The 288358-nt window shown below is 43.7% G+C and overlaps 2 protein-coding genes across 6 annotated transcripts in view; one reads left to right on the forward strand and one right to left on the reverse strand.

Moving 5' to 3' along the window:
- The first annotated feature begins 7064 nt into the window (after window positions 1-7064).
- IL31RA (interleukin 31 receptor A) lies at window positions 7065-155578 on the forward strand. Of its 4 annotated transcripts, XM_030193141.1 has the most exons (17): window positions 11189-11327; window positions 38292-38457; window positions 47683-47752; window positions 52864-53160; window positions 78373-78493; window positions 89699-89856; window positions 95280-95428; window positions 99437-99605; window positions 101382-101461; window positions 107122-107338; window positions 115797-115970; window positions 119130-119231; window positions 132001-132147; window positions 136293-136433; window positions 153114-153207; window positions 154276-154354; window positions 154841-155578. In XM_030193141.1, exons 3-17 carry the CDS (start codon window positions 47698-47700, stop codon window positions 155447-155449), a joined length of 2592 nt encoding a protein of 863 aa, XP_030049001.1. In that variant the 5' UTR covers window positions 11189-11327; window positions 38292-38457; window positions 47683-47697; the 3' UTR covers window positions 155450-155578. The 4 variants fall into 4 exon arrangements, with proteins under 4 accessions (XP_030049000.1, XP_030049003.1, XP_030049001.1 ...); XM_030193140.1 differs by lacking the exons at window positions 11189-11327; window positions 38292-38457 and adding an exon at window positions 7065-7145; XM_030193142.1 differs by lacking the exon at window positions 38292-38457.
- A 13433-nt stretch (window positions 155579-169011) lies between these two features.
- IL6ST (interleukin 6 signal transducer) overlaps window positions 169012-288358 on the reverse strand; it is a 154569-nt gene continuing 35222 nt past the window's right edge. For both annotated transcript variants that reach the window (XM_030193145.1, XM_030193144.1), the window contains 12 exons: window positions 246133-246299; window positions 231792-231946; window positions 225667-225826; window positions 217571-217650; window positions 212236-212446; window positions 205712-205888; window positions 202166-202267; window positions 200298-200444; window positions 194881-195021; window positions 187441-187537; window positions 174527-174608; window positions 169012-169782 (listed from right to left, as the gene is read on the reverse strand). In XM_030193145.1, the coding sequence (XP_030049005.1) occupies window positions 169036-169782; window positions 174527-174608; window positions 187441-187537; window positions 194881-195021; window positions 200298-200444; window positions 202166-202267; window positions 205712-205888; window positions 212236-212446; window positions 217571-217650; window positions 225667-225826; window positions 231792-231946; window positions 246133-246299 (2266 nt within the window). In that variant the 3' untranslated portion in view covers window positions 169012-169035. The remainder of the gene's footprint in view (window positions 169783-174526; window positions 174609-187440; window positions 187538-194880; window positions 195022-200297; window positions 200445-202165; window positions 202268-205711; window positions 205889-212235; window positions 212447-217570; window positions 217651-225666; window positions 225827-231791; window positions 231947-246132; window positions 246300-288358) is intronic.

The raw sequence follows: 288358 nt of genomic DNA on the forward strand, positions 1-288358 counted from the left end.
GGAGGGAGGGAAGGAAAGTGGGGGGGGGGGAACTTTTGATGATGATTATCATTATTCTCCGAGGACAAGCAGGCTGCTTGTTCTCACTGATGGGTGACGTCCACGGCAGCCCCTCCAATCGGAAACTTCACTAGCAAAAGCCTTTGCTAGCCCTCGTGCGCCGATGCGCACCGCGCATGCGCGGCCGTCTTCCCGCCCGAAACCGGCTCGTGCCGGCCAGTCTTCTTTTGTCTGCGCTCGGTACGGTCGTGTTTCGCCGTTCGTGCCCCGGAAAGTTGACCTCGCGCGTCATTTTCGACTCGTTCTTTCTAAGAAAGTTTGAGAAGTGTTTCGGGAAGATACTTTTGGTTTTTCCCTTCCCGTATTTCGAGCTTTTCGCCCCGGTAAGTTTTCTTTCGTTGTCGGGGTAGGCCTTAGTTTGGCCTCGGTCGAAATTTTCTTCTCCCTGTTTTGTGGTGCCAATTTTCGCCATTTTGAGTTTTGATCTCGCCGGCATGATTTTTCCGCCCATGACATCGAAGCCTTCCAGCGGCTTCAAGAAGTGCACCCAGTGCGCCCGGGTAATCTCGCTTACTGACAGGCACGCGTCGTGTCTTCAGTGTCTGGGGGCTGGGCACCGCCCTCAGGCCTGTAGTCTGTGTTCCCTTTTACAAAAGCGGACTCAGGTAGCGAGGTTAGCCCAGTGGAACATTTTGTTCTCGGGCTCTTCGTCGGCATCGGCACCGGGGGTATCGAGTGCATCGACGTCTTCAGCGTCCAGACCTTCATCCTCGGCCGCCAGTGCATCGAGTGTATCGAGGCATCGACCCTCTGCATCGGCGCTGAGACATCGGACGACTGTGTCGACGTCGGTGGTACCGGGACCTCATCTGCTGATGTCGGACGGTGGTGCTTCGTCTGGAGTGCAGGTGAGGGCTGTCCATTCCCCTGCTGGTGGCGGTGAGCTTTCGGGTGGGTCTCCCCCTACCCTGAGGGCTCCTGCGGTACAGCCCCCCCGAGACCGACCCTCTTCGGTCTCGGCCCCGAGGAAGAGACGGTTGGATTCTACGTCCTCCTTGTCGGTGCCGGGAAGCGCCGGTGACGTGCTTCGCTCCAAAAAATCGAAGAAGCATCGACACCGGTCCCCTTCCCGTGTCGGCACCGAGAGCTCTGGGTCGCCGAGGGAGTCGGCACCCAGCAGGCATCGGCACCGAGAGGACCGCTCACCCTCTGTCCAAGAGGTGTCGATGCGCTCCACTCTGGACAGCCCAGAACAGCCTCCACGCCCGGAACAGACTCTGACATCGACGCCTGCATCGACCTCCATGCCTTTTTCTGCAGCTGCTCTGAACGAGAGCCTCCGGGCCGTTCTCCCAGAGATCCTGGGAGAGCTGTTGCGCCCTACCCCTCCGGTACCGGGGTGCTTGCGCCACCGGTACCGTCGAGCGAGGCGCCGGCCGATCCATCGCCCGGGGTGAGGTCTCCAGCGTCGGTGCCGCGTGCGGTACCGACTGCGGTCGCCTCCCAGGAAGGCTCCCCGACTACGTCGGCGGAGGGAGCTTCGCCGGTGCGGGCGAGGGAGTCTACCTCTCGACGCTCCCACCGTGGCCGTGGTTCCACGGAGTCGAGCCGGGCACGGTTGCAGACACAGGTTCGTGAACTTGTGTCTGACACCGAGGGTGAGGCCTCGTGGGAAGAAGAGGAAGACATCAGATATTTCTCTGACGAGGAGTCTGAGGGTCTTCCTTCTGATCCCACTCCCTCTCCTGAGAGACAGCTTTCTCCTCCCGAGAGTCTGTCTTTCGCTTCCTTTGTCCGGGAGATGTCTACGGCCATCCCCTTCCCGGTGGTTGTGGAGGACGAGCCCAGGGCTGAAATGTTTGAGCTCCTGGACTATCCTTCTCCACCTAAGGAAGCGTCCACAGTACCCATGCATCATGTCCTCAAAAAGACATTGCTGGTGAACTGGACCAAGCCATTAACTAACCCCCACATTCCCAAGAAGATTGAGTCCCAGTACCGGATCCATGGGGACCCAGAGCTGATGCGCACTCAGTTGCCTCACGACTCTGGAGTTGTGGACTTGGCCCTAAAGAAGGCCAAGAGTTCTAGGGAGCATGCTTCGGCGCCCCCGGGCAAGGACTCTAGAACCTTGGACTCCTTTGGGAGGAAGGCCTACCATTCTTCTATGCTCGTGGCCAAAATTCAGTCCTACCAGCTCTACACGAGCATACACATGCGGAACAATGTGCGGCAGTTGGCGGGCTTGGTGGATGCGCTCCCCCCTGAGCAAGCCAAGCCTTTTCAGGAGGTGGTCAGGCAGCTGAAGTCGTGCAGAAAATTCCTGGCCAGAGGGGTGTATGACACCTTTGATGTTGCGTCCAGGGCCGCTGCTCAAGGTGTGGTGATGCGCAGACTCTCATGGCTGCGTGCCTCCGACCTGGAGAATAGAATCCAGCAGCGGATTGCGGACTCGCCTTGCCGTGCGGATAATATTTTTGGAGAGAAAGTCGAACAGGTGGTAGAGCAGCTCCACCAGCGGGACACCGCATTCGACAAGTTCTCCCGCCGGCAGCCTTCAGCCTCTACCGCTACAGATAGAAGATTTTTTGGGGGAAGGAAGACTGTTCCCTACTCTTCTGGTAAGCGTAGGTACAATCCTCCTTCTCGACAGTCTGCGGCCCAGGCTAAGCCCCAGCGCGCTCGCTCTCGTCAGCAGCGTGCGCCTCAGCAAGGCCCCTCGGCTCCCCAGCAAAAGCAAGGGACGAGCTTTTGACTGGCTCCAGCAGAGCATAGCCGACATCCAAGTGTCAGTGCCGGGCGACCTGCCAGTCGGAGGGAGGTTGAAAGCTTTTCACCAAAGGTGGCCTCTCATAACCTCCGATCAGTGGGTTCCTCAAATAGTCCGGCAAGGATACACCCTCAATTTGGCCTCAAAACCTCCAAATTGTCCACCGGGAGCTCAGTCTTTCAGCTTCCAGCACAAGCAGGTACTTGCAGAGGAACTCTCCGCCCTTCTCAGCGCCAATGCGGTCGAGCCCGTGCCATCCGGGCAGGAAGGGCTGGGATTCTATTCCAGGTACTTCCTTGTGGAAAAGAAAACAGGGGGGATGCGTCCCATCCTAGACTTAAGGGCCCTGAACAAATATCTGGTCAAAGAAAAGTTCAGGATGCTTTCCCTGGGCACCCTTCTTCCCATGATTCAGGAAAACGATTGGCTATGCTCTCTGGACTTGAAGGATGCCTACACACACATCCCGGTACTGCCAGCTCACAGGCAGTATCTGCGATTTCAGCTGGGCACACGTCACTTCCAGTACTGTGTGCTACCCTTTGGGCTCGCCTCTGCGCCCAGGGTGTTCACAAAGTGCTTGGCTGTAGTAGCAGCGGCACTTCGCAGGCTGGGGGTGCACGTGTTCCCATATCTCGACGATTGGCTGGTGAAGAACACATCCGAGGCAGGAGCCCTGCAGTCCATGCAGATGACTATTCGCCTACTGGAGCTACTGGGGTTTGTGATAAATTATCCAAAGTCCCATCTTCTCCCAGTGCAGAAACTCGAATTCATAGGAGCTCTGCTGGATTCTCGGACGGCTCGCGCCTATCTCCCAGAGGCGAGAGCCAACAACTTGTTGTCCCTCGTCTCGCGGGTGCGAGCGTCCCAGCAGATCACAGCTCGGCAGATGTTGAGATTGCTGGGCCACATGGCCTCCACAGTTCATGTGACTCCCATGGCCCGCCTTCACATGAGATCTGCCCAATGGACCCTAGCTTCCCAGTGGTTTCAGGCTGCTGGGGATCTAGAAGACGTGATCCACCTGTCCACGAGTTTTCTCAAATCCCTGTATTGGTGGACGATTTGGCCCAATTTGACTCTGGGACGTCCTTTCCAAATTCCTCAGCCACAAAAAGTGCTGACCACGGATGCGTCTCTCCTGGGTTGGGGAGCTCATGTCGATGGGCTTCACACCCAAGGAAGCTGGTCCCTCCAGGAACGCGATCTGCAGATCAATCTTCTGGAGTTGCGAGCGATCTGGAACGCTCTGAAGGCTTTCAGAGATCGGCTGTGCCACCAAATTATCCAAATTCAGACAGACAACCAGGTTGCCATGAACTACGTCAACAAGCAGGGGGGCACCGGATCTCGCCCCCTGTGTCAGGAAGCCATCAGCATGTGGCTCTGGGCTCGCCGTCACGGCATGGTGCTCCAAGCCACATATCTGGCAGGCGTAAACAACAGTCTGGCCGACAGGTTGAGCAGGATTATGCAACCTCACGAGTGGTCGCTCAATTCCCGTGTAGTGCGACAGATCTTCCATGTGTGGGGCACCCCCTTGGTAGATCTCTTTGCATCTCGAGCCAACCACAAAGTCCCTCAGTTCTGTTCCAGGCTTCAGGCCCACGGCAGACTGGCATCGGATGCCTTCCTCCTGGACTGGGGGGAGGGTCTGCTGTATGCTTATCCTCCCATACCTCTGGTGGGGAAGACTTTGTTGAAACTCAAGCAAGACCGAGGCACCATGATTCTGATTGCTCCTTTTTGGCCGCGTCAGATCTGGTTCCCTCTTCTTCTGGAGTTGTCCTCCGAAGAACCGTGGAGATTGGAGTGTTTTCCGACCCTCATCACACAGGACGAAGGGGCGCTTCTGCATCCCAGCCTCCGGTCCCTGGCTCTCACGGCCTGGATGTTGAGAGCGTAGACTTTGCCTCTTTGGGTCTGTCAGAGGGTGTCTCCCGCATCTTGCTTCCAGGAAAGATTCCACTAAGAGGAGTTACTTCTTTCTATGGAGGAGGTTTGCCGTCTGGTGTGACAGCAAGGCCCTAGATCCTCGCTCTTGTCCTACACAGACCCTGCTTGAATACCTTCTGCACTTGTCTGAGTCTGGTCTCAAGACCAACTCTGTAAGAGTTCACCTTAGTGCAATCAGTGCATACCATTACCGTGTGGAAGGTAAGCCGATCTCAGGACAGCCTTTAGTTGTACGCTTCATGAGAGGTTTGCTTTTGTCAAAGCCCCCTGTCAAGCCTCCTACAGTGTCATGGGATCTCAATGTCGTTCTCACCCAGCTGATGAAACCTCCTTTTGAGCCACTGAACTCCTGCCATCTGAAGTACTTGACCTGGAAGGTCATTTTCTTGGTGGCAGTTACTTCAGCTCGTAGAGTCAGTGAGCTTCAGGCCCTGGTAGCCCAGGCCCCTTACACCAAATTTCATCATAACAGAGTAGTCCTCCGCACTCACCCTAAGTTCTTGCCAAAGGTTGTGTCGGAGTTCCATCTGAACCAGTCAATTGTCTTGCCAACATTTTTTCCCAGTCCTCATTCCTGCCCTGCTGAACGTCAGCTGCACACATTGGACTGCAAGAGAGCATTGGCCTTCTATCTGGAGCGGACACAGCCCAACAGACAGTCCGCCCAATTGTTTCTTTCTTTTGATCCTAACAGGAGGGGAGTGGCTGTAGGAAAACGCACCATATCCAATTGGCTAGCAGATTGCATTTCCTTCACTTACGCCCAGGCTGGGCTGGCTCTTGAGGGTCATGTCACGGCTCATAATGTTAGAGCCATGGCAGCGTCGGTAGCCCACTTGAAGTCAGCCACTATTGAAGAGATTTGCAAAGCTGCGACGTGGTCATCTGTCCACACATTCACATCTCATTACTGCCTGCAGCAGGATACCCGACGCGACAGTCGGTTCGGGCGGTCAGTGCTTCAGAATCTGTTTGGGGTTTAGAATCCAACTCCACCCCCCTAGGCCCATGTTTGTTCTGTTCCAGGCTGCACTCTCAGTTAGTTGGTAAATTTTTTAGGTCAATCTCAGTTATGTCCTCGCCGTTGCGAGGCCCAATTGACCATGGTTGTTGTTTTGAGTGAGGCTGGGGGCTAGGGATACCCCATCAGTGAGAACAAGCAGCCTGCTTGTCCTCGGAGAAAGCGAATGCTACATACCTGTAGAAGGTATTCTCCGAGGACAGCAGGCTGATTGTTCTCACAAACCCGCCCGCCTCCCCTTTGGAGTTGTGTCTTCCCTAGTCTTTGTCTTGCTACATATGAGACTGGCCGGCACGAGCCGGTTTCAGGCGGGAAGACGGCCGCGCATGCGCGGTGCGCATTGGCGCGTGAGGGCTAGCAAAGGCTTTTGCTAGTGAAGTTTCCGATTGGAGGGGCTGCCGTGGACGTCACCCATCAGTGAGAACAATCAGCCTGCTGTCCTCGGAGAATACCTTCTACAGGTATGTAGCATTCGCTTTGTGTTCATATGAAACATGTTCTGACATTTAATTTTTGCAAGATTTAACTTGTTGGAAATGTTTAACATGCTGATTCATCAATAAAAAATAGTTGAAACATAAAAATGTCCTCCTTTTTAGACATGGACGTTTCTTCCCATTTGAAAATCCCTGTTGGCTGTCTTTACTTTGGGCCCTCCTTAGTCCTCCTGTCCAAAACATGCCCCCTTGCTATTTGGATGAATTGCAGTGTGAAATGTCCAATTCTGACTTTACAAAATCAGGATTTGGACATTTTTAGCAGGTGGACTTTTTTTTAAAAGGCATTTTAAAACATCCACCTGCTATGAAAATGAGCACTTTTCTATCATGCCACCAACACTCAAGCCATCTCAAGAAACATTTCACCAATGTACTTCTCAAGAAACATTTCACCAATGTACTTCTTGCCGTGCCGTGGATTCTTTTCAGCCAAACGTATTTCCATGTAATTTCATTGAGTGTCCCCTGGTCTTTGTACTTAATTAAAAATCAATTCACTTGTACCTGTTCTACACCACTCAGGCTTTTGTAGACCTCAATAGATTGTTACATTTTTAGTTTTAAAATATTTGCATATATATATATATACACACATTTAAACTCAAAAATGGAAAAGAGAGCATGATCAGCATAGAGAAGGTGGTGTTGATCAGACTAGATAATAGGGAGAAAAACTTAAGGCTACTGCAGGATTTAAGTGACTAAAAAAGAGGAAAACTAGAAATGGTTCCAGTAGGTGGTGCAAACATTTGCTAAGTAGATATAATTGCAAAGTAGGAACCGCAGCAGATGAGCTAGGGCTGGTGTAGTGGGAGCAGGATGTGTGCGGGGCAAAGATAATGAACTGCTTTCTAGATTCCTACTGGCGGCTGGTGCAAAGAACCAAGATAGCCAGGTAGGGACCAGAGATCTGAAAGATTTATACACTACTGTTGCAGGTTGTTGCTGTGCCTAGCTGGATATATTTTTGAGTCTCTTACTAATTTACTTTCTTTGTTGCCTCGCTTCTACCATGTGCTTTCTGTCGTTAACTTACTCTGTATATATAGAGGGAAGCTTAGATACTGGAAATCTGGACTTATTTTTATTATATCGCTGTGATTTGGCTTTTTTTTTTTTTGCACAGCAGTTTTATACAGGCATTTTCATATGTAATCTTTAAAAGTTTTGTTACCAAAGTGTCATCATTTTAACATTTAAAACTTGATTCACTATGATTCTCTTGTTTGGATTTTAGATATTTTCCACTAGTGTTTCAAGCAATAGTACATATAGGTACAGGCAGTATTTCCTTGACCACAGAGGGCTTACAGTTTTTACCTGAGGCAATGAAGAGTTAAATGACTTGATCAAGGTCACTAGGAGCACTGGTAGGATTTGGCTTCCCTGGTTCTCAGCCTACTATGTTAATAGGGGGAAAAAAACGGTAACATTTTCTCTTTGTAGAAATGCACCTTTTTATAACTGGTTTATTGTGGGGTAGGTGGTGAAGATTTTGATTATGTCTATCTTGATGTGGAAGATTAGTCTAATGGTTAGTGCAGGGCCCTCAGAACCAGGGGAACTGGGCTTGATTCCCACTGCAGCTTCTTTTGACTCTGGGTAAGTTACTTAACTCTCCTTTGCTCTATGCACAAACTAAATGCTTGTATATAACATGTAAAACACTTTGATTATACTGTCTTATCAAATCCCTTTCCCTTATTTTTATATTTAGTTGTACTATGCTGTGAACTTATGCTGGAAAGATATATAATGAAATGAAATATGGAAAATAAAGTATGATTTTTCTGGTTAACTTAGGTGGTTAAGTGCTGAATATTGGGGCTTAACTGCATAAGCGCCGACTCTGCCCTCAGACACCCACAAAAGTCAGTTAAGTGGTTAGTGTAGATAACCAGTTACAGCTGCTGAATAAGTGCCGCTGAATATCAGTGGATAACCTCGCACAAGCGCCTCTTCTGCCCACCGAAATCACTTTGAATCAGGGGCATAGCCAGACTTCGGCAGGAGGGGGGTCCGGAGCCCGAGGTGAGGGGGCACATTTTAGCCTCCCCCCCCCTTGGCGCCGCCGACCCCCTGCCACTTTTGACCCCCTCCCCCAGTGCCGCTGCCCCTCCCCCATCCCTTTTGACCCCCCCCTCCTGCCGCCGCCAACCCTCCCCCACCACCGCCAGGTACCAGCCAAAGTCCCCTTCAGCGCCATTCTCTGAGTCTGGCGCATTCGCTGATCTGGATTCTGTTTCTGTGAGTTCTCCTGACAATCCTGCACGTAGGAAAATGTCCTGCACGTTCCTACATGCAGGACGTCAGGAGGACTCACAGAAACAGAATCCAGATCAGCAACGCACCGGACTCGGAGACCGGCACTGAAGCGGCTGGCGGAGGTTGGGGACCCCCGCCAGCAAAGGTACCTGGTGGCAGGAGGAGGGGTCAAATGTGGCGGGGGAGGGTCGGCGGTGGGGGGTGGGGAGTGAAAGCAGGGGGGCCAGGGCTAAATCTGTGGGGGCCCAAGTCCCCACGGTCCCACCTAGCTACGCCCCTGCTTTGAATATTAACCCCTTGGTGTTTTAATTGTTCTTTAACCCTACAACACATGTTGGGAAATGCTCTTACAGCTGGGAGTGAACAGTGGGGAATGGATCTCCCCTGTAGGATTTTGCTGAGTACATAAATGGTCTTCCATAGTCATGGTCAAGTTATTTTTGAGTCTTAGAAAAATATCCAAGGAATTCACAAAGTTAAAAATTAAAGGGAAGCAAATAAGATAAAAGACAAAAGAAGAGTGACGGGAAAGAGAAGGGACATAAATTGCAGGAAAAGCAACTGGTTATAGTATTTAAATTTGGCTACAAGGAATGAGGGGAGGGGGAAACAAGAGGTGGTGCATTGCTGTACTAGGGAGAATAACAGGGACCAAATCCAAGAGATGTCAAGATTGAAGAAATGCTTGATTAAAAGGATATTTTTTAGGACTATTCAAAGTTGTTAAAACACATGCAGACTGTGATAAATTGCAGGGAGACCTTAGGAAACTGGAAGACTGAGAATCCAAGTGTCAGATAAAATTTAAAGTGGACAAATGCAACGTTATGCACATTGGGAAGAATAATCTGAATTATAGTTACCTGCTGCTAGGGTCCACCTTGAAGTCAGTACCCAAGAAAAAAGATCAAGATTTTATTGTAGAGAATACGCTGAAATCTTCTGCCTAGTGTGTGGCAGCGGCCAAAAGAGCAAACAAGATGCTAGGAATTATTAGGAAAGGGATGGTAAATAAGACCAAGAATATTATAATGCCTCTATTGCTCCATGGTGTAAACTCTTCTTGCGTACTGAGTTCAGTTTTTGTCAGTGTATCTCAAAAAACATAGCGGAACAAAATGATAGAGATTGGAACTCCTCCCATATGAGAAAAGGCTAAAGAGGTTAGAGCTCCTCAGCTTGAAAAAGAGAAGGCTGAGGGGAAATATGATTGAGATCTACAAAATCCTAAGTGGTATAGAACAGGTAAAAGTGTATTGATTTTTTTTACTCTTTCAAAAAGTACAAATACCAGGGGACTCTCAATAAAATTACATGGAAATATTTTTAAAAGAAATAGGAGGAAATATTTTTTCACTCGAAGAATAGTTAAGCTCTGGAACATGTTGCCGGAGGATGTGGTAATAGCAGTTAGCATATCTGGGTTTAAAAAAGGTTTGGATAAGTTAATGGAGAAAAAGTGCATAGTCTGCTATTAAGATAGCCATGGGGAAGCCACTGCTTGCCCTGGGATTGGTAGCATGGAAAGTTGTTACTGTTTGATTTCTGCCAGGTACTTGTGACTTGGATTGGCCACTGTTTGAAGCAGGATACTAGGCTAGATGGATCATTGGTCTGACACAGTATGGCTGTTCTTATGTTTTTGAAGGTTGAACAGACTTCAAAAGTTCTGGGTTTCATTTTAGACCCTACACTTCCTCTTGAACCCTAAGTCAATAATGTAGTTCAAACAGTATTGCCTAAACTTCCTCAACTTCATAATATTCAACACCGTTTCGATGAAAAACATTTTTCTATTTTGGTACAGGCTTTTATTCTACCTCATTTAGAGGCGTTTTTACTAAGTCACGGTAGGGTTACTGCCCAGGTAGCACACACCAAATTGACCCTACTGCTGGGCTACCGCAACAGCCTGGCAGTAGTTCCCACCCCTGTGCGCAGTGTTACAAAAATATTTTTATTTTTGTAGCACCGGTGTGTACCTGGCAGTAATCACTGCCCGGTTACCGCTGGGGTAGCACAGCCAGCAGCCCTTACCGCCACCTCAACAGGTGGCGGTAGGAGCTCCCACCCAAAATGAGAACATGGCAAGTGCTTCGCTTGCCACACATCCATTTCTTTAAAAAAAAAAAACAAACCCTGCCTTTTACCCACTGCAGTAAAAGGGGACCTTGGTGCGCGTCAAAAACATGTGCTGACGCCAGTGCAGGCTCCCTTTTGCTGCAGCTTTGTAAAAGGACCCCTTAGTGATGTTCAATTTTTATTTCATGATATTTATATCTAGATATGGGAAGCTTTCAAATAAATTAGAAAGCTGTCAAATATGTTTAAAAAAATCTTTTATCCTCCACCTTTGAAGGCACTGGAACAGCTTTTGACTTTTTACAGATGGACCACACATAGGTTATCCCTTATTTCTTATAATCTTTTGCTATTGTTTTCAATAGTATTTGCTATTGTTTTGGGTGTACTAAAACCATGGTAAGCTCTGCCTACAGCCTACTGGCTTCAGCTTATATAATGGACTTTGATTCCTGTGTTCTTCAACCTCCTTACACTGTGAGGACAGAAGGGGAGAGTCTTGGAGCATGGAGCAGGAGGGGGGGGGGGGGGGTTCTGTTCTCTGTTTTGTACTTTTTCCAGCCCTTCCCCTCTTGTGCTCCACAGTGCTGACAGGTTGCCATGGAAACAGGAAGGAATGTTCCCTAGTTTTGCACTTAGAAGAGTCATCTGGTGCTCTGGAGTAAGTTGGCCACCTCTGTCCTAGCACACTGTGTTCTGACTTAATGAAGAGTGCACAGCTCTTGTAAAGGTACAATTATTGACCTTCATTTTTATGTATGTAAGTGGACTATCATTGCAATCCTAGTACTCACAGATTAACAACCAAATAATTAGACCTTTTTTTTTTTTTTTTTTAGAAATAATACAAAATCTGCATATCAATAATCTTTACACTTATGATTGAGAGAAATCATGCAGGGGAAAAAGGAGGAACTTCATTAAGAGGTCCTTTTACTAAGCCACAGCAAAACGTGGCCTGCGGTAGTGTGGGCATGTGCATGTGGCACTCACCGAGGCTAGTTTTTACCACGTCTGGGGGAAAAAGGGCTTTTTTTCATTGGGCCAGAAAAAGGGCCTGCGTTAAAATTGAAATCAGCGCATGCCTATTTACGGCCTGAGCCCTTAATGCCACCCATTGATGTAGTTACATATGCGGTGACCAGTCGGTACGTGCCAACTGGTGGTATGAGCGCACACCAAATCTGAAATTACCACCAGGGGGTATGCTAGCCTGGAGTAGTCTCGTTTTGGCGTGTGCGGCACGTGCATAGAGCCTACTGCACCTTTGTAAAAGGGCCCCCTAAATTATGTTGGTATACGTGAAGTATGATGGGTTAAGAGGCTGTTGAGCTTCTTGCCTATGTTTTGAAACAAGCTGTTTATGAAGGAGACTTCTTGTTCCCTTTTTATTTTGGATCTTGACATGGCAGAGGATATGAAGAAATCTTTCCTGGGGATCTGAAGAAACTTTTTTGTACACTAACCAACACTTGTTTCCTGCTGTTTTGACGACCTAGAATTTACTGATTGCCATTAAATCTACTCTCTGCTGTTAAAGCTTGGTTTTAATACACTAGTTCACACTATTGTAACATAGTAGATGACGGCAGAAAAAGACCTGCATGGTCCATCCAGTCTGCCCAACAAGATAAACTCATATGTGCTACTTTTTGTGTATACCTTACCTTGATTTGTACCTGTCCTTATCAGGGCACAGACCGTGTAAGTCTGCCCAGCACTATCCCCGCCTCCCAACCACCAACCCCGCTTCCCACCACCGGCTCTGGCACAGACCGTATAAGTCTACCCAGCACTATCCCCGACTCCCGCCACCGGCTCTGCCACCCATGTTGAAGGTTATTAAACTAACTAAAAATGGTATGAAATAGGAATTCTTCTGAATTAAAATCTTGAGGCTCCTACGTGGTGCCTCAGGCTGGCTTAAAGCAGATATAAGCGCATTAAACAGGCAAATTTAAGTGAATATAACCTTGGCTCACGGGGTGCTTGTTCTTTGAAGGAGGTGCTACTGAGTATTCCTCTGGTGGGGCATACCCTCTCTCCTTAGTTTATATCAGGGGATCTCAACCCATTCCTCAGGACACATCTATCCAGTTGAGTTTTCAGGACACCCACAATGAATATGCATGAGAAAAATTTGCATGCCCTACCTCCATTGTGTTCAAATTTATCTATGTAGGTATCTTGAAAACCTGACTGGCTAGGTATGTGCTGGGATTGGGCTGAGAACCCCTGGTTTTTGTCAAAATCAAAGAACAGATTGGATTGCTGTTTCTGAATATGTACAACAGAATGTATAGTTGCTCTGCTCCTCTTTGTTAAAAGGTAGGGGTTTTTCAATGAGGATATTACTTGAGTAAGAAATGCTTTCCCTTTCTCTAACAATCTCCATAGACTTCCCAAGTAAATTGATGATTTTGAATGCATAAGAGTACTGTGTGCATGATGAATATTTTCACAACTTGATAGGTAAGGAAGCTAGTCTTGAAACATGTACTGGAACTGTATACTGTATGTTGCAAAGTTGAGTAAAGTGATGTGGTCGCCATGTTAGTCCACTTTTAAAGGTAATAAATAGAATAAATAAAACAAAACGTAGAAAAGAAAATAAGATGATACCTTTTTTTATTGGGATAACTTAATACATTTTTATTAGCTTTTTTTTTTATACCCTTTTCTGATCTGAAGAAGAAGGGTTTACCTTCGAAAGCTAATCAAAAAATTTATTGTTAGTCCAATAAAAAAGGTATCATCTTTTTTTTTCTATTTATTATCATATTGCCACAAATCTGTTACTGCACTTTTGGTAAAGGTGTACAAGAATATGCTAGTCTTGTGTTGAGGAATATTTATTCTTTAATTAAAGCACAGCATGTTTACATTAATGAGGTAGGAATTCTGCATAAACTGGATTTAAATATGTAGTTTGTGTTTGAAACATAAGTGCTAAATTATTGGAGCGTCAGATGAACGTAGACAGGTGAAAGTCTGCAACTATTATCATTTTTGGTTTTTCTTGTTTTTATTATACTTTATTCAAATTTACATTTATGCAATCCAACATAAATAAAGATTCCAGAAAAAGAAAAATAATAGGAAAATCAATTCAACTTGGTAAATTATCCTAACATTATATAGTCCACAATAGGTTGATCCAAGATCTAGGAAATAAATCTATAAATTAAATGAAAAAAGCAAATTGAACAGAGAAAGGTGGGAAATCGCAGCCGGGCAAACGCCTAATACAATACCTATTACAGCATTATTCTTTAGAGGAAATAAATTCTTGTAACTTTCCTGAGTCAAAAAATATGTAAGATGTAGAGTTCAAAGAAACAAAACATTTGCAAGTAAACCTCAATTGAAAGGTTCCTCCAATTCGGAGAACTCTTTCTTTTAATAACAAAAACATAATAACATAGCAACATAGTAGATGACGGCAGAAAAAGTCCTGCACGGTCCATCCAGTCTGCCCAACAAGACAACTCATGTGCTACTTTTTGTGTATACCCTACTTTGATTTGTACCTGTGCTCTTTAGGGCACCGACCGTATAAGTCTGCCCAGCACTATCCCCGCCTCCCAACCACCAGCCCCGCCTCCCACCACCGACTCTGGCACAGACCGTATAAGTCTGCCCAGCACTATCCCTGCCTCCTACCACCGGCTCTGGCACAGACCATATAAGTCTGCCCAGCACTATCCCTGCCTCCCAGCACTATCCCTGCCTCCCAACCACCAGTCCCGCCTCCCACCACCGGCTCTGAGTGTCTTTGGGAAAATCTGTATTTTTGAGCCTAGAAAGGGAGAGTTCATGTGGCGAAAGTGAAGTCTCAATATATTGTTACGATCAGGTTGCAGGGCAAATGTAACCAACAGCATAGTTCTCTCAGTTATGACCGTCATAGAGTTTTCTAAAAAGTCTGTTAAATTCATACCAGATTGAGAATTTTCAGGAAAATTACCCCTTCCTGCACCAGAGATATAGTGTGCTCTGGTGATAGGTGGAAATCCCTCAGAGGGGACACCCAATACCTCTTTAACATACTTTCTAAGCATTTCCAGTGCCGGATTGAGCGGAGATTTGGGGAAATTGAGAAAACGTAAATTGTTAATCCTATCATCATTTTTGTTTTAATGGTATATTAAACAACCTTTTCTTGTCACCACAACACAGATAATATTTAACAGTGACCAAAATTAGATTATGTATGTATTTAGACTTAGTTCACATCTGGCACTTTTCAATAGTAGCTCAAGGTGAGTTAAATTACGTACAGTACAGATTTCCCAGTTGGTACCTGAGGCATTGAAGAATTAAGTGGCCTGCCCAAGATCATAAGGAGCATTAGTGGGATTTGAAAGCTGCTTCTCTGGTTCTTAGTCCAGTGTTAGTGGCCACTCTACCCATACTTTATCACTTTTATCCATTAATCTGGTCGCTGTTACTGTATAACCATTGTAACCTGATGCCTAGCTGCGAGAGATGCTGCCAGTTAACTGGGTGGGTGGGTGGGTTGGGTCAGTGCTGCTCCTCCCGTGCTTGCTGGCTCAAAAAGGACTCTGTACATTTTTCCTTGAATCCTTCTCGTCCGTCGCTCCTCCCCCTCCTCTCTCCCCCTTTATTCTTTAACTCGTTCCCCTATAACTACTCCTTTGTCCCTACTCTCTTGGCCCTCCCCCTTTTCCCCTCCCCCTCTTTTCCTTTCTTTTGCTGGCCATTGGCCCATTTGTGTTCAGCATCCCCTTACTGGTTCTGCCTATTTCTCAACTCGGGCACTCGGCACATGCTCAGACATAGCCTCTTGCGTCACACCTTAATACGTACACTGGAGTCTGTTTTCGACAGAAATTGGAATTTATTTGGCCACAGCCAGGAGCATCTAATATTGTATTTCTAACTTAATACATAACATGTTCTATTGCTTGACATCATAAATGTTAACATTTCTCTTGCCTGGGTACACAGCTTCTATCAACTGTCGCTTTTATTAGTCTCACAGGTTGTGCTGTCCAAGCACCCTGTTTCCTCTCTGCACTGTCTCGCATAGCACCCGTTGTCTTTCCGGTGTATCCCATTGAAGGATGCACCTACCATCTTTACACTCTGAGGATCTGGGCCTCCCGGCCGTTGAAGCCAGGAGACAAGCTGTGAGTCAGCTATGATGGAGGCATATCTTTCTTTGCTTACATTTCAACTTTTCCAATCAACTCTTTTCCACATAACGATTTACCACATACTTTATCACTTTTATCCATTAATCTGCTGTGTACCTGTCGCTGTTACTGTATAACTGTTGTAGCCTGACGCCACTGCCCCTGTAGTGACTCCTTGCTTGCTGCGGGCTCCCCCCCATCCTGACTGCGGCCCATACAGAAAGTGATTGCCTCAATATAATCCTGAAAGTCTGAATTGAAAATGCCCAACCCAATATCTGATAAATGCACGCTGTCTGCTCGATACAGGCCCTCACAAGATTCTGTTACAAGCTCATGCTTAATAACGTGCCCTCTTATAGTGTGCATGAATTTTTCCATCCATCTATTTTTCCATCCATCTCCTGGACCGGATGGTATTCATCCTAGAGTACTGATAGAACTGAAAAACGAGCTTGCGGAGCTACTGCTAGTGATATGCAACTTATCCTTAAAATCGAGCATGGTACCGGAAGATTGGAGGGTGGCCAATGTAACGCCCATTTTTAAAAAAGGCTCCAGGGGAGATCCGGGAAATTATAGACCGGTGAGTCTGACGTCGGTGCCGGGGAAAATGGTAGAGGCTATTATCAAAAACAAAATTACAGAGCACATCCGAGGACATGGATTACTGAGACCAAGTCAGCATGGCTTTTGTGTGGGGAAATCTTGCCTGACCAATTTACTTCAATTCTTTGAAGGAGTGAACAAACATGTGGACAAAGGGGAGTCGGTTGATATTGTGTATCTGGATTTTCAAAAGGCGTTTGACAAGGTACCTCATGAAAGGCTACAGAGAAAATTGGAGGGTCATGGGATAGGAGGAAATGTCCTATTGTGGATTAAAAACTGGTTGAAGGATAGGAAACAGAGAGTGGGGTTAAATGGGCAGTATTCACAATGGAGAAGGGTAGTTAGTGGGGTTCCTCAGGGGTCCGTGCTAGGACCGCTGCTTTTTAATATATTTATAAATGATTTAGAGATGGGAGTAACTAGCGAGGTAATTAAATTTGCTGATGACACAAAGTTATTCAAAGTCGTTAAATTGCGACAGGATTGTGAAAAATTACAAGAAGACCTTACGAGACTGGGAGACTGGGCGGCTAAATGGCAGATGATGTTTAATGTGAGCAAGTGCAAGGTGATGCATGTGGGAAAAAAGAACCCGAATTATAGCTACGTCATGCAAGGTTCCACGTTAGGAGTTACGGACCAAGAAAGGGATCTGGGTGTCGTCGTCGATAACACACTGAAACCTTCTGCTCAGTGTGCTGCTGCGGCTCGGAAAGCGAATAGAATGTTGGGTATTATCAGGAAAGGTATGGAAAACAGGTGTGAGGATGTTATAATGCCGTTGTATCGCTCCATGGTGCGACCGCACCTTGAGTATTGTGTTCAATTCTGGTCGCCGCATCTCAAGAAAGATATAGTAGAATTGGAAAAGGTGCAGCGAAGGGCGACTAAAATGATAGCGGGGATGGGACGACTTCCCTATGAAGAAAGACTAAGGAGGCTAGGGCTATACAGCTTGGAGAAGAGACGGCTGAGGGGAGACATGATAGAGGTATATAAAATAATGAGTGGAGTGGAACAGGTGGATGTGAAGCGTCTGTTCACACTTTCCAAAAATATTAGGACTAGGGGGCATGCGATGAAACTACAGTGTAGTAAATTTAAAACAAATCAGAGAAAAGTTTTCTTCACCCAACGTGTAATTAAACTCTGGAATTCGTTGCCGGAGAAAGTGGTGAAGGCAGTTAGCTTAGCAGAGTTTAAAAAGGGATTGGACGGTTTCCTAAAGGACAAGTCCATAAACCACTACTAAACGGACTTGGAAAACTCCAAAATTCCAGGAATAACATGTATAGAATGTTTGTACGTTTGGGAAGCTTGCCAGGTGCCCTTGGCCTGGATTGGCCGCTGTCATGGACAAGATGCTGGGCTCGATGGACCCTTGGTCTTTTCCCAGTATGGCATTACTTATGTACTTATGTACTTATTGATCTTTTTCCTGGTCTTATCTACGGACCGGTTTGATCTTTCATCCCTCCACACCCGCCGGGAGATGATATTGGACCAAGCTAAGCAAAACCTTGGCAGTATACAAGCCAATTTAAGAAGGTCGTTCTGTATATTGAGTAATAAATCGTTGCCCCCAGATGTACTTTTATCATATCCAGAGGCGGTTGGGTCTGCATCTTCCATAACAAGGTCGGCATTAGCTGTGGCCATGCCATCCCTCTAATACCTATCCAGTGGCGTTCCGAGGGGTGCTGACACCTGGGACGGATCGCCGATGCGCCCCCCCCGGGTGCAGCACCCCCCCGTGCAGCGCGATCCCCCCCACCCCGGCAAAAGAAACCCCCCCCCCGGGTGCACGCCGCTGGGGGGTGCTGCGCGCCGGTCAGCATCGTTGGTTTCCATGCTCCCTCTGCCCCGGAACAGGAAGTAACCTGTTCCGGGGCAGAGGGAGCATGGAAACCAATGACGCTGACTGGCGCGCGGCACCCCCCCAGCGGCGTGCACCCGGGGCGGACCGCCCCCCCATTGGTACGCCACTGTACCTATCCAAGTGACTGATACCTTTTCTGCATGCATACCGAAGTTCTCACCGGCCGGTCTGAAGGCTGCCCTTCTATGTGCCCAATGAACGTACAAGTGTCCGCATATCCAAATCTGCCTCTGTTCGTCCTGGCGACCTGTAAGTCATATGTGAAGTGGGATGTTATCAGGCTATAAAGGTATATTGCAACAAGGAACATCGGGTCAACCCCTTTTGATTTATTAGCAACCGTTTTGTTGTTGCGTTTCCTGACTATTGGATCTAATGTATCTCTTATATACATTAGATTTCCAGCGTCCTAGCTCCTTAATTCATGCCTTAGACCATCCTTGGGCTGCACCAATTCTAAATGAGTGTAGGCTGTAAGTACTCGGCTGCATTCCTGCTCGCTGGATGCAAAGGTGCAGCACTCTGGAAAATTGAAATTGGGTAATGGGGTGCTATTTGCATGAATCAGGAGCCAACCGGGAGTTTGTGGCCTATGTCTCAAATATAATTTAAGGTTGTGGATGGGGCATGTGAGGTCCTCCACATTCTGGTTTAGAAGGATGTGGGTTCCTTTGGCCAATTGATCTGTCTTGGATTTCCGAATGTATAAATCAATGGATGTGCCTTTTAATGTCACATCTTGGAATAGCAAACCCATGTCTATGCGGGCTGCTTTGGATTTTGCGACCAATTCACTAATTCGCAGGGCGCCAAGGAAAGCTAAAGAGAAAGCACATTTAAATAGGCAGGTCTCGTAATCGCTGGTACATACCTCACTGATTGTACCAAATATATGGGTCAGTTCATTTAGTGTAATGGAGTGTCTGCTATCTGGCTTTGTCACCATTGCCCTGTTCCATCCCTTCATCAGTCTAGTGATGGTAAATTTTCTCGTTGGGTTATCTATCCCTACTGCTTTTGTGAAGAAACTGATGCTGGCTATTGTGGTTGTTACACGTGCTTTACTAACTCCTGCTCTACGGGATGTTAAAATTAAGTGGACTAGGGCATGTACACTAAATATGTCTGTATAACCCTGCTCTTCCATATGCTGGATGAATGATAGGAATGCTGCCGTGTATCCTCTTCGTGTTGAATCTGACAAGGATTGTAGCACCAGGTCCCAAAACTCTATGGGCCAAATTGCCAAATGCTGTCTGGAACTGGAGTCTGCGTCTCGTCCGCCATTGGGGCACGGGCCTTGAATTCTGCAAACTTAAAACGAGAGAGAGCGTCTGCTATAGAATCCTCTTTTCCCGGAATGTGTTTAGCTCTAATAGTAATGTTGAGTACAAGACACTGTAAAACTATCTCTCTAAGCAGGTTAATTGTTGGGAGTTTGGTGGCTGACAATTTATTAAGGGCTTCCACCACAGCCGTGTTGTCGGAGTGAAAGATGATTGCCCTGTTCGCTAAGCGATGGCCCCAGACATGGAAAGCTGCCATTATAGGGAACAGTTCCTCCATGTCTGAGGCCATCGAGCTGCACACCAGGCTCCCTGGAAATATATCCCGAAACCCTCTCCCCCAGCTGCATCCGTATATAATTGCAGAGCATTAGCATCTATTGGGGCGTCCTGCCAGAATTATATTCCGTTAAAGTCTCTGAGGAACTGTGCCCATACTACTAGGCCTTCTTTAATGTCTTTTGTAACTCTGATGTGATAGTGTGGTTTTTTTTACCCCCGTGGTTGCTAAAGCTAACTTCCTAGCAAAGATATGCCCCATGGGCATGCCTCTGGTGGCAAAGCAGAGGAGACCTAGTAGTCCCTGAAATCGTTTTAAAGTTGCCTTCTTGATCTGTAACATCTGACTGATAGCTCTGGTGAGCCTGTGTATTTTGTCTTCTGGCAGCCTGGAGTATTGCTGCAGGGCCCAACTGTTTTCTCCGCTGCTAATGGAATGCCAAAGTCCCCAGCCACCTGATTGAAGGTTTTCAACATGACTGTGCACTCATAAACATTCCGCCCTATGAACAAAAAGTAATCGAGGTAGTGAACCAGCGCTCCTGACGGTGCAACCTATTCGACTACCCAATGAACAAAGGAACTGAACTGCTTGAAGTATGCACAAGAGATTGCGCAACCCATGGGGATACATTTGTCAAAATAAAAGTGTTCCTCGAACCTAAAACCTAATAGGGGAAATGAATCCAGGTGAACCGGTAGGAGTCGGAATGCAGACTCGACATCGGCTTTCACAAGTGCTCGTGTGTGCCGTGATTTCTTATGATTTCTAGAGCCTGATCGAATGAAGTGTATTGTACTGAACAGCTGTGTGGGTCTATGTAGTCATTCACAGACTTTCCCACTGGGTAGGAAAGATTATGAATGAGACTGAATTTTCCTGGTTCTTTTTTGGTATTAGACCAATTGGGGAAATTATCATAGCCGCAAATGGTGGCTCTGTAAACGGGCCCGCTATTCTCCCCAGCTGGAGTTCCTTGTTAATTTTTTCCTTTGCCACTTACATAAGTATTGCCATATTGGGAAAGACCAAAGGTCCATCGAGCCCAGCATCCTGTTTCCAACAGTGGCCAATCCAGATCACTAATACCTGGCAAGATCCCAAAAAGTACAAAACATTTTATACTGCTTATCCCAGAAATAGTGGATTTTCCCCAAGTCCATTTAATAACGGTCTATGGACTTTTCCTTTAGGAAGCCGTCCAAAACTTTTTAAAACTTCGCTAAACTAACCACCTTTACCACATTCTCTGGCAACGAATTCCAGAGTTTAATTATGTCAGGTTCTCAGGTTCAGAGCCCGCGGGGCCGGGCTCTGGAGCAAACGTGAGCCCTTGGGCTGCTGCCGAGGAGCGACAGCAGCAGGCAAAACCCACCAACCAACACTGGGTAAGCACACCAGCAGGGACTGCAGGCACTGCCCAGCGAACCGGAACACCTGGACTGGAATCCCCTGGACTGGAGGACACAGGACTGGAACACTGGACTGCAATCCTTCGGACTGGAACACACACCGGACCGGAACACACTGGACTGGAGCACACCAGACTGGAACACACACCGGACCGGAACACACTGGACTGGTCCCCCGGACTGGAGGACACAGGACTGGAACATGGGACTGGAGCACACTGGACTGGTCCACACAGCTTCACCTGCACTTAGCTACTAAGCCCCCCAGAAGTTGAGCTCCTGGGTTCGAGTAGCCGACAGGACTTACTGGATACCGGATGACATAGGGACCAGGACTGGAAACAGAAGTGCTCCTAAACCTAAACTGATCTACTTGCTCCCAAGCCCTAAACCAGCAGGAGTGTTCCTAACAGTAAACTGACAAAAGGACTTCCTAAGCCCTATACTAAACAGGAGCTCCTAAGCCCTGCTCAAGAAAGGGACTTCCTAAGCCCTAAACTAACAGAGCAGGGTACTAAATACAAAGCTAACACAGGTGCTACTAAGCACCAAGCTACAAGCAGAGCTTTACACTAATAAGCTAAACACAAAACTAAACCAGCTACCTAAGCACTGCTCTAGCAAGCTAGATACAACTAACAAGGTGCTTTCCAAGCACTACTCTGGCAAGCAACCAGAAGAGCTCCTAGCACTAAAAGGGAAGACAGGGGAGCCACAAGGAAAAAGAAGGGAAGCTAACACATAAGCCAAAAGTGATTCTAAATCACCAAACACCAACAGCAAAGACTGCAATGCTCCCAATAGCACAATCCCAGAAGTACTTCTAACAGCAAACTCTGCAGTGTTTCTAACAACACCAAACCCTGAAGTACTTCTATCAACAACAGAGCTTCCAAAGCCCTACACACAGCAATGCTTCCAAAACCAAGAGGGAAAAGCAGGGGGACCAAACACACAAACACCAGTGCACACTGCACTAACACTAACCTGGACCTTAGCAAAAGCAAGCAGGGAAACTAGACACAGAGTCAGAAGTGCACACTGCACCACCCTACCTACAGCAAACACCACTGTTGCAAAGGCCCTGAAGGAAACAAGACCACTTCCTTATCAAGGCCCTCCCTGATGATGTCACACTCCCTAGACCTAGGCAAAAGCACACTGACCCAGAGAGGCCCAACCCACACCAATGCAAAACCGTGAAACACTTGAAGCCAGTACACCCAAAGAGAGTTAGAGCAACTCAGGCAACACACACACAGCTGTAGTGAAGTGAGACAATTAAAGCCCTGCTGCTGGAAGCTGCCAGCACAGAGAGACAGAGCCAGCTTAGAAAGGACAGACAAAGAAACAGAAGCCAGCTAAGAAGCTGACCCCCAGGAAAGAGGTAAGTTTGAGAGGGGTTCAGACCCCAATCATAACAAATTACACGTTGAGTGAAGAAAAAATGTCTCCGATTCGTTTTAAATTTACTACATTGTAGTTTCATCGCATGCCCCCTAGTCCTAGTATTTTTGGAAAGCATGAACAGACGCTTCACATCTACCCGTTCAACTCCACTCATTATTTTATAGACCTCTATCATATCTCCCCTCAGCTGCCTTTTCTCCAAGCTGAAGAGCTCTAGCCGCTTTAGCCTTTCCTCATAGGGAAGTCGCATCCCCTTTATCATTTTCGTTGCCCTTCTCTGCTCCTTTTCTAATTCTAATATATCTTTTTTGAGATGCGACGACCAGAATTGAACACAATATTCGAGGTGCGGTCGCACCATGAAGCGATACAAAGGCATTATAACATCCTTATTTTTGTTTTCCATTCCTTTCCTAATAATACCTAACATTCTATTTGCTTTCTTAGCCGCAGCAGCATACTGAGCAGAAGGTTTCAACGTATCATCAACGACGACACCTAGATCCCTTTCTTGGTCCGTGACTCCTAATGTGGAACCTTGCATGACATAGCTATAATTCGGGTTCCTCTTTCCCACATGCATCACTTTACACTTGCTCACATTAAACGTCATCTGCCATTTAGACGCCCAGTGTATGCGAATAGAAGCAGCATTTTTTGGGTAGTTCATTGCATCATGTTGAGGCCCTGTGCACGGAATAGAGTACCTGCTTTCGAAGCCTGCAGCAATGGATGCTGCCTGGATGTCCAACCGCCACCTGAAACTGAACATGGCCAAGACCGAGCTTATTGTCTTCCCATCCAAACCCACTTCCCCTCTCCCTCCACTCTCTATCTCAGTTGATAACACCCTCATCGTCCCCGTCTCATCTGCCCGCAACCTCGGAGTCATCTTCGACTCCTCCCTCTCCTTCTCTGCGCATATCCAGCAGATAGCCAAGACCTATCACTTCTTCCTCTATAACATTAGCAAAATTTGCCCTTTCCTCTCTGACCACACCACCCGAACTCTCATCCACTCTCTCATTACCTCTCGCCTTGACTACTGCAACCTACTCCTCACTGGCCTCCCACTTAGCCATCTATCCCCCTTCAGTCCGTTCAGAACTCAGCTGCACGTCTTATCTTCCGCCTGGACCAATATACTCATATCACCCCTTTCCTCAAGTCATTTCACTGGCTTCCGATCAGGTACCGCATACAGTTCAAGCTTCTCCTACTAACCTACAAATGCACTCGATCTGCAACCCCTCCTTACCTCTCTACCCTCATCTCCCCTTACGTTCCTACCCGTAACCTCCGCTCTCAAGACAAATCCCTCCTCTCAGTACCCTTCTCCACCACCGCCAACTCCAGGCTCCGCCCTTTCTGCCTCACCTCACCCCATGCTTGGAATAAACTCCCTGAGCCCATACGCCAGGCCCCCTCCCTGCCCATCTTCAAATCCTTGCTCAAAACCCACCTCTTCAATGTCGCCTTCGGCACCTAACCACTACACCTCTATTCAGGAAATCTTGACTGCCCCAACTTGACATTTTGTCCTTTAGATTGTAAGCTCCTTCAAGCAGGGACTGTCCTTCTTTGTTAAACTGTACAGCGATGTGTAACCCTAGTAGCGCTCTAGAAATGTTAAGTAGTAGTAGTAGTAGTATCTGGGTACCTTGCTAATCACTGTGACATGGCTTCATGCCTGATGGGGGAGGGAGCTAGCCGGAAAGTTCGCCTGAATCCTATCCCTGGGAAGTCTACAGTGCGCTGCCGAATGTCCTCCGCCGCACACTGAGCAGGAATGGCGAAACTTGCACGGATGCCAAGTACATTGTCCCTGGTTGTATTGCTGGCATGATCTTTTCCCTGCTTGTGACCCATAGTGCTTGTGCCCTGCCGCTGATGTCGGAAATGTTTACAACTGTCTGTGCCTTATCAGGTCTCTATGGTTATAACTCCTGTCTTGCATGAAAGGCCTGTGAGCCAACATTTCGTCCAGCTATAAATCTACGACCCTATGTTTCCATGATATGGATGGCTCATCCGCCATACTCTTTCTGAATTTGATATCGTAATTAAGCCATGCCCACCCCCCCATAGCACTTATGTGCTCTAATGATGGAGTCCATGTACACCTGATCAGATAGGGGCTCATTTTGGGGTCTTTCTCAACTATAACAGTCATAAAAATGTGGAATGCAGACACCCAATTTGTAATGGATTTAAATATTCTGGACTTTCTGTCACATTCAAATGGCGATGAAAATTTGTCTCTAAAATTGCTGTCATTGTCCTGATCCCGTAAGAGGAGTGAGAATATGTCTATAAATTCTTTTTTCAAAATTTTTTCTTTCATCGCCTTTGACACACAACTAGAGAGCGTGAATACTCCACATAATACGTCACTTCTGGGGTTACATACTCCTTCGGAGTTCCCCGCGCTGCTTGCTAACTGTGGCTCTATATTACATGTTTGTATCGGCGTGCGCCCCTTAGTAGTGCTTGCAGCTTGCCTCAACTCATAGTCATACAGCGCGTTCTTGATCCCCACCACTAATGAGGAGTCATGGCTTTGTGTACTAGGATATGATATCTGTGAAGTGGCCGTAGCCATATTAGCCGACTTACCCTCTGCAGACCCATGGGTAGTTGTGGATGCCTCTGGCACTGGTACCAGAGTTGTATTGGGTATTTGCGAGGCTGGCGTCGTCGCTATGCATCCCATGGATTGCAGCTGTTGGGTTACTGATGTCACGCCGTGCTGCTCAATCTGTTTCCTCAGCTCCGTCATAAGAGCATCGAGGTCCTGGGATGGTTGTCCTTGTGAACTTTCTGGCCCGGTGCAGACAAGAAGGCCATGCACGATCGCTGAAACGCCGTTTGCCTAGCGCATCATGCTCGTTTTATTGCTTTTACTTATTTATTTTTTGTATTTTTCACGCCGCTCCAATCTCCAGCATGCACCCACTTTCTGGCGGCTGGGCGTGGCGCCCCTCGTGCCCCTGTGTCACTGTGGAAAGACCAACCCCTGCCCTCAGTGAACCCGAGCAACGTGGCCGCCTGGCCGAATAACTCGGCCGTTGAGAGACTAGGCTTGCCCAGAAAAGAGAAAAGAAAAGGGACACACGACACCGTGGGACTCACAACACCGTGGGACTACTGGGTCTGCCACGGCAGAGGACTCCACAAGCATCCTGCTCCTTCGCCGATTCCCGGTCGTCGCGATACCGAGCCAGCCAGCTGACCATCTGAGCCATGGACGATTTGCCTCATGCCACGCCACTCCGGGAACCCGCCGAGTTCCCGGGAAACCTGTGCTCCCTCAGCCCAGCGGCTGGGACCCCATCCTCCGCTGTTTCCAAATGCAGCAAGCAGACCATTTAACTAAGCGACACCCCCCCCTCTGAGTGCGTGCGTGTTATTATTTTTTATTTATTTATTTTGTACATACCCTGGTGCGTACAGACGATCACTGCGGGTCCGGGCACTATAACTCCTGCCTGCCTATGCCGCACGAGCGCTCGCAGGGAGAGAATGCCGCGTGGATGGGACACAGTGCTGACTAACACAGGGGCAGCTGAAGGAAGTAAGTGCTGCTCCACCTGGCCTCGATGCCGAAAAAACGGTTCTCTAGAGGTGAGTGCCGCATGGCCGTTCAGGAGAAAGAAGTCAGCGCTGCTCCTCCCGTGCTTGCTGGCTCAAAAAGGACTCTGTACGTTTTTCCTTGGATCCTTCTCGTCCTTCGCCCCTCCCCCTCCTCTCTCCCCCTTTATTCTTTAACTCTTTCCTCCTCATTCCCCTGTAACTACTCCTTTGTCTCTACTCTCTTGACCCTCCCCCTTTCCCCCTCCCCCTCTTTTCCTTCCTTTTGCTGGCCATCAGCCCCTTTGTGTTCGGGGGAGGGGGGGGGGGTCCCTTTACTGGTTCTGCCTATTTCTGAGTGCTGATGTTGCTCCTAGCACAGGGAAGTCAACAAGTGACCAGGTGATCATGGACAGAATCCTCAATTAGCATAAGGGACAGCTTATCCACTGGGCAAGAAAATAAATCAGTGGAGTATAAGGGTAACAAAGACATGATTTTCCTAGATTACAGATCAGAGGTTGATATGAAGAGACAGTTATTGTGAGAGATAAAGCAGCGATTATATAAGCACAGCATAAAAATGGCTCTACTGTATCCAGCAAAACTGTGAGTGCAGTGAAATTTTTTCCCCCAAAATTATAGATGTTGAAAAGTTCTTGGTCCTTCATTTTCCTGATCCCCCTTTTCATGCAGAGTATGGGAAAGCCCCAGCAAGAGGCAGCTGGAAAAAAAAACAAAGCAAAGCAATTGTGTATGCAAAAATGCAGAGATGATAGAGAAAATACTTGCTTGATTTGCCCAAGAAGATCTGGTTGAGGAGGGATGTTGAAGGGCTTCTCTGACTTGGTTGCTGCCACCTGATTCCATGTCGGATTCTATCTTTGTCTTACACTAAGTGGACAAGGTGAACTGTAAATGAAACCGGGGCGTAGCCAGACAGCAAATTTTGGGTGGGCCTAGGCAAGAAGTGGGCGGGCACCAAGTGTTCTCCACCACACCAAAAAAATATCTCAGCTGGTGGAAAAATGCTTCTCTCCACCTTCGCAGTCTGCAGCAGACATGCGCTGAAAACTGAGCATGCGTAGGTGTCAGTATCATGGAGAGCAGCATTTTCGTTACCATCAGGGGGAAGTCTTCAGCTGGCAGAGATTGGGATCCCCACCAGCTACCGCTAAACGTATATTACTGTTGGGTGGGCCTGAGCCCTAAGTGGGTGGGCCCCGGCCCACCCAGGCCCACCTGTGGCTACGCCACTGAATGAAACATTCTGAGATAACCCAAGGATTGTGTGGCCAGCTGGGGTGAAGTCTCTTTTTAGATCATATTGTCATGACCAGTGTATGCCACATGACCACATGACCAATATGTACCCTTTTTCCTGCTTTAAGCATGAGTTAGCACTTAATGTGATTTAGTAATAGTATGACTTCTTTGGGGGTGATTATCTTGGCACAAATTAATGACTTGCACAAGGATAAAGGCAGATTTGGGTAGGTGGGTTTCATAGTTAATTCTTAGCTTTGGCATTAGCATATGGGAGTATTACTGGCTGCACCACCTGAATTATATCATTGGCATTTTCAAGTCTCTGCCTCCATCTGCTGATAGAGGGACATAACTGGTTAGTCTGGTAGGACTCAAGGAAAGGAAATTATCAGGGAAGAGTACATTTCTCTATATGGTTTAATGGGGGAGGGAGAGGGGACATATATACATAAGCCAGTCAAAAAGCCTAACAAGTTCAGAATTATGTTTTTCCATGAACATAAGTCAAGTTCTATCTGAATCTTGCAGGAAGGGAGAACAAGCACACTGTTTTTTGTATACTCTGTGTGACCAAGGAGAGTGTGAAAACAGTTCTTTACCCATTTATTTGTTTTTAAAAAGCCCTTCTATTGGAAATGTTATGGAATCAACATCCCGTTAAGTAAGGTACAGTTAGTTACTGCGCCGTTAAATAGAAACTCTGGTTTCTAGTGCAGTTTATCCTAGTCAGTTTGCCCCTCCAGTCCTCATCAGGTGTGCCACAGATAAAGACACCTCTCTGATGCTGAGACAGACGTCCAAATATTAGTTGGCAAGGCAGCAGCTATGCTTCAGAAATTACGTCCAGTCCTCCTGAATCTATAAATGTGTGCCCAACTTTGCAACAAGCAAAGTTGCGTGTACAAGTTATACAATAAGGGCATTTGCATATGTAATTTAATTAGCTAACAAGCTGCTAATTGCAGTTAGACTAATTATTGGCTATAATTGGTGTTGGTGCTAATTAGCAGGACTTACAAACATAACTGCCTATTTTATTTTATTTTTGTTACATTTGTACCCTGCGCTTTCCCCACTCATGGCAGGCTCAATGTGGCTTACATGGGGCAATGGAGGGTTAAGTGACTTGCCCAGAGTCACAAGGAGCTGCCTGTGTGCCTGAAGTGGGAATCAAACTCAGTTCCTCAGGACCAAAGTCCACCACCCTAACCACTAGGCCACTACTCCACTGTTGCTGCTATTTGAGATTCTACATGGAATGTTGCTATTCCACTAGCAACATTCCATTTAGAAGTTGGCCCTTGCAGGTCACCAATGTGGCCGCGCAGGCTTCTGCTTCTGTGAGTCTGACGTCCTGCACGTACGTGCAGGACGTCAGACTCACAGAAACAGAAGCCTGCACAGCCTTCTACATGTTGCTAGTGGAATAGAAACATACCATGTAGAATCTCCAATAGCATCTATTTTATTTTTGTTACATTTGTACTCCGCACTTTCCCACTCATGGCAGGCTCAATGCGGCTTACATGGGGCAATGGAGGGTTAAGTGACTTGCCCAGAGTCACAAGGAGCTGCCTGTGTGCCTGAAGTGGGAATCGAACTCAGTTCCTCAGTTCCCCAGGACCAAAGTCCACCACCCTAACCACTAGGCCACTCCTCCACTTATAAGTACATAAGTACATAAGTAATGCCACACTGGGAAAAGACCAAGGGTCCATCGAGCCCAGCATACTGTCCACGACAGCGGCCAATCCAGGCCAAGGGCACCTGGCAAGCTTCCCAAACGTACAAACATTCCACACATGTTATTCCTGGAATCTTGGATCTTTCCAAGTCCGTTTAGTAGCGGTTTATGGACTACCCCTTTTTAAACTCTGCTAAGCTAACCGCCTTCACCACTTTCTCCGGCAACGAATTCCAGAGTTTAATTACACGTTGGGTGAAGAAAAATTTTCTCCGATTTGTTTTAAATTTACTACACTGTAGTTTCATCGCATGCCCCCTAGTCCTAGTATTTTTGGAAAGCGTGAATAGAAGCTTCACATCCACCTGTTCCACTCCACTCATTATTTTATATACCTCTATCATGTCTCCCCTCAGCCGTCTCTTCTCCAAGCTGTATAGCCCTAGCCTCCTTAGTCTTTCTTCATAGGGAAGTCGTCCCATCCCCGCTATCGTTTTAGTCGCCCTTCGCTGCACCTTTTCCAATTCTACTATATCTTTCTTGAGATGCGGCGACCAGAATTGAACACAATACTCAAGGTGCGGTCGCACCATAGAGCGATACAACGGCATTATAACATCCTCACACCTGTTTTCCATACCTTTCCTAACTGCCTATAGTTTGCATTCTATAAATTGTGCATGCAAATTTAGAGCCTGCAACTGCAAGAGGAGGTGTGAACCTGGGAGAGGACCATGGTGGGTCAGGGCATGTCTAACAGTTGTACATGCAGGTTATAGACTACCTTCATTTATGCGCCTAACTACCTACAGCTAAGCACAAACATTTACACCAGGCATTTGGCTAGTACTCGCACCTAAAGTTAGGCAAATAAACACGGACTTATACTAATATTCTGTAATGGTAATTATCTGCACAACTGCCATTATAGAATCTGTGCCCAGTGCACAGTATCTCGGTGCCCAGCTTTAGGTGACCTTTTGAAAATTACTCCCAATATGGTTGTCCAAGACCATTACGGAAAGTTTGAAAATTTGGCTGTATATGTCACTGGTTGTGCCTTTGCTATCTGGGCGGCTAAATGGTAGATGACGTTTAATGTGAGCAAGTGCAAGGTGATGCATGTAGGGAAAAAAGAACCCAAATTATAGCTACATCATGCAAGGTTCCACATTAGGAGTTACGGACAAAGAAAGGGATCTGGGTGTCATCGCCGATAATACACTGAAACCTTCTGTTTAGTGTGCTGCTGCGGCTCGGAGAGCAAATAGAATGTTGGGTATTATTAGTAAAGGTATGGAAAACAGGTGTGAGGATGTTATAATGCCGTTATATCGCTGCATGGTGCGACCGCACCTTGAGTATTGTGTTCAATTCTGGTCGCCGCATCTCAGGAAAGATATAGTGGAATTAGAAAAGGTGCAGCGAAGGGCGACTAAAATGATAGTGGGGATGGGACGCTTTCCCTATGAAGAAAGACTAAGGAGGCTAGGGCTTTTCAGCTTGGAGAAGAGACAGCTGAGGGGAGACATGATAGAGGTATATAAAATAATGAGTGGAGTGGAACAGGTGGATGTGAAGCGTCTGTTCACGCTTTCCAAAAATACTAGGGCTAGGGGGCATGCAATGAAACTACAGTGTAGTAAATTTAAAACAAATCGGAGAAAATTTTTCTTCACCCAATGCGTAATTAAACTCTGGAATTCGTTGCCGGAGAACGTGGTGAAGGCGGTTAGCTTGGCAGAGTTTTAAAAAGGGTTAGACGGTTTCCTAGAGGGCAAGTCCATAAACCGGTACTAAATGGACTTGGGAAAAATCCACAATTCCGGGAATAATGTGTATAGAATGTTTGTATGTTTGGGAAGCTTGCCAGGTGCCCTTGGCCTGGATTGGCCGCTGTTGTGGACAGGATGCTGGGCTCGATGGACCCTTGGTCTTTTCCCAGTGTGGCATTACTTATGTACTTATACATGCAAAACTTGTAAGTGGATATAAAGTTGTTACACAGTCTAGATTTCTTTCTCCAATGCTGCCTCCTACAGATCTTCCATGGAGAGACTGTATAAAAAGTGTGATAGGGAGTGTAGATGGCATGGATGGGCAGACCGGATAGGCCATATGATCTTTATCTGCCTACATTTGTCTATGTTCCTATGTAAAAAAAAAATTAACTACCATAGAGAAAGGAGTAGCAGAACTTAATGACACAGTTACAGAGAGACACATCCATTTTGCAGGGCACATCCTCAGTTTACCACATAATCACCCAGTCAAAGGGGTCATGCAAGGGACACTAGAAGGAGGCAAAAGAGGAAGTGGTTGATCCCGTATCACGTGGTGAAGCACTTTCAAACAGGACCAGGGACACTGGGAATCACCTAAGATGAAGCACAAATATCACAAAAAAAATACAAAGATTGGAAATTGCAAACTGCCCAGTGCTTCAAAAGGAGCAGGAGAAACTAAAACTAAGACCTGGTCCTCAGATCTAGACTGGCTCATGAGCTCTGCTTTCAGCACCTTGCAGCAACAAGAGACTCCAGTGGTGGTTCTTAAACATGCTGATGTTCTTTTTTGTGTAAAAATGCATTCATACTTGCCTTTCCTTTCTAGACAGAACATGGCCCTGGCATATGGGAATTAAAAACAAGTAGAGTGTAAGGCACAGATAACTGCACCCTGCTTTGTGTACTACACACATCACCTCTCCCATATCCACTCTGCCTGCTTTGTGAAAAGTGGTGTGCTGCAGAACATTTTTTTTAATGTGAGTGTCCCTTGGGCTTGAAAAAGTTGGTCAAGACATAGAGAGGACTGGACAAGTGTCAACAAATTACGTATATGGATTTCTGTTTGTACATTACACATAAGCCAGGTGTTCTAATATAATACAGAGATAAATGGTGAATGGTTAAAATCTTGTGACTAAAACAATTTACCTCTCACCCCCACCAATCCTCCTCCTGTTGTCTTACAGGCTAGTTGGAATAATCTCAAGCTATTTCTGTTGTTCTGCCTGGCAACATGAATTTTGCAATTTTATCAATGAGTGAGGGGATTGGAGGAGGTACAAGGAGTGTGAATGGTGGATTAAAAGGGATGTGTTCATGAGTAAGGTGATATAGAGGGGGTCTCAGATGAGTGTGTCGGTGATTGAAGGGTCGAGTATCAAGAGGAGAGGTGTGAGTGGATCCCCCATCACTGACCCTCCTACTGAGAAATCCCTGTTCTATCCCTCTCCTGAAATTCACTCTTTTCCTCTACTATTCCCCAGATTCCCTAGCCCCACACTGCTCCCCCTTTTCTGTCCACTCCTTCTTTCTGAGCAGTGATCAGAAAGATTGCTTTTCACTCATCCTCAAAAATAGAACATTGCGCTAGATAAGCAAAAACTACATTTGCCTGTATTGGTATCTCCTCTATTGGGCTCCCTGGCTTAAGAACATAAGAGTAGCCATACTGGGTCAAACCAATGGTCCATCTAGCCCAATATCCTGTTTTCCAAACAGTGGCCAAGCCAGGTCACAAGTACCTGGCAGCATAGGCGGTCGGTGGCCCAACTGTTTGGGGAGGCTAAAGGGGGCGGGGTTGGGGGTGGAGCTTAAATCCATAATTGTCTGATAACACACAGAAAAAATAAATAAAAATAAGTCACAATTAATACCTTTTATTAAATTTAGATATTACATATGTATCATATGTCAAAGAATAAAGTGGTTGCTCAAAGCATATACTAACCACAATCGCTCAACTGCAAAACACTATGCACAACTTTGTGCAAAAACATCAGAACCTTACGGTACCATAAATATTACACTGGGCAGAACCTAATACACCAATATACCACCCATATGGAAAATGCAGACCGTCAACAATATGAAAATATCACAATTCTCATGTAGAGCCACAAAACACCCTAATTCATGTTTAATGTGGGATAAAATGCCATAAATAAGTAAATAAATATAAACTTTTAATGTTGAGCACCTGATTCCCAAAGTGGACATATTCCAAACACTATAATGAAAATAAAATGATCTTTTCTACCTTTGTTGTCTGGTGACTTTGTTTTTCTGATCATGCTGCCCCAGGATCCGATTCTGCTGCTATCTGTCCTCTTAACTCCTTTTCCAGGGCTTCCTTTCCATTTATTTCTTTACTTTCCGCCTTTCTTCTCTTGCCCTACATCCGTAAGTAAAAGCTGGGTACTCCACAGACTTGACTGTCCAGTGGATCCAGCTTCTGCCTATTTTCTTCCTCCATGTGCAGTTTTTCTCTCTTCCTTTTCCCTCATATCATCTCCTTCCTCACTCTTCCCTCCCCTCCATCCACCCATGTCCAGCAACCCTCCTGTCCCCCCTGCGTTGATTTGTACTAAAGCTCCTGATCTGAAACTAGCAACTTCCAGTAGTGGTGAAAATCTGTTCTTTCGGCTCAGCCTGTTCTTAAAGATCTAGTGAATAGAAAACGCCTACATGCACTAGTGAAACCACGCCCCTGAAGGGCCAAAGACAAATATCAGGACTCATCGAAGTAGGAAGAAAGCAGTTTTTTGTGAAAAGCCTCTCTGCAGCTGCTGCAGCAGCAGGCGTACCCCCCATCCTATCCTGCTTTTTAATAAAAATGAAACTAGCGCTTCTGTGGCAAAGGTCGCTGAGTACAAGAGACACTATGCCACCAACCCTGGCACGACACAGAAAGATAGCGCCGGCACGACAGAGACACACCTCAGCCACTGCGGAAGCGTTCACCGCATCACTATAGCATCATCACCAGGGAGGAGAGGAAATCGGCAGTCTGCTGCTCAGTGCTGAGCCCGGCCGTCCACTGCAAGCAGAATGTTCGTGTCGTCCCCCGCCCGCCAGTTCAGTTCGCGACTCTTAGATTCTTTCTGCTCCAGCCGCCGGCATTAGAAGCAGCAGCACGCTCCAGCCTTCACTTGCATGGTTCTGCCCTCGCGGAAACAGGAAGTATGTCAAGAGGGCGGAGCCTTGTGAGGGAAGGCTGGAGCCTGCTGCTACTTCTAATGACGGTGCCGCCCGCTCGAGGAAAATTACAATATTTTAAGGTAGGGCGAGGGCAGGAAGGGAACGAGGGTGGGCAGACGTGACATGAGATGATTGACGATGGGGGGGGGAGCGGGGGATCGGGGGGGACTGGAAGAAGGCAGGAAATGGCAGCTGAGGGTAGACGGGGAAGTCTGCAGCTCGCGGGGTGGGGGCAGCAGTTGGGCTGGGGAGGCTTAGCCTCCCCAAGCCTCTTATACCGGGCGCCTCTGCCTGGCAGAAACCCAATTAGCAGCAACATTCCATGCTTCCAAACTTGAGCAAGCAGTTGCTTCCCCATGTCTGTCTCAATAGCAGACTATAGACTTTTCCTCCAGGAATTTGTTCAAACCTTTTTTAAACCAAGATACTCTAACCGCTGTTACCACATCCTCTGACAGGCCCACCCACTTTTGCCCAAGGCCCACCCAGGAATGGCGCACTTGATGTCCCCAATCCCTAGCTGGTTTGCTTCCTTCCCTCTGCTCCCACTCCCATCCGTCGAGTCCTTCAGTTTTTTTTTGTTCTTCTGCGGCGGTGCTTCTGGATTAAAAGTTATTGGTGTGCGCTACCTGTCAGTGATTCGCACACGCGGGCCGGCTTCGGGGTTCGCTCTTCCCATCTCGCCCTCTCCGATGCAACTTCCTGTTAGGGCCGATGCACGCTGCAGAGGGAACCCCGTTTTTCACAGCGAGTGCGCACGCCGGTACTGGAAGCAGCGCGACAGAGGCAGGGAGGAAGAGAGCTGAAGTGCCGGACTCGCGGGACGGGGTTGGAGCACAGGGAAAGGAGCAACAAGCAGGGAGGAAAAGACACAGATGACCTTCGGGGGGGGGGGGGGTCTGGAGGGAAGGGAGAGAAGTGCTGCTATATGGGAGGGGCAGGCTGGGTGGCTGGACATATGGGGGGGGGGCTGTAGGGAGAGAAGGGCTGGAGCTGTGGGGGGAAGAGCTGGAGGGAAAAAGATGCTGGAGCTGTTGGAGGAGGGGCTGCAGGGAAGGGAGAGAAGTGCTGGACCCATGGGGTAGGCTGGAGAGAAGGGAGAGGGGTACTGGACTTGTGGGGGTGGGGGGGCTGGAGGGAAGGGAGAAAGGTGTTGGACCCCTTGGGGGGCAGGGGGGAAGGGAGAGAGGTGTTGTACTCATGGGAGGAGGCGGCGGCTGACTGGCTGGAAGGAAGAGAGGTGCTGAACCTGGGGGAGGGGAGAGGGAGAAGGAAAAGGAAAAAGGGGTACTGAACCCAAGGAATGAAAGAACAGGGAGTCAAATACTAAACACACAGAACAAGTGAGAAAAGGAGGGCGGGCAGGCAAGCCAAATGCGGGAGGGGAGAGAAGCTGGATGGGGAAAGATAGAGGCACAAAGATGGATAGTGAGCATGAAGAGAGAAGAAATGTCAAATGGACAGAAGACCCTAGCGAGAGAATTAAGAGAAGGCAGTGGGAAGCAGAAACCAAAGCCTGGGATGAACATTATTTGGAAAAAAAATGACCAAACAACAAAAAGTAGAAAAAATCATTTTATTTTCTATTTTGTGATTACAATACGTCAGATTTGAAATGTACATCCTGCCAGATGTGGTGTTAGATATGGCCTGGGGCCCAGGGCAGAAATCTAGGAGGGACCCCAAAGCACATTATCAGGCTGCACCTTCTTCAAGTTCTGGCAGGCTTGTGGCTCTCTCTAGCCAGGAGGCCAAGGGTAGTTGCCCTAGCTGCACTCCTCTAACACCATCCCTGGCATGTGTCATCTTTTTTTTTTGCACAGTATAGGAGGAAATGCATCTCTTTGTATTTCTCTGGTATTGTACTACATGAAAAGGCTGGCTTCTTGGGATTTCGGTTTAATTCATGTTTATATTTGTGGTCACCTATTCTGTATTTGACATTTGTGTTCTGTGTGTGTGACCAAGGTATTCTTTTATTATGAATATTCTATGTAGCATTCTGTAGTAATTTGGCTTGTTCAGTTTTCCTAATAGATGTATTGATATTTTAGGGCATCACTGTAATATTTAGGGCCCTAAAATATTGTAGGTAGAATCCTTGTTTTGGGAGCTAGTGCTGGAATGATAGATTTGATCTAGGTTCTGAGTAGCTTGAATTACTTTACTCGTCTGTTATTGAGATTACACAAGAGACAAATATGTATTTGGTGAGTTTTATGGGGAAGTGTCCTAGCCCTGCTCTGCATCCACTGTTGGGGAAGGGCCAGGGGGTTCTGTGGATGCAGAATGTATTTGGCTTCAATGCCATATAAGACAGAGCTTCCCAAACTGTGGGTTGGGAGACCAAATGGGGTCACAAAACCCACATTTGGGGTCACAACTTGAGTGGGCTCTCTATAGGTACATAATTGTTCTGCACCTCTAGGGGGGTCACATAATTTTATTTGGCCTCTATTATGGGGTTGTGGCCACAAAAGAATTGACAAACCCTGATACAGGAGAAGCATATATGTGTTGGGGGACCATGGCTCAATGGGGACTGAAGAGTGCAGTCTTTTGGACTTCCCTCAAGCTTCAGTGTGGCCTGCACTGCTACCCTCAATGAAGTTATTGGGAGCGGAGTAGGGGTGGAGCATGGGGTGAGGCAGGGTACGGGTGCATCAGATGGTGGGTTTTTCTCTTTCAGAAAGTTGGCAATCCTAGTGCCCACCCATCTGACCTGTTGGCCCACCCAAAAATTGCCTTCTGGCTACGCCACTGCCCTAGTCTTTGTACTTTTAGAACGAGTAAAAATTGATTTACTTCTACTCGTTCTACACCACTCAGGATTTTGTAGATCTCAATCAATCATATCCCCCCCCCCCCCCACCACCACCATCTGTCTCTTTTCCAAGCCCTAACCTCTTTAGCCATTCCTCATATGAGAGAAGTTCCATCCTCTTTATAATTTTAGTTGCTCTTCTTTGATCCACTGATTGGTAAGGAGACTATTGCTTCCTTGAACACTTCTTCATTTATATTGGATCCTGGCCTACTTATTTAATTAAGTAGTTGTCCCTGGTCTAGTTGACTGGTTGAGATCCATTGTGAACTGCTCTGAGGTAGGGTTACCATACATCCGGATTTACCCGGACATGTCCTCTTTTTGAGGACATATCCGGGCGGGTTTTGCCAGTTCGCCCGTTTGTCCGGATTTCTGGACAAACGGGTGGGCGGGCGGCGGACCTATCCTAGCCTCCCCTCACCTTCCCTTACTTACTATCTACTGCCCTGGTGGTCTAGTGACCTCTTAATCAGGACAGGAAAGAGCCCCCTCTTTCCTGCCTGGAGCGTTGCCCTTGCCTGCATCCTGTTGCTGTGTGACGGTCTTAGGATTCAAAGTGGGCGCCGAGAGTTGATGTGGCCTTGCGAAGAGGTCAGTGGACCACCAGGGCAGTAGATAGTAAGGGGAGGGGAGGTGACGGGGGGAGGGTAATATGTGACCCAGGGGAGGGGAGGTGACGCGGGGCAGGGGAGGGGGCAGAGAGGTAGATCTGGGAGTCATCAGCATAGAGCTGGTACTGAAAGCCATGGAATGATATCAGAGAGCCAAGGGAAGAAGTGTAGATGGACAACAGGAGAGGACCGAGAACAGAGCCTTGAGGTACACTGATTGGTAGTGGGATAGAAGTGGAAGAGGATCCACCAGAGTGTCCACTAAAGGTGCGAAGCGAGAGGTAGGAGGAGAACCAGGAAAGAAAAGAGCCCTGGAATCCAAATGAAGACCCTACTCTGAGGGAAGCATGACTTTGTCATCTATGAAAAAACATCTGGTGAAACCACAATTGAAAAAAAACTTCTTTCCCTACCCCTCATAGTAGCTATTTCTCTTTTGCCAGATAGGGACAAGAACCCTGACGGCACTGCAGAATCAGTAGAGTCATTACCCTCTCTGCATGTGAGCCAGAAAAAAAAGTACATCTTACTCTGCAGGCCAAACTGGTCATGGGCAGGAAATGTATGGCAGACTGGAAAGACATATTCTGTACTAATACTTTCCTGTCATTGTGTGTCTGTTGTAAAAGAGTTGAGAGTCAAGTCTTCAGTTACTGTAACTGTTATTAATCATTTCCTTCTTTTCTTATAACTTCGTTTACATCTAGAATAGACTCTTTGTTAATGCTGCAATGATGGGCCTACAAATATGTGATTGACAGAGAGGAAGTTGCTGGTGTGGGACTGCTCAGTCATGCAGTTTATGTGAATTACTGAAGAGATTCTTACTCTTTTGAGGAAATATAACCCACTTTCTAAACTTACCACATGGAGGTACCTGATTTTGCAATCTACTATGTTATTCTGAAATAAGAAAATGTTTTTCATACTGCAATCTGTAATATAGCCTTGTTCACTTTGTTAAAATTCATTTACACAATACAAAAAGCCACACTAAAAGAAAATCAAGCCTTCCACATATTGTTTAAAGTCTTAAACAACAGGTAGTAGTATTTATTTAGAAATATTTATATTCTGCATTATCTCAAATTCTAAGCAGACACATTTCCTATAGTGATTGTATACAGAGGTTCTGGTTCCAGCTACACTACTGGTTCAGTTGGCATTAGACTCTGACATGAAATGGCTTTTGAAGCTATTCTTTAAATGTAAATAATTTTTTGTTTATGAAGTATAAAATATGAATGTATCCTGATGTATTGAGAGCGACTCAGAGGAAGAGAAGGCAATCAACAGTTCATTTGAGACCACAAATGTTACTTTAGAGGCTGACTGAATTTTGTTTTGGTTTTGGGTATGGCACCGAAACCAACTCGGCTGAAAATGCCTATGCATTATCAGTAGATATCAAAACTGTAGCCCCGCCACCACAAGCCTGTCCTTCCCCAAGCCAGCCTCCCTTACCAGAAAAACCATTTTCTCCCTGGGCTGCCCACCAACTCTGCCCTTCCCCCCCCAGCCTATCTTTTAAAAGCACTGGTGGTCTAGTGGCCTCCCTAGGGCAGAAGCATCCCAAGTTGCTCCTTCCCCCACTGACTGCATTGTGAAAATTGTGTCCATGACCCCATGGCAGCCTTGTGGCTGCCATTTTGAAATTGGGAATGGCATGAGCAAGACATCGCTCCTGCTCATGCCATTTCCAATTCCAAAATGTCAGTTCATGTCAGGGGAAGGAGATAGTCTGGACCTTGTGGGAAGGGCAGATCATAGGCATTGCTATAGGGTGGCAAGGGGGGGTGGGGCAAATGCCCCCCAAATCTTAGTTGCACCCCCTTTATACCCCCATGGTCTTCTCCCTTCCCTCAAACTTGCCCTCCTCCTGCAGCTCCTTCCTGCTCCAGGATGGTCAGCACTGTGAAAAATAACAAACAACATTGCAAGCAAAGAGTAGCCAGCACAGAGCCTCCCGCTGAAGCTCTTGCTCAGGCTCTGGCTGCCCTGCACACCTGCCTCCCTCTGATGCACACTTCCTGCTGCTGTAGGGGATGAACCAGCAGGGCCCGACAGAGCTGCAATATGAGACTCTGTGCTGGATGCCCTTTGCTTGCAATGTTTGTTTTTACATTTTTTTGGTGCTTCAGCTTCAGTCCAAATGCAGGAAGGAGCTGCAGGAGGAGGGTAAGCTTGAGGGAAGAGGGGGGTGGACCAAGTAGGTTAGATTGACAGAAGACAGTACGAGGCTATCTAGCCCATTATATGGGTTGAAACCAGTAGGCGTAGCTTGTTGGCAGGCGGAGTCACAAATACACCCAAAACAATAGCAAACGCTATGGAAAGCAATAGTAAAAGATTATTAGAAATAATGAAATGCCTATGCATGATCCATCTGTAAAAAGTCAAAAGCTATTCCAGTTGGATAGGCTGTGCCTTAAAAGTTGGAGGACAAAAGATTTTAGTTTTTACTTATTGACAGCTTTTTAATTTATTTGAAAGCATCCCATATGTAGATATAAATATCATAAAATCAAAACTGAATTTCACTAAAACAGCTTCAAAAGTTATTGTAGTTGGTGGAAACAGCACTAATAACGGCTGTATTTTGGGCTAATTTATCTACACTGTTCTATATAATATAGTAATACATGGCAACATTTCAGTGAGGATATCCAGTTTACTGATGGGTTCATCTTAACTGTTATTGTAATCTACCTTGAGAAGCCTGGTGTTATAAAAATTGGAAGTAAAATTAAACTCTCCTTTCATTGGGGCACGTGGAGGGGCATAAGCGAACGCCCATCTCCATGGGCGTCTATCTCCGAGAACGGGTACGTGAAGGGGCAGGACAAACCGTATTTTTGGAAAAAAATGGGCGTCCATCTTTTTTCCGATAATACGGTTTGTGCCAGCCAAATGCATCGGATTTGAGCTGGGCAGTATCATTTTTCAGCGTTAATGGAAACCGAAGGCGCCCAGCTCAAAAACGAACAAATCCAAGGCATTGGGTCGTGGCAGGGGCCAGGATTCGTAGTGCACTGGTCCCCCTCACATGCCAGGACACCAACCGGGCACGCTAGGGGGCACTTGTAACAATTTAAAAAAAAGTTAACTACCTCTGAAGTCCATAGTTCCCTTCCCTTGGGTGCTGAGCCCCCCAAATCCCACCCAAAACCCACTCCCCACAACTCTACACCATTACCATAGCATTTATGGCTGAAGGGGAGCACCTAGATATGGGCACAGTGGGTTTTGGGGGCGGTTTAGAGGGCTCCCATTTACTACCACAAGTGTAACAGGTAGGGGGGGATGGGCCTGGGTCCACCTGGCTGAAGTCCACTGCACCCACTAACAACTGCTCCAGGGACCTGCATACTGCTGTGATGGAGCTGGGTATGACATTTGAGGCTGGCATACAGGCTGGGAAAAAAAGTTTTAAAAGTTCTTTTTTTTGGGTGGGAGGGGGTTAGTGACCACTGGGGGAGTCAGGGGTGGTCATTCCCAATACCCTCTGGTGGTCATCTGGTCATTTAGGGCACTTTTTTGGGACTTGTTCGTGAAAAAAGGGTCCAAAAAAGTGACCCAAATTTGCGCTAAAAACGCCTTTCTTTTTTCGATTATCAGCTGAGGACGCCCATCTCTCCTGGGCCGATAAACACACCCCAGTCCCACCTTCACCACACCTCTGACATGCCCCCGTCAACTTTGGCCGTTTCCGCAACAGATTGCAGTTTAAGACGCCCAAAATCGGCTTTTGATTATACCGATTTCAGCGCCCATGGGAGAAAGACGCCGCCCTCCCGATTTGGGTTGAAATATGGGCGTCTTTCTCTTTCGAAAATAAGGCTGATAGAATCACATCTTCACCTCATCTCTTTTGTACAAATGGATTATTCTGTTTTGAGCATGTTTCAGGGACAAGTGGTTTTCATGTCAAAATAATAAAAATAAATATTTTCTTTTATGCAGGTCTCTCATTTGTTTATAACTAAATGGGCTATAAGCCCCTAATGCAGTCCATTGGTTTTCTTATATTTTGTCCTTGTGATGACTTATACTGTGCCAAAACTGGAAATACAGTGAGACAGAATGATAGAATTCAGTACCATCTAAAATTTATTAATTAACATTGTAATTGTGTTCACATTTGGGTAATAACTGAGAAAATGCTGTTGAAAACGGACTTGAAGAAGAAATAAATATGTATCACAGAAATGGGAAATGTTGGCACATTTATACTGACTCTGGATTTCTGCATGAAGGTAGCTCTGCCCTCATTATTTAATATCTTTCTTTTAAATAGAAGTAATAAACAATATTAAGTGCATTTTTATAATATACCACTGTAATCAACAAAACAAAAGGAGCAATGGGAGCTGGTCTTAGCCTTCCAAAGTTCCATAGAAACCTATGGAACTTTGGAAAGCTAAGTGCTTTGAAAATATGCCTCATTGTGTATCTGGATTTTCCGAAGACGTTTGACAAAGTACCTCATGAAAGACTCCAGAGGAAATTGGAGAGTCATGGGATAGGAGGTAATAACATAGTAACATAGTAGATGATGGCAGAAAAAGACCTGCATTTGTACCTGTCCTTTTCAGGGCACAGACCATATAAGTCTGCCCAGCAGTATTTCCCGCCTCCCAACCACCAGTCCCGCCTCCCATCACCGGCTCTGGTACAGACCGTATAAGTCTGCCCTCCCCTATCCTCACCTTCCAACCACCACCCCCTCTTCCCCCCAACTGCTCCGCCACCCAATTTCAGCTAAGCTTCTGAGGATCCATTCCTTCTGCACAGGATTCCTCTATGCATATCCCACGCATGTTTGAACTCCGTTACCGTTTTCATCTCCACCACCTCCCGCGGGAGGGCATTCCAAGCATCCACCACCCTCTCCGTGAAAAAATACTTCCTGATATCTTTCCTGAGTCTGCCCCCCTTCAATCTCATTTCATGTCCTCTCGTTCTATATATTCTATTGTGGATTAAAAACTGGTTACAAGATAGAAAACAGAGAGTACGGTTAAATGGTCCGTATTCTCAATGGAGAACTACTACTACTACTACTATTTGACATTTCTAAAGCGCTACTAGGGTTACGCAGCGCTGTACAATATAACATAGAAGGACAGTCCCTGCTCGAAGAGCTTACAATCTAATGGACAAATGTACAGACAATCAAGTAGTGGCAGTCAAATTGGGACAGTCTAAGGTTAGGTGCCGAAGCCAACATTGAAGAGGTGGGCTTTGAGCAAGGATTTGAAGATGGGTAGGGAGGGGGCTTGGCGTAGGGCCACAGGAAGTTGATTCCACGCATAGGGTGAGGCGAGGCAGAATGGGCAGAGCCTGGAGTTAGCGGTGGTGGAGAAGGGTACTGAGAGGAGGGATTTGTCCAGTGAGCGGAGGTTTCGGGCGGGAACGTAAGGGGAGATGAGGGTGGAGAGGTAATGAGGGGCTGCAGACTGAGTGCATTTGTAGGTGAGAAGGAGAAGCTTGAACTGAATGCGGTATCTGATCGGAAGCCAGTGAAGCGACCTGAGGAGGGGGGTAATATGAGTGTATCGGTTCAGGCGGAATATAAGACAAGCAGCAGAGTTCTGAATGGATTGAAGTGGGGATAGATGGCTAAGTGGGAGGCCAGTGAGGAGAAGGTTGCAGTAGTCAAGGCGAGAGGTAATGAGGGCGTGGATGAGAGTTCGGGTGGTGTGTTCAGAGAGGAAAGGGCAAATTTTGCTGATGTTAAAGAGGAAGAAACGATAGGTCTTGGCTGTCTGCTGGATATGCGCAGAGAATGAGAGGGAGGAGTCGAAGATGACTCCAAGGTTGCGGGCAGATGAGACGGGGAGGATGAAGGTGTTATCAACTGAGATCAAGAGAGGAGGTAGAGGAGAGGTGGGCTTTGGTGGAAAGACTATAAGCTCGGTCTTGGACATGTTCAGTTTCAGGTGGCGGTTGGACATCCATGCAGCAATGTCAGACAAGCAGGCCGATACCTTTGTCTGGGTCTCCACGGTGATGTCTGGTGTGGAGAGATACAACTGGGTGTCATCAGCATAAAGATGATAGTGGAAACCATGAGATGAGATCAGTGAGCCCAGGGAAGAGGTGTAGATTGAAAAAAGAAGGGGTCCAAGGACAGATCCCTTGGGAACTCCTACAGAGAGCGGGATGGGGGTGGAGGAAGAACCGTGAGAGTGTACTCTGACGGTACGATGGGAGAGATAGGAGGAGAAGGGTAGTTAGTGGGGTTCCCCAGGGCTCTGTGCTGGGACCGCTGCTTTTTAACATATTTATAAATGACCTAGAGATGGGAGTAACTAGTGAGGTAATTAAATTTGCTGATGACACAAAGTTATTCAAAATCGTTAAATCATGGGAGGATTGTGAAAAATTACAAGCAGACCTTAGGAGACTGGGAGATTGGGCGTCTAAATGGCAGATGACGTTTAATGTGAGCAAGTGCAAAGTGATGCACGTGGGAAAGAGGAACCTGAATTATAGCTATGTCATGCAAGGTTCCACGTTAGGAGTCACGGACCAAGAAAGGGATCTAGGTGTCGTGGCTGATGATACGTTGAAACCTTCTGCTTAGTGTGCTGCTGCGGCTAAGAGAGCAAACAAAAAGTGAGGATGTTATAATGCCTTTGTATTGCTCCATGGTGCGACTGCACCTTGAATATTGTGTTCAATTCTGGTCGTTGCATCTCAAAAAAGATATAGTGGAATTAGAAAAGGTGCAGAGAAGGGCAACGAAAATGATAAAGGGGATGGGACGACTTCCCTTACACACACACACACACACACACACACACACACACACACACACACACACACACACACACACACACTCCTCTCCATTCCCCCCCAAATTCTTGCTAGTATAGTGGGCCCTCCACCCAACCCGCGATCCCTAAACCGAGGCCCTCTGACCTCATACTTTGAATGAGACAAGAGGAAGCTCACTCGCTCCTGCTTCAGTTGCCATCATCTTCAAAATGGTGGTGCCTTGCCCAGTACCCTGTATCCTGGGATGTACTGGTAAGGGCTAGTTTACCATATAAGGGAATTTCTAATTAAAAAAAAAAAAAGGCATCCAGCAATAAAAACTCTCCAAGAAGAAACTGACAGAGAGAGAGAGAGAGAGAGAGAGAGAGAGAGAGAGAGAGAGATGATTCCTTGCCGTAAACGGAGCACTTGCTAGCCAGAAGGGGCTTTCTGCTTACTGCATAAACGTGAGCATGGTGGAGCTCACAAACTATTTCTTTGAAATAAAACTTCTTTGCTTAAGGTTCTCCTTGGCCCAAGAGCAGGTATTCTAAGCCAGGTGGGGGAAGGGCCACTATTCAGTCTCTCCAGGGAGAAGTGAAAGCTCTAACACCTGCCATTGTGCAGGAGAGGTGGGGCGACGAAAGTGATAAAGGGGATGGGATGACTTCCTTATGAGGAAAGGCGGTACTGGCTAGGGCTCTTCAGCTTTGATAAAAGACGGCTGAGGGGAGATATGATAGAGGTCTATAAAATAATGAGTGGAATTGAACGGGTAGATGTGAATCATTTGTTTACTCTTTCCAAAAATACTAGGACTAGGGGACATGCAATGAAGCTACAAAGTAGTAAATTTAATACAAATCGGAGAAAACCTTTCTTCACTCAACGTGTAATTAAATTCTGGAATTCGTTGCCAGAGAATGTGGTAATGGTGGTTAGCTTAGCAGGGTTTAAAAAGGGTCTTGGCAGCTTCCTAAAGGAAAAGTCCGTAGACCATTATTAAATTGAGATTGGGTGGCAGATCTGGTGTTGGGAGGCGGGGCTGGTGGTTGGGAGGCGGGGATAGTGCTGGCCAGACTTATACGGTCTGTGCCAGAGCCGGTGGTGGGAGGCGGGGATAGTGCTGGGCAGACTTGTACGGTCTGTGCCCTGAAAATGACAGTTATAAATCAAGGTAAGATATACACAAACACTAGCACATATGAGTTTGTCTTGTTGGGCAGACTGGATGGACCGTGCAGGTATTTTTCTGCCGTCATCTGCTATGTTATTATGTTACTTGGGAAAATCCACTGCTTATTTCTGGGATAAGCATCATAAAATGTGTTGAGCTTTTCTGGGATCTTGCCAGGTATTTGTGACCTGGATTGGTCACTGTTGGAAACAGGATACTGGGCTTGATGGACCTTTGGTCTGTCCCAGTGTGGCAATACTTATGTACTTAGACTATCCTGCTTATTTTCGAAAGAGATCGCCAGCCATCTTCCGACACAAATCGGGAGATGGCCGGCCATCTCCTGAAGCCGGCCAAATCGGTATAATGGAAAGCCGATTTTGGCCGGCTCCAACTGCTTTCCGTCGCAGAGCCAGCCAAAGTTAAAGGGGGCGTTTTGGAAGGGTATGGAAGGCGGGACAGGGGCGTGGTTATGAGATGGCCGGCTTCGGCTGATAATGGAAAAAAGATGGACGGCTCTGACGAGCATTTGGCCAACTTCACTTGGTCCATTTATTTTTAGAACCAAGCCTCAAAAAAGTGCCCCAATTGACTAGATGACCACCGGAGGGAATCGGGGATGACCTCCCCTTACTCACCCAGTGGTCACCAACCCCCTCCCACCCAAAAAAAAACTAAAAAACATTTTTTTGCCAGCCTCTATGCCAGTGATGGCGAACCTTTCAGAAGCGAGTGCCCAAACAGCAACCCAAAATCTAATTATTTATCGCAAAGTGCCATTCTCCCTCCCTCTCGTGCCCTCTCCACCTCCCCCCGAGTTCCAGGGTCCACCTCCCCCTGGGCTTCAGGGTCCCCCTCCTTCCCAGTTCAACAGGATCCCCCCTCCCTCTGAGTTCCACAGGGTCCCCTCTCCCTCCCAGTTCCAGGGCCAGGGTCCCCCTCCCCTCCCCTCTCCCTCCCTCCCACCCAGTTCCAGACAAAAGCTTTTCCTGAGCAGCCCGCCTTCCCTCCGTCTGAGTACCAGGGCCCCCCTCCGAAATTTAAAAGTCATACCTGGTCGGGGTTAAGGCAGCATCAGCGGCAGCAGCAGCAGTGAAAAGCGTGCTGACTCGGCGCACCTTCAGCCTTCCCTTCTGTCTGTCAAGCTCTAGTCCCGCCCTTGCGGAAACAGGAAATGAGGGCAGGACCAGAGCTTAAGAGACAGAAGGGAAGGCTGAAGGCGCGCCAAGTCATTATGCTTTTCACTACTGCTGCCGACGCCGCCTTAACCCCAACCAGGTATGACTTAAATTTCGGAGATGCTCGGAGGGCGGGGCAGGGGGGCTGGAACTGGCTGAGGCGACAGCGCGTTTGCTAACAGAGAGGGCTCTGCGTGCCCTAGGTTCGCCATCACTGCTCTATGCCAGCCTCAAATGTCATACCCAGCTCCCTGACAGCAGTATGCAGGTCTCTGGAGCAGTTTTTTGTGGGTGCAGTTCACTTTAGGCAGGTGGACCCAGGCCCATCCCCCCTACCTGCTACACTTATGGTGGTAAATGGGAGCCCTCCAACCCCCCCCCCAAACCCATTGTACCCATATGTAGGTGCCCCATTCACCCATAAGGGCTATGGTAATGGTGTGGAGTGGGTGTTGGGGGGGATTTGGGGGGGATCAGCACCCAAGGTAAGGGAGGTATGCACCTGGGAGCAATTTTTGAAGTCCATTGCAGTGCCCGCTAGGGTGCCCGGTTGGTAACCTGGCATGTCAGGGGGACCAGTGCACTACAAATGCTGGCCCCTCCCACAACCAAATGCCTTGGATTTGGCTGGGTTTGGCCAGCGCCGTTCGATTATGCCCCTCCATGGAACTGTATAAGACCTACTGAACTTATTTTCTTTTAAAAGAGCAACTACCTCTAAAGCGTTAGCAAGTGACTTATTCCGGCAAGTGAGCAAATCCTCAGCACTGGTACAGTGGTGTTTGTGGCTATGCTTCTTTGGACTCTGAACCTCAGTGGTTACAATAAAAAAAAAAGTCTAAAAAGTAATTTGGGGGCTTTTGGATCTCATACTGATTTATTGCTTTTATGATTACTAAACAATGATATATCGCTGCTCTCCCACTACACTGAAGGAATAATGTAAAGGAGACACTCAAATGTTATATTTATTTCTTTTAGTAATTGTGAGCTACAATGATGTTCTTCATCCTTTGGATTTCCACCATACTTTGCAGAAGCCATTCAGAAGGTAAGATGAAATAAATCCTGCTGTTATGGACTTGCTTTTCCTCAAATGTTGTTCTGAATTCAGTATTTTGTATTAACTAGTTACATGGTAGATGACAGCTGAAAAACAATTTAATTAAAAACATTTTAAAAAGCAAGCATATAAAAGGTCAAAAAACAAAAGAACATTGATGTGCTGCGGTGGCTTCCCAGGTGTGCTGTAGTCAAGAGGCGATCCCTTGGGGATCTCCTCTGGCCTACCCTTCCCTGGCTCTGTAGCTGTGTACGCTCTCAAGAAGCGTCAGCTGGCTCGCAGTGACGATTTGGCTCGGGTTCAGCAGCGCTTCCTGCGCCACTTCCTGTGGGTGTGTATGATCCTCTCGGTAACCACCTACATACCCAGGGTCCTCCAAGACATCCAAATACTGCCTCCTCCTCCCTCCAATAATTCAGTGGCAGCTGCACTTGCTCTCTGCTTGGACTGATGCAGCAAGGTTCACCCTGAAACACACACGGGCCAGCAGCATCAGAAGTCACCTGATCTACTGGCACATGTATATGGCAACCTCCACATGCAGCTGGCCTATGCATGTGTCAGTATGAGCCTTGCTGCATCAGCTCGGGCAGAAAGCAAGTGCAGCACTGAATTACAGAAGGGAGGACTCAGAGGACTTGCACAGTGGCAGTTAACCATGGCTTGTCACCAAAGCGGTGTTTGATGATATGAGTTCAGATGAGGACTGATAGGGGGTCTGGAAAAAGTATGGATGGTATGTGGGTGCATGGAGAGGGCTTGAAAAAAGATGCATTGTGTGAGTGTGCAAGGAGGGGGGGTTAGAAAAAAAGATGAATGGTATGTGTGTGTGTGTGGTGGGGAGCTGGAAAAAAGGTAGATGGAGTGTGGATGCAGGGAGGGGGGCTAAAAAATAAATAAATAAAGGTAAGTGGATGGCATGTGGATGTAAGGAGGGAGCTGGAAAAACATCACCAAGCGCAGATTTCCCTCTGATTTATTTTTTTAAAGATGAGGGTGATGGATGGGTGGGGGGATTCACTTTAAAATGGTTGCTTGTGAATGCAAGTTATTTGTGGTTATAATGATAATACAATGTTAAACATTTTAATTATTTAACTTTTAATGCAATCTTAATACTTATTTGTTAAATGATAACATAAATATATATATATATATATATATATATCCTTAGAAAACTGATGGTGTGCCTTTGACAATTTTCGCGCCTTGTAAGTGTGCCACGAGATGAAAAAGGTTGAAAATCACTGCTCTACCTTCAGCTGTTTTTTTTCTTTGCAGACTATGTACCAAGAGTTATGTATCACTGGATTTTGTGAGATAGGCATACAAACCCCCTAAGAAAAAGGAACAGAAAATTGAGATAGGCTGCAGAGAAAAATCAGAGGCACATTCTTCCTGCTACTGAAGCAGAAATTCCCTTACCTGAGAGAGCCTTTCCTAGAGCAGTGGGGAGGGGAAGGAAGGAACACATTGAGGGGACAATGCACAAAGCATTACTGCAGCTTTTAACCCAGTTTTACTGACTGAGCAATGCTCAAAGATACCGCTTTTTTTTCCATTATCGCCGAAAGCCGGCCATCTGGTAGCCACACCCATGCCCGCCCATGCCCCACCTTCGCTTCGCCGGCGACACGCCCCCTTGAACTTTTGCCGGCGAGGTGACGGGAAAGCGGCGATGCTGTTAAAAAGCCAGCTTTCGATTATACGCTTTTAGCTGCTTTTGCGAAATCGCCGGCGATCTCCCGATTTGTGTCGGAAGATCGCCGGCGAAAAGTTTCGATTATAAGCTGGTATGTTACTATGTTAAAGGAGCCAAAGTCACTAACTGCTAATAAAGTTGTATTCCACAGTTCTACTAAAATCTCAACTGAGACCATCTGAAAAATTATTTATTTATTTACAACATTTATATCCCACATTATCCAAGGAGGCTTGAGTTCAATGTGGCTTACAGTAATTAGTTGATAGAGAAAACATTGGAATTCTTTAAATTTAAAACAGATGATACTTCATCACTAGAAATCAGGGCTCAATTTCGATGATTCATATTTTTTTTCTCTTAACCTTCCAATCGGCCATGATAAAACTGATCAAACAATGATCTGACCATGACAAAAATTCCCCTCTGAGCTCCTCCTTCACAGTTTGCCAGAGTTTACAAGTTGGAGCAACAGCCTCCTAAATTTGAGGCGACATCTATTAGGAATTCTCCTAATTTATTTCAGAATATGGGTCCCTGTAGCATTTGAATCCACCAGGCATTCTGCCTTTTTCTGTATAATGCCCTCTCTCTGGAGTGGAGGAATAGTCTAGTGGTTAGTGCAGCAGACTCTGATCCTTTGGAACTGGGTTCAATTCCCACTGCAGCTCCTTGTGACTCTGGGCAACTCACTTTAACCCCTCCATTGCCCCAGGTACGAATAAGTACCTGTATATACTATGTAAACTGTTTTGAATGTAGTTACAAAAACCACAGAAAGGCAGTAGGCATATCAAGCCCCATTCCCTTCCCCCCCTCTACCTACCCCAATTCGATTGCAAAATTCCAGAGATTATGACTTGGGGTCATATTCCCATAGGTTACAATGGAACTTTGTAAGACTAAGTGCTTTGAAAATACGCCTTTACGTTACTTTTTAAGTCTAAGTGCTTTGAAAATATGCCTCTTTTTTCCAGGAAACCTAACAACCAATTTCTCAAACCCTGATAACTACACAACACAGAAAATTCTTTCAGCTTTAGAAAGTGGTGATCAATTAGGCAATCCCTCTTCTCTTCTTCAACCCATGTGATTTATTGAAAAAAAAATGGGGGGGGGGGGGAGCAAGTTGGTGGTCTGAGCAGATGTTTGTGCTTTGACTCTACAATTTTTCTCCTGAGTTTAACAATAACCTATTATCCCTTTTGAGTGAAAGGAGAAGGTGCGGGTATTTCCCCCTGAAGCTTTGTTGATCCCTTTGGCTTAGAAGTTGGATGCTTTTGTGACTCATGGTCTGAGCATGGTGGAGCCTCTCTGCTTTCTGAAATAAAAAAAGTAACAAGAAAAAAGTTAAATATCCAGAGAGTTTGGAACAATGTAAAATAGTTTTGTAAAATTAATATCAATTTTATGCAAAATACTAGTAAAAAAGGCCCTTTTTGGTGAGCAATGAAACGGGCGCTAGCAAGGTATTTGATTTCTGCAATGATTGTGTTGAAAGAGGTTTATTGTATAATTGTGTTGTGTTGGTAATGAATATTTGACATTTTTGTGTTATGTGCCATTTCATTTTGTATTTTTTGTTTTGTTGCATGGGAAGGAGTATGTGTGAGTGTGAGTTGATGTTTGGTTAGGGGGTGTGTGTGTAGTGTTTGGTTAGTTGTCATCAGTGTGTGTGTGTCTCAGAGCGTGTGGCAGTGTGTCTCACTGATAGAGTGAGTGTGCGTGTTTTTTTTAGTGTTTTTTTGTTTTGTTTTGTTGTTGAGGGGTGCGGTGGTTGTGTGTCTGTGTGTGAGAGAGTGTAAGACATTGTTTGTGTGATAGTGTGAGTGTGTGTAGGTGAGAGTTTTGTACGCACTGGGTGTTTGTTGGTGGATGTGTCAGTGTGGTTCTTTGATATTTTGTTTGTATCTCACAATGTCAGGTTTTTTTGTTTGTTTTTGTTGAATTGATAGGTTGTATGAAGGGGGCTTGGAGGTTTTTTTTTTTTTTAGGGGTGAGGAGAGTGGGTTTTTCCCGGAATGTGTTTTTTAAATGTGTTTTTGTGTGTGTTGGGGGGGGGGGGGGGGGTTCGGTGAATGTCCCTTGCTTGCAAAGTTTTTTTTTTGTGTTGTGCTGGCAAAGTGTTTTTGAACTGAGAGGGTTTTGCAGGGGGTTTGGATTCGGGTCTGCGTGTGTTTTTTGTTGGGGGTGGAGGGTAAGAGTCATCTTCATCGTTGTTACGGCTGCCGGCTGCAGTAGTCCAAAGCTTGTAGACTCTGTCCTTTTATCTCTCATGTTCTGTGTTCGCACGGGCAGGACCTGAGCTGTGTGAGAGAGAGAAGTGCAGAGTCTGGACGCTTTGGACTGCTGATGCCATTCGCCGTAACAGCAACGATGGAGGGATGGTGCCTGCAAGTGTTTTGGAGGGACGAAGCGATGACCCTTTGGGGGTGGGGGGTGGGGAGGAGAGGGTGGTGTCCTGTATGTCCGCAGGTGTATCGTGACGAGAGGGCGGAGGGTAGGAACGAATTGTTTGCCGATTCGAGAGGGAGTCTGTGGGGGAGGAGGGGGAGATCCGTAGTTGTAGAGGAGAGGGCGGGGGTCCGAAGTCGGATGAGGGGAACGTGGTGAAGTAGCACCTCGGGAGGGCCGAGTGACAGAGCTCCTGGGGGGGGGGAGGGCTTACCGGCACTGCTCTTCTCTTTTTGCGCCGTTGGCGGTTTTTTAAAAATACTTTTTGGTCCTCCGTGACTCCGCCCTCGACGTCATGACGTTTGACGTGAGGGCGGGGCACACAGTCATGGTGCAATTCCAATCTACACCATGACGGAAGTTGGAGATTAGCAATTTGGCTTCATTAGAACATTGGAGTTGTGAATTATGTCCGGAAGGGGCGTGGTTGAGGGCGGGTCTATGACTGAGTGTGAGTGGTGCTGACAGCCTAGCCTAGGAAGAGTAGATTCAGAGCTTCACTGAAGGTTGGAGGTGAGAATTATTTATATAGATATGTAGATGTGCTTAAGAATTGCCTGTTGCCACTGAATTCTCCCTTGAACCTTTACAGAAAACTAGGGACAGTGGGCATAAAATGTTATTGCTGTGTGTGGGGTGGGGGAGGGAGGAGAAAACAAAACTGTGCAGGTGGTATTTTTCTATGGGCTACATACAGTTTCTAGTTGAGCTGAGAGCATTGTCAGGAGAGCTGCTCTGTAGTGCAGTACTTTCACCCCCCTTTCATATAACATTCCTTAAATATTTTAGAAAAGAACATGGACAAAAACACAAGTAGATGAGTAGTAAGTACATAACCAAAATCTCCTTCTCATACTAATTCAACTTTGCATTGTTTACACAGAGTGGATTGTATATTGTTTCTCAATTATGCTTTTTTTGTTGTTTGTTTTCTTATTTCCAGAAAGAAATCAACAGGGATATTCTCAGATTATTCCTCAGAATCCAGTGATTGTACAAGGATCAAATATAACTTTGGCTTGTGTTTTGGGTAAAAGTGAATTGTCTTACACAAATGCAAGTTACATTTTCTGGAAACTGGATGAGGATTTGATTCCGGAGGAATTTTACACTACTGTCAACACAACTGTTTCCTATGTAACCATCCTCAACTTCACTGCACAAAGACGCCATGTGAGATGCTATATTCATGCTCTAAAACACCACCAACTCCTACAGCAAACCGAGCTCACATCTGGCAGTAAGTATATCAAACATACATAGAAATTGTTCAATAGATTAAAATATAACTACTGGGCAATATTTGATGTCTTACTGCTTTGATGTATCGTAAAAAATGTAAAATACTACTAATCATTTCTATAGCACTACTAGACACATGCAGTGCTGTACACATTATATGCAGGCACTTTCTCTGTCCCTAGAGGGCTCACAATCTAAGCTTTTGTACCTGGAGCAATGGAGGGTTAAGTAATTTGCCCAAGGTCACAAGGAGCTGCAGTGGGAATCAAACCCAGATTGCCAGGATCAACATCCACTGCACTAACCATTAGGCTACTCCTCCACCCCAACAACAAGAGATTAATCAATAGCCAAAATGTGAATAAGTCAAGAAATCTTTATAAGAAATATCAAGAGTAGTGTTACTTGCTCTGTAAATAGTAAGTCAAAGATTTCAGTTTGCTCTTTAATTTTTGATATTTTTAGCTTGGTCAGTACCAATTGGTGGACCAATGAAGCAAGGGAGGAAGGATAAGGACAGGGACACAGGGGGAGGGGGATGCTGGATAGGACAGATAGGGACACAACTACAACAGTGAAAATAATTCAAATAACAGTATGTGGAGGGGCATTTTCGAACGGGGACGCCCATCTCTAAGGACGTCCCGGCGAAGGGGCGGGGAAACTCGTATTATCGAAACAAGATGGGCATCCATCTTTCGTTTCGATAATACGGTCATGGATGCCCAAATCTGAACATTTAGATCGACCTTAGAGACGGTCGACCTAAATGTTGAGATGGTCGACCTTAGAGATGGTCGTCACCGGTTTTCGGCCATAATGGAAACCGAGGACGCCCATCTCAAAAATGACCAAATCTAAGCCCTTTGGTCGTGGGAGGAGCCAGCATTCGTAGTGCACTTCAGAAATTGCTCCCAGGTACATAGCTCCCTTACCTTGTGTGCTGAGCCCCCCAACCCCCCCCAAACCCACTCCCCACAACTGTACACCACTAGCATAGCCCTAAGGGGTGAAGGGGGGCACCTACATGTGGGTACAGTGGGTTTCGGGTGGGTTTTGAAGGGCTCACATTTACCACCACAAGTGTAACAGGTAGGGGGGGGGGATGGGCCTGGGTCCGCCTGCCTGAAGTGCACCGCACCCACTAAAAATTGCTCCAGGGACCTGCATACTGCTGTGATGGAGCTGGGTATGACATTTGAGGTTGGCATAGAGGCTGGCAAAAAATGTCTTTAAATTTTTTTTTTGGGTGGAAGGGGGTTGGTGACCACTGGGGGAGTAAGGGGAGGTCATCCCTGATTCCCTCTGGTGGTCATCTGGTCAGTTCGGGCACCTTTTTGAGGCTTGGTCGTGAAAAAAATGGACCAAGTAAAGTCGAACAAATGCTCGTCAGGGACGCATTTCTTTTTTCCATTATTGGCTGAGGATGCCCATCTCTTAATCACGCCCCAGTCCCGCCTTCAGTATGGTGCCGACACGTCGACAGAAAGCAGTTGAGGACACCCAAAATCGGCTTTTGATTATGCCAATTTGGGCGACCCTGAGAGAAGGACGCCCATCTCCCGATTGTGTCGGAAGATGGGCGCCCTTCTCTTTCGAAAATTCCCCTGATAGTATGGCATAGTATGCTACTTAAATTGTCAACACAACATGTAATAAAACATCTTAGACAGCATGGGGTGTAAGCAAAGGTGAACATATAGATAAGTAGTAGTAACAGGAGTTAGAAAATAAGGGGACTAATTTAAAGAAGGTTGCATGTGAAGTCAGAAGGGTGCATGAATATAATCTCAGCTAGGGGAGGACTGAGTAAACAAGTCCTGCTACAGTATGTGCAGTCAGTGTTAGCCCTTGTGTGTTAATAGCTTCTTCCATTAAAGGCTTAGGGGAAGAGCCAAGCTTTTACCTGCTTCTTGAAGTAGAGATAATCTTGCATTGAGTGAAGCCTTCCGGCAGTGCATTCCAGAGTGTGGGGGCTACTCTGGAGAAGGCTTACTGACAGATGTCACATCGTATGACGTGGAGGGGCATAATCGAACGGCGCCGGCCAAATAGATGACTGGCCATCTATTTGGCCGGCGCCGCAAACAGCGGTCCCGAACCTTATTATCGAAAAACATGGCCGGCCATCTTTCGTTTCGATAATACGGTTGGGGCCGGCCAAATGTCAGAGATCGCCGAGTTTAAGATGGCCGGCATTGGTTTTCGCCGATAATGGAAACTAATGCCAGTGATCTCAAACCTGGCCAAATCCAAGGAGGAGCCAGCATTTGTAGTGCACTGGTCCCCCTGACATGCCAAGACACCAACCGGGCACCCTAGGGGACACTGCAGTGGACTTCATAAATAGCTCCCAGGTACATACCTCCCTTACCTTGGGTGCTGAGCCCCCCAAATCTCCCCAAACTCACTCCCCACAACTGTACACCACTACCATAACCCTTACGGGTGAAGGGGGCACCTGCATGTGGGTACAGTGGGTTTTGGAGGGCTTAACATTTACCACCACAAGTGTAACAGGTAGGGGGGGTTAGGCCTGGGTCCACCTGCCTGAAGTGCACTGCACCCACTAAATACTGCTCCAGGGACCTGCATACTGCTGTCAGGGAGCTGGGTATGACATTTCAGGCTGGCATACAGGCTGGCAAAAAAAAAAAATATATATATATATTTTTTGGGATGGGAGGGGGTTGGTGACCACTGGGGGAGTAAGGGGAGGTCATCCCTGATTCCCTCTGGTGGTCATTTGGTCAGTTGGGGCACCTTTTTGAAGCTTGGTCCTGAAAAAAAAGGGACCAAGTGAAGCCAACGAAATGCTCGTCAAGGCCGGCTTTCTTTTTTCCATTATTGGGCGAAGCTGGCCATCTCAAATCACGCCCCTGTCCCACCTTTGCTACCCTACCGACACGTCCCCTTGAAGTTTGGCCGGCTCCGCGATGGAAAGCAGTTGGCGCCGGCCAAAGTCGGCTTTCGATTATACCGATTTGGCCGGGTTCAGGAGATCGCTGGCCATCTCCCAATTTGTGTCGGAAGATGGCCGGTGATCTCCTTCGAAAATGAGCTGACTAGTAACATAGTAAATGATGGCGGATAAAAGATCTGAATGGCCCAGCAGCCTGAAAATTCTCGGAGTAACAATTGACCGGAACCTCTCACTAGAGAATCAAGCAAAGTCTACCATAAAGAAAATGTTTAATTCAATGTGGAAACTAAAACGTGTAAAACCATTCTTTCCGAGGGAAACATTTCGCAACTTGATCCAATCAATGGTACTAAGCCATGCCGACTACTGCAATGGAATCTGTATGTGGGTTGCAAAGAACAAATTATAAAGAAACTCCAGACTGCTCAGAACACAGCAGCCAGGCTTATATTTGGAAAAACACGTTATGAAAGTGCTAAACCCCTCCGAGAAAAACTGCACTGGCTCCCAAGCAAAGAACGTATTACTTTCAAAATATGCACCCTGGTTCACAAAATCATCTACGGCAAAGCCCTGGGATACATGACAGACCTCATAGACCTGCCAACCAGAAACGCAACAAGATCAGCATGAACATACTTAAATCTTCACTACACAAGCAGTAAAGGTCTCAAGTACAAATCAACATGTGCATCCAATTTCTCTTACTTAAGTGCACAACTATGAAACGCATTGCCAAAAATAGTAAAAACAATGTACGACCACCTACATTTCCGGAAAGAACTAAAAACAAACCTATTCAGGAAGGCAAACCCCACGGACCCAACATAAAAGACTGACTACCCGCAACACAACAAAACCAAAGATCATTATGGACATATCCCAACTTCCCGCTTCCTCCTTAAATCCCCTATATACCTACCATTCATAACCCTATTCTACCTATTCTACCATAATAACACCTTGTATTTATTCATACTGGAACTGGCGAACGCCATTACGGTACTATGTAAGCCACATTGAGCCTGCAAATAGGTGGGAAAATGTGGGATACAAATGCTACAAATAATTAAATAAATAAATAAACTCATTGCATAAGGTATGACCTTAGAAGTGTTCCTGGCACTGTCCTTGCTTCAAAACTTCTGAAATTATTATTGAAGTCCCACTCAAGCCCATCCAAATCTGTCCAGCCTCAATCAGGGCACACAGAGGTCTGCCTAGCACTGACTTTGCTTCCCAATTATTGGTGTTGCCATCTAATCATTGCTAACCTTCTATGGATCCATTCCTTCTAAATAGGATTCCTTTTTCTGTCTATTCCATGCATTTTTGAATTCTGTTACCATTTTCATCTCCACCACCTCCTGCGGGAGGGCATTCAGGTATCTATGACCCTCTCCATGAAAAAGTACTTCCTGATGTTATTTCTGAGTTGACCCCCTGCAATATCCTTTTGAGGGTGTGGTTAGAGATACTCCTTGGGAGGACCTTAGTGACCTTGGAGGTGTGTAGAGTGAGGGCCTTGAATATCAAGCATAGAGTTTTAAGTTTAGTTTTGTATTGTACTGGTAGCCAGTGAAGATTTTGCAGAAATTGTGTGATGTGGTTACATTGCTTACAACCTTCTAGCAGTCTTTCTGCAGCATTCTGAATCAACTGGAGCTGCTGCAAACCATTTGTAGTCAGATCATTGTAGAGTGCATTACAGTTATCCAGTCTTGATCTTATGATGGCATGAAGCACTGGGACAAGAATGGCTTTCTCAATGTATGGAGAGAGGCAGCATATTTGTCGCAAATGATAGAAGCAGCTCCTGAAGGCTGATTGGATTTAAGAGATCAGTCTAAGTATTAAGTCTAGTTGTACCTCAAGGTTCCTGACTTGTGATTTAAGGTGGAGTTTGGATCTCCCAAAAATATTTTGATGTCTGATATGTGCCCACTTGTATTAGGGACCTATAGGAGCTCAGTTTTTCTTGGGTTCAAGCAAAGTTTGTTGGCTTTAACCCATTCTTGAATTGCTGTTAAACAAGTAGACAGTTTATTCAGGGTTGTAGGTCAGTCTGACTCAATCAGAATGAGTAGCTGCATCTCATCTGTGTAGATGATGTAGAACTGAGTGTCCATCAACCGAATCAGCTCGGCTAGTGGCTTGAGATAGATATTGAACAGAACAGGTGACAGTATCAATTCTTGTGGTAACCTGCAGGTCAACACCCATGGAGGTGATAAGGTGCCACCCAACAGTATGGACTGTTGCCTGTCTGGTAAATATGATCTGAACCAGACAAGTACTGTGACACTGATACCTGTTTCTGCCAGTCCTGCTATTAGGATTTATTTACCGCTTTTTTGAAGGAATTCACTCAAGGCGGTGTACAGTAAGAATAGATCAAACATGAGCAATAGGCAATTCAAGTAACAATACAAAATATGGCTTGGTATACTACTTGCAATGACAACACAATACATAATAGCACATTATAACTGGTAGTGAAGGGTAAGGCAAAGTTGTAACATATACATGAGTAAGAAAGTAGGAAGAATTTGAAAGTAAGGTGACTGATTTGAAGGAAGTTGCAAATGAGGTCAGAGAGATGGTTAAATATTATCTCAGTTAGGCTAGGAGTGGATAAACATGACCCGCTGCAGTATGTGCAGCCCGAGTCAATTCTTGTGTTTGTGAGTGAGACTAACAAGTTAGTTACTTCTTCCATTAAAGGCTTGGTTGAAGAACCAAGCTTTCACCTGCTTCCTGAAGTAGAGATAGTCTTGTGTTAAGTAGAGCCTTTCAGGCAATGCATTCCAGAGTGTGGGGGCTACCCTGGAGAAGGCTCACTTGCGGTATCACATCATGTAATGTCTTTTGGAGAGGGTGTAGTTAGTGAAAGTCCTTGGGAGGACCTTAGTGTCCTTGGCAATGTGTGGAGGATCATCCTATTCTTCTTGGGGCCATTTCCTTTCAGGGCACTGAAGATCAGACATAAAGTTTTAAATTTAGCCCTGTATTGTACTGGTAGCCAATGAAGTTTTTACAAATATGGTGTGATGTGGTCACGTCGCTTGCAACCTTCTTTGAGTCTTGTTGCTGCATTCTGAACCAACTGGAGCTGGTGCAGGCTCTTTGTAGTCAGACCATTGTATAGTGCATTGCAGTAATCCAGTCTTGATGTTACCATGGCATGCACAACTGGGATAAAATTTACCTTCTCGATGTAAGGAGAGAGGCAGCGTAGCTGTTGCAAATAGTAGAAGCAGCTCTTGAAGCTTGCATGGATTTGGGGAATCAGAGTAAGTGTTGAATCTAACTGTATTCCAAGGTTCCTGACTTGTGATATTATGGTCTACAGTGTCAAAAGCTGTTGAGAAATCTAGCAGTACTAACACCAAAGCAAATCTCTTATCTTGATTTCTGTGAAGATCATCTAGTAAAGGATACAAGGACTGTTTCTGGTCCATAACCAGGTCTGAATCCAGATTAACATGGATCTAGCCAGTTTCTTTCTTCTAGCTAATCATTGAGTTGAACATAGATGTTTATTCTATCAGTTTTCCTAGAAATGGGATATTGGATACTGGCCCGCAATTTTCAAGTTTCTCCTGGTCTATGTGATTCTTCTTTAGCATAGGTCGAACTACTACCCTTTTTAATGCTGTTGGTAGTTGCCCGTTAGATAGAGAAGAGTTCATGATTTTTGTGGCCCTTTCTATGAGGTCCTAGCTTTCTTGCTGCACCATTCTTGATGGGCAGGGGTTGAGGGAGGAGGTAGTTGGTCGAAGGCCTTTTAGGATTTTGTCAAGGCCCTCCTGTTACTGGGTTAAAAGAGTCCTATATGTCTTTGTGAGGAGGGGGCAAGTTTGTGCACCCCTGGTTAACAGACAGGCAACTGAGTGATACAGCCTGTAAATCCTAATGGAGACTTTTATTTTGTTGGTGAAGTGTACAGCAAAATCATATCAATTCAATTTTGACTGGGCGGGCTGTTTCTAATGGGGGGGGGGAGGGGTTGCAGTTGGCTGTTTACTATGCTGAGTTGAGACCAAGCACATATGATATCCAGGGCTGCCAAGAGGAGGGGGGCGGGGGGGGGGGGGGGGAGGGCAAGATTCCCTGGGCCCGGCTTCCAAGGGAAGCCCGGCACTAGGGTCTGTCTTTTTCCTGGTCCTGTGTGTCAGGACCTGGGTGATTGTGTTAGCTCAATAACTTGAGTCCTGGCACACAGGAGCAGGAGAGTGACAGACTGAGGGAGGAGCAGATGCAGGAAGGTAAGGGAGCAGGTGGCAGTGGCTGCCTGAGTGGGGGCGGGAGGGGGGGAGGGAGCAGGGGGCAGCGGCAGCTCGAGTGGGGGAGGGGAGCAGGGCAGGGGGCTTTGTCTCTCCATGGCCCTGGTGATATCCTGCTGTTGTGGGGGCAGTCTCAAGATATAAGCTGTGACATCTGTGAGACTGGCCCTGCAGCAGCAGAGATGATGTGCACTTGAATGCTGCTTCTGCTGATCAGACCTGAGGTTGAGGAGGAAGATCAGGAGGTAGGGAGAGAAAAGCTTTAGAGTAAACTGTGGGGCCACCACACTCTAGAACCTAGAGAAACATGTTTTGGCAGCATGGGAAGGGGGCAAGAAGAGACAAAGTGTCTGAATGGAGGGAGGGGAAAGAGGGGGGGAAATATCTGGAAGGGGTGAGAAACAGGATATGGGGAAGAGTGTCTGAAACACAAAACTTACGGTCTTTCTAATCTATCCATGCACACCAACTGCTCAGATTTTCCCTTAATGATCCTCTTTGTTAGTCCCTTGCTTTCTTTAATTCACTAAAGGGTGTAAAGGCCAGTAACATTTTTGTTACCAGTCATGGTAATGCTATCTTCTCTCCTCTGCAGAACCACCTTGAATATTTCTTATCTCCATCAAGTATCACTGCTTTCCTTGAGCAGATGAAGGACAATGAACTCCTTTCCTTCTGGAGTCTCTTAATCTTGGATATTCCCTCTTACCTTTTGCAAGAAGCTCACAAGCTCTTTGGGGCAGAAATGATCCTCATTTGACCATGTGCCACTGGACCCATGGAATCAAATGATGCTGGTTGATCACACACACTCTCCTCTAACTTGCTTCATATTCTAGTTTACACCAGTGGCGTTCCTAGGGGGGCGGACACCAGGGGCGGCGCCCCGCCCCCCCAGGTGCAGCACCCCCCTGAAGCAGCGCGGACCCCCCCGGGTGCATGCCGCTGGGGGGGGGTGCCGCAGCGCGTGCCTGCTCAGAGTTCCCTGACTTCGCGCATTCGCTGCAGCTCCCTCTGACCCGGAACAGGAAGTAACCTGTTCCAGGGCAGAGGGAGCTGCAGCAAACACGTGGTCAGTGAACTCAGAGCAGGTGCGCGCCGTGGCACCCCCCAGCGGCGTGCACCTGGGGTGGACCGCCCCCACTGAAACAGGCTAGTGAATCAGGAGACAAAAGGCCAAATTGGTTCCAAAGCAATGCAACTTTATTGCTAGCAATGAACAGCACTGAGTTGTCTCAGGATACTGTGTGTCACAAATCATCTGACACTTACATTTATACTTCCCTGCTGGGCCTGCGCATTAGGCCCCTTATACATCACAGTGGACATGCGCAGTAAACATTTGTAGTTCTTACAGTACACATTTGTAGTTCACAGTACATACACACGTCATAATACTGAAATGATACTGGCAAGCCCACTCACACACTTTCATACGCCACAAGAAACCCTCCCGTTCGGTTTCTTCGCCCGAGCCTAGTGAGTTTCAAGACCTAGTCCGTATTAGTCACTGGCTAAAAGAGGGTGATCACGCCTCTTCTTCGGCCCTTACTGGGCCGGTCACTACGTTGAGTATACTCGCCTGTTCGCCGGGGTCGCAGGCCGCGCCGTCGGTGCGCTTCTCTCCGGAGTAGGAAAAGGTGCCTTGCCGGAACCACACAGCCCCTTTCCAGTCAGGCGGAATTGATCGGCCCTCCTCCGGGAGATGGACGCTGAAATCAGCGGTGGCCACTCACCACCTTCTCGGGAGGGGATCGATGACCCGACTCGACCGCAATGGGGGAGGGGAAAGAATATAATCCGATTTCCCTTTTGTATACACTCCTGGCTGGCTCGCCAATGAAACAGGCTAGTGAATCAGGAGACAAAAGGCCAAATTGGTTCCAAAGCAATGCAACTTTATTGCTAGCAATGAACAGCACTGAGTTGTCTCAGGATACTGTGTGTCACAAATCATCTGACACTTACATTTATACTTCCCTGCTGGGCCTGCGCATTAGGCCCCTTATACATCACAGTGGACATGCGCAGTAAACATTTGTAGTTCTTACAGTACACATTTGTAGTTCACAGTACATACACACGTCATAATACTGAAATGATACTGGCAAGGGAAACGAAACTTAGCATCTTCTTCTACACACACACAATGCTCCTTTCTAGCACAGGAGATAAGGTTCGTTAGGCTCAGAGATGCAGGGTGGGGGTGGCAACACCCTCCAAGGCCATCTATTCATGTGACGCCTACGTGCAAGCTGGTCTTTGTGTGCAAGCCTTGCTACTACTGTTACAAGCTGTATATCTAATACACCTGCATTCTGTCTTACATTAGTAAACAGCAAACTGGGTAAGGCACAAATGTCCAGTACATCCATAAAGTATAGCCAAAAGGCAAAAGCAGAGGTAGTATGCATAAGTATGAGTCCATCAGTATGCACAAAACATGAGGTTGTTCTGTTGGTCAGTAGTATTCGAGTAGTATCCGGCGTTCCACTCCTACAATTCCCCCCTTTTGATACTAGAACAATCATTCTGATGGAGAGTATCATTCCCAGAACCCTGAAAGGGAAAAGAAAGACAAGAAGCATTAGCAAGGAGGCAACAAGGAGCCCTAAGCCCTTGCGCAGCCGCTGGTTACTTCGCCGGGGTTGAGACGGAGGGCCCCTAGTGGAATCCCCCCCCCTTTGTAGCCGGTCTTATGCTGGCACAAGGGTATTGGCCCATGAATTGACTCAGGAGGACAGAAGTCCGCGTCAGCCACAAGGTTCTTCTTCATCAGATTGGGGAATGGGGAAGTACATCTGGAGAGCCATAAGTTGGGCAGCAGCCCTGCGGTCAGCGATACTTTCCATGGTGGAGCGGAGACACCTGAAAACCAAGGGGAGAGACAAAGGAATTAATAGGCAGGACAGCAAAAACAGGTCCCCCATAACGAGGAGGCCCTTTAGGCTCCCGGAGGTCGGCAGCCAGTTGGTTAGGGAGGAGGTCCAATCCCAAGCGCTGTTCCAGGTTTGGACGGGGACGTGAGCCAACTTAACCATCCGGTCAGTTATCTCTCTGATGACATGGCTCTGGTCATCAATCTGTAAGCAGCAATTACTGAGGTTAAATTTGCCGCACACCCCCCCCTCCTGGGCCAAGAGGTAGTCAAGAGCTAGGCGATTTTGGTAAACTGCGGTAATGAGCTTAGTGTTCTGGCGGGCCAGGACGTTGAGAGCAAAGGCCGAATCGTTGGTAAGGATTTCGAGCACGGCCTGTAGGCGGATAATGCGATTCAGCATGTAGATAGGAGTACGATACCCGTAGGTACCATCTTCAGCCCATGTGACCGGTCCATAGTAATGAATGATACGTTCTGGCGGCCACTCGTTGTCCTTCCAGTCTCCTATCTGGACTTTGGGTTTGGTATCTGGAGGGGATCGTTTACGTCTGCCAATGTTACCAGGCCCCTTTTCCATATAGAGGGGGATACCTAGCGTCTCGCCGACGCGCAGGGGCAGAAGGAAGAAGCTAGGGCGAACGGTGCCCAAGAGACAAGTACCGTACCAGCGGACGGGGAGCTGTTCATAGGCCCTGCGGCCGCAAATGTAGTAGTAGCCCTCCGGAGCTACCCATTTAAGAGAGGCGTTTCCCCCGTATGTCCAGGTTGTATTTAGTGTGGGTTCAGTCCAAATGGGCACCGGAACGGGCAAGTTGTCCATTTGCCACCACGAGGTATGACTTCCATTAAACTGGAGTACTCCTGTGCAAGCGGAATCTCCCACTGGAACGGAATAACGCTTTGAGGGAGCCCTGCTAGCGCAGAGGGTCCCTATGATGTTGGTTCGTAGGGCCCATTCATAAGGTCTTGGACGTCGGGGAAAGGTGATGTTGGTAGTGTTAAGGGCGTCCCACATATGCTGGCGAACCTCCTTCGCTTCCCAGGGCCATTGTTCACCCATATCGGTGCCTCCACAGACGAAACAATTGGCAATTCCTAGGGAGAGAGCAATATTTTCGGCGAGGTTGAGGAACATGTTCCGAGCCTCGGGAGAAATGGGGAACTTAGTCGCTGCCTCCTCAGCACGAGCAATTTCATCAAACACGTCTTGGTACCCGACAACCGTGGTCTGATAGTGTGTGGGTATCTTTTGCTCAAGGCTCTGGCTAATGGTGATGAAGATTATAGGGTCCGTCCCGGCTCCATCGATGCCAAATCCCCAAGTTTGTCTCCAGGGGCTCTCCGGTCCCCTCAGTGGCCACTCAAGGAGCACGGTGTTATCGGAGCCCCTGCGAATTTCACCTAGGCCGGGACATCCAGGGTAACCGCCTCCGGTGTAGGCACACACTCGTTCCCATCCCGAGGTCCGGGTGTCTGCGGCACAAGGTAACCAAGACCAAGGAGACCCATATCTTCCGTCCAAAGTAAGGGGGCACACATACTTGTGATCATTTGCGTAGGCCTTGCGCCAGGCTAGACTTCCGCACTTGTGGGACCAGGGGTGTCTGTCGATAGCAACACAGACGTCAAAGGTAAGGGTGGCCACAGTCGGAGTACCACCTGCAATAATACGGGTAGCATTCACGTAATACAGGATACCATCTCCCTGGACTCCCATAGAACCGACGTATTGGGGGAGGCCCACACTGAGGGTGACATTGTAGTATCGTGGCTTGACTGGACTGTGGCAGATCGTGAGATTGCCCTGGAGACACCTGTGAAACTGCTGGAGTCCAGCCGGGGTTGTAATGGCACAAGCCGGAAGGAGCCGACAATCACCCTCCGGGGGCTGCGACTGATGGATGAGGGTGGTGATCAGGTGGTATCCCCCCTCTATGCGATGGCGCACTAAGCGCAAACACTCAGTGCAGTTCTGACTCAGGGGAAGAGGTTGGTTGGAGGATGGGCAGAGGAAGAGTAAGAAGAGTGGATACAGCATCATAGATTTGGGGGTAGGTATCCCAATCTTTGCAGTAAGAAGATGATGAGACCCAAGATGAAGGCTGCAATAAACAGGGAGCCAAAGACGCAGTGGGTCCAATAGCTGAGCTTCTGTTGCTGGGTAGGCATGGATCTGTTGGTTCACGTCTTCCTTAGGGTCAGCCGTAGTGGAGCGTCAGGATGTTGATGAGCAGTCCAAAGTTTAGGGGCGCTACCAGTAGGTGCAGCGGGCTTCAGCCTGGTCCAATGTATCCACACAGGGCTTCCTGCAATTTTAACAGCGGTTGGGGTAGTTAGGAGAACAAGGGAGGGCCCTTTCCATTTGGGCTTTAGACAATCAGATTCATCCCACTCTTTTACCCAGACTTCCTCCCCTACCCTGAACTGATGTGTAGGACTGGTGAGAACCAGGGGAGCTACCCTCTCAGTGTACTGCTGGATGTCTTGCACTACCTCGCGTAAGGCTTTCATCTGTTTCACTAAGGGATTCTCGCCCTGTATCTGCAAGGAGTTGGGAAAAGAGGGTAGTGGTGGTGGCCTGGCGTACATCATCTCGTAAGGAGTAAGGCCGGTAGCCTTGGGGGTGCACCTAAGATGCAGCAAGGCCAGTGGGAGAAGGTCGGGCCATTTGGCTTTAGCTTCTTGACATAGCTTAGCGAGCTGGTTCTTCAGGGATCGGTTAGCTCTCTCCACTATTCCACTACTTTGGGGTCTCCAAGCACAATGCAACTTCCAATCGAGGCCCAGCCTCGTACTGAGCTGTTGGATTACTTCACTGGCAAATGCAGGCCCGTTGTCGGAGTTTATCTGCTGGGGGAGACCGTATCTGGGCAAGATATGATTAATCAGTAAGGAGGTGACTTCTTTAGCCATTTCCGTTCTGGTAGGCTGGGCTTCAATCCATCCGGTGTAGGTACACACAGCGACAAGGATGGCTTTGTAGCCCCGCGCTGGAGGCATATGTGTGAAGTCAATCTGGCAGACATGGAACGGGCTAGTGCCACGGAGGACATGTCCTGGCGTAGGACCGGGTCCCGTCCTGGGGTTGTTCCGGGCACAAGTTGCACATTGACTGGAGGCGTTTTTAGTCCACAGGGACATCTTGTTGATGTAGTAGGTCTTCTCGAGCAGGCGCCCCAGAGCGTCCCTGCCCAGGTGAGTGCGGCTGTGGGCCTCTTTAGCCACCGTCCATGCCAGGGCTTCGGGTATCCATATTCGCCCATCCTGTAGTATCCACCAGTCATTGTGTGATTCCAGGCCTTCTTGCCGGGCCCACTCAGTTTCTTGGGGGGTATAGATGGGGGTCTCTGTGGGGAGGTGAACGACGAGTACGGGGTCAGAGGAATGAGAGAGGTAAGGGAGTTGACTTGCCCTTTTTGCGGCGTCATCCGCCCGTTGGTTTCCCCGGGCGATAGGGTCCGTCCGGCCGGTGTGGGCCCTGCAATGCATCACAGCTACTTTCTTTGGCTTCCACACTGACTCGAGTAGTTGACAGATCTCAGTGGCGTTTGCGAGTCCCTTCCCTTCAGCGGTTAGATATCCTCGCTCTTTGTACAAGGCCCCGTGCACCTGGAGGGTGAGGAAGGCGTATTTGGAATCAGTGTAGATGTTAACAACCTTTCCTTCAGCGCACAGGAGGGCTCTAGTGAGGGCGATCAGTTCCGCCTTCTGGGCTGACGTTCCGGGCGGTAGAGCCATAGCCTCGATCACATGGTCCTCAGACACAACAGCATAGCCAGCTCTGCGAATTCCCTCTATTACTTGGCTGCTTCCGTCGGTGAACAGGGTAATGCCCCCTTGGCAGGGTTGGTCCTTGAGGTCAGGTCTGCTAGAATGCACAGTGGCCATTACCTCTTCACAGTCGTGGAATGGTGGTTCAGGGGCTGGAAGGAGAGTAGCGGGATTAAGGTTAGTTGTGTCCAGGATCCGTACCTCCGGGTTTTCGCACAGGAGGGCCTGGTATTTGACCAATCGGGAGTTGGTCATCCATCTGGGTCCGTGGCTCTTGAGTAGGCCGCGGATGGTGTGGGGTGTTGTCACAAAGAGGGTCTGGCCAAATGTGAGTTTATTGGCCTCGTGTATCAGCAGACAAGCCGCCGCAATGCTTCGGAGACACCCCGGCCATCCTCGTGCCACGTTGTCCATGCCCTTAGAGAGATATGCTACAGGGCGTTGCCAGGTGCCGACCAGTTGGGTAAGGACTCCAAGTGCCAATCCCTTCTTTTCGTCGACGAACAAGTGGAACGGCTTGGTCACATCTGGCAATCCGAGCGCTGGTGGGGCCACAAGGGCCTCTTTGAGGTCCTGAAGGGCTTTCAGTTCGTGTTTCTCCCACTGGAGGTTTTGGCCTTCGAGTTCAGGTCCTTTCAGTTTGGTGTACAAGTCTTGGGTCAGAACAGCGAAGTTAATGATCCAGATCCGGCAGTACCCAGCGGCTCCTAGTAATGCCCGCAATTCCTTCTTATTTGCAGGGGTGGGTTGGTTGCGGATGGCTTGAGTTCGGGGGATACCGAGCCTTCGGGTCCCTTCTCGGAGGCGAAAACCCAGGTACTCGACTTCGATCTCACATATCTGGGCCTTTTTCCGGCTGGCTCGGTACCCCTGGGCTTCCAGGGTTTTCAAGAGGTAAAGGGTAGCTTCTGCACAGTCCGTGTACGTTCCACGGGCCACCAACAGGTCATCCACGTATTGGACGACCGGCCCGTACTCGTCCTGATACGTTTTCAGGTCCTGGGCAAGTTGGTCACCAAAGAGGGTAGGCGAGTTCTTAAATCCCTGGGGAAGCCGGGTCCATGTAAATTGCTGCTTATTCCCAGTCTGTAAGTCTTCCCACGTGAAGGCAAACAACTTCTGGCTGCCGGCAGCAAGAGGGATGGAGAAGAAGGCGTCCTTCAGATCAATGACACTATACCACTTGGTCTGGGCTGGCACTTGGGCTAGGATTGAGTAGGGGTTTGGTACGAGGGCGACTATGTCGGCTACCTGGTTGTTGACTTTCCTCAGGTCCTGGACGGGTCTATACTCTGATGTTCCCGGCTTCTTAACGGGCAACAATGGGGTGTTCCACGCGGATCTGATCGGTTTAAGGACCCCTTGTTGAAGGAGTTTCTGTAGATGAGTTTGCATACTATGCCGGGCTGCATAAGGGATGTGGTATTGTCCTTGGTTGATGACTTGAGCATTTGGTTTGAGTTCAATCCAGATGGGAATGGCGTTAACGGCCAGTCCACCGGGGTTCACTTCTGCCCATACATCAGGCACCTCATCCATCAAGGCTCGCCTCTGCTGAGCAAAAGGGGTGTCCTGGGTGTAACGACAGTCGCCGGGGCCTGCAATTGGGGGAACATGTAGTCTCCATTCTTCTCTCACGGGGCAGACAAGCATCACTGGTCGGTCTTCAAAGTGAGCTTCCACTTCACCCGTGGTCTTGAACTTCAAGGTGGCCTGGAGCTTACAAAGTAGGTCTCGACCAATCAAGGGGACTGGGCATCCAGGGATGTGTATGAACTGATGAGACACCATCGTCTCTCCGATCTGGACTTGGCGTTCCTTGAGGAGGGGAGCTGTGAGTGATTTCCAGGAGGCCCCCACAATCGGTATGGTTTCTTTCGTGGCCGGGGCTATGGCAGTGGTGATAACAGATCGCTGGGCCCCAGTGTCTAGTAAGGCCTTCATTAATTGCGTCCCCACCCGGATCTCCACCAGAGGGTCAGTGGGGACTCTGCCCTCCCGGTCCCTTCATGCAGTACGGTCCCGGGTGGCGTCAAGGGCCATCTGCCATTCCTGTTGTTCATCACGTCCTCGGCCTCGTCTGGGACCCCTTGGGCGGTCGTCGTTCTCCTCCTCTCTCGTGCGGTCTCGTGGCTTCTCCGGGCAGTCAGCCCACCAGTGCCCTTCTTCTCGACAGTTTGCACACTGGTTACGTCCTATGGGGGACCGTGTTCCTCTTCCCCTTCGACCCCTTCCTCTGCCCCGTGGTCTAGACCCCAGGCGTTCTTCCAGTACCGTGGCCAACACATCTGCCTTCTCCCGCATCCGTCTGGTCGTTTCCTTCCGGGCTTCCGTCTTCTCCTCTTGGTCGCGGTATCCGAATACATGATCAGCTATAGCTTTCAGTTGGCTGATACTCATCCCTTCAAACCCCTCCGTTCTCTGTAGCTTTCTTCGTATATCCGGTGCTGACTGACTGACAAAACTCATAACCACGGTTGGGAGGTTCTTGGGATCTTCGGGGTTTATCGGACTATGTCTTCTAAATGCCTCCATAAGTCGTTCAAGAAAGTCCCCTGGGCTTTCGTCCTTTAGTTGGACTACACTGTGGATTTTTCCCATATTGGTAACCTTCTGCTTCCCCTTCTTAAGGGCTGCCAGGTACGCCTGCTGATACCGGCGAATGACGGTTTGACCCTCAGCGGTTCGATAATCCCACGCAGGGGCAGCGGTGGGCGCCTCCGCCTCTATGAGGTTCTGTACGTTGGCATGGCCTGGGTTCGCATCCCGGACAGCTTGTTCCATATTCTGTTGTAAGAGGCGGCGTTCTTCAGTGGTTAGAATGTGGGCGCTCAATTGCCTAAGGTCACCCCATGTCGGATTATAACTATATATGATGCCTTCCACCAATTCTACCAGCTGTTCAGGTTTGTGGTCGTACGAGGGCCCATGCAATTTCCAGTTGTACAAGTCGGCACTGGAGAAGGGAACGTGGCTGTAGACGGTCGATTCAATGGGCTGGCCCCCTTCTTCTGCCGGGTTAGGGGTAAAGGTGGTAGATAGTCGGACTGGGTATAAGTTGGTAATCCCCGCCCTGCGACTGGAAGGGAGGGCATTTTGCGGACTCGATTGGGGAAACCGAGTAATTTTCTTCACAACCCTTTTGCTCTTCCGTGAGGTTGCGGGGCCAGTTGACTCAGGTGAGTCTGGTCGGGAAGTCTCTCCGGCATCCGATTCTGACTCAGAAGCCTCGGCGTTATCCGGACCCTCCACCAGGCCCGCGAAGTCGGGGTATATGGGGGCGTATGGAGGTGGCGCAATATCGTCTTCATATGTCTCCGCCGTAGCAAGTATCGGGGCCTTCGGAGGCACCTTTTCGGGCAAACCCTGAACTTTCCCTCGGGTTTCCTTCGGGGGTTTCATTCTAGGAAGTGTGTTGGTAGTACGGGGCGTGGTCTCTGTCCTAGCAATAGTAGCACGGGGCGTGGTCTTGGTAGCTTCAATGCTAGGGGCTGTCGGCCTTATGGGGGCGGTCCCTGCAGCCTTCTGAACGGCAGCGGTTGCCGGGGTTTGGAGAGTGAAGGCATGGGTCGGCAGGGCTTTAAGTTTAGTTTTCCGGCCCTTTCTCTGGTTCACCACCATAAGGGCAGCTTTTTCTACCTTACGTTGGGCCCAGTCCGGCGGGTTCCGGACTACATTCAACCACGCTTCTATATATGGTATGTCTTCAGGACAGCCCGGATTCCCTTCAACTATAACGATGTCCATAACTGCTGCCACCTTCTCATACTCAAATGACCCTCCGGTGGCCATTCCGCGATCCCCAACCCTGGCCACATAAATTGACATCGCTGTATCATCCCGGCCCTACTACATTTATCTTGGTCGAACACTTCGCTAAAGTGCTCCGTCATTAAGTCTAGAGGTGTGGAACCACCCCCGCCCATCCTAACCTGAGTGCCAAAGGAGAGACCACAGACAAAGGGGGAAAGGGATGGTGGAGGAGTAAGGGGTCTCTTTCCACCGGACACAGAAGGGTCAACACTCGGCCTGACCAGAACGCGGTCGCCCGGTCCGGAAATGCAAGCCCACTCACACACTTTCATACGCCACAAGAAACCCTCCCGTTCGGTTTCTTCGCCCGAGCCTAGTGAGTTTCAAGACCTAGTCCGTATTAGTCACTGGCTAAAAGAGGGTGATCACGCCTCTTCTTCGGCCCTTACTGGGCCGGTCACTACGTTGAGTATACTCGCCTGTTCGCCGGGGTCGCAGGCCGCGCCGTCGGTGCGCTTCTCTCCGGAGTAGGAAAAGGTGCCTTGCCGGAACCACACAGCCCCTTTCCAGTCAGGCGGAATTGATCGGCCCTCCTCCGGGAGATGGATGCTGAAATCAGCGGTGGCCACTCACCACCTTCTCGGGAGGGGATCGATGACCCGACTCGACCGCAATGGGGGAGGGGAAAGAATATAATCCGATTTCCCTTTTGTATACACTCCTGGCTGGCTCGCCAATGAAACAGGCTAGTGAATCAGGAGACAAAAGGCCAAATTGGTTCCAAAGCAATGCAACTTTATTGCTAGCAATGAACAGCACTGAGTTGTCTCAGGATACTGTGTGTCACAAATCATCTGACACTTACATTTATACTTCCCTGCTGGGCCTGCGCATTAGGCCCCTTATACATCACAGTGGACATGCGCAGTAAACATTTGTAGTTCTTACAGTACACATTTGTAGTTCACAGTACATACACACGTCATAATACTGAAATGATACTGGCAAGGGAAACGAAACTTAGCATCTTCTTCTACACACACACAATGCTCCTTTCTAGCACAGGAGATAAGGTTCGTTAGGCTCAGAGATGCAGGGTGGGGGTGGCAACACCCTCCAAGGCCATCTATTCATGTGACGCCTACGTGCAAGCTGGTCTTTGTGTGCAAGCCTTGCTACTACTGTTACAAGCTGTATATCTAATGCACCTGCATTCTGTCTTACATTAGTAAACAGCAAACTGGGTAAGGCACAAATGTCCAGTACATCCATAAAGTATAGCCAAAAGGCAAAAGCAGAGGTAGTATGCATAAGTATGAGTCCATCAGTATGCACAAAACATGAGGTTGTTCTGTTGGTCAGTAGTATTCGAGTAGTATCCGGCGTTCCACTCCTACACCACCACCCCCCCCTTGGTACGCCACTGGTTTACACTGATGTAATTTGTCAGGCATACTGTGGACTTTCTTGATCTTAATAGGTGATTGACACATGAGGAATGATGTTACATGCCCAAAAAAAGAGTAAGAGGCTTATGCATATTTTCCTAGATTCTATATAACAAGCCATGCCAAAATCCAGACAGATTCTATAACAATGTGCATAACTCAATTGGCTTAACAAACTAATTAGCATTGACAACAGTACTTAACAAGCAATAATGAAACTAATTGACAATAATCAGAATTTACACATACATCTCGCTAAGCGTGTTCTGTAATACATTGCTCCTAACCAGTGGCGTACCAAGGGGGGGGCGGTGGGGGCGGTCCGCCCCGGGTGTCGGCGGGTGGGGGGGGTGCTCCGTCGTCTCCTGCTACCATCCTGCGTTTTTTTTTAAATCCATGCAGCGACGCAGGCAGCGCCTCGTGTCTGCCCTGCAGTGTGCTGTCAAAAAAGAAAATCGCTTTGCCGGCGTCGGGCCTTCTCTGGCTATGTCCCGCCCACTTTTGAGGTAACTTCCTATTTCCTCGAGGGCGGGACATAGCGAGAGAAGGGTCCCGACGCCGGCAAAGCGATTTTCTTTTTTGACAGCACACTGCAGGGCAGACACGAGGCGCTGCCTGCGTCGCTGCATGGATTAAAAAAAAAAAAAACGCAAGATGGTGGCAGGAGAAGAGGGCTCTGTCGCTCTCCACGGAGGGGGGGGGGGGGGCTCAGATGGGAGAAGGAGGTGGGGGAGCTCAGAGGGGAGAAGGGAATTGGGGAGGGGTGAGGGGAGCTCAGAGGGGTCCGCAGAAGGGAACTGGGGGAGGGGTGGGGGAGCTCAGAGGGGTCCGCAGAAGGGAGAAGGGAACTGGAGAGGGGTGGGGGAGCTCAGAGGGGTTCACAGAGGGTTGAAGGGAACTGGGGAGGGGTGGGGGAGCTCAGGGGTTTGCAGAAGGGAGAAGGGAATTGGGGAGGGGTGGGGGGAACTCAGAGGGGTTTGCAGAAGGGAGAAGGGAACTGGGGAGGGGTGGGGGAGCTCAGAGGGGTTCGCAGAGGGGAGAAGGGAACTGGGGAGGGGTGGGGGAGCTCAGAGGGGTCCGCAGAAGGGAGAAGGGAACTGGGTGGGGGAGGGGTGGGGAGCTCAGAGGGGTTCGCAGAGGGGAGAAGGGAACTTGGGAGGGGTGGGGGAGCTCAGAGGGGTTCGCAGAGGGGAGAAGGGAACTGGGGTGGGGGGAGGGGTGGGGGAGCTCAGAGGGGTCCGCAGAAGGGAGAAGGGAACTGGGGAGGGGTGGGGTAGCTCAGGGGTTCGCAGAGGGGAGAAGGGAACTGGGGAGGGGTGGGGGAGCTCAGAGGGTTTCACAGAGGGTTGAAGGGAACTGGGGAGGGGTGGGGGAGCTCAGACGGGAGAAGGGGTCTGAAGCTGGAACTGGGGTCCAACAAGGGGGCAGGAGGGAGAATGGGTCCATGCCTGGGGCAGGTGGGAGAATGGGTCTGGGGCTGAAAAGGGGGGTTGCAAAGCATGTGGTGGATGAAGGAGGCTGAAAAGGAGGGTATTTGGGATAAGGGGGCTAGTGCTAGAACTGTGGACTGAAACGGGGCAGGGGCTGAAACTGTGGGCTTTAAAGGGGACAGGGAGAACTGGCTGGGGCTGAAGCTCAGGACTGGTGAGAGAAAAGGGCTGGGGACTGGTGGGATAGTGGGGCTGAAAAGGGGGGCCTGTGGGAGATGTGGGCTGGGGCTGGAACTAGGGGCAGGTGGAACTGGGGGCTGAAGGGGGGCAGAGAGAGAGGGGACAACAGACCCTGGAAGGAAGTGGGGAGCATGAGGGAGGGCAGACCCTGGATGGATGGGAGAGGGAGGGCAGACGGATTGAAGGGGCAGAGAGAAAGGTCAGATGGTGGGTGGAAGGGGGAGAGAGAAAGAAGGCAGACTGGGGCAAATGGTAGATGGAAGGGAGAGAGAGGGCAGACAGTGGATGGAAGGGGCAGAGAGAGAGAGGGCAGACAGTGGATGGAAGGGACATTAGAGAGGGCAGACACTGGATGGCAGAGAGAGAGCAAAGACAGATCCTGGATGGAAGGAAGACAGTGAAAAGAAGATGAAAGCAGAAACCAGAGACAACAAACTGTAAATATGTATTTTTATTATTTTGCTTTAGGATATAGTATTGTAGCTGTGTTGTTTATAAATAGAACATGTAAATAAGGTAATCTTTTTATTGGACTAATTTTAATACATTTTGACTTAACTTTCAGAGAACAAAACCCCCTTCCTCAGGTCAGGATAAGATACTGTAACAGCACTATATTGTACTGACCTGAGGAAGGAGATTTTGGCCTCTGGAAGCTAAATGTATTAGTCCAGTAAAATGGAATTATTTTATTTTCTGTATTTGTTTTATTTCTATTTGTTAATTTGTAAAGTGGTGATTGGTATTTGTTAGTTTTTTCAAATTTACATCTGCTGTCTTTATATATTGCACAGTACTAGAGGACATTTTCTGTTTCTGTGGTGTTGCATTGTATACAGAGTCTGACATCAGGGGGTTCAGTTTAATTTTTGTCTAAATAGAAAGTTTGTGATTACTTATCCTATAGTGGATTAGGGTGTATCTGTGTTTGTGAAAAAGACATGGCTTTCAGTTGGCATTGACTGTGCAGGATCTACGATCTGTACTGTTCTGTCTGGTTTCGTTTTACAATAGGTGAATTGATGTTCTAGTGCTCACTGTAGTGTTTAAGATGCTTTCCTTTTCCTTGTGTGACTCGTAGAAATGACTGCTTATGGTATGGTAGAATTGCTCTATAGGTCCTGAGTGTTTTGTATTCTCGGTATGCCTAGTACTGGATTTGGGGGGGGGGGGGTGTTAAAAAATGACCGGCCCCGGGTGTCAACTACCCTAGGTACGCCACTGCTCCTAACTTCTAACGCACGCAGGCAAAAAGGGGAATGTTTATGGGTGGGAAAATGGGTGTTTTATGGGCATTCCAAAATTCACTTTACATCAGTACAACAATAGATATACGCACATTGAAACTCAAAATTTCAAGTCTTAGTACAACTTATAACTTTTTATTACTCACTAATGAATCCTCTATTCCCTCTTCCCCTCTCCATACCTATTCCCTCTAGGACAAATTCACAGTCACATTATCTCCCACAGCCAAATAATTCACTAGCCCACTTACCTGCTTGTAATCGAAATAGAAAAACGCCTATATTGTGACCCAAATCGGGAGATAGACATTTATCTCACAAAAACGAATAAAGCGGTATAATCGAAAGCCGAATTTGGACGTTTTCAACTGCACTCCGTCGCGGATGCGGACAAAGTTGATGGGGGCGTGTCGAAGGCGTGGTGAAGGCGGAACTGGGGCGTGGCTATCGGGCGATCAGAGATGGGCGCCTTTCGCCGATAATGGAAAAAAAATATGCGTTTTTAGCGAGAATTTAGGGCACTTTTCCTGGACCCTGTTTTTCCACGAAGAAGGCCCCAAAAAGTGCCCTAAATGACCAGATGACCACTGGAGGGAATCAGGGATGACCTCCCCTGATCCCCTAGTGGTCACAAACCCCCTCCCACCACAAAATATGCCGTTTCACAACTTTTTATTTTCACCCTCAAATGTCATACCCACCTCCCTGGCAGCAGTAAGCAGGTCACTGGAGCAGTTATTAGGGGTGCAGTGGACTTCAGGCAGGTGGACCCAGGCCCATCCCCCCCCACCTGTTACACTTGTGCTGGTAAATGGGAGCCCTCCAAACTGCCCCCCAAACCCACTGTACCCACATGTAGGTGCCCCCCTTCACCCGTTAGGGCTATAGTAATGGTGTAGACTTGTGGGCAGTGGGTTTTGAGGGGGATTTGGGGGGCTCAACACCCAAAGGAAGGGTGCTATGCACCTGGGAGCTGTTTTACCTTTTTTATTTTGTAAAAGTGCCCCCTAGGGTGCCCGGTTGGTGTCCTGGCATGTGACGGGGACCAGTGCACTAGGAATCCTGGCCCCTCCCACGAATAAATGTCTTGGAGTTATTCGTTTTTGAGCTGGGCGCTTTCGGTTTCCATTATCGCTGAAAAACAAAAACGCCCAGCTCAAAAAAAGATAAACGTCCATGTTTTTCGAAAATACGGTTCGGTCTGCCCCTTCACGGACCCGTTCTCAGAGATAAACGCCCATGGAGATAGACATTTCCGTTCGATTATGCCCCTTTTAGTAATCTAGGGGTGAGGGACATAAGAAATGGATCTCACACATTGAAAAATGTATGCATTGCTTGCTTTTATGCATATTTTAATATGGTTGAAAATGTATTTTGCAGTTCAGAGGCCCCAAATGCTGCATTAACAGCCTATTCATTGCTACTCTGCATCCTGAAGGTATGCAGAGTAGCACAAAATTATTCAGGGTCGTCAAGTCGCAGGAGGAATGTGAACGATTACAGGAGGACCTTGCGAGACTGGGAGAATGGGCGTGCAAGTGGCAGATGAAGTTCAATGTTGACAAGTGCAAAGTGATGCATGTGGGTAAGAGGAACCCGAATTATAGCTACGTCTTGCAAGGTTCCGCGTTAGGAGTTACGGATCAAGAAAGGGATCTGGGTGTCGTCGTCGATGATACGCTGAAACCTTCTGCTCAGTGTGCTGCTGCGGCTAGGAAAGTGAATAGAATGTTGGGTGTTATTAGGAAGGGTATGGAGTCCAGGTGTGCGGATGTTATAATGCCGTTGTATCGCTCCATGGTGCGACCGCACCTGGAGTATTGTGTTCAGTACTGGTCTCCGTATCTCAAAAAAGATATAGTAGAATTGGAAAAGGTACAGCGAAGGGCGACGAAAATGATAGTGGGGATGGGACGACTTTCCTATGAAGAGAGGCTGAGAAGGCTAGGGCTTTTCAGCTTGGAGAAGAGACGGCTGAGGGGAGATATGATAGAAGTGTATAAAATAATGAGTGGAATGGATCGGGTGGATGTGAAGCGACTGTTCACGCTATCCAAAAATACTAGGACTAGAGGGCATGAGTTGAAGCTACAGTGTGGTAAATTTAAAACGAATCGGAGAAAATGTTTCTTCACCCAACGTGTAATTAGACTCTGGAATTCGTTGCCGGAGAACGTGGTACGGGCGGTTAGCTTGACGGAGTTTAAAAAGGGGTTAGATAGATTCCTAAAGGACAAGTCCATAGACCGCTATTAAATGGACTTGGAAAAATTCCGCATTTTTAGGTATAACTTGTCTGGAATGTTTTTACGTTTGGGGAGCGTGCCAGGTGCCCTTGACCTGGATTGGCCACTGTCGGTGACAGGATGCTGGGCTAGATGGACCTTTGGTCTTTCCCAGTATGGCACTACTTATGTACTTATGTACTTATGTAGATGTTTCTAACACAGGATAGTATTTAAATATTTGCCCAGCCATTCCCATAGCTATTCACTCCATTTTCTTTCATGGCCTCAAATTCGGTGAATGGACCCCAAATTTTGGGAATATTGTCAATCACCATCATCAAAATATTTATTTTATTTATGGTGAACATCCCTCCTGAAACAGTTCTGCCCAAAGTGGTTTACAGAATTTAAAAACCACACATTTAAACAAATGCACAAATTAAAACAAGCAAGAACTAGAGCAAATCCAATCCCGCCTACCAGCAATATGTAAATAAAGATTACATGATCAGCATCCTTCAGTACTAACATCACTAATTCTGTACAGGAGAAAGAAAAGCAATCTTTAAAGAAGGGGGTGGGGTGGAACAGCCAGGTCTTCATCAGTTGTCAGTTGTGTTGCCAGAATTTTAAAACAAATTGAACTCGAATAACTTTGTTGCCACAGTCAAAGGGGTTAATACATCTAGGATGTCAAATCAGTTCCCAGGACACACCTAGTTAGTCAGGCTTTCAGGATACCCACAATGAAAATGCATGACATAGATCTGTTTACAATGGAGGTAATGCATGCAGATCTGTTGCATGCATTGTACATATCATTAAAACCTAACTGGCTAGGTGTATCCCAGGGATAGGGTTGAGAAAACCCCTTGGTCTAGAAAGAAGAAATATATGTGGGGGCAAATCATTTTAAATAATGAAACTGATCTAAATGTCAGTCTTCAACAAACTTTTGTGATTATTGAATAACATTTCTTTTGTTTGCTTTGAAATACAGCTCCACCAGGAAAGCCAAAAAATATTTCCTGCATTTACTATGACCAGAAGAATTTTACTTGCACATGGTTGCCAGGAAGAGATACTCATCTTCAGACAAATTACAGCTTGGTTGCAAGAAGGTATGTTGCTTATATATGTATTAGGAAAATATGCCAAAAATGAGAAGATTAAATTCATTTTTTTCTGTTTTTCCTTTTGCCTTCTGTCCCCACATTATCCTGGTCCTACCCTCAGGTCAGTGGCGTAGCCACAGGTGGGCCTGGGTGGGCCAGGGCCCATCCACTTAGGGCTCAGGCCCACCCAACAGCAGCACACGTTTAGCGGTAGCTGGTGGAGATTCCAAGCTCTACCAGCTGAAGACTTCCCTCTGATGGTAATGAAAACGCTACTCTCCACGATACTAGCACCTGCGCATGTTCAGTTTTCAGCGCATGCCTGCTGCAGACTGCCAAGGTGGAAAGAAGCATTTTTCTGCCAGCTGAGATGTCTTTTGGTGGTGGTGGGGGAGAACATTTGGTGCCCCCACTTCTTGTCTAGGCCCACCCAAAATCTGTTGTCTGGCTACGCCCCTGCCTCAGGTGACTTGCAAAAGTGCAGGTCTGTCATATTTCCCCATCCCCTCCCTGGCTCCCCCCCACTCCCCCATAACCCTGTGGAAGCAGAGATCTTAAGGGGCTGCAGCAATCTTCAAACTGTTCCTGGCCCTGGTTGCAACTTTTAAGATGTTCCTGACTTAGCCACACCCTCCTGTACATTGGTGGTCGCCCTGTTTGCATACAACTGTAGCATAAATAACTTGTGCTGCAGTTGTATGCAAATGTTTAGGCATCCCTGGTCAAATTATAAATTTTACTCAATCCATATGTGAACAGAAGCTGACATGACCTCTAAATGGCACAAAGTTAAACAAGATGTCTCTTTGCACATTTTTATGCATAATTACTATTTATTTAAAAAAAAAAAATTCAGATTCAAAATAAAGAAAGCAGTAAAAATTGCAAGTGTAAAAGTTTGTTCACTCTTTTATTCAGTACTTGATGACACCTTGCTTGAACTCATTGTTTGAGGATGTGGTAAAAGCAGTTAGCGTATCTAGATTTTAAAAAGGTTTGGACAAGTTCCTGGAGGAAACGTCCATAGTCTGTTATTGAGATAGACATGGGGGAAGCCATAGCTTGCCCTGGGATTGGTACCATGGAATGTTGCTACTATTTGAGATTCTGCCAGTTACTTGTCACCTGGATTGGCCACAGTTGGAAGTAGGATACTGGGCTAGATGGACCATTGGTCTGACCCAGTATGGCTATTATGTTCTTATGTTTTGGAATTTTTTCTCAAGTGTCCTTGCAGAACTCTTCTGGCTCAGAAATAATCTTAGGTTTCCCTGAATGCACTGCATATTTGAGATCTTCCCACAGATTTGCAATGTAACATTCAAGTCTCTGGACTATGAAGGCTATCCAGAGCTTTCATCTTTCTCCCCTAGTTGATTCTTCATGGTTGATTTTGAGATGTGTTTTGGATCATTAGCTTGCTGAAATATGGAACTTCTTTTTAGCTTTTCAATTTCTTCTCTGATTGTGGGATATTAGCTTCTAGGATATGTATTCAGTTAAATGCATTCATCATTTCATCTGCACAATATTTGCTGTGCCACTGGCTGCCATACAACCCCAAAGCATAATAGATCCATCCCCATGCTTAGCAGTTGGTAAATATTCTTTTCTTCAAATGCTTCACTTTGGTTCTCTCCAAATGTGAACAGTTTGATTTTCATTTCATCGGTCCAAAGCACTTTGTTATATCCCCTTCAATACTAACCCTTCAGATATCACAAACAGCATGAACACTATGGAATCCTTGCATCAGTCTTCAAGTTAACACTAAACAGGGAAAGAAACACACTGCCTCATACTCTCATCTCTGCACAATACAGAACAATTCACAACTATCAATGCCTTGAGCTCATCCCTCCCAATCTCAGACAACCTGAAAATCCTATGCATCACCATAGACCATGACCTATCACTCAAAAACCAGGCCAAGGCCACTATAAAGAAAATGTTCCACACAATGTGGAAACTCAAACGCATAAATCAGTACCTCCCAAGAGAGTGCAACATGATCCAATTCATGGTCCTGGCCCATGTGGACTATTGCAATGGAATCTACACAAGGTGCAAAGACTGAATCTTAAAGAAATTACAAATAGCGCAAAACACAGCAGCCAGACTCATCTTCGGAAAAACCAGGTTACTTCCTGTTCCAGGGCAGAGGGAGCAGGGAGCCAGTGGAGCCGAGGGCCGCGCAGCTGCTCCCAGCAGCCAAGAATGCACCCGAGGGGGGGGGGGGGGGGTGATGCGCTGGTGGGGTCATTGCGCCTGGGGGTGGTGGCCGTGCTGCAGCCGGGGGGGGGGTGCGCATCGGCGATCCGCCCCGGGTGGCAGCCAACCTAGGATCGTCACTGCAGTCATTACCAAGACACAGGACAATCTCATTGGTCTATAAAGACTCTAACCTTGTTCTATATGAACTGCTGTGAATCTACTACAGACTTCACTGTTTCACATGAATTGTAACCTTGTTTGATACAATCTGCAACTAACTCCAGAATCATATAAGCCACACTGAACCTACCAAAAGGTGGGAAAATGTAGGCTACAAGTGCAATAATAAATACTAAAATATTTTAAGCTTCTCATGATTTTCTTTGCATGTTTTATATGATAACTAGTAAAAAAAGGCCCGTTTCTGACAAAAATGAAACAGGCGCTAGCAAGGTTTTCCTCGGAGTGTGTATGTTTGAGAGAGTGTATGTGAGAGTGACTGTGTGTGAGAGAGAGAGTGAATGTGCGAGTGTGTGTGTGAGAGAGAGAGTGAATGTGCGAGTGTGTGTGTGTGTGTGTGAGAGAGAGTGTGTGTATGAGAATGAGTGTGTGCAAGTGCGACCGAGTGTATGAGACCAAGAGAGTGTGTGAGTGACTGTGTGACACATAGAAAGTGAATGTGATACAGTGTGAGACATAGAGTGTGTGAGAGACAGTGTGTGAGAGTGAGAGAGAGAAAGACATTGACTGTGAGAGAGAGAGTGTGTGAGAGAGAGTGTGTGTGTGACAGAGATACCTCCCCCCCTCTCAGGTGTCAGGCCCCCCCTCCCTCCCTCTGTCTGGTGTCAGCCCCCCCCCCCTCTCTCTCTGGTGTCTGAGTGTTACTGTGCAGGACGCTGAACTCTGGCTGTGCTTCAAGGAACTGACCAATCCTATTTAATAGAATGCACCTCCAACATTCTGAAGCCGAGAAACCTCGTGTGGTTGGTCACTTCTGCTTGTGATGAACCCAGAAGTATGTGATGTCAATTCAGGAGATGGATACAGAGAGCAGGAATGCCTCAGCCATGCAGTCAGCTTCAGAATGTTGGTGGTACGTTTTATTATATAGGATTCTTGTGATGAGGTCATAGGAAGGATTTCCTTCTGGCAACTCTCTCATGAAGATCTTATTGTTATGTAAACAATACTGTACTATAGACCTATGAACTACTCTATTGTCAACTAACGTTATCAGCAGGTCATTTCAACTTATCTATGGGTTCTGTTTTGTAGATCTGACCAATTTTTAGGCAGTTCTAACCGAGATTTTTTTTTTTTGGTCTTCTAGATGCTGCCTTGACTTTATTATTTCTATGTAGCTTCCATTTCTTAACTGTGCTAGCTGGAAGCATATAGAGATTCTTTATAGCCTTGTTCTACTTCGTAAACTACTCAGACAGCTGCTTAGAGGGATCTCATGGTGGTTGCAAGTGGACAAATCAGCCATCATCAGCTAAGAAGTTAGAATGGTCAGAGTATTACAGACAAATTGAAGGTCTAATGAGTCACTAAATGTTTTGGGTCCTATTCATTTAAAAAAATTAGTAATGAATCATCTGTATGGATATAAGTTTATATACATGTTTCAACCCCCAATAGTGTCTTTGAAAATATATACATCAAACTTATTTGACAAAGAAAAGCATGACTGACCAAATCCAATCCATAAAATAGCCAAGATACATAAGTAAAAAGGAAACAAATCTATTGATGTGTCACTAATTTAGCCATAAAAAAGGAGAAGGGACACAATATGCATTCTTGGGGAGAAGAAAATGAGAAATAAAAAGAAAGTGGAAAATCACAGCTTACTACTTCATAAATTCTAAGGCCCAACATGGAGTCCATCTTTGACATTGTTTACTCACATTCACCTTCTGTCTAAAAAGAAACTACAGGGCCCTTTTACTGAAGTATAGTACTCGCTAATGGCATTAGCACATAGTAAATACTGCATGCCCTATTTTTTTTCCTATGGGCCACATTGCAAATAAATAGCACACACTAATGTCTGTAAGGGCACGTGAAAGTTTAGTTAAAAGAACCCTAAGCTAAACAAAGATAGCAAAGAAATAAAGTTACTCTGGTTTGAGTCACATATAGACATAGAAAGAGTTCAGGATAGCCATTCGAAAGTCAGCAAGGGAACAAAAAGAAGGAAGGAAGCCTTGGAGGAAGCCAAGGCTGAAAGATAACTAGGAAACTGTTTGTAGGAGGCCCTATGAGCAAGGAGCAAGATCTTAAAATCTATATGGTGTTTAAGTGGGAACCAATAAGAACAAACAAGATGGGTGGAAACATGATCTTGATGCCAAGCATTACTCAAAAGGCGAATAGCAGTGTTGCCTAGCATCTGAAGACACTTTAGAGACATGTTAGAAAGACCTACTTATATAATGTTGCCTGTTTCACAAAGCTTCGTCAAGGGGGAACTTCCACACCGTTTGATTGTTTATGTGTTTATGTGTCTCTTCACTGCCTCATGCACCTGTCGGGGTATATGGGCACACCAGTTAGATAAGATGAGCACACCAGTTTGATAAGATAAGTGTTTATGGATTATGACGTTATACCTATGCATTGTGAAGTTTAAATAAAGAAGATTTTAAGAGATTGCAGCATAGGAAGGAGGAGGTAATGAGTCAATGATTAAATTAATGTGCACGAGTGCAGATTCACCGTGAGAGTGAAGTGACAAGGAGCTGTGTTCAGATATATGAGACTCTACCTCACATAAGATCGTAGAGTGACTCCCAATACACTCTCTACTATTATATTTTTGTGTTATTTCTAGGATAAGCAGCATAGAATCTGTTTTACTGTTCTCTGTTGGAAACACGATACTGGGCTTCACGGACCTTCAGATGGAACTTGTTGCCAAAGGATGTAGTATCAGCGGTTAGTGAATGGCACTGCCCCAGGCTGTGCCCTGCACCTGTGCCCTGACTTACCTGCAGGAAGAGGGGTCAGGTCTGCGGTCCAGCATGGTGGGCTGCTGACATCAGCCTTTGACACTTTGGAGCAGCGCTCTCCCCTGCTGGTGTTCCTAGGCATGCATTTTTGCTCGCCAGAAGATCCTTTTAAAGGGCCCGCTGCGCAGGGACACCCATTTAAGGCAGCCATCCTTTCGCTTTCACTGCCTTTGCAATGTCTGATCTGCCTAGCCTTGCATTAGGCTCTGTCCTGCCTTGCTTGCGTTTGCCCTGCCTTGCCTTGCTTTGTATTATCCTGCCCTGCCTCATTCGTGTTTTTTTACTTGCCCAGCCTTGTGCCTACTTTGCCTAGCCTTGCCCTGCTCTGCCTTGCCCAATCTTAGTCCTGCCTGCCTCTAACCTGCCTGCCTCCTCTCCAGCCCACTTTGCCTTCTCTCCAGCCCACCTTGTCCTAGTTCCTGCTGCTCCATCTCCAAGGACTCTCTTCAGAGCCATCCCAGGTCTTGGGTCTGGCAGACCTGCCCCCAAGGGCTCTTTTCAGAACCATCCCAGGTCCCGGTTCTGCTGAGCCTGCCCCCAAGTGCTCTTTTCTTAGCTACGCCAGGCTCCGGTTTTGCTGGGCCTGCCTCAAGGTCTCATTTCAGAGACACCTGTTGATCTCTACCCTTCGTGGAGTGACTCACCTGCCATCCATGGTGACCCTCCTGACCTCTGGGTTGGGAGACCGGCATCAGTCTAAGGGCTTACCCCTCTAGGTTTGTGACAGTGTATCTGGATTTAAAAAGGGTTTGGACAAGTCCCTGGAGGAAAAGTTCATTGCTATTGAGATAGACATGGGGAAAGACACTATTTGTCCCTGGGATCGGTAGCATGAATCTTGCTACTATTTGGGATTCTATTTGGAGCAAGGTTTTTTTGCCTTTCTTCCCCCACCCCTTTTTTTTCCTGTTCACTATTTGGGATTCTTATGACCTGAATTGGCCACTGCTGGAAGCAGGATACTGGGCTAGATGGACCATTGGTCTGACTCAGTATGGCTTTTCTTATGTTCTTATAACGTTTATGTTCTTATAAGTGGACGGCATGGTTGGGCAGATCGGGTAGGCCATATGGTCATTATCTGCCTTAATTTTTCTGTGTTTGACAGTGCCTTGTCCAGGGCTACATAATCAATATTCATCATATTTATTTATACACATGTGGTCTAAAAACAAGGCTAGATCCAGTTCCAAGCTTAATTTCCAACATCAACAACTTCATTCCCCAGAGTCTGAGCGGGAATCGACTGCTTCTTAGAATCTATGAAAAACTGTAGTTGCTCAGCAATGAAGGAAACATCAAACATATAAATGGCAAGTGACCGTACTCACTCACAAATGCGCAGTAGACTTCCCTCTCTGTCCTGCCCCCGCGTCAATACGTGATGATGGGGGGGCGGGACAGAGAGGGAAACTGCGTGAAGGGGAGGGAACCGCCGAGGTTGCCGCCGCCGCCACCCCTCCACCCGGCCCGTCTCTTCGCTATTCAACTTACATCTCTGGAGCAGGCAGATCAGCTGAGCTGCCGTTGGCCTTCCTTCCCTGCCTGTGTCCCACCCTCGCCGACATTATGTCACACGAGGGCGAGACACAGGCAGAGAAGGAAGGCCGACGGGAGCTCAGCTGATCTGCCTGCTCCGGAGATGTAAGTTGAATAGCGAAGAGACGGGCCGGCGTCGGCGACTCGGGGGGGGGGGGGGGTTACCGGCAGTGGCGAATTCGGGGGGGGAGGGGCCAGCGGCGACCTCGGGGGGAGGGGGCAGCGGCGACCCAATAGCCCGTTTTAACGGGCTCAACGGTTAGTATCTTATAAAAGAAATCAGTATCACACATTTACATTTACATTGAAAACACAAATGAAGTGTTCCAAGAGCTTGAATTCCTTGTTGGAGCGCTAAAAGCTTTCTCGGAAAAATCCATAATTTTTGTCTTTTAAACTACCTTTCTTTTTTCTGTTTTCTACTTTGAATGTGAGACACTCTTGTAGGCTTCTGAGGCTAATTTTTAGTTGGTTTTCTTCTCCCTTATTTTGTGGATTATTATTTCCTATGTAATGGTGATGTATATCTATAGATCTGAGATTGTTACTAGAAGTGCTTTTCTTTCAAGCTTAGTGTTTGTATATTAAAATTATAATGCAGATAAAAACAAGGCTAATTTGCATAACTTGGATACCCTGAAAAAAAGACCTGTTTAGAGCACTTGAAAACTAGAGCTAAGAAACCTTGATCTAGTCTACTGTTTCCCAAGTTCAATCCTGGAGTACCCCTTGCCAGTCAGGTTTTCAGGATATCCACAATGAATATGCATGAAAGAGATTTGCATATAATGGAGCAGTCAGGGCCTTGCCTAGGGTCTCTGGTGCCCCCCTGCAGACTATCGGTTGGCGCCCCCCCCCCCCCCCCCCCCCCCCCCCGTCCAGCAGAGCAGGAACAGAAGGGAGCAGGCAAGTAAGCCGGACCTCAGGAAAAAATAGCACTGTATGTATCCCTCATTGATAAGTCTCTGACTCTAAAGTTTAGCAATTTCATTAAAGCAAAATGTATTTTCACATATCACATCCTATCCAAGGAGAATGTTTTATATATGTCACCCGTCTGTGGTAAAACTTCACACAGTATCAAAATACCTCTAATATGTAGTCGTGCCAGCCGAGGAAACTAACTGTGCTCAGCTCACAAGAGACAGAGTGAACATAAAATAAAACTTCATCCTTAAAAGATAATATCGGATGAATGCATGAAGGTGAATATGAATTCCTGTGAATGGAATCAATTTGATTTACAATAAATCCAGATACTACTCCCTCATATATATAACAAAAAATTATTTAAGTGGAAAGAAATACTCTATTGCATTCTAATCTCCTTTGCACCAAAGGATATTTATCTCTGATCAACTATCTCAGATCAAATATTTATTTCAGATCAAATATTAAGGTTTCCTTGCTTACAGTAACTTAAATCTACCTAGCCTTTATATAGCTTATAGGATTTAAACACTCTTAAACTGAAATTCACCCTTTTCTATTCTTCGTAAACTTCAAGTAATCCTGAAATATTCAGATCCTTTTCTCATTAGAGAAACTTCAATCGCCACCAATCTCTTTTCACTTATATTTTCTCATTTACCACAATCAGGCACTCTTTTATAACTTCAGTCAACAAACACAGGAAGTCATAGCTGGATGTCTCTCTTGGCAAAGGACAGCTCTCACTCTGTTCACTTCCCGGGCAGATTTCTTAACAGAAGCTGATCATCCAATCAGAGAGCTCTATTTGAATGCAGATTAACATACAGACACTCATGGGAATGTTTAGTGAAAAACACCGGACTAATTTGCATATGATTTAAACAAATCTGAGCATATGACAACCAAGTACAGACTCCCAGCACCTGAATTCTGCAATTAGATTTAAGGCAAATACTTTTAAAACTTATTTTTAGCACTTTTAAAATTTCAGGTTGTCTTTAATTTGAATGCTGTTTCAAGCTCTGAAACTCACCCTGACTGAGGAGCTAGCCCCAAACCGAAGCATAAATAGCAATCTGGTTGTATTCTCCCGTAACTTGAAGAGCCTGCCTGTCTCAATTAATACTGCTCCTTTGCATGAAAAGGGGAGGGCAGCAGAGATAGGAGAATCACAAGTTCAGGTGAAAGATTTTGCAAGTGAGCAGACGGACGGCAGGGCAGTGGCGCCCCTCGAAGGCATGGCCCTGGGAGCAGTGCATACAAATCAAGTTCATGCATATTCATTGTGGATATCCTGAAGACCTGACTGGCAAGAGGTACTCCAGGACTAGACTGGGGAAACATTTCTAGTCAGTAATGGTTAGCTGTGAAGGTATGGAAGGGATTGTAGAGCTTAGTAGCTGGATAGAGTGGGGTGATTCTTGTATTACTCAGAGTATTGTTCTTGTTTTGTATATTTTTTGAGAGTTTGTAAACGTTTACTTTGAAATTAATAAAATTCAAAAGTTAAAAAAAAAGTCCAAAAAAGTCATAAGGTGGCAGAAGGATGTTTTTCTCTCAAAAACATCCAAGTTGTGATTTTTGACACCTCGATTTTTGTCATTTTGCTCCATAATTAGACTAAATTTTAAGAGGGCATGTTTTAGGAGGGATGTGGGTGGCATATGGGCACCACCAAAAGATAGATGTTTTTCTACAATAATAGAACAAAATGAAAACTAGGGCCAAAATTTAAGATTTTTTGGCTAGTCCTGTGTCAGTCACGACTAAGTGACCAAAGGTTGCCTTAAATGACCAAATAACCACTAGAGGGATTAAGGCATAATCCCCTTACTCACCCAGTAGTCACTGATCTCCTTCCAGCACCCTAAGATGTGACAGTGACCGTACATACCAGGCTGTATGACAACTTCAGATATGATGGCAATTTCTATTAGAGCAGCAGGCAAGTCCCAGGAGTAGCCTAGCCCTAGTGGTTAGCAGGGGCGTAGCTACATGGGGCCATGGGGGCATGGGCCCCCGTAGATTTGGCCCTGGCCCCCCCCCGCCGCCAGCCCCTTCGACCCCCCCCCCCCACCGCCAACCCTCCCCCGCCACCGTCGGGTACGGTCACTGTCACAGACTCTGTTTCTGTGAGTCTGATGTCCTGCACGTAACATAACATCAGACACAGAAACAGAAGCCTGCTCTTGCGGATCAGCAATGCGGCCACGCCGGAGAAGAGGACTTCGGCTGGCGGGGGTTGGGGACCCCCGCCAACAAAGGTACCCGGCGGCGGGGGGGGGTTGGCGGCGGTGGTAGAAGAGGGGGTCAAAAGGGTTGGCACCTGGGGGAGGGGTCAAAGGTGGTGGTGGTGCGAAGGGGGGTTAAAAATGGTGGGAGGGGGGTTGGCAGTGCCGGGGGGGGGGGTGCTAAAATGTTCCCCTTCACCTCGGGCTTTGGACCCCCCTCCCCCTGAAGTCTGGCTATGCCCCTGGTGGTTAGTGCAGTGGACTGTGGAGAAGGGGACCCAGGCCCATATCCCACTCTAACTCATACACTCGTGGTGGAATGTATGAGCCCTCAAAAAAAGGGGTCCTTTTACTAAGGCGCGGCAAAAAGTGGCCTGCATTAGTGTCGGCGCATGTTGGGCCAGTTTTTACCACGTCTAGGATAAAGGGCTTTTTTCAGTCGGTTGGGAAAAGGGCCTGTGGTAAAACTGAAACCAGCACGCACCTATGTACCACCTGAGCCCTTAACACCACCCATTAATCTAGCTATAAGGGCTCACACGCTACACATGTGGTAACGGGTCGCTGCACGCCAACTGCTGATTAATGCTGGAAACGCCACATATGCATTAGGAAATAAAAAAAATAATTTGTCCCACGGTATGGGTGTATGCTAAATTTGAAATTACCTCCGGGGGGGGGGGGGGGGTTTGCACTAGCCTGGCGGTAGTCTCGTTTTGATGCACGCTACACGTGCGTAGAGCCTACCACGCATTTGTAAAAGGGCCCCTAAATACCTACTGTACCTACTTATAGGTGACACCTGGAAGGGCTATTGTGGGGTTTTGGAAGGGTCCCCATACAATATAAGTGGGTAACAGTGAGATGTGTACCTGGGACCTTTTATATGAAGTCCATTGCAGTGCCCCATAGGATGACCCACTGCTTTGCTGGGATGTCTGTGTGGCCAGTCTACTAAGAATACTGGCCCCTCATACAGCCCAATGGCTTGTTTTTCCCTAGGACCTTTTTTTTTTCATAATGGTCCTAAAAAGTAGACACACTAAGCACAAAAATGTCTAGCATATGGCCATTTTTAAAACAAAAAGTTGGACATTTTTTTCTGATTTGGAAATGGTTTTGCAAAACGTCCAAAATCAGATTTAGATGTCACATCGAAAATGCCTCTCATAATCTTTATGTGCTGTCATTTTCTCCATTTGTATTTAATTCACACTCACAGGTTAGACACCCACTCTGTGCTCGTTCTTTTCAGTTTCTCTTTCTCCCTTTATCCGCAGATCATCTGATGAAATAATCTGCCATTCAAGCACCAGCTCCTGTTTTTTCTGTTACCCAAATATTACTTTTAATTCTGAATATAAGATTGAAGTGATTGCTAAAAATATTGTTGGAGAAGCCCAATCAGATTTGGTCAAGATGCATACACTGGAATTAGGTAATTTGTTTTCTGTTTCTAATTAAGAAAATGTAAGATTTTATTCAACATTTTTTCTTTTTTTCACTGTTTTTATTACCTGTATGTGTACTGTATTTATGTATTATTATTAATGAAATCTTATATGCCACTCAACTAATTTAAACTATCCCAATGTTATACAGTATACAGTAAAACCATTAGTCTGGTTCTAGCTTTTGTAATGCACAAAGGGGTTTTCCATGGCTCTAACGTGTGTCATTAGTAGCCACCGAGAACCCCATGCAAATGTATAACATTGGACTCATTAGTATTTTAATGAGCTCATTCATAGTCTAATGTGTATTCCAGAGGATGCACAGCTCCAGAACAGCCCTAATTTAACAAGCAAATTTTATGGCTGCTCTGGAGCTGTTGGAGAGGAGAGAAGCACAAGCAGGAAGCTATAAAGCCTGCCTGCTTGTGCTTCCTACCTCTTATCTCCCAGTGCCCCCCCCCCCCCCCCCCCCCCGAATCTTTTAAAAAATTTCCCTGGTGGTCCAATGGACCACAACACCCCCTGCATCTTTTTCTTTATTTCCCTGGTGGTCAAGTGGACCCTGATGCCCCAATTTTTTTTAAACGTTCCCTGGTGGTCCAGTGGACCACGCCCCCCCCCCCCCCCCCGTGCCACTGGAACCTTTTAAAAAATTTTCCCTGGTGGTCTAGTGGAACAAACCCCTTCCCCTGTACAGGCACACACCCCTCCTTCCCTCCCGTACACAACCCACACCCCCGTCCCTCCCTGTACCTTTACAACAAGGTGGAGGGAGGAGGGCAGCAGCATTCTGGGATGCACTGGGCAGGGCTAAACACCATATAAGGGAAAAAGCTCCTGCCCTCCTGCCTCCACCTTGTTGTAAAGGTACAGGGAGGGGCAGGGTGGAGGTCAGGTATATGAGGGGATGTGTGTGCATGCGCAGGGGAAGGGGACCAGGAGAAATCACAGGTAACTGTAGCATGATCTGATATTTCAAGGATTTCAATGTTGCTTAACATGGGAGCCAAATCTTTAGAGCAAACTAAGTAATCCAGGCGAGAATATGAGTTATGGCGTGTTGAATAAAAAGTATATTCATGTGAAGTGTGGTGAGTAAGACTCCAAGAGTCTGTCCAACCACTAAGCTGCATGATGGATTTTAAGGTTTGACAAGCCTTCAGTTTAGCAGGTCGACAGTCAGAAGATCTATCCAGATATTAATCAATTGGAAAATTGAAATCACCAGCTATTATAGTGTGGCATGATAAAGAAGTAGTTCCTGTGCTGTTAATTTGATTGAAAAAGATGCTATCATCAATGTTTGGGGCATATATGTTGATCAAGGTAAGATGTTTATTATCTAGAGTCCCTTCAAGGCGAGACCATCTGCCCTCGGAATCGTGGGCATGGGAAGTAAGGTGAAATGGTAATGATTTGTTAATAAGGGTAATGACACCATTTTTGCAACCAGATGCTGGGTTCACATGACACTGGTCAAACCTTTTGCCACTCATTTTGGATGCTTCTTGCAAATTCAAATGCGATTCCTGGAGGAAACGTGTGTCAGATCTAGATTTTTTTCAAATAAAGAAGTATTTTCTTACGCTTGATAGGATGGGAAATCTCTTTAGCATTGAGCGTAATGTTACAAAGTTTCATCAAGGCGAAATAAATAATAACGATGCAGAAAGGAAAAAGTGTCCACGCACTTTGAAAATGCAAATAATCAAAAAGCAATATGAGCTGTTCTGTCCTCCGACAGCCTCGCACTAGTTTATAACGTGATCCTAAAATGTGTGTAATGCCTTTACTGTTATTCTCAGTCCCAAGGACTATCATTGCTGCAGTTTCCCACTGGAAAAATACATGAGCAATGCACTGTGGGTAATGTAGTTCACAGGCAGTGCAACCACACTTGTTTGGCTGTGTAAGAACTATTACCACTGGTTGTGAGGCTGCCCAGACCTTCCCTCTCTCTCTCTCTGCCAAGCTTGGCTCTTTTGTTTTCCTGTTCAGTCTTACTATCTGTCCTCAGAGGTCAGCCAGGTATGACCTTTCCCTCCTATCTCTAGGACTACCCCTTGCTATCCGATGGCAGGTTGTGTCCCCATTGGTCTCTATCTGCTCCTCCCTGTGTGAAGCCCCACCACTTCTTTGTCCTTTCAGCCACGTGGGGCTTCTTTCACCATTATAGCCAGGGACATGGAGCTAACACCATCTGGATCCACACAGCTCTGTCCTGCTGAGAACTCCCTGTAAAGAACCTGGTTTTTTACCCTGAGAATATCTCCTTCCAAATGAGATATCGCACATTCCAGTTACCCAGCTTTGGACTATTTCTACCTGTTCAACTACCTTCCCCTCCCCCTGCAATACAACTACCTCTCTTCAGATCTCCACCTCCCACAGCCTCCAGATTAAGAAGTCTCTGTATCCTGAACACCTATCTGTGAGTAAATTATCTGTGATTTATTCAATAAAAGAGACTTCATAAAATAATAGAGACTTCAGGTGATTGCTGTGCCAGGGTTATACTCCATGATATTGGGGCTTCTAATTACCAAGCTCCAAGAGTCATGACATGAGCAGTCAACCCAAACAAGGCAAACAGTGCCATATCAGAAAAGAAATAAAAGAAAAAAGGAAAAAAAAAGAGACCAGAATGGATGTGTGGGGTCATGTGTATCCAGAATGGACGCATGTGCTCAGAGTCTGCATGCTTAAAGAAGATTCGATGAACAATAGCAGCCATGATAAAAATGAACGCGTTAAGCATATTTGTAAATATCAGTTAGTGCGACACAATATTGATAGAAGTAATTTTTCAGGTTGCATTATTAGAGATTGAGGTAAGGAACTTTTGTAGATCTTCAGGGTTGGCATAATGACTGTGCCCCGATTGCTTTTAATTTGGGGCGCATGTCTAAAAATAACTCTTTTGAGCAGTGGGTTTCAAAAAGTCTGAAGCCACATAAATTTTTGAACCAGCAAGCAGTAAAGGTGATTTAGTGCAAGTGGCGTCCAGGATTAACATGGCTTGAGTATGTCTTAAAAATTTCACAATTATAGGGCGTGGATAGGATTTCCCCGTCGCTGATCGGATTGAAATCCTGTGGGCACACTCTATGTCAACAGTTGCATCTGCTGGGAGAGCCAATAAATTTAAGAGAAAGGGTCTCAAAAAGCTTGCCATATCTTTGCCTTCAAGTTGTTCAGGCACCCCCATTATTCGTACATTGCATCTCATTCTATTAGAAAGGTCTTCGATTTCATACTGAAGCGTATCTATTTTGTTTACTCTGCTTGCTGAGATACTGCTCGTCATGTACAGATATACGCTCTTCTAATTGCTCTAGTCTTGCACTGAATTGAGTTATTTGTGTTGACATTGATGCCAATTGTTTTAAATTTCCGAAGTAGATTGTAAATTGCGCTGCATAAGATCACGAAACAACTTAACGTCTTCAGCAATTGAATCGAAAGAATGCCTGTCTGGTGGTAACGGCACCTGGAGGGCCTTTTCTGGTGTGTGAGGCTCATGTTTATTCCGCTTGGGAGTGGATTGCATCAAGAAGGAGCCATTGTTTTTATTAGATTTGTGAGCCATGGATGTTTGTAGGCTGTATTGTAGTAAACAAATGAAAGGCTGCTATATCAATGATTTAGAGATGTACTGGTGGGAGATCAAGTTTTATACATCCATTCTGGATAAGGTCAAGTGATTTCCCCCCACCTCCCCAAAAAGTGAGATTTACCAGTAATATGTACAAGGTATAAAATTTTATCTGTGAAAAAGCTTCACAAATAGAAGAATCAAAGTAATAGTGGAGTGGAGGAATGGCTTAGTGGTTAGAGCATCGATCTTGACATCCAGAGGTGGCTGGTTCAAATCCCACTGCTTATTCTTGTGACCTTGGAGAATTCATTTAACCCTCTATTGCCTCAGGTACAAACAGATTGTGAGCCCTCCAAGAGACAGGGAAATACCCAGTGTACCTGAATGTAATTCACCTTGAGCTACTACTGAAAAGGTGTGAACAAAATCAAAATAAATAAATATAATTAGCTTTGATTGGTACTTCTGAAAGGATACAGACAGAGTGGAGGCAGTATTAGGACATTTTCAAAGGAATTTGCCCAGGTAACTTATTAGCTAGCTGGGTAAATTCCCTAGGCTGAAAACTTCCCTTCACTTATTATGCACAGAGTCCATTTATACCAGTGGTCATTACCACTCCAGCTCAAATGTGCCAACCACTGTAGGCTGAATTAGGCCCACATATTCAAGCCAACATCTATCTGGGTACCATCACTAAATATTTGAGTGTTTGGCAGTGCCCAGAAGTTATCCAGGTTTGGCTGATATTTATCCACAGATTCTATATAGGGAGCCTAGAGATCTGGGCCGAAATTGGCCTGGGTTTTATAACAATACGTGCAACTTAACAAACTTAACAAGCTAATGAGCGCTGATAACAGCACTTAAGCAATAATGAGCACTAATTGGCACTGATTAGAATTTAGGCACACAAGTTACAAAGTATATTCTGTAATGATGTGCGCTGAACTTCTAACATGCACAGGCAAAAAAGGGGTGTGGTTATATGTGGGGAAACTGGAAGTTTCGTGGGCGTTCCAAAATTTACGTGCCTAGTTATAGAATATGGCCCAGTGTGCCTAAATCTATGTTCCAGGATTTACACCATGTTTTCATTGGTGTAAATGGATGCGCGTAGATTTAGGCACTGCAATATCAACTAAGCACATTCTATAATCGGCGCCTAAATCTAGGCACTAATTATAGAATGCGCATAGTTAGCACTGACTTCAGCGCCAATTTTTTAGGTGCCATATATAGATTCTTCCCCTTAACGCCATACCTGGATAATTAACCAGGCATAGTTAGGACACCACTATATGTGGCCCAACATGCCCGTTTAGCTGAACTGCCCTGAATCTAACCAGATGCTCAAGGTTAAGGTTCAAGGTTACATTTATTTGATATTCTGCTTAAGAACATGCCATCAAAGTGGTTACAATGCAAACAATTAATGGAAAACAGAAAAGAATGCTGTTCCATAATAGTGGTAAAGAGGAAAGGTAGAAAAATAGGAGAGGGAGAGAGAGAAATAAAACTACTATAATCTACTGCCACAGGCCCCGAGATAAAGATTCAAGGTTACATTTATTTGATATTCCACTTAAGGACATGCCATCAAAGCAGCTAGTATTCAGTGGCATTATCTAGTTTTATTCTACTGAATATTAGCGGTCAGGATGGCCAGCATGATTTAACCTGCCTGGTTAAACCGTTTTGAATATCGAGCCGTACAAATCAATATCTCTAGATGTGCATGTTTCTTATTTGTGAAATCTTCAAAAATGGTGTTTTACATTTTTCTGTATCTGTTTTGGTTAATTGCAGTAAAAACGGCACCTCCTGAACTGGTTTCGGTGGAACCCATTCAAGGCAAGAAGCAAATGCTTACAGTAATCTGGGAGAGGCCTCTGCTGGCACCTAATTCATTATCAGTGAATTGCAGCCTTCGGTACAAGGCAGTAAACAGTACAAGGGTAAGCAAGTTTAGACTACTTTACTTTTGAGGGCCCTTTTACTAAGCTGCGTAGGTGCCTACGTGTGCCCAGTGTACGCCAATTCAGAACTACCGCCCAGCTACCGCATGGTCCAGTGTTAACCAGGCTGTAATCTGCATTGTACATGTGCTGATGATTACCGCCTGGTTAACGCGTGATACCTTCCCATTATGTGAATGGGTGGGGTAAGGTCTCAGGTCTAAAATGGACGCATGCCAATTTTCATTTTGACACACATCCATTTTCAGCCAAAAAAAAGGCCTTTTTTGCAGGCATGCTGAAAAATGGACCTGCACACATCCAATACATGCGTCTACAACAGCACAAAACATTTTTCAGTGCACTTTAGTAAAAGGACCTCTTAGACTTTATGCTGCTTTGTATGTAATACAGAGTGAATTCAATATGGTGACAGAGAGAATGGCAGTGTCCTGAGTACTCTGAAGTTTTGGTCTTTGATTTTTTTCTTGATTTCCTTTTCTACTCCTGATACTCAACATGGGAAAAGTGAAAGGAAAGTGATACATTTCCCCCTGAACTCTTCTTGGCTCCTTGTACTTTAGCAGACATCTATAACTTAATCCTTCCTCCTCATATGTGATGTCTGTTACTGGCAACAGTCTGGAAGCAGTGAGTCAGCTGGACATGGATATATTTCTTAGCTTGGATGGGCACATCATTATCCCAATGTAAAGATGTGGCCATTGGATTGGATGTTCTACTGAGACTGAATGAAATAGAACATGCAGAAGAGACCAGGCCACACTTTTCATGATGCTGGTGGGAGATATGCTAGTGAGGAATGTTCTGCCCCGGCAGCCTTATACTAGTTTTTATAGTGTAGCCCTAAATGTGTTTAATGCCTTTGCTGTTATTCTAAAGATTTTCACTGCTGCAGCTACTTCCTCCAAAGATGTATGAGCATTGTGTGTAATGTAGTCTCACATATACTGCAGCCACCTCTGCTTTATTTGTATAAAGTTTCTTACTAGTGGTCTATTCTACTGCAAAGGCCTCCTCCATTTCTCAGCTGAGTTTGCTTCCTTTGTTTGCCTATTGGCATTTCCTGATTATTTCTATTATCTTTGTCCTGATGGGTCAGCTAGGGTATGGCCTGTCTCTCCAATTGAGGACTGCCCTCTAGAACCACCTCTGCTACCTGGTCTCAGGTTCTGTCTTATTGGTCCCTTTACCCTTCCCTCCCTGGGCTTGAGTGTGCCTTTTCTTGACCTCTCTGTCTCTACGAGCCAGACATTCTCCATCTTGTCTGGATGTACATGTTTCTGCTCCCCTGAACTTGTCTTTTTACCTCTGCTCATTCATCCTTTCTTGCACGATATTGCACCATAGGCGCCCGGTATAAGAGGCTTGGGCAGGCTAAGCCTTCCCAGCCACAAGTTCTCAACAAACAACAGCAGGATCAGCAGTTTCTCATTCTCCGTCTTTATTCTTCTCCTACTCCAGACCAGTCCTCTCTTCTTTGCACGTTGCCTGCGCCCTGCGGTTTCTCCTCTTTCCCTTCCCCGCGCGACTCTCACAGTCACTTCAGCCTTCAGGGCTGGGCTACTGGCATGATCGAGTCCTGCTGAGTGCTCCCGCCTTAATCGCAATTGCAATTATTCAACATTTGTACTAAGTACCAGTATAAGAAAACAATATAGACCACATCACAGGAATGAAAGAGAGAAATAATACAACAACAATAAAGGAAATCAAGTTTAAACCCTTACAGTTTAAAACATAAACTCTGGCTAAATTATACTACTCCCTTCAAAAACCACCCTAGAATCATCTTGCTTCCTTGTCTAACAGCAGTCTTTCTAATTGATCTGACTCAAAAAAGGTATAGGTAATATCAGGAAAAGTAATTATACATTTCACAGGATATTTCAAAAAGAAACCAGTGCTGAGTGCGTGTATTCTCAATTTAAACTGAAGAAATTGTTTACGTTTATGTTGCATTGCTCTAGAAACATCAGGAAATTTCTTTACACAAAACGAAAATGTTTTTAACCAAAATATGTCTTGAAAACTAATATCTTATCACGTTCTGAAGAGAACTACACCAGAAGGGTGGCATGAGTAGGAATATCATCCTGAGTTGTTTCCAAAAATTCCATCAAATTAAAAGAATTAGTAGCTCTGCGTGATGATACATCAGGCACCAATTCCTCCTTGTTCATTCTTACCACCTTAACAAGCAGATAATAAAAATTAGATATAATCTGCAAGATTTTTGAATTTGAGGCCCTTTTACAAAGGTGCAGTAGGGCTACCGCACAGGTAGTATGTGCCAAATTGGCCCCACCACTGGGGTAGCATAGGAGTTCTGAAGTTAGCGTGCACAGTTTTCTGCAGTAGAAAATAATTTTCTATTGTCTACCGCAAGGGGCATTCCTGGCGGTAATCAGCAGTGTGGCCACGTTGCTGCAAGCTGCCCGATTACCACGGGGTTAGCACGTGAGCCCTTACTGCTTCCTAAATATTAATTAGCTCACGGCCAATTACTGGCCCATTTTAAAAAAAGGTCTTTTCCCCGCTGCAGTAAAAAGTGGTTTAGTTTGCACCAATTTCATGTGCCAAAACAAACATAGGCTACTTTTTACCACAACTTAGTAAAAGGCCCCTAAGACCCCGCCCCCCATTAGTCTTATTTAAGTGAAAGTTGTAGGAGATTTTGGAGATGTCAGAAGATACTGTGCCTTCTGTGAGCAAGATGTATTTTTTGTTACTTGGGATGAGATTTCAACATCATGGAAATGACAGTGCAGCTGGGAATTTGTACATAGCTTGGATATAACTAGGTTTTTAAGGGTTTGATCAACTGAAGACCCAAATAGAGCATTTTTTGAGTAACATTTGCCTTCCCTCAGAACTTTTAAGGGATATTTTTCATCTTATGTATAGGGTAAAATATTTGGCCCTTTTCTGATTTGTGCAAATGAAATATTTGGCACATTTATTGCTATGCACTGAGACTGATTTGCTTTATAGTAACTCTGATATTTTCCCATAAATATTTCTTGACATTTATTAGTAGTACATACATGGGTTTTTTTTTAGCACTCACAATTATATTACTACCTGGATACTAAGAAGTCAGAATCTTAAGATCTTGGTAATATAAGTGTTATTCTTAAGGTTGTATGGTATGGTCTGAGGTTATGAAGGTTAGTGTGTCAAGATTCTAACTCTCTCTCTCTCTCTCTCTCAAGCTTATTGTTTTTCTTTTGCCTTTCTTTTGACATTTTTCTGTTTTCAGGGTCTTTTTTGATCCACACTTCATAGTTTATAACTTTCTTTTGGTGTTTGGAATAGTGATTACTGAATGTCGATTTCTGTATTTCTTTTTAAGTTTATGCTTAATATACTTATTTATAAATACAAAGAAAAAAATAGATTTTAGGGTTCCAACAAATATTTCTTCTTTTAAATAGTACAGGCTGTGAATGCTATAACAAGCACTAGCAGAATTGTACCTGACCTGCTGGTCTGTTTCTAGTGGTGTGGCTACTTTGAGCATGCTCAATAGCTAGGTAGATAACTCGCCCACATTTAAAAGGACAGTTTCCTATTTAAGATTAATAAAAGGCTGCCTTTGTACGGTGTCTAGGAAAGAAAATTGTTCAGCTCACTATATTTCTTTGAGCATTTATAAGCAGTCCTTTGTTCCCATCACACACACATTATAAAATGTCCAACAAATTAGTTTTTGTGGTTGACTACCCTGTCTTTCGTCATAGCAGAACTGCAGAATAATATATAAGGACAGACAAGTAAACATTTGCTCTGTGTGGTAAAATACAAATGTTCCGAACCCTAGCATGACAAAAATCTATACATAGCTGGCCTAGATACAGACATTGTCCTTGGATGGATTTCCATGGGCATATTTCCAGTTACTTCAAAACTGCCTTTTTTTTTGTGAGGTCCTTTGAGTTGTAAAATATACTGAATAATTTCCTGCTTGAACTTCTGGGTTTTTAGGTTCTGCTTAACCACATCTATATGGGAAAGGAAAAACAAATGGTGCATAATCTCACAGGGCTGCTGAATTTCACTGAGTATGCTATATCCATGCGTTGCATTGGCACTGATGGTCCAATCCTGTGGAGCGAATGGAGTGCAGAGAAAACAGGAAGAACGGAAGAGCAAGGCAATACTAATTTTTTATGATATGTATTTGTTACATCTTGAACACTTCTTAATACCAAAATATGGGGCCCTTTTACTAAGCTGTGGTAAAAGGGGCCTTACGCTAGTGGCAGCAGCCATTTTTTACACATGCCAGGGCCCCTTTTACCACAGCAGGTGAAAATAACAAAAAATGAAATTGCTGTTTGAACTTGCTATTGCCATTTTGGTGGGGGGGGGGGGGGGGGGTAGCACTTATCGCTACCCATTGAGGGCATGGCCAAATTGCGCACACAACTTAATTGATTAACAAGCCAATCAGTGCTGATAATTGGTACTTAACCAATTAGCGACACCAATTGGCTTTAATTAGAATTTGCATGCACAATTTTCTAGGTGTATTCTATAACGTGGTGTACGTAAATTCTAATGTGTGCAGCCGAAAAGGGGGCATGATCGGGTGGGTTGTGGATGGTTCAAAAAACTGTGCCCACTATTATGGAATACACCCGATCTGTGTCTAAGTTAGGCGCAGGTATTTAGGCTTGGTTTTAGGTGGCTTAAGTGGGTGCACCTAAAATTTAGTTTCAAGAATGATGCTTAGGTTGATTCTATAAACTATGTCTATATTTAGGCGTTGTTTATAGAATGACATTAAACGCATGGTTTTTCGGTGCCGATTTGTAAGGCACCATTTATAGAATTTGGCCCTAAGCACATAATGTTTTTTAGAGGGGATGCGTTATGAGTAGAGAGTACGCATTCACGTGCTGTCCAGCTAGTGCGTTCTAATTAGCACACACTAACCGGATAACAGACTTAATGCAAGAGCACTTAGTGTTCCCATGTTCATTTTTTTCAGGTTTTGCGTGTTGACAACATTAGCGTATGACCTGCAAATATTTTTTTAAAAAAGCCTTAAGTGCTGCGATAAATCCCGCATTAAAACTCAATAAGCTAAAATTTTACTGTACTTGCAAACTCTGCCCACACCCTGCCAAATTCTGCCCTGTACATGCCTGCCTACAAAGTATGTACCATCATGTCATGGTGCATACTTTTATGCTGTTTGCTACCTTATAAAAGCCCATTTACACATGGAAATGACTTTATAGATATAACTTCTATAAGTGGAGTGGATAGGTTCAGCTACAGGACGGTAAATACTGGAATTACTGATGGGCCCAATATAAAACCAAGAGTCTCTTTTGAAATAAGCCTTTTTCAATAAGATCAATTTAATTAAGGCTTAACTGCCTTTATGAAAAGATTTGCCCAAGGATGTGTTTGGTAGGTGTAGCTATACTCAGGCAACTTTCATTGTAGTAACTACATTAATATGACTAATGTCAACCCAAAACACAATTAGAGCTGTGAGGTAAAATTGGCAACAGGCAAATTAAATTATGATGCTCTATATATCCTTTAGATTGTAAGCTCCTTTGAGCAGGGACCGTCCTTCTTTGTTAATTTGTACAGCGCTGCGTAACCCTAGTAGCGCTCTAGAAATGTTAAGTAGTAGTATATTCTAGCACTTATTACCAGCTAAATCTTTTTGTGTACTCCACAGTGTTAAGGCATATAGGCACAGAATTTCCTAATGCTTGCCCCAATATCTGTCTCTGAGCTGCTGCAGAAAACCATGGGTCTTGGTTATGGTCCTGAGCATACGCCATGAAAAGAGAATTTTGTTTTCTTAAAAACAAAGTGTCAGTTGTCTGGATACATTGAAAATCAGCGCCAGCATGACACGTTTCATGTTCTTTATCTTTCACTTTTATGTATTTTTATTTACCAGCACCTTCAAGAAAAGTGGACCTGTGGAGAGTGATTGGTTATCAACCTGGTGGAAAGAGATTTTTGCATCTTATGTGGAAGGTACTTACTCTTCCAAACTGCTTCATACCAGGGATGCTTCGTATAATTTAGCAGAGTATTCATTTCATTATTTACTGTAGAAGGTTCTTACATGAGACCACTCGGAAAACCAGAGGATTTAGGATGCTGAGCTGAGCTTGACTTCCTCCTTGTGGTAAGGAACTTCCAATCATTTCTGCTGGGGGTGATTTTCTGTCAGCTCATCAATTTGGAACCTTATGTCATTGACCTGGAATCTTTCTGAACTTGTTTCCATTTCACCATTGCAACTGGCAAGGACTTTTTTTCTGCCATAATGAAACAAAAAGTGTTGAGCTATACCTGTTTTAATAACAAGCCCCCCAAAAGTGCCCTAAATGGTCATATGACCACTGGAGAAATAAAAGAATGACCCCTTAATCCTCCAGTGGTCACTGACCCCCCCCCTCCCACCCACCCACCCCAAAATGTAAAAGAAACAGTACATACTAGGTTCTATGACAACCTCAGATGTTATAGCTGTTCCTATTAGAGCAGCAAGCAGATCCCTGGAGTAATCTAGTGGTCTGTGCAATGCACTATGGAGAAGGGGACTCAGGCCCTTAATCCACTCTATTACACCTGTGGTAGAAAATGTGAGCCGTCCAAATCCCACCAAAAACCTACTATACCCACATATAGGTGACACCTGCAGTCATAAGTGCTATTGTAATGGTGTACAGTTGGGTACAGTGGGTTTTGGAAGGCTCATTATACAATACAAAAGGGAGCAACGCTGAGATATGTACCTAGGAGATTTTAGGTGAAATCCATTGCAGTGCCCCACTGCTCTACTGGGATGTATATGTGGCCAGTCTACTAGGAATGCTGGCTCCTCCTATATCCCAATTCCTTGAATTTGTGCATTTTTCACTTGGACTTTTTTTTTTTTTTTTTTTTTTTGAAAATGGACCAAAAAGATAAACACACAGAGCACAAAAACATCTAGCAAGTGGCTATTAAAAGAAAAAGAAATAGATGTTTTGCTGTTTCAAAAATGGCTATATTTGCTATTTGGATTCTGGATGTTTTGAGTGAAATGTCCAAAGATGGACTTAAACATCATATTGAAAATGCCCCTCTCTGTGTCTTTAAGGGAGGGGCTGGTTCCTGAAGAGTTGGGAATTCCTGAGAAGCACACACTTGTATTTTGGAGCACTGCATGCCTAAAAGATTTTTGTGTTTGGATTGATTCATAGATTCTAAACTGCTCTCTCTTAATATCTTCCTTGATAATCTGCTGATTTTATCTCCATCTATCTTATTCAGGTGAAAACCTTCCTTTTCTCTCACTTGCAGAGCTGCTGGCTCCTGTAAGTTGCTATATTCCTGTCCTTCTGACTGTATAACTGTTCTTTTGCCTCGTGTTTTTTTTATACGGAAATTGACTGTTCAATAAGGGTGCTTTATTTCCAGATCTGTGTTTTGAGTCTTCTTCCTACTGCAGAATTGACTGAGGTTTAATTTAATTAATTTGGCTTCCATAGTACCTAATGCCTAGAAAAATCTGTGGCCTGATATTCAGACCACTGGAGGCAGCCTGCATAAGAGACGTGATTGGTGCTTACCCTGGATATTTAATACTGGGCCATTTCACGTGGCCGTCGTTGAATATCTGTTTTTTTTTTTTTGCCAGCTCAAATTTAAGTGAATATTCTGCGCTGACCGGTTACATTTATAGCAGCCAAAGACAGGACTGGCCGCTAAACTTGAATATTCGCGGATAGCCAGTTGAATATTGGTCTTAGTGTCTTTGAGAGGGGCTGCTTCCCAGAGAGTTGGGAGGAAGTGGCAAGTGAGATATTGTTACTTGAATTTATATATCTGTATTAGCTACTGAGAGGATATTGTTTACACTCTGTTGAGAGTCTGCGTTTGCCGAGATTCTCCCCGTTGTCAATTACTATGTGTTGATTTGTATGTGCAGACATCCTACTGAGACTCCTGATGCAGGTCAAGTGGCCAATGTCAGGATTGCTGTACATACGTAAATGAATATGAAACCAGCTTGACATACTTAGATTAATATTAAACCAGCTTCTGACTTCTGAGAACTCCCCCATCCCTCAGGAATCACTAAGGATGGCAAATGGACCAAATGTTGCCCAGCTGCCTGCTAGCCCTGTGTTTTCTTGATTACCCCCTAATTAACATACCTATGTCCTCTCTGGGCATCTGGGAGCAGGGCTCTTTGAGAACAAAAGAAAGCCAGACAGAGAGGATCCCAAACTAGGGACTTCAAAGAGTAAAACCTGTGAAAATGGTCACCTTGACTTCAGAAAAGTAAACTTGAGTTTTGCTGGGAAGGAAAGAAGTTATTTGATCCCTTTCTGTTCCTGAGGTATAAAGCAGAGCACATGGCTCTGCTCAGGGCCCTTTTCTCTCCTTCTCTCTCTCTGCACACACACATCTTCAGCCACCAGAGCCCCCGGCTCTGGCCCCTCTTTCTCCTTGAGCCCTACTCAGAGCACATGGCTCTTCTTTCTTTCTTTCTTTCTTTCTTTCTTTCTTTCTTTCTTTCTTTCTTTCTTTCTTTCTTTCTTTCTTTCTTTCTTTCTTTCTTTCTTTCTTTCTTTCTCCACACACACACACACCTTTAGCCCTACCTCAAGGCTTTTCTCTTTCTCTGCACCCCCCCATTCTTACCTTTCTCTCATTGAGTCCCATCTAAACCCATGCACACAGATACCTGTACTAAGTGCTGTGAACCTATATAAGTACATACAATATACTTTCTATATATATCCAAACCTGTGTGGATTGTGTATGCTTTGGGAACCCACTGCCTCTGTGAACTGGACCCGGGACCATACCTAGACAACGATTGCTGACAGTCAAAACACACTAAAAAATATTGCTGCCATTATCTCTGATAGGAGTTTGTTGTTCAGGTTGGCCCCAATTAGGAAGAATCAGGAGTAGTAAAATCATCCTCTCAGTACAGGGAAGAAGGGAGGAGCTGAGGCAAGAATTAGTTTGGTGGTGAAACATGCACAAGGCATTCATTTTCAGATCTCTATGCCTGCTTTCCTGTATGTATTTTGCATCTGCACTGTGTCAACTTTGAAAGCTGCTCAATATAATACATTCAAAAGTTTATTATTTATATAAAGGTCTGTATTAGGCAGGCTTGCTTTTCTGAAGTAGGCTGTGAAAATTGTAAGTTTGTTCTGCATGCTGTTTTAGATTTTTTCATTTGTAATTTTTCAGGGTCACAAGGAAAAAATAAATAACATACCTTTAATCAAGCTAAAAAAGTTTAATCGACACGCAGCCCGTGTACATCGTTTTGATCATGTTATAGCTCGTCTCCACACTGAACACTAGCTCTATGTTTCTGCTTGCTTTAAGTTTAAGATCCTTTTTGTTTTCACAGGACGCCTACCTTCATCCTCCTCCTACATCAACAGTCTTCTTATCCCATACAGTCCTTCCCATTCTCTTTGCTCCTCTAACAGCAATCTACTGACTCTCCCCTCCCTGCTTGTCTTCATTTGAATATCTCCAGAGAAACTGCCTTTAGTTATCTTGGGCCCAGACTATGGCATAACCTCCCTCCTCATCTCCTGACCCAAACCTCTGTTAAAGCATTCAAATCACTGGTCACACTGCTTCATAACCACTCTTTACCTCAGCATTCATCTTTTCTATGCTCTGTCTGTTTTTATTTTTTAATTATTATTATTATGGAGTCCTTTTACAACACCACAGTAGAGCTACCTTGGCGTTGGTGCATTACAATTTGGCACTGCTGCCGGCATACTGCAGGAGCTGGTGGTAGTGCCGCAACCACCGCATGCCACTTCCGGTGTGATGGGAAATTATCTTTTTAGTGCTAAGGGCTTACCTGGTGGTAATCAGGCAGCGCCGCGTGCAGCCCGGTTACCACTGGGTTAGAGCAGGAGCCCTTGCCGCCTCCTAAATAGGAGGTGGTAAGGGCTCCCTCAGGAAATGGCCATGCGGCAAGTGTGTACTTATCGAACAGCCATTTCCTTTTTTCTGCCTTTTACCCACTGTGATAAAAGGGACCTCGGGGTATGGCAAATTGATCTACCAACACCAGGGCAGGGCCCCTTTTACTGCAGCTTGGTAAAAGACGCCCTAAATTTGTTAACCGCATATACGTCATTACTGGCAAACGGAGTGGCCTAGTGGTTAGAGCACTGGTCTTGCAATTCAGTGGTGGCCGTTCAACTCCCGCTACTGCTCCTTGTGATTTTGGGCAAGCCACTTAACCCTCCATTGCTTCAGGTACAAACTTAGATTGTGAGCCCTCCTGGGACAGAGAAATATCCAGTGTACCTGAATGTAACTCACCTTGAGCTAATATTGAAAAAGGTGTGAGCAAAAACTAATTAACTAAATAAATAAATAAATAAACTTGTGGTATATCAAGCTGTGTGTATAAAAATAAATAAATAAATGTATGCTGTTTTATGTACATGACCACAAATTCATGCCCCAAAGAACTTAGAGTCTGATAGTCAGACTGTAAGTGCCACAATCGTGCTGACTCAGGATATTCAGTGCCAGGCCATTTCTGGTGACCAGCATTGAATATCCGGGTTTTTTTTGGTCAGCTCAAACTTAACCGGCTAAGTGAATATTCAGCGTTGGCCGGTTAAGTTTATAGCGGCCAAAAATAGAACTGCTTTTAGGCAGTCCGATTTGGCCATTAAACTTAGCCAACCAGCGCTTGAATATTTGTGGATAGCTGACTATATTGGGCGATATAGCCAGTAAACCACTAAGGGGGAGATTCAAAATATGGCACCTGAAAATTTGGCATGGAATAAAATTACACCTAGGCGTATTCTCTAAAGTATGCTTAAGTTTTATAGAATAGGCTTAAATTTCCGCATGGTATATAGCCTCTCCACTTGACCAAATGTATTCGTGGCCTTTTATGCCAAGTAAATCCTGGTGTAAATGCTAGCGCCTAAATTATGCATAGAGCAGGTATATTCTAACACCATGCGTGTAGTTTTTTGGAATGCCCATGACACGCCCATTTACCCGCCCATAGCCGTGCCCCTTTTTGGTTGTGTGCGTTACAATTTAAGCGCACTGAGTAACAGAATATGCTTAATGAGTTATGCGCATGAATTTTAATTATTGCCAATTAGTGCTCTTAATTGCTTGTTGAGCATTGTTATCAATGCTGATTGGCTTGTTGAGCCAATTAAGTTCATGTATTCTTTTAGAATACGCTTGGATTTTGGCATGGAATACTGAGCGCGCTATATAGAATCCGGGGGTATGTGCTAACCGCAAATCATAAGAGGAGATAACTGTTCCTGGCTTGTTAAATAGTGCTGAATATTGGCCAGTTAGTAAATAGGAAAATCATATTGGGATTTGTTCTCAGCTGTGTGCCCTAACTACTGTGCAAGTTCCACAGAGTAAACTGTAGGTGGCACTATAATAGCACAACCTTCATACTAGGAGCCTGACATATGTTTGTGAAAGGATTTCAAATGCACATGAGTAAATCTGAGGGAATGGTTCAGGAGGACTGTACTGCCTTCAATTTTAGTATCAAGAGAGACAATTTTTTTATTTTCTTCTTTTCTTTTCAGGAATTATGTGCAGCCAGTATGTTTCATTATAATTCACTCTTTGCGCATTGTCTTAATAAACAGGAATTTGTTGAAGTTCCGCCTTCTGGGATAATCCTGGGCTACAGAATTGGATATTTTCTGGAAGCTAATGCTTCCCTGACAAGGACTTATAACACCACTAATAGGGAGGTTGTGTTGAACCTCACTGGGGATGCATACATCTTTTCGGTCATTGCTTATAACTCTGCTGGGCATTCTCCTGAAGCTACTTTGAGGATTCCAGCGGTAGATGAAAAATGTAAGTTTTTACAGTTAAACAGTGCGTTTTTTCTAGTGAAAAGTATCAGGCCACCCTTCAGGGGTGGGGTGATCACTGAGGGACCCACCCCACAATAGCCAGGCCCCCTGCAACCAGTCACAGAATCTATGACAAGGCAGAATTGATGTGTAGAGCCTGAGCTCTTTCATTAAAACTTGGGGACCATGGGTCAATTTTAGCAGACAACAGAAAAGGTGCCGGTACTCAGTACCCCCAAGTACCCCTTCAAAAAAGCCCTGGTTAAACAAGTTATACGATTTGCCAAACTTTTATATGTAACCCACTGAGCAAAAAGGTGCCAAAAGTGGGATTATAAACAACAGAGAAAATGACTATAAAAGTTTGCAGGGGTAAATTTGGGTAGCTTTCATTTTTGGGGTCAGGAGAAAGGGACTATGCAATTTTATTCACAACTTTGATGTTTTTCATGGTTTACAGTCTATTTTTGCTATTTTTCAAATGCGGTTTTCTGAAAAAAGTTTTATTGATAAACATTTCTCATTCTTTGAAGACGTAATTAGTCCATACCTGAGGGTGAAATTTTACCAGATTATACAGTTGATATCTCTCTATCATGTGGTATAGATAAGTCACGTACACCCAACTTTTGGTACCTTTTCGCTCAGTGGGTCATATATTTCTTTTGCTTTAGCTGATGGTCAGGTTTCACTTAATTACAAAATAGAAGTGATTACAATAGCCTTAGGGCTTCTTTTATTAAGCTGTGCTAGCAATTCCCATGCAGCAAATGAGAAGAAGTCCATAGGAACTGAATGGGTGTCTTCTCATTTGCCATGCTGGGAATCGCTAGTGTGGCTTAGTAAAAGAGGCCCTTAGAAAATGTAAAAGTGTCTTCATACGCAATTCCAGTTATATCTGTATTAATATTCATTGTGTGGTAAGAGGGAGTACAGTTACATAGTGGTTGCCTGCCAGTCATAGTCTGTTGCTTTTGACCTAGCCTCACCAGAATATTTTCAGTACCTCCAGCAAGGAAGAGTGAGTTTTCAGGCTAGCGTTTGCACCTATCGGGATGATACAGCCAATTGGAAATGTGTGTTCATCTTTGCTAATGTCCTTCTTCTGTTCTGAAACAAATGACTTGTCATCTGCACTAATATATCGACTCCATGGTAAGACAAAATCAAAGTAATTATTCAGGTTGCAGCCTGAAAGCAAGATCCAGTTTGAAATTAAATACACGCTAGAGAATCCCCCCCCCCCCCTTGTTATAAAGACATTTTTCTTCACTGTACAGTATAGATTTATTCTTCTAGTCATGGGACTTGGTATGTTATAATGGTGAGGAGAAATTCTGTTGACCTTGATACAAAATAATTTTTACTTCTGGAAACCTAAGTTTCTCCTCCTTGGGTAATTTTATTTTCACACTGTACATCCTCTGAGAGCAACAGGTAATTCCAAAACCAGCAAAGAGATCAACTGGGATGTGCGAAGAGATGGCTCTTCAACCCCTGGAGTACTGTGATGGGATTTGGGGACTGAAAATAAACAAAGAACTTGGGTTTAGGTTTAATTCACAGGCTCACATATGATACAGATGAATGATTATTTTTGAGGTAGTGATGGATCTCACTGTAATAAAATCTAGGCAAGCATGAATTTTTACAAAAGCTCACAATGCATCTCTTACCCTGTATGTGTATACCAAGGATTACTCATTCTGCTAAGGACTCACCAGAGCAGTGCTCTACATTCTGCTCTGTAGGGCCGTTATCTTTTGTATATAGGCTGTCGTGAATAGCACTGCAGTCACAGTTCATATAGGCTAGACAGTAGATTTCAGCAACAACTATAATAACAAAGGCTGTGCATAGAACTGGCATTGTATTTCCTAGTGAGTAACAACTAGTTTCATCCCAAGCAATATATTTATCTCCCACTGCCTAGCCTAGATGAGATATTTCAAACAAAGAGTGGAAGATACCAAAGCAAGGTCCCAGGATGGCCAAAAGGTAAAGTTTATTCTTGACAACCAAAAGGTGTGTTTATAATACAGTCTGAAATATAATATACAGGATGTGCTTGACAATCAAATCCCAACACAGGCCGTGTTTTGGCAAGAATGCCTTCATCAGGGGTCCTGTCAACCAGCTTTTAAAGGACTGCGAGCGCAGTCAATATCAAAAGCACACCTTTTAATGGAAGTGGATGCTGCTTTAATTTTACTCAGAGCACTGCTTTTTACCAGATTCAGAGCAGCATGCTCGTTTCTTATATTTCCATTGATATTTACTGCGCTCCATAGTTCTTTAAAAGCTGACTGCAGCGGCAAACAATCAGCATGCAAGGAAATACTGCAGAGCTCATTTAAATGACATTTAAATGAGCTCATTGGTATTCTCCCCTCATGCTCCGAGAACTGCGCTCTGATGATTTCGCGCTCCTACCACCTTAACCCTATGCCAGCTCTGACCTGGCATTAGGGTTAAGTCTCCCTCTCCCTCTTCCTCCTCCCCCTCCCCCTGCTCAGCCCAGAACCCCCAGACTCCTGCACACAAATATAAAAAACATCCTGGTAGTCCAGTGGGAGCCCTGTCTTCCTGCCCCTCACTCCCCCACCCCTGGTTGCCACCACAGGTCCAGTGGGACCCAGCTTGCCCTGGTAGGCTAGTGGTGGAAGGTTCCCCCAAACCAACCCCCTCCCCAGTACCTTCAAAGTTGGAGGAGGGACTAGCACTCCCTCCCCCCTTAGCAGGCACCACCTCAAGATGGCAGTGCCCTGCCTGGTGCATTCTGGAATGCACTGGGCGGGACTTAACTTCCATCTAAGGGATGTTTTCTCCCATATATATGGAAGCTAAGCCCAGACCTATGCATCCCAGGATGCACCAGGAAGGGCAGGGTGCTGCCATTTTGAGGTGGTGCCCGCTGAGGGAGAGGGAGTGCTAGTCCTTCCTCCTCCAACTTTGAAGGTACTAGGGAGGGGATTGGGTTGGTCACACCCCCCACCACTACCCCACTGGACCTGTGGCAGCTGGGGGAGAGTGAGGCTCAGGAGGACAGAGAAAGACTGCAAGAGAAAGGAAGTGAGGGAAAGGTCAAGAAACACACAGGGTAGGTAAAAGTGACAAACTAACTACATAAACTCCTGGAAACAAACTGATCATTCTAATAAGAAAGCCTGTTTAAAAAGCCAAGGTTTTAAGGCTTATTTTAAAATTCTTAAAAGAAGATTCAGCCCAGAGAGACAGAGGAAGAGATTTTTTACTGCTGTAATTGCCTATTGCTCATGTTTGATCTATTCTTACTGTATATCATTTTGAGTGAATTCCTTTTTTTTCATGTAGCTAGAAGAACCACAGAGTTTACTAAATTAAGTCCCAGCTTAAACAGCTAAACCTGAGACTTGAGGTAGTTAGGGTTTTATTTTATTGAGATCAGCTGAGAGGATAATGCATCGCTCAACTCGCTGCAGACACTGCAGGGCCCCACTGTTCAAGCAAGACAAAAGTCCAGCCAAGAAAGAAGACGATGCTGCAGAGCTAAGTGAACATGTAGGCACTCTTGCTTGGACACTGAAAGGTGTGTATGTGTGTGTGTGTGTGTGTGTGGGGGGGGGGGGGGGTAGTACACTAACACCCTGATACTAAACATGCTTGCAATGTTTGATGTACATTAGTTGTAGCTAGTCTAGTGGGCACCTTATTCAGCGTCTAATGCACAAAGGGTTTCTGCTTTGCTTTTACCATTTGCTTTAGCAGCTACCGATAATCCTGTGCAAATGTATTATAACGAGCTCACTATTATTAAAAATGAGCATTCCTATAGGCGATATGAGGAACTGGCTGCCATGAGATTGGGTCACTTCTCATCTTTCCACAAAGCATGGTCGCTGCTAGACGACTATGTATCTTGTGAAAAGGAATTAATTCTCTAAAGTATGTTGCATATACTGTTCTGTTTTACTCATATCAGCCCACTGACTTTTTTTTTTTATTTTATTCTATTCCATATTATATGTTGCTGTATGTTTTCATAAATACTATGTTGTTTTAAAATTAATAAATAAAGTTTTTAAAAAATTAGCATTCTATGTGATGCACAGATGTTTCTGTGATGCACAGACATTTCTGTGCACTGCACAGAAAGGAGCACTTACCTTTAATGAGCAGAATTTTCAAGCAGGTATGGAGCTATCATTGCATGAGGGTGACTTCTCGGTGGAGCAGTCTGCTTGCATTTTATAATAGTATCTGCACGTGTGTGTGAAATATGCCATGTGCATGTATTAGGTGCATGTGTCCCACACATAATAGTTTATAGTTCATTAAAACTTGTTATATCACCCAAGCTGACTCACAGAACTGGGTGGTTTACATACAATAAAACAATGGGTAAACAATTGAGAAAAAAAAACTACAAACTTCAATGGAAAGAGAGTAATAATTACCAAATGATGCACAACAGAGAAAGACTGCAAGAGAAAGGAAGTGAGGGAAATGTCAAGAAACACACAGGGTAGGTAAAAGTGACAAACTAACTACATAAACTCCTGGAAACAAACTGATCATTCTAATAAGAAAGCCTGTTTAAAAAGCCAAGGTTTTAAGGCTTATTTTAAAATTCTTAAAAGAAGATTCAGCCCAGAGAGACAGAGGAAGAGATTTTTTACTGCTGTAATTGCCTATTGCTCATGTTTGATCTATTCTTACTGTATATCATTTTGAGTGAATTCCTTCAAAAAGGCAGTAAATAAAGCCTAATAAATAATAAAATACATAAAAATTACAGAAAAAGCAGCAAAAAAGAAAGCGTGGTGACAAGTGAATTCTAATTGCACTTAGGGTTAGGGAGAACCAATCTGTGATCATTTCTAGAGCGAAGTAGGCAAACAGAGGAGTAATGTATGGTAAAAAAAAAAGGCAATGTAATCTAGGAGACCAGTTCTATGAGCTTTGAGAGTGAGCAACTTAAAGATAACGCGCTGTTTGATGGGAAGTCAATGGAATTTTTGCAACAGGGGGAAAACATGGTCAAACTTGCATGCGTGACAAATAAGATTAACGGCTATATTCTGGACAGATTGAATTTTTTTCAGATTCAGGCATGAGCAACCTAAATATGAGCTATTACAATATTCCAATCTGGTTGTAAGAAGTGACAGAACCAGAGAATGAAATGTGAATTGATCAAAACAACTATGGACATAACGGAGTTGATGCAGAACAAAAAAATGCAAGATTTATATAAACTAGAGATTTGTGGTGAGAAAGAAAGATTAGAATCTAGGATAACGCTTAGCTAGCAGAATGAATCAACAGGATGAGTATGTAAGCCAAAGAGATTGAGTAGAGTCAGGAACAGTCGCACCTGGACTAAACCAGCATGTAGGGCCAGTATTCAGAATAGGCTTCAGTAGTTAGGGTATTTAATTAATCTTTTTTTTTCATGTAGCTAGAAAGGCCACAAAGTTTACTAAATTAAATCCCGGCTTAAACAGCTAAAATTATTTTGTGATCATTTAACCAAATTGAAATTTGGGACAGGCAGTCTTGAAGGCAGGTGAGATCAGGGTTATATGGGTATGTAGGAAAAAGTAGTAGGATGTCATCTGCATAGAGATGGAAGGATATATCAGTGGATTGAATCAAAGATCCGAGGGAACTAAGAAACAAAGAGAAATGGGGAAAGACCTGATCCTTGGGTACTCCACAAGAAAAGGGGTGAGGAGAAGCAACAGATGATGTGTATGCAACCTGGAAGGAATGGTTAGAGAGAAAGGAGGAGAATGATGACAGCACAGATCCCGAGATACACAGAGATGATAGATGAGAGAGCAGTAGACTGTGATTAACTAGATTGAAATCAGCAGAAAGATCAAGTGAAATTGCAAGAAGTCATGTGTTTATCCCAGTGAGAACAGATTTTATTTAATACAGCTGTAAGAACTGTCTTGGTACTAAAATGGGGCCTAAATCCTGACTACTGAGGGTGGAAGTGCAAAGGTCTGGTAAACAAAAGACACCAACTGAGTGAAAATAGTTTTTTTTAAGTGCCTTTGAAATTAAACTAAGGTTAGATACTGGATGGTAGTGGGCAGGGACCAGGGGGGTTAAGGGATGGCTTCTTAAGAACTGGATGTACAAACACTAATTTCCAAGAGGATGGTACTTGACCAGTAGAAAGGCTAATGTTGATTATCATAAGAATCTTGGCAAGAAGTTTCATTTCTGGAACAGCAAACCAGGAAGGGTGATAATGGATCAAGGGAACAAAAGGTTCGGCACATTTTCGAAATTGTCTTGGACAAAGAGTGGACAGTCTGCACTGGAAATAGGACCAAGAAGAAGATCCAAAAGAAGGAACTGAGTCCAGGACTAGTTTCTGAGGAGATAGGGAAGCAGGGGTTTCTGGAAGTGAGCCTAAGGGCTATCTGAGACTGAAAAAGACTTTAAAAGATTTTGAACTTTGGTGAAGAAATATTGTGAGAGTACTTCAGCTGATGGACTGGGACAGCTGTCTGAGGTTGACACACTGTTCATAGAAGAGGAAGTCAATTGATGAAAAATAGCAAAAAGCTCTTTTAGAAAGATCTGGCACCTTCTTAATGTGATCGTTAATCTGCTTTAGGTGAAAGTTATAGTCTTTGAGCCTGACATGAAAGCAGTGAAGATCCCTAGTAGCCTTTGTCTTTCTCTATCTACATTCAGAACTACAAAGTTGTCTCTTGAGCAGTTGCAGGCCGCTATGATACCAAGGCTGAGATTGAGAGAAGTAAGTAACAGCTGACTTCATGGGGGGCCACTTTATCCAATACAGATGACGATACTGAGGAAAAATTGGAAGTCATAGTGTCAAGATCAAGTGTATCAAAGTCAGCTACAAAAGAAAACAGATCAGGAGATATATCATGAGGATCTAGTAGTGTTAAAAACTTGTCATGGAACAAAGAAAAAGGAAACTCTGAATGTGATGTCATTGGACACGCCTTTTTTCCCAGGCATGCGCAGAACATCGACGCTTATTGAGAAACTGTTCTGCGCATATGCTAGACACTTTCCCTACTGAGTCACTTGCAGAATTTCTGTGAATCTCATTTGTATGCAATTTCCTTTGAACATCGGTCACTGTTTTGAAATTGGTAAGTTCCACCGCAGCAATAAATATTCGTAGTATTTAACTGTAACTTTTGAGCATCTGCCTGTAAGTTTGGGATTAAACACTTACCTGAGTATCCAGAATTTCTCCCAAATCTGAGGTACCTACAAAACAAGAATAACACAAGGAATCAATTCTTTGGGGAAAGGAGGTGCAAGGAAAGAAACACGGGCGTTAAGAAGAAAGAAACAAAAGGCATACAAGTACTTATCTGATTTTACTTCTTTGGTGATAGTTGCTGAAATAATTTCCTGTTGCATGGTTGGCGCTATTAATCTGAAAGTTAAACACAAGTTGGCTCAATATTTGGAATAATTCAGCTGAATTACTTAGAAATTGCTACAAAGTTTGGGAAAACTACTGCTGTTCAGAATTAAAATGTGTTTTGCACAATCACATCTGAATTTCCAAATCTAATTGTTACCATTCTTACATGTGGCTGGTCCTTAAGCAAAAAATCCTGAAATGCAGCTTTATTTCCTCCACTTAATCCATGATTCTGTGGACAGGGTTAGAGATTTGTACAGCTCTGCTTGGGGTCAGAGTTGGGCTCCTGAATTGGCCACAACTAGGAACACCTTTTTCCTCAAGGTCTAACTTCATCTGAAACAGAGTAGGTTACAATAGCTAGGCTGTTCTTCCTCATAAAGCCTTAAAAACTAAAACCAGTATCTTAAAATACATTCTACAAACAGCAGGCAACCAATGTAGGGATTTTAAACCAGGAGTAATGTGTTCCTGTATCCAGCTTCTGTTAGTATCTTGGCTTCAGTATTGTATCACTTACAGGAGCCTCGGGGCTTGTCCTGGGAGACCACTGTATAAACTACTGTATTAGAATGATCAATACGGGCCATCGTGTGCTGATATACCACTTTTGGAAAATCTGCCTTTTTTTGGTATTCCACACTCATTGACCTTTATTCACACTGTTTATATTACTGCGATGCTTTTTTATGGTGGATATCAGACCAAAACAATTTAACACTTTCAAGTAGTACAAAATGCAGCGGCGTTTTCTTTGTTGGTGTTGACTTAGATCATACTGGACCAGTTGGGAAAGCTTTTCACTGGCTCCCTTTGTCTGCAGAGCTCTGTTTGGCCTTTAAATGTTTGTGAGGCACTGGTCCTAGAATCAGTTGTAACCTTTATATTCCAGCTATGTTTCCTAAGGATCCCATTAGTTAAGGAGGCCCATTTGGCTCAGAGTCCCAACAGAACTTTCTTTTGTTGTATCCTATTATTGTAGCATAAACTTCTGGTGGAAGAAATATGTGCATACAATTTCTAATTATGTGTGTATATCTTTTTACAGTGCAGGATTTTGTTTATGGAGTACAGGCAGTTAATTTAAAGGAACAGATGGTTGTGACATGGATGTCCTTAAATCCTGCAGTCTTCAGATATGTAGTTGAGTGGTGTGTGGTCTCGGACACTAATGTTTCATGGCAGCATGTATCATATTCCACAAACTGGACTGCTCCCACAGGTAAGAGTATCCTTCCTATTTTCTTTGTTGAATGTTAACACTGAAAATCTGGTCAGGATGTCCAGTATCACCATGTAATGCACAAAAGGAAACTATGTGCAACACCTTAGACCACTCTTACACTTTGCCTAACCTGAATGAGGCTGGAAACACTCCGGAACCAGAGCTAGTAGTTCCTGTTCAATAATACCTATTGGTCAAATTCCCCGTGGCTTCATCTGAAAATTCCTGAAAGAGGCCTCTAATTTTGACCCATGGAGCCCTATCCGCCAGCCCACTTGTAGTTTGAGACTCTGCTTTTAGTTTCCAGCTGAAGGTCTGAGGCCATCCTACCCTTAGTCAACATTTAATTTATTTTACTTCAAAAATATTTATTGTGCATTGATTCTAATGCATAATCTTTAGTGGGTTCCAGCAACATATAGGAAATAGAGCTATACCAAATAGCATATTTTACTATTCGTCTGAATATGAATATTTGAGTTTAAATCACTATTCGGCCAAATATGAATTATGTATTTGGAGCACTATTTGGGGCTGAATTGAATCAAATATGAATATTCAGTACAGACCTAACAGGAAACAGTGCTACATATTCAGTATAGCAATGAAGCCGATAAGTATAAAAGTAAATAAATGTAAAAGTTAAAATGTACAATAAAAGCAAAGAAGAAACCAGAGAAAGGCAGACTTAAAAACCAGAGATTTGACTATAGAAAAATAACATAAATGGTTGATTAGCTACAACCATAGGGGTCCTTTTACTAAGCTGTGCTAAAAGGGGCCATGCGCTATGATTAGTGTGTGGGTTTCCCCATTCACTGAGCCCACTGTTAGTGTGGCTGTAAAATGGCCACATTTTCCCAATTAGCATGTAGCCATTAGCACATGAGCCCTTACCAACACCTATTTAGTAGGCGCAAAGGGTTCATGTGCTAGCCATGCACTAATTGGTTGGCGTGTGGCAATGTAGTTGTGCTAATGAATTAGCGCTGGGCACGTCAACAATCCGCCCCCCCCCCCAAATATGCCCCGGAGCTAAAAATAATTTTTTAGTGCCAGGGAAGCATGTACAGATGCATGAACTACCGCCAGGTGCCTGAGCACTCCCTGTGGTAGTGCATTTTGTGGGGCATACACAAATTACACTGTTTTTGGGTCTAATTAGGGAATGTGACTTTAGTATGAATTATGAAAAATGTGAGACAGGCACAGTTTGGTATAGACGTGTGTAGTATCTGGAAAATAATCACGTTCCCTCTAGCTATAGATCTGAATTTCCAAAAATGGCCATATGTAAACAAAACTGGCACATAGAAAAATTGCTTATTTATTTACATAGTATCAAAAACAAAATGAAATGACAAGCATAATGACAAAGGTGGTCTTATCATGAAAATAGCTTGGAGCAAACACACATCAGACCCTACGGTAGACTTCTAATAGAGCCACATCCTAGCCCAATAGCATAATCAGCAATTACAAGACAACTATACAACCTGAAGGTAGATGGCACAGATGTCCAGCAGGTGGCAGGAGGCTCCCCAAATGAATCAGTCAGACAAAGCAGGGGCTGCTCTTCAGATCAGATGGAACGCAAACAGCCCTTTGCCTCAGATATGAGCCTCATTTATTTTATTTTTTGTTTTTTTAAATTTATTCATACTTTCATCCCACAATTATCCAATAATGAGTTTCGGTTCCATGTGGCTTACATCTAACAGTTGTTAGAGATTACATTGATTCAATTGCATTTACAAGGTTGTATGATGCTGTGTTTTACAGTGGTTGGCAAGATAACTATTAATGCATATGGAATACTCATTGGGTTTCTTGAAAAAGGTATGTCTTAGTTATTTTCTTAAATGAAAGGATGTGTTACAGTTAGAGGTTGTCTTGTATTTTGTTGTTCCAGAATGATTAGTGCATATTTTACTTAGAATTTCCTGAAGAGGTAGGTCTTTAGGTCTTTTCTGAACTGGAGGTAGCTCATGAGGCTTCTTATGACTATGGGAATTGAGTTCCACCATTTTGAGCCCAGGTAGCTAAATGCCACCGTGTAGGTGGACTTGCATAGTGTTTTTGCAATTGGGCAGGTGAAGTAGTAAGTAACCTCTGGTTCCTGGGTTTGCATTTCTTGGTGATAGTTTGATCATGTCTAATATATAGTCTGGTGATATGCCAAACAGTATATTGAAGATGATTGTACTAGCTTTGAAAAATAGTCTGGCCTTGATCGGGAGCCAGTGTAGCATAATGAGTAGTGGAGTTGCTCTATCATATTTTGACTTTTTGAATATCAGTCTCACTGCTGTGTTTTTAGATGGTCTGCAATGATTGTAGTAGGTTTTCTTTGCAGCCTATGTGTCCTGCATTACAGTAGTCTAGTTGGAACAATATCAGCATCTGTATTATAAGATGGAATGACTGTCTGGGGAAGTAGTCTCTGATTCTTCTCAGTTTCCATAGTGTTTTGAAGTTTTTTGACGTGATTGCAGCAACTTGGTCTTCAAGGGTCAGATGTTTGTCAAGAATGATTCCTAGTATTTTTATTTGTGTTTTGATTGTATAAGATTATTGATCTATTATGATGTTTTGGTAAGTGGTGGGGTTGTGCTGGCTAGATAGAACCAGAAATTTGGTTTTGTCTTGGTTCAGCTTGAGTTTGACAGTTGTGGCACATTTTTCCATGAGGTCGAGTCTTTTTTTTGGCCTTATTCAGTATCTCTGTAATGCTGTTGTTGAAAGGTATGTAGATAGTGACATTGTCTGTGTATATGAATGGGTTTAAACTCATTTTTTCCAGTTTCTTGCCAAGTGGAGCTATCAGGACATTGAATAATATTGGTGCTATTTCAGCAGCCCAATTATTAATAATAATGTGTGTAATTATGAGCTCATCTTAGAGAGTAAGGAAGCTAATTAAGCTTAAATTTTAGGGTGTTTTGGAGGATACATACAGGGTCTAAGCAAATGTGTTTTGAAAAAGTGACTACTGTGATTTTCCACAGATGAATAATTAGAGGTGACAAATTTTTCAGTCTTACTAGATAACTCTAATGCCTCCAAACTGATAGGCATTATTTTGATAAAATGAAAATCTTACAAATGTTGATACTATACAGCATTCATAAAGCAAATCTCTCTATTTGTCTACAGGGGCCTTTGAACCATTCAAATGTTATAATATATCAGTGTACCCTCTGTTTGGAGCAGAGGTGGGACAGCCATACTCAATACAAGCCTACTTCAAAGAAGGACGTAAGTATACAACACAGGATGTGCTCATGTGTGGCCTGAGAAAGCTGTGAACATTTAGCCAACAGGAAGAGCCATGCAGCAGTGTGTTGCCCACATCTTGCCACAAGAAGAAAAGTCCAGCACACAACAGCACAAAAGTGTCAGTGGGTCCTTTTCTCTCACTCTAAGAAGAGAGGACCTTTGCTGCTATTCTTTATAGGGGGTTTATGAATAAACTGAGCAGCCTAGGGGTTGTGTCCTAAGATAGTGGATTAGAAATTGGGTGACTGACGTACAACAGAGGGTGGTGGTAAATGGAATCCACTCAGAAGGGAGAAAGGTGAATACTGGAGTACCTCAGGAATCAGTTGTGGGACTGATTCCACTCAAAATCCATGTGAGCAATATTGCTAAAGTGTTAGAAAGAAAAGTTCGCTGACAGCACAGAAATTTGCAATGGAGTGCATACATTCTGTAGGGAATAGACATGAGAAGTGAGAAGATTTCTACAAAAACTAGGACATTACTTGAATGCTTGTTGTGGCTGTCTAGGTCTTGCCATGTCCATCCCCCTAGTAATGGAAGTGATGCTGAAGGAAAGGATAGTGAATTTCCTGGAAGCCAATAAGTTGCAAGATCTGAGACAACATGGTTTTACCAAAGGTAAATCGTGCCAAACGAATCTCATTGAATTCTTTGACTGGGTGACAGGAGAATTGAATCAGGGACATGCTATAGACGTAATCTACTTAGATTTCAGCAAAGCTTTTGACACAGTTCCCCACAGGAGGCTCTTGAATAAACTTGACAGGCTGAAGATAGGACCCGACGTGGTGAACTGGATTAGGAACTGGTTGACGAACAGACACCAGAGGGTGGTGGTTAATGGAATTCGCTCGGATGAGGGAAAGGTGAGTAGTGGAGTGCCTCAGAGATCAGTGCTGGGGCCGATTCTGTTCAATATATTTGTGAGTGACATTGCCGAAGGGTTAGAAGGTAAAGTTTGCCTTTTTGCGGATGATACTAAGATTTGTAACAGAGTGGAGACCCGGGAGGAAGTGGAAAACATGAAAAAGGATCTGCAGAAGCTAGAAGAATGGTCTAAGGTTTGGCAATTAAAATTCAATGCGAAGAAATGCAAAGTGATGCACTTAGGGAGCAGAAATCCAGGTGAGACGTATGTGTTAGGCGGTGAGAGTCTGATATGTACAGACGGGGAGAGGGATCTTGGGGTGATAGTATCTGAGGATCTGAAGGCGATGAAACAGTGTGACAAGGTGGTGGCCGTAGCTAGAAGGTTGTTAGGCTGTATAGAGAGGTGTGACCAGCAGAAGAAAAGAGGTTTAATGCCCCTGTATAAGTTGTTGGTGAGGCCCCACCTGGAGTATTATGTTCAGTTTTTGAGGCCGTATCTTTCTAAGGATGTAAAAAGAATTGAAGCGGTGCAAAGAAAAGCTATGAGAATGGTATGGGATTTGCGTTACAAGACGTATGAGGAGAGACTTGCTGACCTGAACATGTATACCCTGGAGGAAAGGAGAAACAGGGGTGATATGATACAGACGTTCAAATATTTGAAAGGTATTAATCCGCAAATGAACCTTTTCTGTAGATGGGAAGGCAGTAGAACTAGAGGACATGAAATGAGATTGAAGGGGGGCAGACTCAAGAAAAATGTCAGGAAATATTTTTTCACGGAGAGAGTGGTGGATACTTGGAATGCCCTCCCGCAGGAGGTGGTGGAGATGAAAACGGTAACGGAATTCAAACGTGTGGGATAAACATAAAGGAATCCTGTTCAGAAGGAAGGGATCCTCTCAAGCTTAGCCAAGATTGGGTGGCAGAGCTGGTGGTGGGAGGCGGGGCAGGTGGTTGGGAGGCGGGGCTAGTGCTGGGCAGACTTCTACTGTTTGTGCCCTGAAAATGGCAGATACAAATCAAGGTAAGGTATACACAAAAAGTAGCACATATGAGTTTATCTTGTTGGGCAGACTGGATGGACCGTGCAGGTCTTTCTCTGTCGTCATCTACTATGTTACTATTGTTACTCAGTTTATGGGTGATAGCAGAATGGCTGAAATATCAGGTTCATTTAGTTCGATGTGGCAAGACCTGGACAGCTGCAACAATCATAACGCCAGCTGCAGAAGCCTGAGAGAACATAGTCAAAAGCTCGCCAATTAAACTTTACAGCAAAGAAATACAAAATGATGCATTTGGGGTGCAGAAATTGAAAGGAGATCCATGCAAAAGAGTGTGAGAGGCTAATGTGCATAGATGATATGCAGGAGACATGTGGAGTGGTTGACTCTGATGCTAAGGTAAGGAAAATACTGTGATAAAAGTGGGAGTAAAAGCTAGAAGGTTGCTTGTCTACATACAGAAAAGCATAATCAGGAGAATAAGAAGTTACAATGCCCCTGTTAGGTCAGTGGTGAGGCCTCTCTGTGACACTGTGTTCGGTTCTGGAGGCTGTGAAGCCTTTTCTTGAAGACATAAGAGAACAAACTTGAAGAACTATGTATACCCTAGAGGAGAGGAGGGACAGAGCAGATATGATACAGATTCTTAAATACCTAAAAGGCATTAATCCACAAGAAATGAATCTTTTCCCAAGGAAAGGAATCTGTGGAACTAGGGAATATGACAATGAAGCTGCAGGGAGGTAGAATCAGGAGCATAGGGGCCAAATTAGCCATACCGCCGGGGTAGTGCAGGAGCCCGGCAGTAGTTCTAAAGCTGGTGCGTGCAGTTTCCTGTGGTAGAAAATAATTTCCCTCGCACTGCCTGATTACCGCAGGGTTAGCATGTGAGCTCTTAACCGCCTACTAAATAGGTGGCAGTAAGGGCTCAGGCAGTAAACAGCCATGCGCTAATTTTAATATTAGCGCATGGCCATTTACTTCCCCATTTTTAAAAAGGCCTTTTTCCTGCCATGGTATAAAGTGGCCCAGCTCGTGCCAATTTCATGTGCCTAAAACTAGAACAGGCCACTTTTTACCATGGCTTAGTAAAAGGGCCCAAAGTTAGAAAACATTTTTTCATGGAAAGGGTGCTAGATGCCAGAAATGCATTTCCAAAGAAGGTGGCAGAAACTTGTATTTGGCAGACCGACCCCTAGTGCTACATTCAAAATGGCAGTGTAAAGAGAGAGATGCTGCTGGACAGTTTCTTGACCAGAAGAATATTATTTGTCCAGGTGGGTCCATCAACATTGGTGGTTTCTGGTCAAGGGCCTCCTTATGCTGTGTACCTGGGCCAGCGGTGGCTTGGAACACATAGGATATTAGTTTACTTCTCTTAATGGGATTATGTATGCCCTTCACATTAAGCAAAATACATTTAAGTGACATTGAGAAAGATACATTGAAGTGTCATAAGTTGAAGTATAGCTATAACTACATTATGCTTAGTGAAAACCGAGACCGCAGAGAACAGCCCTGTGATAGGACAGCCAAATATACCAACATAGTAGAAGTGAGCATCCTTATGTACCTGTATATACTATGTAAACTGCTTTGAATATAGTTGCAAAAACCACAGAAAGGCAGTATATTAAGTCCCGTTTCCCTTTCCCTTTCCTTCTTAGGGAATATAACACTTAAATATTCCAAATTGAAACAAGCAGTAATTTGCATCATATAGATTACATTTTAAAGTCACAATTCAAACTGTATTATATAACATCATAAACATTTATTCATCAAACATACTTGGATTATATGAAAAGTTATATACTAATTCTGTATTTTATAATTACCTTTGAAACAGACCGATACATAACATAACCACAAGTTATAGTATATAGTTATTATGACATCTACTAACTATTTATTATCGATAATGCTGCTGAATTAGAAGTGAAGGAATACTGAGATGTGTATTATATATCTCTATGTATTGTCGATTGGGCTGGGCATTATACTTTCCAAATAATTTGCCAGAGTTTCAGGATCTGTAAAATCTTTTGTACGATTATATATTGTAACTCTCAATTGCACAGGATATAACATGCCAAATCTTGCATCTCTTAAGGTGAGGCCTGCACGCTAGCAGTTAACATAAGAATAGCCATACTGGGTCAGACCAGTGGTCCATCTAGCCCAGTATCCTGCTTCCAACAGTGGCCAATCCAGGTCACAAGTACCTGACAGAAACCCAAATAGTAGTAACATTCCATGCTACCAATCCTGGGGCAAGCAGTGGCTTCCCCCATGTCCATCTCAATAACAGACTATCCTGCTTATAATCGAACGAGAAAAACGCCCAAGTTCCGACCTAAATCGGGAGATGGACGTTTATCTCACAAAAACGAATAAAGCGGTATAATCGAAAGCCGATTTTTGGACGTTTTCAACTGCACTCCGTCGCGGATGCGGACAAAGTTGATGGGGGCGTGTCAGAGGTGTGGCGAAGGCGGAACTGGGGCGTGGTTATCTGCCGAACAAAGATGGGCGCATTTCACCGATAATGGGAAAAAAGTATGCGTTTTTAGCTAGAATTTAGGACACTTTTCCTGGACCCTGTTTTTTCACGAATAAGGCCCCAAAAAGTGCCCTAAATGACCAGATGACCACTGGAGGGAATTGGGGATGACCTCCCCTGACTCCCCCAGTGGTCACTAACCCCCTCCCACCACAAAAAATGTTTCACAACTTTTTATTTTTACCCTCAAATGTCATACCCAGCTCCCTGGCAGCAGTATGCAGGTCACTGGAGGAGTTGTTAGGGGGTGCAGTGGACTTCAGGCAGGTGGACCCAGGCCCATCCCCCCTACCTGTTACAATTGTGCTGCTTAATGCTTATTAGTCGTCCAACCCCCCCCAAACCCACTGTACCCACATGTAGGTGCCCCCCTTCACCCCTTAGGGCTATAGTAATGGTGTAGACTTGTGGGCAGTGGGTTTTGAGGGGGATTTGGGGGGCTCAACACACAAGGGAAGGGTGCTAAGCACCTGGGAGCTCTTTTACCATTTTTTTTGTTTTTGTAAAAGTGCCCCCTAGGGTGCCCGGTTGGTGTCCTGGCATGTGAGGGGGACCAGTGCACTACGAATCCTGGCCCCTCCCACGAACAAATGCCTTGGATTTATTCGTTTTTAAGCTGGGCGCTTTCATTTTCCATTATTGCTGAAAACCAAAAACGCCCAGCTCACAAATTGTCGAATAAAACATGGACGTCTATTTTTTCCCAAAATACGGTTCGGTCCGCCCCTTCACGGACTCGTTCTCGGATATAAACGCCCATGGAGATAGGCGTTTCTGTTCGATTATTCCCCTCCATGTACTTTTCCTCCAGGAACTTGTCCAAACCTTTTTAAAATTTAGATACGGTAACTGCTGTTACCACATCCTCCAGCAGTGAGTTCCAGAGTGAAAAAATATTTTCTCCTGTTTGTTTTAAAAGTATTTTCATGTAGTTTCATGAAGTATCCCCTGGTCTTTATACTTTTTGAAAGAGTGAACAATCGATTCACTTCTACCCATTCTACACCACTCAGGATTTTATAGACCTCGATCATATCCCCCCCTCAGCCATCTCTTTTCTAAGCTGAAGAACCCTAACCTCTTTAGCCTTTCCTCATGTGGGAGGAGTTCCATCCCCTTTATCATTTTGGTCACTCTTCTTTGAACCTTTTTTAATTCCACTATATCTTTTTTTAAGATATGACGACCAGAGTTGAATGCAATACTCAAGGTGAGGTTGCACCATTGAGCGATACAGAAGCATTATAATATTCTTGGGGCCCTGTTTACAAAGGCGAGCTAGTGTTTTTAGTGCATGCTAAAAAGACGCCCATAGGAATATTATGGGCATCTACACAGTTAGCACATAAAAACGCTAGTGCGCCTTTTTAAATAGGGCTCTTGGTCTTATTTTGCATTCCTTTCCTAATAATTTCTAGCCTGTTTGCTGTTTTGGTTGCTGCTACACACTTGGCAGAAGATTTCAAAGTACTGTCTGCAATGACACCTAGATCTTTTTCTTGATTGCTGATGCCTAAGGTGGACCCTAGCATCAGGTAACTATGATTTGGATTATTCCTCCTGATATGCATCACTTTGCAGCAATTCACATTAAATTTCATCTGCCATTTGGATGCTCAGCCTTCCTGTTTCCTAAGGTCTTCCTGCAATATTTCACAATTTGCTTGCGTTTTGACAACTTTGAATAGTTTTGTATCATTTGCAAATTTAATCACCTCACTTGTTGTTCCGTTTTCCAGATCATTTATAAACATGTTAAATAGCACAGCTCCATATGGCACTCCACTATTCACCTCCCTCCATTGAGAACAATGGTCATTTAACCCTACCCTCTATTTTCTGTCCAATTACCAATTCCTAATCCACAGAATGACATTGAGGGGCATAATTGAACGAAAACGTCTATCTCCATGGGCGTTTATCTCCAAGAACGGGTCCGTGAAGGGGCGGACCGAACCGTATTTTCGCAAAAAATAGACGTCCATGTTTTATTCAACAATTTGTGAGCTGGGCGTTTTTGTTTTTCAGCGATAATGGAAAATGAAAGTGCCCAGCTCAAAAACGAATAAATCCAAGGCATTTGTTTGTGGGAGGGGCCAGGATTCGTAGTGCACTGGTCCCCCTCACATGCCAGGACACCAGCCGGGCACCCTAGGGGGCACTTTTACAAAAACAAAAAAAAGGTAAAAGAGCTCCCATGTGCATAGCACCCTTCCCTTGTGTGTTGAGCCCCCCAAATCCCCCTCAAAACCCACTGCCCACAAGTCTACACCATTATTATAGCCCTAAGGGGTGAAGGGGGGCACCTACATGTGGGTACAGTGGGTTTGGGGGAGTTGGACGACTAATAAGCATTAAGCAGCACAATTGTAACAGGTAGGGGGGGATGGGCCTGGGTCCACCTGCCTGAAGTCCACTGCACCTCCTAACAACTCCTCCAGTGACCTGCATACTGCTGCCAGGGAGGTGGGTATGACATTTGATGGTGAAAATAAAAAGTTGTGAAACATCTTTTTGTGGTGGGAGGGGGTTAGTGACCACTGGGGGAGTCAGGGGAGGTCATCCCCGATTCCCTCCGATGGTCATCTGGTCATTTAGAACACTTTTTTTGGACCTGTTCGTGTGAAAAAAGGGTCCAACAAAAGTGTCCTAAATGTTCGCTAAAAACGCCTTTATTTTTTCGATTATCACCCTAACGCGTACATCTCTCCTCGGCCGATAACCACGCCCCAGTTCCACCTTCGCCACACCTCTGACACGCCCCCATCAACTTTGTCCGCATCCGCGACGGAGTGCAGTTGAAAACGTCCAAAATCGGCTTTCGATTATACTGATTTATTCGTTTTTGTGAGATAAACGTCTATCTCCCGATTTGGGTCGAAATCTAGGCGTTTTTCTCTTTCGATTATAAGGTGGATTGCCTCCTATCCCATGACTTTTTAATTTTCTCAGGAGTCTCTCATGAGAAACTTTTATAGAAACTATTATAGAAATAAAATTATGGAACAAGTAGACAAACATGGCATAATGGGACAGAGTCAGCATGGGTTCAGCCAAGGGAAATCATGCCTTGCCAATTTGCTTAATTTCTTTTAAGATGTAAATAAACACGTGGATAAAGGTGAGCTGGTTGATGTAGTGTACCTGAAAGCTTTTGACAAAGTTTCTCATGAGAGACTCCTGAGAAAATGAAAAAGTCATGGGATAGGAGGCAATGTCTTTCTGTGGATTAGGAATTGGTTTAGCCTTCTTTATCAAGTGCTTTGCATCTAGCTTGACACTGCTTATGTTGCTCCTTATTTTCTTTAGTCTGATCCTTTTTCCATTCTTTGCAGGATGCTGTTTTGGCCCTAATAGACCCCTTTCTCTTCACCTTTTAACCACACTGGCTGTTGTTTGCCCTTCTTTCCACCTTTAATATGTGGAATACATCTGGTCTGGGCTTTCATAATGGTATTTTTAAACAATGTCCATGCCTAATTTAAAGTCTTAATCTTTGCGGCTGATCCATTCAGTTGTTTTTGAAGGTGTGCAATATTTTTGCTCAGATACAAGAAGGATAGTTTTACCTTCAATAGTGTTCCTAGGTCAGCTGCCACCTGGGGCAGATTGCAGCTGCGCACCCCCCCCCCCCCCCATGAATCATGACACCTCCCTGCCGCATCACCTCCCCCCAAGTGCGTTGCTCTTACCTCTTGGAGGGGTGTAGGGAGAAGTCGCGCGGCTGGCGGCTCCGCCAGTTCCCTGCCCCAGAACAGGAAGCAATGTCAGAGGAAGCAGGGAACACTTGAGACTAACAGAATACCTGGCCTTTTCCACACATGAACAGAGGTAGGCTCTCATGAAGTATAGAATAAGTAACCACAAACTAAAAATAGAAATATGTAGACAAAAATTAAACTGGGTTTATCCCATCGCATGCAGGGTCCTGTAGTCCTGCTTTTCTTAGGGAATACAATAGGGAAATCAGAACTACAAATCCCTGCATTCAGTGAGGTAAACTCAGGAGTGGATCAGCCCTGTCAGGTGAATCTTGATCCAGTTGGCAACCCTAGGAGAAACTCACCTCAATTCAGGGATGCCTTCAACCAGAGAGCCTCCACTGTGGTCCAAATCCCACAACACTGCTTTATTTGGCAGACTGATCCCTTGTGATATACCCTGACACACCACTAGGGATCAGACACTGTCACTTTGGATGATGCCAGCGCCAGGAGTGAGTGGCACTACTCCTGCTTCCCTACTTCTAGAGATGGGTGAGAGATTCTGGGGTTGGGGGCTCCAATTAGGATCAGATTAGGGGTAGGGTTTAGTCCAGGGGCTCACTTGGGCTGCCAGGAATCTTGAGTGACCTGAGTAGACTTCACCCTTTTGCTCCTGAGCCTGATGTAAAGATTCATCACTAAAAGAAGAGTACAAACCCCTATGCTCGATTTTAATGTGCATGTTTTGTTCATTGGGAGCAATTTCTCATTCACAATTTGCATGTGTTTTGCAGTGATTGTACAACTGCTGTTCCCCTGCTAAAATTTCTTATTGCACTGGGAGTAAAATAAAATGTGAGAACTGCGCTAAAGAATAGTTTGGATTACTGCATCAGGGCCAGAGGCAGAGCCCAGGCATAGGAAGATAAAGGGACTCATACTGAGTCACACCTAGAGAGCCAGTGACACAGTTGGAAGCACCAATGAGCTGGTAGCAGAGTAGGGGATTGGAACCCATGGGTTCCAGTAAACAAGCTGCAGACCACTTTTTTCTTACAGTTCTTCCTCAACCTTTTTTTAGTTCCACTCCCTATACCCACATGACTCCATCCACCTGCCCTTGCCCCCTGCCTGAACCTCAGGGTGCCTCCCCGAACCTACCTTAAGGTGCCCTGGTGGTCTAGTGGCCTCTTGACAGGGCCACCGAGAGACTGAGCAGGGCCTGGGGCAAGGCCACCGCTGGCCCCCCCAGGATCATTGCCATTACCGGGCCCCCCCAGGATCGTCACTTCTGCTTGGTCTCCCCCCCCAGGATCGTTGCCACCACCACTAGGCCCCCTCCAAGGATCGTTGCCACCACCAGGCCCCCTCAGGAGCTGCCGTCCTACTCTCCCCGATCGCTGCTGCCACCCGCACTGGGTACCTTGGCTGGTGGGGATCCCAAGGCCCTACCAGTAGAAGAGTTCTCCAGCGCTGCTCTTCTTCCTTCTGCCACATGGCCTTCCCCTGGGGCTTTTTCTCTCAGATCGCACATGCGTGGCCTGAGGGGAAAAGCAGTCACAGGGCAAAGCAATGCGGCAGACGCTGTGTCTGTTCCTCCAGGTCCTCCCCAGCCTCTAAGGGGGGCCTGGCGCCGGAGTTTTCTCCCTCCTGCTCCTGTCGGGACACGATCTCCCAGGTCCTATCAAGAGAGAGAGAGAGAGACCCTGACACCGGACCCCCCCTTGGAGGCCTGGGCCCAGGAAAGTTTTTCCCCCTCTCAGCGGCCCTACCTCTTGAGGCAGGAAAGAACCCCACTCTTTCTTGCCCGCTGCTTCTTCAAAATGGCTGCTGAGACTTCAAGTGGAAGTCTCACGGGGCCACCGCTTGACGTCGTCAAGCGGTGGCCCCTCAAGACTTCCAGTCTTGGCAGCTATTTTGTAGAAGCAGCGGTAGTGGCAGTGGTCAGGAAAGAGTGGGGTTCTTTTTTTTCCCCCAAAGAGGCTACTAGATCACCAGGGCACCTTAAGGTAGGTTTCGGGAGGGGGAGCAGCGCAGCCTAGCCCATGTAATATCCAGCCGATAGCCAGCCTAGCCAAGGAGATTTAATGACAGCACACGCAAAAGCCAGCCAGCCAAGGGAGGGAGGGAAGGGTTGGTGCTAAAGTGATGTCAGATGCTAGCTTGCAGTTGATTGGGTTTGAACGTTTGGTTGCAGCTCAGCTGTTTTTGGAACTAGAAGTTTGGGCCCAATCAGCTGCAAGACAAATGGAAAATACTTTAACTTGTATTTTACTAAGTACAAAAGTACAGCTAATTTGTTTTTTTTTTTGTTACATTTGTACCCCGTGCTTTCCCCACTCATGGCAGGCTCAATGCGGCTTACATGGGGCAATGGAGGGTTAAGTGACTTGCCCAGAGTCACAAGGAGCTGCCTGTGCCTGAAGTGGGAGTTGAACTCAGTTCTTCAGTGCCCCAGGACCAAAGTCCACCACCCTAACCACTAGGCCACTCCGGGTTACAAGTAAAAAGTATTGGAAAAAATGTAACTTGTTACATGGCACCTTAAGTCTTTAAGTCATTCGACTATCACTTTCTGTTTTGCTTCTATGTTTCAATGTGGCTTTGAAATTGAGATACCTCTAATTTCAGTGATGCAAGTAAGATCCTCTTTAATCTCACCGATGTCTTCTTTTGTGCCTGTAAGAAGATGTTTAAGGGTTCTCAGTTATTCTAGTATAGTCAAGGAAGTATTCTGATCATTTTTCACCCCGGCTTCTTTCAACAGCAAGGCTGGTTCAGCTTTTGGTCATGTACTACTTTTACCTGATAACATTGCAGATAAATAGCAATAAGCAGAAATCAATTTTTGATTAGTTAGAGCAGGATGGTCTTGATTTTGAAAGGCTAAAGAAGTTAGGGGTCTTTAGCTTGGAAAAGATTTGGCTGAGGGGGGAATTGATAGAGCTCTACAAAATCCTGAGTGGTGAAGAAAGAGTAAAAGTGAATCAATTTTTACTCTTTCAAAAAGTACAAATACTAAAGGGAAGTTACATGGTAATACTTCTAAAATGAATAGGAGGAATTATTTTTTCACTCAATGAATAGTTAAGCTCTGGCACTCATTGCCAGAAAATGTGGTTACAGCGGTTACAATATCTGGGTTTAAAACAAGTTCGGACAAGCTCCTAGATTAAAAGTCCATAGTTTGCGATTGAGGTAGACATAGGGGAAGTCACTGCTTGCCCTGGGAAAGGTAGCATGGAATTTTGCCAGGTACTTGTGACTTGGATTGGCCACTGTTGGTAGCAGGATACTGGGCTAGATTCAGACCCAGTATAGCTATTCTTATGTTCTTATGAAGTGTGTTTGTGTTGGGGTGGGGCGTGGAACAGTAAGACAAAAAAGTGCTACCTCTTGAGGTGTGGAGAAAAAAATTGCTTCACTGTGTGGTGGGGGTGGGGGAGTTTTAAAAAAGTGCTGCCTGTAGAAGGGAGGGTTGAGAAAAGAGATGTGCTGGCTGTGAGGGACATACTACTACTACTTATCATTTCTATAGCGCTACTAGATGTACGCAGCACTGTACACTTGAACATGAAGAGACAGTCCCTGCTGGACAGAGCTTACAATCTAATTAGGACAGACAAACAGGACAAACAAGAGATAAGGTAATATTAAGGTGAGGATGATAAAATAAGGGTTCTGAACAAGTGTGAATAAGGGTTAGGAGTTAAAAGCAGCATCAAAAAGGTGGGCTTTTAGCTTAGACATGCTGGCTTTAGGGCAGAGAAAGGGTCATAACAGCTGTATGTATGTATATAAGGCAAGGAGAGGATCATGCTAGTTTTGTGTGTGTGCATGCAAAAGAGAGGGATATGCTGACAGTGTATGAGAGGCAGTAAAAGGGACAATTCTCATTGTGTGTGAATGAATGGGACAGAAAAAAGGATGTGCTAGATGAGATTGGGGGTGGGGGGCAGAGACAGGTACATAGCGGCTGTGTGTGTGTGTGGTTGGGGCAGGGAAGTAGAAGAGTCAGAGGCCAGCAGCAGGCAGTGAATGTGAATCGCTGCTGCAACCTCTGCAAAATCAAGCGGAGGTCAACTGGGGGGGGGGGGGGGGAGAGAAAGATGTCAAACCCCCTATGGGGGAGCGGGTATGCATAGAAAGATGCTGGACTGCTTGCAGGAGGAGGGAAGCAAAAGGAATATTACTTCAGAGATGAAGACAGTTTAAGATGTGGTTGAGATAACAAAAATTTGAATATTATTTTTTTTGTATGGTGAGTTCTTCATTATTAAGCAGAGGCAAAAAACGCAAACCTGCAGTGTAAAACTTCATCTCTTAAATTTTGTTCATGCTTATAGGAAATCTCAGGACTATCAGCAAAGCATATCATGAACCTTCAGAACTGTCCAATGTTTTCTAATGATATGGCTGCCATGTTTGACAACTGTAAGACACTTGTTAATCAGTAATGTGTCACTGCTGAACTATTGGATTGAAACAGAGACCATTTTGGTATTTGTAGCATGTATTATATTTTAAAAATAAAACGTTCAAGCTGCAGTTTTTTTTTTGTTAATGAAGCCTGCAATCTCTGTATGTTCATCTCTGATTAGGTCCGTTGCATGGTCCATCAGCAAAAACTGAAAATTTGGGGAAAAATGAGGTTACAATAAAATGGGAAGACATTTCAAAGGATAAAAGGAATGGGTTCATTACAAACTATACAATATTTTACAAAGCAATTAATGGAAAAGAACAAGGTAAATATGTAATTACTAAAATCTTGGAAATATTGTTAGCACTACCTTTTTACTTTATTATAGTGTAAGACGTGATATTTATTGAAATGCTAATATTTTTTCAGATATTTCCTCTCTTTGAACGGATATTACTGATTCTAATTTCAGTTAGTTTCTGGTATAGTACAAATTCATGTTTTGTGGCCATGTCAAGTCCCTTAAAAAAGAAGAAACACTACAGGAACACACTCATAAGCAAGACCAAACATATAACCCCTAATTCCATCATCTTAGTGTCTAAATATAAGCACCAACCCCCCAGATCCTATAAATGGTGTGCAAATTTATGTGCACAAAATTGTGCACCATTCTGAGATGTGTGTGCAACTATATTGGCTAAAGAACCAATTAGCACCAGTAATTGGGTATAACAATTGATTATTGGCATTAATTGGCAACAATTTGGATTTACACGTGCATCTTGCCAAGTGCTATTCTATAAAGATCTACGTACAAATCTTTTAGTATGCAACTCAAAAGGGATCATGGCCATGGGAGGGGCATGGGCGGGTCAGGGGTATTCAGTAAAAATGTGCACAGTATTACGGAATACCGGGGGATCTGTGCCTAATTTACCCACCAGGATTTACACCAGGTTTCAGTTGGTATAAATCCTTGTGTCCAAAGTTTGGCATGGAAATTGGCTCTAAGCACTATTCTATAAACGTTGCGCAAATTGGAACATAAGTTATAGCCATACTGGGTCAGACCAATGGTCCATCTAGCCCAGTATTCTGTTTCCAACAGTGGCCAATCCAGGTCACAAGTACCTGGCAGAAACCCAAATAGCGGCAACATTCCATGCTACCAATCCCAGGCAAGCACTAGCTTCGCCCATGTGTGTCTCAATAGCAGACTACGGACTTTTCCTCCAGGAACATTTCCAAACATTTTTTAAACCCAGATTCGTTAACCACTGTTACTACATCTTCCGACAACGAGTTCGAACTTAACTATTTGTTGAGTGAAAAAATATTTTCTCCTATTTAAAGAATAGCACTCTGTGTAGATTTTTTTGTGTCAAAATTTGAATGCCCTTTACTGAATCTAGTCCCATTTTTGACTAAGATTACAGAATACTGCACTTATATGTGTAAATGTTACATTCAACATGTAAGTGCCACTTGGGCACCAACCGGTATTCTACAAATTTAATATTCAACCTGCATAGCGGACAATTGCAAATACAGATGGACAGGGCATAGGCGGGTGCCACACTTATGTGCTTAACTTAAAATATTATAAGTTACGTACTAATGTGCAGCATTACATGCTTGCACTTATGCCTGCTTTTTACATGGCATAAGTTTTGGCTCTCTAAATGTTGGCAAAGTGGTATAGCCATGGGAAGGCCTCGGGGGCCTAGCCCCTTCCAAAATTGCAGCACCAGATTCATGGCTGGCTTGGATGCTCAGTCCCCATCAGCCAAAGAAAATTCATAGCCCAAAGCTCTGCCCGTGCTGCCTGAGCTGGCGGGGTGCTCCAGCCACTGATGCTGACACTTCCATGCATGTTCAGCATGGTTTCCGCCAAGGGAAGTCTTGCCTCACTAATTTGTTTCAATTCTTTGAAGGCGTGAAAAAAAATGTGGATAAAGGTGAGCCAGTTGATGTACTGTATCTAGATTTTCAGATAGCTTTTGACAATGATCCTCATGAGAGACTCCTGAGAAAATTAAAGAGTCATGGGATAGGAGGCAATGTTCTGGTGTGGATTAGGATTTGGTTATTGGACAGAAAACAGAGGGTAGGTTTAAATGGCCATTTGTCTCAATGGAGTTGGGTGAATAGTGGAGTGCTGCAGGGATCTGTACTGGGACTGGTGCAATATAACGTATTTATAAATGATCTAGAAATCAGAACGAGTGAGGTGATTAAATTTGCAGATGATACAAAACTATTCAAGGACATTAAAACACATGCAACCTATGAAGAATTGCAGGAAGTAGGAAACTGGAAGACTGGAACAGCCCCACCAGCAAAGGGTATAATTCATCAGTGACAGTACCAGGGGGGAACTGAGAGGAAATGCTTAGGCTCCCCCTCACATTGAGTTCTGGCTATGTCCCTGGTTGTCACACAAATGCAGACTTACACTCTATTCTATAATGGAATCTGGGCGCCCAGATGCCATTGTAGAAGTTATGCTCAGTGTTCTGCATTTTGGCACCCAAATTTGGGCAACCTTTAAAGAATTGCCCTCATAGTATACAGTGTGAAGAAAATAAGAGTTAGTACATAAGTAATGCCATACTGGGAAAAGACCAAGGGTCCATCGAGCCCAGCATCCTGTCCATTGAGCCCAGCATCCTGTCCACGACAGCGGCCAATCCAGGCCAAGGGCACCTGGCAAGCTTCCCAAACGTACAAACATTCTATACATGGAGCACTGGAGCACTGAAAATAACACAAAGTCAAAATCAGAGACAGAGATAGTAGTAACTGGCGATCACTGCAAACTAATACAACTCCAAAGAAAGTTGTGTTGTATTTGGAGTTGTATTAGTTCGCAGTGATCGCCAGTTACTACTATCTCTATCTCTGATTTTGACTTTGTGTTATTTTCAGTGCTCCAGTAGTATCATATGCTCAACAGAACATCAGCATATCGACCCCTGATGAAGGCTTTATAGCCGAAACACGGACCGTGTAGGGTCCTAATAAAGTCTATTTGGAGTTCTCATTCCGTGAGTTCTGACTGGTTTCTTGGATTGAATTTTCTCCTACAGTATAGGGAAGAAATAGGCATGAAACCCTCACTAATTCTACTGCAGAGTTTCTGAGCTAACCTTTTATGCCTCTTCTCTGACCTGGCATTAAAGCTCTGATGTTTTACTCAGCTGTTTGGTTTTCTTGTACTTCTCTGCTTTGCATTGAATAGACAAAAGCCTCATTTAAATGTGGTGTGAGGTGGTGTGTGTGGGCTAGGCTTTGTGGACCATTAGTTCATAGGTCACCCATAGAATTGTGTGCTATAGCCAAACTAACCAATATACAAAGCCTAGTGCCCTTTTGTGCATCGGCCCCTCAATCTGCCACCTTCTCAATCCATCAGTCAGTTATCCTAGATATCATTGCTGCAGGCAGATCTGGTCCTCACCAGGGGCGTAGCCAGCCCTCACTGGGAGGGGGGCCAGAGCCTGAGGTGGAGGGGCACTGTTTAGCCCCCCCTGCGGTCGCCCCCCCCGCCGCAGCCGCAGCCGCCACATTGGACCCCCCTCCCGCCACCAACCCTCCCCCATCGCCGCATCAGATATCTCGTTTACTGCAGCTGAAGAGAGTCTTCTTTAGTTCAGCGCCGGAGTAGCGCCTTCATTCAAGGAAGTTCCTGCTGTGATCAGCTGTTTCTGACGCCTTACGTGCAGGACGTAAGGTGTCAGAAACAGCTGATCACAGCAGGAACTTCCTTGAACGAAGGCGCTACTCCAGCGCTGAACTAAAGAAGACTCTCTTCGGCTGCAGCAAACGAGGTATCTGATGCGGCGGCGGGGCGGACGGCGGCGGGGGAGGGTTGGTGGCGGGAAGGGGGTTGAAGGGGATCGTTGCCAGGGGGAACAGGACCAAATCTACGGGGGCCCAGGCCCCCTCAGGCCCCACGTAGCTACGCCACTGGTCCTCACCACTGTCAAGTGAGTCTCCAGACCTTCATTTACTGGCAAGTGTCAGTTTTTAGCTGTATTAACAGTTATAAGTTTTTATGTTGCTACAGGACCGCCGAGAGACAGAGCAGGGCCCAGGGCAGGGCCGCCGCAGCTACCGCTACTGCCTCCCTCCCACTCAGGATGCAGTTGCTGCTTTTCTCATTTGGGCTGCCACCGTACCTTGTCCTACCTTCCTACGTCAGTGCGTCTGCTCCTCCTCAGCTTCCAAGGGGGGCCCGGCGCCAGGGTCTGTCTCTGTCCTGCTACTGTGTGCCGGGACGGGGTTATTGCGTTAACTCAATCACCTGGGTCCAGACAGGAGCAGAAGAGAGACTGACTCTGGCACTGGGCCTCCTTGGAGGCCAGGCCTGGGGAATTTTGCCCCCCTGCCCCCCCCTCTCGGTGGCCCTGTGTTGCTATGGCTCAGTAATGCTTTGCTTTTAATTTTGTTGACTTTATCCCTCAGCTGAGACTGTGCACTCCAACGTGTTTCAGTATCATCTGAAATCTCTACAGGCAGGTACTCTGTATACAGCTCATGTCATGGCAAGCACTAAGGCTGGAGCAACCAATGGAACCAGCATCTCATTCAGCACACTCAGATTCAGTAAGTAATTGCCAGTGAACCCTAGTATCATTTTTGTTAGTTGCAGACCACTGCTAAAAATGTATAGTATGGGATAGATATTCAGCTAGCAGCACTGAGCATTTTTTTTAGCTGCCGCCATTGTTCCCAATTATTTAATGCTGGGCCATTTTCATGCCCTGGCATTGAAAATCCAGATTTATGCTGACGTTTAAGTGCAATATTCAGCACAACCACATAAGTGACACAGCATAACGATAGGAATGACTTTTATGCGGTTCAATTTAACTGCTAAACTTAGACAGTTTTATTTATTTATTTATTCCAGACTTGATATACCGTTTAACTGTCGTGCAGCTTAGAACTGGGGTTATTTTACCACCCAAGAGCATTGGATGACCAAGCTGCAGTCCAGTTCTTCTGGGCCATCTGTTAATGGGGCCAGCACCCATGGTTCAAAGTGTGACCTGAGCATTCCCAACCCATGCAGAAAGATCTGCTTGGGCTCAGCTTCAATCAAGCCTCCCCTTTTGCTGCCTCAAGCAGTTTCTCCCAAACCCAAAGACGCCCCTAGTGACCAATTCTCCCCCACCCACAATTGTCCTCTTCCTAACAAGGCATTGGCAGGAGTGACTGGGGATTGCTTCTGCACACCCCATTAGAAACCAAGGATTTCCAATAAGGTAGGCCTGATGGGGTGCCTGGGGGAGGGGGTTGTGGTTGGGAAAGGGGGACAGTTGCGGTTGTGATGGTTACCGAAGGGGGGTACCTTTAGTGGATGAGGTATTGCTTGGGGTGGCAAAAATGGGGGACTTGATTTGGGGGTGAGCCCAAGAGAGGATTTCTACATTGGGGGGCAATCCAGCCACATTTTTAACCATGGGTGCTGGCTCATTTAACCAATAACCTTGGAAGTATTGGACAATGGCTTGATGGCCTGATGCTCCCCCTGGGCTGACGGAATAATGCTGCTTGCGAAGTAGCTCACAGGCATTGTTATTCTTTTACCAAGGAAATCAGCAACCTGCGGGACTGAATTACCGCAGGTTGGTGATTCCTGTGGTAAATCAATGTATGGTAAAAGCCCACCTTTTACCACACCTAGATAACTTCCCCCCTTAGCACCATTATTTCTAATCCTTCTGTATGTGTGTGTGTGTATACATGTGTGTATGTTGCTGTGTTTTGTTGTTTGTGCATCCACGTGTGTGTGTGTCTGTGTATGTATGTGTGTGTCCATGGGTAATGTCTCTGTTTGTACATCCATATGTTTGTCTCTTTTGTATCCATCTGTGCATATGTGTGTGCCCGAGTGGATCTGTGTATCTATATCTGCATAATCAGCAGAAGAAAGGAAGTCTTAAGGTCTCTGTATAAATCACTGGTGAGGCACCACTTCGAGTACTATGTTCAGTTTTGGAGACCATATATTGCTAAGCACATAAAAAGATGAAGTAGTTCAGAGAAAAGTGATGAAAATGTTATGAGGTTTGCACCAAAAGATAAAGAAACCGGAAGACCTGAATATGTATACCATAGAGGAAAGGAGGGATAGGGGAGATATGATACAGACATTTAAATCATTGAAAGGTATTAATATACAAACAATATTTTTTTTAAAGATGGTGAAGTGGTAGAAATAGAGGACTTTAATTGAGGTTACAGGGTGGTAGACTTAGGAGTAACATCAGGAAATGCTTTCCTACAGAAAAGGTGGTGGATATCTGGAATGCCCTCCCAGTGGTGGTGATGAAATTAATGATGGAATTCAAGAATGCATAGAATAGACACAGAGGATCCATAAATAGAAAGAGCATTGTATAAACTCCCCCCCCCCCCCCCCCCCAAAAAAAAATAATCTCATGGCTGTTGATATGATATAATGGGCAGGAGTGGTGCTCCAGTAGTTTGGAAGTGGGGCTGGTCCTGGGCAGACTCCTAAGGTCTGTGTCCTGTAGGAGTATTTCCCTGTGTGTCTCACCTTGCGGGCCTTGGCCTGTATAATCCTATGACAGCAAAATGGAGGCTGTAAACTCTGACCCGCACTTCTCTGTGTCAGCAAGAAACAGCTTTGCAGCTTGTGGAAAATTACAGTAGAAGCTCAACACCAAGGACATGCTGTGGGCAAAGCAGGCCCCCTTATCTCCCTGAGAGGCTGGCTCCAGCAAGGCGGGTGAGAAACAGAAAATGCATACCAAAATGTAACAATGAACTGTTCTTGCCACGCAGTGAACCAAGGAAGATCCAGATTGGTTCCTGCAGCCACCGGACCAAGAGGTACGGGGAGAGCGGGAACAAAGAAAGGAGTTAGTAAGAAGCCTTGGAAGAAGATGGAGGTGAAAATAAGACCAGTGAGACCTAATAAGGTCCACCAACTGATGAACTGTGTATCTGGAGGAAAGTATCATGGTTCAGCTGAATCAGCATGGAGTGACCTGTGCCCTCCTTATCTGTTGCAGAGTTCCCTTCCAGCTCTGACAAAGACTCGCTGTTATATCAGTTTGAGTCTGTGAGGTGTCCCGTGCCAGCTCCTGAGAGAAACGACCCTGAGGTCTCAGCCTGGTGAGAAACACGGTGATTCATTTCCTACTAGTTGGGGGCTAGTTAGTGGTATTTACCTGAGCAGAAGGCTGGTGCTGTCATACTTGTGATCAGGAGAAGCTGCTAATAACTGTACTACCTCGTAACATAGTGTGACTGATCAGTGGTGTAATTTTATCTGGTAACCAGTAAGAATTAGTGTTTAGTAGTGTGACGTATGAGTGTAATTTTTATCAGCCAGTAATTTTGTATTCAGCCAAAGCTCTGCAGAGTTCTATTTTGTATACCTTAGCTCTATTTTCTTACCTGATACCATAATAAATCTAATATATATATATTAATCAGCCAGCGTTCTCAGCTACAGTTCTTTCTAACGGAAGTATTTGGCTAGGTTCCAAGGTTCCCACCCCTAGACCTAATTCAGGATTATTTGCTTGCAGATAGTTCTGCTTTGGGGAACCTGGACACAGGTAATTTCTTATCTGTGATTTATCCTATAGTCCCAAAATGGTAAAGACAAATCAAGATCAAGTATGCATATTGTACACCACATTCATATCGAAGGCTATGAGTGCGGGTGTTGTGTACCTCAGCGGGAGGGGGGAAGACAAAGTTGAATTTAGTAAGAAACATTAGTAACACTGTTGGATAGTTGGTTTAGTTATGAATTACTTTTACTTTTATTGGATTTATACCCTACGTTCATCCAAGTCAAGGACTCAGTTCTGTGTGCCTTACATTAAATTACTCGGATATACAAATTACGCAGATGTACAAATAAAGGTCAGATATATAGATCAGAAAAACCAATGTAGGTTACTTCAGGGGTGCATGAAAAGGGAGAAAAGAGATAAATGGACGAATTGACATACCTGGGGATGTATATGATCTGGTTATAGCTTGTCATGCTGATTGTTGCTTGATACTAAGTTGCATCAATCCTGTACAAGAATATTTTTAATTTTTTTCGAAAGCTTCCAAAGGTGGTGTCGTGTATTGAGTCTTTGGGCAATGTGTTCCACCATCTGGCAGCATTAAATGGGAAGTTTGCAGTGTGTGCTGATTTGTAGACCACCCCTTTGCAGCTGGGGAGGTGTATGATGAGGTAGTCTCTTAATTTCTCCTTGAGGGTTGGTTGTGGTAGTTCAATTAGTGACATCATGTAGCTTGGTGCTGTACCTTATACTGTGTGGTAAACGAGAATGCAAATTTTGAAGATCACTCTTGCTCTTATTGGTAGCCAGTGTAAATATTGCAGTCGTGTGGTTGTATCTGGATGTGCTGCAGATCAGCAAAGCTGAGGTATTTTGTGCTGTTTGTAGGTTTTTTGAGTGTATATTCTCTACATCCTGTGTAGACCACATTGCAATAATCCATTTGGGACAGAACAAAGCTTTGGGCTAGAATGCGGAAGGTGGTTTTTGAAAAGTATGCTCTTACTCAACGTAGTTTCCAGAGGGCTCTGAATACTTTTGATGTTAAAGTGGACACTTGTGATTCTAGTGTCAGCTGTTTGTCAATAAGTATTCCTAGCATTTTGACATTTGATCGATATGAATTTTGTTGCTTATTATTGGTTTGGAAGGGCTGGCTATCACCATGAACTTTGTTTTTTCTCTGTTGTGGCCCAGGTTTCCATCAGGTCAAGTGCATGTTTGATGTCTCTTTGTGCAGCCGTGATGCAATCAGCAAAGGGAATGCATATGGTTATGTCATCTGCGTAAAAGTATTTTTTAAAGCAGTTTGCTTCTAGTTTGTGGCCCAAGGGGGCCATCAGAATGTTACTGATGGGGAAATAGGGGAATCTTGAGGCACTTCACAATCTGGAATCCATTCCACAGAAAGGGAGCCTGGCATCTTCACTTTGTAAGATCTGTTGCTCAGGAATCCCCCAAACCAGGATAGGACATTACCCCCTATTCCTATGTTGTCTAGCAAGTTTAGTAACAGCTCATGGTCTAACATGTCAAATGCTGATGATGTCAAATTGGAGGATCGTGACCCTGTGACCCGTGCTAATCTCTTTTCTCAGATCTGACACCAGAAATGTTAAGACGGTTTCCATGCTGTGGCATGGACAGAAGCCCAATTGAGAGCTATGTAGTATAGAGAAGTGTGTCAGATATTCCATGAGTTGATTTGTGGCTATGCCTTCCATTACCTTGGTAAGTAGGGGGATGGAAGCTACAGGTCTGTAGTTGGATACTACATCTCACGTGGTCTTATTTTTTGGGATGGGAGTTAGGATGATGTCGCCTTTCTCCTTTGGGAATTGGCCGTGGTTAAAATGGAAGTGATATATTTCATTAGGCAATATATGAATTTGTCAGGGGCTTTCTTTAGTAGTAAACTCAGACAGGTTTCTAGTAGGCATTGTGATTTGGTGTATTTCTTCATAATACTTTTAACCATGGCACTGGAGGGAGGTGTGAAAGTTGACCATGTTCTGTTTGCCATTAGGGGGTCCTCCGTTTTACTTGTCATGTCAAAGTATCCTCCTATGTTGTTTGAGGAGGTGGGGAGACCTCTTATGATGTTAGATAGTTCCTGTTCAAAGTAGTTGGCTAGTTCTTGAGCCGTGGGAGGTTGTCTGTTGTCTGAGCCTGTGTGTCCAGTAGACCATTTACCAGCCCCAAAAGGTTTTTATTATTTAGTTGTTGACCTCCTACCTCATCTTCATATTACTTAACTTTGGCTTTTCGGATTTCAGATTTGTATATTTGGATCATTTTGCACCAGTGTGCTCTGCTTTCATCGGGTTTGTGGCATATCCATTTCCTCTCAAGTCTTATGCAGGCTTTTTTCATCCGCAATAGTTCCTGGTTGAACCAGAGATGGCTTGTTTTCCTATGGTGATTTTTCAACTTCTCTGGTGCTATTTTGTCCAGTATAGTACGACTCTTCATCCCACTGCTTCAGGAAGTAGTTGTGTCATGCTGATTTAACACACGGCTTTGGTTTATGTTGTGCCATAATTGGTCTGCATCAATTTTACCTCTTGTTTTCTCAGAGTTGGGTCGGGCATTGTGGGGTGTTGTCTTTTTATCCATTCTGGCCATTCTAAGATGAATATCAGCTTATAATGGTCTGACCAGGGAGTTGCTGTCCATAGGGTGTCTCTGATTTTTGTCATGAGATGGTTCTCAAGTCTAGGCTAGTATGTCTAGCCCTCTGTTGTGAGTGATGTTTGTTGCTGTATGTTGACAAACTGCTATAACCAGGATGTAATCTAATAATTTTATCATTTCTTGTGTAATTTTTTTAAAGAGCACCCTCAGATATTCGCACTATAAAAAGCACAACAAATTTCTGTTGCTTAGTGGTGTAGCACTTCTTTCATCGGGTTACTCATTTTTTCATGGTGAATCACCAAATAAGTGCTAGTAGACTGGTATACTTCTTCTATTGATATAATAACAATGTCCTACCAGCCTTATGTGCAATTCAAAAAAGTGTAACCTGCCCCAATGTTCGTCAATATCAGTGGTATCTTAAGGCAATTAATGTTAAAATATTTAATGAACACTTATCTGAGTCATGCTGTATCCGCGTTACTTTTATGCTGTGTTCATTATCTCCTTGTGTCTGAAAGTAAATCTCCAACTTTTTTGCCTTCCCCTGAACACGCCCAACGCCGCGGGTTTCAGTATTCTTTCTTCAGGGACTAGGGTTAAGGCGGCCTCCTCTTCGTAACGTTATCAAGACACCAGCTGCAGAGATCAGGTTAGGTTCTGGGTGTCCCTGTCATCCATAGGCGGTCGGTGGCCCAACTGTTTGGGGAGGCTAAAGGGGGCGGGGTTAGGGGTGGGGCCAGGGGCGGGGCTTACATCCATAATTTTCTGACAACATAGAAAAAAATAAGTAAAAAATAAGTCACAATTAAAACCTTTTATTAAATTTAGATATTAAATATGTATCATATGTCAAAGAATAAAATGGTTGCTCAAAGCATGTACTAACCACAATTGCTCAACTGCAAAACAGTATGCACAAATTTGTGCAAAAACACACTCATAAACCTTACTGTACCATAACACTGGGCAGACCCTAATAAACTAATATACCACCCATACGGAAAATGCCGACCGTCAACAATATGAAACAAGGGATCATAATATCACAATTCTCATGTAGAGCCACAAAACACCCTTTTAGGGTGGAAAGTGTTCACAATGAGCTCCTTTTATGTAGATCCTTCAAGAGGTAGTGTGTCATGATTTAGGCTCTAAAACCCTTTCTGATGATTTGGTGCCACTTCAGGAAGGCCAATACACAATCTCTCCACTGCAAAACACTATACACAAACTTGTGCAAAAACACACTCATAACCTTACCAAACCATAACAGTACTAATTCCAAAGACAGGACAAGCTACAACCTTATGCGTGGAAAGGCAGCACTGTAATTACACCGGGCTCTAAAACACCAGTGCACCACCTAGTGAAACAAAAAAAACCCAAAAAGGGCTAAAAATACTACACGCTAGCAGAATACTGCACCTTGATCACATGAAAAACACATGACACAACAAATATGAAGGCAAAATACTGAACTGGAAAGTTACCTCAAGAAGTCAGACTCAGCATGCAGCAATACTAGAAAAATTGAAACCTACATGCAAAACATCACAGATGCACATTTCCAAAAGCTGACATATTCCAGTTAATAAATTCTGAATAAAATACTTTTTTCTACCTTTGTTGTCTGATCATTTAGTTTTTCTATTCGCTTTGGTCCCAGTGTCTTCTGTTTTATGAAGGGTCTTCTTTCTATTTGATATTTTTTCTCTCACCACGTCCACCATCCCCCTGTGTCCTTATGCGTCCTACCATCTGTAGCCCTGTCCCTATCCTTCAGTATCCCGATCCAGTTCTTAAATTCAACAGTCCCTCCATCTATATCCAGCATTTCTCCTCACTCCCCTCCATCCATGTGCATATACTTCCCGTCCCTCCATCCATGTCCAGCACCTTCCTTCTTTCTCTCCTACTCTTCCATCCAGTGTCATCCCTCTTTCTCTCTCCATTCTTCCACCCATTACCCTCTCCCAATCCTTCCGTCCATTGTCTCCCTCTATCTCCCCTTCCTTCTAGACAGTTCTCTCTCTTGACCCTTTTCCATTCAGCATGTCCTCTCTCACCCCATCCTTCCAGTGTCTTTCCTCTGTCCCTCCCTACCAGTGTCTTCCCTCATTCTGCCCTCTCCTTCCAGCATTTTTCCTCTTTCTCCCTCCTTTCATCCAGCCAGCATTTCTCAGTCTGACAGCTAGGGTCTCCCCCAGTTTCTCCCCAACAGCTTCTCTCTCTCTCTCCTGCCCATGTCCCCTCTTTCTCTCACCATCTTTTTCTGGCTCTCCCCTGCTTTTTTCCATGTCCCTGGCTCTCCTCTGGTCTTTTCCATGGCCCCTCTTTCTCTCCCCATCTCTTTCTGGCTCTCCCCTGCTTTTTTTCCATGTCTCTGGCTCTCCCCTGCTCTTTTCCATGGCACCTCTTTCCCTCCCATATCTTTCTGGCTCTCCCCTGCTTTTTTTCCATGTCCCTGGCTCTCCCCTGCTCTTTTCCATGGCACCTCTTTCTCTCCCCATATCTTTCTGGCTCTCCCCTGCTCTTTTCCACGGCCCCTCTTTCTCTCCCTATCGCTCTCTGGCTCTCCACTGCTCTTGTCCATGTCCCCTGGCTCTCCCTCTCTCTCCTCCTACCGTTTCCAGCCAGTGGCCACATTCTCTTCTCTCCCTCCGGCCCAGGCCTCTTAACAGCAGCGCTTACAGAAGAAAAAAAGAAGCGCGGGGCCGCAGCGGCCTTCAGACATGCGCTGTCGGCTCTGCCGGTCCTCTGACCCCGGAACGGGAAATTGACGTCACGGGGCAGAGACCGGCAGAGCCGACAGCGCATGTCTGAAGGCTGCTGCGGCCCCACGCTTCTTTTTTTCTTATGTTATGCTGGCTGTGGGTGGAGAGTAGCGATGGCAGGTCTCATTCCTGGCTGCCGCTGCGCTACTCAACTGAAGATTTCGTCGAGTCTTGTAGGCGTGGCTGAGGGGAATTTCACAGCTGGGCTGGGGAGGCTTAGCCTCCCCAAGCCTCTTATACGGGGCGCCTATGCTGTCATCCTAACAGTCTAAGTGTAGGTTGGTATTGCCCAGTAGTATCAATCTGTCGTTGTGGATGCATGTGTTTGAGAGAAACTCCATGAAGTCATCCTGTGCCTCTGTCTACTTTCCAGGTAGGCGATAGAATAGGATAAAGCAAATATCTCCCTGGAGTGTGTGGTCATTGAGCTTGCAAGTCACAATTTCCAGAGAAGGGGTAATGAGGTCAGATGCAATTTTGAGGTTAAAAAAGGATTTGTAGAGAATTGCAATACCATCTCCTATTACTATTTATTGTATTTGTATCCCACATGTTCCCACCTATTTGCAGGCTCAATGTGGCTTACAGAGTCCTGTTATGACATTGTCATTCCAGGATAGCAGATACAATTAGTGAAGTACAGAGATTAAGTCAGAGAAAAAAGAAGGGAGTTAGGTGGGTAAGTATAGAGGTAGACTTCCTTAACTGGTTGGGTTGGCGAGGTAATTTAGTAAGGCTATGGGTTTTCTTTGTAGGCCTTGTTGAAGAGATATGTCTTCAGAGATTTACGAAAGTTGGTTATTTCGTCAATAGTTTTCAAGTCAGTAGGTAATGCATTCCACAGCTGTGTGCTCATGTAGGAGAAGGTGGTGGCATGTAACAGTTTGTATTTTAGTCCTTTACAGCTGGGGAAGTGCAGCTTGGGTTTGGTGTGAAATTCTGTAACCTGGTAGGCATATATCCTGGGGGATAATTGATAATGATTGTGACTGTTGGGCAGACCATTATTTACTATGTTACTATATAGGTGCCCATTTTCAAAGCACATAGACTTGCAAAGTTACTTACAGTCTATGAAAATGAGCCTCCACATCATTTATTGATTCCCTAATATTACTATGGTTGTTCATATCAAAGTTTCTGTGTTGCAAAGATTGAAACTGCTTTTCTGATAGAAATATATTGTGCCAGTTTTATAGGGAATCTTATTTCTCTGCAACCCCCAGTACAATCTGACCCATTTTTACATTTGATGTGGTTTTTTTTAACTGGTTCTTTTCCTCTCTGAATTTAGTCCCACTCTGTCAAATTTTCACAGAATTAGTTTAGCCCCAGATTTCTCAACCCTTTATGCTTGGTCGGAGGTCCTATGGCAAAAAGGAACTGTAGCTGAGGAATGATAGAAGAGCTTTTGCTCTTTGGCTAGTAGGAAGACCTCCTTTTGCCAGGATAGTGGAACTTCTTCTGGGATTGGGAAATGGCTAACTCTAGTCCCAAACGAAAGCCATGTTATGAAAGTGAGGAAATTAATAATGGCAGAAAACGTAAGGATCTTTTTACTAAACTGCAGTAAAATTTGCAGTTACCACAGCTTAATGTGGGACTTTAACCCATAGTAACTGCAAATCTAATGCAGTGCCTGTAGGGGCTTCTCTAGTATTTTCTATTGCAGGTTGTGTTTATTGTGAATTGAGGGGTCCCGAGCCCCCCAAGAAGGCTGGAGTGACCTTAAATCTGACTCCATCTCTAAATAGCACTAGTACCGGGGTAATCAAGGAGTTGTGAATTTCTAAAAGGAATTGCCACTAAGAGAGATATTAGGTCTAAGGAAAAGATACTAGCCTTATGACAAACTGGATTTAGATTACAAGTTATACAATGCAGCGAAAGATAGCCTGATACAGCAAAAGCATTTATACTTACAGCCTTTCATCATTAAGTGAAGTCCACAAATCATCATTTGGAATGAGGAGTTTATTTGCCAAGGTACATGTCAAATCAGTGATTGACAACAGGCATGTACAATCAATTAATTATAGGAATATAATAATCCAGCTGCAAACAGGTGTTAATTAGTTCCTAATCTTTTATAATTTCTCTTACCAATTAGAGGTTTTACAAGGGAAAGCAATTAGGTAATTTGTCAATTCTGCTGGACACATTGGTTTCCCTTGGAGACAGAGAGTGGCAACCCTTTTCTCTCTAACATAAACCAGGAAATACCCTGATTTTTATAGCTGCCCCCAGGATATGGATAATAAGACAATAGATATACCTGATTGGATCTATGCTAATGTCATGGTTGTCACTGATTGGCTCATGCTAATGAGTAGCTTCTATCTTGCTAACATGGTTTTGTCTTTAGCTCGCTTGACCACAAATCTTAAGCAAGACCCTGCATCCAGCTACACCTTTCCTTTCTCACACCATGGCTGACCACAATCCTGCTCACAGGAAAGTCTCATTTCTCAACTTGTTTTTCTAACTTACATTAGAGAAAATTCCACTTTGTAACAGATACGGCTTCCATTTTGTGCTGAAATCCTCCATTTTGTTTCCATATCTATTGACCTAACTTTTCCTAATTTAGCTTATTTAGGCCTCAATCCGGGCTACAAACTAGGCCATACTTTTCCAGTAAGCTCCCAGTTATGTCAGCCATCAGATTTCTGACTCAGCCAAGGTCTGTAGTAGCCTGAGCTCTATGACTGGGCCCTCCACCATTCCAGTGGGGGGGTATCTGGCTGTACCATAATTATACATTCCCCACTTGTCACCCCATCTGGGGAGGGGTGACACAAAGCTCGTCAAGCTTGTCATCATCCATTCCAGAAGGTGGCAAGCTATCAAACGAGAGGGCGAGTTTTGGTTTTACGAATTGCTAGAAGGTATGGTGCAAGATAGGAAACTTCATTCTCAGGTGATATATTATTTGGGGCGTATGGAATTCCCTTTATATTACCCAACCCCTTGGGCCTTAATCCTGATGTCACCCCTCTTGAGACTTGCTCAAACCTGTAGTGAGAAAGGTTTTATGAATGGGACAAATCCATGAGTTCATCTACAAAATCTCATGAAGTATCGGTATGTGGGTAATAGCAATTTCAGGAGGATCATACTAATAAACACTTTCTATGGCTTCTATTGTATCTGTAGCATAGTGCGTGGGGAGATAATCTAATGTATCTGTCTCAGTGGTCCTGGGAAGGAATAGTGGTTTTGATTAAGCATTTTTATGGGCTCAACAAATATATGGTTAGTACTCTGATTGCAGGCTGTTTTAGGTATTCAGAATCCTTAAACAGGTCGGAATTCCTGGACCTTACTATTACTCATCATTGGCATCCAATCATGAGCACTAAAAAGTGGATAGCAAGTATGAGGTTGCCTCATACAGCAAAAATGGTCAATCCTAGGAAAATTTATATTAACAAAGGTCATGCATGGATCTTGACATATGCATAATGACCTGGAAGTATGGGAAGCATTTTATATATCCATTACCCCACTTGGAGCTTAGTCAAACCTACAGAAAGACATGCAGCTTAAGTAAGCCTACACCAAAGTTAAACAAATGCATAACTGGTTGATACTAACAGGGTTTACACCTACATTATGATATCTTAGCCAGTATTAGGGTTTGGTGTTACCCCTGTGTCTGAGCAATATCAACTTCAATTTAAATTACATAAACAGAAATAACGGGGAAACTCTTAGAAAAACAATAAGAACAATAAAGGAAATAATAGGAAAATAAAATAAAACCTTTTCAATATATAGACAGGATTACTGCTAAACTGAAAATAAAACAAAATATGAATCTATAATGTCCATAAACAGCAACAGTAAATCTCAAGTTGGCTCTGAATTCTCTTTCATTGATCGTGGTTGAGGTGGTGGAAGTACTGAAGAATCTGGACAGAGATCTGGAAGATCTAACAGGGCTGGATTTTCCCAGCGACTTGGGCAAGGAATCAGTAGAAGTGACAGTCGCTGCTGACCAGCTGAAGGAAGTGGCTGGTCTTGAGACTTGTGGTCCAGTAGTTTGCAAGGTGTAAAGATTATTGCCACGACCTTGGGGGATCTAACATCATTTGGGCCTGGATAGATTTTGAAGACGTAATACTTGCGGTGTACAAACTTGGATTTTTCCATGTCGTTATCCTAGGCATGCACAATCATAATTAGTCCATCAAGAGTCAGAGGTTGGCAAAGGAACAAGTTAGTCTCAAGGCATTGTATGATACCTAAATATCTATAGCCTCTATAACATGTGATATCTGCTAATACATTGCTATCTCTTGGTGGACATTGGCAGCCTGAATTGAATAAGCAGAAGTAATACATATATTTCAAGAAACATGCTAACATGAAAATACACTGTTAATTAAATGTAAAACCAAAAGGGAAACCATAAAGGCCATTTACAAAGGACTCGACTGAAGTAATTAAACATGGGAAAATAAAATTGAAGGAAAGATGAGTCCATTAATAGCAATAGTGGAAATGAAATTATTTATCTCCTGATTAATTGAGGTCAAAAGGCAAAGTCTCATATTGTTCAAGGAACAGGGTCCGCAGATTATATCCCCACTTCTGGCTTGCATAATATGCAAGACAGATTGGTAATTACTACTAAGAGATGATCAAATAACAATAGTTAAGTATATGGAACAAAAGAAAAGGGTACCAAAAAAACAATAAAAATTAAAATTTTGAGATGATGTTGCTTGTTCAAGTTATTGATGTATGTAGGGTCAGGAATATGGTGCACAAAAATAGTCAAAAGGCACAGGCAATGCATTGCAATCTATCGCCAGTAGGTATGGAATCTTCACCTGCGATGACTAACATTCACCAAGGGTTGGGCCCTCAGCTGCAGGAGGCCAGCAGGACTTACGAGTTAGATGATTCAGAAATAAGGACAAAGCTTCTTGCAACTCCAGTAAGTGGAGTGCTTATCCTTTTCCCCCATGGACCAATTGATGCATCTGTACAAATTCTTGCACAATGATATCTTGTAGCCCAAACCGGGTAAAGTTGAGGTCTGCTCATCTGTCCTTTAATCTAACGATCCTTGGCAGCTATATAACCTTCAGGTCAGATACTTTATGGGGTAGCTCTTCTTTGCTGACAGTGGTTCCCTCTGTGGGAGATGGCAAGGTGACTTCTGTATCTATTTGGGGAAAGGCAAAGCTTAAACAGACCAGTAGTGCAATATATGTGGTCAATTTATTGAAAGAACGCATTATGTCTGGCGATAGTCATGGAGAATAAGTGCGTAAATACAAGAATCAGAAAATGAGCAGTTCAGGGGGAGAATTCAGACAAGGGGAGGGTGAGGAGGCGGGTAACAGAGGGAGGCGGGTTGTGGGTATAAATGGGGGTATGTCAGCGGCGGGGCCAGGGGAAGGGGCAAAGGAAGGAGGTAGGGTAAGGAACAAAGCATTGAGAACAAAAATAAAAATTTAGAAAACCACCCTGAAGTGTTTAAGATAAAAATAGGCTAAAAAAAAAAAAAGGAATGTACTGGGAAAATTAATGTATAATCAAAAATTCCAAATCAGCAGGGCATATTCAGATTGCAATGCAAGAAAAAGGTACCTTGAAAAAGAAAAATGGAAGGGGAAAAAAAACATTTAAAAGTGCAGACACCCTTGATTGACCTTCACATAGAGTTTAAGTAACCCTTGCAACCAGTCAAAGAAGTAGGAAAAAGCACATTGCTCCAAGACACAACCACAATGTGACAAAAGTTAGTTGAATCAAGGAGAAAACCAAAGACGCGCAGCATAAATTCCAGCTGCAAGTCACACAAACAGTTTAGAAAAATCAGGCACCAGCGTTCCCAGCTTTCACTCTCCTGGAGAGGAAGAGAGAATGAAATTGCAACCGTTGTGACTTCCTGTATGAAATAGAAAGGAATCAGGAAGAAGAGCTCAGAAATTTTTCCCTATCTGAAAGCTGCACCAACTCTCTTTGTAAAAATAGAATAAAATGATAGAACAAAGGTGGATCTTTGAGCAGTGCAAAGGTCTCCCCTGAATGGCCAGTCCAGGAGAGCATTACACATGCTAACCGTTATTAAGTACTTCTGATTCCTGTAAATGAGGAATTGGTGAAAGCTTTCAGATTTCACACAGCATAAACAGATTTTAAATAGAAAGGCTTTATATTCCTGTAAAAGAATTAAATAAGTGAATGTCGCGGCAATTTAAACAGCGCACCAGATAGAACAGTTCCACAGATGCAAACAATGTCAACACAGAAGTTCAGTATAGCACATGAACACATCAAAATAAGCAATACACGGCTTCATTTAAAAGGGATCCCGTGTGGAGTTAAATGGCATAGGTAAGTCAGTTAAGGTATAGAAATATAAAACGGAAAAGGAGCACCCTCCGGGGGATTGCCCATCCCTGCAGCTGATAAGAAATCCCCAGGGAGGCTATGTATAAAGGCAAATAAATAACCTGCTGACTTAGTTAGGTCATTTGTATGGTACCATCAATATACACTTGCAATTTTAACCTTTAAAAGTATAGAATAAAGAACAGGGTTATTAACAGACCTATGTCACATGTAATAGAAACAGAAACATCACGCCAACACACATACATAGAAATGTTTTTTGGATACTAAATGAGGAACTCAATAGCGTGAGTGACTGTGAGCAACAAAATCGTGGGGTCTCGAAAATTGGGGTGGGCGTTGAACGGGTGGAAGACACTGTGATGCATAGTGTCCGATCTGATGGCAACGGACACCTTCACCGTCGGCACGGCGGCTTTGGCGAATTTGATTTCTAGGTCTGTGTTGTCGCAGTTGGGAACATTCAGCCGCGTAATGGCCAAATTGTCGGCACCGAAAACACTGAACATTGGCGTGGCGATCGGGACTAGGTTGAGAACGGTCTTTAGGTCGCCCGCTATTAATATGGTCATTGGGGCCTGTGAGAGAATCTCTCCGCGGTTGTCGTACCTGCATTCGGGGGACGTGCTGGCCTTGATTAGGAGTAGCCAGTGGGGGATCACACGAGCTGGTAGAATGCCCTAAAGGTGAGTAAATATATATCATAGAAGTAATAAGTAGATGTAGTTCAGCTAGTGTATTTACACTATCCTAGAAATAATGGAGAAGAGGTATAGAGTATGCATATTAGGATAAAAGTAAAGGTAAGAGTATACGCTAGTGTTACTATCTAAAAATACTGCCTTCCAGGGTAGGCCTCTGGTTAAGAGCCAAATAAGCGCCTCATCAACCACTGTAGTCAAGAGCCCACTAAACGCTTCATCAACCACCAGGGACCAAAATACACGCATCACCGGTGCCAGGAGCCACAATACACGCTCACTGGTAGAGCCCTAAATCAGGGAGTGCACCCATCAAGGGATTCAAGTACCCGTGAAAAAGGTACCGTGAATCCGGAAGGCAGTAACCCAATGAGTTTTCACGTGCTAGGAGCCTTAAACGCATCAAAAACGCATCAACTGTGACAGGAACCCTAAACGCTTCAACCAGCTCCCACTGGGTTTTCAATTAATCAAACTATAAATTTACGACCTCTGATTAGACTAGCTAGTAGGAAACGGTACAGAGGCGTCCCTCAGGACATTCACATTAATGGATGTGTTTAACATTGTGTTTAACATTCACGTTAACTTGCTCCCAGTTAATGCAGAAGCATGTAGCACCTCTGTTTAGGAGATGGTAAGTGGTCTCGCATTAATACTGTCTGTTAGCACGTGGTAAGTGCAATGCATTAACTGGCAAGTGTCTGCTATGCCCCCCCCCCCCCGACACAAAAATACTTGGGGCCCTGTTTACTAAGCCATGCTAGAGGCGCATTAGTGTTTTTAGCGCATGCTAACCATTAATGTGCAGTGTAGGCATCTGCAATATTCCTATGGGCACCTACACAGAGTGTGCTAATTTTGTGCATGCACTAAAAATGTTAATGCACATTAGTAAACAGGGCCCTAAATGCGTGATTTACCACACGATAATTGCTAAAATACTGCAAAGCCCCTTAACGCGGCTCTACACTAGCAGTTACCACATGGTAAACCACATGTTAAGTGCTTAACACGGTTTAATAAAAGGGCTACTCAATGTTACTTGAGCTCTATAGCTGCTGCTGCCACCTGAAGTGCATCATGATACCATACTATGCTGTTTAAAAAAATAATTAAAAAATGCATTTTTTCTGTTAGGCTCAGGCACATCCTTTCATGTGTTAATATACCCATAGATAAAGTAGAACAATTAGATATATAAATTAAAAAAATTTCTATTGCTGTTTTTTTTTTAAGATAGTGTTTACATCACATCCCTAATTCTGCCCATTGGACTTTGTATGGCCTTTGTGATTCTACTCGGGGTAATATGTATTCGTAAGAGACGCAAGTAAGTAAATATCTTTATTTTGGTGGAAAAAGGAAAGGGATAGAGGGATTCTATAAAAATTGGACATGTGAAGGGGCATTTTTGATATAATGTCTAAATCTGATTTTGGATGTTTTGCTGAAAATGTCCAAAAATCAAGAGAACAGTGATTTTCGAACCAGAAAAATGTCTTTTTCATTGGCAAACGTCCATTTTCTAGACCAGTGGTTCCCAAACCTAGTTCAGGAGGCACCCCAGTCAGTCAAGTTTTCAGGATATCCACAATGAATATTCATAAGAGAGATTTGTATGCACTGCCTCCAATGCATGCAGATCTCTCTCATGAATATTCATTGTGGATATCCTGAAAACCTGACTGGCTGGGGTGCCTCCAGGACCAGGTTTGGGAACCACCGTCCTAGACGTTTTCTGTTCAGTGTGTTTTTCTTTTATACCATTTTTGAAAAAAAAATAGGCCAAGGGAAAACCGCACAAAAACAAGTCATTGGGACATATGGGGCACCAGCATTCTTAGTAGACTGACCACACAGACAACGCAGCAGAGCAGTGGGGCACTGCAGTGGACTTCACATTAAAGTCCCAGCTACACATCTCACCGTTACCCCCTTATATTATATGGTGAGCCCTCCAAATCCCACCAAAAACCTACTGTACCCAAGTGTACACCACTCCAATAGCTCTTCAGATCTATAACTGCTTTTCGAAAACTGATACTTACACATGTATGCTCATTTACATAAGTAAATGGTGTCCAGCTCTTCTAAATGATCTCCTGTGATCCATGAGGATAGGAACCTGAGACACACTTCTAATCACATCTGCAAAGATCGTTTATATTTGGAAATCAGATCAAGTTCCTCTCTCTCAGTGAAAGACAGACCCGACATTCTTTTCAAGAATATGTTAGTGAAATACAACAAAATGTTTCTGAGGCTTGGGCTATTATTGATGCTTGGAAATAACTAAGATCCAAATTATGAATTTCTAAAAGAGTTTTTTTAATCAGCTGTAGGTCTTCTTTAATCTGTCTACCAAATGATATGCTTGTAAATATGTTTTTAATTGCAGATTTAAACAATTCTGCTGGCCTGATGTTCCCAATCCTTCAGACAGCAGTATGGCAGAATGGTCTAAAGAGAAACCTAAGGTAAGACACTTTATTTTCAGGAGAACAAACTGTATGTCTCTGTATCAGAATGCAACTGTTACAGGTCTCATTATGAGACTGCAATATTAGTTTAATAGACATTTCAATATGCTTTTGCATTTTGGGGGGATTTTTTTTTTGTATAGATATTTCCACAGGACATTGCGTTCATTGTTTACATCAGTTTCTGAACTGGAAACAGAGAAACCTAGATGATATCAGCAGAAAAACATCACCCAGTCTACATATATTTTGTCACTTACTATATTGCAAGTGTTGATCAGTTTGTGGTCTTCCTCTCAGTTCCCTAAGGGACCCCCAAATGGAAGGAGTTTTAGAAGAGATTGAGAATAAGGAAACCCTAAAACGTCTATTAGTATGGATTAGAATTTAAGTTTGTACTATTAATTAGGTGTAACGACTTTATGGTATTAAATGTATGATTCTTAGTAATGTGATATTTTATAACTTTTCTTTTGTGGACAGCTTAATTCCCTGATGAATGGAATGCAGTCAGATGGTATGTTTGCTGCCAACATTAATGTTTTGCCCTCATTCTCTTCTTGTGAAGATCATATTCATCTCCTGGGAGTAAGTGAGGAAATCCATATGGAGAATACCAGCATAGGCCAAGAACCCACCCCACCCAGTCCTCAGAGCTTTTTGTACTGCAAAGAGCAAGAGTTTGCACAAACCCTTACACCTCCTGCTGTACTATATCTAACTGCACAACAAAACTACAAAAGTCATGCACCTTCAACGTTTACTTCCAATGAGTCTCTTTCATTTGAACATAAATCTTCACTCCCATCAAAGGAAGCTGGGCATGAGTTCCGCCCACTGCTGCTCCAAGATGCATGTTCCAAAGGAGACGGGAACAGAGACATTTTGGAAGATGAAGGATTTCAACAAGAAGTTGCAGTCAATCCATATCTGAAAAATTCTAGCAGGACCAGGGAATTTCTGGTCCCCGATAATTGCTCAGCCCACATTAGAGAGGGCACCCAACAGCCATCAGTAATCGTAACACCTTGCCAACAAAATGTTGCAGGACAGACATATGTTACTGTACATATGGTAGGCCTACCTAATTGATTCTACCAGCATGAATCTGTCCTCCTTGGGAGGACCTTAATGACCTTGAAGATGTGTAGAGAGATCCTGTTCTTCAAGTACTCTGGGCCATTTCCTTTAAAGGCCTTGAAGGTCAAAGAGAGAGTTTTAAATTTGGCTCTGTATAGTAATTAGCTTGTAAGCTCTATCGAGCAGGGACTGTCTCTCCATGTTCAAGTGTGAAGCGCTGCGTACGTCCGGTAGCGCTATAGAAATTATAAGTAGTAGTAGTACTCTAGAGAGAGTCCTGCTCAGCTTTAGAAAGCTGGAACATATGAGGAAGGATGTTTTCTGATACACTAAACTAATTACAGTTTTTGAATAATTGGGGGCAGTGGTAAATGTTTTATTTGAGATTCGTAGCTCTGATAAGAATTACTACTGTAAATGAAATCAAGCTTAACTATAGCATTTTTATAGCCTGATATGTACATATTAATTTCATTCAGGAGGAAGCCAAACTGATGTACCTGTAGATGTAGGGGGCTGCTATGACTCTATCCATGTAAGTCTTAGCTCTTGAAGAAACATGTATTTTTCTAAATATCTCCCCCTTTTCACATGAAGGGCAGTTCTATAAACTAAGCGCCCATATTTATAAGCATGTTACACACATAGGAGCCAATATTTAGCCCGTGATCAGCGCTGAGCAAGGATATTCAATGGCAGGCTGTTTCCGGTAACCAGCATTGAATATCCATTTTTTGGGGGGGTCGCTATAAACTTAACTGGCTAAGTTAAGTTGGGCAGTTATGTTTATAGTGGCCCAATTTGGCTGGCGAAGTGCTCAGTATTCACGGATAGTTATACCGTACGATAGAACCAGTTTGCTGCTATGCGCTGATAGCCGTTATCTCCTGCTGAATATTTGCGTTTAGCCGGTTAAGTGCTATATGGCCAGCAGCCATTCTCGGCCTGTTAAATGGTACTGAAGATTGGATGGATGTTTAGAATACTAGCACTTACATGCTATTTTGCAAATACCCACTTAACTTGCATACAAAGGGGGTGTACATAGGGCAGAACATAGATGCGTCTTTCACTTACCCCACTATCTTACAGAATGCTGTAAGCTACCTGTGTCCTTGCCACATTTAGGTGCCCACACTTATGCCAGGCTGTATCTGTGCGTGCCTAAATCTTAGACACATTGATATCGGGTTCCATTATAGAATATACTCCTATCGCATAGCTTTGAGGTGCCTCAATAGAAGCAGTCAGTTGCAGAATTGCAGCTTCAGGTTGGGTGAAACAGTACAATTCCTTCCAAATGTATATTGTACTTCAATATTGACCATCAATGAAAAGGTGTGAACTAAATCTAAACATATAAATAAAGCTAAGATTGATAGTAATTTGCTGAGTGTCATGATGACCAGAGCCTTGTCCCACAATGATTACTTTGTCACTAAATGATTATTAGTGAAACAATCCATATGGCTTATTTATCATGAAAGTGGTGGTTAAAATAGCTGTTTCTATTCTACAAGAAATAATGAAAACATTGGGGCTGAGTAATGATGCAGGTTGAAGTTTTTTTTTTTTTTCTTATTATTACCAGGGTCACTATACAGTTGTGACATGCCTGAGCCTATGACAATAGTCAAATAGGCCAACTGTATTTTTTTCTCTTGCTGTGTAAAGAAATATATAAACCTTAAGCATCACAAGAAATATTCATTTCTGTCCCACGAGCACCAAACCATCCTTCATAAATGCTCCCCCCCCTACTCTTCCCCACGCTGTAGGGTTGCCAACCTAGTTCCATATCATGAGATATTAATTTAGTTTATGTGTGTAAACCCTTGTTTGGTAGGTGGGTTGGGCAAACAAATGGTGGTGTGAACCACCTGAAACAAGAGAATGCCTGGATAGAGGAGAATACACCCTTCAAAGCTCTATTGCATAGGTCAGACATATGGAGCTACTCAGCAGATAGCTATTAATTTTCTATCCTGGTGGAAATATCTACTCAAAAAAGGTGAGATTACAATTTACATGGTGGTTCCACAAGGTTTGTTTATTTATTTATGGGAGGATAAATCCCACCCACAAACAGTTCACAATGAATGAAAATTAAGAAGGTGATAAAAGGCGATTGTTTACCACATCTTTCTTTACCATAAGATTCAGGATGGGGGCTTTGGAGCAAGGGGAGTCCAACTGGAGCCTTTGGGGGATTGGGGCTTAAGCTGGGGGGGGGGGGTATGACCCCTAACAGTAGTCATGTGAGACTAAGCACTAGAGTACCATTTTGAGGATGGTGCTGGACTGGGCAGTGCTTCTTCTCAAAAACCCCTTGGATCACCAGTGCTTGATATGGTAGCCCCTTTTGGGAGTCTAAGGTCCTTTTTTTTTTTTTTTTTTTGGGGGGGGGGGGGGGGGGTTTAAGCCAGGAGGCCCAATGCTCCCAGACAGTAAAATAACCCCAGCTTAAAAAAAAAAGGTTATTTTTCTGTGATTTATGGATCCTAATGTGGCATGCAATGTATCACTGCAAATTGCATTATGATATGAAATCCACAGCAACTTAAATATCACCATGGTAAATTGTCAAGTTGTGCTAGGACCCTTTAAGTCATGTTAAGGGGCAAATAATGTGACTTAAAGCCATAACAAAGATAAACAAAGTGGGAAGTTGACCAATGACTCCAGGACGCTGAGACTGTGATGGTATATAAAGGATCAAACTTTATTGTAGACTTGACACAGTACTGTGTTTCGGCCACAGGCCTGCCTCAGGAGTCTTATTAGCTGAGTGAAGGCACTGAAAAGCCAGGAATGCCTGGCAAAGGCTCATGTAGATCCTATTTTAAACACTGATTGATGGAAGGACCCCTGGAAATCAGCAGTCTTCAAATCAGATGAATCCAAACACATGCACCATGCTAGATAAGGACTCTGTTGGCCAGTTTCTGAACTCTGCCTGTCAGTATCCACATTCGTTTTAGGCTATTTGGTTTCCATACTCATTTGAGGTTAGTCAGAAACACCTTAAAGCGTCTAGAAGCGATGGAATTGTTGAGTCAAACAGCTTGGCTGGGCACTGCGTTTAAGTTAGGAGCCGCGGGAGACGTCAGAGAGGGGGTGGAGCAAGCTCCCATGTTCAACCCTCTCAGATGGCAACAGCTCAGTCCTCCCTTCAAGCAGTGACATCTCCCACGGCTCTTAACTGGGATTAGTGATACTTTGTATTTAACATTTTAACGCTGTTTATTAGTTGAAATGCAACAATTCTTATGTTTACATAGAAACATATAGAAAAGCACACATATAGTTTTTGAAGTTTTGATTTCTATAGCTTATGTAGTGTCATTTCAGTTGATTATTTTGTTTTATTTTTAATTGAGCTTTTTATGTGAGTCATATTTCTTATTTTATTTTAGGTTTTTATGACACATTCTTTAAGGGGTGCATTTTTAATAACCCCCTTTTTAGGTATGTATATACTAAATTTATAAGCATGTGCATAAAATATAAATTTGAACACACTTAAGCAAGTGCATGCTAAACCATATGATTTGCATATGTTGCACTGTTTTGAACAATATTCCAACCTCTCGATGTACGTTTTGATGTTTTTATTTTATATTATATAGATTTTCTGTTTATGTATGTAATTGTATTAGGTTTATATTATGATTATTTTTGATATTTGAATTCAATTAAATTAATAATTTTATTAAATTCTATTTTATTATAATTTTTTAACATTCTAATCAAATTATGGTTTAAGTATTGTATGATTTTTTAGTATTCTATTTCTAATTATTTTATAGATTGTCTAAATATGTTTTGACTTTCTATTTGTTTTTATATATATGTAATTGATTTTTATATAATGTTATGTGTATGTTTTGATTTTATTTTATAGTATTACCCCTGATGCAGCCTGAGGGCAAAACGTAGCCATGTCGGGTATTGTTTTCTTTTAACCTTTGGGTTTTCCAATAAACTCCATTGTTTCATCATTCTGCTTTTTTAGTTCATATTTAACCTAGACTAACAGTTACAATATTTGGCACAGCACTACTTACAGCTGTGACTACAAAGCCCTAGAATACCACCTCTTGAGTGGGGCATAGGAAGCCTTAAAGTAGGGCTTATTGTACGAGTACCTGTAATTAACAGGTCTAAGCAAAGCACGTCTTATTTATTTATTGCATTTGTATCCCACATTTTCCCACCTCTTTGCAGGCTCAATGTGGCTTACAATACATTATGAATAGTGGAAATAAGGAGAGAATAAACATTTGATAATACAGAAGGATTTTGGGTTACATGATAAAGTTAGAACAGGATAGTAATATAACAAGAAAGCATTACGAGATCATTCTGGATACATGTGGGGGAGTTCACGTGTTGATCTTTGTGGTATGTCTCAGTAAAGAGATGGGTTTTCAGGAGTCTGCGGAAGTCGGTTAGTTCATAGGTCGTTCTCAGGTTGCGCGTCAGCGCATTCCAAAATTGTGTGCTCATATAGGAAAAGGTTGATGCGTGCGTTAGTCTGTATTTTAGACCTTTACAGTTGGGGAAATGGAGATTAAGGAATGTGAGAGATGATTTTTTAGCATTCCTGGGTGGTAAGTCAATCAGGTCTGACATATAGGCTGGGGCATCGCCATGAATGATTTTGTGAACTAGGGCAAATCCAAGAAGACAGGAGGAGCCTCCACGGAAAGTCAAAGCAAAACAGCAAAAGTAGAGGCTGACAAATGCGCAAACCAATAGGGAGATAATCTCAAAAAACAGTTTATTCAGAATATTCATATCAATATCAAGGTCCTTGATATTGATATGAATATTCTGAATAAACTGTTTTTTGAGATTATCTCCCTATTGGTTTGCGCATTTGTCAGCTTCTACTTTTGTGAACTAGGGTACATATTTTGAATGTGATGCGTTCTTTGCGTGGAAGCCAATGTAGTTTTTCTCGTAGGGGTTTAGCACTTTCATATTTTGATTTTCCGAATATTAGTCTAGCTGCTGTATTCTGGGCTGTCTGGAGTTTTTTTTGAGAATTTGCTCTTTGCAGCCAGTGTAGAGTGCATTACAATAGTCTAGATAACTAAGTACCAGTGATTGTACCAGGTTACGGAAGATGGTCCTCGGGAAGAATGGTCTTATTCTTTTTAACTTCCACATTGAGTGGAACATCTTTTTGGTTGTGTTTTTCGTGTGGTTTTCAAGTGTTAGGTGTCGATCAATGGTAACTCCAAGAATTTTTAATGTGTCCGAAATTGGTAGATTCAGTTTTGGTGTGTTGATGGTGGTGAATTTGTTCGTGTTGTGTTGAGAGGTGAGTATTAGGCATTGGGTTTTTTCTGCATTAAATTTCAGCTGAAATGTATCTGCCCATGAATGCATGATTTGTAGACTTTGATGTCGTTGGAGAGTTCCTTTAAATCTTGTTTGAATGGGATGTAGATCGTTACATCATCAGTGTATATGAATGGGTTGAGGTTTTGATTTGATAGTAGTTTGGCCAGTGGTATCATCATTAGGTTGAATAAGGTCGGTGAGAGGGGGGATCCCTGTGTAACTCCGCATTCGGGTGTCCATGAGGCTGATGTAATCGAATTTGATGTCACTTGGTATGATCGTGTGTTTAAGAACCCCTTGAACCAATTGAGCACGTTGCCTCTGATTCCGAAGTACTCGAGGATATGTTGTAGGATTCCATGATCAACCAAGTCAAAGGCACTAGACATGTCGAATTTCAAAAGTACTATGTTCTTGCCGGTTGCAATCTTTTGTTTAAATTTAGTCATGAGCGTGACTAGTACTGTTTCAGTGCTGTGGTTGGAACGGAATCCTGATTGGGAGTCGTGTATTATTGAGAACTTATTTAAATAGTTTGTGAGTTGTTTGGTCACCATCCCTTCCGTTATTTTGGTTATTAAGGGAATGGATGCTACTGGCCTATAGTTAGTTAGTTCACTGGCATTTTTCTTTGCATCTTTGGGTATGGGGGTGAGTAGAATGTTTCCTTTCTCCTTTGGGAAGAGTCCATTTTGTAGCATAAAGTTCAAGTGGTTCGTTAAGTCTTTTATAAATTGTTGAGGGGCCGATGCCATAAGGTTATTTGGGCATATGTCTAATTTGCAGTGAGATTTAGTGAATCTTTTAAGCATTTGGGAGATGAGATCTTCCAATAGTATCTCGAATTCGGTCCAAATTCTATCTGCTAGATATATTCCAGGGTCTGGGTCCTACTTACATAGTAACATAGTAGATGACGGCAGAAAAAGACCTGCACGGTCCATCCAGTCTGCCCAAGAAATGTGCCACTTTTTTGTGTATACCTTACCTTGATTTGTACCTGACTTTTTCAGGGCACAGACTGTACAAGTCTGCCCAGCACTATCCCCGCCTCCCACCATTGGCTCTAGCACAGACTGTATAAGTCTGTCCAGCACTATCCCCGCCTCCCACTACCGGCTCTGTTATCCAAGCTCCTGAGGCTCCATTTCTTCTGAACAGGATTCCTTTATGTTTATCCCACGCATGTTTGAATTCAGTTACCGTTTTCATCTCCCGCGGGAGGGCATTCCAAGCATCCACCACACCTGATGGCTAGTTTATGGTTGTTTCCTGAAAATAGAATGGCAGGATGTGTCTTCCAGGCTATGCCCAAGCACCCCCCCCCCCCAACAAGGTAAATGCCAGTCCAAAGTGTACCTGCTGTTCCTTTGTATAGTCAGTGAAGGAGGTTTTGACAAGTGAACAGGTATTCATGTTTGAGATGAGAGGGGACTGGCAGAAACAAACATGAACCTATATGTTACCTTCAGTGTGGGTAAGCATGCTTGTAAAATAGCAGTGGAAGAAGCAATTAGATTGTGCAGAACAAAGGTGTAGCTCCATTACCTCTGCATGCAAGCCCATCTACTAGTGCTCACACCAAGAAGCTATAACAGCTCCACCCTATTTGTAGGGTGAAGAAATGTTTGTGTCACTTCACCCTGTGGACCGCAGATGCCCAGAATCTTAATTTTGTTGTCCTGATTGCCAAATTAATCCCTAGTCACACGGGAGGGACACAGTGCTTATGCATGATCTGTAAATAAGAGCGCCAGGCCAAACTGTTTGTACAACAGACACTCATATTTGTCTGCACACTTATTAGGTGTGTTTGGAATGAGCAAATGATTCAAGTGAGCACCACTATATTCATCATATCTCTATGCACATCTACCAGTCTGCTGGCACACTACTTTGCTGATGAGTCTTGCAAGGAGCATGGATCTCCTCTTCCAAAACTAACTGAAGTAATGTGGATTCTCTTTCAAAAATCATGGAAATTGGAATGAACTATGAAGCTCAAACAAATGCACAAGTCCTGGTCATACCTGGAATTTAACACCCCCTCGTCCCATGTAAGTTGCACTAGTGGCTGGTGGGTTACTCAGTCCATTCACTTTAAATGGGCTGTTTGCATGCTGCGTGGTGTAGTAAACAGGGAGTAAGGTTGCGATGTAACCACACCACTGCAGTGGCATAGCCAGACCTGACATTTTGGGTGGGCCCAGAGCTAATGAGGATGGGCACTATGGGCCTGATATTCAAAATTATTTAACCGGCCTTGAACGGCTCCTGGCCAGTTAAATAGCATTTTAGCACATAGCCGTGGATATTCAGCAGGAGATCTGACTATAGGTTAAGTTACCGCAGTCAGAAATGGCTAGAATTGAGTTTAACACTGAATATCGGGGGGGGGGGGGGGGGGGAGTATATATAGGTACGAGTAGCGTTTCTTGGGATAGTAATGCCTTAGAGTGCATTTGATGATAGATGTCTAAATAATCTACCCAACAGCTCTCCTGCATCAATATAAACCACATACATACTTAATGGAAACACTGACATTTTCAAATATAGTTACATTAACCCATACCTTAATCTTGACCAGTCTACTATAATGGCAAACATCTCAATACACATGAAAATACCCCGCAAAATAATTACAGCAATTGCACATATCCTTCAAACTTTGCAAATTTCAGTGTACCATCAACATGAACTTTTGTTCAGTCTGTGGCGGAAATAAAAAAGAGCCCAAATATAATTTATTTTAGTTTTAAAAAAAAAAAAAGGGGGGGGGGGGGGGAACGCAAGGAAACTATAAACTGCTCTTAACAGAATTTACTTTTATTTCAATATCAATTCATTTACACAAGTTAATAAATTTACATTTTTCACAGATGTTAACGTTTGTCTGCACTTCAACACATCAAAAACTGCATGAAGCAAAGCCCCAGATTTCTCACTAACGAAATAAAAATCACACTGTCAACATCAAGATTCCGCCCCCACCCCCCATTATGGAATCTGTAGCATACAGAACATTTCCTCTTACATAGGAAAAATATATTAAAATTCTGGGAGAACCTCAATAATAGCAACACAAAATCCCTTCACTGCCAGATACTTAGGGAAGTAATACTAAATCCTGCGAAGAAGATTCCTACAGCCTATGTTGCAAACCTTAACACCAATTCTGAACACACAAATACCAATGACAGAGGCAGCAGTGAATATACACAACAGCAATATGTGTCCCATTGGAAAAGCCAGACTAATATTAGATCCCAACATGAACCACATGCCAGCAGAATCCCTCACCTCAGTCACATGCAGAACACATGATCAACCTTCATCAATTACAGAATAAAGGATCACAAATTTGAACTTGTCCTATAGTCCAGCATCAGCCCTACCCTTCCTTCCCTGTAGCTTGGCATCAGCCCTACCCTTACCTTCCTATCCCCCAATCTATTCCTGTAGCTCAAAAATCAGCCTTACCCTTCCCTGCTCCCCCATCCCTCCCTATAGCCCAGCATCAGTACTACCCTTCCCTTCCTTATTCCCCCCCATCAGTATAGCCCAGCATCAACCCTAACCTTTCCTATCCCCCACCCCTCCCTGTAACTAGTGCCAGCCCTACCCTAACTCCTACCCGCTACTCTGGCATCAGCCCTACCCTTCCTTACCCCCCCCACCCAGAAGCACTACTTAACCTCCCCCCCCCAAAAAACAAACAAACAAACAAACAAACCATCCCGAGTACTGCAGAGCCCAACTGCACCAAAAAATCCACCATGAATGAACTATAAAACTTTATTTTTTTTTTAACATGCAGAGCCCAACCCCACTCAGCCCACCACGATCACACAAAACAACTTTTACCTGGGCTTGAGCTTTTGCTTCCCTGCAGATGTCTACTGCCACTGATGAGGCCGAAGATCACCTGGTGCAAAATGCAGCCTGGAGAGGAGACCAACGATCACCAAGCTGGTTCCTGCAGTGCCTGTAGCCACAGGAGGGTAATGGGGCTGCTGAGTGCCCAATTTTTCCAGCACCGCTCAACTCCCCAATTTTGCCCTTTGCTGCAGGTTTTCAGCAGCCCAGGTTGAGTCCCGGAGCTCAATGCTGTGCTTAGTTATGACTGTGTGGCAGGAGACCAGTTGATGAGAGGTCACTGGGCAGGCATTACCATCACATGAGCAGCACTGCAGAATTGGCTGTGGGGATAGCAGATCCTGAGATACACTGCATCATCTGCGGAAGCAGGTCCCCATCCCAATGTGAATTCACATAGGATTTGTGGTGGTTTCCAGAGAGAAAAGGAGGGAAATCTTACCCATTAAGTCCCTTTTTTTTTGGGTGGAGGCATCAGGCAATATATATATATCTATCTATATACACAGGTTGTCCTCCAAACTCAGGTATGCCCCTGAGAGGGTGTTACATACACTGCAATTTAAATTGCAGATGTTACTTTATGGGTATACTCAAACTTCTGTACACAACCTTTGAAACACTGAGAACAGTTACACAGTTCTTAACTTTATTACAGCAATGTCAGTAATCTAGTCTAGTACAATCTAATTAGCAGGAGTGCTTAGTTTATTTATTTATAGCATTTATATCCCACGCTTTCCCACCCATGGGCAGGCTCAATGTGGCTTATATTAGTTTAAAAAGGCTTACATCAATCTAGTAACAAACAATCAGATACATTAAGGGTGAAGTAGTTCTTCAATGCAATGGGTACATAGGACAATAATCTGTAGTAATATTTTTTCAATGTTGTGTAGACAGACTTGGAACAAACTACAACTGGAGCCGAGATTAGAGCAAAAACTTAAATTTTTGTAAAATGTTGTAGACATGGTTTTTAAAATTAGCATATCCTAGTGGTTCTTAATGTGATTTATGGTTGATACTTGCTGTATTTATTTGATACGTTGTCTATTATGTGTTTAGCTTGTAGAATTTTATTGTCAGTATAAAATGTAACCTACCTAGAAATGTTATAATTTGGAGAGCTATAAATAAAATAAATGAAATAAAAACTTCTGGTGGTTTGATTTATATCTCATGATGATATAGAATTCCTGGTGCAGGCTTTTAGCCTCAGAATCTCACTTGCTGCTCACACTAGAAACCAGTTGCAAATAAAGATTCATGGCATCAACATTGCAGTAATGGTTCCAACTGGCCTGGAAGAAAAAGGATGAGGAACTGCAGAGTCACGAAAAAAAATGTACATTTCATTTAGGGGCCCTTTTAGTAAAGGGGTGCTGTGCGGCAACCCAGCACTACCGCTGGCCCAACGCAGCTGCTGGCAGTAGCTCTGCCTTGAGTGTGCGCCATTTGTGGCGCTATGGAAAATAATTCCATAATTTCTAGTGAACTGCTAACCCAGCAGTAATTGGGCAGCACCACGTGCAGCCTGGTTATTGCCAGGTTACCATGGGTGGCGGTAAGTGCTCTCCCCACAAAAATAATCTTACCGCATGGCCATGTCTTTTTTTAAGGGGCTTTTTACCCGCTGTGGTAAAAAGGGCCCTGCCACTACTGCAGAGTCCTTTTTACCACAGCTTGGTAAAAGGACCCCTTAGTTTTTAACAAAACAATTTTACTTTATGTATAATTTACTGGCTTTTGCACAAAGGAAAAGTAATCAGAACTCTTTTGGCACAGCTATCTAACATATAGTTATTTAGATGAAAAAGTAATAAAACATGGCATGCAAATGGTTGCAAGGATCACATTTTTATTTTATTTATGTCTTTTAAAGGAAACAAATACTGAAATGTAACAGGATTCAGAATACAAAATACATAAAAAATTATAATTGACTTTGTTTTAGCAATGCTCATGGTACTTCACATATCAAAAGGCTTAATCAGTCAGGTCTTTAGGAAAGGTGTTGCTGAAGCAATATAATAGGAGAGCTGAAGATGTCCTTCCCAGGCGGTGAAGAACAATGGCTCATGCAATTCAACATTTTCCTCAATACTGACAATATTTAACCCTAGGAAAGAAAAATGTTTAGCCTTGAAATTATCAAGTCATATGTAAACTCTGCATCAAATGGTTAAGGAACTGGGCTTATATACTTCACTGGGATACAGAGATTTTCTATTATCAGCTTAGCTATTAACTGAGGGATAGCCAACATTCTTTATCAAACTTTCTTTGGTACTGTCTTATTATACACATGCAAAATATATACAAGTTGGGTATCAGAAGAGTGAAGGAAAAATTATTTTCATTTATTATACATATGACTATAAAAACAAAAGCAGTAGACTCAGACAAAACCTGAGTCTTAATTTATAAATCAACTCATTTTGTGTGAATATTTTGTAAGATTTCCCTAGGACTTATTTAAATTCAAGTCATGAATACAATAATGTTAAACACATAAATATTTAAATCCTTGCAAAACCCAGTGTCCACCTATTATATCTGGCATGTAAAATTATAGGGCACGGTTCAAATAGTTAAGGTAGCCATACAACATTTACCCTCCTGCTTACTAAGCTGCGTGGCAATGCAGATACAGCCCATTCAAAGTGAGTGGGCTATGTTGGCATTAGCGCATGGCAGCCAATCTTATGGCTCAATAAACAGAGGGGGTTACTAACCACAAGAGGCCATCAATTTGCTGGGCATTTTTTAAAACCATTCTTAAATGCATGGTTATACATTGAGTAGACAATATGGGCCCCGTTTAATAATGTGCACTGGTGTTTTTAGTGTGTGCTAAAAATTAGCATGCTCTAACCTTGTAGATGACCATAGCAGTATTATGGACATCTACATGGTTAATGCGTGCTAAAAATGCTAACATGCCTCTAGCGCAGCTCAGTAAACAGGGCCCAATCTTTGAATTAGATATATTAGAAAAGTGAATATAGCTGTGCACTTACCCCAATAAATTTCACTGAAGATTAGTTGTTGACTAAAATGTACCTTAATTTTAGGTCTCTGAAATCCTTTTGATTTAGTAGTCCATTCGGTACTCTAAATTTAATTATTACAAGAAATTTTATCCTTATTATGTGCTATTTTTTGTATTCTTATATTTTGTGAACTCTGTCTAATAAAGGGGGTATAAAAATACAAAATAGCATTTCATTTCTTTGGTGATAAGTTATCTTTTTTAAGTTTCTCCTAAGCATACCTATGACAATATGCAAACTTGTTTGAAGCATCACACCAATGCATATGATGAATGAATGCAGTATGAAAGCTGAATAGCAGGTTCAATGAATGAAGTTTTTCAAAATGCTGAATGTGTGTATCCTACATTTCTTTTATTCCAAAACACAATAAAATGTAATAAATAAAACATTACTAGGTATCTCCTTTTTATCTTAAAGAAAGAAAGAGAGACAGATAAACTGATATGCTGAGAAACTTATCAAGTACTGATGATTTAGAATGTCTAAATTTCCAGCTTTCTAAAACTTTAACCAGCAAAATACGTAAACTAAGTCTAAAATCAAAACAAACATTACAGTTAATACATGTGGTTAGTAATAGTTTTGAATGATGTAGTGGGTGAACTAAAAAAAACCTTGCCTACGTTTTAAGTGTGGCTACTGAAAAAAGTATTCAATGTTTATAAAAAAGGAACTGGCAAATGGGAGAACACATTGCATCCCCCAGGAACTTGTCCAAACCTTTTTTAAACCCAGATATGCTAACTGCTGTTGCCAGAGGATGTCAGTGTATCTGAGTTTTCAAAAGGTTTGGACAAGTTCCTGGAGGAAAGGTCCATAGTCTGTTATTGAGATGGACAAGGGGGAAGCCATGGATTGTAAAATTAATGTGTGAAGCAATGGAAAATTGATGTACAAGCTTTTCAATAAATGATTTTGAATGATGGGACAGTGTACCTATGATATATACTGTATGTTGAAGATCTTGAGCGCTGGGATTGAGTTTACACTAATCGGGTTTGTGCCAGGTACTTGTGACCTGAATTGGCCACTGGTCTGACCCAGTATGGCTATTCTTATAGTCTTAAGAAATGTTACTAAGGCAGCACGGAGCAGTCTGGATCTTAAGAACAAGGCCAGCTTGTAGTGTTCCTAAAGGACAACACAATGGCTTTAAGCTGAAACCATTTGTTAAGTCACGCTGTCAATATGGCAGAAGACTTCAATACTGCTACATTGGACGTGAGGATATGTTTACTGAACTTTCTCTTTCAGGTAAGAGAAAATAAATCCTACACATTGATAAGTGTAACATAGGCCAAACTTCCTTTACTGGGGCATGTAGCCTCCTTGCCTGACAGTCTGAGGCAAGTAACATTTTGGCTCCTCATTGGCTGCTGCATTTAGAACGGTAGATTCAAGTTTCATACCCACATGTCCCTCGGGGTTTGTATGTACAATGTCTCTTTCAGACACTTCCAGCTGATTTTCCACTGGCCAAACCCCACTGAACTGGAAGCTCTGGTCTGATGCTTGCAACTGATTTAGTTTAACAAGATCTTCCTCATTTATGGGGTGCAGGTCTTGTCTTGGATGTTCTACGTCTAATTCACCTGCAATTGTTTCAGCCTGACTACAGTTTTGTTTGAAATACTGATTGCTTTGCACAGCACTGTCTCCTCCTGGTAAGCTCTCCGGTGCTGGCGACTCCTCAGGTCTTTCTTCAGAGTCCAGCAGTGGTTGAGTAGACTCTGATCTTGCGAATGTCTGTGCTGCAGGAGGCTGCTGATCTCTGTAGCCACTGAGCACCACTGTTGAATACTGGACGGTGCTGGATGTGGTCTGTGCAGATTCACTTTCATCACTGTCAGAGACACTTTGTCGGGGAGAAGACATGCATGAAGACCCTCCTATGCCACTGCTGTGTCCCTCTGAAGTACTCTTTTCTTTTTTAAGAGGATCCAAGGCTTTAATATCCTGTTCTGAAAATGATTTCTTGTCATCTGCTGTTATCTCAACAACACTGACATCAGGAAAGCTACCTTCTGGGTATGGCTGATTTTTTGAATTAAAGTTCTGCAGAAAAATAAAGGAAAATAAATCAGTATCAGTAAATAAAGAAGGCATATATGAAGCACTTTATTTTTTAAACAATTATGATGGCAAATTGTAAAAAGGGTCAATTATATGCACACAATAATATCTAACAATAGACCCTGACAAATTTTTATTGAATTTAGGAGCCAGTCACAGACCTTTTTAGCAAAGCTTCTCTCCCTCCACCCCACCAACGGTTCTCATTAGGTTTAAGATAAATTCCAAAACAAGGTCTGTCAGCTGAAGACTTCCTCTGAAGCGACCAGAACTCCATTTTACCAAGCTTGTCAGACAGCAGAAACGTTCATGAGCCACCGATACCAGCACCCCATGCATGCTTATTTGACTGTGGCTCAAGGATGCTGTCGCCAAATGCAGACCTCGATAGTTCTGTCCACCTTTGGAGGAGGTCCTCAGCTGGTAGTGCTTGGCGATCTCCACCAAATACAGTAAGGGTCAAGGTCAATGTTAGACATGATAGGGCCCAAGTCAGAAAATAAAGGAGGGGACCCCCCCAGATGCCCTCTCCTCCCTGCCTCCCCTCTGATCTCCCCACCTGCCAGTACTATTCCACCAACATACCTCCCCCCCCCAAAAAAAATACACAAGGGATCACAAATTAGAAATAAAAATGCGTAGACAAAAACTGAACTGGGAACCCCCAAGAAGTTAACCAGCATGTACTACAACACTGGAGAAATAAAAAGGAAAATGAATTTTTCTAGTGAACACAATACAAGATCCTCCTCTCATTCATCTCCCTCAGCCTCTCCCAAATGGTTCAATCATTCCCAGCATCTTCCTCCTTTCACCCTTCTAGCTCAGCATCTGCTCCCTCTGTTTCCCCCCCCACCCCTGTAGCCTACCTCCCTGTCCCTTCCCCCCTCAAAGCATGTCTCTTTTCTTTTCCCTCCTGCCCCCTCCCCCGTGGTCCACCACTTCCATTGTCCAGCATTGTTCCCATACCCTTCTGCCCCTAGATCCAACATTTCCCTCTTTCTTCCCTTCCCTTCCCACCCCCGATGGGTCCAACATCTCTATCCTTCCCATGCAGCATCTCTCCAACTGTCCCCTCCATTGCCATGTCCAAACACCTTTTTTTCTCTTCCTCTTTTGCCTCTCCCCCACATGTAGCATTTTTCTCTCTTTTGCCCTTCTTCCACACATGCAGCACCTCTCCCTCTCTTGCCCCTCTCCCTCACATGCAGCACTTCTCCCTCTCTTGCCCCCTCCGTGCAGCATCTTCCCTTCCTCCCCATGTCCAACAAATCTCCTTCTCTTCCCTTCTCCCTCCCATTGTCCAGCCTTTCCCTTCTCAGTCTAGATCTCCTCTCTCTCCCTCCTGTTGTCCAGCCTTTCCCTTCCGTTCTCGGTCTAGATCTTCCCCCCTCCCCTAGTCGTCTACCTTAACGAGCTTCTCTCTTTAACAGGGCAGTGATTCCTATACGCTGCCTGTGGCTGACCCCCGAAGCCTTCCTTCTACCATGTTCCACCCAGACAGAAATAGGAAATTGTGTCAGCACAGAGAAGGCTTGTGGGTCAGCCGCAGGCAGCGTGTAGAAATCGTTGCCAGCGACCCTTTAAAGAAAGCAGCTCATTAAGGGACGGAGAGAGGGGGATGCAGGACTGCAGAAGCACAGCTTGTTTTCCTCATGTCAGCTGTGAGTTGTGCATTGCTGCTGGGTGGTCCTGGGACCACCCGTGGCTATGCCCCTGTAATCTGCAACACTAGCCTTAAAAAAAAAAATTGTTTTGCCATAAGTGTGTTTAGGCAATGCTATTGTTTTAATATTTGCTATATTTTTTGTTCCATATTTTAGTGAATTTTTTGACATTGCTTTATAAAGGCAACACAGGCTTGTATGTGTTTTTAGAAAATAAGCCTGTAGAATGACCCCCAGTAGTGCTCAAATTTACACCTGTATGCATACTTGCTATTTTATAAAATATGTATGAACGTTGAAATTCTGTTCAAACTTCACCAAAACTATATTCTTGGACATTTCTATATACAGTGAGTGTGTGTGTGTATAAGTGCACCCTGACCAATGTATTTATTTGGCTTTCCAAATTTTTTAAAGAATTCTTTTCCACATGTAAAACACGTCTTTTTCACACAAAAATGCTTTGTAAAATTACCTCCTAAATGTTGTCAAAACAGTTTTATACAAGTAGATCACTTTTGAAAGGGACAATTGGAGGAAGGAGACATGGATTTGATTAATTTTCCAAATAGCCTAGATGCTTTTAAGTTTTTGGAGGTGTCAAGATTTAATTTCTAAAAGAGTTATATTGTTAATTGCTTTGCAATGTGGCAAGCAAAAGATAGTCACACTGAAAACTCCTTTTCCTAAGCAGCATTTACTTTTCTGTGGACAAAGATACTCTCAGATGTTGCCAAACCAACTCAAGGTTAAGGTTTTGGTTGCGGGAGCCACATTTTACATAATGTACTGAGTCTTTTCTTATTGATAAGCCACTTGTTCAAAATCAGGATGAGTAAGGTTTCTAGTATTTTGATTTGCAGTTGGAGATGAAGAGAATAATGTTCTAGAAGTATTGATATGATCCTGTGACTTGTTCTTTTCTTGTTTTCCTTTATTATGGATCTTGCAGTTTGAAGTTTGCCTCTTCTTGTTATGGGTTTGATGCATGTGGAGGGAGATTTTCGATATTTATTTATTTGTTGCATTTGTATCCCACATTTTCCCATGGTATTGCATGAAAGTTCATAAGTGACAGAGTAAGTTAAGCAGTCGAGTATAGAGAGTTCATAAATTTACATAGTATTTGTCAGATACTGATATGATGTCTAAATTTGACCAAAAATTAAATGGGAAACGTGACCATTTTTGAACTGGCAAAATGTCTTCTTTGTTTTTGACCATTTTCGAAAAAAACCCATTCAAGTGAAAAACCCATACAATCAAGCCATTGCAATGCAGGAGCAGCCAGCAAACTTAGTAAACTGGCCACACAAATGTTCCAGCAGAACAATGGTGCACCCTACGGAGCACTGCAGTGGACTTCACCTAAAAGCTCCCAGGTACACACATCTCACCATTGCTCCCTCCAAAACCCACAAAACACCTACTGTACACCACTATAATAGCCCTTATGGCTGCAGGCGTCACCTGTATGTGGGTACAGTAGGTTTTTGGTGGGTTTTGGAGGGATCACACTTTCCACCACAAGCGTAACAAGAGTGGATTATTTGCCTGGGTCCCCTTCTCCACAGTGAGCTCTTTGAGCAGGGACTGTCTTTCTTCTATGTTTGTGCAGCGCTGCGTACGCCTTGTAGCGCTATAGAAATGCTAAATAGTAGTAGTAGTAGTGCACTGCACTGACCACTAGGCTACCCAAGAGACCTGCTTGCAGCTCTAATAGGACTGGCTATAACATCTGAGGCTGTCATAGAGGCTGGTATGCACGGTTTCTTTCATATCTTTGAGGGGTGGGAGGGGGGTCATTCCTTCATTCCTCCAGTGGTCATCTGGTCATTTCTTTGTGACTTATTGGTTCCAAAAACAGTTCTAGCTCAAAACACCTTAGTTTTAACCCTGGACGTTTTTTTGTTTTGTTCCATTATGGCTGAAAAACGTCCAAGTCTTAGGAATGTCCCAGTCTCACTCTTAGCAGACAAAGGGTGGAAGTAAAACGAAATCCAAATGACCAGCCCAAACAGGAGAGTACGAGCTTCAAAACAAGTTTATTAGGACCCAACATGGTCCGTGTTTCGGCAACAAGCCTTTCTCAGGGGTCGGGAAGCATAAACCTTCAGCACAACGCCACTTTGGATTCAGCGTTCCCCCACCTGTGCTTTTCCAGCACCTCCACGGTTTTTGGGCATTGTGCTGAAGGTTTATGCTTTCTGTCCCCTGAGAAAGGCTTGTTGCTGAAACATGGACCATGTTGGGTCCTAATAAATTTGTTTTGAAGCTCTTACTCTCCTGTTTGGGCTGGTCATTTGGATTTTGTTTTACTTCCACCCTTTGTCTGCTTTGCTTGAGTTCCTGTGGAAGACATGGACCCCCCCCTTCTGTTTCCAATCTTACCCTTAAACATGCCCCCGGACATACCTCCTTGAGATTTGGATGCACTGCAAACAGCATAGAAAAAAGTCTGGAAACTGGGTTTCAAAAATATTGATTTGGACATTTCAAATCTCCATCTGCCAGTTTATGCCACTTTTAAAATGTTTTTTCCTGTAGCAAATGAGCTCTATAATGTATTTTGTTTTGAAATTGAAATGTCCTGATTTTCTTTAATGTTTTATTTAGTAATACTGTTAAATTGAAATTTTAAAAAATGAATGATAAAAGGGACATCTGTAAGGAAAGGTTTGAGTGCTATAATATTTGTAACTTTCACTGAACAGAAATGAGGATTAATGTAGCTCTTGCTAGCAAATTGGACATTACACATTTTTCACACATATAGCATGGCATACAAATGTGATGTTTTCACAAAGTTAATTTTGTTGTGTCCTCTTAGTTTTCTGTAAAAAATGTGTTTACATAGATATCTACACAAACACACATATATAGTGCAAACATGTAAAACTGATCAAAATTCTCACACATTACAGGTGAATGCCTATGTTTATACCTCTGGAGCTGTACCCTAAATTTGTCTCCGTACTCAATACAGAATGATTATTGTACTTTTGGATATTTTTGCACAGATTGCACAGCATTTCTTCTAATGCAGAAAGATTTCTTACCCGAGTTGGAATTTGCGGTGACCACTGTCCTATGTTGCTTTTTGAAGGGTCTGGTACATTAGGCCAAATATACTTTTTAATTCTGTAGAAGAAAAGAATATATGTTTATGGATATCTAATTGGAGTAATGTGGTCAAGGCAAAATTAGAAGCACATCACAAGCAATAAAGGTATATTTTCTAGTAATGTTCACAGTTATGGCTGACCAGAGTTCTAGGTGGACTAGGTGTTTGCCTAGGGCAGCACAATTTGAAGAGTTGCACCAGCGTGACAGTCATGGTCATGAAACAGTGTTAATGTGGCTGGCACAGAGCCTTCACTATTCATGATTAAGGCTCCATGCTGGCTGCAGGCCTAGATGGACTTGGCAGAGTTGGCACAGGAGCATCGATAACAGTGAGTGGGAAGAGTTGAGACAGACCTAGCAAGGGAAGTGGGGAGATGCTGGAAAACAGGTAGTGGGAGGTGGGGTTTGAGAAAGGAAGAGCAGATGTTGAACACCTGGGAATATTGTTAGACCATGAATAGTAGGGCCTTGAGCAGCACCTGGGGGAGACATGCATGGCTCATTATTAGAAGAAAGCTCCAGTATTTTCTTTGCTTGCAGTGTACTACGTTTTCTTGCTGTCTACCATACCAGGCACAAGAGGTTTTTGGATCTGTCACAAGGTGGCATTATTTGGAGAGGAGATTTTTTTTTTTTAAATTCCATGTGAGGGTCAACTTCTCATCAAAAGAATCCATTTATTTTTGTGTTGCTCTTTTGAAGACCATGACTATACAATACAATAAGGGAACTTCTATTCCGCTATTTCTCTATTGGCTTAGTGCAGATTACAAAAGATTCTTAAAAAAGGAAAAGCTTCCCTGATTATACATTAATAAAAAATTATCAGAGATATATTAAACAAAGGTCTTAATATATTATCCTGCCTTTGTGTTTATGTATTGATGTTTGTTTTTAGTTATGCATGCATTTTTTATTCACTGCATTGGATGGTCTTGGCCAGTATTATAAGCCATAGGGCTCTGTTACTAAGGTGCGCTAGTGTTTTTAGCGCGTGCACAAAATTAGCGAGGTGCCCATTGGAATATTGTGGGCTCCTACACAGCGCACGCTAAAAGAACTAACGTGCCTCTAGCGCAGCTTAGTAAACGGGGCTCACAAATATTTTAAAGCAAATAAAAATGTTAACATCCTATGCAGAATTAACCAATGAATCTTAGGGTTCTCTAGAGGGGGCTGGGATATATGCCAAATTAATTGCAGTGCAGGGCAAGGGTTTGTTGGGGAGCAGAAGGATCTTTTTGGCTATGATGGCTATTTTGCGTCATATATGCATTGGAATTCCTAGTTGAACATGTTTTTGGAGAACATTGGTGAATTTGGGTTGAACAGTAGAAGGATGGACTGCTTTTCTGCATTCTGGTGGGCTGCTTTGTATATGGTGGCAGTGGATTTAACCATGTGTTTGACCTTTAAGGCTTCACACAGCATTGGGTCATGGCATCTTAGTAAACATCTGCAACAATGTGTTGTCATTTAGCAAAAGATGCCAGGTGTTAGTTTCAGCTAGGAGCAGAGCATTTTCATGCTATGGTCCTTTCAATTGTGGAATAAGCTTCCATGTGAACTTCATTTGTTACAGGACCTTTTTCATTTTTTTTAAATTAGAATTTGCAGTAAGTATTTATACAAGAAATACAAAAAAGAGACTAAATCCAAAAGCAATAATTCCAACAGAATAGAAAACAGTAAATATAATCATAATCAAGTTTAAAGTCCACATCTAGGGAGAGAGGAAATGAGTAATTACTTCAAATACAGAAAAACAAATATATCATGAAACTTGAGGTAAACCCCCCCCCCCCCCCCAACAACACACTATTTGAAAGCCTTATCAAAATCACATGAACCCTATTTTAATTATTCCCTTGACTTTCATCTAATAACTATCCTTCCAGATGTGAGGGATCAAAAACAAAAATCTCTTCTCCTGATGTTGTACCACATATCTACAGGGAAAACACAAGAAAAAAGTTGCACCCAAGGCCAAAACCCTAGGTTTCAAACTAAGAAATACTTTCTTTCGCTGCTGAGTAGAGTGCGTAACATCTGGGAAGAGCTATACCCACCAAACTGCACATTCCTAAATTTAAAGTACAATTTCAAAATTTTTAATTTATCCTTTTCAGGCAAAAAGGTCACTAATAAAGTAGCATGTGAAGGAATTATGGGGTCCTTTTACCAAGCTACAGTAAAAAGTGGCCCACGGTATTGTGGGTGTGTGTTTTTGGTGTACGCGTTGGGTCATTTTTTTTTTTTTTACTGCAGATGGGAAAAATGACTTTTTATATAGGGCAGTAAATAGTCATGCCCTAAAAATAAAAGTTGCATGCGGTTATTTACTGCCCGAGCCTTTACTGCTACCCACTGATCTAGCAGTAGGGGCTGAAGAGCGGGTTACAGCAAGATATTAGACACAATTCGCCTAGGATGACACAATTTGGCAAAAGAAAAAAGATTTCCAATTATATATAATTATTTGTTAATCATATATCTATTAAACAGTAAAGTTTTAAGATTCTTTTTAAGCAAGCCATAACTGGATAAAAATCTCCAACTTGGTGGTAAAAATTCCCAGAATGTAGCCGCCTGGTATGCAAATAAACCTGATACAAATTTCTTGGAAGTGATATCTCAAGGACTTGAAAAAGTAAATAAGAGCTGCTTGTGAGTATCATAACATTGTCCTGTTAGAGAACAATGCACTACAGAAATCATATATTGTGGTACTATACCTTGGGTTACCTTCCACAAAAGGCATCCTAATTTGAAAATGATCCTCACAGGAATATTAAGCAAATGAAGCTTAATAAAATAATCCATAATTTTAACTGACAGGGCCAGTGCTAGGGCTTATGGTGCTCCCTGTGGCTCATCAGTTGGAACTCCCTACCCATCCAGCATCTTCTATCTCTTTTCTCCTCCCAACCAACCTCCACCCATCCCCTCCCAGGGGCAGCAGAATGCATTTTTGTTTGGGGGCATCCAAGCTCTTCCCCTAGTTTCACCTTCAGTTACCAAGCTCCCACACCAACTTACATTTATTCAATTTTTTGTAAATTACATACATCTTAATTCTAACAGAGTGCTATAGTTAGGCACCATCTGTGCACATATGTTATAGAATACTAACATTTACACCCATACAATGTGCACGTATGTAACTGCTAAAGCACTATTCTATAATTTACACACATCTATAGAATTGCCCCCATAGAGTGTACTTAGTCATTTAGATGGAGCATTCCCATATCAACCAATAAACTTGAAGGAACAGGCACAGAGCAGAAGTACAATTACAAAAACATTCTGTTCAAACTCTGGTGTCACATGAATGAGAGAAACAAACTCCTCCACTACTGAGAACTAACACAAAACCTTGCAAATAGACACTCAAACTGCACTAATCCTAAAGTTAGCACTGCAAATATCCTAACACCAGAATACCTTCAATTGAAAATAGAACACCCAAACATAGAATGTACATGTTAAAATAATCCTTCTCTGTGATTAGAAAGGAACACACACCATAACCTAGTTAAAAGGAAAGAGAGAGAGAGAGAGAGAGAGAGAGAGAGACTACAGATTAGAAACAAATAGCTAAACAAAAATGAAATTGAAAACCCAGAAACCAGATTATGAGCAGTGGAAAAACTGAGAAAAGAGAAACAGAAATGAATTTCCCTTTTGCACCAAAATAAATCAAAACAAATCCACATTTTCAAAGCTGACATCTCATTTCTCTAAATAGTGAGAATCAAGTTTTCTTCTACCTTTGTTGTTTGACCATTTTGTTTTTCCACTTGTGTTGGTCATGGTCTGTCCTTACCTACATCCTCTTGTTGGTGCTCTCCCAAGTCCTTTTTTCACAATCCATCTTTTTTCTGTAATCCTATATCTACCTCTGACTCGAATCCTTGTGTCTCAGTTTTTTCTTCCATTTTCTCATCTGCTTTTTTTTTTTTGTTTACAGGTAGCTACATTTTATTCCTCTCCTCCCCCATCTTAAACCTCTGTCATTACACTACATACCAGCTTTTTACTTCTTGCACTTACCTCCCTAGTCCTCCCATTCCTACCTCTGTCTTTATTCTTTCCTGTCTCCTATATTCAGTATTTCACTCACTTTCAAGTTGCCCATTCCACTTTCTGTATTCATTGCCTCCCCAGCTTATATTCTCTATCTCTCAACCCCTTCCAACCTCAGCTTCTTCCCTACCACTCATCCCCTCTCCAGCTTCAGTCCCTTTATGTCTTATCCCTTATTCAGGCTCCCACTTCTCCCTTTAACTTTCTTTATTTCCACCCTTTCTCTCCTCTTTCAAAGATCTGTCCCCTTCCTTTGTCCTTCACCTTCTTCACAACTCTGTCTCTTTTGCCCTTTTCCCTATTATCATTTGCCCCTGCTTCTTCTCCCATACTTCTTTCTCTATCCACCTACCTCCTTCTCCAATGTTTATTTACTCTATCTTTCCTCTACCTTAACCCCCACTACCCATCCCTCTGCACCTCCATCTTCACCTTTTTCCGAATATACCCTTGCTTCTCCCCATCCCCCACACAGTATCTGCCTTCTCTTCCATCTTCCAGACTCTGCAACAGCTCTCAACCCCAACTGCTCAGACCCTTCTCATAAAAAATAAACAATAAATATTCCCAATTCAGTCTGATAGCTCTGATCTCTCCTCTCTTTCCCACCTCTAACATCAGTCCCTTCTTGCATCTGCCCCCAGCATCAGACCATTTCTATCACTATTTCCACCTCATCCCCAGCCACCTTCTCCTAGCACCTAAATCAGGGACATTGCCAAGCCTCAGCCCCATTATCCCATCTGCTCCTAGTTCCAGGGCAGGTGGGGACTTGGGGCTGTGGCTGGCGCCTGAACTAGCAGCAAAGAGGGCTGCGACTGGGAGCTGCCGGTAAGCATGGCTTGTGGCACCCTTCAGAAGTCTGCACCATCCTGCCATGCTTACTGTGTTGCGCCGGCCCTGTTATCTAATTTCTTAAGCGAGAAAATTAAACAAACAGCAACATTCTGGATAGTCTGGATTTTCTTCACAAGTATTTTGGCAATAATCCAGTTTGCTAAGAATCATAGACTGTAACACCAGTCAAAATAATTTTACTGGCAAATATTTAAGAATAGCCTGTAATCTTCTCATAGTATAGAAAGAACTTTTAATTAGTGACTTAATCTGTGGTTCCATGGTAAGTTTATTATCCAGGATGATACCTAAACTTTTAATAGACTGGTCTAAAATGAAACATTCCCCATCTATTATCAGATTTGATGTCAAATCCTGATTTTGTAGTTCCTGTAACCCTACCACCTCTTCCCTTTCAGGCTTATTTTCGAAAGAGAAGGGCGCCCATCTTCCGACACAAATCGGGAGATAGGCGTCCTTCTCTCAGGATTGCCCAAATCGGCATAATCGAAAGCCGATTTTGGGCGCCCTCAACTGCTTTCCGTCAGCGGGGATGACCAAAGTTCATGGGTGTTGTGTGTGTGTTTGTCGGCAGCGTAGCGAAGGCGGGACTGGGACATGCCTAACACATGGGCATCCTTGGCCGATAATGGAAAAAAGAAGGGCGTCCCTGACGAGCACTTGGCCGACTTTACTTGGTCCATTTTTTCTTGCGACCAAGCCTCAAAAAGGTGCCCAAACTGACCAGATGACCACCAGAGGGAATTGGGGATGACCTCCCCTTACTCCCCCAGTGGTCACCAATCCCCTCCCAACCTAAAAACAAAACAAACAAAAAAAAAACTTAACATTTTTTTGCCAGCCTCAAATGTTATACCCAGCTCCATGTCAGCAGTATGCAGGTCCATGGAGCAGTTTTAGTGGGTGCAGTGCCAGGGGCGTAGCTACGGGTGGGCCTGGCTGGGCCCAGGCCTACCCAATTTCAGCCCAGGCCCGCCAGTGCCAGCCCCAGCTCCCATTGCCGGCCACTGCTGCTTGTCCTGTTGAGCAGCAGGGCCGGCGCTACAAAACGAAGAAGCGCTAACGGCGCTAAGGACGAAAAATGTTAAAAAAAAAAAAAAAAAAAAAAGCGCGGCACCAGCAGGCACTGTCGAGGCAGCCTTGAGCAATTGGCTGCTGGCTCGTCAGGCTTCCTCCCGTCTCCTACGTCCATGTAGGAGTACGGGAGGAGCCTGCGAGCCAGCAGCCAATGCCTCAAGGCTGCCTAGACAGTGACTGCCGGTGCCGCGCTTTTTTTTTTTTTTTAAAAACATTTTCGTCCTTAGCGCCGTTAGGCGCTTCGTTCTTTTTGTAGCGCCGGCCCTGCTGGCTCAACAGGAAAAGCAGCAGTGGCCGGCAATGGGGCTGGCGCTTGGCAAGTGCAGGGCGGGCCTCGTCGAAGAAAAAGAGGGAAAACATGGAAGGATGGGAGAAAAAGAGGGAAAACAGATGGAAGGAGTGGCAGAGAATGAGGGAAAACATGGAAGGATGGGTGAGAAAAGAGGGAAAACATGGAAGGATGGGGAGAAAGAGGGGAAACATGGAAGTGATTGGGGAAGAAAGAGGGAAAACAGATGGAAGGATGGCAGAGAATGAAGGAAAACAGGAAGAGAGGATGGGGAGTAAAAGAGGGAAAACAGATGGAATGATGGCATAGAATGAATGAAAACATGGAAGGATTGGGAGAAAGAGGGAAAACATGGAAGGATTGGGAGAAAAGAGGGAAAACAGGGGAAGGATGGCAGAGAATGAAGGAAAACATGGAAGGATGGGGAGAAAAAAGAGGGAAAACAGATGGAGGATGGCAGAGAAAAATGAAGGAAAAACATGGAAGGAGGGAGAAAAGGGAAACATGGAAGGATGGGGAAAACAGAGGTGAAAACAGAATGAGGATGGCAGAGAATGAGGGGAAAACATGGAAGGATGGCAGAGAAAGAGGGGAAAAACATGGAAGGATGGCAGAGAAAGAGGGAAAACATGGAAGGATGGGGAGAAAGAGGGAAAATTGATGGAAGGATTGGGAGAGAGATAGAAAACAGATGGAAGGATGGCAGAGAAAGAGGGGAAAACAGACTGGAAGGATGGGGAGAGAAAAGAGGGAAAAGGATGGATGGGAGAGAGGACACTGGATGGAAGGATGGGAGAGAAAGGGGAGAGACTGGAAGGATGCAGAGAGAAAGGGGAGAGACTGGAAGGATGTGGAGAGAGAAGGGACACTGAACAGAAAAGGGTAGAGTGATACAGAGACACTGGTTAGAAAGAGGGAGAGAGAGACATAGATGGAAGGATCAGGAGAGAGGGTAGATGGATGGAAGGATGGGAGAGAAAGAGGGAAAATGGAAGGATGGGGAGAGAAAGAGGGAAGATGCTGGATGGAAGGGTAGGGAGAAAGAGGTGACACTGGATGGAAGGATGCAGAAAGAAAGAGGGGAGACTATTGGAAGGATGGGGAGAGAGAGGGGAGACTGGAAGGATGGGGAGAGAAAGAAGAGAGTGCTGGATGGAAAAGGAGAGTAGTGAAAACTGGAGAATAAGAGGAAGGGGCATGGGGAGAACAAGGGTGAGAAAAAGATGAAAAGCCATAAGTAGATGAAGGAAATTAAAGAATGGATAGTAAGAATTAATTAAATCAGGACAGAGAGAGAGAGAGAGAGGGGCAGAAAATTGAAGAAAAGCAAAGAAAAAAGGAGAGAAAATGAGAAATGGCAGGAAACCCTGGCAGAAGAGTTAAGCGAAAACGAAGGAAAGCAGAATCTAGAGACTGGGAGCGACACAATGAGAAAAAGTAAATGGCCATACAAGAAAGGTAAAGAAAATAATTTTATTTTTAATTTAGGAGATAAAGTAATATGGTACCTGTGTTAATGAAGTTTCAGAGACCAATACTTCCTTCCTTAGGTCAGGCGAGGATACCGTAACAGCATTATACTGACCTGAGGCAGGAGGTTTTGGCCTCTGAAAAGCTCACTGAAAGGGTGTTAGGCTATTAAATAAATTTTCTGAAATCTGATGCACTGAAAAGCAGCACTTTACCCTGTGTGACACATGCATACTGATTAGCGTGACTAAATTTTGCTGGGGGGAGGGGGTAGACAGAAAATTTTGTGCCCACCCACTTTGGGTTCAGGCCCATCCAAATTGGCAGTCTGGCTACGCCACTGTGCAGTGCACTTCAGGCAGGCGGACCCAGGCCCATCCCCCCCCTACCTGTTACACTTGTGGTGGTAAATGTGAGCCCTTCAAAACCCACACCTGAAACCCACTGTACCCACATGTAGTTGCTCCCCCTTCACCCCTTAGGGCTATGGTAGTGGTGTACAGTTCTGGGGAGTGGGTTTTTGGGGTGGTTTGGGGGGGGCTCAGCACACAAGCTAAGGGAGCTATGCACCTGGGAGCAATTTCTGAAGTCCACTGCAGTGCCCCCTAGGGTGCCCGGTTGGTGTCCTGGCATGGCAGGGGGACCAGTGTACTACGAATGCTGGCTCCTCCCATGACCAAATGGCTTGGATTTGGTCATTTCTGAGATGGGCTCCTCAGCTTCCCATTATCCGCCGAAAATCGGGGATGACCATCTCTAAGGTCGACCTAAATGTAGAGATTTGGGCGTCCCCCGACCGTATTATCGAAACGAAAGATGGCCGCCCACCTGTTTTGGAATGAGGGGACGTCCTGTGAGGACGTCCTCAGGAAAACTTGGGCACCCCGTTCAATTATGCCCACCCACATCTTGCAAATCTTCTAAAAGGCTGTCAATTGGCCTGCCTCATAGAAAGTTGGCCCGACAGCCTCAAAATTCCTGAAAAATAGATACCTTAGGGAGATAGCACTTGGAGACGGGAAAATATCTCCTTGCTCCAAGTGCATAACTCTACAAAATATTTTCTAAGCATAATTTCTGGAGAACTCTCTTTAATAAGCATACCCACAAAGATCAACAAATGTGAATTTACACAACTACGCAACATAGATTCAGAACTGTCTTACAATATCTGCTTGTTATAGTACTACTGAGTATACTATTATCATGGTTACCCCATATCCTTATGTTACACTAATGCCAATTTCTAATCTATTTCCACCATTCTTGTTATATTGTAAGCCACATTGAGCCTGCAAAGAGGTGGAAAAATGTGGGATACAAATGCAATAAATAAATAAATAAACAACAAACTGGAAAATTCAAAATCTTAAAATGATTCACATCATTTTCAAGTAATTTAATCCTATGAAAGACTCAGACTTCGCCCTGACTAAAAAGCTGCATTAACCTGGGGCTGCAATAGCCGAAAATCAGACTCAGGACCCCCCACAAAAAAAGTTGGGTGTGCTGGTAAATTTTATAACAACAGCTCTCTCCCCCGGTCCAGCCAACCTCTGGCGCCCCCATCCCCCCCCCCCCTCCCAAATTGCAGAGCTGGCTATACCCAGGGAGAGAGTCCAGGTGGAGGGGTCATGCATTACTCTCTCTGGAAATTTTTTTATTTTTAAATGCTTCCAGGTTCCAATCTAATTCAAATTTAATGTGGGATAAAATGGCCATAAATAAGTATAATAAATTAGAAACTCTGAACATTGAAGAACCTGAATTCCTTGTAACATGATGTCTGTTTTAGACGCCCATTACCAGGAGAAAAAAATCTCTGCAGGGTTAAAAATGTCATAAAATAACTAAATAAATAATAAATAAATAAATAATAATAAATAAATAAAATAGATAGAAACTCTGAATGCTGGAGGCACGCTGATCCTGATAATGACTCTGTTTTAATGGCCACTTTAACCAGGAGAAAAAAGATCTCTGCACAAATATAATACATGCTAGGGTGTCCCTATAACCAGCCCCTCTAAATGACACATCCATATGATTGATAACAATTACTACTCTATCTATGAAAAGTATTCCATTACTATACTTCCTCTGACCTCTGTGTACATCTGTATGCTGCCAAAGCTGGCATGTTTGAAAAATATAAGAGAGATTGAATTAAATGCTACCACAATAAAGAATGACAACCTAGATGCAGCAGCTCATAAGTTTGCTTGATTTTGCTTTCAGTTTAACGGCGCAGGAAGGGGAAACAGACTAACTTAAATAGCTTCAACTTTTTTTTTTTTTTTTTAACTTCATGCTGTCCTCATTCAAACCAGCATCATCTCCTCCTGCTGCTCCTCTGCCTACCTCTCTCTCACTTTCCATTCCCTCTGGCCATTGTTCAAACATTACTTGTTCCAGCAGCTGTAACACGAGACGCTGCCTGATCCACCCCAGCCTGTCTCTGCCGAGTGAATGTACAGCCCGCTGATGCAACTTGCTGTGGGTGGGATCTAGCAGAGGAAAAAGGCTCCGGGTTGGTCAGGCAGTGGTGAGGGGGTGATGATGATCCTAAGGGACGACATGACCAGGTATGCTGGAGCCTATGGAGGGTGGGGGCTTGGGGAGGAGGGAGAGAGGAGGAGAAAAAAAAACAGATGCTTGTGTGCTTGCTGCCTGACTCCAACAACCGGCTCGCAAAAATCATTAAAATTTATCAAGGGGCTCGTGCGAGCCGGTCTCCAGGACACCACTGACTCAGGCTTCCCCTGACTAAAAAGGCATTAACCTGGGGCTTCAAAGCTGAAAATTGTAGATCCAATTTAGTGACCTTAGCTTGCAACACTGAAAAACTTTCGACCACTTGCATTCATACAATTATGCTACCATTCTCTGCAGTAAACTTTCAGTCCTAGAAACCACCCGTCAAATGTCCAACAAAGAAAATTTCCCCCTCCACTGTTGTTCTAGAAGGCAAATCTAAAGCCTGGTCAACACTGACTAGCTGTGGAATTAGGTGATTGCTGAGTTGTATCCAGCAGGGAAGAAGATTAAGTTCAGGTTCCCCTTGCAGCACTTTGGCCACAGTTTCCATTTGAGCTTTGCTTGTGGGCAGCAAGTGGGGCGGGGGGGGGGGGGGGGGTTCTACCGCCAAAGCTTTAAGACCTTCAGAGGACAATAAAGATGTACTCACAGTCTGTGGAACTGGTTTAAGATGTTTATCCATTGGGCCTCCATCCGAGTAGTAGTTTTTGAAACTTTGACTTACATATTTTTCTTCTTCATTTATATAATTACACAAGATATCCCAAAGTTCAAAAATATCTAAATCTACTCCAAACTACTTCAAAAGGGCTTCAAAGGGTCGTGGCCCTTTGGACACAACCCAACAGATGCACGCCTGGGAGATATACTGACAGAGGGAGGAGGAGTCAATGATGCCACTCGGATAGAACTCTCTCCTCCACGCTGCTCCACCAAATGGTTGCAGGCCCCTCAGTCTCCCAAAGCACTCTCGTTCAACCTTGACTCGCCTGAGAGATATACCTGCAGAGGGAGGTGGAATTAATATCACTCAGGAAGGAGTCTCTCCTCTACGCTGGTTGCAGGCCTCACACTCTCCCAACCTCTCTCGCTCAAACTTGGTGTGCCCGAAAGATATACCGACAGAGGGAGGTGGTCAATGATGTCACTCAGTCAGGAGTCTCTCCTCCACACTGGTTGAAGTCCAACAATCTCCAACCTCTCTTGCTCAACCTTGGTGTGCCCGGGAGATATACCAGCAGAGGGAGGTGGAATCAGTGATGTCACTCAAGCAAGTCTCTCCTCCACTAAACAGTTGCAGGCCCTCCCAGTCTTCCAAACTCTCTCTGGGACTATATATATATTTTTTGACATGATATATCCTTCTTAGGTATGCAAAGGCTTTTCTAGCACCTGGCTTACTGTCCAGTATTTAGTTGGTATATTTTAGCTTGGGTAGATGTACAGAATTATTTTTTTAATGGATTGATTGTTTTGATGTTGTTTGATGGCTGGGCTGTGGATTTGTTTTATGATTTTATATAGATTTCACTTTATATTTTTAGCAGGGTGGCGATTTGCTTTAAAACTTTGTTGTTCACTAACTTTTGTGCTTTGATAGGAAGGTGGGTTATATATTGTTTCAATTAACAAATAAGAAATGTCTAGACATATTTTGAGAATGGATTTTTTTTTTTAAATTGAGGTCTTGCTAAATGTTTGATAACATCTATATTGTTTTCTGTTACAATAAATATGGGAGCCTTTTTGATTGATGATCTCATATTATTGAATGTTTTTTTTGTATAAGAACCCGTCCTGTATCTTTCATGTTACATTGCTTTTGGATACTCATCATTGGCTCCTCATTGGGTAAGGATAAAAGTCAAGATTTTAATTTTGATCTTCCAAATTTCACCTCAGTGGGTAGCCTAAATATTAGCTGGATCTTCTATTCCTTATTCTTCTATTAGATCATTGAAATCCTCACAATCCAATTTCTTTGTGCTCCCATTATCGTCCAGAAACCATTTAGCATACACATACACTCTGCTTTTAGCTACTGAGCCCCATTCTCATGGAATTCTATGCCACCTTACCTAAGACTAGAACACAATCTTGCAACCTATAAAGACAGGAAAATAATATAGCTTTTAATCCAGAGCATTTAACCGTTACCCATGATCCTCACAGGAGCATTCACATTTCAATATTTGCTCCAATACCAACTGAATTTAGTTTCCTCTGGCTTATTAAGCTGACTTGTCTAGGTCTTCCTTCTTGGAAGTACTATTGGCTTTTATCTGCTAGCCCCTGGTCCTTATTTCTCTCTGTTACTCTCCTATGCCTCACCTGTATTTCGTAACCTTTTAAACGTTTCCTTGTTATCTCAAGTGTTTTTATTTGCTTCTTTCTCATAATGTTCTCTCTGTTTTATGTCTTTTATGCAGATGCTGTAAACCACTTTGAAGCATATCAGGAAATATACATTTTTTTTTTAAATCTCAACTGTTTCTCAATGTTACAACAATAATTTGATCTACTTACAAGGCTCGCTTATAAAAGCAGGCTAAAGCACCAAAGAGAGTGGTAAAAAGGAATACTAAGCAAACTGGTACCACTATGGCTTCGATTTCTCCATTTGCTGAAAAAAGAAAAGAAAATAATTTGTATATTATCCAGTTAAATTGAATTTACCCTATATAAAGAACATTTCCTATAGTAACTTAAAAATAAAAAATTAGGAGTCTTTATTGTCATCCAACAACCATTAACTCAAAAAACCACCCTCCACGGGGTATGGCAGACAAAAACAAAGTTTTGTATTAGCAAAGAAATAATAAAGAGGAAACATGAATACCTTTCAAGTTATAACAATTCCTCCCCCTTTTTTATTCTCCTCTCCCCAAAAAACAACCACCCCCCAACAACTTTCCCCCTGCCTGTTCCACCTTAAAAAAACCTTCTAGTAACCTTTCTTCCAATATACTGTGAATGAGTATACTCCCTACTCAACAGATTAAGGGGCATAGTTAGTAACAAGTGTTATTTTACCACTAACCTGTACTATTTTACCGCAGTTTCCATTTTATGTAATGAGATCTAGGTACCAATAACTGAAGTTACCAGTAAAATAACATGTCTTAGTAGCCTAAATTGGTAACTTCCCCTCTAATTCTCTTGTAGTGAATTTATCACTGGGCAGAATAGTGACTAACAGGCAAACTATTCTAAAAGAAGTCTTCATGCCCATCTCACAAGTAAAAACTCTCAACATTATTTTCATTTTTTTATACAACTATGAAGTAGGTTAGAATACATAATAGTCAGTACAAAAATGTTTCTCAGAGAATCATGGATTATAAAAGTATATAATCCGTAAAATTTTATAGATACCAATCAATTCTATGTCAACATTTCATGTACTAACATTTCATAATTACTGTTTTCTATTATAATATACTAGAGTTATGAGAAATGCACAACATTGGTTTTTCCAGAACATTAACATAAGACATATTAAATGGATCCTTAACACGAATGACAAGTAATCAGAGTTTATGTATGGAACCTTGAAAAAGATTATTTTCATACGTCTAGGACTTGCCTTTCAGTTCCTCCCTTAAGAGCAATGAGAACCAGTTCTTTACCCTTTAATTGCCCTAGTTTCACAAATAAGGATTTCAGTGTAGTAGGACCCCCATCATGTGTCTTCCATAGTTACTGAATGAGGAACATTCTAGAGCTCCTCTAGAACAGGGTTGTCTAACTTCAGTCCTCGAGGGCCACAATCCAGTTGGGTTTTCAGGATTTCCCCAATGAATATGCCTCAGATCTATTTGCAAGCACTGCCTCCATTCTATGCAAATAGATCTCATACATATTCATTGGGAAAATTTTGAAAACCCGAACTGGCCAGGGGTGAGATTGGACACCCCCTGCTCTAGAAGTATGTGACAAAGAAGGCCATTCCCATTGTATCTCACTAAGGGGCCCTTTTACAAAGGCACATAAAAGCCTACGCATGTCCAGCATGTGCCAAATTGGCATTACCACCTGGCTATTGCATGCCCCAGGTGGTAATTCTGAATTTGGTGTGTGCCGAAAACACGCAGTAGAAAATATTTTCTATTTTCTACCACGTGGCACTTACCCGGCAGTAAACAGCAGTGGGTGTGCACTGCATGCCTACTGCTCGGGTAGCGTGTGAGACCTTACTGCTAAGTCAATGGGTGGCGGGGTAAGGTCTCAGGCCGAAAATGGATGTACACTGGTTTTTATTTTCTCGCATGTCCATTTTCTAGCCCTTTAAAAAAGGCCCCTTTTCCAGGACGTGGTAAAAACTGGCCCAGGGCACACCCAAAAGACGTGCTCGCACTGCTGCAGGCCACTTTTTGCTACAACTTAGTAAAATGGCCCCTAAACCGGAACATTGTGGATAGTAGAAAGAGGAGGCAAATAATCTGGCATGGCTGTCAATAGCGCACTCTCCTCTATCCCATTCCATTCACTTTTAACAACAGGTGCTCAATGTCCTGGATATTTAGAAGAACTGATAATCACTTCTGCAACATGTGAGTCTTTAGTAAGCTTAGATATAGACCTTGATCTCAGAGCAGAAGCTTCAGTGTCCCTATATGGTTGAATCCAGAGCTAAAAATAAAAACTATGGCAAGTTAGTGGGAATAGCAGAAAATGGGTTTATGGGAGATATATCATCTTCTAGAAAAGGGGACATTAATCTGCTCCCAATTCCTACAGGAGAAATTTGGTTTTCCATAATCACAATTTTTTTAAATGGTTACAATTAAGCCACAGCATCTTGGATAGGTGGAGAATACTAATGCCTTTGTGAATAGTAGGATCTCCATCACCCACTGCCTTGATATTTCCTGGAAGCGGCAGCTGGGATGGAAGTGGGCCTGGAGAAGGTCTTAAGTGTGCCACCACGCTGCTTGATAAGATGCAGAAAGCTATTACTCTTACCTCCAAAGAGATTCTGTCCATAGCACATTAATGAACTCTTCTTGCATGTCAAATCTTAAGTCTTAAGGACCTCAGCCAGGTGAGTATGTAGGTACCAATACCCAATGCAGAAGCTTCCGAGGTCATTTCAAAAACACAGGCCACACAGACAATGTATTTTCTGCACTTCTTCCCTCTGCCTATTTGCTCATGGAGTTCTTTGGCCTTCTCTCTGAGGACAATCTTGGCAAACTATGCTACACTGAATATAATGTCACACAAGTACATGCCCATGAAGAACTAGTAAGATGCTATGTGGGATATTAACATTGCATTCTTGACAAGATTTCTCCCAAAAGGTTCCAATGTCTGAGCTTCTTGCTTTAGGGGGCACACCAAGGAAAAACATCTTAGAGTTCTTGGCTCTTGGAAGAGCAGATAGGACCACCATGGAATGGTGAAGAAGCATTTTGCTTCTCAAATCTGGGAGCCTTCTTTTATTAACACGAAAGTCGACTCTGTCCAGAAGGGGTCTCTCATATTCTCATCTGAATCTTCAGGATCCTGTGACTGTGCACAGCCTCCTTGGATGGGATACCTAATGTACCTGTCCTGGGCTCCTCTTTCTGATTCAAATGGAATGGCATTAGACATCTTTCTCACAACTCGAACAAGAGCTCCTCTGGTGGAGATTTACACCTCTCTTGAGCTGGGGAGGGATCTGAAGGCAAAACTAAGACCACTCTTCAGAGAAGACTTTTGGTTCTTCCTCAGCCTCCCAGGAGTGCTCTGAATCACTCATAAAAAATACTCCAAGAAGATGGCAGAGTCTCTGCTGTCTCAATCTTTTAACCACAGGGTCAGGACTTGGTCGGGGGCATCAAGACATGGAGGTTTCCCAATGGTCCAATGAAGTTTCTTCCCAAACGCAATGGAAATGGACACCATTGACTCCAAGCTCCTGTGAGGCTTTGGTATTGAAGTGTCTCTTGTAGGCAATCCACTGTTCTTGAGGATCTGTCAGACCACCTCTGGGCTGTCAAAGTGTCAACATCTCAGCAAGCAAAGAAGTGTTCTATCCTCTCCTTGAACTTCATGAGCTGCTCCTTGAAAGCTGCCATTGACAAAATCATGAGCCTTACAGTAGGAGTGGCTTTGTCTTCATGTCACATGTGGGTCTGTGGAGGTTGTTACACCCTCTGATGCCATAGAGGATGAGCAGTCCTCATGTTGAGGATGCTTAGAGGACACCAGTGGCCTCTTTACTCTCAGCACCTTGCTTTGAAAAGACGCGATGTTCAGGTATCTAAGCCTCCACTTGATATCCAGCATCGTGATTTCTCAGCACTGACAAAGATGACGACAAACCCTTCAAGCAAAAAACAGATCATCAACCCTAGAGATTGAGAGTGATTGAAACACTCTAGATGTCAATGCATTCCCAGTGTAGATGATGCCGACATCGATGGACTGGTCTTATCTGTGCCAAACATCTTCACATGCTGTTTCTCACAGTTATCAATCCCTCAGATCCATGAACAGCAGAATACAATTTGAGGGATTATGGTCGGGCCTTAGCATTGTAGACACCAAGAGTGGCAGGCAATTCTCTAACTGATTACGTCCATGTAAGTCCTCTGAGAATGTGAGATGAGATCCTACTCTATAATGGCATCTGGATGCTCAGATTCTGTTATAGAACACCTGTGTAGCCCAATATTGGCATGCCTTCCCTTAATGCCTGTAATTACAGCAGCCACAGATTTGGCTTAACTGTGGCTACAAAATGCAGCAAGAAAGCATAGTATTCTGTAAGTTATGTGCATAAACACCCATACTTCACTGATGTATATGCTCCCTTGCATTTACATGTACCATTGTACTTAAGAATATAAGAATAGCCATACTGGGTCAGACTAACGGTCCATCTAGCCCAGTATCCTGTTTTCCAACAGTGGCCAATCCAGGTCACAAGTACATGGCAGAAACCACTGGGCAAACTTTTACGGTCTGTGCTCTGATCGTGGCTGGACAGATTCAGCTTCAGAAGTTGGAGAATAAGAACAGTGCTGGGCAGACTTCTACAATCTGTATCCTGAAAATGGCAAGGACAAATCAAGACCAGGTATACATATGAAGTATCACATACCATATATAATAAGTTTATCTTGTTGGGTAGACTGGATGGACCGTACAGGTCTTTATCTGCCATCATCTACTATATATGTTATGTATGTAAACCAAAATAGTGGAAACATTCATGCTACTACTCCCAGGGCAAGCAGCTGCCTCCCCATGTCTGTCTAAATAGCAGAATATGGACTTTTCCTCCAGGAACTTGTCCAAACCTTTTTAAACCCAGATACGCTAACCGCTGTTACTACATCCTCTGGCAGAGTTCCAGAGCTTAACTATTATTCACTGAGTGAAAAATTATGTCCTCCTATTTGTTTTAAAAGTATTTCCATGCAACTTCCTTGAGAGTCCCCTGGTCTCTGTACTTTTGGAACGAGTAAAAAAAAAAAATCGATTCACTTCTACTCGTTCTACAGCACTCAGGATTTTGTAGACCTCAATCGTATCTCCCTTCATCCGTCTCTTTTCAAAGCTACAGAGCACTAACCTCTTTAGCCTTTCTTCATATGAGAGGAGTTCCATCCCCTTTTATCATTTTGGAATTCCGCTATATCTTTTCTGAGATATGGCGAACAGAACTGAACACAATACTCAAGGTGAGGTAGCACCATGTAACGATACAGAGGCATTATAGTATTTTCGGTCTTATTCACCATCCCTTTTCTAATAATTCCTAGAATCCTGTTTGCTTTTTTGGCCACCGCCACACACTTAGCAGAAGATTTGTAGAACAGCTCTTAGACACATGAGTACTAATATTCTATACATTTAGGCGTGCATAGGGACACAAATACGGATACCTAAATTATATAATTGACCTTTAACTGAGTATCCATGATAGACATGGTCCTGTTACACTGGGAGCATTTTTGAAGCTGCAGTGGGCTTTCTTTTGGGACATATCATCTGGAAAAATAGCTGTAACAAAATCAATTCACTTAGTGATGAGAAAGTACCCAAGTGGGTGCTCAAGCTTTACCCTGAAGATAAAAACCTAACTAGGGAAGCTATAACAATAACATGGCAATGACAAAATTTTCATGAATAACAATGAAATTTAATGAAAATATAGGCTGAGGTGACCATAACACCACCAACCTTTGATTGGCTCCACAGAAAATGAAAGAGTATAATGTGGTCCTGTATGACAGCGGCATGCAGAAAGGCTGAGAATATGTGGTGGAGCCGTCTCAAAAGCTCTGTACTTCAGGGCTGGGGAAAAGTTCATTTGCAATGCACTACTGGATGTGGAGGGACATTTTCAATACAATATCTAAATTCAGTTTTGCTGAAAACATCCAAAAATCAAGTGGCAAACAGAGAAAATTTCAAACTAGAAAAAAGTCTTTTTGTTTCAAAAATAGCCATTTCCTTGACGATTTGTACTCCGTGAACTTTTCTTCTGCGACCATTTTCAGAAAAAAAAAAAAGTTCAAGGGAAAAATGCACAAAAACAAGCTATTGGGATGTATGAGGGGGACAGCATTCTTAGTAGACTGACCACATAGACATCCTAGGGGACCCTAGGGGACGCTGCAGTGGATTCACATAAAAGGTCCCAGGTACAGAACTCACCATTACCCCCTTAAATTGTACGGTGAGCCCTCCAAAACCCATCAAAAACCTACTGTACCCAACCATACACCACTATAATAGCCCTTATGGCTGCAGGTCTCACCTATATGTGGGTACAGCAGGTTATTGGTGGGTTTCAGAGGGCTCACACTTTCCACCACAAGTGTGAAGTTAGAGTGAGATATGGGCCTGGGTCCCCTTCTCTACAGTCCACTGCACCAACCACTAGGCTACTACAGGAACCCGCTTGCTGCTCTAATAGGCCTGGCCATAACATCTGAAGTTGTCATAGAGGCTGGTATATACTGGTTTTCACATCTTTAGGGGGTTGGAGGGAGTCAGTGGGGTACTGAGGGAGTAAGGGGAGGTGTGAGTTATCTTGTTGGGCAGACTGGATGGACCGTGCGGGTCTTTTTCTGCCGTCATCTACTATGTTACTATGTCATGCCTTAATCCCTCCACTGTTTATCTGGTCATTTAGGGCACCTTTTTGTAATTTAGTCACAACTGAAACAGGTCTAGGGCAAAACGTAACTTTTAGCCATGGATGTTTTCTGCTGTGTTGCATTATGGAAGAAACGTCCAAGTTTTGGGAACAACCAAATCCTGTCCTCAACATGCCCCCTTGTGATCTGAGCACACTGCAGATGAACTGCATAGAAAAATGTCTTAAAATGGGTTTTGAAAATAGCAATTTGGACATTTCGGACAAAATAAAAGTACATCTGCTGCTTTGTCCTGTATTTTGGACATTTTATTCCCCCCCCCCCCCCCCCCCCCGGAAATGAGCCCCAATGTCACCTATGTGTGAGGATTTCCATATTTTGCTTGTCCTTAGAGAGCTAATCTCTATTTTTAAATAACACTCTTACAGGTGTATTTTCAAAGCACTTAGACTTACAAAGTTATATGGTAACTTACGGAACTTTATAAGTCTAAGTGCTTTGAAAATGAGCCCCTTAGTAATGTACTCTGCAAATAACACTACTTCAGTGAAACCAACAATAATGGCTTTACAATTTAGCAAGGTCTAATCATTACAAAACAAAAAAAACCCCAAACTTCCACATTTTTATACTTCCTTGCAACTTTCCTACTTTTTTTTTTCAAATCAGTTTGCTCATTTGTGTACTCTGCAATATTCAATTTTTGCTAGAAAAGGGAATCCAACTAGGAGTTTTATATGTACTGCTTTGTGTTCCAATCCCGGTGTTCCAAAGCCAGCCTTAATGAGCACAAACAGGTAATACCTATTATCATTACATGCATTCTTATCACACAGAATAGATTATTTTATATATTATTTCTTACCAAACTTTAATGTTGTAAATGTGAAGTCTGGCCCATCTGTTCCACCACTGTCTGTATATGCCTTCATACGAACCATGTACTGTGTATTTCCAGATAAAGGGGTAAGAGTATACTCTGTACGAGATTCATCTATAGTCACAGCTGAGAATAAATGGGTTTAGACAATTATTAATTGTAACTACATACACCACACAATATAGTTGTACTATTTAAAAAACCACAAAGGAGAGTTATAGCAGAACTATGGCAAACAGACTAAAAAATGGGGTATGCACAGGAGAACGTCTAACAAAAGTATATCAAGTCTATACTCTCGAAGAATAGGATGTGGAACAGAATCTACTTTGAAGTGTAGATAAAGTGCAGTATTACTAGAGCTGTACCAAATAGCATATTTTACTATTCGGCCAAATACAAATAATGAAAAATATTATTTGGCCAACATGAAAAATGGGCATTGAGCTTTAACATAACAAATAATAAAAAGAAGCAATATGAAATCAGAGATCAAGTGTTTATTTCAGTAAGATTTAGAACAGTAGAGCCCTGGATTTTTTGTATTCGAATTTAAATCACTATTCTGCCGAATATGAATAATGTATTTGGGGTACTATTTTGGGCCGAACTGAATCAAATATGAATATCTGGTACAGCCCTAGTTCTTACAGTTGCTGAGCAGTGAAATGAATGGTGATAAGAGGAAGAGGAGCCAGCTCCATAGCATCGGCTACAATACAGGCCAATGGCCAAGATCAAGGCAAATTATAAAGAAGGGTTATAAGAGGACGAACAAGGGTTTGGAGCACAGTCTACACAATAGATTTGGGGGTCTAGTACACAGTATAGACTGGCCATGGATGAAGAGTTGCTGCTGGACACAGAAGTGGGTGATAAAGAGGTGTTGGAAAGAGGTTAGAAGCTCTTGGAGAAGGGGTGGGGAAGAAGAGAGCAGGAAAAATATTGGACGGTGGTTGGGGGAAGAATGGGGGGGGGGGGGGGGGGACAAGGTTTGGTGAATGAAGGGCTGATGGGAGAGACAAAGAGGACCTGAGGGGGAAGATGGGCAGCCAATGAAGGAGGATACATTAAATGGGGAAGGAAGGGTGGGCCTGAATGGGAAAAATTGAGAAGACAAGAACCAGATTAGGAAGGGAGAGCTTATGTAGGAAATCTGAGGAAGCCACGCAGACAAACGGAAATGAGATGGCTGTGTGTCCGCTAGCCAGAGGTGCAGTTGAGGAGGGAGAAAAGAAATAGAGCAAGTGGGAGGCTGAGTTGGGCTGGTAGTGTCCATGCAGGGTGGAGGAAGAAAGAGGGAGAGCACAAGAATCAAGAGAGAAGAAAAGTGATTTTATTTATTAATTTATCAAATTTATATCCAGCATTATCCATAACCTAAGCAGGCCACAAAGAAAAACACACAAACACACACTCCTGAAACAACACAGTGTATGTGCCTCTTGCACTTGAAGCAACACACAGTACATGCACGTTGTACACCTGAAGTAACACATACATATGTGGGGTGTAATAAGAAAGGAGATCCACTGTAGTGGAGGAACAACTAAATTCCACAGGAAGCACAAGAACAAAAGAAAAGTGGAAAATGAATGATGGCTCTTCAAGAACCAAAAAAAGACTTCAAGGGTTCAAAAGGAGAATATTTACTGATAATTGTAGACTTGACACAGTATTGTGTTTCGGCAATAATGCCTGCCTCAGGAATTTTTGCAATTATGCCTGCCTCAGGAATTTTTCTATTGCGTCTGGCACTTTTTGGCGCTCGGTTCTTTACAAAAAAAATGTATAAAGGGTCTTTTTCATCCATTGAATGGATTCATTCCTGACGCAGTAGAAAGATTCCTGAGCAGGCATTATATTATGTTGGATCATCTTTTGGCCAAATATAAAAATGGCACAAGCCAGGGATGGTGTTAGAGGAGTGCGACTAGGGCAACTGCCCCTAGCCCCTAACCAGAGAGAGCCCCAAGTCTAATGAAAGCTGAAGAAAGTGCAACCTGGCAGTGGGCTTTGGGGTCCCTCCCAAATTTCTGCCCTAGGCCCCAGCCATGTTTTAACACTAGCTCTGGCAAGATGTACACTTCAAATTTGACATACTCTAACCACAAAATAGAAAATAAAATTATTTTTCTACCTTCTGTTGTTTGGTCATTGTATTTTTAAAATCATGTTGGTCTGAGGCTCTGGTTTCTGCTTCTCTCTGGATTCCCTTAATTCACTCATCAGGTTCTCCTGTCCATTTGACATCTCTCTTCTCTCTCCATGTGCACCATCTATCTTCCATTTCAATGTCCCTATCATCCCCCCTGTTCAGCATCTCCCCCTTCTGTGTCCCTATACTTCCCTGTCCAGTACCTCTCCCCTGTGCTTATATCCCTGCGTCCATCATCACCTATCTCCTTATCCTCTCCCCCTGTGTCGAACAACATCTCCCTTTTGTGTCTGCCCCTCTGTGTCCATATACCATCCCCACACAGCATCTCCCCTTTGTGTTCCTGTCCTTGTGTTCCCCCCCTCCCCCCCTGCAGGGGTGACCATAAAGGATGATGCAGAACAAAAACATCCAATGGACTCAAAAGTTCACATTAGATGCTTTATTCAAAGTAAAATGGACTTGACACAAATCATGTTTCGGCCGCAAGGTCCTGTTTCAGGAGTCCCTGTAAGTCATAGTTGTATGGCTACAAAGCTGCTATTTAGCTGCAACTTTGTTTGACAGCGTTTCCGTGTTTTGTACACTTTTACTAGGACTTTTGTTTTTGTTATTTGCAGAACACTTTTTAATAATGGGAACATTCCTGCGGAGCAGTAAAAAGTTTTATTCCTGCATCCACAGTTTTGTGTGTATGTGTGTCGCCGTTACCGCGGATTTACTGTGGTTTACTGCGGTATAACCGTATCATTCTCTATTTACAAGACAAGATAAAGGCCAAGCTGTGATCTTATCAATACACATTTTTATCCTAAGAAATGAATAATGCAGATCTTGAGAACTCGGTAACTAGATAAAAATACTGTAAAAATTCCCCAACAGCCAACAAGTCTATAGAACTCATAGATGTTAAATAAAAGAAGTGAGTTAGAAGAGACCTGAGGAACTCCACAAAGCGGCTGCCATACAGAAGATAATTCATCATTCTTAATTACTTGATAACTCCTATTACTCAGAAAATCATAATACCACTGAAATACAGTGTTAGTAATTTCATCTAGCCTCTTCTTCCTAGTACTTTCTTTACTTCAGATGTTAAATCTATCAACAATAACTTTGTACGAGACCACCTGAATCCAAACTGAGAAGAAAGAAGTACATCAGAATCTTCTAAGTAGTCTGATAATTGTGAGCTAACTATAATCTCAATTTAGTAAGATAGGAACGTTAGCTATTGGCCTAAAATTGCTTGCTTTAGTTAGATCAAAACCTTACGCCTTACGAATTTGGAGAAAGAAATATCTAGTAGAGAGAAATCTGTAAACTTCACTAACCATTCAGTTATTTCAATGAGAGGGTCAGCTAAAAGATGGACAGTGGTCAAGAATACAGTGCATTGGAGAGTTACGTAAAAGTTTCACCTCAGGAATAGTTACTGCCTTAAAATGAGACTAAAAAGTCTATCTTCTAAAACCCTATTACTATCATCTCCCTTTGCATCACAAAATGATTTGTTAGAACTGGGTAAATCACTCGGAGACTGACATATCAGTTTAATTTTAACTGAAAAAAAGTTAGCAAAAATCAGTTGCCGTTAGTTGTGTAACACTAGGTGATATCTTAAAGTGAGAAGGGGAAACAAAAACTAATTTTCTTGAATCGGTTTGTGTAAGACCAATCTTATTTAAATAATAGGTCTTTTATCAATCAGAAATTTTTGTTTATAAAGGTGTACATTAGTAATAAAAAGATTTAAACACAAAGCAAACCCTTATTAATACCTTCAAAAACAAACAAAAAACCCACCATCCTGCTCAATTAAGCTGGGCGAGGCTGTTATAAAATTACCCTCACTGTGCTGTGAATACAAGCTTCCTAAAAAAATCAGAATACACTTATATTTCTCAGAAATAGGTTTCTCAGAATTATGATTAAAGAATCCTAGACAAAATATGAATGCTATAATTTAATTTTAATTAATGAGTTTGCTTAATTCAAATATTTTATATTTAAATTTTTCGACATATTGAACTCTATTACTCTTTCTCCTTTTCCTCTCCTTTGCTGTTACTCGCTAGTCTCTTTACTTCATTGACTTTGATTGTTTGCTGAATTGATGTATGTTTTTGCAGACTGATGTAAGCCACATTGAGCCTGTCCATGGGTGGGAAAATGTGGGATATAAATGCTATAAAATAAATATTATATTTTGGGGGATGTTTACTAAAGTATGCTAAGCAGTTAGAGCTATAACACACTAAAGCCAGCCAGCACAGTAAAAATCCATGCTAACTTCTTAGCATGGGTTGGGGTGGTAATGGGATGGGTTATGGGTAGATAGGGTGTGGCCAGCACTGAAAGCATGCCCAGAGAGAGTGCTGTGTACTGCACGGGAAAGTTCCTTGAGGGAACTTTTACAAAGCAGCGGTAAGCCCAATGCAGGCTTACTGCTCCCACCCCCAGCATACGTGATATTTTAATTTTTGTAGTGCTGGTGGTAACTGGGCAGTGCCGTGTGCTGCCCGGTTACTGCTGGGTTAACATGGGAGCACTTACTGCAACTTCAATGGCTGGTGATAAGGGCTCCCCCTCCCCAAAATGGCTGCATGGCAAGTGCTTCACGGCCATTTCCTAAGAAAAGAAAGACCTACTTTTTATCTGCTGTGGTAAATGGGGGTCTTGCGCGTGTCAAAAACACGTGCCAATGCCAGCGCAGGCCCCTTTTTGCTGCAACTTGATAAAAGGGGCCCTGAGCTAGGTCATCTCATATTCAGGTGGCCTGGAGGCAGAATTCCAAGCACCTGTTTGGGGGTGGGGTGGGGTAGGAAAGACTAAGTCAATGTCATTACTAAGGGGTCGACACCTAGTGGCCAGGTCCCATAATTACAGCGTTTTGTAAGCAGTTCTGGTGCACGGCCTTCAGCCCAGGATGAGAGCTATAATAACAGAACTAGGTATAGTAGGGTAGAGGTGGGGGTGGGGAGAATATAAAAGTAGAAAAAATCCCAAGTAGCTGTAAATGAAGGTTTATGGTCCCAGGATCCCCAGCCTGGTTTCCAACTGATTTGGAGGCCCAAAAAAGCAGAAGAAAACCGTACATTAAAAAAAAACAAATACTGAAAATCTATTTGTGGTTGAAGATAACATAACAAAAATATTTTAAAACAGTATATAAATGAAGAAAAATGCAACAGGCAATAAGAACACAAAAATTAATCTTAAGTAACAGTGCAATTATACTTACATGATTCATTTCCATTATTAGGTTTATAAAATAATGTATAGTTTCTGATGAATCCATTTTGGTAATTAACTGGAATCTGGCTCCATGTCAAAACAGCTTCATTTTTTCCCACTTTCCTTGTGCTAACAGAAGGTCCTTCTGTAGGAGCTGCGATACAAATGGGTTTGTTTCAACACACAAAGCTTGGTAGAAAAAGCAGCACAGCCACAATTACCATGAGCAGTGTACGAACGATGGACTTTAATAAAATCTCAAATCTAATGGACTCGTAGGCGCCAACATTTCAAAATGATTGGGGGGGGGGGGGGGGGGGCAAACACAATACAAATTGTGCCAACATGAGTATCATATAAGAATTTTCTCCCATGCTACCTATTATGGTATCATTCATTTTTGTCAATGGAAACGAAAATGTGAGGACAAGTGTGGAGGAAATCCAAGAAACTTTATTGATAATCAAATAACGGTCGTTACTTATCAATAAAGTTTCTTGGATTTCCTCCACACTTGTCCTCACTTTTTCGTTTCCATTGTCTTTGATTTGCGTGAGGATTTTCCTCCCTGCTTTTTGTTGCTTGGTCATTCATTTTTGTTACATTATATTAGTCTTATATGACTGATTTATAGAGCTGTTATTGTTTATATTTCTGATACTGTATCATGTTAGTCTTATTATTAAGATTCAATTTACCATCTCCAAGTTTACTTCATTGATTGTATCTATGCTTATATTTGGCCATTTTGTTATTGTTGAACTGTTAATCAAATTGTAAGGTTTATGTCCAGAAATAAAAATGTTATCTACTGTACACCGCCTCTTCATAAAGGCGGTTAATAAATCCCAAACAAATAAATAAATTAAATATAATACCACTCCCTGGACACATTGAATGAGCTTGCTCAATATTGGGGTTGCTCAGCACCCACAAAGCTGGTTCCTATGAATGGACTGGACTTTATAATTTAGATATTCTATTACAAGTCTGAAAGTAAAACATAAGATTTGCATGGTAAAATGAAAATTTAATTAGACTAGGTACAAATTATTATAGCTGCTGTTTGATCAAAATTTTTAATTATGATTAATTGCCTGATCAAAAATTTTGATCGCATTTTAAATCATGGTCCTGGACTGTAAAACAACACAGTTAACTGGATAGTGGTGATATTCAGCCTGCTATTCAACTGGCTAACCACAAAAAAAAGCTATTCTAACTTTACCCAGTTAGTTAACCGATTTGTGGGCTCAATATTGGGGGAAGGAGAGGGGGTTAGTTTTCCCCCCTCCAGAAAATCCCCCCAAGAGAATCCACTGCCTGCCAGGGAGACCCCCCCCCCCCCCCCAGAGCATCACAAAACCTTCCAAATAAGGAAAGAAGGGAGGGAGCTCTCAGCTCAGGCTACTATATTAAGACATATCATTTTACAGTTAACTCCGAGTTATTAGTAACTAGGTCTCATTGCATAAAGTGGGACTTGTACTAAAATAGCATGAGTTAGTGATAAAATAACACATCTTAATGATAGCTCATATTGATAACTATGCCCTTAAGGCAGAAAGTTTCCTTAATCCATCTTTTCAAATTTTTCCTCAAATATTAAAGTTTTTTTTGCGGTTTTGCTGGTTAATTAGCACCTATAGATATAAGTTTTTTAAATTTGGCCACTATACATATAAGTGGAAGTTACTTAATTTTTCTACGTTCAAAGCTCTTGCTTTACATACTGGCAAATACACATTTTACAAGATGCACTGTGTTTAACACAGACTTTTATAAACTACCAAGGAAATGTGAACATTCCTACCTGGGCATCCCATTTTCTATGTAGCCCATATGCAAAGTGGGGATTTATGCATAAATACTTACGTCCTTGTTTGAGATACGCTTCTATAGACCGTCCACGTCCATGTCCATCTCTATACAATGGGTAAATAGAAATCCTATAACGCTTCAAAGGCATTATATTTCCTAGTGCAACAAAACAGAAAAAGGTTTTGCCAATGTATAATCGTCCTGACTCTGTATATTGGAGATTTTATATTGTTCATATTCCAGACTTGAAAGCTAATGCATAATCATCAACCAAGGGAGTAATTTTATAAAGCATTTTACCAGTATTTGATATACTGCCGCATCAAGCAAAAATCACAGCTGTTTACAATAAAAATAAATAGAAAAGAACACCATCATAAAATAGGAAAGGTGTCAGTTAAACAGACAAAGAACATTCATATCAGGCCTGCAAACAGCCTAGCCAGTTAGCAACTATTCCCTGCCTGATCTTCAAAGGAGATCATAAAGAAGCGTGTCAAACAATTTCTTAAATCTTCTCAAAGACGGCTTGATCCAGGAGGAACATAGGCAACACATTACAGAGATGCAGAGCCAAACAAAAAAAAAAGGCACTTTTGTGAGTAGAAGTTATACAGGCCTCCGCCAAAGGTGGCAGCTGCTAACTATGGGCTGAGTAGGACCTCAGGATCCCTCCTGGAAAACAGGGAACAACAAGGGAAGCCAAATATGTCAGATCATGCATATAAAACTCCTATGTGCTAAAAAGGAACACCTTAAGCCATGCGATACCATACTGGTACAAACAAAAGGAACAGTGGAGATGACCAGTAATCAATAATGTACAACCAACATATTAACTTCAAATATGACTCGACATGGCCGTTTCAAGTATTTGCTATCAGTGGCTATGCAGATTCAGAAGGCAGTTGCTTCTTGACACCATCAGCCTTGGAAATATTAAATATCTTCACCGTGTCCAGTAATTCTGAACTTACCAGTGTATAACAATTGCTATATACTACAATTCTGGATGATGCAAGACTCCTGATACAGGTCATATAGCAGAAACATGGCCTGAGTCAAGTCATCTTTGCAGTCGGTTGTGCATTATCAATTACTGGTCATCTCCACTGTTCCTTTGTTTGTGAAGGTTTGTTCCTCCTTTCTGGATTTTGTGTTTTTTCTATACCATATTGGTAACCAAAGACATTGCACCAGCAGGGGCTAACATGATCACTATACCAAGCCCCACAAAACAGGTGCACTGCTGTATTGGTAATTACTGCAGCATTGGTAATCACTGAAGGTGGACCGTAGGAATCCCTACAGAGGCAACATTATGGTAATCAATCCAAGACACCAACAATGCAAGGAGCAAAAAACACAAAACAGAAGTATCAAAATATGCCTGGACAGCCCTAAGCCTCCAAAGCATAACAAAACCCTTCTGGACCATCTGAGAGATTTGCTCTAAAAACAGCCTAAAATCAATTACTGTCCCCAAATATTTAAGAGTCTACAACTTCTACAGGTTGACCAAAGAAAATAGGCACCATAGTAGGACAAGAAACATGACCAGATGTCCAACAGGTCTTTGCTACATTCAAAACCAGCTGCTGAATCTGAAGCCAATCAGCCACAGCAGAAAGACAGTGTTGGAGAGAAGACAGATCAAGAGCAGAGCTAGAGGTATACATCATCTACATAAAAAAAAAGGCACCGATTCAAAAAACCACTTATTAAAACTGCCATGGATTAAGAAAATACTACTACTACTACTTATCATTTCTATAGCGCTACTAGACGTACGCAGCGCTGTACACTTGAACATGAAGAGACAGTCCCTGCCCGAAAAATATTAAACAAAACAGGGGACACCACATGTTGAGAGTGAATGTAAGAACAAGAACCATTAATGGAGACTGAAAACATCAGTCCCAGCAAAAACATGAATGGAGCACTGTAAAACCACATCTCTAAGGCCAATTGCATACAGTGGAGAAGTGGCCTAGTGGTTAAAGCACCAGTTTTGACATCCAGAGGTGGCCGGTTCAAATCCCACTGCTGCTCCTTGTGATCTTGGGCAAGTCACTTAGCCCTCCATTGCCTCGGGTACACAATTAGATTGTGAGCACTCCAGGGACAGAGAAATATCCAGTGTATCTGAATGTAACTCACCTTGATCTACTACTGAAAAAGGTGTGAGCAAAATCCAAATAAATAATACAGCCTAGATAACAACACTAGATCAAATGCCAAACAGCCAAAGTTTACAGTTCACACTTTATTAAATTTGCTATATCACTTAGCTTACTAAGGGCCCTGTTTACTAAGTATGTTAGTGTTTTTAGCACATGAACTAACCATGTAGGCACATACATGGATAATGCGCGTTAAAAATGTTAACGTGCCTATAACGTTGCTTAGTAAAGAGGGCCCTAAAGAAGAACACAGTGGTTTACAATTTGCACATTTCTAGGGTTGTTTCATTCTCTTTTTTCATTCTCAGACATTTATGTTCTATCACCTCTTTGATTCTGGTTCTCTTCGTATTCTTCTTCATTCTTTGGTTATCATCAAAATTGGATTACCGTAATTCTATTCTTGTGGGCTTGCCTGCTTATCAACTACATACACTCAAATTAGTGCAAAATAATGCCATAAAACTTCTCTATGGTCGGAAGAAACATGAATGTTACTTCTCTTCTTGTTGCACAACATATGCTCCCAATCATTTATAGGATTCCATTTAAGATCAACATTTTGTCACATCGTATTCCATCTATAGGTCTGCCTTCTTTCTTAGCTAACCTCTTTATCCCTTACTCTTCTGTTAGATCTCTTTGATGTGCTAATCTGGGTATTCTAATTAGTTCCTTCTTTTCATCGGGTCTTTTTAGATGTCTCTAGATATTCTTGTTTTAGTGCGATTGCACCAATCTTATGAAATGCCATCCCACGGTACTTGCAGTTGGAAGGTTCTTTTAATAAATTTTAAATCTAAGTTGAAAATGTTACTTTTTACTGGAGTTTCCACCTCATGCTTTCTAGACACCAGTAAATGGCTGAGATTTAATGTCCCACCATTGCTATCCTTTGTTTTTAATTTGTAACTTTTCCTTTCTATTTTTCCTCATGTGTTTTGTATTGTTCCAGTTTATGTTTTCCCTTCCCCAATATATTTTTTTAAATTGTAAATCGCTTAGATTTTCTTGGAAAATATGCGTATATCAAAGAAACTGAACCTTGAAAAAAAACTCGACAGGAAAGCACAATCTCTCAAGACCAAACATTCCTTTAAAATTGTACAGATTAAATAAAAATGTTAAAACATTAAAATATCAAAATGTTAGGTGCCTAGTCTGCTAAACCTCTGGATAAAAGGAACAAGATTCTGAGAAGAGAATAAAATGTAAACTTTTGCATAGTAAGGCACAGTATTTCTGGTCATCTGATTGTACTACTACTACTTGTAATTTAACCAGCCCTTACAATATATTGCTAATTAAAAATATTTAAAACATATCCAAATCTCTCCTCATCTTATGTCTGCATAAAGCATGCTTTCTGCAGGAAAGGTATTTAAGCTTTAGTGATGCTTTCCTAAATTTGAATTACCTTGCAAGAATGTGCACCGAGACCTGCTGGACTCTTGTAGCCATTCAATCGTAGAGTTAGAATTTGTATGCCATTCAATTACATAACGTTTTACATCCGACTCATTGGGAGCGGTCCATTCTACCCACAGCTGGTTATCTTTAACAAATGTTGTAATGTTCGTGACAGAAGGTAGTTCTTAAAAAAAACACAAACACACAGAAGTAAACAAGATTATGAAATAAATAGATATTGTTCATAGTCAGTAGTTGTCTTCCTTAATGAAACAGAAATCAAATGGAGTCAACTGTTTACTGAAGGGGCCTCCAATGTTTTCCAAAGTTCACACAGTTTTGGATATATCTTCACATCATTCCAACAGAAATCATCACAACCTGTAATAAAGTCAGTATTTCTTGGTGTAAGACTTGCTCCTATTATAGATCTACTTGCTTTAAAATGATCTAATGTATACATTTTGCAACCAATGCTTGGAGAAATTTAAACAGTGAATGAAAACTGTTTTGTACCTCATTTATCTTGTATTAAATAGTGTGAACACTGTACTTTACTTAACAAGTTCTCATCCTAATATGGGAAATATAGGAAAACAGTTTCAATTCCCTTTAAAAATTCCAACGAGAGGCAGCTTTAGTACACTTCAGCATGCAGGCACTCACAATTTAATTGAACAAGCCAATTAGCGCCAATAACGGTGCTAATAAATTATCAGCACTAATTATCAGAAACATTTGCGATCTTAGATCCAAACCAGTTAGGTGTTAGAAAATTACATTATACTGAAACGCTATTACTTTCATTGTTAGATATAGTGAGATCTGGATTTGACAAAAGAACTTTTTACTTACTGATTACACTAGATATATCAGCTGCATTTGATACAATTAATCACTATATTTTGTTAAATAGATTGAAATTAATAGGAATTGATGGTAATGTATTCAGATGGTATCATTCCTTGATGAAAGGCAATTTAGTGTGTCAAGTGGATGATAAATCTGACTTTACTCATTTGAAAACAGGAGATCCACAAGGATCATGTTTGTCGGCGATATTGTTCAATATTTTTTCATTGCCTCTCTGTAGATTATTGAATGATTTGAAGATTCAATACTGAATAATTGAATAAATGAATAATTGAATGATTTGACGAGTGGCCTAGTGGTTAGGGTTGTGGACTTTGGTCCTGGGGAACTGAGGAACTGAGTTCGATTCCAGGCACAGGCAGCTCCTTGTGACTCTGGGCAAGTCACTTAACCCTCCATTGCCTGCCGCATTGAGCCTACCATGAGTGGGAAAGCGCGGGGTACAAATGTAAAAAAATAAAAAAATAAATATATGCAGATGTACAATTTCTTGTACCTTTTATAGGTACTATGGATGCTACTTTTGCTAGTTAAGATCATACATGCAATCCATTCAAATTTGGATGAAGGCAAATAATTTAAAATTAAATGTTGCAAAAACTCTTATTACCTAGTAAGGAGGATAGTGACATGCCATCCGATTTTGTATATGATTCTGCTACAATTAAGACTGTACAGAAAGTGATTAAAGATCTTTTCTTGAAATTACGTGTATTGAGATTTAAAACTTTTCTAAATAAGACAATTTTAGAAAAGTAATTCAGAGCATTTTTACCCCATATTTTGACTACTGTAATGATCTAAAGATTGGTTTAAAAAAGACTCAGTTGCAAGCCTTGCAAGTTGCACAAAATGCAGTTACAAGGATATTGGTAGGAAAAACTTGATTCAAACATATTATTCCGGTTTTAAGAGAGTTTTATTGGTTACCAATTGTACAAAGAGTTAAATTCAAAGTTTTTCATAAATTAGTATCCCCTGCACTGACACCGAAATTACATCTGTACCAGCCTAAACGATCTTTAAGATCTGGTGAACAATGTTTGTTTGAAGTAAAATTTTATCACATGATTAAAACGGAGGCATACAGAAGCAGAATCTTCTACATTGTGGGTCCAATATTGTGGAATAAAATCCCACAATGAATTAGAGAAATTAAAACCTTAACAGATTTTAAGACAGAACTCAAGACATTACGATTTGTTGAAGCAGATGGGTGATTCTAGCTTGTTTTGCATGAAAAACAGCCACATGTGATGTATTATTTGTAGCGATGGTTGAATAGTAGATATCACTTAACCCTCCATTGCCCCATGTAAGCTGCATTGAGCCTGCCATGAGTAGGAAAGTGCGGGGTACAAATGTAACAAAAATAAAATAAATAAATAAAATCAGAAAGTTGTTTGTGTCTGTGTATAATCTGTGTACAGCATATCCTTTGTGTAATGTGCTTTTTATGCATGTAAAACTGTAATCCACCTAGAACAGTGAATAGTGCAGAATTTTCACATAAAATAAAAAATTAAATAATTGGCTTTAACTGAAATTTACATGCGCAAGTCATGTGGCTCCAAAAAGGGGACAAGGCCATGGTAGGGTCATGGGTAGATCATGGACATTCCTAGAATTTATGCGTGCTTTTACAGAATAAGGGGAATACACACCTAATTTAGATGTGAGGATTTACACTAGGGTTTACTGGATGTAAATCCTTGCATCTAAAGTTAGGACTAAGCATATTCTATAAACGGTGCCTAACTTTCAACATCATTTATAGAATAGTGCTTAGCGTGTTATTTTTTGGTGCAGAGTTTTCGGCGCTATTTATAGAATTTGGTTCATAGTGTCTTTATATGCTTATATTTATGCACACTAAGAACATTCCTGGGGTAGGGTTGGGGAGGAGTTTGCACATTCATACTTTAGTATTTTCAGAAGTATTTTCATAAGCATTTATATAGTTTCCTGCAATAATTTTCAGTGTGAAATTATACATGTAATATCACTTTGAAAATTGGTGTAAAGTCTGTACACAAAGGTATCCATAGTCTTTAGACAAATGAAAGCAGTTACAAATGACTCCCACCTTGGAAATCTAAGCAACAAATCAGCATAGGATTTCACTGGCCATCCAGTTAGAACAGTGGGTTGAGAACCAGGGGAACCTGGTTTAAATCCCACTGTGGCTCCTTATGATCTTGGACAAGTCATTTAAACCCTCCATTGCCTGAGGAACAAAACTCACATTGTGGGCCCTCCAGGGACAGAAAAATACCTACTGTACTTGAATGTACACTGCTTTGATAGGTTTCAGGCTTGGAGATGGTATATAAGAAAATAAAATAAATATTCAGTAGGAAAATGTGCCAATAATTGCAATATTGAGGTGCATATGCATTAATCATTTCCTTATCCATGTGATATCCCTTTCTCGATTATAGGAGGTATAGGGGAAAGGGCAAGGGGATGAGACTTGATATACCACCTTTCCATAGTTGCAATCCAAGTGGTTTATTTATTATATACAGGTACTTATTTTGTACCTGGAGCAATGGAGGGTTAAATGACTTGCCCAGAGTCACAAGGAGAAGCAGTGGGAATCCCCAAGTTCTCAGGCTGTTGCCCTAACCACTAGGCTACTCCTCCACTCCAGTATTAACAATTATAACAAAATACAGATTTAAAAAGTGCGATGACCAATGTAGTTTAACTGTTGAAAAAAAAAAACCCCACACAGAAAAATTAATAAGGCTGGTCTGGAATTGGGTTTTACCAACCTGACTCAGTAACTCTATAGGATATCCACAATGAATATGCATCTCTCATACATATTCATCTTGTCTATCCTGAAAACCCAAATAGCAATTTTGAAATCAGGCCAGCTTTGGAAGTCCTGAGATGGAAGGACCTATTGCTACTGAACAAAGGCAGAGTCTTGTTAATCATCTCCTATTTCATAATGGCTTACAGTATTTTCTCAATTACTTAAATTCAGTTTAATAGTATGGATATTGCCAGTCTTGACAAACACCCTTCATTTTAATTATTAAAATATTAAAACACGATCAAGATGGCGTCCAGGGGAGGAGCAGCGTTTTGAGGCTCTGAGACTCGAGGAAGCTAGCTTGGCGTTTTTCCTTTCCCTACCTTAATAATGGTTAAGAGGAAAGGAAAGATTGGTGCTAAAGCCGTTTCTAGCACAGGGGATACCGTACCGCTAAAGCAGCCTACCTTAGAAGACTTCGGGCTACAAACGCTGGGATCACAAGCTTCAGCCTTGGTTGGATCTCCGAAGCAACATCCTGTCGGAGATCTTGGCGTGGAGGCGATTTCGCTGAGTCCGCCTAGTAGAGTTGCGCCGCCGAGACCGGGTGGAGAGACGGACCCTACAGGAAAACTTCATTTTGATAGTTTTGAAGTTGCTAGCGGCCCTGTGGGATATTCGACGCCAGACGCGGCGACGTCTGAGCGCAAGGCGGGAAGAGGGGAGATTGTACCCGCTTCTATTCAGACGCCTTCACCAGTGGGACTCGGCGAATTAATTAGACCACCAACAGTAACATTGGATACCTTATGGGATGCCATTCAGATAATGAATGTTTCACTGCAAAAGATTTCTTCTGAATTAACTGCTGAAGTGAAGGAAGTAAAAAACTCTCAACAACTAATGGAGTCGAGAACGGCGAAGCAAGAAGAAAAAAGTGAGTTAAACTCTCTTGCAATTAAAAAATTACAAACTCTAGTTGACAATGTTCTTTTGGAGAAAGAAAGGGATCAAAGGAAAGTGGAATTTTTGGACAATCAACTCAGACGGAATAATTTACGATTCTTAAACTTTCCTAAAACCCCTTTGTTATCTCCACTAGAGATGCTACAGAAATATTTCCTAGAAATCTTAAAGATTCCAAAAGAAGTTTTTCCTCCGATTGTTAAATTATACTACATTACTGGAATTAAAACAAATCAGGAGGTTGCTCCTGATTTAAACCTTACACAACTTCTTGAAACATCACTAGAGTCAATAACTGAACGCACTACTCTTCTGGTTTCATTTGCCTTCGAGACTGATCGCAATAATATATTTCGCCTTTACTTCAAATTCAGGGAAGCTCCTTTTTTCGGCTCAAAGATACAGATTTTTCCAGATGTCAGCAAATTCACACAAAAGAAAAGGCGAGAATTTTTGGGGCTTAGGTCTCGAACTCTCTCCCTGGGAGGAACATTTAAGTTGAAATTTGCATGCAGATGTCTTGTTTCTTTTGGTAATATATACTATGTTTTCTTTGATCCTGAAAAATTGAAGCTCCTATTAATAAGTAAAGAAAGCAGGGATCTTCAAGTTTCTGAGACACCCATGGGGAGTTGAAACCGCAGGCTAACTTGTGATTCTGTCCTCCTAATGTCTATTGTAAGAGTTTCTTTACTCTTTTATTTCCTTTGACTAATACTTTGTATCTTGATCATTAATAGTGGACTAAGTATAAAAGAAATCTTTTGAAAATCCATGGAGATGTAAATGGATGATTCTTTAATCTTTGGATGTATTTCCCGATTTCTATACATTTATTATTGTGAATGTATTAATTTTGAAATTTAATAAATAAATATTTAAAAAAAAAAAAAAAAAAAAAATATTAAAACACAGTGGTCTTTAAATCATTTCCTTTATTTATTTATTGGACAAATTTAACTTGCTTTTATTAAGCTTTTGATTTTTATATGATCCAGTTATTTATTTACCTACAGAGGAATTATTTAAACCTCACTTTGCTTACTGTTTGGTCAAATACCCTTGTTAAGCAATCTACCAATAACCCTTGTACTGTAAATATTGAAGGGAAAAGACACACTGGACTGCTGCTTAATCCCTCTCTTTAGTTTGTGTGTAACTAATTACTGTATCGATCACTACAAGGTGATTTTTGGGCTTATGTTTCTCCTCAGTTCAATAGCAACACACTCCCCCGACTTCCAATCTGGCTGTATTCTGGATTTGTGCACGCAACTTAGTTAACAAGCCGATCAGCACTGATAATTGCCAATTAACAAGCAATTAACACTAACTGGCATTAATTAGAATTTACGCACACAACTGTATAAATGTATTCTGTAATATGATGCGCGTAAATTTTAAGTTGTATAATTGAAAAGGGGGGCATGGCCATGGGCAGGTTTTAGGCATTTCTAAAATGTATGCACGCTGTTATGGAATACACCCAGCCTGTGCCTAATTTAGGCGTTGGAATTTACACCAACTGCTCTCAACTAAATTTAGTTGCATGGACAGCCCCTTGGCGTATTCTATAAGTCACGTGGAAATTCAGGTGTATTCTATGAGTACACCTTAATTTAGGCATACTTTATAGAAAATGCTAGGCATATTTTTTTTCAGCGGCAATTTTTTTAGGCGTGATATATTGAATCTAGCTCACTATGCTTGAAGTAATATAATGATAAAAATAAAATTAACCTGAGTAAACTTAGCCTAAAGGTTGCCAGTGCTAACACGTGTTATCAGTAAGTGGGTCCAACTGCATAAAATAGGACCAGTGGTAACATGCATTAATGTGTGATACCATGTGATAGCTTGGTAATACTTTTCAGTAAATCTAGACCTATGCATTATCTACTGTGAAAGATACTTTTTAGAATACTTACCTTTGAATCCCATTGCAGGTATAGTTAACACTGATGCAGGAGATGTTCCAGCTTTGTTGTGAGCTGTCAGCATTACAGTGCATGCATCTTTTGTCAAGTTCACAGTATAGTTTGTTTCAGTAGTGTCAAAGGTCAAAACTGGTGGTCTTTTTTTTAGGATTGCTACTGTATATCCTTTTATAACTCCATTGGCATTTGAATGTTCCAGCTTCTGCAATAAAGTAAATTTTCCTCCATTTATTGTAATGAAAGAGGAAAGGAAAAGGGATCTGATATACCATCTTTCTGTGGTTACAATCAAAATGGTTTACATATTACATACAGGTACTTATTTTGTACCTGGGGCAATGGAGAATTAATCAACATCCTACTAGATAAATGAAGAGTGACCGACGTGCTGCGCATGCGCAGAACAGCACAGCTGTTCTGCGCATGCGTGGCACGTCACAAATCTCTTCCAACATTGTTAGAGGAGGCAGGAACAGAGCTACAGGTGACCGGCGAGCACTGGGCGTGGATCGTCCGACAGCAGCTCCGAGGCGCACTCCGACAGGTCCGATGAGCTGCTGCCGCTGTGACCCGGGTGCTTTCCTCTGCCACCATCCCCCGGGACGCCTTTCTTGGGCGGGGGCTTGGTTGGATCCGGCGGGGCTCCGACCGCTTTCTTGCCCATTTTAATGGGCTCAACGGCTTGTCTTACATATTTACTTTTGTTTATTCAAAAACACATTTACCAAATTAATCTAAATGAAAATATTAGGTCATGTAGCCCTGATCTTGTTGCTGTATGAAACAAAATGTGTTAAGGTGAAATTTGGACTTACCTTTAAAATTTTTTTACCTCGAGTCCTCTCATGTAGGGAAATCTTGCATAATATATGAAAAGAGTGAGCTAAGACGATCAACATTGTAAGTAGGACGTAGCCAGAGAGAAGGCCCATTTTGCAGTTGCTACTAAGAAGGAATTTCTGTGCAATCGCTGAAGGTGTGAGAGCTTAGAAGCTGAAAATGAACAAGACAGATGTAGGTAGAAAGAAGATGTACCTCACATGTTATGTCTATAATGTAACGCAATATGGTAGGTGGTTTCCAAACCAGAATGATGATGATGAGAATTTTAACTCAATTGAGACTCCAGAGCAAGATAAAAGTAGAGAAAAGTCACAGGGTTCCAAAACTGAACTCTGGTAGGAAGAAATTCCTTCTTTTGGGCAGGCAAAGCATCTGAACCATTCTGAATAGCATAGAGTGCAATGCACGCTCAACCTTGAATAAGCTTCAATTCACAGTAGCAACTCAGATCACTTTAGGAAAAGGCTGTAAGATGATTCCTTGTACCCAAGGGTTGAGACCGAATGACATTCCAGCTTGCCTACTTGGAAATGGTTTCCAATCATTAGAACAGCAGAAACAAAGAGGGAAAGTGAAAAAAATAACTTTGTAGGAAAGGGGGACTCAGTCAAGCAAGTTTTGTAGTTTATGCATATAACTGTACATATGTGCAGCCTAGAGCAGAATAAAACAGGCCTAGGAGGGTGGAATTGGATTCTAGACTCCAAACAGATCCTCCAACACTAACTACCCAAACCAACTGTCGCATCGGGTATCCTGCTCAAGGCAGTAGTGAGATGCGAATATGTGGACTGAAGACCACTTTGCAGCCTTGCAAATTTCTTCAATGGAGGCTATAAAGTGGGCTACCGACGTGGCCATGACTCTCACATTATGAGCCGTGACATGACCTTCCAAGGCCAACCCAGCCTGGGCATAAGTGAAGGAAATGCAATCTGCCAGTCAAATTGAAATGGTGCGTTTCCCGATGGCGACCCCCATCCTGTTGGGATCAAAAGAAACAAAGCTGGGTGGACTGTCTGTGGGGCCTTGTCTGCTCCATCTAGTAAGCAAATGCTCTCTTGCAATGCAAGGTGTACAAGCTGCTTTCAACAGGATAGGCATGAGGTTGGGGAAAGAATGTTGGCAAGACAATCAACAGGTTCAGATGGAACTCCGACACTACCTTCGGCAGGAAATTGGGGTGCATGTGGAGGACTACTCTGTTGTGATGAACAGTAGGTGCATCCACTACTAAGGCCTGAAGCTCACTGACCCTACAAGCTGAAGTAACAGCCACCAAGAAAATGACCTTTCAGGTCAAGTACTTCAGATGGCAGGAATTCAGTGGCTCAACAGGAGTTTTCAGCAGCTGGGTGAGAACGACGTTGAGATCCCATTACACTGGTGGTTTGACAGGGTGCTTTGACAGAAGCAAACTCTCATGAAGAGAACAACTACAGGCTGTCCAGAGATGGGTAAATCTTCTACACGGTGATAAGCACTAATTGTACTAAGGTGACCCTTATGGAGTTGGTCTTTAGACCAGACTCTGACAAGTGTAGAAGGTATTTGGGATCTTGCCAGGTATTTGTGACCTGGATTGGCCACTATTGGAAACAGGATGCTGGGCTTGATGGACCTTTGGTCTTTCCCAGTATGGCAATACTTATGTACTTATGTATTCAAGCAAGATCTTCCGAGTGTGAAGGCTACGCCCATATTGAGAGACCACTGTTCAGCCTGTCGGCCAGGGTATTGTTTGCAACTGCCAGATAAGTGGCTCAAAGGAACATGCAGCTTTTCCTAATGCGGGGGGGGGAGGGGGGGGGAGAGAACCAAGGACACCGTATTCGCGCGACAGGTGGTAAGGCACTTGCGCTCCACAAAGCTTTATTTTTAGCTTTGGCAACATACTGGACCGGGTGACAGAGATCGGCATCACCCACTTGTGAGAAGATAGAAGCCTGCTTGTCCTCCGAGAATCCATGGTTCCCAGAAGAATATAATTTAACTGACCTACAGTACACATCTATGAAGAGGGGAGCAGCACAGATAGAAACACAGACGAGTAGAAAGAACATGCAAGGAAGAAGAAACTTCCTCAGAGCGTAACGAGAGAAGCATGAACTGATAGAAACTAAGCTACTGGCAAATACTTATCTCCTGAATCTCCAACCGATCTGACAGGCTAAGACAGAACCGCACCCTCTTTATAGAATTAACTCCATTTTCTTTGTATGCGGGCTGACATCTAACATGGCAGCTTGATTCTGTGCCCTGGTAAGAAAAACTGATGCTGCAAAAATCAATGATAAAAAATATTTTTTCAGAGAAAAGGTATCTATTAGAGAAAACATCTGAAGGCCCATTCAATGTCCTTATTTTTCTGTAAAAATGTGGGAGAAGGGGAGACCAATATAAAGAAAGATTGAGCAGTAAAGTCAGTTGCAAAGGGCAAGAAAACTTTAAAAATTCCATAAGCTTGGATAGAACTGGTTAGAAAAATAAGGAAGATGTGGAGCAGAAAGGCTTCATAAAAGTTAATAAGTAGTGAGAAGCTGCAAAGCCAGAGAGTACACTTGACTGGGTAGGAGAGGGGAAAAAAAAAAAGCTATTGCAGGACTGCCATAGCACAGAAGTCCTATGTATAGCCAATGACTAACCGTGGCGTTGGTGCGTGGGATTGCTGTGCACAGAGGCCCCTCTACGAGTAAAAAGGCATTTTCGGAATACAGGCAATAAATGGCTGGCGCTGCCCGATTATCACCAGGCACGCCTACCCACCACCCATCAGCGCTATAAAATAAAAACATTTTCTGTGGTAGAGCCGATTTGCCATGTGTTATCCCGATGGTAGTCCTCCTACTGATAGTTAATAAAAGTGCCCCTAAGTATTCAGTAACATCTGACATATGTTCTATTAGGTGCCACACACAGCCCAAGCTGTCAAGACAGGTGAAACACTGGTCTTCAGAGAAATATTCCGGAATTCCCAGTCTTTTTGCACACATCTTATTAAAACAACTAGTAAAAAAGGCCCGTTTCTGTTTGTAAGGAAACGGGCGCTAGCAATGTTTTGGTTTTTTTTTTGTATCTGTAGAGTTGTTAGTAAAGTGTGTGTGTTTGAGTGTGTGTCACAGTGAGACACAGAGAGTGGAAAAGAGTGTGTGTGTGTGACACAGAGCTACAGTGTGCCAGAGTATGTGTCTGCGTGTGTGCATGACCCCCTCATTCTGTCAGATGTGCAGTTACCCCCACCTTTTGTGTTTGAAGTTCTGGGACCACAGGGGCGAGCAGTGAGTCTGAGTGTGAGTGTGTGTGTGAGAGTGTGTCTGTCTGTGTGTGTGTGTATTTGTGTGTGTGCATGACCCCTTCCTTCTGTCCGTGTTGCAGGGTCGTCCCCTCCCCCCCATGTGTTTGTATTTTCAGTAACTTTTCCTTGTTTTAATCCTGCGATTGTGCTCTTTTGTCCATGCCCTCCATCCATCCATGTGTAACATTTGTCCTCTCCCCTTTCCCTCTCATTCTGTTCTCTCCCCCCTCTCCATGTGTTTTTGTCTGTCTCCCCTTGAAGTTCCAGGCCCCTCTCTTTTCCTCCCCCCTCCCTGCATGTGAGAGAGAACATGTGTGTGTGTCAGACAGAGAGTGTGTGTGTTTGAGAGTGTGTGTCACACAAAGAGTGAAAGACTGTGTGTTGTGTGTGTGTGTGTATGACCCCTTCCTTCTGTCTGAGGTGCAGGGTAGTTCCCCCCCCCCCCCCCCCCTGGTTTTTCAGTTCCTTTTCTTTTTTTTTTTTTTAATCTCGTGATTGTGCTCTTTTTTTTTTCCTGCCCTTTCTCTCCCATAAGTGTACCTGCTGTTAGGAAAGTTGGTCCGTCTGCTAGGCTTCAAGCAGCTTGCGTTATAGTCGACCCCTGCTGATACGCTGGAGGCTGTGTCTTCACCTTTGTTTTTGTTTTGTTAGTGCGGGTCCAGAGGGCTGTTCAGCTTCCTGCAGCTTGCAGTGTGGTCGAGGGCCCCTGCTGAGTTGCCCGGAGGCTCTCTCTTCACCCTTTTGGGTTTTTTTTGTTTTGTTACTGTGGGTCTGGTGGCTTTTTGTTTCTTTTTTTTTGCACGTGCCAGCAGCCAGTTCCTGCGTTCAGCTGTGTTTGTTGACGTCATTGAGTTCGATGCTGCCTAGTAGACCACCTGCTGAGGGAGCCACGGTCCCAAGCATTAGAACGTTGGAGGTGAGTTTTATTATATAGGATTGCCATGTGATCTGATTATACTGGGGAAAAAATACTTGAGTCTGCAATCTTATTTTCTACTTCTTCTGTATCATTTTCTAAGAACTAACACTTGGTGGATTGATACAACCACGGCATCACTATCACTTTTCTTTGACATTATTATAATCTGATATTTTATCATTTACATTGGTTTCAAAATAAATATTTTTCAGTATTGCTCACACACTTTAGAAATTAACAAATGTGTCAGGAAAACAAGTATACCTTACCTTCCACTTCAGAAGCACATGCCTATTTCCCTGTGAAAAATCACCTATCTTCCTCCATAAATCAGGTCCCTTTATTGGCTCTGTAGGTAAAAAAAAATAAATGGAGGAATCACATTCTCATTCCTTTTGTTTTACCACAACAATGCATGTTTTAGTATTCTGGAAGTCTAACTCCTGTTTATATGATCTAAAAATAGCTAATCTTATCCAGTATATACGAAAGTCCAAAGTCCATTTTGACATCATAGCACTGAAGAGCTTTTTGGTGGATACGAAATCACAATTTCAGAAGACAGTGTAACATAGTAACATAGTAGATGATGGCAGAAAAAGACCTGCACGGTCCATCCAGTCTGCCCAACAAGACAAACATATGTGTAAACCTTACCTTGATTTGTACCTGCCTTGTTCATGGCACAGACCGTACAAGTCTGCGCAGCAGTACTTCCCGCCTCCCAACCACCAGTCCCACCTCCCACCACCGGCCCCGGCACAGACCGTACAAGTCTGCCCTCCACCATCCTCGCCTCCCAACCACCAACCCCTCTTCCCCCCACCAGCTCCGTCACCCAATTTCGGCTAAGCTTCTGAGGATCCATTCCTTCTGCACAGGATTCCTTTATGCATATCCCACGCATGTTTGAATTCCGTTACCGTTTTCATCTCCACCACCTCCCGCGGGAGGGCATTCCAAGCATCCACCACCCTCTCCGTGTGAAAAAATACTTCCTGACATCTTTTTTGAGTCTGCCCTCTCGTTCTACCGCCTTCCCATCTCCGGAAAAGATTTGTTTGCGGATTAATACCTTTCAAGTATTTGAACGTCTGTATCATATCACCCCTGTTCCTCCTTTCCTCCAGGGTATACATGTTCAGGTCAGCAAGTCTCTGCTCATACGTCTTGGAACGCAAATCCCATACCATTCTCGTAGCTTTTCTTTGCACCGCTTCCATTTTTTTTTAACATCCTTCGCAAGGTACGGCCTCCAAAACTGAACACAATACTCCAGGTGGGGCCTCACCAACGACTTGTACAGAGGCATCAACACTTCCTTTCTTCTGCTGATCACACCTCTCTCTATACAGCCTAGCAATCTTTTCGCTACGGCCACCGCCTTGTCACACTGTTTCGTCGCTATATATAATATCATATTTTCATATGCTGGCTTAAACTCTTTTTTATGTCTGAACTGGACGCATGTGCCCCATAAGCGATTTTCATCTCTCTTCTACATGGAACAAATGTTTTATTCCTGTTAAGATTATTTTTCATGTTCCATTTATTGACTTCTTTTTTATTTTTGAGGTTTTTTTTACCCACTAATCACCTGCAAATCTCTTTTCATGCATGTATGTGTTATATTGATCAGCTGGATGCAAATCTTCAATACTATCAATGATGAGGCTGCGCATATTATCCCTTAACATTAAAGGGATCTCTAATCTCATCAAACGAAACTCCTACTTTATCTGAAAAAGAAAAACTCTGACATAGTAACATAGTAGATGACGACAGAGAAAGACCTGCACGGTCCATCCAGTCTGCCCAACAAGATAAACTCATATGTGCTACTTTATGTGTATACCTGACCTTGATTTGTATCTGTCATTTTCAGGGCACAGACCGTAGAAGTCTGCCCAGCACTAGCCCCGCCTCCCACCACCAGCTCTGCCACCCAATCTCCTCTAAGCTTCTGAGGATCCCTTCCTTTGGAACAGGATTCCTTTATGTTTATCCCACGCATTTTTGAATTCCGTTACCATTTTCATCTCCACCACCTCCTGCAGTAGGGCATTCCAAGTATCCACCACTCTCGCCGTGAAAAAATAGTTCCTGACATTTTTTCTTGAGTCTGCCCCCCTTCAATCTCATTTCATGTCCTCTAGTTCTACCGCCTTCCCATCTATGGAAAAGGTTCGTTTGCGGATTAATACCTTTCAAATATTTGAACGTCTGTATCATACCACCCCTGTTTCTCCTTTCCTCCAGGGTATACATGTTCAGGTCAGCAAGTCTCTCCTTATACGTCTTGTAACGCAAATCCCATACCATTCTTGTAGCTTTTCTTTGCACCACTTCAATTCTTTTTACATCTTTAGCAAGATATGGCCTCCAAAACTGAACACAATACTCCAGGTGAGGCCTCACCAATGACTTATACAGGGGCATCAACACCTCCTTTCTTCTGCTGGTCACACACCTCTCTCTATACAGCCTAGCAACCTTCTAGCTACGGTCACCGCCTTGTCACACTGTTTCGTCGCCTTCAGATCCTCAGATACTATCACCCCAAGATCCCTCTCCCCGTCTGTACATATCAGACTCTCACCGCCTAACACATACATCTCCGGTGGATTTCTACTCCCTAAGTATATCACTTTGTATTTATTCGCATTGAATTTAATTGCCAAACCGTAGACCATTCTTCTAGCTTCTTCAGATCCTTTTTCATGTTTTCCACTCCCTCCCGGGTGTCCACTCTGTTACAAATCTTAGTATCAAACGCAAAAAGCAAACTTTACCTTCTAACCCTTCGGCAATGTCACTCACAAATATATTGAACAGAATCGGCCCCAGCACCGATCCCTGAGGCACTCCACTACTCACCTTTCCCTCATCCGAGCAAATTCCATTAACCACCACCCTCTGGCGTCTGTCCATCAACCAGTTCATAATCCAGTTCACCAAGTTGGGTCCTATCTTCAGCCTGTCAAGTTTATTCAAGAGCCTCCTGTGTGGAACCGTGTCAAAAGCTTTGCTGAAATCTAAGTAGATTACATCTATGGCACGTCCATGATTCAATTCTCCGGTCATCCAGTCAAAGAATTCAATGAGATTCGTTTGGCACAATTTACCTTTGGTAAAACCGTGTTGTCTCGGATCTTGTAACTTATTGGCTTCCAGGAAATTCACTATGCTTTGCTTCAGCATCACTTCCATTACTTTTCCAATAACCAAAGTGAGGCTTACCGGCCTGTAGTTTCCAGCTTCTTCCCTATCACCATTTTTGTGAAGAGGGACCACGTCCGCTGTTCTCCAATCCCACGGAACCTCTCCCGTCTCCAAGGATTTATTAAACAAATCTTTAAGAGGACCCGCCAGAACCTCTCTGAGCTCCCTCAATATCTTGGGGTGGATTCTGTCCGGTCCCATGGCTTTGTCCACCTTTAGATTTTCAAGTTGTTCATACACACTCTCTTCCGTGAACGGTGCTATATCCACTCCATTCTCATATGTACTTTTGCCAGTCAATTGCGGTCCTCCTCTAGGATTTTCTTCTGTGAAGACAGAACAAAAGTATCTATTTAGCAAATTTGCTTTTTCTTCATCATTATCTACATAGCGGTTCGCAACATCTTTCAGTCTCACAATTCCCTTTTTAGTCTTCCTCCTTTCACTAATATACCTGAAGGAAGTTTTGTCACCTCTACTTATATTTCTAGCCATTTGTTCTTCCGCTTGCATTTTCGCCAGACGTATCTCTCTCTTGGCTTCTTTCAGTTTCATCCGGTATTCCTCTCCATGTTCTTCTTGAGTTTTTCTGTATTTCAGGAACGCCAACTCTTTAGCCTTTATTTTTTCAGCCACTTGCTTGGAGAACCATATCGGTTTCTTTTTTCGCTTGCTTTTATTTACTCTCCTTACATAAAAGTTTGTGGCCATATTTATAGCTTCTTTCAACTTGGACCACTGTCCTTCCACTTCTCGTAGTCCTCCCAGCCCATCAGCTCCTTCCTCAGGTATTCCCCCATTTTACTAAAGTCAGCATGCTTGAAATCCAGGACTTTGAGTGGCTGCCCTCCACTTCAGCTGTCATATCAAACCAGACTGTTTGATGGTCATTGCTGCCCAGGTGGGCACCCACTCGGACATTTGACACACTATCCCCATTTGTGAGCACCAGATCCAGTGTTGCTCCCTCCCTCGTGGGTTCCGTCACCATTTGTCTGAGCAGAGCACTTTGAAAAGCATCCACGATCTCTCTACTTATTTCCGATTCCGAAGATGGAATCTTCCAATCTACATCCGGCAGATTGAAATCTCCCAGCAACAGCACCTCTCCCTTCTTTCCCAACTTTTGAATATCCGCGATTAGACTTTTATCCAGTTCCTCCAATTGTGTCAGAGGTCTGTAGACAACAACCACGAGACTAAAAGAAACTCATTTAGATACACAAGAAGGTTCCAAACTTATAAGTAAATGGTTTGATCAATGCTTTATAAGCCCAGCAAATTGCAGTAAAAATGGTGTTATTACTCTCATTAGAAAATCTCTGCCCTTTCAATTAATCTCCCATATCCATGATAATGAAGGCAGGTGGTCTCAATTAGAGGGTTCTTTAGAGGGCAAACCTCTAACATTAATTGATGTCTATACTCTAAATATAGATGACCCTAATTTCCTTCATAAAATCAATATTTCTGGGTCAAATGCTCTCAATTATCACACTATAATTGGAGGAGACTTCAACTTCTCAACTGATCCTTATCTGGATCGTTCTTCAAATTGCAGACCTGCCAAACTCAAAGTTCGCAACTCACTAAATGTTCTTATGCAGTCCAATGGGTGGTCTGATTTATGGAGACTACTTTATCCAACAGCTAGAGATTACTCCTTTTTTTTCTACTCCTCATCACACTTATTCAAGAATTGATTATTTTTTGGGTACTAAGGACTTGATTCCTATGCTATCTGCTGAACAGATACATGAAAAATCGATCTCTGACCGTGCAGCAATATCCTGTGATTTTACTTGGTCTTCTAATAAAACAACTTCCTCTACTTGGAGACTTAATACTTCTCTACTCTCGGATCAAACATTTCTGCAACATATCTCCCAGAAATCTGTCAAATTTTTTGATAATAAAGATTCTGTAGCATCATATATAACAATATGGGAAGCATTCAAGACATGGCTAAGAGGTGAACTAATTAGTTAGGTATCTCATCTTCGTAAAACCAATAATGCTAAACTTAGACTTGAGAAGGAAATTCACCAACTTGAAAATATCTTTATTATTAGAAGAAAAGACATAAGGTTATACAATAAGGTTTGTTAGCTGACACATGTAGTCAATGTATTCATTGTATTCATAGGTTATTATCGGCTGCTAGATACTGGAAATAGTTGGCTTCATTGAGCCGGAAATTCACCAACTTGAAATGACTTTCTATTCCTCATCATCTAAGTCTGCGCTTCAAAATCTCAGATCCCTCAAAATGCAGTATAATTCTCTTTTATCAAGCATCTCCAATATCATCACTTTTAAGCAAAATGCTATGTATTATACAGATTCCAACAAAGCTGGTAAACTGCTAGCATCTTATCTTAAAGGCAAAAGAACAAAACAACGTATATCCGTTATAAAATCTTCTGCTGGAGCCTCTTTGACGTCTTCTCCTCAAATACTTGAAGCTTTTGAATCCTTTTACACGTCATTATATTCTTCAGAATGCGTAGCTCATAATATTTAAATTTCTAAATTTCTTACATCATTAAATCTTCCTTGCCTCACTGATCATCAAAGGAGCCAGCTAAATCAACCTATTTCCCATGAGGAGATCATCTCTGCAATCAAAAAATTACCTTCAACAAAAGCACCAGGTCCAGACAGTCTACCAATGGAGTTTTATAAATCATTTTCCACTTTCATTTCATCTCATTTAATGCTTTACTATCAAACTGTTAGATTCATCATCTCCAGGCCATTTTCTGGACGCAAATATCATAGTATTAACAAAGCCTAATAGAGACTGTTCCCTTGTACAAAATTACAGACCGATTTCATTACTAAATAAAGACTGTAAGATTTACATAAAATTACTATGTTGCAGAATGGAGACTATTATTCAATTGCTTATACACAGAGATCAAGCTGGATTTGTAGAACTCAGATATGGTGTTGATAACACTAGGTTACTATCAGGGGCATTTTCGAAAGAGAAGGGTGCCCATCTTCTGACACAAATCGGGAGATGGCGTCCTTCTCTCAGGGTCGCCCAAATTGGCATAATTGAAAGCCGATTTTGGGCGTCCTCAACTGCTTCCTGTCGTGGGGACGACCAAAGTTCACGGGGGCGTGTCGGCACAGTAGCGAAGGCGGGACTGGGGCGTGATTAACAGATGGGCATCCTCGGCCGATAATGGAAAAAAAGAAGGGCGTCCCTGACGAGCATTTGGTCAACTTTACTTGGTCCATTTTTTTTCACGACCAAGCCTCAAAAAGGTGCCCAAACTGACCAGATGACCACTGGAGGGAATTGGGGATGACCTCCCCTTACTCCCCCAGTGGTCACCAACCCCCTCCCACCCTAAAAAATGGAACAGGAGGGTAACAGAAGAAGTGATTTATTACAAGTAATAAACCACTTCTGTTACCCTCCTGTTCCTATTTTTTTGTCTTTTTTGATCTGCTTTTTTTTCTTTTGGTTTGCTATTTCTGTGGCAGATCTTTGCCTTTTTTTGTTTCTGCATGTTTGATTTCATCCACTCATCATCCAGAGTGTTTTGGGTATATTATTTGTTTTTTTTTTTTCACTTTGGTGTGATATATATATCTATATATCCAACTGATTGATTTTTTACACTATTTTGTTATAGTTATGTATTTCTATCTTTTCTGATGTAATCTGGAATATAGTTATTAACTGTTAAGATTCTTATGAATGGTTTATAAGAGTTTATCTGCATAGTGTAATCAAAGCAGATTGATGATGGTGGTGGAATTATGAGGTTCTTCCATGGTTTGCCTATTGGGATACATGAGAGCCAATGCAGTCTTTTCTCTAAACTATGCCACTGCACTGGAGTCAAGTCTCTCTCTCCAAGCTCCTAGAGACATATGTCCAAAGTGTTTGCATTCTTCCTGATTATGTTCTGAACCCAAACAATGAGGCATCTGGCATGGGCGCAGAAGTTTAAAATTTTTTTTCATAGGTTCAGTAGGGCTGGAAACCTGGCTTTGTCTGCATTATGTTTACATGTCATGTATTCTTTTTGTGCGTTTGTACGATTTATGTACTTTCCCCTGGATTCTATATAGCGCAACTGAAATTGTATGCACAAATCTGATCATATTCTGGACTTGCACAAGCCAATCAGCGCCGATAATTGCCAATTAACAAGCAACTGATATAAACTGGTATTAATTAGAATTTACGCGCACAACTTACTAGGCGTATTCTGTAAAGAGGTGTGCATAAATTCTAATGCACGTTGCCAAAAAGGGGGAGTAGAGTGGGCGTGGACTAGGCAGACCATGGGCATTCTGAAAATCTATGCGCACAGTTATAGAATACACCTGCTCTGCACCTAACTTAGGCGCCGGTATTTGCACCATGTTTTCCTTGGTGTGAACAGGTGCACCTAGAGTTAGGCATATTCTATAAACTGCGCCTAAATCTTGATGCGGTTTATACAATACGCCTAGGCAGAAATATTTTTGGTGCTGATTTTTCAGACGCCATATACAGAATCTAGTCCTTTGTGTATATGCATTGTACCCCGCCTAGAACTGTAGATAGTGTGAGCTATACATCTCTATATATAAAAGGCACCTCCAAAGTTCTAATTGAAGCCTCTAGCCGGAAACTTGAGGTGGCAGTGCTTGCCCTGGGTGATTAACAAGGTCAGCTGGGGTGCACAGCTCCTTGCAAGTAAAGCAATTAGCTCCTCCCAGAGTTGTTTTGTCAGGCACCTCAAGTGGTTGCCCTGGGTGATTAACAAGGTCAGCTGGGGTGTACACTCTCTCAAACATACACACTCCGAGGAAACCCTTGCTAGCGCCCGTTTCATTTGTCAGAAACGGGCCTTTTTTTTTTTACTAGTTTTTAAATAAATATTGGAAAAGGATAGTATCTTAAACCAGAATCTTGAAGTGGCATATTTGTTAGTAACCACTAACAATAAATAATCCAAGTTTAACGTAAATGTTAAATTTAATAACTGGTTACAGAAGAAAATTTTTTTTTCCTTAAATAAAAAGGGCATAACATTCCCTCAATATATTTCAGCTTATCTGCTGTTGTAAACATTAATCTTGTAGAAAATAAAACCTCACAATAATACTTGAACACTTTTTAAGCAATACTTACTAGTTTCTGGTGTGACTGTGCTCTTTTCTTTACTCCAATCACTCCAATATCCACTACCATTTTTATTCCTGCAACGAAGTGAGATCACATACTCTGTGTAAGGCTTAAGATCTTGAAGGGTGAATGAATTTCGATATGTAGCTGTGTCTTCTTCGGGAACCTAGATAACCAAATATTATAGTTATGAGTTATGTATCTGTAATTCTGCTAAACTGTATGATGAGAAATAAAGCCTCTTTATTAGAAGCTCAATGCAGATAAAGCATTGGAAAACAACAAACATCACAATCCATTGAGAAAAAGTCAAAACAGTCTGCCTTCAGGCAAGCATTAGCAGTGAATTTGAGAGACTGAAATCATACACCATTTACTCTGGCAGAGGGCAGTGAAGCAAAATTACTCACCTGTAGTGATTTAATCCAACTGAGCTCGATGTGAACGCTGACTAGTGAGTTGTAGAATTTTCTAGTAGCATCCCACCGCAAATGCATGGGTGCTTTCCCGCTTGATGTGCGAGTGCAGGTCCCTCAAGACATGTATATCAGCTAAAGAATACAATTCCAAGGTGAGGTGTGTGTGTGTGTGTGGGGGGGGGGGGGGGGGGGGGTATGTGAGAACATTTGTACTGCTGTCCTCTGAGAACATCTGCTACAGTTGAGTAACTTTGCTTTATTCGAGGACAAGCAGGCCATCATATTCTTACGGATGCGAATCCCTAGCTACCATGCTCACAGAAAACAATGCAAAGACAATAGGGACTCAAACGTTGAGGCCTGTTAATCAAACTGAAACAACCGAGAACTAGTAATAGAGGTGCGGCCTGGAACAGAAGAAAACTGGGCCTACGGGGGTGGAGTTGGATTCTAGACACTGAACAAACTCTGTAGAACTGTCTGTTCAAACCGGCTGCCACATCCAGCTGCTCAAGGTAGTAATGAGATGTGAATGTATGGACAGATGACCAAGTCAAACTTTGCAAATCTCCTCTATGGAAGCTTTTTCCCCCAACACCTAGAGTGGTACCATATGCACCAATGTCGACACCCATCGAGGTGCCAGTGCCCAAGATGTCTGCACAGACAAAAAAGGAGCCTCAGGGAGAAGCTGGGGCTTATCTGCAACTGGTGCAAGCACCCTCGATGACTAAGCGTTCTGCTGCTGCAGCATTTGTGCCAGCTCCTCCCTGAGCATGGCCCAAAACCGCTCATTGAAGGAAGGTATCGGCAAAGGTGGGGCGCCGGGAGAGAGACAGCCTGAGAAGGCATTAGTATTGAACTGGTAGTGTAGGAACAAAAAGCACTATATATAGCATTACATGTCAATATATAACAAAGTTATAAAGGATTATAATACCTGACATCTTCCAGCATTGCCAACCTGATTTACATATACAGACTCTGGCTAATTTCATCTTTCACTGCCAAGCCTGTTGCTTGTCAGGCTTCAGACTTGCAAGAGCGTTGCAAAACACCACTAATGCTGTTGGTGGACAAGGAGAACCACCACCACATTACCTCACCATGAGGGGAATTCACAAACTTGTAGTTTCAGAGTTTAAGGCTCATTTTCACCAAGAAAAGCATATTGCTTACAGAAACATGACAACAGATAAGAACCAAATGGCCTGTCCATAGCAATGACTATATCCTCATTTTCTTATGAGATCCCATGTACTTGTCCCCACTTTTCAAAATTCAGACCCAGTCCTCATTTCCACCACCTCCACCGGGAGGCGATTCCATGCATCCACCACCCTTTCTGTGACAAAGTATTTCCTTGGATAACTCATGAGCCTATAACCTCTTAACTTCATCCTATGTCTTCTCATTCAAGAGTTTTCCTTCATTTGAAAGAGGCTCACCTCCTGTACATTAATGACACAGAAGTATTTAAATGTCTCTATCATATCCCCTCTCTCCCGCCTTTCTTCCAATTTAAACATATTGAAAGCCTTAAGTCTGTCCCCATACACTTTAAGACACAGACCACTGACCAATTTTGTAGCCACCCACTGGACCGATTCCATCCTATTTACATATTTTTGAAGGTGCGGTCTCCAGAATTGCACAGAGTGTTCTACATGGGGCCTCACCTGAGACTTATACAAGGGAACTATAACATCTTTTCTTCTGCTGGCCATTCCTCTCCATATGCACCCAAGCATCCTTCTGACCGTTGCCTTTTTTACCTGTTTGGTCACCTTGAGAACATTTGAACCAATCACCCTCAAGCCTCGCTCTTCTTTCGTACACAGAAGTACTTCACCCCCTATACTATTGTCAATCCCTTGGATTTTTGCACCTAAGTATATGACCCTGCATTTTTTAGCATTAAATCCGAGTTGACAATTGCTGGACCACTCTTCAAGCTTTGCCAGATCCCTCCACATGATATCCACATCCTGCGGGGTTGTCCACCCTATTGCAGAGTTTGGTGTCATCTAGAGAGACACAAACCTTACCAGACAGTCCTTCCACAATATCACTCACAAAGATATTAAAAAGAGCTGGCCCAAGGACCAATCCCTGTGGTACACCACTGATAACATCCTTTTCTTTGGAGCATAACCCAGTATTGGTGCAACTAACATTTACGTGCCCGTAGTTACACCAGCCACAGATCTGGCATAACTGGGGGCACATAAAAGCAGCAAGGATGTGCATAACTTACAGTATTTTGTAAGTTACATGTGTAACTAGGAGCCCTGTCATGCTCACGCCCTCCTTGCATCTACATGCTAAGTCAAAATAGAACATATTTGAATTCTCTGATATTGTACTGTCATTCCAAATAACATACTCTCCACTGGGTCTGCATTACTGTAAAGCTGATCAGTGTCAACCACTACATACATGATCATATATCAGAAATAATCCTGCATCAGGGAAAAATATATAATTTCAGTCCTCAAAGCATAAATCTTCTTTCTAGCCTAAAACTGCATGAATATTTGGTTGCTTGACTGTACTTATGATCCGAGAACTGAAATTATAAAATTTATTCCCCAGATGTAGGATTATTTCCAAACCATGATTGTGTTGGTTTGGCACTGATCAACTTTACAGTAATGCAGACTTGGTGGAGAATATATTATTTGGAGTAGCTACACAACTTCAAAGAATTCAGGTAAGGTATATCTATATAAATAATTCTCACCTCCAACATTCTGAAGCTCACTCTGTGGCAGGGAAAAACACTGAAGCCCTGCACTGTTGGTAGGCTATGCTGTCAGCACCACTCACTCTCACTCATAGACCCGCCCTCAGCCACGCCCCATTCGCACATAATTCACAACCCCAACGTTCTAATGAAGCTGCAAAGTCTGCAACTTCTGTGGTGGTGTAGTTCGGAATTTTTCCCCATCTGTGTCTGCCCCACCCTCGCGTCAAACCATCATGACGTCGAGGGCGGAGCAATGACACTCAACGAATAGCATCGCTCACCCGCCCCACCCTCGCGGGCCCCAAATCCTTCCTGGACTTGGGCTTCAGCTGAATCATCTTCACATTAGACTACTGGTTTTTACAGCTTCATGTGCCCTCCTACAATATAGGCTATGTCTTTCTCCTGACTTTTAACAACACAGTGGTCCAAGTCTTTCTCCTTTTAACACCACACACTTTCCTAATATTGCAGTGTATTGGTATAGTCTTTCATTAGCGTCTGTGGAGTCATGTTGAATGATGATGGCAGGGAGTTCTATCTCGTGGTCATTTTGGGGTATCTGTGAAATTGAGCAGTTGTCGAGAGTCTGGTTTCTATTCAGTAGGCATGAAAGTCACAATAAAAATCTAACATTATTGGCATTATGTAAGCCACATTGAGCCTGCAAATAGGTGGGAAAATGTGGGATACAAATGTAAAATAAATAAACGTCATGACATCGAGGGCAGGTAATGATACAAGAAAATACAAAAGGAGTTCGTTGCCTCCACAATGCCGCCGCAAGCCCCACTACGAACATTTACAGCGCAAGGTACGGACCATACGGCACCCTCTTCTTCTCTCTGAAACGATGTCGCCCGCATGCTGCGAACTTTACTTCCCACTTCCTACCACTTCAACTGTGTCGAGGGTTGCACAGCAAGGATGTGAAACAACTGTTTGCTAAATGGTAGGGAAGCCGAGTGGGGAAAGGGGTTTTCTCTTGCTCTCTTTCTTCTTCCTGCCTTTCACTCCATCTCCTGCGCTACGAGCGCGAGTACACTGCGAGTGGTGGTCATACTTTCCTAAGCTGCCGACTTTGTCTGTTTAGTAATGGGGGAAAATCTGACGTCTATTACAATATATTTTTCATGCTGGCGGAAGGTCTTACTACATCTCTCTGAAGCTGCTTCAGGGGTACCCCCCCCCCCACACACACACCTGGCGATGGTGCTGCAGGAACAGGCAGTAACTGGGAGGGAGGGAGAGGGAAAACACTGAAACTGGGACGCAAACCAGTACAACTGGGAGGGGGAAATGGGAGGGACTGAGGGGGGTTTAGGACCCTAGAACTGGGAGGGATGGAGGGGGAAAACCCTAGAACTGGGAGAGAGGGGGTTCAACAACACTGCAACTGGTAGGGCACGGAGGGAGGGGTGGAAAAACACTGGAACTGGGAGGGAAGGGGAGGGAGGGGGTGGGAATACCCTGGAACTGGGAGGGGAAGGGGAGGGAGGTGGTGGGAATACCCTGGAACTGGGAGGGGAAGGGCGGGGAGGGGGGGCCCTGCCACTGTCACTCTCACACACTATCGCGCCCAGTCTCACTCTCTCTGTCACACACACTCAACACATTCATTCTCTCTCTCTATCACACACTCACTCTCACACACACTCTGTAAAACACACACACTCTGAGGAAAACCTTGCTAGCGCCCGTTTCATTGGTTTCAGAAAAGGGCCTTTTTTACTAGTTTTATCATATTTTGACACTGAAATATGGACATTGATTTGAGGTTTTAAGACTAATGACTGATACTTGAGTTACCTGCAACTGTTCTTTTGAACACATAATGGTTTTAGTTATACTGGATCCATCACAATAGAAGTTTATATTTAAAATAAATATTATTGACTTTGAATATTATTAGGATCTATGAACTGTATTCGATATATGTTTGATTTTTTATAAAAGCATAAAAATATGTGCACGTTGAGCATTTTTCTGGATGCCCCTTTGTAATATTACCCCACAGAACACATCATCCCCTGTAATTCATCATGGGAGTTCCAGGTTCTTGAAAACAGATTGTTGCCTTTCTACTAGCATTTATTACTTTATTTATCAAATGATACAAAACACAAGTATAAGGATACCCATGACTCCAAAAGATGGCACATAAGGATTGTTTTACAATTTTTGAGATCTCATCCATAGAAATTGGGTCCTGAATAGCTAGAAAACATGCTTTAGAAAAATTGTATGCATGTAACTCTAAGCAGAAAAATGTTTTTCATGATGGAACTGACTTCTAGTGAAAATTCACATCAAGTAATTTGCAGATATGTTCTTTAGGAACTTGATTACACAGTTTCCTTACTACATTTTACTGTTGTACTCTATTTATGTTTATGAATATTATATCAAAGTCAAACTGAAAGGGAAATGGAGTACAAAGCAAACAATCCAAAACAAAAAGCACCAGGAGCCTTCAAGACTGGAACATGTCCTTTAACTGACAGAAGTAGAAATGATGCTGTACCATCAGTGACCCGACTCAGGTCGTGTTTCGGCACACACTGCCTGCATCAGGGGTCATGAGACAATACCTTTCAAAAATGAAAAAAAGCTAGCCCACCACTGGGGCTCCAAATAGTAAAAGTTGACCGGCAAAGCAGTCAAAACTCTGGCGTTCCGGTGTCTGTCTGTTTTACAGACACCAGAGTTTTGACTGTTTTGAAGGTCAACTATTACTATTTGGAGCCCCGGTGGAGGGCTAGCTTTTCCACATTTTTGAAGGTATTGCTCTCATGACCCCTGATGCAGGCAGTGTGTGCCGAAACACGGCCTGTGTCGGGTCACTGATGTACATCATTATTTCTATCAATTAAAGGGCACGTTCCAGTCTTGAGGGCTTCTGATAACTTTTATATAATATACCAAAACAAAAAGTAACAACAACAACAACAAAACATGGTTACCTTAGCCCAATTCATGCTGCTACTGGCTTTGTATCGAATATTATACTTGAGGTCCATAACAGTTTTATCTAACGGGTTCTCCCAAACTATTTTCAAGGCATAGGGTAGTTCCGGTCGAGATATCACTTTTTCAATAACTGGAGGATTAGGCTTTACTGAAGAAAATAATGAAATAATCAGAACATCAATTATTTAAAACATAGAATTCTAATATATTCTAATGCATTTATTCATTTCATTTATTTAAATTTAAAAACTGCTTTTCTATGCTTATGTAACCCAAGCCAAGGAGGTGCACAGAATTAAAAACAAATCATAATATACATTTTATTTGTTTGGATTTATCTCATGCTTTTTCATTGATAGCTTAATGAGGTACATGCGTTCAGGTACAGTAAGAATTCCCTCATCCCCTGAGGGCTTACACTCTTACAACCATCAGTTATTCATGGGGAAAACAGGAGAATAACCTCTGCAGAAGCACACAAGCAGCACAGACAGCAAACATGATCCATGGAATGAGGAATAGACGAATGTTCACCAAAACAGATTTTACTGAGGAAGGACCAAGTTTTGGCTTTGCCTTAGTCAGGGGTCTACAAACACATATATAGGTAAAAATAACAATATAGTTAAAAACATGACATTTTTTAGTTTTTCAACATCCTTCATATTTAAATCCTTCATGTTAAATGTTAAGTAGTACTCGATTATATTGTCCAAGTTTGTTTATTCACAGGAAGATGCATCTTTTTATTGAATCTTTTTGAAGGAATCTGGTAGCAATGTTTTTCATTTTTATATTTATATGTCTCATGTTTATATACAATTTTACTGTTAATATTGGTTTTTGTACCACTGTGATTTTTATTTCTAATTGTTTTTACCTATAGGTATTTGTAGACCTCTAAGACAAAAATCAAAACTTGGCCAAGTTGGGTCCCCCTCCTCAATAAAATCTTTTTTGGTGAACTTTCGTCTGTTCCTCATTCCCTGTATCACATTTGCTATCTGTGCTGCCATTATTTATTAATGTGCGTTAAAGTGTTAATACGCATTGACAACTTTAAAGGAAGTTCTACCTTTAGGGCACTATTTACTATAGTGCAGTTAAGGTGTTGCAGTTGCTACATATTAACTACTAAAATCAGCATGCAATAACTGCAAAAACTCTGTATTAACTTTTTGGGGTATTCTCAGCATCTTCCCACACTGTTCATTCAAACACAATACAGTTAATATGATGACATCAATCTACCCATGGAGGTGGCATTAACTGTTCATTATCTACCATGTTAATTGAAAGGCACAAGCCCCATGTATTCACGAACTATTCTCTACCCTGCATAAGGCAGGTGGAAGGTAATTTTCTAACAGGTTGCCTAAGTTAAGAAGGCAAGAAATTGCCTATTTGTAGAATATTTTGTAGAGACAAAAAGGTGTCTTTTTCTTTACAATAATGTCAGCAGTAATTCTGTAGAATCTGCAGTTAAAATGAAGCCCCTGGTATGTTTAAGGAACTTTTTATGCTATTCTATGATTTAACATCTAGTAACTCTACTGTCCATTCTACTACTTTTGGTCTCTCAGCTAAGGATCTCACAGTACTTCGCCAACAAGGTACAAGACCTTGTTAGCACCCTTCCAGTCACCATTTCTTCCCCAGCTTCTTCCTTGTTGTCTTCATTAGTATTAGGCACGAAGGTCCCAAACCAACCCTCTACTCCCTACCTCAGCAAGTCATTGTGGTCCTCATTCCAACTTCAGACTCAGTTTTCTTTGTCTAAAAATACTGCAGGATGCGCGCTACCTTTGGCTCTCTTGATCTCATACTCTAGTCTCAACTTGTTTAGCCATCTCAGAACCTGATCTTTTGCCCAAGATACTCTGTATTGTAAATACTAGCTTATCAACTAGACAAGTACCTCTCCTCTGGAAAATTGCAATCATTCTCCCTATACTTAAAAAGCCTTTATTAGATCCACTTGTACCAGCACATTATGGCCCCGTATCTAACCTCTGCTTCATCTCTAAAGTAAAAAAAAAAAAAAGTTTTCACTCAGCTTTTTTCCCTCTCTCAATAAACCTTGGCCCTCCAACCTAGACAATCTGGATTTTGACCTCACTTCAGCATAGAAACAGTTCTTACAGCAGTCCTAAACGAAATCTACTCTCACTTAGACATACACGTGATTGTTCTCGCAGATTCACTTGACCTTTCAACAGCTATTGACTTAGTAAATCACAATCTTATCACATTTATCTATGGGCATTGCTGGGGGATGTTCTTTCATGGTTCACTTCGTTCTTCTCCAACCGTTCCTATAAAGGTCATCACATTCTTTTTTTAGTGCTTCACCGCGGTCATTGACTTGTGGTGTTTCATAAGGGTCTGTTCTGTCACCATTGCTGTTCAACCTATTCCTAAGTCCACTTGCTCTACTCATCCCAAACCACTGGGATTTCTTTTCACTTTTATACGGATGATATTTTGCTTCTCTTTCCAAAGAATTCTTATAACCTCACTATCAACCCACTCCAAAACTGCCTGACCATAGTATCAAACTGTCTAAGTTACCATAAATTACTTCTCAACAAGCAAAAGACGGTGGCATGCTGGTTTACCGGCGGTTTTACTGTTCCCACTATTACTTTGAATCTTTTTGACACTAATTCACCCCGTACAATCATTTAGATACCTCAGAGTCATATTAGACACACACACACAACTCCCCTCCCCTTCACACACACACACACAAAACCATATTCCGGTACTGATTATTTTCTGTGCTCCAAAGATTTGATCATTCTGGTTGAGCAGGAATGTATTCTCAGTACCTTAATCTCAGATCATGCAGATATTTCTTGTAAAACTGCAGCCTGAAAGAGCCCCAAGAAATCCTGTTGGATAACCACAAGATAAAGAAATCTGGGCTCCTTTTATAAAGGCGCGCTAGCATTTTTAGCACACAGTAATAATTAGGGTACATGGTAAAAATTAGGGTGTGTTAAATGCTAGCGCGGCTTTGTAAAATACCCCCTCTGTGAAATGAAAACTACCCTGACAAAGGATTATTTCCAAAGAAGCAAAACAGAAGGGCTTTCCTATATTACCATCTAGGAAGCTTATAAAGCTTTAAGAGGAGAGCTCATCAGCTACTGTACATAGTTTATGTTTAAATCTTGTTTATTGATGGCATTGCAACCCAACCCTAATACAGAACATTACTAACCCAGTATGCCAAAACATAAGCATTTATATCCCCACAAACAAACCCCCCCAACCCTCTGCATATTGAACCACTGCTATGTGGTGACCTTATGTATTAGATGTTTAAGATAGTGCTCCGTGCTCGAGGGGGTCAATGTCCTCCAAAAGACCACCCAAGTGGCCTGAAAGTGACAACCAGTAGCATGCTCAAAGTCTCAAACTTGCATATGGTCCATATGAAGCTGTGTAATCATTAGTATCCTCCAATCCTGCAGATAGGGACCATTTGTATCCAACCAAAATGTAAGAATAGTTCTCAGTGCACACAATAGTGCCTTACGTGTAAAATTAAGGAATCCTGCGGGATATATGGATCCCTGTAGCGGGGGCTCCAAATAATCATAAGGGTGTTCTGGGAAGCACACAGTCCCAAAGTTGGCGTATATACTGCAAAAGACAAGTCCAACATTTCTGTACCACCAGGCATAACCAGAACATGTGTCCCAGTGTCGCGTCCCCAGCTTGGCATTTGGGACACAGTCACTTGTGTCAAGACGCCACTGACCTTAAAGTAAAATTCAGCAGCTAGAGCAGAAACGTATTACTGATTCATATCCCTTACTAATGACAAATATTTAACAGCTAAAATTTCAGTACAACAAGCGACTAGCTACAACTAGCTACAAACGAAACAAGGTAAAATGCCTTTTGGCGCAATACAAGGGTCAAAGAAAAAGTAATGGGGTTCATGCAATCAAAGTAGCTTCTGAAAACTTATGAATATCTAATAAGATACTTCAACAATTTTTGTTACACCATTCTTTGCTATATAATACAGAGACTGGGCAATCTAGGAGACAGCGAGAGAGAACTTTTTCTTCCTCCTGGAACTGATTGCTTTACATGCAGAACAGGTATAATCTCCAAAACCCCATTCATCAGGACAAAAATTATGCTGGCTATGAAAACTTTACATCTAGATGGCCTTTCCTTAGAATATATATATATTTTTAAGAGTCTTGCAGTACCTCTGTTATCCAAACTACTTTCATTATATCAGAAGCTGGACATGGGGTCATTTTCTGAGGCACTAGGTGTAAGAAGTACCTCACCTGCATCTGTCAAAAACAACTGATTTTGATAAGTGACATGCCCACTTACGGGGTTTCAGCCAATCAAAAGTGAGGTTACGCCCACTCCCCGGCCCCTTGATGATGCAACAGCTCAAGCTACACCTGCTCCTCGGCTGCTTGGATGACATCAATGGATATGACATATTGAACCCGCCCTTTGCCCCACCTTATTTGCATAGCCCTGCCCAAACCCACCTTTTTTGACATAGCACTTCCCCTTTTGGTGATGTCACAGGAAGTGATGCACAACCACGCCCCTTTTCACAACCACGCTCCTTTTCAAGATGTCTGCCACTACTGTATGCATTACATCACTTCCTGTTTCCACTAACAGCTGAAATCTTGGATGGGTGTCATGTGACAGGAAGTGACATCAACCCCCCCCTAGAGGTTTTCAACCCTGTCCTTGGGGGGGGGGGGGCACACCCAAGCCAGTCAGGGTTTTCAGGATATCCCCATTGAATTCAATGGGGATATTCTGAAAACCTCGACTGGCTGGGTGTGCCCTGAGGACTGGGTTGAAAACCCCTGTGCCTACAGTCTCAGCGGAATTTAGTTGCACATGCTCAGCTTAACCTTTTTTTCTCACAGAAAACAGACATTTTGTTTTCTTTTTCTTATAATTTTTTTCTTTCAAAAGCTGGTTTTACTGAATGAGAGCCATAGACTGACTTTCCTCCCCCTCTTTTCTTTTAGATTACATAAGAAACCATAGTGATCTGACTCATTAGGCTTTGAGATCCATTCACACAGGGGCATAAGCCCCTCCTGTTTTCAAGAGACAACTGTGTGAGATCGTACCCTGCAGGGCGCGTGCACACACACCCTTATCCTGGTCCATGAATTCTAAAACAAAGGGAAAGTATGAGCAGAAAAAGTGCTTTTTTATACAGGGGTCGCCTGTGTAAGATCAAAACAGCTTGTAGCCAAGCTAACTGTTTCTGCAGCCCCTCTGAAAGGAAATCCCCTTTCCAACTCATCTCTCAAGGTAGAGCGCTGCAGCTTTGTGTGACAAACCCTCCCCTTCCCCCTACTGTTTTCAAGACCTCTGTGTGAGCTCAAATTATGCTTTCAGACTTCACACAGACAAGTTAAAAAAAAAGGGGGCAGAATAAATGCTTTTATATAGGGATCGCTTTACCCTTAAACAGTATTCATTTTAGGAAGCATACGTTTAAAATAATCTGTAGCCTTACAGAGGTTGGGTAATTATTTCCTCAAGCGAATGAAAACGTAATGACACGTAGCAAAGCTAGGCATGTCTGGACAAGTCTGCAGGCAGACGAAAAGGAGCCTAAAAACAACACATGATTGATAGATATAAAAAAGGCATTACCACCATTCTAAATACACCACCTCAGTTACTTTCTGTCACGGTTGTGGCCGTGCCCCAGGTCTACACTCACCTCTCCTTCCAGTGACCAGACCCTTCGGCTGCTGTGGACTGCCTTTTCCCTGTTTCCCAATCGTGTTCCAGAGATCATTCCAGTCCTATTCTGATGTTCCAGCATTCCAGCCTTGCTCCGGTGTTCCTGTGGTCAAGCCTTGCTTTGGTGTTCCTGTAGCCAAGCCTTGCTTTGGTATTCTTGCAGCCAAGTTTCGCCCTGGTGTTCCTGCTGCCAAGCCTCATTCTTGATTATGGTATCAGTACACTCCTTTATAAACAGCTTGGAACTTTTATGCCTTGCCTTTGAAACAGGTCTTCAGGCGAGTTCTTGTCTGTGTGTGCTTGTTGCACTTCCAGCCTTACCTGTCTTCAGCTTCTGTTCCAGTCCTGCTTGTTCCAGCCCTACCTGCCTTCAGCTTCTATTCCAGTCCTGCTTCTGCTCGTTCCAGTCCTGCCTGTTCCAGCCCTACCTGCTTTCAGCTTCTATTCCAGTCCTGCTTCTGCTCGTTCCAGCCCTGCCTGCCTTCTGCTTCTGTTCCAGTCCTGCTTGTTCCAGTCCTACCTGCCTTCACAGCTTCTGTTTCAGTCCTGCTTGTTCCAGTCCTACCTGCCTTCAGCTTCTATTCCAGTCCTGCTTCTGCTCATTCCAGCCCTGCCTGCCTTTTGCTTCTGTTCCAGTCCTGCTTGTTCCAGTCCTACCTGCCTTCAGCTTCTATTCCAGTCCTGCTTCTGCTCGTTCCAGCCCTGCCTGCCTTCTGCTTCTGTTCCAGTCCTGCTTGTTCCAGTCCTACCTGCCTTCACAGCTTCTGTTTCAGTCCTGCTTGTTCCAGTCCTACCTGCCTTCAGCTTCTATTCCAGTCCTGCTTCTGCTCGTTCCAGCCCTGCCTGCCTTCTGCTTCTGTTCCAGTCCTGCTTGTTCCAGTCCTACCTGCCTTCACAGCTTCTGTTTCAGTCCTGCTTGTTCCAGTCCTACCTGCCTTCAGCTTCTGTTCCAGTCCAGCTTGCCTGTCTGCAGCTACAGTTCCAGTCCAGCCTGCCTGTCTGCAGCTACAGTTCCAGTCCTGCCTGCCTGTCTGCAGCTACAGTTCCAGTCCTGCCTGCCTGTCTGCAGCTACAGTTCCAGTCCTGCCTGCCTGCAACTACAGTTCCAGTCCTGCCTGCCTGTCTGCAGCTACAGTTCCAGTCCTGCCTGCCTGTCTGCAGCTACAGTTCCAGTCCTGCCTGTCTATCTGCAGCTACAGTTCCAGTCCTGCCTGTCTGCAGCTTCTATCCTTGGTTGGGTGGTTCGTCTGGCAAGGGCTCACTTTCCTTGAATACGTGACACTTTCCATCTATCGGGGGGGGGGGGGGATCAGAAAGACACAACAACTAAACATGGAGTCCTACGAAGCCCTAATATACAGAGGATCAGAAGGGGTAAACACCCCTTGTTGTTAAAGTGAGGGTGACACCTCAGTCTTTATCTTAAAGGTCTTGACGCTGAGGCTGAGGAGTACCCACTGGTAATCGACCTGACAGAATCACAAAACATTATTAGTAACCAGAACGTAGCTGAAACGGAACAGGAGTACCCGTTGCTGGGCCAGGAAATGACAAAGTCCTTGCTGGATAAAAACGGAACAGGAGTACCCGTTGCTGGGCCAGGAAATGACAAAGTCCTTGCTGGATAAATTGCCATATGGGCTAAAGCTATTTGACTCTCAAGTCAACATCTCGCTGATAGAAGACCTAGATTGTGAACAGAATATAACTGTGACTGAAAATGCCACGGATTTAGCAGGACACATTCGGAGATGCCGTCAATAACACAGAAATATATCAAGTGGCTGAAGATATGGAACTCATAGATCTACTAAACCAGACGGAGGCGTTGTCTTCCCCTGTTTCACAGGTATGCATGTAATTTTCTTTTCCTTTTTTGACAAAATATGTTCTGGGGTATACCTTTGTGGAAGTTTTTCTTGATCTGCCTTTAACAGACCGCCCATATTCTCTTGTAGGTGAAAAACAAAGGCTATAGAGACGTCGCAAAGCCACAACCGGTCAGAGTCACGTACTTGTGTTGCTTGTGCTGCTGTTAGGATGCAGGCAAAAATGTGCAAGATATTCAGAGATTTTGCAAATGAGCCTCCAGACCCGAGGATGCTCGAGACATGGGATGGTGGCACAGTATTGGTCTTATTAAGCAACCGAGGATACATGCTCTTTACTGGAAAATTGTCCAATTCGCTTGTACGAATAGTGATATATAACATTATACATCACTGCTGGGCCGAGGCTGTGGCAAAAGGCTGTCAAGGTTGTGTGTTGGAAAGGTAGGGGCTGAGCCAACATGCGTGGCTGACATGGCACCCTAATGTCAGAGTGCAGAAACTACAAGCGTGTAAGAGACTGTGCTTGGAACATATTCTAGGCATCATTCTAATAGCTGGGTACAAAATGGAAATACTGATGGTTTTTAAAACACCATCATGGATACCAAAAGTGTAAAATCAGTGCCTAATCCGTTTGGCCAACAGAATGAAGGATATGGATTTTATAGATTATATAAACTGTATTTTATACAAAAGAAACATTAATTCCTTTTACAAGTGCATGTAGTTCTCAGTGTATCTGTTGTATCTGTTTCAGACTTTGAGATGTGTTTATATCCACTGTATTATACTTAAAAGAAAACATGATTCCTTTTACAAACGCGTGTACTTCTAAACATGTTTGTTCCGTTTCAGACTTTCGGACATGTTGAACAGTGACAACGCTTACAAGTGTAGATCACAGCCTGCGCAGGCTACGGTTGTTGAATAAACACATATCATAATAATAAAAATCATAAAACTAATGAAGCGTCACGTGTGTTCTTATGAAACTGTGTAAAAAAAAAGGTTCAAGACCTTTGTTTTTCACCAACATCAGCACATCTGGTCACAATTGACCTTTCGGACAGTCAGCCAAAATAAAAGGGGTGGGCATAGGCGCCCGGTATAAGAGGCTTGGACAGGCTAAGCCTCCCCTGCTGTGCTCTGAGGGGTTTAAATTGTTGATTTACCTCCATCCTCACAGCAGGAGCTGCAGTGAAAGCCCTCTAGCATTGTGTAACCAGTTGTAGAAATTGGTTTATGGTTTGTTTACCTTACTGCTGGGAGAGCGGGGGAGGGGGGGGGGGGGTCGGCTGGAGGTGTCCTGGGTTGCCAGGGAGATATTTAAGGAGGATGACTTCCTGACCTGCACTGAGGACAGATAGCAGCAGAATCATACTGGGTCAGCATGATCAGAAAAACTCACCAGACAACAAAGGTAGAAAAGATAATTTTATTTTCATTATAGTGTTTGGAATATGTCCACTTTGAGAATCAGGTGCTCAACATTAAAAGTTTATATTTATTTACTTATTTATGGCATTTTATCCCACATTAAACATGAATTAGGGTGTTTTGTGGCTCTACATGAGAATTGTGATGATATGATCCCTTGTTTCATATTGTTGACGGTCTGCATTTTCCGTATGGGTGGTATATTGGTGTATTAGGTTCTGCCCAGTGTAATATTTATGGTACAGTAAGGTTGAGTGTGTTTTTGCACAAAGTTGTGCATAGTGTTTTGCAGTTGAGCGATTGTGCTTAGAATATGCTTTGAGCAACCACTTTATTCTTTGACATATGATATATATCTAATATCTAAATTTAATAAAAGGTATTAATTGTGACGATTTTATTTTTATTTATTTTTTTCTGTGTGTTATCAGACAATTATGTATATAAGCCCCACCCCTGGCTCCACCCCTAACCCCGCCCCCTTTAGCCTCCCCAAACAGTTGGGCCACCGACCGCCTATGGGGGTGGGTGTCACAGAGGAGGGGCCCCCCCCCTTTGTCCAATCGTATTTCACATAGGCATGTTTATCCTGAAACACCCTCCAACTGGGTAGACTACTATAGCACCAGGCTTGTGGTAGAAGGAATAATATGGCTAGAGATTATAAAGCCTCCGTGATCTTTTTAAGATTTAAACTAAAAAACCCCGCCACAACACAGAAATGGAACCTACAGAGAACAGCTGAAGTGATACGGGTGCGAGTGGTGCCAAAATGTAGGACTGCATCGAGTCATTTTAATTGACATCCTTCAACAAACCACCTGTTTTGGAACCACATTGGTCTGCCTCCTCCTTTGGTTTTGTTTCTGTGTCATGGACTGTCATTAGGGGGACACGTCTGCTCTTTTTTGTTATGCAAATCTATCTAAGCTCATTCATTGAGGTACTTCTGAAAACGTGACTGGCTACATATGTCTCCATAAGAAGGCTGACAAGAACTGAAATAACACACAAATAGTATAGCAATGTCCCGAGTGAAAAAGACGACAGTGCTGAGTTTCTAACAGAAGAGCTGACCTATGTCAAGGACAAGGTCTACTTCTGAGAACACAGAAGGCAAAAGTAGAGACTAATAGATTCACCACTGGAGACATGAGTCCAACAGTCTTTATTATATCAAAGATAACGACCCGACACAGGCCGTGTTTCGACACTAAAAAAGCGTCTGCATCAGGGGTCAATAAATACACCAAGTAGTGAATGCAAAATGAGAAGTCCTACTTGTATGTGTGTTGTCAACTCACTAATCACATAGCACTAAACAGAAAATGCTGGACACAAACTATCAGAGCAACACTAAGGAGGGAGCTAGTATGTGCTTTTCACCTATAATACACTTTTCCCATTATGTTGAGTCATCTGGTACTCAGAGGTTGCCAGTAGTTCACGCATAGGCCCAAGGTGACCCCAGCAAGGAAGATAACACACAGGACATCTGGTAAAGGAGAAGTACTAGATGTAGAGTCACATCCAAGTCAGCAGGCAGAGGTCAAACACTACGAAGATGTAATGTACATAAGTATTGCCATACTGGGACAGACCAAAGGTCCATCAAGCCCAGCATCCTGTTTCCAACAGTGGCCAATCCAGGTCACAAATTACCTGGCAAGATCCCAAAAAAGTACAAAACATTTTATGCTGCTTATCCCAGAAATAAGCAGTCGATTTTCCCCAAGTCCATTTTAATAATGGTCTATGGACTTTTCCTTTAAAAAGCCGTCCAAACATTTTTTAAACCCCAATAAGCTAACCACCTTTACCACATTTTTTGGAAACGAATTCCAGAGTTTAATTACACATTGTGAAGAAATCTTTTCTCAGATTTGTTTTAAATTTACTACTTTGTAGATTCATTGTCAATGACAAGACAGACTCAGAGGAGACTTATCTGAGGACAGAATGAATAAGAGTTACAGGGTCGTGCGGGAGGCTAATCATTAGATATTCATATCACAGAGCAGAGGCATTCATAGTGACCAATTGGGCTGTGCCAGATCAGTACAAGACTAGACTAGTGACAGTATAAAGGGCAAGAGGCAGCCTAGGCTCACTCCTGTGTGCAACCAGCCTTCCAGGAGGTAAGTGCATGACAAATACTCAGAACACCTGAATTTGGTGTACTCAAACGAGTCCTCTATTATTATGAGATGAGTAAAGAGGATTAAGATAGCATCTAAAGCTGGAAGCTGAAGGTGTTGATCTTGCAATGATTCTTCCTGTGACCCCCGACAGAGAAATCTATTTAGCTTTCATGTCTACGCCACTGTCTTAAACACTGAAGTAATGGGAATAGATGAATAACTGCGTGGAGCGGGGTGGGGGAAGAGGGAAGGTACTTCAGCCACTCTTGGTGCTGCAACACTCAGCACTGATGAAGGCACATGTAATAACCGAGTGCACGACTCACTCACCAGGGAACAGGGTCTTGATTTTCCAACCTCTGTACTGAGTACCAGCAAAATTCTTGTTTAAAACTCTATGTTGAAAAATGCAGATGACAGGGAAGGTCCCAGGAGACTTCTCAGGTGGCCCCATCAGGGACTAAAGGAGTATCCTAATAGTTAGTGCAGCGGCCTGAGAACCAGGGGAAATGGGTTTGATTCCCACTGCAGATCCTTGTGACTCTATGCAAGTCACTTAACTCTTCATTGCCCCAGGTATAAAATAAATACCTGTATGTATAGTACATAAACAGCTTTGATTGTAATCATAAACAAGCAGCATATCAAGTCCTTTTCTCTTCCCCTTGGTGAAGGAAGCTGAGCTAATGGTGGTGCTTGCTCAAATCTGACTGGGGAGATTGAGAATTGGTTCAACTACTGGGCCTATCTTTAGAGTAGGGGTTCTTAACCCAGTCCTCAGGGCTCAACCAGGCAGTCAAGCTTTGAGGATATACACAATATGCACATTTGTATATGGATATCCTGAAAATCAACTGGCTAGGTGAGCCCTGGGTTGAGAACCACTGCTTTAGAGTGAGGCTGAGTATTTCTTTGGTGAAAACTAGCCAATAACATAACCAGACAACATTCCAGGCCATTCCTGAGACAAATGAAATAACTTTTGCATTGGTCAGTGACAGATATTGTTCATAAGTATATAAGTATTGCCATACTGGGAAAGACCAAAGGTCCATCAAGCCCAGCATCCTGTTTCCAACAGTGGCCAAACGTGGCAAGATCCCAAAAAAGTACAAAGCATTCTATACTGCTTATCTCAGAAATAATGGATTTTCCCCAAGCCCATTTAATAAAGGACTATGGACTTTTTCTTTAGGAAGCCATCCAAACCTTTTTAAAACTCCATTAAGCTAACTGCCTTTACCACATTCTCTGGCAATGAATTCCAGAGTTTAATTACATGTTGAGAGAGATTTACATGTAGTGCCTCTGTGTGCAGATTTCTTTCATGCATATTAATTGTGTATGTGGCTGGGATTTCTTACCGTATCGTATACAGACTAACACCTCTTTTTTTTTTTTTTTACCTCAAGCATCTGCTTGATAATTCCTGTTTTGGGGTCCAGTTGACGTGCATAAGTAATAAGTACTATAAAAACCAGCGCACCTGTTAAACTAAGCAAGTCACTTAACCCTCCATTGCCCCATGTAAGCCGCATTGAGCCTGCCATGAGTGGGAAAAGCGCGGGGTACAAATGTAACAAAAAAAAAAAAAAATTTCTCCAATTTGTTTTAAATTTACTACATTGTAGCTTCATCGCATGCCCCCTAGTCCTAGTATTTTTGGAAAGCGTAAACAGATGCTTCACATCTACCCGTTCAACTCCACTCAATTCCACTCATTATTTTATAGACCTCTATCATATCTCCCCTCAGCCGCCTTTTCTCCAAGATGAAGAGCCCTAGCCGCTTTACCCTTTCCTCATAGGGAAGTCGTCCCATTCCCTTTATCATTTTCGTCGCCCTTCTCTGCACCTTTTCTAATTCCACTATATCTTTTTGATACGGCGACCAGAATTGAACACAATATTCGAGGTGCAGTCGCACCATGGTGTGATACACAGGCATTATAACATCCTCATTTTTGTTTTCCATTCCTTTCCTAATAATACCTAACATTCTATTTGCTTTCTTAGCCACCGCAACACACTGAGCAGAAGCTTTCAACGTATCAACGACGACACCTAGTTCCCTTTCTTGGTCCGTGACTCCTAACGTGGAACCTTGCATGGCGTAGCTATAATTCGGGTTCCTCTTTCCCACATGCATCACTTTGCACTTGCTCACATTAAATGTCATCTGCCATTTAGACGCCCAGTGTCATAAGGTCCGCTTGTAATTTTTCACAATCCTCCCGTGAATAAACGACTTTGAATAACTTTGTGTCATCAGCAAATTTAATTACTTCACTAGTTACTCCCATCTCTAGGTCATTTATAAATATGTTAAAAAGCAGTGGTCCCAGCACAGACCCAGAGAAGAGGGCCTGGGAAAGAATCCAAAATGTGTATGTGTGTGTGTACTGGGTGGGAGGGGGGGGGGGAGGGGAGAACAATTTGACAGTGAGAAAAAGAAAAATTTAAAGGGCAGAACAATTGGGAACTGAAAAGGATTAACTCTATGAACAACAGGAGAAAAGCTGTGAATTTTTAAAAGTGCAGAACCACACAGTCTATTGAAATAGATCTGGCAGTGTAAGGAGAAACATCATCTTGTCTTTCCCAGAAAGCTTTGAATTTCATTCTGTTGTATATGAAATGGTACCCTGTATATCTTGAAAGCAAGGGTTTTTTTTTTTTTTGGTGGAGATATAATAGCAATTATATGATGAATAAGTAGGAACTGCCAGAGAATGCTGCTAAGCAAAACTCTTTTGCAAACATTTCCATGCCACTTAACATTTGTACAAAAACTTTCATTCCTGAATCCAGACTGTCAATGTTACAGAGACTGGGCATGGTTTTGTATTTCCAGAAGGTAAGGAAGCCCACATAACATTGCTGTCTAATGTGTCAGGCTGCATAGTTAACTTTGGTTTTCAGTGATCAAATTTCTGCAGTCTTTCATCCTTCTGAGAGGAAAAAAATTGGCCATCAACTGTAAATGCAAACTAATTATCCAGTCTTCGTCTAAAGACTTCACACATAAATACTACACAATATAAAAACAAAAATATTTTAATAGATGAAAATTTAAGATGTTTTGGAAACATGTACTTTAACTAAAAATGAAAACAAACAAACAAACAAACAAACAAACAAACAACAACATATACTCACCAATGTTCACGGGATCCACAGTAAGAGAATCTGACCGGGCCTTCCCTAGTGCGTTCTCAGCTTCCACCCAGATCCATGTGTCAACAAAAAACTGAAAGTGTGGTTCAAGAATTGTACAGGAGTTATTTACACCAACTGGAATGCAGTCAGGATGTTTACCTGTTGACCTAAAATCAAGACAGAGAAACAAAAGTTACTCATCTGTAGCCAGTGTTCTCCGAGAACAGCAGGCCAAGTATTCTCATAGCTGGGTGATGTCATCCAACAAAGCCCAGTGTGGATGCTGACTAGTGAGACTGAGAACTTTCTGGTAGCACCCCACCGTGCATGCGTAGGTGCATTCCTATTCACCACATGAGCGTGGGTCCCTCAGTTATGTACAATAGCTAAAGAATACAACTCCAAGGGGAGGTGGGAGGGTATATGAGAGAATACTTGGCCTGCTGCCCTTGGAGAACACCTGGTACAGGTGAGTAACTTTCCTTTCTTCAAGGACAAGTAGGCCTTCGTATTCTCACAGCTGGGAATCCCTAGTTACCAGGCTCACCAAAAACAACAATGCTAGGAGAATGACTCGAAACATCGAGGCCTGGTAGTCAATTAACCTGAAAATATGTGCATACTAGCTGTAAAGGTGCAGTCTAAAGCTAAACAAAACTGGGCCTAGGGGGGTGGAGTTTGGATTCTAGACTCCGAACAAGTTCTTCAGGACTGCCTGTCCAAACCAGCTATCACATCGTGTATCCTGCTCAAGGCAGTAATGAGATGTGAATGTGTGGACAGATGACCAAATCGCAGCTTTGCAAATCACTTCTATGGAGGATGACCTCAAGGGGCTATGGACGAAGCCACTGCTCTGACTTTATGAGCCTTGACATGACCCTCTAGTGTTAGTCCAGCCTGGGCATAAGTAAAGGAGATGCAATCTGTTAGCTAATTTGAAATTGTACATTTGCCGATGGCTAGCCCCATTCTGTTAGGGTCAAAAGAAACGAAAAGCTGGGTGGACTGTCTATGGGCTTTAGTCTGCTCAAGGTAGAAGACTAAGGCTCACTTGCAGTCTAACCACAATGGGCATGTGGTTTGGGGAAAAAATATTAACAGGATGACTGACTGATTAAGATGGTATTCCGACACTACCTTAGGAAGGAACTCGGGATGCGTGTGAAGATCTACTCTATTGTGATGAAACTTAGAGTTAAGGTGGCTCAGCTACCAGCGCCTGAAGCTCAACGACTCTGTAAGCTGAAGTGACAGCTACCAAAAACAGTTTCCCAGGTCAAATACTTCAGATGACAGGAATCAAGCTGCTCAAAAGGAGTGCTCATCAGCTAGGTGAGGACAACATTGAGATATCATGTCACAGTTGGAGGTTTGAAAGGGGGCTTTGTCAAAAGAGCAAACAAGAGGCTGTACAGATATGGGCTTACCTCCCACATGGTGATAAGTACCGACTGCACTTAGGTGAACCCTTACAGAGTTGGTTTTCAAACCAGACTCTGGGGCAGATGCACTAAACCTAACAAGCCAGCAACGTGGGTTTTAAACCGGTTCTAACTAGTTTAGCGCACAAGTAGTAAAACGGGGACATGCATAAAAGGGCATTTTTCTGTCACGGTAGCAGCTAATGAAAACAGAATGCAAACTATTATGATGAGATGCACTGCAGTTGCAAATGATCCAAAGGCTATTATAATGAGATGCACTACCGTTTTCCGATCCCCTTACCATGGAAAACCTAACGGGAGGTCTGCACCTCTCGTTGGGGCTGCTGTGAGGGAATCAGAAAGGAAAAAAAAATGTTCAACAAGTGCTCAGAAGAACTCTCGTGGGTCTTCAAAGAACAAAGGAGGGGCACTTTGCGGTCCATTTCTTGGGCCTTGCTCGTCAGAGACGTCCTTTTTTTTTTGGGGGGGGGGGGGGGGGGTGTTTTCAGTGAAGGACGTCCTTGGCTGCTCGTCAGAGACGGCCTTTTTTTTTTCCCTTGTTAAAGTCCATAAAGGACATCCTTGGCATGTGCAGAGCAGCCAGCATAACGCTTAGCTGCTCTGCGCATGCTCGACCGGCCGACTGGCTTCCGAGGGAATAGAGAATGCAAGTGAGCTACAACGAGCAGCTCATTTGCATTCCATTTCCTTGATGCATGGCCGTTCCCTACCGATTTGCTATGGAATTGGTAAGGGAAAGGCTCTTCCGAGGACCTTAGTGCATCTGGCCCTCAGAAAGGTGCAGAAGGTATTCAAGCAGTTTTTGTTTAGGGCAGGTGAGGGGATTTAAGGCCTTGCCCTCACACCAGACAGCAAAACCTCCTCCAGTTAAATGAGTAACACCTCATTATCACTTGATAAGCAGATTAATACCCTTAGTAAAAGATTTGTTTTTAAAGCTCTGGCAATTGTGTACTGCAATAAGTTCTTTATTAGTGAAGGAAGATTTTAGAACTATAGCTCAAGCTGTTTTGTTGCCACAATTGTACTACTGTAACTCACTCTATTCTCAGATTTCAACTAAGTTGTTACGTTGTCTACAACTGATGCAAGATACTGCTATCAGGCCAATAAAGCCGCGCTAGGGTCTGCTGGTGCCCAAATGCCGACACAGCCCATTCACTCTGAATAGGCTATGTCGGCATTGTTGTGTGGCAGCTGCTAGCGCGGCTTTGTAAACAGGAGGGGACTTTTTGTTTTTTGTTTGTTTGTTTTTTAAGAACCTGGAAATTAGGGTTTTTTTTCTCTCTTAAAAAAAAAAAAGATTCAATTTAAATCTATTTGAGACTTTTCCTTTTTCTGGGGCCACAATAAAGAATAAGTTACCTCTGAATCTCAAGTCTGCACCTTTCTATCTTTTTTTTTTCAAGAAAACGTTATAAATTTATTTGTTCAAGCAACAAATCTGACTTTTTTTTTTTTTTTACATTTTTGATTTTTTTTAGTGTTAATCTTGCATTATTTTTATTATGATTTTATTGGATTTGTTAATCCTCCTCATTATTAGAGATTTTTTTTTAATTAACCACTGTGAATCCTTTAGGAAAATTAGTGGTATATAAAAGTCTGATAGTATAGTATAGTCTTTCCTGGAACAGCAAGATGCAAGAGACTCCCCTCTGGCAAATCTAAGGATTCAAATTCTATGCTCTCAATGTCCAAGCCATGAGGGCCAGGGATTGGAGATTGGAATGCAGGAGAGAGCCCTCATTCTGTGTGATTAGAATTGGAAAATATCCAATCTCCACAGATCTTTTGAGGACAACTCCAGAAGAGAAGGAAACCAGATCTGCCTCAGCCAGTAAGGTGCGTTCAGGATCACAGTTCCCTGGTCTTGCTTGAGTTTCAGCAAAGTGTTCTCTCCAAGACGTTATCGGAGCATTCGGACACAAAAGACCCTTCCCTCAATGTTAGAAAGGAATCCAATGCTAGTCCATGTGATCTGAGCCTGGAACAGAACTGGGAAACTTTGTTGCTGAGATGAGCGGCCAAAAAGATCCACTGAGGGGGTGTCCCATGCTCAGATCTTGCAGGCTACGCTTATGTTGAGACACCACTTGTGCAGTTGCAAAACTCTGCTCAGTCTGCCCACCACGCAGCTGGCCTTTCCTGGTAGGTATATGGCTCGAAGTACCATTCCATGAAGGAGAACCCACTGCTACATTCCCACTACTTCCTGACATAGGAAATAGGAACCCATACCCCTGCTTGCTTACAAAGAACATTGCAACCCGGTTGTCTTGTTTCAATGATAATAATTTGGTTTTCTAGCCAATCTCTAAAAGCCTTTAGATGGTTCCAAATAGCCCTTAGTTCGAGGAGATTGATACAAAGATCTGTTTCCTAAGCAGACTAAGTTCCCTGGGTGTGAAGCCCACCTACATGAGCTGCTCATCCTAGGTTGGATGCATCCGTTGTTAACACTTTCTGAGGAGATGGAATTTAGAAGGGTGGTCCCATAGTCAAATTCGATCGAATTGTCCAAGAGAGAAGGGCATGAGCTAACTCTGGAGGAATCTGGATACCATGCATTAGATACTTAGCCACCTGAGACCACTAAGAAGCCAGGGTCCACTGGATCGCTCTCAAATGGAGCCGTGCCATGGGAGTGACATACACTGTTGAGGCCCTGTGGCCCATCAATCTCAACAATTGCTAAGATATGATCTGCTTGCTGCTTCAAACCTGTGAGGCTAGTGCTTTCATAGAGTCTGCTCTCGTTTGTGGGAGAAAAGCCTGAGCTTCTATGTACTCCAATCACTGGACCAGAAAAAGGTGGGACTTGGAGTAGTTTATGACAAATACCAGTAGCTCCAACATCTGAACAGTTAGGCACCCTTGACTCTATTGCCCCCTCCTGTGATGTGCTCTTGATTAGCCAATCATCCAGTCTGCATAAATATGCCACTACTACCACTAGACACTTTCTGAAAACACTGGAAGCTGATGCAATGTCAAATGGCAGAACATGGTACTGGTAGTAGCATTTTCCTATCTGAAATCTGAGATACTTCCTGTGACTGGGAAATATTGAAATGTGAGTATAGGCATCCTTCAAGTCTAGAGAGCATAGCCAGTCATTTTCCTGAATCACGGGGAGAACGGTGCCCAAGGAAATCATCCTGAACTTCTTTGACCAGAAATTTGTTCAGGGCCCTTAAATCTAGAATGGGATGAATTCCCCCCTCTTTTTGGGCACAAAGAAGTACCTGGAATAGAATCCCTTCTGTTCTTGTCCTGGTGGCAGGGGTTCAACCTTACTGGCCTGTAAAACATAACATAGGCATTGCCATACCCCAGAACAAAGCTCCATCAAGCCCAGTATCCTGTTTCCAACAGTGGCCAATCCAGGTCACAAGTACCTGGCAAGATCCCAAAACAGTGCAATACATTTTATGCTGCTTATCCTAGGTGGCAGTTCAAGGAAGGAAGTGGTGCAGTTGAGACCCGGCGTTCTGGTATTCCCCTTGACAAAGCTGGATAGCGTAACAGGCACCTGTCGGGGCGTCAAGATTCGAAAACACGGGGTGTTAAGATTCGAAAACACACCGGAAGGGTTCAGATAAGTGACCACCACAAGCCTGCCATAATTAGCACTGTCATGCTAGTGGATATGTGTGCAAGGAGGATTTAACATGCTACGCTGAGAACAGCAGTAAATAACCTTAAAAAAGATTTAAAAAAGTAGTTTCCAACAGAGGTTGATAGCACATGAAGGAAGGAAGGGGTTTTTATCGATGATTAAAAATTGTCACAGAAAGGGCTTCACCTGTTGGTCAGTAAGACGATACAAGAGTACCCAGTGACTATATATGAGACTTTCCCCTTAAATAAATACAAGAGCTGTTTACTCCAGACAGTCCTATCTACCACAGAGTTCTGTGTATGAGTAGTTGTAAGTAGAATAGGGTTCACAAGTTTCAAGTATCCTAGAAATGAGCAGTGGATTTTCCCAAATCCATCTTAATAACGGCTTATGGACTTGTTCTTTTAGGAAGCTATCCAAACCTTCTATAAACCCTGCTAACTGCTTTGACCACATTCTCTGGCAATGAATTCCAGAGTTTAATTACACATTGAGTGAAGAAATATTTTCTCCAATTTGTTATAAATTTATTACTTTGTAGCTTCATTGCGTGCCCCTTAGTCCTAGTATTTTTGGAAAAAGTAAACAATCTTCCCTCAACTGTCTTTTTTCCAAGCTGAAGAGCCCTAGCCGCTTCAGCCTTTCCTCATAGGGAAGTCATCCCGTCCCATTCTCTTTATCATTTTCATTGCCCTTCTCTGTACCTCTTCTAATTCCACTATATCTTTTTTATGAGATGTGTTGACCAGAATTGCACACAGTATTCAAGATGCAGGCACCCCACAGAACGATACAAAGGCATTATAACATCCTCATTTTTGTTTTTCATTCTTTCCTAATAATATCTATTTGCTTTCTTCATTGCTGCTGAACTCTGAAAAGGGTGGAGATTTCCTCTATTAAATACCTGCTTGTGCTGATGCGATTTGGTGGTCTTTGATGCCAATGCAGGCTGTAACCGAGACAGACTATTTGAAGAACCCACCGGTCTGAGGTTACAAGGGGCCAACTGTGTTGGTAAAAATTCAGCCTCCCCCCTACTGATAAGCCGTACGAGACAGCTACTTTGAGCGCAGCTATGCTCTCCTGGAGCCAGTCAAAAGTTCAATCTTTGCTTCGACTGGTGACCCAGCTGGGGCTTCTGAGGGCAGAACTAGAAAGGCTGAACACAAGGGGCCTGGAGGTTTTGCGCAGAGTGAGGTGGTGGTGGAAACTACTATTTCGCACTTAGCTATGCTCCTGAGTGTAGTAGGCTCACCACCTAGGCCCGCTTGAAACCATAGAACAGGAGGCTGCAAATGGAGTTTAGATGGTATCTGTATGTTTTCTGATGAGGTCAGTGGCCTCTTCTACCTTATCTCCTAACAGGTTGTCACCTCAACAAGGAAAATCCGTCAACTTCTTCTGAACCGTTGGTTCTAGGTCACAGGCAAGCAGCCATGAGAGTCTGTGCATCCCACAACCATGGTGGAGATTCTGAACACTATATCAAAAGAATCATACACGTCCTGGCCAGATATTTCCTACTTTCCAACTGCTTACTGGCCAACTGGCAAAACTCTGTGGCCTGCTCCTGTGGGAGAGAATCGACAAGACTTAGTGTGCTGTGGACCAAAGACTGCAAGTAAAGGCTCGTATAGAGCTGGTATGACTGAATGTGGGCAATAAGCATCAAGGCTTGAAACATTTTCCTCCCAAACAAATCCAGTGTCCTTGCCTCTGTACCTCGGGGTGCTGAGGTAGGAGTCCTGGAACTTCTGGCTCGACTAAGGGTGGATTTGACCACCAGAGAGTGATGACACAGCTGGACACTCTTGAATTCAGGAGCTTTCTGGATACTATACTGCGCATCCACCTTCTTCAGTGCAACCTGCATTGAGAGGGAAGATTCCCAGTTAGTAAGTGCATCTTTAAGGATAGGGTGCAATTGTATTGTGACCCCTTCCTTAGGAGGAGACTTGTATTCTATGGCAGTTAATATTTTGGCCCTAGACTCTTCCTCTGTCTCTGACTTAAACGGGATGGCAGAAACCATCTCCCTAACAAAAGCAGTGAAAGAGAGACCCTCAGATAGAAGAGTGTCAAAGCACATCCCTAACCTACGACTCCAGGGAAGCTTCCTCCCCTGATGGCAAGATCTGTAGTGTGTGTGTCAGTGTCAACAGACTTTGAGGTGCTGGCACTGAGCATCTCTGCACAGGCATAGGCTGAGCCTCAGGAAGAATTTGGGGCTGAGCCGCAGTTGGTGAAAGCGCCCTCGATGCCTGAGCTGTTTGCAGCTGCAGCATATGCACCAGCTCCTCCCTGAGCATGGTTCAGAACTGCACATCGAAGGAAGGCACTGGCAATGGGGGGGGGGGGGGGGGGGGGGGGGGGAGTTGGGAAGTTGGGAGAGAGGCAGCTTGAGAAAGCATTGGTGCCGAACTGGTAGCAGGAACCTGGATGCCTGGACACTTGCGCACCATCACCTCTTCCAAAGAGAAGTGTTCCTCCTGGTACTGATGCTTCTTGGGTACTGGCAAAGTCGATACCCCTGTGCTCCCAACAGAGTGTGTCGATGAGGACTGATGCTTGAGCTTCTTGGGCTTTCTCCATTGCTCAGCATCATGGTCCTTCGGTGCTGACGAGGACAACGTCAAACCCGTACGTGTCCTCTGTGTCAGGTTTGATGCTGACCGGTCCTGGGGCCTGCTCTCAGCATCCAATGTCAAGAGAGGTGGAAGCCTTTTTGATGCTGGTGTACTCCCAGTGGATGTTGAAGTCTTGGCAGCCACTGAGGTTGACGCTTCTGGTGCTGACGATGATGTACCGGCCTTCAAGGATCCAAATGTTTTCTCCTGTTGGACCTGTTATGCCCTATGTGTCTTCAAATGCATTTTTAAACAGAGAGAACAAGATTTAGGTTCATGGTCAGGCCCAAGGCATCCAATGCACCAAGATTGCGGGTCCACCACAGAAATCACCCGATTACATTGGGCGAATCTCTTGAAAGCCACTGGTCGTCTTCTGGGACATTGAGAAAATAATTACGGCCAGATTAAACTACTTGTTGTTAGCCAAAAGAGGGGCAGCATTGAAATTGAGGTCGGTGCTCCAGCCTAAATAGGCTTAGCAGCTCGATAAAAAATAAAGGAAAAACTTGAAGAGCCGAAAAAACTAGTTAAAATAAAAGGAAATTAAAAAAGAAAAAGAAGAATGAGAAATTATTAGCCTAGAAAAAGGAAAGAATACCTGCATGGGAAGGCACTTCAAAAGAGATACATGCACTGTGAGAACTCAAAAAGTGCCCTATCTGCTCTGCGGAAAAACGAGTCTGAGGGACATGCGCGCGCGTGGCAGGAGAGAAAGGAACCAATGTATGTGCGGTGGGACACTACTAGGATGTTCTCAGTTTTACTAGTCAGCTTCTGCACCAGGCACCGTCGGATGACGTCACTCAGCTGGGAGAATACGAAGGACTGCTTGTAGAATATTACCTGTACTTCAATGAATATAAAACTGAACAAGTTAATTTACCTGGCTCTTATGTCTGTGGCATCAAAAAACTTGCAAGCTTTGAACAGGAATAGTGTCATGACTTTCAAAGTACAGAGTGACTGATAGGCAAGCCAAACTAGAATCTCAAAGTTTGCAACTTGGATCATTCATAAACACTTTAAATTGCTAGACCCCAATTTAAGGAGGAAGTTAACAACCTGCATTTTGGCCCCTTAATGGGAAGGGCTCTAATGCAGCTTGTGTTGCCCTAATGCAGCAATATTTAGGTTACCACAGGTTATACAGCAATGAGATACAAAACATGCACGTGTGCAAAGCAGTTCATTACTATGCTAAAAACCATAATGTAATGAACAGTGAACAACAGGTGCATACTGCAAGTTGCATTTTGGCCCTAAAATGACAGTAAACTTTTAGCTGGGGCTATTTTACTGCCCGGGAGGCACTGGGTTTCAAAGCCACAGTCCAATGCTCCCAGCCGTCACCATCCCTTGATCCAGACCCCTCTCCATCTAAGCACCTTCCATCAAGTCCCCAAGAAGTGCCCAGCCAACCTTGGAACCATAACCCCCCCCCCCCCCCAATTACAGCCTTACCCAATCTGTATAGCCAACATTTAGCTCCCCCTCCCGGTTGACCCCCTAGCCACCAAAGGTAAGCCCCCAACCCCCATGGACATACCGTATTGGACTGGTGGTCCAGTGGGTGATTGGGCAAGAGCAATCCCCAGTTGCTCCTATTTTTCTGGCATCATTCCTCAAAATGGCACCCCTAGCTGTCTTGCACTACTACTGCTAGGGGATCCATTTTGTGGAACTGCATCAGAAAGGCAGGAGTGACTGGGGACTGCTCCTGCCTATGCACCCGCTGGGCCACCAGGCCATGTGGTATATCCACAGAGGTGGGGAGAATACAGATGGGGAGGCTTGATAGGGATATTCAGAATACGGTGGGGAGTTGCACCGCGGTCCTTTACAGATGTGGCCTAATGCTCCCATGCCACTGGACTAACAATGCTTGCGAGGTGCCTCACAGGAGTGGTAAATCGAAGTGCACTAAAAGCATGCCTTTTAACTGTACCTTAATAACTTTTCCCCTTAAATGTTAGAGAACTCAATGGTTACAATTACATTTCATATGACATCTAATGTAGTTACTGCCATATGTTTCCTAGCCAAGTGAAGACCTTTACTATAAATTAAGAGAAATTATCAAACCATTTCTGCAGATAACGCATTTTACCAATGGAAATCAACTTTTTAAAAATTTGCCCATCCTCAGTGTGAGCACAACAATGTCTGAGTTTTATCTGCATGGCGGTGCTCATGGTGCAAGGAAGGCAATAATAGCTGTAATTAAAAATACTTATAACATGCAGTTTGACTGGAAAAAGTACCCATGGAGACAGCTGGCACAAGTCTTTGCAGTTAATTATACTTCCTAGGCAATTTTCAAATGGAAAGCATGATCCTACTAGTGCACTTTTTTAAAATTCCCTATCAGAACACAGTAAGAGTTATTGGCATCTTTTACTTGCAGTAGTAACTTTTTCTATAAAGCAAAACATTTTAAAAGTCCTTGAACTATAACTATGTGTCATTATAACTTACCACTGCACAAACTTTGGTTTTTCAACCTCCAAGTATTTTGTGAAAGTTACAAGCATTTACTTCTAGTTTAGGAATAATATTGAATTGTATAAATGTATCTGGTTATGTTGCTGGATGAGGATTATGTTGTTTCACCCTTGTCACCTCTCGTTTAGACTACTGCAATCTGCTTCTTCCTGGCCTCCCACTTAGTCACCTCTCCCCTTTCCAATCGGTTCAAAACTCTGCTGCCTGTCTCGTCTTCCGCCAGGGTCGCTTTACTCATACCACCCCTCTCCTCAAGTCGCTTCACTGGCTCCCTATCCGTTTTCGCATCCTGTTCAAACTTCTTCTACTAACCTATAAATGTACTCAACTCTGCTGCTCCCCAGTATCTCTCCACACTCGTCCTTCCCTACACCCCTTCCCGTGCACTCCGCTCCATGGATAAATCCTTATCTGTTCCCTTCTCCACATTAATTGATTTGATTACTTTATTTTTTGTCTATTAGATTGTAAGCTCTTTGAGCAGGGAATGTCTTTCTTCTATGTTTGTGCAGCGCTGCGTACGCCTTATAGCGCTATAGAAATGCTAAATAGTAGTAGTAGTTCAGTGGGAAGCTAGGTAGATGCTAGGATTTAACTGTATGTTTGTGTAATTGAGGGTGTGGATTTGGAAAGATTGAGGATTTTTACAGGGTATTTTATTATGGTTTATTAACATTTATAAACTGCGTTTCTTTAAATAACGAGGCTTTTTTTCTTGTAAAACTGTTGCAAGTATTGTGGTTGTAAATCAGAACCTGTTAAAAGAAGTGATTAAGAACTGGACGGGGTCACGTGATGCTCTATAGCTGAGCGGACGTCCCTTGGCCAAGCTCTGCTCCAGCCACCCCAAAATCATTTAATTTACCTGCGAGATCTTCCCTATGCGGGGCTAGAAGAGTTCGGTCTGCGAGACCAAGTCCTGGTGCACCTTGTGACAGAGCTCAAAGCCCATTTTAATGGTAGAGTAGGGGGGGGGGGGGGTTATGCTCGCGAAGACCCCGTGGATAGGAAGGCACCGTGCACAGAACTTCGGCCTCAAGATGGCGGCAACGCAAGCGAGTCCTGCACAGGCCAGTCTCTCGGCGGAGACCACTAAAGACTTAGTACAACAGATATAAGCAGTGCTTGAGGACAAACTAAGCTGCAAACGGATCAAATTCGGGACTCCTTGGAGCGAAAGGGCACACGTATCCAGCAGGCGGAGGACCATATCTCGCACCAGGAGGATCGTGCTGAGATGGCAGACATGAAGATTTTGGCGCTTGAGAAACAATGCGCGCTTCTAATGCAACAAGTCGATGACCAAGAGACTAGAGGAAGGCGAAACAATCTCCGAATCATAGGGTTACCTGAAACTATAAAAGAAAAGGATCTATGGAACTTCATTGAGCGGCGGCTGCCGGAACAATTGAACATACAGTTATCAGACAAGGTGCTGAGAGTGGAGAGGATCCACCGAGTTGGTGCCTTGCGTGAGGGGGAACAGCGACTGTGACCTGTGATGGCCAGAATACTTAATTATGCAGATAAGGAGTGAGTTTTACAGGATACAGAGGAAGGAAATCGCTCGACTACAACGGACATACGCTACTACTTTTCCAAGATTACTCAGCACATGTTGCTGATCAGAGGAAGCAGATGGGCCGAAAGTGTAAGCATTTGTTTGACAAAGGAATACGATTTGCACTATTGTACCCGGCGAAGATGCGTGTGGTGCACGATAATAAACCTAATCTTTTTTACGGAGCGTGGAGCTTTGGGCCCATTTGTGGACAAACTGCAATGACTGGTAGGGATGAATGATTTCTCTCTACAGTACCGCACTTGCGCTGATCAGGGGTTTGACGTGCTGACGCGCTCTGCTATTGCCAAGGATCCTGACAGCGACTAGGAACATAGGCCCTTGCCTGGAGCTCAGACAAGCCTGAAGGTCATACGAGACATCATGCTTCTTTCATTATTAGCTGGTTGGTTCGAGCGGGGTTTCGTTTAAGCTAATTTAAGTCTGTTACTGATTTCGTTGAAGTTTTGTTACTGATTCAGAATTAATATTTCCTGGGAAGATCTTACTTTTACTGCTCATAGAAGGGGGTGGAGGGGCATGGGAGGGTTAGTGGTGTGAAGGAAGGGGAATGTTTGTTGTGCTTTTGTATGGGTTATGTGTGCTAGTATTGTTGGTTCCTTTGGTGGGTTGTCGGGGGGGGGGGGGGGGGGGGGTGGGGGGAAGGGAGAAACTGGTTTAGTTTCTGGAGGGGGAGGGGTAACATGGGGAGTTTGGGGGGGGGGACAAATGTAATGCATGTTCATTGAAATCTTATAAGCTACGAGGGGGGAGATTGATGCTGCAGGGTGAATGGAGGGGGAAGTCTCTGCTTCATGTTAGCTTCACATCGGTCTGGGTAGGGTTACCATTCGTCCGGATTTCCCTGGACATGTCCTCTTTTTGAGGGCATGTCCGGGGCGTCCGGCAGATTTTGCCTGCACCCACGTTTGTCCGGATTTCTGGACAAACGTGGGCGCGGGCAGGCGCGTGCGTGTGGGCTGGCGATCTGCGCCATGGGTCTGGTCTCCTGTCCCCTCCCCTTCCTTACCATGTTCCCTGGTGGTCTAGTGACGTCTTCGGGGCAGGAAAGAGCCCCCTCTTTCCTGCCCGGAGCGCTGCCTCCCCTGTCTATCATCCTCCTCGGTCTGGCTGGGGATTCAAAATGGCTGCCGAGAGTTGAACTCTCGCGAGGCCGCTTCAACTCTCGGTGGCCATTTTGAATCCCCAGCCAGACCGAGGAGGATGCAGCAGGCAAGGGCAGGCAGCGCTCCGGGCAGGAAAGAGGGGGCTCTTTCCTGCCCCGAAGAGAAGATGCTACTAGACCACCAGGGCTAGATAGTAAGTGAGGGGGGGTATGTGGGGGGGGGGAGGGGACTATGTGATGGGGGGGCGGGGAATAGAGGGGCGGAACGAGGACCCGAAGGGGGCGGGGCGGGGTAGGGGGCGTGACATGTGTCCTCTTTTTCAGAGGACACAAAATGGTAACCCTAGGTCTGGGGGACTCAGCTGGGAGGTCCCCTGGCATGTTGAGGATAGTGGTGTACTCGTTTGAGCCATGGTTGCTCTTAAAGTGGTATCGCTAAATGTGGACGGTGTCCATTCTCCTGTAAAAAGAGCTAGAATCTTACAGGCGCTTAAGAGACTGCGTACAGACATAGCATTTCTACAAGAAACTCATTTGGGGAAAGCAGAACACCTTAAACTAAAGAGGGACTGGGTGGGGGATCTTTACTTTGCCGCTTATAACAGAAGGCAGTGGGGAATGGCTCCCAATCAAAGAACGTACTGCTTTCAAAATCTGCACCCTGGTTCATAAGATTACCTATGGCGAGGCCCCGGGATACATGACAGACCTCATCAACCTACCAATCAGAAATACAACTGGATCAACACGAACATATCTAAACCTCCACTACCCAAGCTGCAAAAGACTCAAATACAAATCAACTTATGCACCCAGCTTTCCCTACATAAGCACACAACTATGGAACATACTACCAAGCCGTGAAAACAACTTATAACCACCTAAACTTCCGGAAATCACTAAAAACTTACCTGCTCAAAAAAGCATACCCTACCGACCCTACTTAAATACCTGAACCCTTAAACAAACCAAAGAATGTAATGGACATAACTTAACTCTTCCTCTATACGATTCCCTAATATGTTTGTTCCACATGAACCCTATTCTACCATAACATCACTGTGTAACTGTTTATACTGGAATTGGCGAACGCCTTTACGGTACGGAGATGGAGAAGAGAAGGATGGGATGAGCAGAGGGCAGTGTACCAAAGACGGGACAGGGGCATGCTTAACACATGGGCGTCCTCGGCCGATAATGGAAAAAAGGGCGTCCCTGATGAGCATTTGGTTGACTTTACTTGGTCCAATTTTTTTCACGACTCAGTCCTGGATTTCAAGCATGCTGACTTCAGTAAAATGGGGGAATACCTGAGGAAGGAGCTGGTGGGCTGGGAGGACGAACGAGAAGTGGAAGGACAGTGGTCCAAGCTGAAAGAAGCTATAAATAGGGCCACAAACCTTTATGTAAGGAGAGTAAATAAAAGCAAGAGAAAAAGGAAACCGATACGGTTCTCTAAGCAAGTGGCTGAGAAAATAAAGACCAAAGAGTTGGCGTTCCTGAAATACAGAAAAACTCAAGAAGAGGGAACACGGGGAGGAATACCGGATGAAACTGAAAGAAGACAAGAGAGAGATACGTCTGGCGCAAGTGGAAGAACAAATGGCTAGAAAAGTAAGGAGGGGTGACAAAAATTTCTTCTGGTATATTAGTGAAAGGAGGAAGACTAAAGATATTAAAAAAAAAAAAAAAAAGAACTGGAAATAGGTTAATCTTTCAGGGGAGGGGGGGGGGGGGCCTAGTTTAAGCATTTGCTACAGGCTGTTTGCTCTTCTGTCCAGTTACCTGATTTTCTAGGGGCCAAACTCTTCAGTTACTCTTTTGGTAAGCAACTAGTGAAAGAGATTCCTGCTTTTTTGATAGCAGGGTTGGGCCATGTTGCATTTTCATGCAGTTGAAGTTTGTGCTCAGGACTTTGGATCATTTTCTTCCACAGCGATCAGTGGCTCTAACAGCTTTACCTCTATTGGTTATAAAAATGTTTCCCAAAACACAGCCATCTGAAAAGTAATGAAATTACAGTGCAAGCAGGCACTGCCTACAGTAGTGGTACTAGGATTTTCAGTGGCTGTGTTTTTGGATGGGGGTGACCTTTGCTGACTACCTGAGGCTCTGTTTAGCTCCGACAGTGCTATCATATTCAGCTGAATAAAGCTTGAGAACATAGTAACATAGTAGATGACGGCAGAAAAAGACCTGCACGGTCCATCCAGTCTGCCCAACAAGATAAACTCATATGTGCTACTTTTTGTGTAAACCTTACCTTGATTTGTATCTGCCATTTTCAGGGCACAGACCGTAGAAGTCTTGCCCAGCACTAGCCCCGCCTCCCAACCACCAGCCCTGCCTCCCTCCACCGGCTCTGCCTCCCAATCTCCGCTAAGCTTCTGAGGATCCATTCCTTCCGAACAGGATTCCTTTATGTTTATCCCACGCATGTTTGAATTCCGTTACCGTTTCCCGCGGGAGGGCATTCCAAGCATCCACCACGCTCTCCATCAAAAAATACTTCCTGACATTTTTCTTGAGTCTGCCCCCCTTCAATCTCATTTCATGTCCTCTAGTTCTACCGCCTTCTCATCTCCGGAAAATGTTAGTTTGTGGATTAATACCTTTCAAATATTTGAACGTCTATATCATATCACCCCTGTTTCTCCTTTCCTCCAGGGTATACTTGTTCAGGTCAGCAAGTCTCTCCTCATACGTCTTGTAACGCAAATCCCATACTATTCTCGTAGCTTTTCTTTGTACCACTTCAATTCTTTTTACATCCTTAGCAAGATACGGCCTCCAAAACTGAACACAATACTCCAGGTGGGGCCTCACCAACCACTTATACAGGGGCATTAAAACCTCTTTTCTTCTGCTGGTCACACCTCTCTCTATACAGCCTAGCAACCTTCTAGCATCTGTCCGTCAACCAGTTCATAATCCAGTTCACCAAGTCGGGTCCTATCTTCAGCCCGTCAAGTTTATTCAAGAGTCTCCTGTGGGGAACCGTGTCAAAAGCTTTGCTGAAATCTAAGTAGATTACGTCTATAGCATGTCCCTGATTCAATTCTCCAGTCACCCAGTCAAAGAATTCAATGAGATTCGTTTGGCACTGGGCAGATGTTTTTAACGTCTTATCAACGATTACTCCCAGATCCCTTTCTAGGTCTGTAACTCCTAACGTGGAACCTTGCATGACATAGCTGTAATTCGGGTTCCTCTTACCCACATGCATCACTTTGCACTTGTCAACATTTAACTTCATCTGCCACTTGCATGCCCAATCCCCCAGTCTCGCGAGGTCCTCCTGTAACCTTTCACACTCCTCCTGCGACTTGACCCTGAATAATTTTATGTCATCTGTGAATTTAATTACCTCACTAGTTACTCCCATCTCTAGGTCATTTATAAATATGTTAAAAAGCAGCGGTCCCAACACAGACCCCTGCGGGACCCCATTAACTACCCTTCTCCACTGAGAATACTGACCATTCAACCCTACTCTTTGCTTCCTATTTTTCAACCAGCTCTTAATCCATAGTAATACCCTACCTCCGATCCCATGACTCTCCAGTTTCCTCAGGAGTCTTTCATGAGGCACTTTGTCAAACGCCTTTTGAAAATCCAGATATACAATATCCACCGGCTCCCCATTGTCCATGTTTGTTCACCCCCTCAAAAAATGCAGTAGATTGGTGAGGCAAGACTTCTCTTCACTAAATCCGTGCTGACTTTGTCTCATCAGCCCATGTTTTTGTACGTGCTCTGTAATTTTATTCTTGATAATACCTTCTGCATCTCTGAATCAGATTTGGAAACCAGCTTGAAAACCATGTAAAGATACAACTTAGTGCTTCTAGTTATTATCACTGCCATGTACTATGGAAACCCACATCTGTACAGCCTTTGGTTATTAGTTCCACTTAAAGCCTCCCACCTGCTGTGTCTTGGGATCTCAACATTGCTCTTACCCAGCTGATGAAAGCTCCATTACAGCTACAAAACACATGACCTGGTAGATCTTATATTTACTTGTTGGCGGTCATTTTAGCATGCAGTATTAATCATAAGTTATATTTCATATACTGCCAATCAATAGACAACTTAGCAGTTTACAAAGTAATAAAATCCAGGGGAGGGAACATAGAACCATATCTATGTGAAAGATAATAACATATAAAGCAAATAGAAGAGGGGAAAAACCATAGGTCAACATGGCAGGCAGCTAATACAGATTTTCATAAGCTAAATAGCAAAGCAGGAGGGCAGGACTAGAGGGGGATGGAAAGAATGGTAGGGTAAGATCCACAGCAGTAATTAAGAAAGCAGTAGTGAAAAGGGACAAAATATCAATGGAGAATGTTTGGTGGTAGTAAGACCTTAACAGCAACCCTAAATTTCTTAAAAGAAAGTTCCAATCTAAGGAGCCAAATCAACAAGGTAGAGTTGTAAATCACCTGGACTGGATGGTATACACACCAGGATATTGAAAGAACTCAAACAAGAAATTGCTGATCTGCTGTTAGCGATCTGTAACCTGTCATTAAAATTGTCCATAGTACCTGAAGATTGGAGGGTGGCCAATGTAATGCTAATTTTTTTTTAAGTGTTGCAGGGTGATCTAGGATATTAATTGGTAATCCTGACATAACGGCAAAATAGTGGAAGCTATTACATAGAATAAAATTACCGAACACATAGACAAACATGGTTTAACGGGACACAGTCAAAATGGATTCAGACTCACCAATTTGCTTCATTTTTTTGAAGGTGTGAATAAACATTTGGATAAAGGTGTGCTGGTCAATATAGTTATCTAGATTTTCAGAAAGCTTTTGACAAAATCCCTCATGAGACTCTTGAGAAAATTAAAAAGCCATGGGATAGGAGGCAATATTCTGCTGTGGATTGGAGTAAGGTGAATAGTGGAGTGTCCCAGGGATCTGTATTGGGACTGGTGCTATTGAACATTTATTAAGGAAGTGGGAATGACAAGTGTGGGGATTAAATATTCAAATGACACAAAACTATTCAAAGTTGTTAAATACCATGGAGACTTTGAAAAATTGCAGGAGGACCTTAGGAAATTGGGAGAATAGGCATCCAAATGGCAGATGAAATGTGGACAAATGCAATGTGATGCATTGCACACTGAAAAGTATAATCTAAATCATAGGAGCCACCACCAAAGAAAAAGATCCAGGTGTCAATTAACAGTATGTTGAAATGTTAGGCTTGGTATGCAGCAGCAAACAAAGAAGCAAATAGGAATTATTAGGAAAAGGAATACAAAATAAGACATTATAAAATCACCGTATCGCTCCATACTGCACCCTCACCTTGAGTAATGTGTGCAGTTCTGGTTGCCATATCTCAAAGATATAGTGGAATTAGGAAAGGTTCAAAGAAGGCAGCTAAAATGATTAAGGGGGTGCAAGTCCTCTCATATGAACAAAAGGCTTAAAACTATTTCAAAGTACACTAGTTCCATTTATTATTCAAATATATTTTTCCAGTTTGCAAAGACACTGTACCCTTATTATGGAAAGATGCCATTCTATGTCCCAGACTGAACGATCCCACATTAGGTACTTCCATTGTCTCTATCGACCTGTTACTGTCCTTTTATATCCAAAGTAACTGAATGATTGGTAGTGAACCAACTATATGTTCCTATGATAGCGGGGATGGGACTACTTCCCTATGAAGAAAGACTAAGGAGGCTAGGGCTTTTCAGCTTGGAGAAGAGACGGCTGAGGGGAGACATGATAGAAGTATATAAAATACTGAGTGGAGTGGAACAGGTGGATGTGAAGCGTCTGTTCACGCTTTCCAAAAATACTAGGACTAGGGGGCATGTGATGAAAATACAGTGTAGTAAATTTAAAACAAATCGGAGAAAGGTTTTCTTCACCCAACGCATAATTAAACTCAGGAATTCGTTGTCGGAGAACGTGGTGAATGCGGTTAGCTTAGCAGAGTTTAAAAGGGGGTTAGACGGTTTCCTAAAGGACAAGTCCATAAACCACTGCTAAATGGACTTGGGAAAAATCCACAATTCCAGGAATAACATGTATAGAATGTTTGTACGTTGGAAAGCTTGCCAGGTGCCCTTGGCCTGGATTGGCCGCTGTCGTGGACAGGATGCTGGGCTCAATGGACCTTTTGGTCTTTTCCCAGTGTGGCATTACCTATGTACTTATGTATTATTTGGGAAATCTTATGCTGCAGACCCGCCTAGCATCTCTAACTTCTGAACTGCTGCAGTCGTTACGACATATTGAACTGTATTGCACTTTCTCCTTTTCCACTCCTTTGCTGTTACTCGCTTCTCTTTCTTCATTGATTTTGATTGTTGCTGAATTGATAAATGTTTTTTTGCAGACTGATGTAAGCCACATTGAGCCTGCCCATGGGTGGGAAAATGTGGGCTATAAATGCTATAAATAAATAAATATGTCTATGTGGAAAACACCAATACCTTACAGGCTTTTGCAGCTCCCATACTACTTGCTTTACATACATGTATTCAAACTCATATACACGTAGACCAGAACAAAACAGTTATCCTTCTGTCACTTGATCAATCAGTGGCATCTGACCTAGTGAATCACACATTGTTACTTCAAAGACTGACAGAAGTGGAAATCTCTAATATTCCGCTAGAATGGTTTTGGTTTTATCAGGATGGACATATAGAGGGGCATTTTTGAACGGGGCCGGCCATCTCTAAGGGCGCCCATCTCCGAGGATGGGGCCGCGAAGGGGCAGCCCCAACCGTATTTTCGAAACAAGATGGACGTCCATCTTTCGTTTTGATAATACGGTTGGGGCCGGCCAAATGCCTTGGATTTGGCCGGGTCTGAGATGGGCGGCCGATAATGGAACCCGAAGCTGGCCATTTCAAACTCCGCCAAATCCAAGGCATTTGGTCATGGGAGGGGCCAGCATTTGTAGTGCACTGGCCCCCCTGACATGCCAGGACACCAACTGGGCACCTTAGGGGGCACTACAGTGGACTTTCTAAATAGCTCCCAGGTACATAGCTCCCTTACCTTCGGTGCTGAGCCCCCCAACCCCCCCAAAAAAACCCACTCCCCACACCACTACCATAGCCCTAAGGGAGGAAGGGGGGCACCCACAGGTGGGTTCAGTGGGTTTCTGGTAGGTTTTGGAGGGCTCCCATTTTCCACCACAAGTGTAACAGGTGGGGGGGTGGGCCTGGGTCCGCCTGCCTGAAGTCCACTGCACCCATTAAAACTGCTCCAGGGACCTGCATACTGCTGCGATGGACCTGAGTATGATATTTCAGGCTGGCATAGAGGCTGGAAAAAAAAGTTTTGAAATTTTTTTTTTTTTTGTGGGAGGGGGTTACTGACCACTGGGGGAGTCAGGAGAGGTCATCCCCGATTCCCTCCGGTGGTCATCTGGTCAGTGTGGGCACTTTTTTGTGACTTGGACCTGAAAAAAGAGGGACCAAATAAAGTGGACCAAATGCCCTTCTTTTGTCCATTATCGGCGGAGGGCGGCCATGTGTTAACCACGCCCCCGTCCCGCCTTCGCTACCCTACCGACACGCCCCCTTGAACTTTCGCCATCTCTGCGACAGAGAGCAGTTGAAGCCGGCCAAAATCGTAGGAATATGTGAAAGACAAGTGCTGCATGCATTAACTGTCAACAATTCTATGAGCTATGATGTCATTGGATATAGTGTAATGTCTTGTGGGTGTGTCTGAGTCACTCTAGTCGTTCTGAGAGTGAGTCAGTCTGTGTCAGCATAAGATGGTGTTAGCAATCTCTCTTCAAGCTGTATGATAACCAACTGACAGAATTTTTGTATTCAGTAGTTTTACCATGTCTACTGCAAGTATGATGTAAATAGTTATCTGAAGAAACTGTAAGTAAACATCATTTTGTTTGGAAGTTAAAGAAGAGAGAGTAATTGAATCTTTTATTCAAGAGTCTGTGTGAAAGAGAGAGAGAGAGAGAGAGAGAGAGAAAAAAATGGGAGTTAACACTTCTAAAGCTCTGCTGCGTATGGGCTAAATCTGCTGAAGTAAAAGTCTATTTTTTCATTTCTCCCCATCATATTAGGTTATGGGCCCAGACCACTAAAATAAAAAAAAGGAAAACATTAAGAAATTTTTTTTTATCTCTCCACACAAAAGACAAGATGGCAGCTGCACCATTACTATGTTCTCTCAAAGTGCCCCAACTGAATGAATATAACTATATTCAGTGGGAGATGAGATTTAAATGTATTATTGAAGCAAAGAAGCTAAATATATGTTTGGATCAAGTAAGAAATGCTGACAATTTTGAAGAATGGAATACTGCAGACTGTTATGTCAGAAGTATGCTATATGAAGCTCTGACAGAGAAACAGGCAATATTGATTGATGGAACAGACACCTCAAAAGAAATATTGCAAAAATTGAAAACCATGTATGGTACTTCATATACAAAACAACAGCCTATATGGTTATCAGAAATAATTCAATTGAAGTTGAATGACAAGAAAAAATGTAATGATCATATAACACATTTAATGTCATTATTTAAGAAGCTAGAATTATCGGGTATACCTATCTGCGATGCTTTAAAGAGAGCTTTTATGTTTACATTTCTGTCTAAAAGTTTTGAAGTATTCAGGACAGTGAATGAAGCAATTGAGGGACAATCTTTTGAACAGGCTGTCTCTAAGCTTAGACAAGAATGTATTATAACAGAGGAGATCTGTTCACCAAGAGAGATTAACCAGAATGAAACATTTTTCTCAGCAATGCATAGTATGAGGCGGAGCTATAATGAAAAAAGCCTGCCCAGAAACAAGCTGATTTGCTATTCATGTGGTAAAGAGGGACATGTATCAAAATACTGTAACAAGAAAAACCACACCCCTTCTAGCTCATTTAAGCCAATGGAGGATAAGCATGGTCAAAGAAAAAATTATGACCATGACAACAGTAAGAATAAGAGCTGTATAATGACAGAAACATCTTTTAATATAATGAAGAACACTTCAGATAAAAATAGTTGGATATTAGATTCTGGCAGCACAAAACATATAACCAATAATAAAGAATTTTTCACAGATATGAGACCAGAAGATGGTAGTCTTCACACAGCAAATGCTGGCTCAACAATGATCAAAGGAAAAGGAAATGGACATTTAAAATGCATAGTATCAGATGGAGTCAAAAAAAACTCTTGTAAAAGATGTCTTATATGTTCCACGAGCAGTTTGTAATATGCTCAGTGTATCAGCATTAGACAAGAAAGGTTTTTCAATTCATTTTGAAAATAGTAAATGTACAATTTCTGATGGTAATGAAATTTATGCTGAAGGTTATATGAATAACAATGTCTATAAGTTAAACATTACAGGTGAATCATCACATCTTATAAAAACAAAGAAGAATACAGAATGTAATCTTGAGACCTGGCATCGTCGAATGGGACACAGAGATCCAAAGGTGATCTTGGAGCTGCAAAGTAAGCAACTTGCAACAGGCATAAAAATAAGTGCCAGTAATGGTAAGATGAAAAAATGCATAGATTGTATTACTCAAAAGGGGGTAAGACCCTCATTTCCATCATATAAAGGAAAAAGAAGTAGTAAAATACTGGACTTGATACATAGTGACTTATGTGGACCATTTAATATTCCATCACTAGGGAATAACAAATATGCATTAATATTTGTGGATGATTTCTCTAGATACTGTATGGCCTATCTATTAAAAGAAAAGAATCAAGTTGCTGATATGTTAAAGAAGTTTGTAGCCTTGGTAAGCAATAAATTTGATAAAAAACCAAAGATTCTACAGACTGACAACGGTGGTGAGTTTACTTCACAAACCATACAAACATTTCTAGAACAAGAAGGTATTCAGCACATAAAGACAGTTGCATATACACCAGAACAAAATTCTGTAGCTGAAAGAAAGTTCAGATCGCTTGTAGAAATGACAAGATGTATGCTATCTGATAGTAATCTTCCAAAGAGATTATGGGGAGAAGCAATTCTCACAGCAGTATACCTACAGAACAGACTACCTACAAAAGGGACTGATTGCACCCCACATGAAATGTGGCATAGTAAAAAGCCAAATCTGTCACATATAAGAATATTTGGAAGTACAGCATATGCTCATGTGCCGAAACAGAAGAGACATAAGCTGGATTCCACAACAGAAAAAGGAATTCTAGTGGGCTATGATTCAGGTCACAAAGGTTATAGAATTCTGAATCTAAACACTGGATTTGTTGGTGTAAAACACATCACATATTTTGATGAAAATAAACACTAACACACCAGAATTGTCTGATAATATTTTTTCTGATTCTAATGAGGAACAGGAAAATGAAATAGATACAGAAAGTGTTTATACTGAAGACAGTACCACTGATGAAGGGGAAATGATTGGAGATAGAATCTCGATCTCAGATGACACGGAGAGGTCAGACCAACAAAATGTCAGACGCTCATCCAGAGAAAATCGAGGTAATCCACCCCAAAGACTATCTTATTTAACAACTTCTGATGATGCACAAGAACCTTTAACTTGGGATGAAATTGATCAAATGTCTGAAAAAGGAGCAGAAAAATGGAAAAAAGCTGCACAAGATGAAATCGACGCGTTGCATAAAAACAAAACATGGAACTTAACTGAATTACCCCATGGCAAAAAGGCCATAGGATGCAAGTGGGTATTTAAGTTGAAAAAAAATGCACAAGGACAAGTAGAAAGATATAAAGCCAGACTGGTAGCAAAAGGTTATCTTCAAAAATATGGTGAAGATTATGATGAAGTATTTGCACCAGTAGTGAAACACACAACAATCAGAACTCTCCTAAGCATAGCTGCATCAAAGAAAATGCAAGTGAAACACATAGATGTTAAAACAGCATTTCTTCATGGAGATATATCTGAAGACTTGTATATGAAACAACCAGAAGGTTTCATAGATACAAATAACAGTCATTTAGTGTGTAAACTGAACAAAGGTTTATATGGTTTAAAGCAAAGTGCAAAATGCTGGAATGAGAAAATGCATGAAATGTTAACTGATTTAGATTTTAAGCAAGGAGAAGCAGATAAATGCTTGTATACTAGACAAAAGGAAGGTCATTGTGTGTACATTTTAGCATTTGTAGATGATTTGCTTATAGCAAGTGAAAGTGAAAAAGAGTATAAAGACATTGTAAAGTGTTTAAATCAGAATGTTGAAATAACTGAACTTGGAAATGTGTCATACTATTTAGGTATGAATATTGAAAAACAGAAAGGTAAAATTATGTATCATACCTGATAATTTTCTTTCCATTAATCATAGCTGATCAATCCATAGACTGGTGGGTTGGGTCCATCTACCAGCAGGTGGAGATAGAGAGCAATCCTTTTGCCTCCCTATATGTGGTCATGTGCTGCCGGAAACTCCTCAGTATGTCGATATCAAAGCTCCATCCGCAGGACTCAGCACTTAGAGAATTACACCCACAAAGGGACACTCTGCCCAGCTCACCACTGCCGAAACGGGGGAGGGGAATTAACCCAGCTCATCCCCACACAAGTGGGGGAGGGGAATCCGTCCAGCTCATCCCCGTGGAGCGGGGGAGGGACACCACCCCGCCGATGCGGGGGGATCTGGCTTATCCTGCAACCGCAACCGCGGGAGGAGCTGACTGACCCTAACACCGCCGAAGCAGGAGGGGTACAAAGCTGCCCTACAGCCGCACGAAGCGGGAGGGAGCGCCGGCAGAATTTATGTCTCAATCCAGCCCCGTAAAACGGAGGGGAGAGGAATGCAGCAGCTCACTGTAACACAAACTCGTCTCAACTCTTGAAGAATCCAATTGAAAAAACTTGAACACGAAGTCCTCCTGAACAGGAACTGAAGACTAAATTTGAACCTGAAATGCAACCAGAATATAAACAGTACAGATATCTGGGAGGGGCTATGGATTGATCAGCTATGATTAATGGAAAGAAAATTATCAGGTATGATACATAATTTTACCTTCCATATCATCATGCTGATCAATCCATAGACTGGTGGGATGTACCGAAGCAGTACTCACCCAGGGCGGGACATTGAAATCCCTGACCACAACACTGAAGCTCCAAACCGGGCCTCCGCCCGAGCAGCCACAGTCAAGCGGTAATGCCTGGAGAAGGTATGGGCCGATGCCCAAGTTGCTGCCTTGCATATCTCTTCCAAGGAGACGGACCCGGCCTCTGCAGCGGCACCTTCCCCGCGGCCACATAAGCCGCTGCAATGGCTTCCTTGACCCATCTTGCCACTGTAGGCTTAGCAGCCTGCAGACCCTTACGAGGACCTGCAAACAGGACAAACAGATGATCCGATTTCCGGAAATCATTGGTCACTTCCAAGTATCTGATGATGACTCGTCTCACATCCAGATATTTGAGAGCAGAGTATTCCTCTGGGTAGTCCTCCCTAAGAAAGGAAGGGAGACAGAGCTGCTGATTCACATGGAAGCGAGAAACAATCTTGGGCAGGAAGGAAGGCACTGTGCGAATAGTCACTCCTGCCTCAGTGAACTGCAGAAAAGGCTCTCGACATGAGAGTGCCTGGAGCTCGGAAACTCTTCTGGCTGAAGTGATAGCCACCAAAAAGACTGCTTTCAACGTCAGGTCTTTCAGAGATGCCCTCGACAAGGGTTCAAAAGGCGGCTTCTGCAAGGCTCTTAGCACCAGGTTGAGATTCCACGCAGGCACCACTGAGTGCAGAGGAGGGTGCAGGTGATTAACTCCCTTGAGAAAACGCACCACATCTGGCTGCGAAGCCAGGGAAGCACCCTTCAGGCGGCCCCTGAAGCAAGCCAGAGCCGCCACCTGGACTTTAAGGGAACTGAGCGACAGGCCTTTCTCCAGACCTTCTTGCAGGAACGCCAGCACTGAAGAAATTGGAGCCGTGAAGGGAGAAAGTGAGCCTGCTTCACACCACGCTGCAAAGGTACGTCAAACCCTGGCGTAAGCAGTAGAAGTAGAGCGCTTCCTCGCTCTCAGCATAGTGGCGATGACCTTGTCTGAGAAGCCCTTCTTCCTCAGACGCTGCCGCTCAATAGCCAGGCCGTAAGACCAAAGGGGGAGGGATCCTCCATCACCACGGGACCCTGATGCAACAGGCCCTGCTTCACTGGCAGCCGCAGAGGGTCGTCCACTGAGAGCCTGATCAAGTCCGCACACCAGGGACGTCTGGGCCAGTCCGGACCCACCAGGATTATCCGGCCCGGATGCTTTGCCACCCGGTCTAGTACCCTGCCCAACATGGGCCAGGGCGGGAACACATAGAGAAGCTCCTGTGTCGGCCACTGCTGGAGAAGAGCATCTACTCCCAGAGATCGAGGGTCCCGTCCTCTGCTGAAAAAGCGCGGCACTTGGCAATTGGCCGATGACGCCATCAGATCTAGGCTCGGCTGGCCCCAGCGCTTCGTGATGTCCAAGAACGCCTGAGCCGATAACTGCCACTCTCCGGGATCCAAGGTATGGCGACTGAGAAAGTCCGCCTTGACATTCATGACTCCGGCAATGTGGGCTGCTGACAGCTGTTCCAGGTTCGCTTCCGCCCACTGGCAAAGATTCATGGCTTCCTTGGCTAGAGGGGCGCTCTTGGTACCTCCCTGGCGGTTGACATAGGCCACAGCCGTGGCATTGTCCGACAGGACCCGTACTGGCTTCAACGCCAGTAACGGGAGGAACTCCAAAAGCGCCAACCAAATGGCTCTGAGTTCCAGGAGGTTGATAGACCACTTTGCCTCTGCAGGAGACCAGAGCCCCTGCGCTGTCCTTCCCATGCAGTGGGCTCCCCAGCCCGTCAAAGAGGCGTCCGTCGTGACGACAATCCACTCCGGGGTCACAAGAGGCAACCCTGCAGACAACTTGTCTGTCTTCAGCCACCAGCTCAGCGCCTTGCGCACTGCTGGGTCCAAGGGAAGGCGCACAGCATAATCCTCCGACACAGGAGTCCAGCGCTGCAGCAGAGAGTGTTGAAGTGGTCTCATATGAGCCCTGGCCCAGGGCACTACATCCATCGTGGCCGTCATAGAGCCCAACAGCTGCACATAGTCCCAAGCCCGAAGCGGAGAGGCTACTAGGAACTGGTCCACCTGAGCCTGAAGTTTGACAATCCGATTGTCCGGCAGGAACACTCTGCCCACTTGGGTGTCGAATCGAACTCCAAGATACTCCAGGGACTGAGTCGGGCGCAGCTGGCTTTTCTCCCAGTTGATGATCCACCCCAGGGAGCTCAAAAGAGCAAACACCCGGTCCACAGCTTTGCCGCACTCTGCATAAGAGGGGGCTCAGATCAACCAGTCGTCCAGATAAGGATGGACTTGTACTCCTTCCTTTTGCAGGAAGGCCGCGATGACCACCATTACTTTGGAGAAGGTCCGCGGAGCAGTAGCCAACCCGAACGGGAGGGCTCTGAACTGGAAGTGTCGGCCCAGGACTGCAAAACGCAGAAAGCGTTGATGAGGAGGCCAGATGGGAATATGCAAGTACGCTTCCTTGATGTCCAAGGATGCCAGGAACTCCCCTGCCTTCACTGCCGCTATAACAGAGCGGAGAGTCTCCATGCGTAAGTGCCGAACTTTCAAGGCCCGATTGACCCCTTTGAGGTCGAGGATAGGCCGTACAGAACCTCCTTTCTTTGGTACCACAAAGTAAATGGAGTAACGTCCCTTGCCAAGCTGATTTTCTGGCACCGGAACGACCGCACCCAGGCGGATCAGATTGTCCAAGGTCTGCTGCACTGCCACAGCTTTGACCGGAGACTTGCAGGGAGAGAGTACAAACCCGTCTCTTAAGGGTCGGCAGAACTCTAGCTTGTAGCCGTCTCTGATGACTTCCAGCACCCAAGCGTCTGAAGTTACCCTGGTCCACTCGCCCAGAAACGAGGACAGGCGTCCTCCAATCTGCACTGGGCCATGGACCAGGACCCCGTCATTGGGTACGAGACCCTGGGGGAGGACCGGAGGGCGCACCTCCAGGACGGCGGTCTCTGCGAAAGGAATGCTGCTTGGGGGAGAAGTTCCTCTTGAAGGAAGAGGGGGCAGAGGAGCCCGACTTGCCCGGGCGGTACCGACGGGCTTCCTGAAACCGTCCTCTGGAGTTACCGGGCCGAGCACTGGCCCGAGCCCTAACCTCTGGTAACCTCTTGCCCTTAAGACGTGCCGAGATCGGTCACAATTTTGTCAAGCTCGACCCCAAAGAGCAGCTTGCCTTTATATTTCAACATTTTTATTGATGACAATTCAAAGTAAACACATCCAACCATATGAATATACAGAATTTCAAATATCAAAATATACATAATAAAGACAGAATATTAAAGGCAGTCATCAAACTTTTAACAATTTTATCCACCCACCCCTACCCTCTCTTTTTTATGTAAATAATTTTTATTGAACACATTAACCGGTATACATTAGTACAACCTAAACATCTATTGTTCAATGTTTCTAACATTTTTGAGTACACTCTGTTTTGTTACATGGAAACGATATCACAGATTTCAGTTATTTCCATATATTCCTAGTTAGGTAGTAAGCTTCCATTTGCATAGCAGTCTCCTATGTATTATGATTATAACATTCTCCTTCAACATCCAACCCCCTCAACTTGTTCCCCCCCCCCCCATAAGCCCCCCTCCCTCCCTATCCCCTTATAATGACATGGAGTTCAGAATTAAGCTGCGAGCTCTTCCTGACAGTGACTGGAGATATGGTTCCCACACCTCCAAAAACTCTTTTTTACGTTTAGGTGTTTTCTTAGCTCCTCTGGCTTCCACCACCAGCAAGCCATGGAATGCATTCCTCCATTCCCAAAACGTTGGAGCATCCTCCTTTGTCCAATGTTGTAAAATACACTGTTTTCCCACAATCAGAGCTTTAACTATCAGAATATATGCTACCCGCCGCAACATTAGCCTACCTCTCTCCACTCCCAGAGTTACATCCTGCGGTCTAAGTCGAATCTCTTTGTTTAGAAGTATCCCACAGTATCCCTGGATCCTATTCCAAAAGGTCACCACTCGAGGGCATGTGTATAGCATATGAAGTAGTGATCCTCCCTGATCTGAACATTTGATAAACGCTGGGGTGTCTAGACGCCCCGCATAATATGCCTGCTTTGGGGAAAAATATGCCCGAGTGATAGTTCTAAATTGTATTTCTCTGTGTCGTGCACTATATACCATAGTGTGTATCTCCTTGAGTCTGTGTGCTACCGTTCCCTCCCGAACCGGCATTTGCAATTCCTCAGCCCATTTCTTCTCTATGCCTTCATACATCTGATGCATGTGGAAATTACCCAATGCTCTATGAATCCCCGAGACGGTGATCTGCTCTACCTCCGATGGTTGAAAAAATTCCTCCACCATCTGATATACTCCCCTCGAACAATTGCTCCCCATAGCCTGACGCATGAACGCCTGGGCCTGTCCATATGTGAACCAATCTACCTGCTCTTTACCTACTAAGTCCTCTAAATTCTCTCTAGTTCTTATGTCCCCTGTGTCCATCAACATGTCTGCAACATATACTATGCCATGTTTTGCCCATTCTTTAACTTTCCCCTGTATTAATCCCAATCCAAATTCCTGATTCCCTATTAAGGGCATCATGTCTGTGTTCACTGGATTGTTCCTTAGTTGCTTCATCAAAAAGTGCCAAGCACGTCTCATTGGATGCAGTAATATATGATTTTTCCACTGCTTTGGTGTGTTCATCTGTGTAAGGTGCATCAAATAGTGTGGGTGCAGCGGAAGAAATAACTCTCTTTCCAAGTCCCAAGGTGTATATTCCTCTGTACCTAGTATCCAATCTGCCAGATGTCTTAATAAACATGCCCAATTGTACCAACTCATATTGGGTAGTCCAAGTCCTCCCTTTTTCCCCCCTCCATAGAGCCGCTCTAGTTTTATCTTTGGCTTTTTACCTCCCCAGCAATACCTGGTCAGCAATGATCGGAGCTTCCCCAAATCCTTCTGAGTGAGACATATTGGTAATTGTCGCATCACATATAGCCACTTAGGGAATACTATCATGCTATATAATGCTATCCGTCCTCTCAACGAGAGTGGTAGATTTTGCCATTGTCTAAGAGTTTGTCCTGTGTCTTGTAATAGAGTTGTGACGTTTTTATTATATAGACTTCTGACATCTGCTGTTAACCATACCCCTAAATATAATATTTCTTTATCTGCCAATTTTAAAGGGAAATCTCCTCTCCAGTTGTCTCTTAGTCGTTTGTTGATTGCTAGGCCTTCCGATTTATGGGTATTTAATTTAAAGCCAGAGAATGAACCGTATTCAGTAATGCACTCCATTAACACTGGCAAAGATTGCATTGGATTAGACAGGTATACTAGTAGATCGTCAGCAAATGCTGACACCTTAAATTCCCTTGTCCCTAGCCTTATCCCCTCTATTTCGGGGTTCCTTAAAATCTCCCGTATTAATGGGTCTAACGTTAATGCAAACAGCAACGGGGATAGAGGGCATCCCTGACGGGTGCCCCTGCATATCGGAATTGATTGCGTGTAGTTGTTATTAACCCAAATCCGTGCCTCTGGTCCATTATATAAGGTGCGAATAGCTTGTTCAAAAAATCCCTCCATCCCATAGGCCTGTAATGTCTGGAATAAGAAGTCCCACTTCACCCTATCAAACGCTTTTTCAGCGTCGAAACTTATAAGTAGGGAGTCCTGCTGCGTATACTGCATGTATTGCATCGAAGCCAATATTTTCCTAATATTTTTAACCGGCTGTCTCCCCTGAATAAACCCCACCTGTGGGTCAGCAATTATCTCTGTTAACACCCCTGCTAGACAGTGGGCTAAGATACCCGCAAATATCTTTGCTTCATAATTTATTAAGGATATAGGACGATATGATTCAGGTTTATTCTGATCTTTATTTGGTTTTTAAAATACTGTTATATCTGCTACTTCCAGCGTTGCAGGAAGTTCTCCCTTTCCCACTGCCGCATTAAACAATTCTGTCAGTGGTTGTGCTATATCTGTAACTAACAGCTTATAAAACTCGGCCCGGTACCCATCCGGTCCTGGCGCCTTATTCAGTGCACTTCTCTTAATTTCTCTAATATCTATAGGCTTGTTTAATCGTCCCCGTTGACTCTCTGTAATCTTTGGCAAATCTACCCCATCTAGATACAACTGTGGATCTAAATCCTCTAGATTATCTTTCTCATATAAGGTCCTATAGTAATCATGAAATATCTGTCGGATCTCTTCTTCCCTGTGGGTCATCCTCCCCGCAGCATCTTGCAGCGTCAGTATTTTTTGTATACCTGTCTTTTGTCTCGCTAGCCTAGCCAGCATTCTGCCCTGTTTGTCCCCATATTTATAAAGTTTATATTTAAAATATTCTGTCGATTTCACCGCCCTTTGCTGTAGCAATTCATTTAGGGCAGCTTGTGTAGCCAGAAGGCGTTCTCTACACTGTTTCGATGCTGCGGGCCCATATGCTCTCCGCAGTAGTGTGAGCTGTTTCCCCAATTGTATTATTTCTTTATCCCTACTTTTCCTCTTCCAAGCGTGGTATGCAATTATCTCCCCTCTCAAGACCGCTTTCGCTGCCTCCCAGTACAGTTCTATATTATGCCTATGGTCCTCATTATATGCTTTATAATCCATCCATTTTTCCCTTAAAAATTGCAAGAAATCTTTATCAAAATAAAGTTCCTGAGGGAATCTCCATCGTCTCTGACCCAATCCAGTCCCCCGTTCTTGCATTATTATGAATATTGGTACGTGATCTGATATAATAGTTGGGTCTATGTCTGTATCTCGTATCCTCCCCATACATCCCTCCTCTGCTAGTATGTAATCAATGCGACTCTGTGTATGATGGGCTCGTGAGTAGTGTGTATAGTCCCGTACTCCGGGGTTCAAGACCCTCCAAACATCCACCAATCCTAGTGTCTCACAGAGCATTGGTATGCCTTTTGTATTGTCCCTTCCTCGGCATTGTGTGTTATGTGATCTATCTAGCGTGGGATCTGCCACTATGTTAAAGTCTCCTCCCACAATCAGTTCACCATATCTAAGTGAGTTTATCTGCTGAGTAAGCCGGCGGTAAAATCCCCTACTATAGGTATTGGGTGCATAAACATTCCCCAGAAGGTAAGGATTCCCATTGATCTTAAGCTGTGCCAAAATAAATCGCCCCTCTGGGTCTGCATAAACCCGCTGTTTCTCCACTTTGAGATCCTTATGGAACAGGATTGCCACCCCAGCCTTTTTCCCCACTGCTGGAGCTTCTATAATATTGCCCACCCACCAAGTATTTAGCTTCTGATGCTCCTGGGAGGATAAGTGTCTCTCTTGCAACAGGGTTATCGCGGCTCTTTTCTGTTTTAAGTTATGTAATATTTTCTCTCTCTTTATAGGGGAGGAAATTCCACCCACATTCCATGAATAAATTTTTAGGTTCATTACTCAGTTCCTTCTGTTATGATACTCTGTATTAGTATATACATCCAATTCAACCGGATGTGCTGTCCCAGCTCCAGCACACCCGCGTCATCATCCAAACCCTCTCGCTCCTTGTTCCATGTCTCTGTCATTCTGCCATTCAATCTCCCCTGCCATTCTTCAGCATTCTGTCTCCATGTAATCTGTTTATTCCCCACACTCTCCCCAATCCCCCCCCTCCCCTCATCCCCATCCCGCCTTCCCTTAACCACTCCGAGCTCCCCCCTTCCTTTCTCGGAGTAGTCACTCCCACTGCCCCAACCTTTCCTCCTGTAACACAAAAACAGCTTTATGCAGTGCAATAGTCTATGTCATTAATAACCTAAATCCTCAACCCCCCTATATTGTATTCTCTGTTAACTATCTGAACTTTATATTACATATCCCCCAACCCAGCCTAGATTCCATCTGTTGCTACCTCCTCTCATTCCCTCCCAATATCCCCATGTCAACCCGTGATCCCTGAAAATAATTTTGTCCATCCCCAGCATATTTTTCAGTCAGTTTACCAAAATCTCAGGCACTGTTGTGTAGCTCTTCAGGTTCCCTCCCGGTTCAGACAGCTTACATATTTTTGGGCCTCTGCAGCATTATCAAAGTGCTTTGTTTCTCCTTCTGCTGTAATCCTCAGTTTTGCGGGATACAGTAGTGCAAAACGAATATTTTTTCTGAAGAGTTCCGTGCAGATCGGCGAAAAGGCCTTTCTGAGCTGCTGAACATGCTGGGAGTAATCCTGAAAAGATAGTATATTTTGGCCCTGGTATGTCAGTTGATGTTTTTTCCTCACCTCTGCGAGGATTAATTGTTTGTGTCGGAAATTCAGACTTTTAAAAATCACCACCCGAGGTCGATTCCTGGTCTGCTTCGGTGGCCCAATTCGATGTGCCCTTTCAACACAAAACTGTTGCATCTGATCCCCCAGTTGCAGTTCTCTTGGTAGCCATTCTTCCAGGAACTTTGGTAGATCTTTATCCAGCAGGGTCTCAGGTAGTCCCACCAGTCTTAAATTGTTCCGTCTGCTCTGGTTCTCTAGGTCATCAATCTTCACTTCCAGTTCTGCTACTTGTTTCTGCAATTTCTCATTGCTCTCTTTTAGCGCTCCCACATTATCTTCTGCATCCGCAATGCGCTGGAGCCCCGCATCAAGTTCAAGGAATACACTATCGATCCTTTCGTGAGCCTCCTCAGCACGGTCATACAGCTGCTGTAGCTTTTTATCCAGCGCTGCCTCAACCGCCGCCGTTACTTCAGCTGTGATCTCTCTGACCCATGCTGAGCTCACCGTTGTTTCTCCCGAGGACCTGGCCTCCGCCATTTTGTTTTCCGGCTGGCGCGTCTTCTCCCTCTCTTTTCGCACCATTTTCGCCGCCATTCTCACATTCGTCGATCAATGGGCAAGATATTTCGTAGCGCTTATCCTCCCCTATATGGGCTGATGTTCGGGGTCGGAATTCTGGCGCCGTTCCGCTGATATTCGCAGATGTTTGAAAGGTATGTACGGAGCTTTGCTGTTCAGCTTCCGCCCCGTATCATGGCAGCACGTGACCTCCGAGCAGCTTGCCTTTAAAAGGCAACTTAGCCAGGCGGGACTTAGAGGCGTGGTCAGCAGACCAATGTTTCAGCCAAAGCCACCGCCGCGCAGAGACTGTCTGAGCCATACCTTTAGCCGAGGCTCTGAAGACATCATACAGTAAGTCTGCCAAATAAGCCAAGCCCGATTCCAAGGCCGGCCAATCAGCCCTCAAGGAAGGATCCGAGGGGGAAGCCCGCTGCACAATTGTCAGGCACGCCCTGGCCACATAGGAGCCGCAAACTGAGGCCTGCAAACTTAAGACCGTAAGGCCGCCTCCAATCTTCTGTCTTGGGCGTCCTTTAGGGCCGTGCCACCTTCCACCGGCAACGCAGTTTTCTTAGTCACCGCAGTGATTAAAGAATCCACGGTAAGCCAAAGAAAGGCCTCCCGTTCACTTTCAGGCAAAGGATAGAGGCGGGACATAGCCCTAGCCACTTTGAGGCTCGCTTCCGGGACATCCCATTGAGCCGAAATTAAAGTGTGCATGGCATCATGCACGTGGAAGGTTCTAGGCGGGCGCTTCGTCCCCAGCATAATGGTGGAGCCAACAGGGGCTGAGGGAGAGACGTCCTCTGGAGAGGAAATCTTCAAAATGCTCATGGCCTGCACTAACAGGTTGGGCAAATCCTCTGAGCGAAAGATCCGCGCTGCAGAGGGGTCATCCGCTCCATCCGAGCGGGAATCCGTCTCCTCCAAGGAATCCCCAAAGGACCGTTGGGAGAACTCAGATACGCTGCCCTCATCTACATCAGAGGAGACAAAGTCCTCTAAGGCCTGGGAATCCACCCGAGGGCGTTTACTTCCGGGGGCCTCAACCCCTTTATCGAACAAGGGAGAAGGGGCAGCATTTTGCATAAGGAAGGCCTGATGCAGCAGCAAAATAAACTCGGGGGAGAAACCCCCCAGACTGTGTACTTCAGCAGCCTGGCCCACAGCCCTACATGTACCATCAACCGGCGCTCGCAAGAGCGGGGGAGAAACATGCTGTGCATCCAAGATGGCATCCGGCGCGACACTCCGCGAAGGAGCCACGCGGGAAGAACGGCGCTTAACTTTAGCCGCTTTTTTTTTGCCGTCGCCCAAATCAAGGGCGGCCATGGCATTAACGTCTCCCAGCTCAAGGGCGGCCCAAGAAGAAGCCGTCCGAGCAGAGTGGCCGGCCAAGACGGCGGAGGCGAGCAGCGGGGGATGGGCGTTTATGGCGGGAAAAACCGCCGCACCGGAGGAAGACCCGGGACACTGACCAGCCTCCAAACTGACACCCAACAAGGGCGAATCAGACTTTAAGACCCCCGCATCCCCGCTAGAAGCGCACAAGCGGTCCGGGGAGCGATTCTTCGCGCCCTCGCCCTCCGACGCCATAGGCCACGTGGAGCTCGATCGGGGAACCCCCTGCCCGCTATAAAAAGGTAAAAATTACCTGCTTCTCGCTCCGAGCTGTAACGAACTGGTGTCCCAGTGAGTAGCTGCAATAAACGTTTAAATAAACGTTGAAATAAACGCCCTTAAGGACGTCCAAAAATTTTTTTTTTTTTTTTACGGAGCCAGCGGGAGGGGGGAGAAAAGGAGGGACCTGGCGCCACCAGGTTTGCACTTGCTCAAGAAGAGCCCTCAACCCCAGGTACTCAACAAAACCTAAAAATTAGGCTTGGAGACCTAGCCAGAGCTGCTGCTGTGTGTGACCACCACCTGCTGAGATAGAGAACATACTGAGGAGTTTCCGGCAGCACATGACCACATATAGGGAGGCAAAAGGATTGCTCTCTATCTCCACCTGCTGGTAGATGGACACAACCCACCAGTCTATGGATTGATCAGCATGATGATATGGAAGATGGTTCTTATTTAATAAGTCAGAAACAAAAGATTAATGATCTTATTGAAAGTATGGGTATGCAGGAAGCACACTCAGTAGGTTCACCTTTGACCACAGATTTTCAGAGGGATGAAACTGAAAGGGAACCATTACCAGATAATATTCTATACAGATCTGCAATAGGAAAACTTTTGTATCTAATTACCACTTACAGAGTTGATATAGCGAATGCTGTAGGAATTTTAAGTAGAAGAATGAACAAGCCTACTAAGACTGACTGGACTGCTGTAAAAAGAGTGGTAAGATATTTGAAAGGTACAATTGACTGTAAATTGGTGATTCCGGTAAATAGTAATCAGAAATTGATTTGTTACTGTGATTCTGATTGGGCTGGAGATCATTCAGATTACAAATCCACAAGTGGGTATGTGTTTATGTATGGAAAAACATCTATTTCATGGGCAAGTCATAAACAAACCATTGTAAGTTTATCATCCACAGAAGCAGAATATGTTGCCGTGTCTGAAGCATGTTGTGAACTAATGTGGATAGAAAAACTGTGTACAGATTTTGGTATAGAACAGCAGAGACCGATACAGATTTTTGAAGACAATCAAAGCTGTATAAGGTTGTCAATAAATGACAGGGTACAGTCTAGAACAAAACATATTGCAACAAAATTCCATAATGTCAGAGAATTGTCAAGGCAAGGAATAATAAGTTTGCAATATAAACAAACTGACCAAATGATTGCTGATATCTTGACGAAACCGCTAGCTGTAAGAAATTTTGAAAATCTACGAGAAAAGCTAGGACTGTATGTATATAAATAAATATATAAGAATTGAATTGTTGGACAATAATGCATGTGAAGGGGTATGTAGGAATATGTGAAAGACAAGTGCTGCATGCATTAACTGTCAACAATTCTATGAGCTATGATGTCATTGGATATAGTGTAATGTCTTGTGGGTGTGTCTGAGTCACTCTAATCGCTCTGAGAGTGAGTCAGTCTGTGTCAGCATCAGTGTTGCCAGGTGGGCGGTTTTACCGCCCAATTGGGCGGTTTTCCGCGACCCGCCGCGGGAAATTTTTGCCCGCGGCGGGTTGCGGTTTTTTGGGCTGCTTTTTGGGCTTCGGGCGGTTTTTTGGGCTGCTTTTTCGGCCGCGGTGGGCGGGGTTAGCGACGTTTTTGGGCGGGGTTAGTGACGTGGGAGGCGGGGCCGATGACGTGGGAGGCGGGGCCGATGACGTGGGAGGTGGGGCCGATGACGGCGGGGGCGGGGTTGATGACGGCGGGGGCGGGGGTGTCAGGGGCGGGGTTTGAGTTTGGGCGGGTTTTGGGCTGGATTTTGGGCTCCTTTGGGCTGGAAAAATATTTTCCACCTGGCAACCCTGGTCAGCATAAGATGGTGTTAGCAATCTCTCTTCAAGCTGTATGATAACCAACTGAACAGAATTTTTGTATTCAGTAGTTTTACCATGTCTACTGCAAGTATGATGTAAATAGTTATCTGAAGAAACTGTAAGTAAACATCATTTTGTTTGGAAGTTAAAGAAGAGAGAGTAATTGAATCTTTTATTCAAGAGTCTGTGTGAAAGAGAGAGAGAGAGAGAAAAAAAAATGGGAGTTAACACTTCTAAAGCTCTGCTGCGTATGGGCTAAATCTGCTGAAGTAAAAGTCTATTTTTTCATTTCTCCCCATCAATTTGGTCAGTGTGGGCACTTTTTTGTGACTTGGACCTGAAAAAAGAGGGACCAAATAAAGTGGACCAAATGCCCTTCTTTTTTCCATTATCGGCGGAGGGCGGCCATGTGTTAACCACGCCCCCGTTCCGCCTTCGCTACCCTACCGACACGCCCCCTTGAACTTTCGCCATCTCTGCGACAGAGAGCAGTTGAAGCCGGCCAAAATCGGCTTTCGATTATACCAATTTGGCCAGCGTCAGGAGAAGGGCGGCCATCTCCCGATTTGTGTTGGAAGATGGCCGCCCTTCTCTTTCGAAAATAAGCTAGATAGGGTCCTGTATAATGACTCTTATTCTGTTGGCACCCACAGTTTAATGTCTCTATGGCCCCATTACTGGAACTAATACAGTCTCTTGGGGTCACAAGCATTTGCTTACACAGTCGATTTCCAGTTACTTAACCAAATTGACCACAGTGATAAATCACCTGGACTGGATAGCATACACCCTTGGACACTGAAAGAACTCAAACTTAAAACTGCTGATCTGTTTTGTTTGTGATCTGTAACTGGTCTTAAAATCATTCGTAGTACTTGAAGATTGGAGGGTGGCCAATGTAACGCCAATTTTTAAAAAAGGGTTCCAGGGGTGATCCAGGAAATTAAAGACTAGTAAGCCTGACTTCAGTGCCGGGGGAAATACAAGAACTATTATAAAGAATAAAATTATGGAACACAGACAAACATGGTTTAATGGGACAGTCAGCATGGATTCAGTCAAGTCTTGCCTTACCACATAAGCACCGCCATACTGGGAAAAGACCAAGGGTCCATCAAGCCCAGCATTCTGTCTCTGACAGCGGCTAATCCAGGTTTCAAGAACCCAGCAACCCCCCCCCCACCCCAAAAAAAAAAAAGTTAATAACGTTCAATCGACTTTTCCTTCAGAAATCCGTCCAAACCCCTCTTAAACTCTGTAAGGCCAGCTGCTGTCACTACATCCTCCAGCAACGAGTTCCAGAGTCCAACTATACGCTGAGTAAAGAAAAACTTTCTCCTATGTGTTTTAAATCTACCATATTCTAGCTTCATCTTGTGTCCCCTGGTTCTATTATTGTTTGAAAGTGAAATGCTTCACATCTGTCCGCTCTACTCCGCTCATTATCTTGTAGACTTTTATTATATCACCCCTCAGCCGCCTTTTCTCCAAGCTGAAGATCCCCAACCATCTTAGCCTTTCCTCATAGAGAAGTCGTTCCATCCCTTTTATCATTTTCATCGCCCTTCTCTGCACCTTCTCCAGTTCCTTTATATCTTTTTTGAGATGCGGCGACCAGAATTGGACACAATATTCGAGATGTGGTCGCACCATGGAGCGATATAACGGCATTATAACATCTTGTATTTGTTTTCCATCCCTTTCCTAATAATACTCATTCTGCGCGCTCTTAGCCGCCGCAGCACACTTTGCTTCATTTCTTTGAAGGCATAAATAAACCTGTAGAAAAAGGTGAGCCGGTTGATGTAGTGTATTTAGATTTTCAGAAAGCTTTTGACAAAGTTCCTCCTGAGAGACTCCTGAGAAAATTGAAGAATCATGGAATAGGAGGCAATGCTCTGCTGTGGATTAGGAATTGGTTATTGGACAAAAAACATAGGGTAGGGTTAAATGGCCATTTCTCTCAATGGAGGAGGGTGACGAGTGGCGTGCCACAGGGATCTGTACTGGGATTGGTGCCATTTAACATTTATAAATGATCTAGAAATCGGAATAAGTGAGGTGATCAAATTTGCATATGACAATACTATTTAAAACACATATAGACTGTGAAAAACTGCAGGAAATTGGAAGTCTGGGTATCCAAATGGCAGATGAAATTTAATGTAGACAAATGCAAAGTGATGCACATTGGGAAGAATAAGCTCAATCATAGTTACCTTATGCTAGAATCCATCTTGGGGGTTCGGCAGCCAAGAAAGATCTAGGTGCTGTTGTAGACAATACGCTGAAATCTTCTGCCCTGTGTGTGGTGGCGGCGGCAGCCGCAGCCAAAAAAGCAAACAGGATGCTAGGATTGTGCGGAAAGGGATGATAATTAAGACCATGAATACTATAAAGTCTCTGTATTGCTCCACGGTGTGACCTCACCTTGCGTTCAGTTCTGGTCACTGTATCTCAAAAAAAAAATAAAGCGGAATTAGAAAAGGTTCAAAGAAGGGCAACTAAAATGATAAAGGGGATGAAACTACTCTCCTATGAGGAAAGGCTAAAGAGGTTAGGGCTCTTCAGCTTAGAAAAGAGATTGCTGAGGGGAGATATGATTGAGGTCTACAAAATCCTGAGTGGTGTAGAACGAGTATAAGTGAATCGACTTTTTACTCTTTTAAAAAGTACAAAGACTAGGGGACACTTCATGTTACATGAAAATACTTTTAAAACAAATAGGAGGAAATATTTTTCACTCAACAAATTGTTTAATCTCTGGAACTTGTTGCTGGAGGATGTGGTAACAGCGTTTAGCGTATCTGGGTTTTAAAAAAAAGGATTGGACAAGTTCCTGAAGGAAAAGTCTAAGGTCTGTTATTGAGACAAACATGGGGAAGCCACTGCTTGCCCTGGGATTGGTGGCATGGAATGTTGCTACAATCTGGGTTTCTGCCAGGTACTTGTGACCTGGTTTGGCCACTGTTGGAAACAGGATACTGGGCTAGGTGGACCACTGGTCTGACCCAGTATGGCTATTCTTATGTTCTCCAAACTGAAGAGCCCTAGCGGCTTTAGCCTTTCCTCATAGGGAAGTCATCCCATCCCATTTATCATCTTCGTTGCCCTTCTCTGTACCTTTTCTAATTCCGCTGTATGTTTTCTGAGATGCAGTGACCAGAATTGCACGCAGTATTCGAGGTACGGTTGCACCATAGAGTGATACAAAGGCATAACATTCTTACTTTTGTTTTTCATTCCTTTCCCAATAATTCCTAATACTGTTTGCTTTCTTAGCTGCAGCTGCACACTGAGCAGAGAGTTTCAACATCAAATCAATAATTACACCTAAATCCTTTTCCTGGGCAGCGACTCAATGTGGAACATGCATCATGTAGCTATAGTTTGGGTTCTCTTTCTCAAATGCATCACACTTTTGCACTTGCTCACATTTGGATGCCTAGTCTCGTAAGGTCCTCTTGCAATTTTTCACAATCATCTTGCGATTTAACAACTTTGAATAACTTTGTGTCATCAGCAAAATTTAATTACCTCACTAGGTATTCCCATCTCTAGATAATTTATAAATATGTTAAAAAGCAGGGGTCCCATTCAACCCCTGGGGAACCCCACAATCAACCCTTCTCCATTGAGAATACTGACCATTTAACCCTACTCTATGTTTTCTTTTAACCAGTTTTTAATCCATAAAGGACATTACCCCCTATTCCATGACTTTGTCAAATGCCTTTTGAAAATCCAGTTATACAATAAAATCGACCAGTTCACCTTTATCTAGTCAAATGCCTTTTAAAAATCCATTTACACAACATCAACTGATTCACCTTTATCCACGTTTATTCACTCCTTCAAAGAAATGTATTCGATTGATGAGGCAAGATTTCCCTTGACTATAAATCCATGCTGGCTTTGTCTCATTAATCCATGCTTATGATATGCTCTGTAATTTGGTTCTTTGTAATAGTCTCTACCATTTTGCCCAGCACACCGATCTATAATTTCCCTGATCATCGCTAGAACCCATTGCTGCTTGTCTCATCACCTAAAATAGCTCAGTTACTACATGCCACTTAAATAATACTGCACAGATTGTGTTTCATTGCCACTCATAGCTAGTAGTTACTGGTAAATTCCTACCTATTCTTTATGTCCATTGACCTGCCAAATTTAATGCAAAGTTTAATGAGTGCAGGTCAATATGCACCAAGTAGAAGGTAAGCCCATGGAAGTTGACATGCGTAGGTGACAGGTTCAGTTTCAAATCTCCAGAACAGAAAAAAAAACTCTAAAAAGTCAAGAGCACAGTGAATTGTAAGCGTACCAAGGCAATCCTGAATCAGTGAAACATCCTTGAGATGGAAATGTACCACTGATGTGTTGAAAACACACAGATGCTAATATGCTTAAGACATAGCTAAGCCTTGTGAAAGCAACCCTCCACTACTTAGGACAGTGATTCCCAAACTGGGTTCCACAAACTGTCTTCAGTTCAGTTGGGGCAGGAGCGATCTCCTTTTACACCTGCCCATGCCAGTTCCGCTGACAAAATGGTTGCCAAGACCTCCCGTTGCAGTCTCGTGAGACTGCTGCTGGAGGTTCTAGTAGCCATTTTTAGATTGGAGTAAACTTGGGTAGGAGCACTGTGGATCACTCCGGCTCATGCTGGTTCCAATCTCAAAATGGCTGCTGGGACCTCCATCAGCAGTCTTGCAAGACTGCCGCAGGAGGTCCCAGCAGCCATTTTGTCAGTGAAAACGGTGTGGGCAGGAGCGCTCCTGCGCCCTCTAGACCACCAACAATATGGTAGGCCTGGGGGATGGGTGGGGGCTTACATGTGGTTCCAGGAGAGGATGGGAATTAGGTTTCTCTGTGTATGAAAAATATTTTAAGGTTCTGCCATAGAGAAAAGTTTGGGATCACCGACTTAGGCAGTCATGTACAAACACCCAATTTAGACAGACTACTGAAACATTGTTTAGGTACTGCTGAGTCAAAAGCTCTCATGACT

This window comes from Microcaecilia unicolor, chromosome 2, assembly GCF_901765095.1.
Source record: "Microcaecilia unicolor chromosome 2, aMicUni1.1, whole genome shotgun sequence".
Lineage (NCBI taxonomy): Eukaryota > Metazoa > Chordata > Amphibia > Gymnophiona > Siphonopidae > Microcaecilia > Microcaecilia unicolor.

Excerpts from the sequence above, each read along its gene's own strand:
- IL31RA (XM_030193140.1), top strand. The coding sequence starts at position 47,698 with ATGATGTTCTTCATCCTTTGGATTTCCACCATACTTTGCAGAAGCCAT. Across the intron at positions 47,753-52,863 it reads TTGCAGAAGCCATTCAGAAG|AAAGAAATCAACAGGGATAT; the intron begins GTAAGATGAAAT and ends TCTTATTTCCAG. Across the intron at positions 101,462-107,121 it reads TTTTGCATCTTATGTGGAAG|GAATTTGTTGAAGTTCCGCC; the intron begins GTACTTACTCTT and ends CTTAATAAACAG.